At 41.2% G+C, this 288,358-nt stretch overlaps 7 protein-coding genes across 29 annotated transcripts in view; 3 read left to right on the top strand and 4 right to left on the bottom strand.

Annotated features, from left to right (window-relative positions):
- WARS1 (tryptophanyl-tRNA synthetase 1) overlaps positions 1 to 8,650 on the top strand; it is a 16,164-nt gene extending 7,514 nt beyond the window's left edge. The window contains exons 4-11 of the mRNA XM_042813410.1: positions 1,271 to 1,379; positions 1,948 to 2,067; positions 2,632 to 2,814; positions 4,075 to 4,175; positions 4,716 to 4,828; positions 5,848 to 6,021; positions 6,491 to 6,631; positions 8,148 to 8,650. Coding sequence (XP_042669344.1) covers positions 1,271 to 1,379; positions 1,948 to 2,067; positions 2,632 to 2,814; positions 4,075 to 4,175; positions 4,716 to 4,828; positions 5,848 to 6,021; positions 6,491 to 6,631; positions 8,148 to 8,306 — 1,100 coding nt within the window. The 3' untranslated portion in view covers positions 8,307 to 8,650. The remainder of the gene's footprint in view (positions 1 to 1,270; positions 1,380 to 1,947; positions 2,068 to 2,631; positions 2,815 to 4,074; positions 4,176 to 4,715; positions 4,829 to 5,847; positions 6,022 to 6,490; positions 6,632 to 8,147) is intronic.
- Positions 8,651 to 10,898: 2,248 nt separating this feature from the next.
- SLC25A47 (solute carrier family 25 member 47) lies at positions 10,899 to 27,198 on the bottom strand. Of its 18 annotated transcripts, none has more exons than XM_042813412.1 (11): positions 27,118 to 27,198; positions 25,415 to 25,665; positions 24,642 to 24,809; positions 21,991 to 22,184; positions 21,399 to 21,705; positions 17,994 to 18,118; positions 16,637 to 16,680; positions 16,295 to 16,366; positions 15,854 to 16,036; positions 14,611 to 14,872; positions 10,899 to 14,071 (listed from the first exon to the last, which is right to left on the bottom strand). In XM_042813412.1, exons 6-11 carry the CDS (start codon positions 18,055 to 18,057, stop codon positions 13,785 to 13,787), a joined length of 912 nt encoding a protein of 303 aa, XP_042669346.1. In that variant the 5' UTR covers positions 18,058 to 18,118; positions 21,399 to 21,705; positions 21,991 to 22,184; positions 24,642 to 24,809; positions 25,415 to 25,665; positions 27,118 to 27,198; the 3' UTR covers positions 10,899 to 13,784. The 18 variants fall into 18 exon arrangements, with proteins under 18 accessions (XP_042669346.1, XP_042669347.1, XP_042669345.1 ...); XM_042813413.1 differs by having other exon boundaries at positions 25,415 to 25,662; positions 27,118 to 27,192; XM_042813411.1 differs by having other exon boundaries at positions 25,415 to 26,907; positions 27,118 to 27,190.
- A 1,871-nt stretch (positions 27,199 to 29,069) lies between these two features.
- Positions 29,070 to 37,554, top strand: SLC25A29 (solute carrier family 25 member 29). The gene is made up of 4 exons (XM_042814553.1): positions 29,070 to 29,158; positions 30,236 to 30,279; positions 34,853 to 34,936; positions 35,228 to 37,554. Exons 1-4 carry the CDS (start codon positions 29,125 to 29,127, stop codon positions 35,969 to 35,971), a joined length of 906 nt encoding a protein of 301 aa, XP_042670487.1. The 5' UTR covers positions 29,070 to 29,124; the 3' UTR covers positions 35,972 to 37,554.
- A 6,425-nt stretch (positions 37,555 to 43,979) lies between these two features.
- Positions 43,980 to 66,904, bottom strand: YY1 (YY1 transcription factor). Its single transcript, XM_042813778.1, is given in 6 exon segments — positions 43,980 to 45,672; positions 46,480 to 46,638; positions 48,953 to 49,013; positions 58,019 to 58,181; positions 65,953 to 66,127; positions 66,129 to 66,904. Coding segments are annotated over 6 exon segments (1,263 nt in total). The 5' UTR covers positions 66,651 to 66,904; the 3' UTR covers positions 43,980 to 45,489.
- A 12,730-nt stretch (positions 66,905 to 79,634) lies between these two features.
- DEGS2 (delta 4-desaturase, sphingolipid 2) lies at positions 79,635 to 99,268 on the top strand. Its single transcript, XM_042813297.1, has 3 exons — positions 79,635 to 79,742; positions 89,074 to 89,816; positions 94,793 to 99,268. The coding sequence occupies exons 1-3, from the start codon at positions 79,661 to 79,663 to the stop codon at positions 94,934 to 94,936; spliced, it is 969 nt and encodes a 322-aa protein (XP_042669231.1). The 5' UTR covers positions 79,635 to 79,660; the 3' UTR covers positions 94,937 to 99,268.
- Positions 99,039 to 228,648, bottom strand: EVL (Enah/Vasp-like). Of its 3 annotated transcripts, none has more exons than XM_042813295.1 (14): positions 228,586 to 228,648; positions 158,545 to 158,713; positions 153,701 to 153,878; positions 116,656 to 116,719; positions 113,142 to 113,203; positions 108,865 to 109,094; positions 108,176 to 108,297; positions 107,008 to 107,068; positions 105,289 to 105,355; positions 103,490 to 103,556; positions 103,323 to 103,385; positions 101,132 to 101,198; positions 100,700 to 100,757; positions 99,039 to 99,644 (listed from the first exon to the last, which is right to left on the bottom strand). In XM_042813295.1, the coding sequence occupies exons 1-14, from the start codon at positions 228,588 to 228,590 to the stop codon at positions 99,607 to 99,609; spliced, it is 1,251 nt and encodes a 416-aa protein (XP_042669229.1). In that variant the 5' UTR covers positions 228,591 to 228,648; the 3' UTR covers positions 99,039 to 99,606. The 3 variants fall into 3 exon arrangements, with proteins under 3 accessions (XP_042669229.1, XP_042669228.1, XP_042669230.1); XM_042813294.1 differs by lacking the exon at positions 228,586 to 228,648 and adding an exon at positions 165,955 to 166,133; XM_042813296.1 differs by lacking the exons at positions 103,323 to 103,385; positions 228,586 to 228,648 and adding an exon at positions 165,955 to 166,134.
- Positions 228,649 to 237,924: 9,276 nt separating this feature from the next.
- The window catches only part of EML1 (EMAP like 1), a 118,161-nt gene continuing 67,727 nt past the window's right edge, over positions 237,925 to 288,358 (bottom strand). For 2 of the 4 annotated variants that reach the window (XM_042814095.1, XM_042814093.1), the window contains exons 3-23: positions 282,425 to 282,557; positions 273,927 to 274,061; positions 270,345 to 270,373; positions 268,945 to 268,971; positions 265,699 to 265,828; positions 261,748 to 261,897; positions 260,169 to 260,238; positions 258,276 to 258,386; positions 256,032 to 256,127; positions 255,364 to 255,498; positions 253,928 to 254,027; positions 251,616 to 251,770; positions 250,857 to 250,982; positions 250,465 to 250,596; positions 247,611 to 247,678; positions 246,048 to 246,136; positions 245,489 to 245,586; positions 245,273 to 245,360; positions 244,982 to 245,077; positions 239,709 to 239,839; positions 237,925 to 239,460 (exon numbers count right to left, since the gene is read on the bottom strand). In XM_042814095.1, coding sequence (XP_042670029.1) covers positions 239,335 to 239,460; positions 239,709 to 239,839; positions 244,982 to 245,077; positions 245,273 to 245,360; positions 245,489 to 245,586; positions 246,048 to 246,136; positions 247,611 to 247,678; positions 250,465 to 250,596; positions 250,857 to 250,982; positions 251,616 to 251,770; positions 253,928 to 254,027; positions 255,364 to 255,498; positions 256,032 to 256,127; positions 258,276 to 258,386; positions 260,169 to 260,238; positions 261,748 to 261,897; positions 265,699 to 265,828; positions 268,945 to 268,971; positions 270,345 to 270,373; positions 273,927 to 274,061; positions 282,425 to 282,557 — 2,225 coding nt within the window. In that variant the 3' untranslated portion in view covers positions 237,925 to 239,334. Of the gene's footprint in view, positions 239,461 to 239,708; positions 239,840 to 244,981; positions 245,078 to 245,272; positions 245,361 to 245,488; positions 245,587 to 246,047; positions 246,137 to 247,610; positions 247,679 to 250,464; positions 250,597 to 250,856; positions 250,983 to 251,615; positions 251,771 to 253,927; positions 254,028 to 255,363; positions 255,499 to 256,031; positions 256,128 to 258,275; positions 258,387 to 260,168; positions 260,239 to 261,747; positions 261,898 to 265,698; positions 265,829 to 268,944; positions 268,972 to 270,344; positions 270,374 to 273,926; positions 274,062 to 282,424; positions 282,558 to 285,589; positions 285,653 to 288,358 lie in introns of all 4 variants that reach the window. The other 2 variants (XM_042814096.1, XM_042814094.1) reach the window with 2 other exon arrangements.

Raw genomic sequence — 288,358 nt, 5'->3', positions numbered from 1 at the left:
AAAAAGGGACAGCCAGAGCTGGATGCCCAGGATCACATTCATATGGCTTTTGAAGATCTTCAAGGAAGAAGACTCCATTACATCTCTTTCCAGAAGAGTAGCCTCTTGACTGTTCTGCTGAGTTAAAAATTTCCATGTTCATCTGCTCTCTAATTAGCATTCATCCAAATTATTTTTATTCAGGCGTTTTTACTGCATTTTATTTGCTTGGAATAAATTAATTCAGTAATTAAGAACTGCTTAGGACAAGCAAATGTGGTGATGCTCAGAAAACACTGTACACCATTACAGTGGTGTAGTGCTACTCTAGTAGGAAGTTGAAGTCCATGGAAAGACATTTCAGTTAATTACTGTATCACAACAGGAAGATTTTTAATAGATGGATATAGGTATTATATACCTATAAAATGTACTTATGTATCCATTTTGCTCCCTTGAATAATTTGTCAATCACAATAAGATATTCTGATGCTCAGTAGAGTAGAATAGTAGCAAAGGTTAGATTCTTCTCTAGATTTCTCTGAGCGGGTCAAAATCATGAAGAATAAATGTGTTCATTAGGGTCCAAGAATTGGGATTGAAGTATAGGAAGCTTTACTGAAGAAAGAAGATGTTTGCCCCAGTTTCATCTACAAGAAGGAAAAAATGCTGCTATTTTCAATCCAATAAAATCTTTCTTAAATGAAATTACTTCAACTGAAAAAGTTTTATTTTAATCAGCTGATTTCCTAAACCACCAAGCAATAAGTCTTACTTGATTGCAATGAAAAGAATTATGCATTACCTTTTCAAGCCTCTTGAGGGGAGCAGTATCCATAATCACGTTGATACAAATGGGGAGTAAAGTTTGGAGAAGAGAATTTGGGATTGAAAAGTGGAAAACGTGATTGGAGGGCTGAAAATTTAAACGTCAAGAAGGGAACATTAAGTTCCTTGCAGCCATTTTTATCCTCTGATATACAGAGGCCAATTTATTGATCTAATTATGTTTCCCTGAATAGTAGTTCTGCTATAAAAAAAACCTGCTATTATAATCAATCATGGATGGAGCAAAATGGGGATGTAGTGATTAGACCGGGCCTATTAGCATAGAGTTAATTTCAGAGACTACTGTTGGGACTCAAGGGAAAAATAAGGAAAATTTAGCCATTTTAGTTTTTACCTGAGATGTTAAGATGTTCTTTTTGAGTTAGGCTGCACGGATTAATGAAAGATCTGTTTTGGCTGTGCTAATTTTTTATTTCTCTTTTTCTCAACATTATTATTTTAGTTCGGTTTGGCAGCACTAAAATTGATACAGATCTGATCAATCGAATAGAAAGAGCTACTGGGCAAAAACCTCACCGATTTCTACGTAGAGGAATCTTTTTTTCTCACAGGTGAGACTTTCTCATTAAAATTCAAAAATGACAAATTATTAAGACTTTCTCTAAGCATTACTGGGAGAAACCTGTGACCAGCCAAAGGCCGTGTTCATTTACACCGGGTAAAGCAACTGTAATTTGCAATTAGCAACTACTCCAGGTCTGCTGTGTCAACATTTGAAACACTTTGTTCTTTTTGGGTACATGCATCAATTTTTTTATGCCTTCACTAATCCCAAATAGAAAGAGAAATGTGCAGGGAATCCTTGCTTTGTAGAGGTTCCATTTTGACCCAGAATGTTAATGGATGGATGGAGAAATTGGCCCAGCAAAGAATACCAGGGTTCATATGCTGCAAAGCTCTGCTTATTTGAGCAAGGGTTCACATGGCCTGTGGATCTGTACATCTATACTATCACATAAAAAAGGCTCAGGGAGTAATATTAAACACCAGCCTGCCAGTCCTCTATGGTTTCTTAACATGCATGGATTTTTTGCATAAAGCAGCTAGAACTTTTCAAATAAGTTCAGTCAAGTTTTTTCTATTTGTGTTTTTTATTGTTTGTTTGTTTGTTTGTTTCAGAGATATGGACCAAATCCTTCATGCTTATGAAAATAAGAAGCCCTTTTACCTTTATACTGGCAGAGGACCATCCTCTCAGGCAATGCACATTGGTCATCTTATCCCATTTTTATTCACAAAGTAAGCTATTTCTACCATTAGTATTACTCAAAAATATTTTTTTCCTAAGGAAATCTTGACTGCTGTCTATGGAAATACCAAAATGGTACATTACAATTAGTTCTGTTTGTCTGAGATAAATATTGATGAATTTAATCCATACAATCATTAAAATTACCCAATCCCTGTATCACTATGAAGTGATACTTCATCTTTGTACCTGTACCTCCATAGCAGTTCCTAGAACTTTTGCTTCTTTTAAGCCGAGTTCATAATGAAACTCGACATGGTTAGTTAGGTGGTGTCTGCAGTAGAAGCAGGACAGAAAGATGTTGGACTCTGAGCCAAAAAATCTCTTAAATTCTACTCCCATTGCAAATGATAACATATGTACAGGAAACAGTGAGTGAGTCTTTTTTCAGGTAAGTTGTCATTATAATCTATATGAAACGTTTATGTTTGCTCACATATGGTGCAGTCCTTTGTATATCCTCCTGTTCAAAATGTATAAAAATACTTATAGCTGTCTAGCAAAAATGTCTTCATTTCTACTTATTCTAAAATAAATCTCTCTGCTTTTATTAGGTGGCTGCAAGAAGCATTTGATGTTCCTTTAGTTATACAGTTAACTGATGATGAGAAGTACCTTTGGAAGGATATGACAACTGAGAAAGCATATGAATATGCTAAAGAAAATGCAAGAGATATTATTGCATGTGGTTTTGATGTCAATAAAACCTTTATCTTTTCTGATTTAGACTACTTGGGGTAAGTTGAAATTTACTTAGAGCACTGAAATCGAAAACATACTTGCATTTTTTCTCTAACTTGAATAGCCAACAGTGTTTTTTTTATAAATAAGTGTGTGCAGGTTTGACAGCTTCAATAGAAGTTTTACAATACTTAAAATAAAATTGTTGATTTTTATGCTATTCAATATCTTACATACATACTCTTGTCATTCTCCTGTATAATATATGAACAAACTCTTGCGTACACAGCGTTTAAATTTAAATTACAAGAAACATATTAAAGCTGCTAACAGGTAAAAATACTAAAACCACCAAGAAACCTCCAGACTGACTTAGGATGGCATCAAAGTCTTTCAGATGTATTTATAGTTCAACCGCATTGACTAAAAGCATTTCACAAATGATACAAACAGTTTAATGCGTTATGAAAAAATAGCAATGAAAAACTGAGTAAAGTTTAAGGAAGATCTAAGAGAAAGAAGCTTCTACTGGAGCTGCCCTCTCAGAAGGAAGAAAAAAATTGGCCAAGTTCAGAACTGAAGTTTTGGGCTTTGTTCTTCTGTAAGAGGTGGTAAGCTTCTCTCACCTGGGTGAGAGGGTGTTCATTTTAGAGAAGAACTGTACCCCTAGACTGTGGAACCTATAAGACAGTTTTTCCTACTCCTCTGACTTTCCTGCCTTAAAGTTAGGTTAATGCAGATATCCCTCATGACTGAATAAGGGCATGTTAGACCTGCCAATTCTATTGCTTCAGTTTTCCAGTAGAAGTGAAAAAAAAGCAGAGAAGATGCTGAGCTATATTTCATTTGGAAAAGCTGCTGATGTATTTGGTGATAGGAAGACAGGGAACTTAGCTCTGAGCTACTATTGCTTTAGTGAACCGCTGGGATACCAAGCAACACAGGAAATGTGATCTATTCAGATTGTCTGAGTTCACAGAAAGGCATAAAGAGAATTCACTTCAGACTTCATGAGGCACAGTTTCTAAATCAAAATATTTCTGGTTTTAGATAATTAAATCTGGTTTTCAAAAAGTGTTGTTTTCAGTATAATATTTTGGGGAAAAAACAGTAAAATTTTCCAGGCAAAAAAAAAAAGTTGTTTTTAGTGTCCTCTAACAATCCTCTAACTATCATCTCAGTGAACCACAAAAAGACCAAACTAGTGCTTTCAGACATTTAATCCTGCAAGCTTTGTGACATTCTCAGCTTTTGGAATGAAAACTTCTGTCCCGCTCTTGGCTTCTCATGTTATTTTTCCACTTTCTTTCTCACAGGTCAAGTACAGGATTCTACAAGAATATCATCAAGGTTCAGAAGCATGTTACTTTTAACCAAGTGAAAGGAATCTTTGGCTTTACTGACAGTGATTGTATTGGTAGGAAATAGTCGTTTACTGGAAATGATCCTTGCTTTCACTTTCTATGGTGCTATTTAAGTAACTATTCAGAGACTGGTATGTGCCACTCAGGAAACAGATGGGAACAGTAGCATTACTAACAACAAAGTATAAAACAGAAAAGTTGAAAGGACCACAATAGTGAACCATTCCTGATTTTTCTATGTAGCTATAGCCAATTATATACTTTCTAAAACTTCTACTGCAAAACTATATAGGAAAAACTTACATTAATACACACATACACATACATGAGAAAAGATAAGGAGTGCTCAAAAGCCTAATTATCATAGCGCTAGATGGTTCTTTCTTCCGTTTGCTTCACTACCATTGCAGGTTTCTGTCTCACTGAAGAAAACTAAGAGAGGATCTCACCACTGTTTACAAATATCTGTAGTGTGGGAACTCAAATGGATGTGACTGGGCTCTTTGCAGTTGCATGCAGCAACAGGACACGGGGCAGTGGGTGAAAATGCCTTTGCAGACTTCACTATCATATCCAAACATCTTGTTTTCTAGGGAAGATCAGCTTTCCTGCTATTCAAGCTGCTCCATCCTTCAGTTCTTCATTTCCACAGATTTTCAATGGCAAGGAGAACATTCAGTGTCTTATCCCATGTGCTATTGATCAAGTAAGAAAATCATATTTCTTAATTTCTTTTTCCTGGATTTGTTTGTGTAATTTACTGTTCAGGCATCATGGTGGCATATCAAAATGTGCGTGAAACATTCCTGCAAGCACCTTGTTCAGATGGGAGCTGGAAGAGATAAAAGGGCGTTCAGCTGTGTCCTGACAAAGATGAGGGCTTAGCTTCAAAATCATGTGTTACTCATTCTTTCCAGTCTTGAATCTGACTTGATCTCAACTCGTTTCAAAGCTGATATCTATGAAAGCAAACACAGTAAAATCTTTAATTATGCAGAAGTGCACTGACATGGGGTAGAAAGAAACTTCTAGCCATCTCCATGGTAACTAGGGCAAGAGATAGCGAGCCGTAACTTGCATCGCAGGAGATTTATTTTGTACCCTGGGGGAAAATCTTCTATCAGAAAAGATAAAGAAGCATTGGAATAATTTGTGAGAAAGGCTGCAGAACCTCAGCTAGAAGTGATTGTGCAGAGCAGCTGAGGAACGTCAGTTACAAATGACAGTGGTAGCATCTTTAAATAAGTATTGTTTCTAGAAATCCTATTTTGCACTGTCTGAATCTTTAGCTCTTTTAGTCACAGGAACAGCCACTGGAAGATTATTTAATTACACTCTTCACCCACAGTGTTATGGAGTAATATTTTTGCATTTGGTTCAAGTCACAGCACAGCAGTAGCACAGCTGTGTGCACTACCAATTTGATCTCTGATTTAGTTCAGGTCCTGTGCTCATTGTTAAAACACTCAGAAATTTTGCCAACTTAGAGGTATCCATTTCCAAATCCTTGTTAACCAAGAGAATCAGAGTGTACAGAGGAACTACAGAAGTGAAAAAATAGGATTTTGTTTGTTTGCTGTTCTGGAGGGACTGTATCAACTGTGGAACTTGAGGTGTTTGTTTTTTCTTGAGACCACCTGTTAAGGCGTGAACTAACCAACACAAGCCAGCCTTTGAACCACATTTTTTAACTTTATTCTGAGCTTTTATTGATGATTGTTCTAGGATCCTTATTTTAGAATGACCCGAGATGTAGCACCTAGGATTGGCTATCCTAAACCAGCCTTACTGCACTCAGTCTTCTTCCCAGCCCTGCAAGGAGCACAAACAAAAATGAGTGCTAGTGATGTCAACTCCTCTGTCTTCCTCAATGATACACCCAAACAAATTAAGACAAAGGTAAGTATCTTCAAACCTTAAGCACACAAAGCTTTACAACAAATGGAAGAGGTGCTCCTCACGTTTACGTTTTTATGTTTTCTTTGAATATGTCTGCATTCTTTCCCTCTACATCTAATTGCAAAGCATCTTTAGGAATTGATAGTTATGCAAATGTAGCTAATCTGTCAAATGTAATCTTTTGCCTTCCCAACTAAACTGATAGTACAAAAATTAGCTAGAATTTGTTTCATTTTTGTCTAACTATGCAAGCTGTGGAATATGTATATACTCCACAGTCATTAGAAGCTGACATCTAATGACTGCCTTTTGCTTTCTTGCTTCAGTCTTGTTGCTCTGCCTTAACTCTTCTCAAATCACCCTTCAGCTTCTTCCTTAATAGAGAAGCTAGAGGACTGTGCTATACCTCTCTTTACAATATAGCAATGCATAATTTAGTAGAAATTGTAAAATCATTGTATTGTTTCAGATTAACAAGCATGCCTTCTCAGGAGGCAGAGACACTATTGAAGAGCACAGGAAGTATGGAGGTAACTGTGATGTAGATGTGTCCTTTATGTACCTGACTTTCTTCCTTGAAGATGATGACAAGCTTGAACAACTGAAACAAGTAAGTAGCCAAGCTGAAGATATCCTTCATTCCTTTCCTTGGGGACAAACCTTTAACTAAGTTCACAGGTCATCTTTTTTTCTTTATTTTTTTTTTTTTATCCAAGTGAATATTTTTAATTTCTAAGTATTTTCATAACTTTTTCCAACACTGTAGAGCATAAGTCCCCAGCTTTTTAAATGATGCTGCCTTAGGATCAGTGTTGTTTTTAATTGTATGATAAACTTCACCTGTTCTTTGTGTGCAAAGTACCTAAATAAAGCTTCAAAGGGTGGCTTTTTTTTTTTTTTTTTTTTTTTTTTGTCTTATTATCACAAGAAGGGTAAAACCTGTTTTGTATAATTTACATTTATACATGTCTGGCAGACTTCTGTCCATTGGGGGTTTAGTTAGTAGCGCCCACATCATATTGGTTTATCAGCTTTCTCCTGCAGGAGAAAGGCAATAGCTACAGATTCTTTTCTAATCTTTTACTCCTTCCCAAACAAGGACAGAGTTGGACAGTTACTAGTAATCCTTTTGCAAACTGTTGCAAATTCCTTCCTTATGGAAATTTGGAGTGTGTTTGACATATTTAGCAATTTTCCATTATGCTCCAGCCATTGAAATATTTAGTATACAATTCTTATGACCAAGAACACAAAGACTAGACCACAGCCAGCAGCTTATCATAGAATCATTAGGATTGGAAAAGACCTCTAGAATGCAACTGTCCACCCATCACCATTACTGCACTGCTGCCTCAGAATCAGATTAGAAAACATGAAGTCAATGCTTGCAACAGCATTAGTGGAGCTGTTTCAGTTATGATACCATAACTTTCAGAACTGCATACTCAAAGCAACAATGTCTTTAAAAAATAAAAATTAGAACTGAAATTAAAACAGTTTGTTTTTGTTAAAGTATTTTTCTTGAATTGCTATTACAAACGGCCTGATGAGAAGGGGGAAGTAAGTTTATTGCCATCTCAAATTCTAGTTGAACTGCCATAGCCATGTTTTCTAACCAGTGCTAAACTCTGCTGTTTAGTGAAAATATTCTCAGGAGCAGAGCAGTTGCACAGATTACCAACTCGTTATATGGACAGCTAAACAGAGTATGAGGGTCTGCGTAAAAAGCTTACTCTGATCTCATCTCATACTTTACCCAAACTAAATGAGAGAACAGTGAAAATGTGAGCTGCTTATTGCAAAAAGCTGTTTGTTTGTTTTTTAAGTGAGATGTTAAGGAGAAAAATGTGCAATTTCCTGCAAATAATTACATCGCTTCCCAATTCAATTTGTATTTATTATATATAGCTAAACATGAAATTATCCAGCTGCCTCAGTCTTTTAAAAATCAATAAGAAATTCTTACAAGGTGTGTTTTCAATGATACCACATTATCTTCTAAGGCACGTGTTCATTTTTAAGACATCCAAATCTTCATTTGCCCTGGCCAGGCTTTTTAAGAAATACTTATCACTAGGTCTTGTTCTGTTTAGCATTATATTTAGCAAGTAACACTTTCTTGACAGGCATACACAAGTGGGGAATTGCTCACAGGGGAGCTGAAGAAGGTGCTTATTGAAACATTGCAGCCCTTGATAGCAGCTCATCAAGAGAGACGGAAGCAGATCACAGATGAAGTAGTGAAGCAATTCATGACTCCACGGAAGCTAGCTTTTGAATTTTGAAGAGATGTTTATGTAACTCATCACTCAGTTAATCAAAATTGAGTAGTTGTTGTCTTCTGCTGTATATTATCACTCCCCAGTTATGAACAGCCTGCACTCAGTGCTTTATAAATACTGCTCTTAATGAGCTACTTATAAGGAGTATCAGAGTCCTGGAAAAGTTTAAAATAGAGTTTAAAATAGGACTTATATCTATTTAAAATCAAAGTATGTTAATTAAGGCATCAAATCTGTACGAGATATAATTACCTAATCTAACAGAGAAGCATGTCTGTCAGCCCAAGACTGTATTTTACTGTATTTCATGTTGAAAATATAAATAAAATTGCCATTTTGATTATGAAGTCTAACTTGCAAATTGTTTTAGAAATGTTGGTTAACAATCATGCCTTGGCCTAATAGTTGGTAGTCTCCATTGTGTTTCACTTCACTTGGTTGACTGGCCAGTGTGTCCCTTGAGGCTACTGGGAACATGCTGCACACACAAAGCGAGTGTTACATAGCAAATCACAGGGTGTCTTGAGCCTGGGACCAGTGCAGAAGGAATGGAGATCTATGAATCGTACACAAGAAAACCAGCCTGATTTTCTTACTGCCTTCATTTTTGAGCTGTCAAAAAGATGCAGAAATTTCACTCCTGTTTTTGCATCTGTTCAACTGGTCTCACTGCCTCTGAAGGCTATTGTTGAGTTACAAACTTTCTTGATATTCTCAGGTGGAAGATATTAGAGAAATGCAAATTTTAGTTTCAAGTTATGAAAAATATTACATGTCGGATCATACAGTGAATACAAATTTCCTCCTGGACACAGGGATACTTGTAGTGTTGTCTGTCCTGTTTTACTGCACTAGGCAGTTTAAAGATATACTTTCTCACCAAAATACACTTTGTTAAAAAACTTCATGCAATATTTCATTTTTCCTTACTTAAAAAGAACTCTGATGTCTTTGCTGTGATTGATGGGGAAAAAAAATGATGATTCACTAATTTGATTTAGTATGTCTAATTCCAAACACGCAGTCAGATCTGTCTTCTATTTATACAGAAAAGGCAGTTGCTGGCCCAGACGTGGCCTTATCTAAGTCAAATAAAATTACCTTTGATAACACTGGTGGGTATTGATATACGGTATTTGCAAATCATTTAAAACATAAGGAAGGTAATGTAATGGGGTGTGAAATATTTAAACCTTAACAATTTTGTTGTGTGGGTCAAAAAAAAAAGAAAAAAACAGCACCCACCTGTTGTCTATGAACCTTTGAAGTCAGCTGATGGCACTTGAGTTAAAGGAGAAGCTACAAGGGTAAAAGTTCCTACTGGCTTTAAGCCACCTTGCATCAGCCTGGTAGCACATTTGTACTATTTGCTCTGCCTGGAGCTTCTCCCTTTCCACCTGTAGTAGTTCTGTAACACCACATAAACATCTTTTCCAGTAGTGACCTGCATTTCTGAGATGTAAATGCATGCGTGCCAAGCTGGGTATGAAGTAACCCTGTTTTTGTTATATTTATGCAAGGGACTGAAGGAAGAGCAAAGCAAGCTTAGTCTTAGAATCCTCATAGAATGGCTTAGATTGGAAGGGGCCATAAAGATCATCCAGTTCCAACCCCCTGCTGCAGGCTGTCCCATACCCATCCTACACAGCATTGAATGCCTCCAGACACACTACCCACTTCTCTGGGCAGGCTGTGCCAGTGCTACGCTCCCTCTGAATAAAGAATTTCCATCTAATATTTCACTTATATCTCCCTATTTCCCCTTGTCCTATAGTGACAGGACATCTGCCCATGTAAAAAGTCAGTCTTTCTCCTTCTTGTGAGCTCCTGATTTGCACGTTTCAAATATGAGCTGAAAAGCAATGTTTGGCTTTTATCCTATTTTTACAGTTTATGTAACCTGGTACCACTAATCTAATGTCATAGACTTTAATGTATTCAAGTAAACATTTACCAGCCACTTCCTCTCCATAACCCTGGGTGTTGTATCTTAACATGAACAAGTGTTTAACAGTCAATAGAAACACTGTTGTTTGTTTTTTGTTTTTTTTTTTTTTAAAGCAGTGTTGCAATTCATAGGAAAAGCAAATAGGTTCTTGTAGATGTTAGTAAATAAACTAATTTATATTTACAGTAGACTTCAATGACGACCTTCCTGTTCTTGTCATCTGCTCTTCTCCATCTTTAAACTATACACAAAACATAAGACTTAATGAATTTTAAAGGGCTTTTTAGAAACTTGTAATGCAACTTGCTTCTTGAAAATGTTACATGCAGATCTGTCCTTCAAGATGTATTTCGCTAACCAAAAATGTAGTTATTCAGGGAGGGGAAATGTGCTGTAGAAGAAACAGCAAAGTGTTCTAACGAAGCACATGGATTAGTTTTCTGACACAGCAGTTAAAATCTTATTCCAAAGTTTTAGAAGGGAAAATGATTGCAAAATTAATTTAATACTTGTTTACCGAGCAAGCATCTTACTCACATACCCTCATGGGTACTTACAAAATGTGCTTCTGAAATGACACAGTTTCTCAGTCTTGGTAAATGCTTAAATCTGGTGTAATTATAATTAACATCTCAGAGACATTTAAAGGTTAAGACAAGGCAGTCCTCAAACGTACGGGTGAAAAGTTATCAGTCAATGTTGATTATGCTTTCCTCAACTTGTTCATATTTTGTTTATCTCACTATAATTAAAAAAACGCAGTGAAAAGTCTATCCAACTTGTTTTGCTTTTTGAATTTATTTAACTTTTAAAAGGCTTCATTTACACTTCCTCTGTTGTTTAGTCATCACAAGGAGTCGATCACTGTTTTGATGTCCAGTGCCTTACAAACAGTGAAATAAAGTGCCTTATAACCCCATTCATCTGGTCTTAACAAGTAAACTCCAGATTGCTGCCAGAGCAAGGTAATAAGGGCCAGTCCTCCAAAGATTAACAGGTCACAAGCAAGACTGGGCGTTGAATTTCCTTATATAGCAGCCAGCTCAGAAATAGAGAGAGGTCAATATGACCTATTAGAGCAATGTTTCCACAGGTCTGACATAAAATACTTAATGTGACTCTACCATTACAGTTGCTAAGGAATACAAGTTGTGAATAGCTTTACACTGCTCCGCCAGTCACAAAGAGGCACGCTGAAACCTACCTGGATATTCTTAAGCGTTGTGAGAAAAAAAGAAAAAGAAAAAAAAAAACAGGAACTATCAATGACATGAAAGCAGAATGTGCCTTCCAAAGAAAGTTTTCTTTATTCAAGGCCAGCCAGCAAGTTTGTTTCTGAAAGAAATTGTCTCTGCAGAGAGCTATATGGTGTCTTCGTTTTGCTGGCCTTCAGATAGATAATGTATCAGAAGAAATAGTTCTGTGATTAGCAGAGCAGCAAATACAGAAGCTGAAGATCAAGGCAATACAAAGTAATCAGAAAATAGAGCAGCCAAGTTCTGAAATGTACAAGGCAAACAACTTGTTGCATATGGAGTTAAGTACACAATATAAACAGTATGTCACATCATTAAAGAAAAGTTGGTTCTTATTTACATGCCTAGGTTTCCAGTACTTGCACATTCAGTACCCTTGCCTGGTGGCTAATTCACCTTGATATAAATTGCTGTGAGTTCTTGTTTTAAAGATTGTCAGATCATCAGTCAAACCCTGGGTAAATTGGGTTTGTCTTCTTTTTTTCCAGTAAGGGGTTGTAGCACACTACACAGTGCAAGCAGTTAGATTCTTGAAATAAATTGATAAGATCTGTAAGATAAAACTTACCTCTCATGTAGTATTTATCTGTTCAGGCCCCAGGAGAACCTAGTTTTTACAATGCTGAGTACCTAGAAGAGGCTCACTGTTCTCAACTACTCTCACTGGCTTCCACAGCTGTGCCCACTAATTTTCCAATCCAGCTGTAATTCGTGGTTCTTGAAACAAGCTGTGTATAAGTTATGGCCACCACAAAGACACTTTTAGTCATATGAATGCTTTAAGCTACTGGAGAAAGTTGGGATACTGCTGATTAGAGTTTATTTTCAAGCCTTGGGCTGACCACAGACAGTATCAACACTACCTAATAATAAATGGTTGTTTTGCTTGACATAGAGCTATGTATTTTGCTGTCTGTTCACAGGATGTAATGCTTGAGAAGGTCAGCTGAGAATAATTTTCTATAAAAGAATTTGATTTCAGAAAACACTCTGCCAAGGCTGGGATGAGTTAGCACCCTACCGGGGCAGGCCTCAGCCAGATGCATCCCTCATAGAGAGGTGAGAAGCCTCTTAGCATTTGTCTTAAGAGAAATTCCAAATCTTGAGGACTTAATTAAATCTTCTGTTGTGAGCACTTTCAAACCAAAGGAGGTTTGGTGCTGATGCCCTAAAGGTCTAAGTGTGGGTCACAGGTTACTGAGGCCGTACGCACTTTGGGATAGAATCAGATTCCGTGCCAGATCTTTCAATCCCCCCCATGCTCTGCACCTGTCTAGTATCTTAAAGCTGCTATTGGATCACGTGAGAGATTAACAGACTTGTGAGAAACAAAAATTCTGGGAGCTGTTTGATAGCATGGCCATGATGCAGTTTAAAAAACAAGCTGAATGTTTAGGTTTCAGGAGGATAGTTCTGGAATTTCATACTAGTTTCTCTCTGAAAGAAATCACCTTTATTCTTTCTTAGTAGCATCTGAAATTTCTTAACTTGCCCTTCTAGTACAAGATTAATTCTTCCCTGTCCAGGGTGCGTGCCAAGTCCTGCGTGCTACAAAATAACTGTATGTGTAGCCAAGTCTATGCTACGAACTTATAAAAGGGGACCAGAAGGAAGAAATCACATGGTTTATGGGAATTGATGCCTGTTTTCACTTTCAGTGAGGCCACTGAATGATTGTGTGAGTAGACTATGTCTGCCACTCCTTAAAAAAACAACTGGAAAAGAAAGAGATTCATATTTCAGCCTCTACTGAAGGGATGTAACTGTAGAGTACTTGGGCAGAATTACACCTGGGAATGAGCAGCCTGCCTGCTCAGGCTGGAGACACACATATGGAGAGTGCTCAGTGGATACCTTGCAGCTCTACATATAAAAAGAATGTGTTGTATAGTGTTATATTGCACACAAAACCCTTGATTCCTGCCTCAATAGTGAAGGTTTTGGGTTTTTTTTTCTGTGCTAGTAGAGAACAAAATTAAACCTTTACCAAATTCTCAAATTAGACCAGCAGTTTTTTGGAGCATAAATATTGCACACATTTGAGTGGCCTAAGCAGTGGCTACAGTCAAAATACATTAACAAGGTAAAAGAGAGGTTGTACACAAGTACAAGCTTCCCTGATGAGTGTGTAATCATGTGAGAGCCGTTGGTCAACAGGTGCTGTGCTGAAGTGCCCCTGCTTCATGTGCTGCCCTCCAGTGGAGAGCTCAGTGCATGTCTACGTTGGGCTACAAAACCAAACTGAACAAAACATGCTTCTTGCTAGAGCTGCATCTGCTATTTTTTGTTTGTGAAATGCTCTGTAAACCTCAGCACAGCTTCATATGTGACAAACACCACCATGTTCACAGGAAAGGCGCGGATGCAGTTCAAACCCAGGCCTTTGAACAGCACTTTGATCCCCTCCTTTCTGACGCTTTCTCTCGCGCAGTGGATGAGGCCTTTGTATTTGTGCTGTCCCGACTCGTCCACCTGCATCCGCGACTTGAGGACGTCCATGGGGGTAGCCAGGCCCCAGGCCAGCACTCCAGCAGAGCCCCCAGAGAGCAGCACGACCAGGAGACCTGCAGAGAGAGAGCAGTGTGATCAGCCTTGCATGTGCCAACAGCTCAAACTGATTCTCCCCAGACACTTATTTAACTCTTTTCAAATCTCATACTGCAGTTGGAGGGACAGGAGAGGGAAAAAGGAGCTGTGGGGCCATGCATGCTGTGCACAGGACTAGTTCTCACTAGGACCCTCCCTACATATCCTACCATGCTGCCATCCTGGTTGGACAGGCTGCAGATCCCCCCACTTGTTTTTATCCTCATGTTTTCCAGTGGTTACTTTGCTTGGCTCCTGCAGCTCTATGTTTCCAGTGGTCTCACACTGACAAGGCACTTGATCTCATAGCACGCTCCTTTTTGCATCCTTCATACAGGCTGTGCAGGTCAGAACCCACCTCAGCATCACACAAACCAGATGCAACATAGCCCAACAGCATTCACCCACTTCAGCCAGGTCAGACGCTCAGAGTTCAGCTCCTATTGATGCAGCAACCTGAGTACATCATTTCCCAAAATAAGCCCTTTTTGTATGTCAGATGCATTCCAGTACCTACCTGGTTTGTTTTTCCCAGCTGGTGTGAGCCAGTCACAGAGAGAAGAGTATGTCAGGAAATATATTGCAGAAGAGGAGCAATCCCTCCACAGCAATGCAGAGCAGCCTTTGTAGAGACCCCCAAAGCCTTCCTCCTTGGCGATCACCTTCAGACAGTGCAGAGACCCTCGGTACTTGGGTTGGGAGGATGTGACAGAGGAATGGGGGTTCCTCTGGGTCTGCATCCGAACTTTAGCTACCTCACTGGGTGTCATAAGCACAACCTGAAAAATTAGAGGAAGAAGCTTAAATCTTCTCATCTGAGCTGCACGTTGGATTCCCTCTCCTGCCTGACCCTTCAAATTACATTTCCCACTTTTCAGGCAGTATTATTTGTTACTTGAAGCCAGCAAGCTGCGTCTTCCTTCGCTCTGTCCATGCTAAATTGCCCCAGGAGATTAGCTGCTACACTGTGTAGGTTGCATGGAGAGGCAGAAACCCACAGAGGATGTTAGCTAGCTGGGAAACCAGATGGGCACAGCAAGGAGATGTGCTCAGCTCTCTGATGTCGCAATACATCAGGGTTCTTTTGTACATCTGTATTTGAAACTAGGGCCATAACTATCAGAAAACAGCCTGCGCTAAGTAGAGTCACCACCTGCTAGGAAACACCCACCGACCTGCCATCTGGGCTGCCTGTAAGAGGATTGCCTCCAACCGCCTGTGACTGTGTGTTTCTGACACAGGGCACTGGGGTTGGAGTGTCTGCAGATGCTCACAGACACCGCAAGCACCCATCTGCCTATGGGAAACAGTTCCTAAGTACCCCACACCACATCACTATCAGTCATGGGCATTGATTCCTCCAAGTGCCAACTGCTCCAGCCTTTGGGAGTTGCAGGAAAGGAGATGCTTTTCTGTCCTCTTTAAAACCTTTTATTCAGGAATGAAATACACACAGGCAGCCCTCAGAGTCTAGCTGGGTCTTTCAGCCCTTTGCCCCTGCCAAAACACCAGCCTACGCTTTGCACACCAGCTTACGTCTTTTTTTACATAAATCTACAATTAGAGCTACTTGGAAATTTTGCTTCCCAGGTTGTTTTTCTTCCTTTTTGTTTTGCTTTCTTTTGCCAAGGTCGCAGGGCAGGACCTCACAAGAAAATAAACCTTCCTTCTGCTGAGCGCTCAACAGAAAACATCAGTGTTTTCCCAGCCCCACATGCCCCAACAAGTCCTCCTGTTGTGCTTTCCACTTTGCTGCCTACCCGCACAGCACCAGCAGCACTTCCAGCCAGAGAAACATCCAGCCCCGATGGCTTGGCGTCGGCTGTGCCGTACCGCAGCTTGCAGATGTTACAAAGGAAGTTTCTGTATGTGCCGAATGAAACAGAGGAGATCAGCGACACTGTGAAGACTGATGCTGACACACCTTTGTAAAATCCCAAAACCTGATTGAAAACAGAGAAGACTTTTAAGAGGGAGTGGTGTGAGAAAGTTCAAAAACACTGTCCACATATGGCTGAGCCTAAACTTACTGCCGTCCTACAGATGATTGGCAAAGTTAAATCCCATTCTAATTATTCTTCCAAGCAATGCTTGTATTCAACTGCAACTTGTCCTCCACAGATTGACCGCAGCAGCACTGCTCCTCTGAAACACAAAGCCGTCCACAACCCCTGCCAGTGGCTCTAATGAGAGGTACCTACTCTTTCTGTCCTGTATGTTTCTTGAATGCAGTGCCAAATGCCATTGTAATGCCCCTCGGTCTGAATCCTCACCTAAAAACACAGGAGCAACTTAGCAATGCAGATATCACACTTAAAAGCCATCAACAAATGCTGCAGCAGCAAAGCAGCTAATCAGCCATAAGGAAGCATCCCCCAAAATGTTACCATTATCTTTAAGAGAAGTACACAAATAAAATGAAATACATTGATGTGACAAAGCTGGAAACTTTCAGTCACTGGATTAGTTTTCAACGGTAGAAAAACATGACATGACCCATTTGTGTTCAGACTGTGGTCAAGAAGTAAAGTTCCAACAGCTACCTTCACTGTGTCCAGCGGATACCCCACTGCTGTGCTTAGGCCACCTGAAACAGAAAGGTTTTTGGAGACAGTTACCAACACACATCACAGCAGGCTGTTCTGCAGGAGGTCATGAGGGGAACTGCAGAAAAATGCAACTGCTGAACCTGTCTGCTCTTGGTAGCATATCACCCTCCAGCTCCAATGTCTGAGCCAACAATGACAGCAAAACTCATAGATCTGTCTGAACACATAGCATGCTAAGAGGAGGAATGTGAGCATTGACATAAGCAATTACACTACGGTTTGAGGCAGGGCTGGAAAAACATAGAGCCTTGGGACAAGGGAAGGTACATGCATGCACCAGCCCTGGGATTCAGTGCAGCCCTGCTGGAAAGGGCAAGATGGAATGCACAGAGATGTGCTGTCTCTGTTCCCACTCTCAGCTCAGACAAGAGCATCCTCCTTGTGCACCAGACAATTTGTACACTGCAAAAACAGAGCAAGGATCAAAGGTCTGGAGGCTGGGAAGGAGAGAGCCTTGTGCGAGGGCCAACAGGGCAAGATGAAGGCACAGAGGGGGATTAGCTCTAAGCTGCGTGCCCAGCAGCATGCCTGCACGCAGCAGCATTTCCAGCATGCTGGGGGAATTTGTCAGCCCTACATCAGCACCCAGCTCATCTCAAGACCTTAAAATAGGCACTGGGATTGGAAATATATTAATCCTATCAGACAAAGTGACTGCCTTTATACAGAGAGTGAAAGTGTATCAACATGGACACAGCAATAAGGTGCTCAGCCCCCCTACTCTCTGCATCACTGCCACAGGAGAGAATAGGGAGGTGAGCAGCTAAATTCTTCCTGGTATAGCAATGCCACGTGGCTGGAGATCAAGCCAGGTGCAGTGGAACTTCACCTCTAAGAGTCATTTGCACCAGTGCTGTTTGAGCCCATTAGGGCAGGCACAGGTGGTGTATAGCTGAAAATGGCCACTCATTGACTGCTGCTTAAAAAAAATACTAGTTGCTGTGGGCATTTCACATTTCACAGGATGCATTCATGTGCAATTGTACAGCTGCTTGGAAGCTCTGAGAAGCTTTGCTACATTTTGAGAAAAAGGAGCAGCTGCTGGTGGGAGTCTCCAGGAGGCAATCCTGAAGTCCACAGCTCAGATGAAAATAATTAACCATTCCCAGCTTGCAGGAAAATGAGGGTTGTTCTGCAAAAATCTGTCTGCACCCAGAAAAACTACAATAAAGATTAAAAAGTGGGCAAAGAAGCGACTTTCCTTATTTGCAATCCAAAACAAGAGTAGGTTGGAAGGGAGAGGGGAAGCGTGCAGGCAGCATGACCCAGCAGGAAGAGTGCACCAGGTCACCTGGGGCCACCTGTCCAGTTGGCAGCGGGCAGCAGCCACAGGTTGTCCCATGCCGATTTCCCATTGCATCTCATTCTGAAGGGCTCCTGCTGACCTTGGCTCCAGTACCAATCAAGTGCCTCCACCTGGGAGGGAGCACAAATGTAAATGATTCACCAAGCTGGTGATGCGAGCTCTCAATACCCTTAAGCAACCACGAAGCACCTAATGAGCACAAGCGCTCTGGGCAGTCGGGGTTTCAGTGCTGAGGAGCTCAGCCAAGTCTGCCAAAGGGTGAGGAAGAAGGGCTCTGCACAGTGCCACAGGATATTAATAGCTTGGGACAAAGATAGACTGACCCACACACGCACTGTCCGCATGGCAAAACTGATCAAGGCCAGATACGTACAGCATGCATACAGGGAAAGGGGTCCTATGGGGTTCCTGCTTGGTCACTCTGCACTGGCTGTGGGGAAATGAGATGATAAAACCAGAAGAATGCTCTTCACTGGGTTGCAGGGAGCCATTTGTCACACCTTTATTTGAGCGATTCTCAGGGACTATGCAGCAACTGCAGAACCCGCGACATGAACACACCCCAAAACTAGATCCTTCACCCTATCATAATCAGGCCACATTCACCAAGAAATTAAAATAAGGAGAGGTGCTGGCAGGAGGATCACAGCAGTGGCATTGGCACAGAGCAAATGGCAGCCCTTTGGAGCTCTCCTGCCTGCAACAGGCCCAGCTGTGACACTTAGGGAGCAAGAGGGAGCCTGGACTACATGTTGGATCTACAGAGAATGACTTCAAAAGGCCTTTACTCTGTAAAGAGCTGGGAACATAAGAGCTGCCCCACACTCCAGACAAGCTGAACTTCTTCCTGTAATGTGAGCCTGCCCATGTCCAGCAGAGCTGCTTTAGCTGTACAGCCAAGGAGACAGCACATTCCCTCCATGTTCCCTAGACAGGTTATTTTGTCTACCCCTGGGCTGCATGTGACCAGTGTGTAACCTTGCAAATGGGACGCAGGAAGATTGGATGTGACCCAGGCCTGGCTGCTCTGCCATCATTGCAGGGCAGTGCCAGGTGACTCAGCTGCCCTTTCCCAAATCTCTGCACCCAGGACAAGATCTAAGTCATCCACACATCATCAGTAGCCCTAGGTATCAATATGCACCATGAGCTGCTGCAGCAGCATGGCTAGGAAATACACACAGGATCATAGGAAAATCCATGCTAGAAGGAACCTAGTCCAACCTCCTGCTGAAAGCTCAGTCAGCTTTATCAGTCAGGAAGGACATCCTGATGAGCTGCTATTCAGTGGTTATTGAAAGTCCTGCACCTGTGTCAGAACAATCCCACGTATAAATGCAAGCAGCTCTGAGGACTTGGGGATGTCAGTTGATGAGAAACTTGATGCAAGCCAGCAGTGCACACTTGCAGCCCAGAAAGCCAACCATACCCTGGGCTGCATCAACAGAGCAGTGGCCAGCAGGAAGAGCAAGATGACTGTCCCCTTCCGCTCTGCCCTTGCAAGTCTCCAGTTGGGTGTACTGCATCCAGACCTGGGGCCCGTAGCACAAGAAAGATGTGGAGCTAATGGAGCAGGTCCAGAAGAGGACAAGAAGATGATCAGAGGGACGGAGTACCTTTCTTGTGAAGAAAGGCTGAGGCAGTTGGGCTTATCTAGCTTGGAGAAGAGAAAGCTCCAACGAGACCGCATCCCAGCCTTACTCTATACTTAAGGGAAGCTTATAAACAGGAGGGATGTCAACTTTTTACACAGGTAGATAGTGACACGACAAGGAGAATGACTTTAAACTAAAAAAGGGGAGATTTAGATGTTCGGTGGAAATTTTTCACTCAGAGTGGTGAATCACTGGCACAGCCTGCCCAGAGAAGTTGTGGATACCCCATCCCTGGAAGTGCTCAAGGCCAGTTTGGATGGGACCCTGGATAACCTGATTTGTTGGGTGGCAACCACCCCACGACAGGAGGCTGGAACTGGATGGGCTTTGAGGTCCCTTCCAACCCAATTCATCCTGTGGTTCTATTATGATTGTCTCACCTCTTGAGTTGACACCCTTCATCAGTTTGCAGCCTCCTTGGGAGAACAAAAAACTGCTGCAGTTCTAACAAGGACAAGCCATGAGGCACACTGAGCACTAACAACATCCCATTCTCACAGGAAAGGCGTTCTAGCCCTGGAAGCTGTCCCATATAAGGGGACAGAAGTTGGCATGTGAACAATGCAGGAAGGCTACTCGGAAACTGAGTTTTCAACTCTAAATTCCTTTGCAAAAGAAGTTTGCCCCTAAGTGGCTGGTTCCTCTACAACTGTGCCAACAAAAGCAAAGGTCCCAAAGGGAACACAGCCATCACTGACTCCCTGAGCTGAGTCCAGCCACTAACAGCACCTATTAGAGGACATTTGATTCATCTTTCTGGGATGAATATTCCTCTATCGGCACCAGCACAAGACTCACAACACCACTGCATGCCCTGATCAGCAAGGAAAGAGGAGAAGGATGAGCTGGACTGCTGCTGAGATACAAACCTGGCCCTATCTGTGACAGTTCAGTGATGAGCAAATGAAGGCAGTAGAGTGAAACTGTCATGGCCCCTCCCAGGAAATGCACACTGGTGCCAGCATCACGCTGCCCAAATTCAGCAGATCCAACATAAAGGTCTGGGCTGCACTTTCCAGCCACCAACAGGACTACTCGGCCTGTGACCACCCCAAGCCTGTTGATACTCAACACTGCTATATCTGACAAGCACATTTCAGGAGAGAAATGAGACCAGCGCCTGTGCTTTGCTGTTTAAAACAAAACTAGGTTTGAGGTGCTCTAAAAATGTCTAAAAATGTCTAAAATTAAATCATGATTTTCTCCTTTCTCTCTTCCTTTATTTATTTATTTATTTATTTATTTTTAAGTATGGCTAACCTACTTTTTCATCTCCTGCACAGAAATAACCCCGCAGCTGTCAATACCTCTCACCCACGATCGTGCACATGCCATTCACACAGCCCCTCCTCACTGCCATAAAGCCATGAGCTGTGTCCTCAGCCCCCCGCATCCTCAGCCTCCCGTGTCCTCAGTGCCCAGAGCCAGGACTCCATCAGCCGTGCCGGGATTTGCTGCCCAGGCAGTACTCACTGTTTTGTATCTCCAAAAGGCATATTGCATTTGATCTCTGGTTTTCTCCTACTGAAATAAAAACACAGGAGATCGCAGACCTCAAATTTCATCAGGGTGGTCTCTACCCTGGTGATGTTATCTGCTTATTAAAGAAGACACTGTTACCGAGAAACACCAGTGGGCAAAATCCCATCTCTATCACCGCAACCTGCCTGCTAGCTTAGCAACAAGGAAACACAGCTACCTGATTCCAACAGAAAGCACCGCTTTATTTCTTTACCTCCAATGGCCCCCGCAATGAAATCCATCTGGACTGAGTCTGCTGCCTCAATGACCCCAACAAGCGTTAGGGAGGCGGTAGAAGGAAAGCTGCCGGCTCTGCTTTACTAGAGCCCCGCGGAGAGCCAGCGTGATCTGCAATATGAATCACCTTCCTGTCTTCTCCTGCCTCAAGGGATTGTGAGCCTCGTGGATACTTGATGAATTTGTTCACTGGAGGCAGTAACAGAGAGGCTGGATCTGTTCCAAGTACACGGTGAATAAGTAATCCCCCGTAGCCCTGCAACGCTGCGCCAGAGCCCTTCTGCCTGGAAAAATCACAAGGGGTGGTGCTTGCGGGGTAAGGCTGCCTGCAAAAGGGCCATTTCCCACAGCTCTCATTAACCCCAGCAGTCAGCCTTGCACTTGCTGTGCACCGCAGAGAAGCAGCACAGTGGCTGTGTTTGCAATGCGTGCCCCAGCCGTGCCTCCCCTCCCTCCGGAAAGGGCAGATTACCTTCGCACCAAGAAATTCCTCCCCGAGGCATTTCCCTTAGCTTTCCTATGCACACAACAGATCGTGAAGCCTTACCCACATCCCCTTAAATAATTACCTGCTCATCGTCTATGCACACATCCAGAAATAAATGCCAGAACATGGGAAGCTTCCTTTTCAGATCACAGGGCAGTTTTCTCATCCCCTGGAGGAGTTCTGCTGCTTCACATCTTGCTCAGCCTCCTGACCTATTTCCAGAGTCAGCTCATCAGCAAGGATCTATCACTGCTGCCCTCACCCTGATGCTTTGATCTGCAGGGAAGAGGGATTTTATGGGACTGATCCAATACCTTTTTTTTTTTTTTTAATTTCAGTAGAAGATGGTGATCTGAGGAGGGGAATAAAAGACTTGTTGGTCGAGGGGAACCAGCCATGACAATGCCACATTGCCCATTTCTATTTTTGCGCAAGAGCCCTGTGCTGGACGTTATGCTGTGCCCCCAGCTGAACCTGGAAGCCAAAGTCCCGATGCAGTGAAGGGCTTGCCAAACCATGATCTGAACTGTACTTCTCCTGATGAGATTTCCCCAGGTCAGAGCCAAGGCTCATTGGCAGCAAAGAGAAAATTTCTCAGCTGCTGCCCACTGGGTTGACTCTCAGAGGAACTGAGCACTTTTGCCCACAGTGCTAAGTCTCCTGCACATTTCACAAATGCATATTTTGGAAGTTTCAATGACGTATAACACAGCTTTCTGTGATCAGATTTTCTGGAAAGCAAAAATTAAAGGATTTCTATCAATTTGTATTCCATGATTTCTCACTCATCCTTCCCCAAACGTATTCCATGTTGGAGAGAATGTTTTATTCTACAGCGTGTAACATGCAAGGACAGCAAAAACCTCAAAAACAGGAGTAAAATATTATCCAGAGAGAGGGCAATGTAACTAACTGCTGACACACACCAAGTTATCCAGCAGACCTCCCTTCTTCCACTTGGTGACCATACAAGAGTTGTTACGGTTCAGCAGCAGCCTGCACATGCCAAGTGGGGGAAATGGTTCTGTATCCAGTCCTCATACCAGAGAGTTATGTCCCTGAGTCCTCTACAGCTGTGGGCATGGTACCCAGCAACTCTGTGACACATGGGAACAAGGACATGGTCCCCAGAGACAGGCAGCCTTGTAGCAGAGACGCACTCAGGCTCACGAGGAACCTTGGGAACCTGCTGAGATGAGGGTGTTAGATTTGCTTTTCTGGGAGCTGCTCGTGGTGAAGAAATTTATGGTATTCCCACTGTGAAAGCATCACCATGTGTCCCACTCATCACATATTCAGGGACTTTGATGGAGGGTGAGGACAGCACCTTCTGCAAGTGCAGCCCATGCAAGGCTGCATGCCAGAAAGCACAGACAAAGGTGTCATTAGAAGTGAAGGAAATCTCTGAGACATGAAACCTGTGTTATTGCTTTTGCTGTCACCCCCAGTTCACAAAGAGATCTTCGAGTTTCTCTTCCAGCATATTAATTGTGAGCCATTCCCACCACCCTTTCATGCAGGGAACACAACATCCAAGGATTGATGTAGTTCACTGCTAATCCAGCCTGCAGTGAGACACCATGGTCCACATCTGTGCAAAGAAGCACACAAGTCTCTGAGTCTCAACCCAAATGTTCTTCTCAAAGCATGCCCTAGGACATCTGACAGATGAAACATATGCTTAGAGACTCTACAAGGATAGGACTCTGCTAGAAATAGAAGCAATCTATTTAAGAACGATTTGTTCAAAATGGAGAAATTTCAAAATGGATTTGGAAAAAGAAGAGCATGGAAGATGCTGCTAGATGAAGACTGGACTGAAAATATAAAGTAATCTGCAAGAAATTATGAAACCAATTATGAAACCAGTCTGCAAGAAACATGAAACCAAATGATAAAAAAGAGAGGTATAGCTTAGTTTTGCAAAGCATGTGCTGGAAGAAATGCTCCATTTGCTTCACAGGAGGACTGTCTTCCCACTTCAGTAAGGGAAGTGACAGCAAAGTAACAGGGCCTTACAGATACAGAGCAAAATAGAGCCTGTAGGAGAGCAAACAATGTTAATAAGCATCTCTTAAAGGAGGTGCAAAAGGAAGAGGGTCCCTTTATCCTTGTCCTTCCACAGAATGCTCTCAAGATCCTCTCAGGACATTCACCATTGCCGCCCACCCTGCCAAGTGACAGAGCAGCCAGTGCTTTCATCTCTGCAACCATCTGCAGCCTCACCCAGCCAGACTGGCTGAGAAAACGTTCCTGCCTTACTGCATGTCATAACATGCTGCATTTTCCACTCCTCTTGCACTGTGTTATCAAAAATAACCCCTCTAACTTATTTCAGAAAATCCTTGACTGGGGAGGCTGTTCAAACAGCACTGTCCCACTATTGTCACCAGGCTGTTTGCAAATTGCAGAAGGGAAAGAGTGACAGCAGCAACACTGAGCTGGCAAAGCCTGAGCTGTGACTTGCATATCAGCGGGTGAGAGAGGGGTGGGATCTTCTGGCTCCATCTGCATTACAGGTTCTCAAATCAAGTTGTCTCACTGGACTTTATCTCAGGTACAAATGAAAGAACAGTAACCCTGGGGACTCAAACATCCACTGCAAGAATTTTACAGCTCAACGAACAAAACCCATAAGAAAATCCTTCTGGCAGCTACATTATTTCTCAGCAGGTATAAACGATCAGTGATTTCACCTGAGGAAAGCTGAAATAAGGCTGAAATGTTTCTCACCTGATCCCAAAGGAAGGGAAGATGATGACTGCAGTAGTTTAAGAAATGGTACATATTTTTTGTATAGCTGTACTGCTCAATTCTCTATACCTGATCTCATCAACACAACAGGTTTGTCTTTCTCCAGTATGTGCACCCCTACAGAGACCTCAGGTCTCTGCTCCACACCTGTAAAAAAAAAATCTATGAGATGCTTGGTTGTTTTCTTGTTGTTCTTGTTATTGGAACTACCCGATTTGATGTGATTTGACAACCTCAAAACTTCCTGGAAACGTAGAAGAAAACCCAGTTCAAGAGCTATAAACCATTATTATGAAGGAGTTTAGCTGCTAAAGTCACATGGGAAAGATTGTTATAAAGGTACTTAACTGCCAAAACTGGTGCCAATGTGTTCAGAAAAAAAGAATGTTTTCTAAACGACAGCATTATTATGAGCTTATGTTAAGAGGGGATATATAAAAAAAGAAAGTAAGAAGATTTTTATCTTGCAGGAGAAAAAGTGAAAAAACAATACATTCAGGCCAAGTCTCTGAATATCACATAAGCTCATAGCCTCGCTTATCCCTCTTTATTTTTCTTTTCCCTGGCTCCAGTTCAGGAGCTGTACGAGAGCCTATCTTGCAGAGTGCATGGGAAGTTTCCACAAAGGCACCTTAGTCATGCTGCTCAGCCTGTTCTTTTGGTTTCTAAGAACGCGGTGTCATTTTGTGTGACTAATGCAGTAATAACAAACATATTTCACATGGCAGCTGGGAGACTGGTAGGAAACTAACCTGAAGACAGGCCAAGCTTTGTCCACACACCTTAGTGCTGTTGCCTTGCAATGCATCCTCCCTTCATTTTGGCTTTTTCTCTTCATGCACTACCGATTGGTGCACACCATGCAGTGCATCTGCACAGCCACGTAACGTAGCATGTTGCTGCTGCTGCAGACCTGGTCTCCCAGTCGTTGACTTTGCACGTGGATACAAAATGTGCCAGAGGATTTCAAGTACACAATGTTGAAAGTGTATTTGTATAGCTGCTGGCAGGGAAAAAACGTTTGCTCAGAGGAACGTTCCTGTAAGAACAAGCTGCTTGAAAACAAAGGCAGGAGACGGGCTGAAGAGATTGTCCTGCTAGCTCTACCATTTCTACCTCAGAAATCAAGGACAAATTTGTTTTACCAGCTTCCTTATCTGTGAAATGGGCACAACTGCCTGTTTTTACTTCATTGAAAAAGCTTGAGGTTATATTGTTTACAAAATCAGGTTGGAAAATGCTATAAAATGTCAACTCTTGAGTTTTATCTTCCTCTTTTGGGCTTAGTCTTTGCCTTTGCTCATTGTCACCAGTCACACCTGTATTTGCTGAGTGCCTGGCTAACATACATTGATGGGGAGAGATGGGTACAGCTGCTTGATGGACAGATGGCTCCTAGTTCAGCTAATTGGATGTGGTGCACACCCTCATATCAGTACACCTCAGTGCATCTCAATGCACCTCTGGCATCTTAAATCCTGCTGCCAAACAGCTCAGCACACTGAGTCTGCTGCAGCCCTATGCTCCATATGACTGGCTGCATGCAGGTACAAAGAATTCCTTCTCCAGGAGAGGCTCTGATCAGGTTCTCCCACCAGGCCCAGCTCTCCTCTTGGAGCAGAGGGGTCTCATGTTTTGGGATAATGACCAGGAGATTCTGGGGGATCATCAAGTCCCTGTGTATCAGAGGGTCTGCCAGCAGAGCAGCTGCTTCAGCAGGACATGACTCTTGTCCAAATGGACAGGACACAGCCAATGCTTTTAAATACCTGTCTTATCAAGGGATTTCATCAGGTTGGGAAGTTTCAACATTTGATATACAGTACCTTTGAAGCCTGTGGGACAATAACATCAGAGAATACCCTAAAAGCACTCAAGGTCATAAAGTTAATGGATAATAAAGACATTTAGTTCACAACAAATAATGCCATAGCAGCTCTCTCTACAGACAGCAGCTTCCTGAGTATTTGGAGTATCCATCACATCCCACCACTGGTACTGTTTACTGTTGCTGGGCAGCCACTCCGTGAAGCACTGGCTAACCTTCAAGACTACTTGTACAAGCTCTGGAAAATGAGAGACTTTCTTTGCAAGCAGTTTGCTAGTGCAGATGCAACATTCACATGTCTCTGAGTATCCATGATAGTCTAAATGCCACCAGCTTCACAGCATGAGCAGGACACAGAGAGATGTTGTCCAGGGATCTCTGAAGTGTGATCAGTGGAGATACAGCCACTTATTGATGCTAAAATCACAAGCACAAAGATTTTGGAGCATCTGAGTCAACAATCTGCGCTCTATCACACCCTACTGACACCAAAACTTGTATATAAGTTTATCATAACTTTGCATTTCTGTGCCTTTCCTAGCTGCACTGATGCTTCTTTGTTTTCCTCCTGATTCTCTTCCTGCCTCTCCCCTCCCACTTCCCATTTCCAGGTGTCTTGGTGCTCACCTTCTGTCAGGTCTCCTCTGGGTGCCATCGGGGCAGAACAAAGCTGGCAGCAACGCTTCTTGAGTGAGAACCAGGAGGAACATCCTTTCCACCCTTGGCCTCCAACATTAGCAGTAAAGCCTCTTCCACCTGTACAGCCACAAATCAGATCTAACAGACAACGGGACAAAGGGAAAAGGGCTTTCTAAGGACACAATTTTTTTCTCTCAAACATGGCAGTGCTGCTGCTGCTGTGTGAGCTGGTAGGTCCTCTCTTTGGTGGCTCACATCTCATTGTCCAACAGAGATGCCAAACTCCTCTCATACAAGAAATCCTTCCTCACTCAGCCCTCTGGGAACTGTGTTTGGGTCTGCTTCAGCAGAATGAAAAGAAAGGCAGCCACAGCTGTGCCAGATCTATGGAGTCTGAAGGGTGCCAGAGCTCACAGCTGATTTCTGAGTCCCATTAAGAGCTAGAGGCATCACACATCACCATGGAGGATGCATGACCTGTCACAGCTTTTAAGCTATCTAGAAGAACAGTAGGAATCAAGAATCATTAAGTCTGGGTTTCCTTGAGTATCAGGTTAGCTCTCTCCTCTGAAACTGTATCTTTGCTGCACTTATAAGGCCCAGGATCAATAGGCAAAACATCTGGCCTAATAGCACCAAATTGTGAGAACTCTATGACTTCCTTCCCTTTACCACAAAGCTCCTACGGAAGTCACACACAAGTATAAGCACCCCTATTGACTCACCACCATTGTCCTTCCCACACAGAAGCTCAATACACTCCTGTTTATTGATATAGCTTCGCCTCACAAGTATAACTCAGATGGAAAACATCCAAGGAAGAAAAAAATCAACAAATGGGAAAATTTCATTCCTGGCTGAACCAAACCTTGAGGTGTCAGACTTCCTACCAATGAGCTCTTGACGTTCTCTGTTCTAATCCATAAAGTGCTCAGTACACCCCCTGCCCTGCAATTTGAATTCAGTGGCTGCAAATGGAGCTCATTATGAATAGCTTGAGCATGCAGGGACAAGACAGCCCTCTGCAGCCTGGGAGGGGCTGCACAAAGGCCAACGAGGAAACCAGAATCCCAGGGATCCTGAAAAACTGGAAAAACGGTCCAAAAAAAAAAAAAAAAAATGGCCCGCAATGTAGCAAGAACAACTGGTAAGGGACGGAAAGGAAAGGGACGGGCAGGGAAGGGAAGGGAAGGGAAGGGAAGGGAAGGGAAGCTCTCATACTCAGATATATGAATATGACATATTCAGTGTTGTCTGCAAATGCCTAAGTTAATCGCCCATCAGTCACTGAGCAAAGCCTTAGGGAACAGCTCAAGAAACAACAAGCCAACAGAAGATCAGGAATCAATAACCAGTACAATTCAGAGAAGAAAAGATAAAAGATTTAAAACAGTCTCCAGATAGCTTAGAAAGTGTCTGCAAAGAGAGGGGAATGAATGACTTTCCCTGCCAACTGTGGGTGAACACTGCAATTACAAAGCACTTCTGGTGGAGAGGGTGATTTCGGCCAAGCAGATTGCCTGGGAGATGAGGGGATTCGCAGAACAGAGGAAAACCACTTTGGTAAAGCCAAGCTTCGCCTTTTCATTAACTGTAACGACGACACAAGAGCAGCTAAATCTAGGGCAGGCTCTCCTGGCTTGGTATGTTCAAATCCACTTGCCTTTGCTCGGTTGGGGTTTTTTTTGTTTGATTGAGCTTCAAGAAGATGGGAATGATTTGCAGGCAACCGATCGGGGGTTGGGGGGGGTGGAAGCAGAAGGGCTGAGCGCGGTTCCTGCCTCTTTTCGCCCCATCCCCGTCCCTCCCTCCTTCCTCAGCCAGTGCCTGCAGACGGCAGGGGGGAGTTGTCCCGCTGCCCGCCCCTCGGGGGCGCGGCCCGGAGCCGGGCCGAGGGCGGCCGGTAGAAAGAGAAGGCGGGGGGAGTAGCGGCAGTGCGCGGCGAGCAGCGCGCAGAGGGCCGGGCTCCGCCGGTGGGAGCGGAGGGCGCCGAGTATGGCTTTGGATTTCCTCGCGGGATGCGTCGGCGGTGAGTTGGGGGGCGCTGAATTAAAAGCAAAAATAACAAAAAAAATTATTTTTGAAGGATGGAGGAAAGAAGCTTGGAAGGAGGGAAATATATACATATATTTTCAGCTAAAGCCCCTCTCCAAGCAGAAGGAGGAAGGGAAAGGAGCGTAGGGGGCTTCCTGCAGCCCCTGATCCGCAACGCGGAGCTTTAACGTTAAGGGGAGGAGGGGAATGATGCGTTGCTTGCTGCTCGTCTTCCTCTTCCCTGTGTATCAGCTTATGGCCTCCGCTTGTTTCCCTCTGCTATTTTTAGCAGCCAACGTGCGTTCTGGTGGAAGCTTTTTCTCGCACCGTTTTGACTCTGCATTTGCAAAGAGATTTTTTTTCCCCGCTTCTCATCCCTGCCTTGCCGGAGGGACTCTGGGTTGTGGCCTTTACATTTTGGTGAGGTGGCAAATCGCTGGCCTTCATGGTGTCCTTGGGCACCGTGAGCAGCCCCATCCCTCTGGACGGCGCGTTCCTCCACATCTTCCTGGGGAGCAGCAGAGGATGCTTCCTGCAAATGTGGGGTGTCTCCTGTGCTACTCCTGGGGCCAGAGGCCATCGGTGGGTGAATGATTTGGGACTGCAGAGGTATGGATCTGGAGGAGCCCCTGCATTAGGCAGTACTCGTGTTTTTCAGTGCAGCCTATAACTGCCAGGCCTGCATGTGACACAGAAAGCCCTCTGATGCTGGCATAAGGTAAAAGTGCTCCTTCTGCTGGTGATGCCATCCTGCCTGGAAAGGCTGTGGGCAGAGCGCAGGGAAGCCCCTCTCCTTTAGGCTGCCCCAGGCTCCCTGCACTTTATGAGAGTGAGACTTGCTGACAGAACTTCCCACAGAGGTATGCTGAGCTCTCTGCCTACGGCCATGCCTCAGGGTAAAGGGATCACTGAGCATTCATGCAACATGGTGCTGCCGTAGACCCCAAACCACAGCAATGCCAGAGGCATAGAGGCACTCTGTGCTGCTTGCAGACCAAACTGGGGATCTCCTGCCATGCTGTGTGTCTCAGGAAGGTGGCTGAAGCTCATAACACCATCTGCTTCGTTCCAGGTGCTGCCGGAGTGCTGGTGGGACATCCTTTCGACACTGTTAAGGTGGGTTGATTACGAAACACTTCTGTCTCTAAGTAGAAAACCTGATTAGTATTTTTTTTTCTAAGGAGATGGGGAGATTCACAAACACCCCCAGATGTTGTAGGAGCCTCAGTGTGTGACTGAAAGTTTGGAGCAAGCCTCGTTAGCTGCTCCTTATGGACTGGCAGCCTCCAGCCCTGCAGAAGTGAACATTCTTTGTGTGAATGATTCAGCCCTGTAATATGAACAAGTGTTGGCCCAGTCCCAATTCCATCAGCGCAGTGATATCATTGCATTTGAAAATAGTATCTTACACTTAATTTTGTTCAGTGCTTGCTCTTCTGTAGCTGTTCACTACTAACTGCTAGAAGAGATTCTACTCTGTGGTAACTCCAGCTCTTTTGTCCTTACTCTGAAAGCTTTGCATTGTTTTTGCCCCAAGATCTGCTACTTGTTCCTTGGGCATTAGTTTATTGCATAAACCCAAGAATGTAAGTGGACAAAAATCCATAGCGTGCAGCTTGTTGGGGGCCTTTTTCCTCCCTTTAGGTATAATACATGAATATTTTGTATAAATTTCCAAGTTAAAATATATTTCATGACTGTTAGCTTTATGCTTTATGCATACTAAGAGTACCTAAGGCCTTCTCAAATACAAGATTTTCGAAGGATGTTAATTTCCCCAGAGGCCCTTTAGCCAGGACTCCAGGGGTCCCAGCCTGTTTTTCAGCCCCGGATGATGACCTGACTCACATTCTGGCAGCCTTACCTATAATCTCATGCTGGAAGAATAGTATAGGAGAGAGGTATTTACCAATGTGTTATACCCATATCACTGAACTGCAGCATGCCAGCTGTGATAGCTATATTTGGAGTACCTCTACATTACTGAATTTAGATATGCAAGGGCTGATAGTATTACAGGGGTCATCACCATATTATGTATTCTAGCCACGTGACTGACTCAATACTGAACGGATTTTCATAGCCAGTGGATTTTAGTCCTTACCAGCAAAGTGCAAGCTGCTCAAATAGTTAAACAATATTTGTATGTTTCTGACAGTATGGTAAACTTGACTGTTACGTAACAGGGTTGAATTTGACTAAATATTTTCAGGAATGGTAGCATCCAGAGTTGAATACTTTTTTAATGGTGGTACAGGGACAGCTGTCTCCTCTCTCCCTGTCCTGCGAAGTTTTATGTGCTTAACTCAAAGTGAGAGTCATGGCACTGAAACCAGCTAAACCACTAAAATTCGGTGCTCATGCTGACGTTCAGTGTTGGAGGATGGTGGGGGAGAAGATGTTTTTAATGTGAAACAGCTCATAGTGCATGAAACTAAACGCTTAAGTGCCTGCAAAACTGGGGCTCTCATGCTAGTTCTGGCGGATGGATTAATGTAATAAAGATGTATTGGCTTTAGATGAAGCATCTTGCTGTACAGTAGAGTGGAACAGTTTTGTTTCCAGATGATTTAAAGCATTTTACAAAATCCAGTGTGGAATGTGGCTTTCATACCACCAGAAGGGATAATGTTTATCTGCCCTTTCTTGGAGGGCAATACTAATGTTTGTGTTATTAGCTGGCACAGTCACCACTGTATGTGAGGAAAACTAACACCATAACCACTCTTTAAAAAAGAAGAAAGCATACTGTGTTGTGTGTGTGTGTATATATATATATGTATATATATATGTTAAGAATAACTTTTTGCATTTCTGCAGTTATCTATAACTGGACGGTGGGAAAGTTGCTTAGATAAGCCATATTTCATTTCCACCTTGCCCTTTAAGCTTTTTTTTTTTTTTTTTTTTTTTTTGCCAGTGCTCATGCTTCACAAGGGGGAGGGGGCTGGTGGGACATGCAGGGAGAACCATGCCTGGGAAGCCAGGCTGAGAAACCCCCTCCAAGCTGATCCCAAAGCTGGCACACTCCTTAGCCCTGGTTTGTTGATGTAATGTGTAAAATTGCTTTTTTTGCTTTTAACTGCCTTTACTTTCTGAGCTAGGGGCTGTCTTCATTAACAGCAAAAGTGTTACTTTGTTGTAGATGAGAGATAAGCCTCATCACGGGAGAGTTACCTAGTAAGTATAGCCCAGGTGAACGCTTCTGTTTCTCTCAGTCTTAATTTATTCCAAAATGTAATAGTTCAAATACAGATCTGAAAGACTTATGAAGCTTTTATCCATTTTAAACTGATATGTCCCTCTTCTACAACTGTGACATGGAGGGAGCGGGGTTTAAATATCCTTTTAGTTATTCGTGAATGTAAAGCCTTATTCTGAACCTTTCTGGTATGCATTTCTCAACTATGTACACTTCCACATGCAGTGGCTGTAAGACAGAACCTCAGGTCTTACCCACAACATATCCTTGGAGGACACTAATTGCTCAAATGTCTCTAAATCACTTATTTCACTGTTAACTGTTTGGAGTGTTAGAAGGCTTTTTGTTGGTTTGTTTTCCTTTTCTGTAAGTCTTTAACAATGTAAACTTGTACCTTGTCACTGTGACAGCTGCCTTATTAATAGCAGCTTCAAATAGGAAAGAAGCAAAATGAAAGGATGTGATGATTGCTGGTCAGTGACTAAATAAAGAGCTGAACTCTGTAAATGATTCATCCTCCCCATAGGTGTACACACTAAATTAGAACTTGTTGATTATTATACTAATACCCATGAAATAAAGCTTTGTATACATTATAGCCTCATCTAGCAGTTTGCTGCTGCAGGTGCTGCCATCTAATCTCAAAGCTAAGAGCTGCTTTTCTTTCTTAGGTGTGATGTGTCAGTACTTCCAGCTTTCTGAATATTTAGTCCTACAACGTTAGTCAGTGTTTCATAAATCATGTAGTTAAAAGTAGTAGAAGCTCTACGCTGCTAGGAAATTAAACCTATATACACAGTATTGATTATTCTAACTTGCTAAAGGTGCTCATATTGAAAAGTAAAAAGGCGGCTAAGCTGTTAATTCTCCCAAACCTCTTATGTTTGGAAGCCCTCTAATCTCACAGCTGAGGTTTGAAATAATAGCAATAAAACGATAAATGGAGTCAGACCAATGTTTTGTGCTGTTCTGACAGCTCATTGACATGTATGGCTTTACTTATGGGACTGCTTCTTGAGCAGCTTTAACAAACTCAGCTACTTCAACCCCCAACCTGATTGAATAACAAAGGATTTATTTGCTTTGAATCCTGCTCTAAGCCCACTCTGAACTTTAAGACATTGTAAAACCCTGTTCCCTCTTTGAAGACTTGAGGTTATTTCAGTCTCCAAGCATGGCTTAGCATACACTAAAGTGCATATTAAAAAGACACTAAAAACTACAGCTTTGATTTACAAAGCATGAAATGACATGTTGTGATGTCAAAAACACTCAAGCTATTCTTTTCTTCCCTTGGAGAAAACTAACCTTAATATGGGCTTTTAAGAAACCATATCCCCAGATTGGTTCTAGACCCATGTAATCTAAGGGGCCTTTCATTCTGGCAGTAGTGGAGTTACTTTAAGCAAAGAGGATATAAAGACTAAAGTCAGGAATTTCTCACACCTAATAATCCTTTCTTTTGTTCCAAATAAGTCTTGTGTTGTTTTTTTTTTTTCTCTGCGGGCTGCCACAGCAGTAAATGGGTAAATGGTTGATAAGCATCTCCTCCAAGGAATATTGCAGCCCTCCATGCTGAGATCAAAGGCAGACGTCTAACTTGACCACTCCAGTGAAACCAATTACTGAGCTACTGCAGTGCAGGGTTTTGCATGAGCTATGTAGCTCCAAGGCTTTCTGTTTCAGTGTGCTGAAAGCAAATTGGCAGGAAAACCTGAACCAGACTTTGCCATCAAAGGTTAGAAATCACCTCAAGAATAAATGTGTCACCACTCACAGTAACATCACCTGTTGTGTGGAACATACTACATCTGTTTTGAAAAAATTAATCACTAACATTAAAGGTGTGATACAGCCACACCCTCACAAGTGGTTTGCTTTCAGCAGACTAAGAATTAATAAGCTAAGTGACTTTTTATTCCTTTCCTTATCTGAACATAAGCTATCTTAAGTCTCTTCCCCTCGAAACTCTGAAAAAATCCCATCTCAGTGAAGGGCCTCAAGCCTGGTAGCCAGAAACTCTACATGTGTTATCAAAAGCTCCCAACCTTTTATTATCTTCTCTATTTCACACTTGACTTGTAACTAATTTTTTTTATAAAATTCTTTTGGGTTTGTACAGATATTGCTTAGTGTGTACAGAAGTATTCTTGGCAGCGAAAGGAAGCCCATGTTGTATAGTCAGGAAAGCTTCTATCTGAAGTTCTAGGTAACAGCATACCCCGTTGTACTCCCACACACTCTTTTTCTAATTTTCAAAATAAGTTAGTCATCTTCCTCCCTTCATTTTTTTTTTCACTCTCCAAAATAATTCTAAACACTCAAGAGAATGTTTTTAAATGATTTTGCCACATATGGCATTCTAATATCCAGCCTGTGCTCGTGCATATATATTTGGTAGCAATTCTTGATGTATGTAGAAGACACTAACTTACCAGTTATGTTGCTCTTGACACACAAAACAGTATCTCATACCACTATTTATAGGTTCGTCTACAAGTTCAAAATGTAGAGAAACCTCTCTACCGTGGGACCTTCCATTGCTTTCAGTCCATCATAAAGCAAGAATCTGTAAGTACAAAGTTAATGCTTTCCCTGTTCTGGATCTTCATGTATTTTTTTATGAGAAGGGTGGGAAAGATGGTTTAAAAAAAAAAAAAAACCTACAAATATCATAATCAATCAATCATACTCTGAATCTCACATGGCCACAAACACTGTATCAAGTTTAAAATGATCTTCTGTCCACAGTTAGGAAGTTAGAGCATGAGTGAGAACCAGAAAGGACATGTTCTACACAGCTTCAGGAGGTTATCTGCACTAATGCTAAAAACACTTTTTTTCCCTTCCTTCTTCCATCAGGCTTTTGGACTCTATAAAGGCATTGGGTCACCAATGATGGGACTTACTTTCATTAATGCAGTCGTGTTCGGTGTGCAGGGAAACACACTGCGTGCCCTTGGCAAAGACACTCCTCTGAACCAGTTCCTCGCAGGCTCGGCAGCTGGGGCCATCCAGTGCATCATCTGCTGCCCCATGGAGCTGGCAAAGACAAGGATGCAGCTTCAGGGAACTGGTGAATACAAACAAAAAACAAAGAACTACAAAAATTCTCTGGATTGTTTGATTAAAATCTACCGAAAGGAAGGACTGAGAGGCATCAACAGGGGCATGGTCTCTACAGTCATAAGAGAGACTCCGAGCTTTGGCTTTTACTTCCTGACCTATGACTGCATGACCAGATACTTGGGCTGTGAAGCTGAAGACAGTTACGTTATTCCTAAACTGCTGTTTTCTGGGGGGATGTCAGGGATCGTGTCTTGGCTCTCCACCTACCCCGTGGATGTGATCAAGTCCCGGCTGCAGGCAGATGGTGTTGGAGGTGTAACACAGTACAAGGGCATCCTGGACTGCGTCAGGAAGAGCTACCATGAGGAAGGCTGGAGGGTGTTTACAAGAGGCCTCACTTCTACGCTTCTCCGAGCTTTTCCTGTCAATGCAGCTACTTTTGCTACTGTCACTGTGTTCCTAATGTACATGAGGTCAGAAAATGACCTTCGTGAATGTGACCCAGGCCCAGTAATCCAGCAGCCTTCTAGTCTGTGAGCAGTGTGTGCTTATAACCTCGATCTGAAACCCAGCTGTCTTAGTGTAAACAGCTGATCCGCACAAGTAGTGTAAATGTATGCTACCTGTATAAAGAACTCCTAGATGCATCAAGTTAGGATTTCATCTCATAACTTGTATAAATAGCACATGACTTTATAAAGGACTTCATAATCAATAGTATCCAAGTAAGATGGGGACCTGCCTTTTGAAAGTACTGTACCACTAGAGCTCCAGAAGAGGATCTGGAGAATGTCAGAGTACCAGAAATCAGGTTTTAACCTGCGTCCTGAATGACCGAGTTGAATTAATGCAGAAGTGTGTTCAGAAAAGAAATGCTTTTTGTATGTAGCAGGAGCACATACAGTCCTCCAAGTAAGGAGAGGGGACAGGAACTTAAATGCTAGATGCATTTTGCAGGTAACCCTGAACTGTTTAAGACATGGATTAATGTTAAGCTAGCTTCATGTTTTACTTTTTCTCTGCTTGTAAGTGTCACTGGTTTTAGTAGCATCATTATTCACACACTGGTTTGCTAAAAGAAATGATTTGTTTCCAACCTACTCCCTTACCTTTCAGATTAAATATCTCAAGCACTAAGTTAGCATCTGCACTTGTATTTACTTCTTTCGTTAAATTTCAAGGCTAGTAAGGAGTAAGGGAAAGTCAAAGCTAGCAAGACTGTGTTTGCCTTCACCTCTACTTCTTGTTTGGTGGTGCACAGAGTGTGTAGAGTGGTTTCACGCCATGTAAGCTTTGTTCTTTGAGTTAATGCAACTTTGTGCCACTTCTCCCAAGGTGCAACGTAGCAGCCAGTGACGTACAGAAGTCCTACCTGTGTTATTGCACAAAACATTAGTGGGTGTAGTGTAAGCTTAGCAGCTTGAAGTACCATGGAAATATGCACATCTTTAGATCTGGAAGTTTTACCTTCCCAGAAAATAAGGGGTGTAAGTGTAATGGTTCACGTTGAATGCACTTGCATTGTGAATTTAAACAATACTGATTTCTATGTATTTAGTTACAGTGCTACTGAAAAGACTAAAAAGGGTTGTGGAGAATTTCCTTATTACATGAATCTGCTGTGTTTTATTTTTATTTTTTTTAGCAGTCTGTTCAAGATGAATTGCTTTAGTCAAAGCTTTAAAATGCAATTCAACATCTGGAGTAAGAACCACACATTTTGGGCACAAATGGCCAGGAGAAATAAAGGAGTGCATGCTTGCTGGGGAATGCTCTAAAACATATCAAGCTACTTCAGTAAATTTGTTACATTTTCTCTTGGGACAAGTGCAATATGTGTTTAATTTATATGGATTTTTATAAAGAAACCTTGTTTCATAGCATTTTGCACTGTAACAACATATGCTGGAGAAACCTGTAAAACTGATATGTGTTTTTATACCTTGAAGGTATGTTGGATGTTTTAGTGCCTACTTGCACTGAGATTCAAATTGAATGTTAAATCTGTCTACTAAGCTGCACATGCACAACTCACAGCAAAGACCATTTACACCTTTGTACAGTACCTGTAAGTATTGTATATAAAACTAAGGGAATAAATTTTTTTAAAGATATTGATATCCACTCTTCAATCTTTCTTATGTTTTGCTCAAATACTTCCTTGTTTTAAATCTAGCTTGCAAAAGGGTGGGCTTTCTGGCTTTTGCCTTAAGAAGCATGCTCTCCATCTGCCTTCAGTACACCACCAGGAAGAAAAGCACCTTGCTACAGATTGAAGTACATCAGCTGGTTGAAGCAAGAAGGGAAGCTGTCTGACCTTGCTTATTCATAATAACCTCTTCAGCAAGTAGCTCACTTAAAGATACTTAGCTACCAGTCCTGTAATGGAGTAGGGGGAGTACTTGGACCCTTCAACTTCCACATTCATTCAGTCTAAGTAGAATTCTCTCAGTGAGAACAGCTTTAAACTGGGGCACAGAAATAGAAGACATGGAATAAGCAAACAGTGTCCTTAGAATTACCAAGGTTGGAAAAGACTGGAGGTCATCTAGTCCAACTGTCCACCTACCACCAATATTTCCCCACTAAACCATGTCCCTTAGTACAATATCTAAACATATCTTGAGCACTTCATTTTTCCTAATACCCAACCTGACAGACTGCCTGTAGAAGAAGGCTGCTTTCAACCTTCCTGATGTCAGGTGCTTGAAATCCTTGCCACTTCAAGCATTTAAATAAGCTACAAATTGCCTCAGTCTTTCTAAACATGGTTCAGTTTCTTTTTAGTAGACTTTTGCTGTCAGCCCATTTGGCCAAGTGAGAACAGTATTCTGCTCATTCCAACAAGCATTATGGACACTGGGTGGGAGAAGCTCTCAACAGAAGGGAATAGAGAGGTAAAACTCATTGGGAGCAAAACTCACCTACCATCAAGTCCCTGTGCTCTACTCTCTTTGATGACCCACCCTGTTACTGGGTGGCTCATACCAGTGCTATAAATTACAGCCACTAACATGTTTAAATAGACAAGAGGCGGAAAAAACCACAGGCTTACACAATGTCAGCAATGAAAACAAAGCTTTGACCCAATGTCCCGGAGAAGCTGAGATTACTTTTAAACAAGCTTGAACATGAGTAATTTCTATGCTACAGAAAACTTTTCAGTGACAAATTACACAAATTACACTGTGCAAAGGTAGATGTTGCAGAGTTACAAGTTTTACAGAAGTTATTATAGCAGATCTCAAGCTACAATAAATAAATAAATAAATAAATCCTAAACATAAAAGCTGACCCAGCATAGATGTGTTTGTTCTGTGAAATTAGATATATTTGCTATGATGCTAGAAAACTAACGTTAACAGCTATTGTTAACCAAACTTCTGATATGTACTTAGTTAAAGGACAACTTAAAGCCTAGCAGTGTGCCAAATAGTAGATTAGCAGAAAGGGCAATGAAATCCTTTCTGATCAGAAAAGCAGCCCCAGAAGATAGCAACTTAGCAAAGGCAACATGCTGTATCAGGCATGGTAACATCATGGTGAGAGATGAAGAATCTGATAGACTGTCTATCTCTGGGGAAAGGCAAGAGAACAGAGAAGGCAGTGATTCTTGCTGGGCCAAGCTTAGATTTGAAACCACAAGGAAGACATTTGCTATGCTATGTTCAGGAATTTATATATGCTCACAGGCAGCATGAAAGAAAAGCAGAGGAAAATAGGCAGACCCTAAAAGGAAGTTTGGCCATAGTTGGACCAACTAACTCTTCTGGTAGGACACAAACTCATATTGGATGACTGTTTGGACAGGCACATCCCTGATCCCACACAATTTCATTGAGGTTCTGAGGAGGTGCTCCTTAACAGCAGGAAGGTAGGAGGCAGGACCCTCATCCTTCTGTGTGGCCAGCTTCTGCCTGCTGAGAGAAGCAGGCATGTACTTTCATCTAATGAAGAACCTACAATGGGGGAATTTTCCAAACAGGCTAGGAGTGATGTTCAAACTTGATAACTTAAAGGTGATATGGAAAAATAAATCTTACCTTTAATTTTCTGCAGGAAGAGGAAGTTCCTCCTGGGTTCCCTGCCTGCTCACAATGGAATGACTATGCAGTTCCATTTCACACTCTTAGAAAAAAAAAAAAATAATGAGGTAATGCACTCAGAATCAGATACACTTCCCACAGCAGTTGAGCAATGTTAGTTTACAGTCCATTGCTCTTCAGATTCATATTACAAAACTTTTCTCTTGAAGAAGAAATCCTCCATCTGTAACCCATGCAAGAAAAAAACTAATAAGCTCCCTCACTAAACAACTAAGCAGAACAAAACTGAAACACTAAAAAAAAAAAACAAAACAAAAAAAAAAAAACAAAAAAAACAAAAAAAACACCCATAAAAATACCATAAAGACCTGCCACAGTATTATGCCTTCAAATGCTGTTCCAAACAATAAACTTCCGCATGCTTTTTCTACCAATGGGAGTCACAGGATTCATTTAAATCCTCTGGAAGCTCAAAGCATTGGGTACGTAGCTATGGGAGGACAGCTGCAGGTAATCGGTGACACCTTTCCCACGGAGACCTTCAGCTCCACTAATTCAGTTTTGACAAAAAAAGCAATAACCAATCCCATCCCCTTTGAACTGTGATGTAAGAAATTCTGTGACATGTCAAAGAAAAAAAAAAGGTGTTCCAGCCAAATTCTGATTGCAACCCAAGACTTCATGTCCAATGGCCAAATCTTGTTCTGTTGGGAGAGAAGAAATGTTTTAAAGCAAGTGCACGGTGCTCTGTGTGTAAGGCTGTCACAAACTTTGCAAGCCAAAACTGCTGTTGGCAACATTAGAGATGCTTTTGGGGAGCATCTTGCAGCTCTGACAAACATGTGATTTATGAGCCCATTAAGTCATCCCATAAACACTGTGAAGAGTCATAAAACAGCTTTCTACAGTTTTGTTTCACAACCAGCTGCTGATGAGCTGTAGCTGAAGCAGATTTGTTAGGACACATCCAGCCACCAAGCTTTTTTGTGTATGGGCTTTCCACTATTTCCCAATGAGTCCAGCTCATTCCTCTGCTTATCCGCTCTATGATTTATCTCAAAAATATTTCTCACTTGTTACGCACAAACCTCCCTCCCACGTACACATTCTTGTCAGCCAGCTCCAGACAAAGTACCACTTTGGCAGTCTCTGCAACTGCCTTGCAAACCTTACGAACAGCAATTCACTGAAGGAAAGCCAAATGGTCCTAACTGCCTTCAGTGAACTCAGACTTTTTCAGAGGCCACTACTTGAGTGAATCATTGCTATTTTACACATCTATTAGATAAACCCAAATAGCCCCTCTCCGAGCTGAAAGCATATCATTAATAATATTTTACTAGATTTCCACACTTCTCTTAAAGATATTCAATAACCTTGGATGTACAGATCTTCTAAGAACATACAATCATTATCACACTCAACTCTCACAGTTCTAACATACCATTGCCTTGCTGGTACTTTTTACAAGTGCCTAAATACAAAGTCAGATTACTCTCCTCCTCTGGTGGGTGGAAAACCTACTTTGACACTGCTATGCTCAGAGCCTGACAAAGTCTACTGCACAACACAGTAACCCCTACAGCCACACCATTTTGCTTACAGAGGGCACCCTGACACTTGGTTGTCTGCTGGTACAGAGTGATAATTCACTGCCATCTCCACCTCTAGGCAAACTATTATTCAACAGTATCTGTACACACTAAAATATCAACATAGATGCTGCTTACTTTCATGTCAACTACAGAGAAACCACATTTAAACCAATGGGAACACAGTATGTGAGTGGTGTCAAGAGAAGAATCCGGAAGCCCTGCTGACTCAATGGGTTCTCTCTCTCCATCACAGTTCAAAAATTAGCCATTATTTCTATAGAACTTGCTCCTGCAGAATTTCCAAGTTCCACAGGAACCTGCTGTGTAATTCACAAGAGAAATTTTATGCCAACATCTAAATAGGCAATAGAGAGCAAAGTCTGCAAGAAGGAACAGTATCCAACTAGCATCCAATCTTAAATCTGTGACCTTTTCTGCAAGGAGGATAAAAGGAAAAAAAAAAAAAAAAAGAAGAGGACTTATGCAGAGAATTATGAAGTTGTCTAAACTGCAGGTGCTATTGCCAAAATTACTCATTTGCCTGAACCAGCATAAAACACTCTATTTTACTTCAGGAGGGGTCAGGATCTGATAAATTCAGAAGAGCACTTCTGTGGAGTCTCAATGGATGAACGTTCTCCAGAAGAATATTTAGTGTCCTAAACTAGTGTTCTGACTACTTTCAGAGAAATTAAAACCTCCAAGGAAAACTGCCCAAATACAGGACTGCGAGTATAAACTTAAGTTGATTTACCTTTGGCAAAGAGAAATAAGATGGATAAGGTGAAATGACCTCACCCACTGGTAGCCATCTGGGTAGCATTTTAACATTACTCTAAAACCAACTACACACTACTGGCATTCTTCAACTTGATAGCAGATCAATTTGTAGATCAAATGAATACTGAATCTCATGTTAATACAAAGCTTTCAAGAAATCTTCATTATTTCTTTATAGTTTTAAGCAACACAGGAACATTAGTGAAGTTACTATAAACTGCTTATAATATATATACATTTTTAATGTCTTCTATATTACATGTAATATAAACTGAGTATCAAAGAACTGAATATTCAGGAATGCTCGTCATTACGAGCTGTCCTTGAGCTTATTCATCTGAACTGAGGAGAAAGACCAACCAGTTCCAGTCTTTCCAAGGCATGCACTGATGAAATCTATCCTGTGAGAACCTTAGGGCAACAGAGGACCAACTGGTAACATCTTTCACAACCACTTTAAAACATTAGTTTTATTCAAATATTTTAAAGTCCCAATACTTTTTTTTTGTCGTTAAGCATCTCTTCTTTTGCTCTTCATTCACATGTTCTATGTATAGTTGATTGACAATTTGTGACTGTGGCAAAGAAGAAAAAAAAAAGAAAGATCAGAGTGTGCTATCTCAACAGTGAACTTCTTGGTCCAAAAAGAAAATAACTAGTGCCAAGGGCAAGCATGGCCACGGTTCTTGCAAAATGCAATAAAGGAGATCTCAGTGTTGTATGTGAAGAATTTATTCACTTACCATTTCAAAGCTGTACCTGGGCTCTTCCCACTCACTTTTTAACAGTAGTCTCTAGAACTAATGAGTACCTTAGTTCCATTTGCCTCGTATTTAAAACAAGAACTATCGCTACAGGCAGAACAGACACAGCAAAGAAGTCTATTAAGTTCTACAATTAAAAAACTCAGTTCAAAAGATGGAAAGCTTCAGGAACTTATGCGCATGCGGTCTCACAGAATTTTCTCCTTCTACTTAAACTGCAGGAGAACCTGTCAAGGTAACATAAGTTTAATGGGCATGAGGGAACAGACATCTTCCGCCCCTTTAAAAACTACAGGCTGCACTCTCCCATCCCTCATACTCTCCTCTTCTTACCTGAGCTTGCTCACAAATTCATGCTATAAAGAAGGAACTTGTGGCTAGAGGCTGGCAATGGTAGTTTGTGGAGTCCACTTTGTTGTTACTCTCAAAACACTGAAAACGCACAGGAAGAGCTCTGCAATCAACTAACCCTGAAGTTTTAAGAACACAAAGTGCCAGTTACACTATAATGCATAAATAACTTACCGAAGCTGCTCACCCAAAGTTTTTATTCAATCCCAGTATGAAATTCACTAGTTAACAAAGCAAGATCTTTCATGTTCCTAAATGTTGCTCTTTAGACACAGGGAAGCCCTAAATACTTACTAATTTGAGGCTTAGATGAATTTTTTGGTGAGATGTTCTTACACAGATTCAATAGAACTAGTTACAATACAAGTTTCAGTTCCCAGCACAGCTTCAAATCAAGATTAAACGTAACTCAGTGGCAAACAAATGTAACAAGGATAAGGAACTGACACCATCAAGAAATCCCTTTACTTTGCAAGTCAGTATAATTGGTATCACTTTATGACACAGGAGAGCAGTTTCGTGCAAGACTAAAACCACATGTACTATTAAAAAAAAAAAAAAAAAAAAAAAGGTCAATTAGAACTGGACTGAACTCATTTTATTTCCTTTCAAAAAGGACAGACACTAATTTAAATGAATACAGAATTTAACTGTAACTATACAAATTTAAGAATATTATCCTGCTCAATAACTGCTTTTAAAAATATATATATACTGCCAAAGTCCTAGTGCATTCCTTATAATTAAATAGCCCACCTCTCTTCCTACCCCTGATAACCTCAGACTAGAACCACAGCGTTCAGATTAACTTAGGTACAGATGGCAATTCTCTTGCTTTTCAGTGTACTTTTGTATTATCAAGGCTTTTTTCCCCAGTCTTGGTCTCAAAATTAAGACTTACTGTGTTAGCCATGAAGTTTGACAAACCTTGTAAGAAACAAATTCAGAAAAAGATTAACAGTTTTTAGTATAAAACACGTCACATCCCTCAAAAAATAATACTTCTCAATTTGTGTACACTCCTATGTTTATTAATCTGTCACATTGTTACTGTATTATCTGCAAATTTCTAATTTTGAACACTTGAACAAACGAGTAGTAACCACTTGTAGCCCAACCTTCCAAAATCCATGAAGTTCTTTGAGAACCAAGAGTTCCTGTCCTAAAGTAAAAGGCATCCAAGCAGGTTCCAAGAAATACTCAAACAAGACAGCCAAAAGACAACGACAGCTTTCTTTTTTCTGCTGTGGCCAAGCCCTATAGTTCTCTCATGTCGCATTTAAACCTCCAGGATTCCTTGCCTAAACTAAGCACAGTGCCCATTTAGTTATTTATTGTATTGTTTCACCTACTCGCTTGCTTTCCAGGTACACTGAAATCTCACTACAGTGATGTCTCCAAATCCACCGTTCCACCAGTTAATGGAAGTCTAGATCACACAAAAGATAGAATTACAATCATCAATTATATTTCTGTATACCACCTGATGTGGCATTATGTAATTTCATCACAAATCATTGTAATTGAATGCAAAGTAAGGAAACTTGAGTTTATTTAGCTTCCAATATTGGGAAGATCAAGAGGAACTAGGATTGCTCTGGACAAAAGAAAATAGACTGTGCTTACAGATCATTTTCTGCCATATTCTTTCTTTAGGACGACTGTTTTATTGTTGCCCTTTCTATTACATGGGATGTACATATTATCAGGTGTTAATAAAAGGTCAGTGCCTGTACAATACATTCTACAACTGAGCACCACTTTCCGTAACTGAACAGGCAAAGAAATTACACTGAACACCAGCATCTGGCAGTATTTCTCCAAAAAAAGTGACTAAAATGGGTTTAAATTGATTAACACTATTAAATCACATCTAATATTTGATACTACATGATTTCATTACAGCTATACGATACAATTATACAAAATGTGTTAACATCAAAGAATACAACCAAAATTAAGATAGCAAACAAAACCTATATAACTTTTTTCTTTACAGGAAAATACTTTTGAAGTATGCATGTAACTGCCCATTCTTTTAAAGAAAATCTACCGCAAGCAAGTTATCAACCTCCAGAAAATCACACATAGCATTACTACGCATATCCCCAAAAAGTGTACAATATGCACACTTGGAATACAAAATTAAAAAAATCGTAAGCAACAGGTGAGCTTCATATTTATAAGAATGTGAAAAGTAGTCCCATTTTAGCACTGTTGTATAAAGAATCGTCTGTTTTGATGCAAGTTCACGAACCGACCCTTCTGGTCAGGGCCACACTTTACAAAACACCGTGTTCTTGAAACGGGATTACAGAGCAAGGTAGAGCATCTCAGCAATGTCACCTGAAAGTTTTTTGCTTTTTATTTACTACTTATCAAAACATGTCCTTTAGGTTTGTAGGGTTCTTTTTTTTTTAAAATTCTTTCCTAGAAACAATATACAAAGGGGAAGCGTATTTATTTTCAATTCATTCTCCTGTAAGATGGTTTGAGTTCAAGAACTTTTCCTCCAACCTTCACTGGTTGTTTTTGGCCTTAGCATGTGTTAAAATGTGAGATTTCAGGTTAGTTGATTGCGCAAACTTCTTATTGCAGCCATCAAATGGGCAAACATAGGGCCTGTCGCCAGTATGAATTCGCACATGTGTGCGTAAATTGAAGTCCAGTGAAAAACGCTTTCCACATCCTTCAAATGTACACTGTTGAAAGGAAAACACACATTCTATTAGCTAAGAAAAGTAGCACAAAGTAGAACAACATTCTGACACTGCACAAGCGTAAAAAGAGATGTTGAGCATTATGTGATTCTGTGATTATAAGCACATCTGTAGGCATCACCAGTAAACCGTGCATACAACTGAATGCTGCAAATCAAATTTCTGAAATCATTTATTTCTCCAGTGTAAATAAGTAACCAGAAACAGAGAAACAGAGAACAGCATGCTGAAGACTACGAATGCCTGAGAAGACTATTTCTGTGAGTAAGATCATATGAAGTAGGCTGGGGACCTCTGGTGGCATGATTTGATATGAATGGATGGACATTCAGTTAACTGTAATTTGAAAACTGATTGATATCTACTACTATAAATTAGTATCAGAAAACAACTGAGCAAAGAACCTTGAGAGTCAGTTGTCTACAGGACTATCACAGCACTCCTCCGATGGAGGAAGAATACATTTTCTTCATTCAGTAGTAACCGAAAACTTCATTTTTAAAGTGGGCATATATATAACTTTACATTTTTTGTAGACAATATCTTCTGCGTACAAACAAGTCATTAATTCCTATTAAAAGGCCACAGAAGTAGACAAAGGACAGCTTAAGGAGACTCTCAGTTTTAAACATCATCAGTGCTTCATGTGCTCATGTTCATTCAGTGCTTCATGTGGTCTTTGAATAAACGAACAAAAAACACACTATGCCCAAAGTGATACAGAAGTCATATTAGTTACACTTTACTCATATTCTCACAAATAAGTTGTAGTCTGGAAGTTTACAGTACCTGAAAGGGTTTCTCTCCAGTATGAACTAGTTGATGTCGCTTTAGTTTCGAGCTCTCCACAAAGGCCTTGCCACATTCTGCACATACATGTACTCGAGGGCCATGAGTGTGCAGATGCTTCCTCATAGCAGAGTTGTCCCTGAACATCTTTGTGCAGCCCTTAAAAACAACAGTGAAATTCAGTAAGCATGTAAGCTAGTACTTACAGTGGTTTTTATCTGCTTCAATAAAAGCATTTAACATGCTTTCATATTCTGAATCTTTCTTTTAAGATGGCCATGAGGAGACCCCTATCGATTATTAAAAAAAAAACACAAACAACTACACAATGAAAGCTATCATTTGTAAAGCTAAACAAACAAAAATCTATTCTCACTTAGAGTTATGAACCATGTGCACTCAAATAAACAATAGGACAGTTTCATGGAAAAGATGCAGCTCTGGAAGAAGCTAATGAATGAACTAAATAAAAGCACATTCACTTTCAGGGAAAATTAAAAAAAAAAAAAAAATCAGATAGAATGATAGTTCATGGCTATCTATGATATATCCTTTAACATGCTGTATACTGGCTACTAGAGTGATATATTTTGTAATAATATATCACAGGCAATTCTCCCGCACCAGTCTGCACTTGCACTGCTACCTCTCCCAGCTTTCCATCCTTTTCCTTCTCTGCCTTTCTCACTCCCAGGAAGAGATACGAATGTTTCCAGCACAGAATAGCTTACAAATACCACCTAGTGCACGCTTAAAGAAGACCAAACACTATCACTTTGGGATACAAAGACAACAATTGCTTAAACAGTTTAAACCCACTGGGAAACTAAATGAGGTTGAAGAATTTGAGAGTTACTGTCAACTCAACCTAAAAGAAGATATTCACTTCAACTCAGGTACAGTATCAGAGGCTCTTCATCTAGGGTACATGTTGCATTAATACAGGACTACTTCTTTTGATTCTGGACAATGCTTAAGCTAGCCGTGGCCTGGCACTCTCTTTATTCAAACTTTCTTCCAATAGAGATCTGTAATATGTTTTACAAATGTATTTCTTGCATTACCTAATGCCTCACTAACTTCCTTCAACCATTTTACACTCCATGGGTATTCCAAACAACACCCTTTTTACATAAAACTACCAACATGGCTAGGTTACAAGTTGCACAGTTCAACAATAGAACCTAAAGAAACAATCAACTGCTAGTATTCTATTCTACATGCTTTCTCTGTGGAAACTATTTCTTCAAAACTAATAACCACATTTAAACATGCTTCATTTCTTAATAAAAATGGGAAATTAACACTTTGAAGAGAAGTTCTCTCTTCAGGTACTAGAATTCAACTAATTTAAGGAGTACTTCACCAAAATAGAGACACCATGAACTTGTCTGCATTTACTTTGAAATTTCTGCATGCCCGTGACAGGAGCAATTACATCTTCTGTAATATTGTTCTTTATTTTAATCTGAAATCAAACATACAACACTAGAAAATAGAGGAGATGGAAGGATATTCTTTTTTCCTTGTTTAGATGAAGTTGAAGCTATGAAAAAGTAAATAGAAAATGAAGGCATCATTCCTCACTACTGTACAGAATAAACGTTCTTGCATCTCCACACACTGAACTTCAGTAAAAACATGACACATGAAGAATGTAAAGAACTGGAAATCAATAGAAGCATAAAGAGGAATCCAGAACTAAACGACAATTTCTTTCACTACAACTGTCAGGACGAAGCCCTCTATTCATGCTCTTGAATACGCACTATCTCCCCTGACTGTTTGCTCAGACTCGCACTATCTAGATCAGAAGTCAGCAAGATTGTATTTGTCTTTTTTTCATTACAAGCTAAGTTGGCTAACAGAAGCTCTACAGAAGCTGTGTAATGCAGTAATGCTAGATACTACCAGTTTAAGTGACTAGCAAAATTTATTCAAGACTGCGCCTTCCCCACTATCAGTAGATCAGAACTGTTATCTCCAAACCCCTCTCTCAAGACGATGCATCCCCCAGCTCTGTGGAATGCAATTCCAGTCTTCCAATCATGCTGACTTTGGCATCTGCAGCACAGATTGCTGATTCCTGATCTAGACTCCCAAATCTGTCATAGCTTCCAAGCAGATGATATATAGATCTTAGGAACGTACTTTGAACAGCTTTCAGAACATTCTTTCAAGTATGTATTCTTGGGTGGCGGGAAATCACAACAGTAAAACCAGCATGTTAGGGACTGTGCATCATGGTTACCAGAAGATTAGAGATGCACTAACCTTAAGACAAGAATTGGGAATAATACATTATTCAGTTGAAGGTTTTTAAGGAAGCTTCTAAAGAGTGACAAGTTAAATACAGTTAGCAGTGTATAATCTCTATTTACAGCAAGACATTTTACTTATTGTCAAGAGAATATCAATACAAAATTCTGGTTTACAAACTGCTACCTACTCAGAAGCTGAGCACTTCACTTACTTTGTGAGGACAAGCTATCGTACGTGGAGCATCATCTTCCTTAATTTTTCTTGGCTTCATTCTTAAAAAGAAAGGAAAAAAACATTAGTAGAAAGACACTGGTAGGCAACTCTTTTCCAATAACTGCCTTCATAATGCACACATTTGATAGTATCACGTGAACCATTAATACTCAGTTTAATGTCTTTAAAAGCCTTACAGTAACTCTAACAGCATATTTTGGTATTTGGAACTGGACCTCTTAAACAGAGAATAAAATACTTAGTACTACATTCCCTGTCCTCCAAACATGTGAAAAGATTTACATGAATTGTAACTAGGACACTTTGTTTGAAAATTCCATTTTTCTTGTGCCCAAGTGGCTTATTTACCTTCACTTCTCCACCTTGCACGAGGACATTAAAGACAGAGTAGCTTCAACAGTTTATAGAATCAAAGAATGGCTTGGACTGGAAGGAACCTTAAAGGTCAGACTGCCAACCTCTTGCCACGGGCACAGTCATCTCCCTTTAGGCCTAGGTTGCCCAAAGCCTCATCCAATCTGGCTCTGAACTTCTCCAAGGATGGAGCATCCACAGCTTTCCTGGGGGACCTGTTCCAGTGCTTCACCACCTTGTAAGAAATAATTTCTCCTTTATACCTAATCTAGAACTTATTCTCTTTAACACCATTACCCCTTGTTCTACCACTACATGTCCTTGCAGAAAGTGCCTCTCCAACTTTCTTTCAGACCCCTTTTAGTACCAGAAGGCTGGTCTAAGGTCTCTTCTCCAGAATGGACGCCTCTCTTCGCCTTCACAGAAGAGGTGCTTCAGCAGTCTGATCATCCTCATGGCCTTCTCTGGACTTGTTCCAATGGATCCATGTCCCTCATGTGCAGACAGCCCCACAGTACTCTAACTGGGGTCTCAAGAGACTGGAGTACAGGAGAATCACCTCCCTCGGCCTGCCTGTCACACTAGTAGTTTCACCACACAATACAAAAGCAGAGAAGGCAGGCAAGTTGTGGAACTTACACAGACAATATAGACATCTGTTACGACCACTGAAACTGTAACTGATATTTCTTGCAGTTACTATACACGTGGACTCCACTCTTGAAAACTGACAAGTAATCATCTATTTTATTTTGGCCACTGATAGGGATATTTACCGTTGCATAACAGATGCCAGTAGCCTCCAGTGACCATACTGGGAACCAGTAAATGAACACTTGCATAGAAATTAAGTGTTTCAAATGCAGTCATAACACTCCCTGTAGACAACAATGTTAGAATGGTCTTGCTCTAACAGCTACCTGTTTGAGAGTCCAAAAAGAGATAAGCAGAGTCTGCTGGTATCTAAGATAGTTCCAAGCCCTAGAAGTAGACCCTGAAAACAGATGTGGAATAATGGACTTCTGAGGAGAGACTTCAAAATAGTATGTGAGTTTTTAACATACATTATTAACAGTTGATCTGAAACTGGATAAAATGCAACTTCTAAATGTTCAAAACAATTCTGAAGAGCTGCAGGGAATACAAGTTAAAAGTTCTCCATTTCAACTATGTAACCATTTGTTTCCTCGAAGGTACACTCCAGGGCTGACACTCACATTCCTTGAAGAAGCACTAAAATCTGCAGTTTCATCTGCCTCATTCATGTGGACATACAGGAGAAGACAAGAATAGAGGCCATCCCGAGGCTGAACGAAGGCCTAACAAGTGAGAAGTGTTGCTCAAAATTCTTGAAGACTGGATTCAGGAATATCTCCCTTAGAACTACCAACAGTCTCCTATGATTCTGTGGGCAACCACTTGCCCCTCAGAAATAGAATCATAGAATGGCTTAGGTGGGAAGAAACTCCGAGGATCGTTAAGTCCCAACGCCCCTATCACAAGCAGGGACCCCCTCCTACAGTTTCACATCTTCCCTGTGTCGGGGGCTCCAGACCTGGACGCAGTACTCCAGCTGGGCCTCACAAAGGCAGAGTAGAGAAGAACAATCTCCTCCCTGCCCCTGCTGCCCCCCGGATGCCCTTGGCCTTGCAAGCTACAAGAGTACACTGCTGACTCATGTTCAGTTTTTTATCCACCAGAACTTCCAGGTCCTTCTCTGTAGGGTCACTCACAAGGAGTTCTTGTTCTTCCTGTATACGTATCTGAAATTACTGACCCCAGTGCAAAACCTTGTGTTTTGCTCTGTTGAACCTCATTAGGTTCAAACAGGCCCACCTTTCAGGTATACTGCAACTCCTTCCCATGCTGCAGATACAGCACAGTTCAAGCAATCATTTACGGGTTAAAGCACTTAATGATTAGTGATTTCTTTGACACATTACAAATAAATAAATAAATAAATAAATTTTAAAACCCCACCACCCTAAGATTTAGTGGCTACCATCTGTTTCTTTCTCTGAGAGAAGACACTCCTGCTGGCTCAGCATCTGCAGACTACGCTGAATATATACAATGCTAACCAAAGAACACTGTAGTCAGCTGAAAGGATTAAAAATATGTGACAAAAACATAGGAACATCATGGGGATTCAACAATCCCCTAGAAATTGGGTGTGAGGTATTTGTATTGACAAAGTTTTCTTGTGCCACTGCCAGCACCATCAATCTTGAACAGCAAGTTATTTTTGTTCCTGCAGGCCATCCTATTTATTATCTCAACCTTCCTGTAACTTTTCCTGAGATTACAGACTAGCTTACATGATCTTATGATGATATTTAATTTATATGATCCAATTGGCATACAGAAGGTTGTGCTGAGTTTAGTTTAATGTAAATAAAGTTCTGAACACTTAAAATCCAAACATGGAATGACAGTAGAGGCACTGAGCCCAAAACCTATGGCTGTGATATCAGAAACAGTAAAAACACTCCATTAATAGGCAATTCTTGCACTACTCATACATGGTGTAAGATTCCACTGACCATCGTTAGTGGAATCTGTGTGGACAATAACCTAAACAAGAACTGAAAGATATTTTCAAATGGCTTACAAAAAACATTTTGGTCTTACTTTAAGCAAACTTTCTGCAAAAGGAGACCATACTAGAACCTGGGTTGTTTATCTTAATTACACTGCTGCAGGCAGCTCTTGCTGGTGGTCAGACATTCAGATCCCACCCAGTAGAGCATCTCTACCAGATCCATCCAAGTTTTCTTAGTCTGAAACACTGATCAAAAACAGAACTCTAATACACACCACTACTTAAAACAACTGTAGATACACACATTAATACCTGGGTGGAACTAGCAAAACAGCTGCCTTTGCAGAAAGTCAATTTACATGGCAGGTCCAGAAGAATTCTCACTTCTGCTGCAAGTTTCTGTTGGCCATGCCTCGTAGGAACTTCTCAAGAATTCTTAAGAAAAACTGGAAGTGAACCTTTTGGATCATGCTGTGGGACAGTACAATTAAAGACTAAACCTCTTAAATTGTATTTAAAGCATCATAATGGGGAAGGGAGGACGGGGGCAGGACAGAAGAAGGGAACAGGTTACAAAGGTAAGCAACCTTACAACTTCAGAGAATGAGGTCCGTGAAAGCACCCTCTTACACACTCAGGAAATTGTACGAAATCACAGGTATTAAACCATTCAACCTCTCAAAACTAAGAACGTTACTCTGTCGCTACAATACGTGTGACACAATGTAACAGCTAACTACTTCCTTTCACCCACCTAGAGAACCTGAAAAAACTATCAATCTTCACAAGCATGTTGGAGATGGATACAATTGTTACAAACTGTTATGTTAAAGCACAAGCCAAAACGAACTAACAGCATAGGATTCCTGTTCCAGCACCTCCCTTTCATGCTTGTTAAACCTACGTTCTCACATCCTTTTTCCTCCTTCTGTGCATAAACCTCAACAGCATTGCTCTCTCAGGCAGCTTCTCTTCCTTGAGGTCTTTGATGACCAGCGGTAATAATTCACCTTTATAGATGACTGAGTCTCCATGAACAGAGAACGAGGAAATTGTTCTCTACCAGTGGTGTCTCTATGCTTTTGTCTGCCCTCATTCTGCCATAGCCCTTGTACTGTCCTACAGAGGCAGAAATAACAGAGTCCCTGCCTATTTGTTAGCACTGAAGGATTCTTGAAACTGGCCAGACTGGCTTTTGGATAAATAGCCACAAGAGGAGTGGCACAAGGTGTCCTAGGAATTTATCTACAATCAAAGAGCCCACAGTCAGTGTTTTAGTATGCTTTGTCCACAAATAAGCAGAAAAACCATTGTAAAATGAAACTGTTCTTGCTCACCCTAAGGTTCTGGCAGAAATAATTACTAGTTTTGATCTGCATAGCTGGAACATGTCAGTGAGAGAGTGACCCTCGCAGTGTCGTACAGAGAAAGAGATTCTCCTCCCCCAGTAAAACAGTGTGGGTAAAGTAATTGTCAGTTTACTGCCCTTTTAAGTTTCTCAGCAAGAACAAAACCAGTACAAAAGTGTATACTTTAAGAAGAGTCGACAGAAGAAGTCACATAAATCTGGGTGGCCAAAATGCTTTACCACTCTTAAGAAGGGTGTCTGATTTCAAACTCTAAGGCAGCTTCCTCTCCTTTGTTTTCTGTCCATTTTGGAAAGTGATCCGAACAAGAAAAGGCAGTTTGTATAATGGCTGTCTTTCAGAAAAGGTACTAAGAGGAGCAGAAGATAAAGCCACAGAAAGGCTAGATTTTAGCACCGAGTCTCCTTACTGTGCCAACTCCCCAGCTACACCATCCTCCCCTCTTATTTCTTTGCATTTTATTTATGTTTGTTCTCTGCTGTCTTTAGCCAGTTCAGCCACATATCTGCCAGGGGGGAAAATAATTAAATTAAAATCAGGGATGTTGGTTTTAAGTGGCTTTGGGGGAATTTCAAGACATCTTCCACATTCAGCAACTGAAAATACGGTTGCTGCTTCTCCAAGCTTTTATGATTTCTTCACACAGAATTACTTGTAATCTATTCTGACTTGGATGAAACATTTTATTTCACCTTAGGGGAATTTCAGTGTCCCAGATGAAACATATCAAAAAAGAGAGGAGTAATTACTAGGTTTCATCTCTTTCTTAGCAGAACATTCACAACTAATATCACACATTGTGATCTGACTGCCAAAGAGAAATGCACAAATTCTTTTTCACTTTCTTTCTTATTGCTCTTTTGAAGTGTGCATGAGACACATAATAGAAATGTTATTTGTAAAAGTCCTTAAGTTGCCCAACCAGGTAAAACGTATAGATTTTCTAAGAAAACTGAACACATCTCAGTGCTCTGACACAGCTTGTTTATGTGCAGCATCTTCAACAGTTTCAGAATGTATAAAAACCCTTTCAGGAAGTAGCAGTTCTAGTCGTAAGGCCCAGATTCCTGCTACACAGCTCAATGACAAATGCATCAGGGGAAAAAAAAAAAGTAAAAAAAAAAAGTAAAATAAAACAGTAGCTCAGCGGCTGAAATGCTTGCTGTGCTATGCCACCTAGCCGCTGTGCAGCAGCAGTGCCTCTTCCACATGCTCAGTTGCTGCAGTTTGGCATTCATTTACTTATTTATAAAAAGGCTGCAGTGCTACAGAAGATTTCAAGCATCCAAACACCCACAGTTCACTCCTCACTAAGGACTCACAAGTCCAGACCCCTGCCTGAAATCTGTTCATACTACAATTAAATTCTAACACAGTCACAGTTTTGAATTAGGAGGCTGCAAAGCAAGCCTTTAGCTTGTCCAAGCTTTGCCTATTCAAAGTTAACCTCAGACATTTGTTCACATAAATTAATGCAACCATCTCAGTCAACTCAACAAAAATTAAGCTGCATGGTTATACACTGAATCGAGCCTCATTTTTAGTATCTTACTTCTTCTACACATGCACTGCTTTCCCAAAAATCTTTAAGAAAACCCATCCTAAAGTAACTTATTTTTGACTACACAAAATTAACTTAGTATTAAATTCTCCTAGCCAGTTTATGCTTCTTTATATGTCCACTAAATACAGTTTTTTTTTCCTTTAAAACGTTGAACTTAAATTTAATTCAATACTTTCAGCAGAGCACATGAAACCTTCTGAGTTCTGAACTTCAGATTAAATAAGCAAAACCTTTCAGGAGTAAAAGCACACTTACTCCTAGCACCTCCAAAGTCAATTCTCATACAAGTACTAAGCTTTTTCCTCTGCTTTTGTCGTGCAAGGTTTCTAGTGATAGCTGTATGTGGTATTCAGGTAAATGTGACAATTACTAGTAGAAAAATGATTTGCACGTATTAGAGCTTGAACACCTGCTATTTGCTGAATTGAGTCCTTTCAACATGCTTCATTCCCTGTGAAAGGATCAACACCATAACAGTGTTCTAACACACCCATATGGTCAGTCTCAGCTATACACAATATTTCAGATCCAATGTACAACCGTTTTCTTTTTCATGTCACTTTCTTAAGGCAAGAGTAAGAAGTTGGTTCTGTATGTCAGAAGTTCGCATGTCAGATTCTGGAAGAGTAAATCATTGATTCTGATCAAGAAGTCAAAGGTTTTCCAAAAACATTGCATGCCTGAGGTTTTTACACATCTAGAATGAAGCTACCACTAATTTGTACAGGATTTGAGTAACTTGGGGATACTGTCAGAGGTAATGTGTTCCCAATGCCAATGTGTATTTGCCCTGTGACTAAAGTGGATCAAATTTCGTCTCCTGTACAAAGATATATGAGCAGAAAAAGTATGAGACCACACATATAAAACTCAATTTTTCCATTATCTGCTGTAAATTCTAGCTCTAGAATTCCCTAGAACATTTCACCAAGAAAAAGTGGGAATTTTACACTTCCTGCCAGGTGCCAGAGAAAGAATTCAAACCTAAAAATGCAGTACTTTTTACAATACTAAGAAGCATTCAGAAATATCTGACAGAAGCAATCTTGTAATTTCAAGACTTGGAAACCATATCAAATACTCAAACCAATCTGGAGAGTAACACCCAGCATTTGCATGAAGTCACTAGGTCAAGTTGGTTAAGCTTCATAACAGAAGACAGCTGTATGTAAGTACTTCAGTGCCTGGCAGAACCAAAGATTTCAGAACATTCTGACATACCTGAGAGCATCATTCCACGCACCAGATTGGCAAAAATGTCTATGTTTAGACTTAGAATAGTACGCACACTAAGACTAGCACGTAAATGCTTTCACAGAAAATTATATTCATCCTCTCTGCAAGTCTCAGAGGAAAATGCATTCATTCTGAGCATGATCAACAAACCAAGTAACAGCAGCAACAATAGGTGGAATCACCCACCATTTCAGATAAAATTTCTTTTTCAGTTCTTAATGACTTTTTTTTTTAAACAGTTTGCTCCAGAAGTAATGCCTCCTACTTATTTCCATGGGAACTACAACATGTACAGAAAGCACAAGAACACAATTTGATCGAACAAATTTTCAGCTAGGAAACACTATTTCTCAGCATAGCTACTAGCACTAGCTGTGCATTTTTGCCAACCATGACCAAGAGTCATGTGCTTGCTGCACTTGTAAAAATCTGCATCAATGTAGGTAACACACTGATGTTGTTGCCACTGCTGAAATGCACCACAGACTGCCTCACTGTGCTCACACCCACTGTTTGGTCTCCATAAAGATTCAGTGAGTGTTGATGATGTCAGTAGGTGCCATTTTTTCCCACATGGAGAAATGCAATGACAAAGATTTGCTTCATACACATTTCCACATGAGGTGCCATTTTGTCAGGCTATTGCAAAGAAATACAACCTAATGGAATACTGGTGGTAAAGTTTTACTTCTACTGCCATACCACCAACATTTGACTCTGGCTTTGTGAGCCAACGTAACAACATAGGAGGCATTACTTTTGGAGCAGATCTTGTAATACACATTTTCAGATAAAATAGTTTTGCACTGTTTGCACTCTGCTTCATTCTAGGAGCTTTCAATATTCACAGTTCAATGGCTTAATGACAAGAACTGAGGGAAGAGCCTGTGCCAGAGGTTCTCCAGTACATACACAGTGAGAACCAATAGAAGCAGCTTGTGAAAAGCAGCAAGATCAAACCAGGAAAGAACAGCAGACAAACCCTGTTGAGCATCAAGATCCACACTATCTGCCCAATAAAAAATTGTGTCAACAGCCCTTGTAACCTAGCAAATAGCTGAAAAACTCAGTGGCATTTCAAAAAAGAACCACATCTTTTCATGTGCCAGCTGACTTAGAAAGCAAGTGTAACATCTGAGCATCCACCTGCTTTAAGTGATAAGGCTTTGCAACAGAGCTCTGCAGACATCCAGCTAATAACAAAAGGAAAATAAGCATAATTTTATTCTTTTAACGTTGGGAAAAAAAATGATCACAGCAGCTACAGGAAGCGAGCCGCTAAGCTTAAATTTTCAGAGACAAAGCATTAATGTTGTGCATGCACTGCACAAAGCAATAAGCCTTTGGTAATTACAAGTATATGCACACAAAGAAGGCAACCCTAATGTTGCAACTGGATTTTTCCCCAGTGACCTCGCGATTGCCCTCTGGTGGCTACAGGCTGCCCACGCACTCCGAACCTCATTAAGAATGGCTGCAGAAGAGCCGCGAGCTTGGTCAGTGCTCCGTGTTGTAACACTGGCTTGGTGGCTTCACGAAATCTACTGGAAAATAAGTTATCTAGTAACTCAGGTCAACGGATTACACACATGGTTTTATAAACTAAATATTTTAGCTTAGCTTTCTTATTCTGAACAATCCAAACACTGCATCACATTTAATTTGGTCCTTTGTCACCAAAGAAGCTAAGACTAGTCACACAAAAGATGAATTCTGTCATATCAAAGATGCAGTCTATCAAGGTATTTTGGCCTTGCCTGACCTAGTGAGAACTAAAAACCAGGAATCATCTGATGAATGTAGAACCCACTTATTTTAATACATAATTCACTGCTATGTTCTGAATTTAGTTCCCTGGTTTAGAAGATTATTACACAGAGTAAGTCATATTAAATTTATCGGTTATATTTCCTAACAGATTCCTGATTAAGCCACTGGAAAGAAAACAGTTTTAGTTTGAAAATCCTTCTTCCTACTTACCTAGCAAATTCGGCCAGCTGCTTAGGGTCCGAGAGGTCAATGCCAGGTATTCCACCAGGAGGAAGCTTCTTTCCTGTCATGTACTCTGAGTAATCTGGAGGAGAATTCTCTCCAATGATCTGCTCTTCCACCACTGTTTCATGGTCAATATCTTTTTTATCATCTGAAACACACAAAATACTGAACTCAATACACACTGAAGATGAATACAGCATACTAACTATTAGGCTACATTTCAGTCCAAACTCAAAATTACTGCACACTTATAAGAGCACAGCGCTCCCATAGATTGCTACACTTACTGTAAAAAAAAAATAAAGATATCCATACACTTAACAATACAAAGAACACAGTGGGTGGGAATAACAGTGTAAGTTGCCTATCTACTTAAACACAGACAAGTAGGATCATCCAACAAGTATGTAGGCTGCATTTTAAAGATAACACACTTTTCCTGAAACAACGTATAAATATTTAAATTGCCTTAATCTCTTCAAAATTAAGCTCCACAGTGCTCACTTTAGATCACAACAGCAGCCAGCAACCAAATAAACCTAGCGGAGGAATGGCAAATACTTGCCTTCAGGGACCCCTGCCCCTCAACTGAAGTGTCATGGAGGGACAAGAAACTTTAACTAGTAACGGGCTTCACTCCCCGCCCATAAAATTGTAGCTCTTCAACACTTGCAGAGAGGCCTGAAAGAAGCAAAAAGCTCAACAGTGTGACTCTCGCCCCAGGGGGCTTCCTCCTTCAGCGGCAAAGACAGCCTAAGCCCTTTCCCCCTCTAATGTGTCAACAGCAGATAGGGATCATCCAGACCTTTGATCTACAAGTCAGTTAGAGACAGCTATTTAGTCTGCTCTAGAGCTCCTCCACTGGATTTCTGCTTACGGGCCACAAGGAAATTAGGTTGAAGACCTGCTGTTACTGTCAACCTGCATTCAGACTGCAGAATGCCTCAACACAGTTTTCTCTCTCTGCTTTTTTTTAAAAACAGAGACCTGAAAGATGCACAGAAGTCTGCAAATGGAAACATCCACATATCTCCTCCTTGCAAAGCTCACACCAGCAGGGCAGAAGACACAGCACCAGCCCACTTTCCACTCTCACTTGAGACCAAAACGCACCCATGACAATAGATGTACACAGCTGTAAGTACTCAGTAATGCCTTAACAAACTTGCCACTGCATTACTTCTCCTACTCTGAATATGGGAAGATTCTGCAAACCACTTTATGCGCAGTTTATGTATGACTTGCAAAGGTAAATTATTTGTAAAAATAACAAATTGTGATTTTACAGAAACACAAGGTGGTAGGACAGAAACACTATTTCTCCAGGCTAAAAAAGAAAAAAAAGAAAAAAAAAGAAAGACAGGAAAATGTAAGACAAGGAACAAATCAGGCAAAGCGGCTTTTGGGGATTTTTTTTTTTTTTTTTTTGTTTTTTTTTTTTGGTTTTGTTTTTAAAACAAATGCAGGAAATGACATTATTCATTGCTCAGTAACTTAAGTGAGGAAAGAGGGCAGAAGTCATAAGCAAATAAAAGAAATATACTACACAGAAATTTTTATTCAATTTGTAATGGCTGCTTTTAATCTTTGCCACTGAGCTATTTCTAGAAATGTTACTGCTAGTTTGGAGTTTAATCTGATCTACCAGATCAAATAGCAGTTCATGTATATGTTCCATAGTGAAAGAGGGAAACTGGCTTCAACATGGCAAAGACAGGAGTGTTAATAAGAAAATATCTGCAGTATTAAAAGTAAATTGACAATTGGGGCATTTTCCTTCAGTTTAATCTAGCTTTCTGTTCACCATATTACCTTTCAGTCTTCATCAGTGCTTTAAAGAAAGTAACTGAATCCACCTCAAGCAACTATTATAGGTTAAATTTTACAGCTCCAGGAGTTACAAATTCAACAATAAACCTCTCATTCAGCAACCATTTGTTCTTCTGAACCATCAGAAGGCTGAGAACAGACAGTAATGCCTACACACACATAAAGGCATTATCTAGTTCAGAAGAGAATAGTTTTTGGAAAGCTACTTGCAAAGCCTTCTCCACACTGTGAGAATGTGATCAGCTCCTTCACATCGGCCATTTCAACAGCTACCCAGAACTTCCAGTTTGACTGTTTGATGACATCTGTAACAGAAACAAGTTTTCATTTCCTGCCTCAGATCGGATGCATGAGTCAACTGGGAAATTTATAGACATTCCTTAAGATCTTCTGTCTTTCCCTTGCGTAAAGGCCCTCAATGCAACTCTGCTTTCTTCTGAGGGCCAAACTGAAAGCCAGCCAGCCACCAATACCTTCCCTTCCACAAGCCCACCAACAGAAAGCAATTCACAGCCAAACTTCTAAATGGGTTGCTGAAGTAGAACATGAAAAATTATGAAAATGTTCCCTCAGATGAAAATAAGCAGAAGTACTGCTTTATACGTTCTCGACAGTTACACAAAAAAACCACTCAAGTTTTCTTACACCAAAAAACAATGCTCTACAGCATCTACTCATCTACCCGCAGTTTTAAAAACTAAATGAACTGAAAAAGAAGTCAAAAAAAACAACACAAAACAGTTCCCTTGAAGCACAGGCTAATGACCTTCAAGACAGACCTGATCCACACCACAGGTCAAGTAAGTTATTAAAAGTAGCAGCTAACTTGAGTACTCTTAAGCATTCAAATCATCCTAGTTACTGACCATCCTATGAAGGTCCTCATACTCTCAACTCATTTAAATAAAGAAACCCAGAAGTGCTGGAAGAGGTCTGGAAAGCTTTTACCATTGTCCTCTACACAGAACTTTATCACAGGTTTAATTGTAATACACTATCAACCTTCACTAAGCAGCTCAAAGTTTGGAGGCTAAAGTCCAAGCAAACTTTCACTCAGGCTGACAAGTTAACCAATATTCTTATTGCAAACAGGACACGTTGAGTGCTCAACATTTTCTGCCTTCAGTGAAGCCCCACTGACAACTATGCCTAAGTGACTTCTCCCCCTTTCTCTCTTACAAAGCATCAAAAAAAAAAAAAAAAAAAAAAAAAAACATACAGCATACAAAGCAAAATCTGCAATTCTAGTTACACCTCTTGAGAAGTGTAGCACAAATAACGCATAGCAATTTCAGAGACCTATGTATAAATGATAGAAGAGTTATTTAGTTCAGGCTTCAAGGAGAAACAAAATTCTCTGTGATAAAAAATAATGAGCTTCTTATATGAAGAAATTTCTTACTGAAGGCAGAAAGTTATTCAATAGTTCCTTTAAAATATTAAGATGATGAAAAAAACGCACATCCTTCTGGTACCAGTGTGAAGTAACAGCTTTGCCAGTAAACTACAAAGGGTAAATATACACAGGTCACTCTGAAAGTAATGCTTTCTACTTATTTCCATAGAAATTACAATAGCTGCAAAGAGAACAAAAACACTGGTAGAGCAAATTCTCTGCTATAAAACACTGTACTTCAATGTAGTCCCCAGCATTAGCTATGCATTTTTGCCTGTGAGGAACAAGAGCAACATTCATAAAAATCTGCACCAGCAGAGGTGATCCACTGCTTCACAGCTGTTATGACTGTATCACTGCTAGGAAAATGTTGCCCACACAGTCCAACTTCCACTGTGCTTACATCCACTGACTGATCTCCATTAACATTCAACAACTGTCAATGGACGTCAGTGGGTGCCATTATTTCTGCAGTGACACACTTTTGCTTCATATGCACTTCCACGTCAGATGCCATTCTGTCAGACTGCCTCTCTGCTGCCATCCATCACACAGCAACAACATGGAATGGGATGCTGGTGGGAAGGCTGAACCTCTACTGCTGCACCACCACCATCTCCCTCTGGCATCACAGACCAACATAATAACATAGGAGGCATTATTTTCGGAGCAGCCCCCAGACTAAAAGACAACAGCTCGAATGATAAAAATAATCACCCCTGTAATCTGAAGTTAAATCAAAAGCCTTTTGTTTTTTAAGATATTAACATATTTCTTTGGTCAGTTTTGTATTGTTGTTCTTTAAAAAAAAAAAAAAACACCACAGTAAAGAGGTCCCAAAGAACCTTCTAGAAGCCCAACACAACCTTCCTGATCTTCCAGAATGGATCAACTGCCTGGGCTTTCTGGAAGATGACAAATCATTTTTAAAGCACAAACACATGCATCTTAGACTCCCCCAGCTAGAAACAGGTTACTGCAGTGGTTTAACATCTTTGCACTATGCTGCGGGTTAGGGTCGTGCTACTTCAGCCCTAAGCCTGCAGGCTATCTATGTTAACAATAAAGGTGTAAGCCAACACAAATACTTCAGATTGAAAAGCTTGACAGAGTCCATCTTTATTTAAGAAGCAGATGTGGTTACACTAGCGTATTTCTCCCTCAAATCAAACTCCAGTCGTTTGAAATTCCAGCATTTGGTGGAGCCAGAACATCAATACCACCCTCCCAAGTGCTCACATGTCTCAGAATCAGTCTTGTAAACGCAATCTCACAAAGCAATTGCCAATAACCTTCCCCTTCTCCTATTATTGTGTACCCAATACCCAGAGTCACTAAACAGGAAGACTGAAGTTGACCATGACAAAGGCACAAATACATTCCATTTCACAAGTGGTTAACATATCCACTGATAAAAGTAACCATGGGTCACAAGTTTGACATTACCATAGATACTAAGGTGGTAAGAGAAGCTATGGTTAAGTCTAAACCACTGCCAACAAAGCACACCAATTATGAAGTAACCATATTGACAACAGAAGGGTTGAGCAGTCCACTCCAGCCACATTGCTACGTGTTTCATACATCATTCCTACCCATTTCAAAAAGCATTACCAGGAGTGCTATAGTCACTTATGGACAGTGATCTAAATTTGGCACAACTGCTGCACAGGCTAACAAAGTAGCACCAAAAAACAGCCAGTAATTAAGCCACAATGCCTTCCCATGCTGCAGTGAGCAAAGTGCCCTTGTTCCCAATACAAATATCCAGGACCAGCAATATAGGACTCACTGTGATTCAGTCTTGTTTACTGTTCATCTTTTGATAAACTTTTTTGTTAAATATTTCAACCAGTCAACTAATTGAGGGTACAAGTCTTTGATTATGTCAGAATACAGAGGTAAAGCAGCCTGTATTGCCAGCCTGCTCAAAACAAAGCATGCTGGATTCTGCAGGGAAACTTCAGTAAAACCATCCTTTGGCAGGTAGGTAGTTTGTTCCAGGGATTTATTTTCCTTCCAGCTTTTCCTCTTTTGGAGTTTTTCAGGAATTCATTCCCCCTCAGAAAACACATACCGAAGCAACAGAATTCCAGCATTTAACTGTGAGCAACTCCTGATCACTTTTATACTACTCCACAAGCTGTATTAAAGGTATAAAAGTCTACCAACCAGGCTCAATAAGCTCCACACTGAGCAGGTTATTATCAAAGACTGAAACTCAGGGCAGGAGGATGTAGGGTGGGCATGCACGGAGGGAAAGCCAAGCTTTTTCTTCATATATAAAATTTGTCATATTGCTTTTGGAGAGTTTTTTTCCTCATTTCAAATCAAGTCATAATAGGTATTCTGCACCACAGATATAATTGGGCCAAACATACCAATGCAATTCAATCTCCACTACATTAGAAGTGGATATCATTCTGGCTGGGCTTGCATGGTCATGAGCACACAGAACAAAACCACTGAAATCAATATAGCTATCCTGATATAAAAGTTGCGTAAGGAGGAACAGAGTCAAGCACATTGATTATGCACATTTCAGTCAAGTAATAAATCAGCACACAGAAGCTCTAAGGAAGCATCCTATCAGGCACTCTGAATTTCAGAGCACAAATGCATGCTGGAAGCTGTCAATTGATCCCAGTGAAGTCCTGCATCCTGCCAGCTCATGAGTCATACAGCCGCTTGCATTCAGCTATTTAGACAGCTGAAATCAGACTGCATGTTTTTATTTTCTTTTGTCTTTCTTGCATGGTCAATTCTACAACAGACAGCAAGTGAATTTCATTCAGATTACAATGATACACAAAAGCATACAGTAAAGTCTGTTCCACTGAACTTTATTCAAGAAAGTCTTTACTGAATGTTTTCTGTTAATCAAAATGCAGGTAACTTTTATTGGGCTTATCAGGCTGTCAACTGAGTATATATCAGAAGGACAATACACTCTCAAACTTTTCTGTATGTACTTATGTATGCATGTATGTATTTATTTAACAAGAACAAAAGAAATCAGAATCACCATTCTTCAGCATCTTCTCAGATAAGAGAATTAGGTTATTCAATATACTTTTCTTTCAGTGCCCCACTTACTAATAAAACCAATGGTCACCCACAAACATCGCAGTCAGCATAAAAGACCACAACAGAAGTGGTCTCTGCTGGACTCTCTGAATATTAAAAAGAGCAGAAAAATTATGTTATGCAGAAGAGGTGACTGTCCTATTATTCAAGGACCACACACCCATTGAAGTGTTGCAGCAAACGATGCTATTTGGCTGCTTTTTTTCCCACCCTCAAATAATGTTAGCACAGAACTCTCCCTATAATTCTTTTTTTTTTTTTTTTTTAATATTTTTTTGTTTTTTTTTTTGTAAAAACAAAAGAGAAAGCACTAATGTAGCACAAGTAAAATTTCTACTGACAAAAACAAGAACAAAAAAAATTCCCACATGTATCTTAAAGGAATGGTCAGGAAACTGAGGCAAATGGAATCAATGGGAAGGGCTGGCGCATGTCAGGTCCATCCCCAGCCCTGCAGATACCAGGCATGTCCACAAGATTTTCTCGCCTTTGAGACACTCCCACAAAAAGCAACTCGGAAACCTCTATTCTCCCAGTGTACGGATCCCTCGCGCCTACTAAAAAGCCCATGTGGATCGTTAGACTGAACCAAGGAAAAGCTGAGCAGTGTCCGAGTGTGAGCCTGAACCCACTCCCAGCTCCGCCAGCTTAGCGCGGCCACCATCGGGTCAGCCCCGTCCTGCCGAGTAGACTCCCCATTTGCCGGTGAACCACCGGTGAACCCCGGGCTCCACCTCGGGGGTGCGGGCGGCCCCAGCCACGCGCTGCCCTCCCGGCGGCACCCCGGGATCGGGCGGAAAAGCTCCATCCCCGCCCAGCCCTGCCCTCGCCCCTGCCCGGCTCGGAGCTCCCGCGGCTCCCGGGCGCGCTCCCGAACGGTATTTCAGAGGGACGGCCGCCCCGGGGCGAGGCGAGGCGGGCGGCGCTGGGCGGGCGCTTCTCCCCCGCCCCCCTCGCCTAACGGTCACGGGCCGCAGCACACGCCTCATCCGGGGCCGCGGCCACGCTCGGCGTTGAAATTCGGCCCAATGGGGCCCCGGGTGCGCGACGGAGGCAACGCAGGGGCGGGAGGGAAAGCGGCCAGGGGGAGCCGTGAAGGCGGCGGTGACGGCGGCGGCCCGGAGCGAGAGGAAAGAAAGCGCCGGGAGGAGCGGGAGCGGCGAGGCGGGGGGAGAAGCGGCGGCGGCGGCGGCGGGGCGGGGACGGGGGGAGAGAAGCGAGGAGGCTGGGTGCGCCCCGCACCGTGCGCCCGCCCGCCCGCGCACCCCGCCTCCCCCTGCTGCAGAAACTACGCCATTGCGGCCTAGGCCTGGAGCCGGCGGCGCGCCGCTCCCTCCGCCCGCACCCCCTCAGCCGCCGCCATCTTGGCGGCCGCCGCCATCTTTCCTTCCCCCCGCCGGAGCCGGGCAGGAGCAGCGGCAGCGGCAGCGCAGACCCCGCCATCTTTTCGGGGAGCCGCCATACTTGCCCTGGCGATGAACATGGCGGCGCCCATCACACACATCAAAACATGGCCTCCCTTCAAAACAAAACCGTCCGGGCCGAGCCGGGCGGCCCCCGGCGCGGCTCAGGGCCCCAGGGAGGGAGGGGTCCGGCGCGCACTTACCCGAAGCCCACATGGTGACCGAGAACTCCCCCTCCAGGGTCTTGATCTGCACCTGCTTCTGCTCCCATTTCCTGCCGCCGCCGCCCTCGGCCCCGCCGCCGCCTCCCCCGCTCAGGTAACTCTTCTTGCTGCTCTTCTTGCCGCTGCCGCCCTTCTTCACGCGGCCTCCCCCCCCCGGCCGAGGAGGACCCGCCGCCTCCGCTCTTGCTGCCGGCGGCGGCCACGGTGACCAGGGTCTGCTCTATGTACTCGTCCTCGCCGGCGGGGGCCGGCACTGGGATGAGAATCTGGTCCTCGAAGCCGTCGTCGGCCCGCAGCCCGTCCGAGTCGTCGCCCCCCACAACCTCTTCGCGGGTCTGCACCAGGATCACCTCCTGGTGGTGGTGGTGCAGGTGGAGCTGCCCCCCGCCGCCGCCGGCCGCGCCGCCGCCCGCCCCGCTGGGGTCTCCGTCCGAGACGAGGGGCTGCAGGGCGATCATGGGCTGGTGGTGGTGGTAGTGGTGCGGCGGGTGGTGCGGGCCGCAGTCCTCGCAGCACTCGTCCTCGTCCTCCTCCTCTTCGTCCTCCTCGCCGCCCACTACGGTGGTCTCGATGGTCTCCACCGGGATGGTCTCCACCTCGATCTCGTGCAGCTCCACGATCTCGGCCGGCATCTCCGAGCCGTCGGTAGCGATGTACAGGGTGTCTCCCGAGGCCATGGCGGGGCGAGGGGGCGGCAGGGGGACAGAGCTCTCTCGGCGGCCGGCGTGGGGGCTCCTCTCCGCTCCCCTCGGCGGATGGTGGTGCTCGGGTTCCTCTCGCGTCCCTTCCTTCTCCTCCTCCTCCCCCTTCCACACAAACACCAGCTCCTCACAGCCAGCGAGAGGGAGGGAGGCAGCCAGCCGCCAAATCCCGGCTACGCTCCCTCGCGAGACTTCCGCTGCTGCCGCCGAGACGGACCCCAGCCCCGGGAGGCCGCTGCCGCCGGGGCCCGCCCCCCCACCGCCCAGCGGCCAATCGCACCGCCCGTCACGCCCGCGGCTCAGCGGGGCGGGCGAAGCGGCCTATAGGGGCGCGCCTTCGCTCAGCGGCCCGCCTCCGTCCGCCGCCGCAGGCCTACGGAGCTGCGCTGCGACCGCTAAACGCACCTCCAGGCGCGGGGCGGCCAATCTGCGCGTGGCGGCGTCAGCTCGCTCCCGCAGCCCCGCCCACTCTCCTTCGCCCCTCCCAGCGCTACAGCCCCGCCCGGGCGCTCTCTCCTCTCCGCCCTGAGCTCCGCCCACCGTCTCGCGCCCCCTGAGGCGCCGCCAGGTGGCGCGCGCGCAGCCCGACCGTTAACGGCCCGGAGCTGCGCATGCGCAGAGGAGCGTCTGGGCGGCTGAATAAGGCAGCTGGCAGGGGCGGGGAGTTTGGGTCTGAAAGCTGAATTGTCGGTGGGGGCTCTTTTTTTTTTTTTTTTTTTTCTCCTTTCCTTTCTATTTTACTAAATATATATATAATTTTATCTCCAAAATTTTTTACTCAGAAACATGCATAGGTGAGCTGTCTCCTTTTACCTCATGACTGCAGCAACGCCTCAGCCGGTGAGGGCTGAAGTACGTCCGTGAATTCAGCTGCCTAAAAAGCAGAGTTCAAAATAAATGGCACACCGACTCCACCACTCCCCCACATTCCAAGGCGAGGCAATCCTCTCATAAAACGTGGCAGTGAATCAGCTCTTTACCCTCACAAAAACCCTTCCACCCCTCCAGGCCTAACACAAGCCATTCCACACTGACAGGGCCACCTCCCAGGCCCCCCCTCTCCCCCATCTTCCTTCCTCTGCTAACACCTTCTTTCCTTCCCCCTACGTATCGTAACTCAGCTAGTGGCAAGTGCAGATTTGCTGCTTTGGTATTTCCAAGGCTACTGCAGGTATACATTACATTTTTTATATCCACTGCACCACCGCTTTGTGTTCTAATCTCCTGAAGTGACACAATTTGAAACTAATATAAGATTCATCATCAATAAATGATTTTACTGCAGTGTGAAGTGTTCTAAAAGTCTACTTGATGATTGTACAAGACAATCTTGGAGGTCTTTTTCACAGAATCACAGAATTGTAGGGGTTGGAAGGGGTCTCTAGAGATCATCGAGTCCAACCCCCCTGCCAAAGCAGGTTCCCTACAGCAGATCGCACAAGTAGGCATCCAGGCAGGTCTTGAACATCTCCAGAGTAGGAGACTCCACAACCCCCCTGGGCAGCTTCTTCCAGTGCTCTGTCACCCTCACCGTAAAGAAGTTCTTACGCACATTCGTGCGAAACTTCCTATGCTGCAGCTTATGTCTGTTTCCCCTTGTCTTGTCTCTACGTACCACTGAAAAGAGACTGGTCTCACCACTATGGCCCCCACACCTCAGATATTTATAAACCTGGATCAAGGCCCCTCTCAGTCTTCTTTTCTCAAGGCTAAATAGACCCAGTTCACTTAGCCTTTCTTCACAGGGGAGATGCTCCAGGCCCTTCACCATTTTTTTTTGAACCTTAATGATTCCATGATGCTATTCCAAGTCTCCAGACTTGGATGTGATACTGAACTCTGGGCTAGTGTTGAAATTACAAAATGTTTTCCTATTAAAATGTTAGAAATAGCAACACAATTATTTAACGTGTGGAGAGGTGGGAATTCCTTCTCTCCAGTCACCCTTAATGCTCCCATCTTAACAAACTACAAGATATCATGGGATGGAAAGAACCATGGGATGGAAAGAACCATGGGATGGATTGGGCTGAAGGGACCTTGAATCCCACCCAGTCACAACCCCCTGGCCTGGCTGGCTTCCCATTGGATTAGGCTGCCCACGGCTCCATTCAGTCCAGCCTTAAACACCTCCAGGGATGGGGCACCCACAGCTTCTATGGGCAGGCTGTGCCAGGGCCTCTCTGCCTTCTGAATAAAGATTTTTTTTTTTCCTAAAAATCTAAGTTTCCTCTCTTTCAGTTTAAAACCATTTTCCCTTGTCTTATCACTAGCAGACCATATAAAAAATGGGTCTCCCTCCTGCTTATAAGCTCTAAGTTTACTGTCATAAAATACTCATAAATGAAAGGCTATTTTCAGGTCCTAAAGAGAGCTTTCCAGATTCTCACACGTGAATTCTGCCCCACTGCAGTTTGCAGGTCAAACTTAACAATGCAAGGAAACTACCTGTAGCTTTTTAAAATCAGTGTTTCGAAATTAGGGTGACATTTCCCTTGCTCCATTTAAATGTAATAAAAAACTGTGAGATGTGAAGCTTATGCATTCCTTTTTAGGAAAAAGTGCACAAATCACTTCTGCTTATTATTCTAAGCTGGCACAGAATATTAATTAAATTATTATTTAATTGGAAATTTCTACTCTCATGCCATTTTCTGATGGGAAAAAAAAAAAAAAGAAGAGACATTTGCTAGAAACATCAGCTTCTGTGTTGGCTAGCAATCTCAACAGTATATGCTCACCTGGTAAAAGAGGAGAGGTAAGTCAAACACAGGATTTCCCTTTAGAATAGTCCTGCCCCTACGCACATCTGAGAACCATTCACTGGAAAGTAATCTTCAAGCATCTACTGCAAATAAGCTTTTATGAAAATAAATCCTTTACAAACTCTAGATTACTCAGCGCTGTTTTGTTCTTTTTTCTCCTTTTTCTTCCACCTAGTTCCTTCCTTAAAATCTATAATAAATTGTAGTTCACCATCAGTATGCAGAAAGCCATTCTTAACTTTTCCTGCACACACTACCAACATTGTTTTTTTTCTCCACTCTACTTTGTTGGCACTGCAGAATTCCTGGCAATAATTTCAGTTCCTGAGCATGTCTAAGGGAAAGACAAACTGAATTAGTTTTCTCTTGATAAGCCAGCTTCTGCCTCCCTTAGCCTCTCTTTCCTTTGGATTAACTGTCTCAAATGTCTTTCTTTCTCCAACACATAGATTGCCAAAGGAAAACCTTGGGATTCAAAGACATGAGAGCTGCAAATCCAGCACAAAAGCAAGGTAGCTCTACGTAGTTATCATCTAGATAAGAAAGTAAGCTAGGGAATAACAAGGTGGTTTGACCTTTTTTGTTTTTGTGCAGAGCCCCACAAGTAGTGCTGTCCACATACACCTGAGCTACCACTATTAAATACTGTTTATAAAAAAAAAAAAAAAAAAAAAAGTAAAGGAAGATGAGAGAAGATATATGTCTGTAATTTCTGCTCTGTAAGAAATATTTTACTCCTCTGACCCTCCCTCTGCTTTTATTTTCTGCCTGTCTGTGGATTCAAGTGTTTTTGCCCTGAAACAGGATCCTTTTTTTAAGGCACGAGTGCCCAAGCTTTCAGCTTACACGAGCCACATTAAGAAGAATTATTATCTTTGGGCCACGTATAAAATATATAACATAGTTGAAGTTTATGAGTAATAAAACTTCTTTATTTTCATAATTTCACTAAAAAAAAAAAATTAAAAAAAAAAAAAAGCATAAAACCAACAGGATGTTTGACCTTGTTTTTGGGAAACTAATACATCAATATTTGGTTTAGTTGAAGTAATTGCTGCAAATCCTTAATGAGTTTCTCAAGGTGCACATCAGAGATTTTTTTATCTAATTTTACTCTTCCTATGCTTCATCCTTGAAAGCAGTTGTTCGTTATTGCTTTTTGACAGAATGTACATTTGTGAACAAGGCATGATTGTGAACAAAAGGATATTATAAAAGCCTGGTTAGCAACTGTTTACATGGATTGATAGTGACAGGATAAGGGGGAATTATTTTAAATTGAGGCAAGGGAGGTTTAGGTCAGATATTAGGAGGAAGTTTTCCACACAGAGGTGGTGACGCACTGGAACAAGTTGCCCAAGGATGTTGTGGATGCCCCATCCCTGGAGGCATTCAAGGCCAGGCTGGATGTGGCTCTGAGCAGCCTGGTCTGCTGGTTGGCAGCCCTGCGCATAGCAGGGGGTTGAAACTTGATGATCATTGAGGTCCCTTTCAACCCATGCTGTTCTATGATTCTACGAACATACTGTGTGTTGATTGATCAATTTTTTTTCCTAGGAGTTGAATATCTGATTGTAACTCTATACGTTCAATTTGAAAATGCATGAGTAATTATGATGACACAAAATGGAACCACAAATATATGAACAAATTGATTATTTTTTTCCATCAATCTTGAAACCTACCTTCAAAATTCTCTACCAAATGGAAAGCAAGGCTGCATATTTTTTGGTGTTCAATGGACTCTTTAGCCAACATATCAAAAGGTATAACATTATTTACCATAACTGGAGCCATAATTTAAGTTTCATTCAGAATGCTGTTATGGCTTGAAATGTAGCATAGGTAAGTTGATTTCATCTGGAAGATGCCTGTTTAACTAGCTTAAACAAGCAGTCAAATCCACACACACAAAAAAAAGTTAACTTATTAAATTATGTTATGAAATAACACAAAACCAACTTCAATAATTAAATAAGAAAATGTCTACTTAATAACAAAATCTATGTGTCTTCATAGGCACACACACAGGTAGGTGGCTTGAAATAGTATTTTGGTGAGTAAAATGCTATGATTTCCAAGTGGCATGAGTTCATATCTTGTGTAGCACACTGTTGCATTGTCGCCTACTACAGCACGCACAGGTTTTGATTTAAACAAGTGTGGGAGAGGGCATGAGAAACAGAGTTAGCGCTGCACCCTCTCCTCCACACCTTTTGTTGTCACCTGCACACAGTCCACACTCAAGCTATGCTCAATCATCTCATGAGAAACTGCTAAAAATCATGTAATAATGTTAAAAGCTTACAGTCTTTTGGGGCCACATTATTAGCAGTCCATGTGTGGTTTGAACACAGCTGTATAAGAGTAACATATTGCAACACATAAGAAGACTGAATTACCACCACCATTTTGCATTCAAGATCACATATATATAAGTAATTCCAAAATTTAAATATTGAATTTACTACAAAGACTACTGAGCTCGGTCTTTAAACAAGACTTAATTGGTCTTTTCAGCCCAAGCTGCAAAAGAGCTCAAGAAATTGTACAGCTCTGCTCAGAAGCAGGCTGCCCAGGGTTGTGTCCACTCAGGCTTTGGATACCTCCATGGACAGAAACTCCACAGCCTCCTCCCCTTGTTTCACCACTCTCACAGGAAAGAAATTCTTTTGTTATTTTCAAGGAGATTTCCTGTATTTAAATTTCTGTTCAGAGCCTCTTGCCTGTTCATTGGGCACAACTGAGAAGAATGTGGCTCCATTTTACCTTTTTTTTTTTTTTTTTTTTTAATTTTTATTATTTATTTTTTTATTTGTAACGATATAAGCAAGGACAATCCACAGCAATTCCTGAGATTCTCCATGTCTGAATTAGAACTTGAAGCGTTTGTTAAATGCCAACTAGCTGCAGGGAAATCAGCGATGCTGCTCATAGCACGTGATACAGTATACAAAACAGTAGAAATCCATTTCTCGGATATTCTTAGTAGAGTTTCAGCAGATGACAGTCAGCACTCAGCAGCATTAGCCACTCAATCAATATTATGCTTTTTCCTCCTATGTGTTTTTTTTTTATTTGTTTCTGGTGGTGAATTAGTAATTCACAGCATCCAGAAACCATAGTTGCTTTTGCTCTACTAATCCGTTGCATGTAATATTTCAATAGATAATGTTTATTTAAAAAGCTGATTCTCAAGTAGTAGGCATTTTGTACTACAGAACTGACTGTTCTGGCACTTACCTCCACTACAGCAAGCCAAAACTAGGTAACTGCTCTTTTAAATACAAATCAGTTGGTAAATACAAGAATCTGATATATTTTTAAGAAAAGGAAGGTCTCAGAAAATAAGTTACTTTTTCACAAAGTAAAAAAGAACAAACAAACGCATTAGCACTCCATTTTCAAGGCAAGGTTTCTCCTTTGAGTCGTAGCCCCCTCCCCCCCTTCCCCTAACCCTTCAGCTGAAGAGAATAAGAAAGAAGAAGAATTTTGAACAGCAAAATTTGTGAAACGAGTAACTTCTTCACAACCATCACCTACAGCATTCTTTCTTACCTTTTTCATCCACACAGCCTTTCAAATTCACTGATTTGGAAACTTCTGATAACCTGTTTTTCCCTTCTTTCTCATTTTCACAGAAACTATTTTGCTTGAGAGATCAGCCCTGCCATTGTAAATCAAGACCGATTAATGAATTGATATTACTTACATTTCTAGTTAAGCATGTGACATAAATAATTTTTAAGACAGTTTTTGCTCTTGGGCAAAGAACATACAAAGATACAAAGCCACTTAATGGATAAAGAGAAAATCAATAGTTGAAAGACAGAGTTAAGCAATTATCTCTTCTTAACACTTTTTGAAGACCTCTCTAAGATTAAGGAGTAAGTTCTGCCACTTCACTATATTGAGTTTTCCTTGTTACATTCATCTAAAATGACCTGTTAATCAATTAAAGCAGGAAAGGTCTTGGTGAAAAAAAAAAGAAATAAAAAGAGCCCTCCGGAATAATTCTATACTAAGATTTACAATACCATTAAATAATCCATGAAGAAAAATGCCAATTAGCTGTACCACTTTTCTCCTGGAGTCCTCCTTGCTCTTCATAGCTCTGCAGTATATGTGGTTTTTACTTTACCTTCACAGTCCTTCTTAATTTACCTTCATCATCTCCAGCTGATCTCATACAGCTAACACCATGCCCAGCCCTTCCAGCCTGCTAGCTACTGCTACAAATGTCTTCATCCTCAGATTAATTAAACGTGAGGGAAATCTCTGATTCTGATTCATTTCAGGGCTCCTACAAAATACTTTTCAAGGTTCACAGTAACCAGAAGGTTGTGCTTGCTCACTGTGATATTAGACAGCTGATGGGTTCTGTGCACAACTCTTCCTCTGTTCCTTTTTTTTTATTTACCTTTAATAATTACTGTTTTCTTTGCTGTACCACATCCTACTTAAAAATAAAAATTAAAAATAAACCAACCGGCCAATAAAGCTATACCAGTTAATGAGCTCAGATTTATAGCTGCATCCCTCTGTTTGTCATCTCCTTGCGTCTTTGAGAATGAGCGAAGTAAGGGGGGATTTCTCTATTCTTTTCTTGCAGGGACAGGGAGACAGCATTCATTCAGCTGCTACCATTACAAGCTAATTTCTAAGTCACAGTCACTAATCGCCCCAGTCTCATTAAGCAAATGTTGTAAGGACAAGATCAAAGCAGATCATGTAAGTTGCTGTTCTTACTGTATGAAAGGATACATGAGTCAGTGGGCTTAATCCTTGTTCCAGAAATCTTTAACCCTTTAATTGTGGGCATAAAATACAAATAAATATTATTGAGCCCTAAAGCTGACTGTCAAGTATGAATGCTTTCTGTACAATTTGCTGTGGATTTTATAGCTAAGGGTATGGAACTATCCTTCCAAAAATCACCAATCTTTACTAAACAGTCACATTAGACCTATAAATGTAGTGTTTTTGTGTGTGCCTGAATGGATTGTATCTTGTGAATCATAGATCAGACAAGAATGGGAAACCTCTGGCAAATAATGCGTGTTAGTTGAGCTAGCATGGCATGATTTCACCTGTGCCAGCACAGAAAGCAGTGTGAATATACATATATCTGCACTGCTCATACTGCACCATAGGACCAAGGACCAGATCTGTAGCTCCTATAAAGAACAGCACCTCTCAGCCCTATTCATGCATAAGCATTCCCTTGATTTATACACTCCAGCCCTGATATTGGAAAGTGCTGAGCTCTCAGTTTCCATTAAAATCACCAGATATTGATAGATCCCAAGAGCACTAAGAAAGAAATAGACCTATTATGTTAATATTATGTTGTAAAAGAAAAAGAATCCAAATTTGAAATGAATAAAACTTCTTAAATAAAAATAAGATGCATAAATTGCTGCAGTCTCAATGGAAGCTCAAGAGCAGCTATTTTTTGTTCAGCTTAGCTGGGTTTCTACAAGGCAATTTATATGACAACTCTATTTTCTCTGGCAGTTTTGCTGAAGTATGAACATAAAAATGTGCACTCCATAGGCATAAGCAAAGTTGATTAGTTTGGTTTCAGTGTGCCTATATGGTAGAAGGATTTGTAACTGAACTAAATGAAGGGATTGTCATTTTACTTTGTGTTTTACGGTCATCTTTTTTCTACATTAGAAATACTGAGTTAAAATATTTTTTCCACAGCACAAATCAAAATTGTATGGCATAATTATGTGGTTCTGTGATAGTCTTTGGAATTTCACAGTTTGTTATATGAGTTGTTCTGCAGCTGTTCCCTGCAGAGGAAATACTTCCCATACACACACCTGTGCACACACATGCACACAACTGCCCGTTGTACACAACTACCCATTTTCCCGTGGCTTTTTTTCCCTCTTCTCAAGGCTCAGCATCTGACTTCAAGGGGCCGGGTAGGAGAAGATGCTCCTCTTAATTCTGTGGCACTCCCACTGTCAGAAGTGTGCTTGGAAGCACTGAAATAAATCAGGCTTGAAGTATATCAGGTTGAAGCCTGAGTATCAGGAAGCAACTTTGTAAGAGCAGCTCTGTTAGTGTGGTTTAGAAAGCGCTGTCATACCAATTACGTACAGTGGTGTAGAGTTTTGTAGATGAGATCCATCAGTGCTTAAAGAGAGGAGAGAAATCACTGCTTAACCCGATGCCTTTCTTCATGGAACTCGCACTTTCTCTTAAACCTGATACTATTTGCCAGAGAGGAGCGTCTCAGGTTCTCACACCTGGCAGGGGGTTACAAACTTTGCTATTTTTTTTTTTTGTGTGTAACATTTTCGTTGAGGAAACAAAGTCCGGTTAGTGCACTCCATTCTGCTGTTTGTATGGGAACTCCAAGAAACCCCTTCCTGAAGCCCCAGGACTGCAGAGGGGCAGCTTAAGCTATTTGCGGGATGTGTGCTTGAGGCATGCAATGGCAAATATCTCTCACGAAATCAACTGCGAATCGTCTGAACAAGGTAAAGCACCACGTGGAGCAGATGACTTTCCGGAGAGATGTAATTCCTCGGAGAAACAAAGAACCAGAGGAAAGAAAATGTAACAGGAGAAAAAATACTGATGTAGCAGAGGGGGCTGTTTCTCTTTGAATTCTGAAAAACAAAAAACAAAACAGACACAACAACAACAACAACAAAAAACCCACAGTGTTTCTAATTGCACACTGAGCCCGCTCGTCGCGGCGCCGTTAATTACGGTGAGCCTGGATTTGCGATGCTTCTCACTAACGAGCCGCTCGTTTTACAGTGCCGTCAAGGCGCCGCTCTGGAGGCAAGAGCGCTTCGGTGCGCTGCATGTGCGCCAGAGGGCGCTCGGGGCCGCTGCCTTCTGTCCGTCCCCATCCCTGGAGGTGTTCAAAGCGTGGCCCATAGAGACACGGCTACTGGTAAGCCCATAGCGTTAGGTTGGGATTGCTGATCTTAAGGGTATTCTCGACCTTCTATGATAAAGGTGACACGAATGTATCATGTTACATATGGGGTGGGCTGCACGTAATACCAGCAAGTGTAGTGGTAGCTTGACTGTGGCAAAAAGATGTCCTCCCTCCCCCTGAGATTCAGTTCCAGCATCCCCCCAGCATCTTTGCCTGCTGGGTTCACCTCCCTGCTCCGGCAGAGTTCATGTGGTGGCAATAAGAAATAAAAAGAGGGTCAGCACAGGGAAGAGGGGACAAGCAGAATGCCAAGCTGATTGGCGTGTTGTTTCCTCTGAAATGTCTCCTTTGTGCATGTGTATCAGTGACATGAGTCAGCTACAAACTAAGCTGCCTATGAAAACTTGACTTTGTTTAATAAAATACACCAGTTTTCAGGCTAGTTATATAGGGTCAGAGTGTGACACCCACTATAAAACAACAGCAAAATGGTTTTAAAAAAACAAACATATGGTTTCTTCAGATAGTTAAAATAATTACTTAGGAAGTTCCAACTCACACAAGCAGAAGAAACTAGGTAGCTTTTTTATTGAAATGTGTATCATTGGATGTGGAGCTCTTTCTTCAGAAAAGAAAACACCTTATTCAGAGCTAAAATTGGTAAATAACATTATTTTACTTCCAGAGCATCAGTTTAAAAAGAGATCTTTAGATCACATCTAAAACAAGAAAGAGAAAAGTTGAAGCCTGTATACCAACACTGAATTAAGCCACCTCAAATGTGAAGCCTGCTCTTCAAGCTGGGAATAGCCAATGAGATACAGGTGCAGGTGCTGCAGCTCTGTTCACTGTGCCACCTTTTCTGTTAGCAGGCAGAGGGAAGGGGTAGCTTAGTGGTGTGGCAGATGCATGCATGGGAAACAGGCGTGGGAAAGACACCTTTGGGTGGAGAAGTGTGAGTGTGTCTTTGTGGAAGAGAGGTGTGGTATATCTTGTTTCAGAGCTGTTTTTTAGGCTGTGCCCTCACTGGAGAAAAAAGGGGCTTTTTTTGTTTTCTTTTTTTTTTTTTTTTTTTTTACTCTGAAAGTTGCTAGCTCCTCATGCTGGAGGTGAGCATGACCTGTAATCAGATTTATGCAAGGGCAATATTTGATGGTACTCTGTACAAAGCCAGCAACTGTGCTCCTCCTGTTGAGGAAAACAATTAAGGTGCATGTTAAAAATATCTCTGAGCTACTAGATTTCTTAATATTTAGAAGCCCTGAGCAGGTACAGGAAATTGCTGTTGAACAGAAGGCTATGGCTTGGAGTACCTGACCTTATGAAGCGTGTTTGATTTTCCATAAAGTGCAGTGAATATGATGGATTTGTAGAGTTCAGGCAGTCATTATGATACGCTTTACAATGGCCATTATTCCCAGGTGATGCTAAAATCTACCCTCCTTTTCCTTTGTGGATGAATTTTCTGCCTGTTTGCACTTTAATAGTGTGCCATAAAACCAAAGATGCCAAATGATCTGAACTGGATAATGCTTCCACCAATGGTATAAGATAGTCTAAAGCTGATGTTTCTTGTTTGTCTGGCATCCACTATTACTCCTAAATTAGTTTAATTTGTTCTGTTTGCTACTGAAATATGAAGGATGAAATTCCACCCTCAAAGAGAGAAGCCAGTTCACTGAAGACAGAAAAGCAAAGAAGAAACTTTATGCGCATCACTGACCATACACTGTAGTACTAGGCTATTGGATAAGCATTTAGGGATGAAGTCATATTTGTTTTGTTTACAACAGCATGGGCTGCCACACTGATTTGCTTTAATTTGCTTTTATAGTCACCTTGAGAACTCCTGAGCAGGAAGTGACAGATAAGCATCATCACTTTCATGAAATCTTTGGCCTCTCCACAGATAGTGCCAACAAGACATTAGAGCCAACTACAGGTTTAAGCTGAGATACTGATGCATCTGCTCTTTGAACAGTTCAGTCGTTACTTATACAAACTTGTAACCACCTCACTTGGATTAACAGTCCATTAACTGCAGCTCTGTGGGTGAACACCAGCCTCACGTTAGAGCAGTGGTGGAGAACGGAGCATTGTGTTCACAGAGAGCTGACCTGCAAAAGCAAATTCCTCACTCTCCTGCCTCTGCTCTGGGCAAAGCTACTTACCTTTACATGGCACTCCTTCCACTCAACCTGCATTGTTCAAGGGTTTGAATTCAGAGCACTCAAGGGGAAAACATTTATATAAAGTGCTGAAAAAATTAAGCCCTAAAGTTGTATAGCAGACATGATGGGTTTTTTGTTTTGTCCGTTTTGTGTTGCAGGTATTTTTTAGCCTATATGTTTTCACACAACTATGCTACCAAGCAATCTCAGTTCAATGAATAAAGGGAGAAGTGATAGTATTGCCAACGTGATCAGGCAAAAATTTTGCTGAAAAATACTTGTTACATGGTTTCAGGGCTGTTTTTTTGTTTTGTTTTGTTTTTTTGTTTGTTTGTTTGTTTTTTCCTACTTCTAACAGTTATAGGCATTTCTAAGGATAAGAATAAGGAGGGAGTTAGAGAGATCCTTTTGGATTAGGAACATAAGGGCATAAGATTGTCTCCCGGTTGTGGAGCTACTCCCAACAGGATGTGGTCAGTGGAAAGTGCACTTCAAGGAACAGTGAGCATGGAGGGCAGACAGGGCTCAGGTACAGACTTGTGCAAGAGTGCGGTGGGAACAAAAGCAGCGCTTTAATTTGGAGCTGTGCGTGGAGAAACATTGCTCTGTAACACAGGTGACCTCTCCCTGTGAATCAGAGGCTGGAGAGGAATCTGAGCTTAGCAAGTCCTTTGCCTGACTTCATTGCCAAGAGCACAGCGCGATTCCCTATACACGGCTCCCAGGAGCATGACCCAGCCGAGGGCTGGATGCTGCTGGGGCGGCTCACACCAGATTCGCCGAGCACCAAGGAGACGTGCGCCAGGCGTTGGTCACCTTTATGTCATTGCACGCTCTCCAAGCTGGGAGGAGCTCGCATGCCCTAAATCGCATCCCACTTCAGGCTGAGGCATCAACTTTACAGGATCTGGACTCCCTCTTACCTAACGCCTTGCTTCAAAGCGCTCACTTACGGACTGCTGCCCCCGAGGGCACCTCGGAAGGCGATGGCAGCGGCGGTACCGCTGCACCCCCGAGCCCTGCAGCCACCCTCCCTCCCCGCGCACCTCTCGGGCCGCCTCCGAGCACCCGGCACCGCCCCCCCCGCAGGCGCGGGGCTATAAGTGAGGGCGGCTCGGAGAGGGGTACAGTGCTGGAGCCATGGGGAATCGTGTCACCCGCGGGGACTTCGAGTGGGTCTATACTGAGCAGCCCCACACGCAGCGCAGGAAGGAGATCCTGGGTACGTCGGGGAGCTGCTCCGCACAGCTCACAGTGCTGCGGGCTGGGCTGGGCGAGGCGCGTATTGCACCTGTGGCTGTGCTTCCTTCGGTTCGCAGCTACTTCTGCATGGACAGCCCGCGTACGTGTTAGAAGGCATATTGGAATCCGTTTTTTTCTGTAGCTATTTATCTCTTCTCCTGTATGATGATGTACGAACCTCTCCTACACAATGGCTTGTGATCTATATGAGCCTCATAAGTTTCTTTTAAGCTGCTTTCACAATTTCCACTTTCCAGCTCAGTTTGGTGCATTACTTCAATTTACTCGAGTTCAACAGAGGGGCTTCTACTACATGCAATTTTTCCCCCCTCCCTCAGCAGAACTGTAAAATAAATGGGGGGAGTGGTGGGTGTTTGCTGGAGAACAGCAAGAAGCGCTGCTGCTAGCACAGCTGTACTGCCTGTATTTTTACTGTGTACATGTAGCATTTAATTGCATACAAACACATGGGGTTGGGGAAGCTTTCACTTTTGGGGAGTTGGGAAGTTTAGGATTTTCTGAACGAGCAATAATTCAGAACTGTTACAGAATATAGTTGCATATTTCTTAAAATATGCTCCAACACTTAATCAATAAAGGAGATTTTGCCTGGTTTTTCCTTCTACCTAATCAGTAGGATGAAGTTTTTAAGTTTCCTTTTTATGAAGGAAGAAGCTGGGGCTGTGGTAATCAGGTGCAGCTCCTCCACTCCTCCATGCTCCCACAGTTTAATGTAGGATTACTCTGAATTACAAAAACATTTCCGGCATAGTTATGATGGCAGAATATCCTGCTCCATATTAAGTTATATCTGGGAAAATAATAATTGTTTTTCTCTGTAGTAATGATAGAGAGGCAAATGATGTCATTATATAAAATAAAGCCTCTGGCTGTTGCGCTGCTAATTCTTATAGTTATGAGAACTCTGGGTGAGCTTTGAGCAGGAAGCATGTGCTGTAGGTCTCTCCCTTTGCTGACCTTCCACTCTCCTAGTGCTGCTGTGGCACTGGGAAATGGAGACCCAGAGAAGCTGGACAGAACAGTCTGCATCTGACAGGGCAGAAGGGTCATGAGTTCTGAAATGTTGCCAGAAGTTGCTGTTGAAATTACCTTGCTATCCCACATGCTATTGGTATAAATCACTGCAACCGTGTTGCTCAAAGCATGAAGGTCAATAGCTCCCAGTACCTAGTGTCCTTACCAAAGGTCTGGTGTCTGTTGGGTGGAGCTCTTCTCTTAAATCTCACATGCATATGAATGTGTACCTAGAAATACCCATGTGATTTACATTTTTGTATATAGCATTGCTTTAGGGTCAGAAGCATTCTTTGCTGATAAAGGAAGTACTTTCCTCCCTGTAGGTTAATGATTTAGTAGTTAAGCACCAAAGCTTGATTATTTTCTGTTGAGGTTGTAAGTTTTGGAAATGTTAATTCCCTCAGGTATGGCTACTTGATTTAAACGCAAATTAAAAATGATCTAATTAGAAAAAATGTATAGGCAGACTGACAAACTCATCAGGCAATTTCCCTTTACAGAAGTGGTATTTTCTTACCCTGGTCTTCCAGCATGTTTCTATAGAGAAGCTGAGTTTCATGTCCTGGTTCAACTGTTAGCAGCCCCAGTGCGTCTATGACTTTGTTGGTAATGATAGAGATATTTTTTATCATTCGAAGATGAGTTTCGAGTTCCAGTCTTTCAAGATTTCTGGTTGCAGCAGTTACACTGATTCCTAGACAGCAGCCCCAGCAGATATAACCCAGGGTTTTGTCTCTGAGGTAGATGGTTATCCATCGAGCAGATCAGCTGTGTACTGCAACTGGACTGGCTAGAAGCTAGCTTACAGCAGGACAATTGCAACAGATGAGTCTACAAGGGTTGCAGTTCCTAACTGTTACAATTATGCTAGCAAATAGACTGACATGTTGCACAAAGGAGAGGTAGTACTTTTTCTCTTTGTAGTATCTACCTCTAAGACTCCAGCTTGTACTGCATAGCTACCAGCTGCTTCTTAAGATACTAAGGAACTCTCTTTTCCAAGCTGATACTTCAACCTTCATCTTAAGCTCACATAAAACTGAAAAATGCAGACAAAGTTAATTAAACCAAATCATTTCATTGCTTCCTTCTCACCCTCCTGTTTGTGAAAAGCCTGTTTCTGTCATGTACCAGAACTGAGATTGGGGTGTACTGCTGTGGTGAACTGTATCTGGAAAATAACTAGCTAAAACTAACCTGATGGAAGAAAGCCTCATATCTGCCTCGCCTAGCTATATAGTTATGCAAGTGCTATTAGAGGGAGTGACCGGGTAGAAAGTAAAAAGAATATGGACTTTTAGTAGAATTAAGAAGTCTACTTCATTGTAGGTAAGGACCTGCTAGATTGAAGCACATGTAGTGCTTATGTAAGATCACAGTACTGTTGAAGATTGAGTTTTGTGGGTTTTTCCTCAAAAAAAAAAATAAATCAGAATTATTACCAACATCTGAGCAACACCATAAGCATACAGTGAGCAGTCACTTCATCTGCAAACAGTCTTCTAAATGCAAGCAATGAGTAATATATTGTGGAATGAAAAGAATGAGGTCTTATTTGATCCAACCCACAGCACAAACTTCATAAAATTGCTTCAGGTTGGTCAGAAAAATGTCTTGTCTCAGGATCCTTTGAGAAGCATTTGTTTTCTTCCAAGGATGAGGGCTGAATCATTGTTCCTCATGGTAGGATAGGAGCAACCAATTAAGATCTGATGTCTAAGCACAGCTACATATTTGGCTATTCAGCAAGTTATTTGGTAGGGAGATGGCGCAGGTGTTTCATATGTACTTAATACTGTAGGAAGACCGAGATGTTAATTTATCAGCAGTAGAGTGAGGAAACTCAAAATGAAAATGCCTGAATCCATTTTATTTTTGCATTTAGGCAATTTGGAAATATCATCGTTTTCAGCCAAGAGGAAAGTTACTCATTTATTTAGAGATTAGTATTTCTTACAGTTGACTCTTATATTGCCTATTTAAACTGCATACTTAGGAAAAGTCTGATGAACTGTACCTACTAGAACATGAAAGATACATATCTCAATATATCAAAGCTCTGAATTGCTTATGCTTCTGGCAACGAAACAAGGAGCCTGTTTCCCCTTTATTTTGCAGTATGTGGGCACAGCACTGCCACTGATGTGCAAGTTCCCCAAACAGTGCATTCAGAGCAGCTGCTGTCTCAGTGCTCACGCCAATTCCCTTTGGGGATCGTATGTAATATAAATCACATGAGTAGAAAGTCAGTGTTGTAGGTTCTCCTGATCTTCTGCTGACAATGTATTAAGTGCAACTGAAGATTTCAGCATACTCTATGTTCCTAGTGTTCCTCTATGTTGCATGAGTTTGTAAGAGAAAGTTGGAAGCACTCTTTTAGCTGTCGTATATCCTTTAACTTCTAACTAACTACTAAACAAGCACAAACAGATCATAGCTGCTGTAGTAATGATGCTGATACTGTTTCAGTTATGACCACCATGCAGCGCTTTGCATATGGTGAACAACACTGGGTGACCCAGCAACCTTGAACCTCGCAGCACAAAGCCACCTAGGAACTCATAGGTGATAGAAGGTTAAGGCTCTATTGCATAATGGAAATGTAAAACCTCTTTGTAATGAACTGGGTCATAAAGATTTATTATCAGTTTGCATACTGAAGGGGACAGAGAAAGCAGATTTTTTTTTTTTATGCCATCCTCTGCATGTGTCCTACCAGTGCCCTGGTACATGTATGGTTTGAATGCAGAACCACATCAGATGTGCAGTGCCCTTTGCAAGTATGTTCACAAGCTAAGCTACTGAAAAGCAAAATACTGTGACATCAGCAAACTGACTTGCTTATTTCTGGTACAAATATCAGCCTCAGTGTAAGGCAGAGCCAACATCCCAAGCCAACATCTTATTTGATCTGCCACAGGCTCATGGAAATAGAGCATAGTCTAGGACAGAAGCATCATAACTGCTGATTTGTTGTTTTTCCCCCTCCCCCCTTTAATTGGTCCTTGGAAGCAGTGAAATTACTTCTGATAAGTTCTTTGTGATACTAGAAAAAAGCGTAATTAAGAATATCAGTAATCACATATAGAGGAAAATGTTGACTCACCTGACTGGAGATAGGGTCACTAGCTACAGAGCACTCTATCTCAGGAAGCAGCCTTCATCCACAAGACATTCTTTTTTCAGAGGCTCGCCCTTAAATGAGCTGAGGGAGACCCTGGGTCCCCTCCTTCCAGTCATGTGGAAAGCACAGGTGAATCTCTTGCACCTGTGCTTCCTGGGCCAGCTACCCTCTTCATCAGGTGCTCAATCATCAGCTCAGGCTGTGACTTAACATTTTCCATACACCCTCTTTTTAACAGACCTTCTAAAAATGTTATGCTGAGTTGCGTGCTAACTTTGGCTATTCCTGCTGTGTTGAAATAAAAGATGAAAATAATTTCTTTCTCTTGCTACTACTAGCTTCTCATGGATATGGGCACTGCTGCTCCTCTATGTTTCTGAACAGCTCCATCTCCTGCCCATGTCTAGGTCTGGTGTCTACCAAACTGTGCTAAAGAATCAGTGAGATATTCTGTTGCCCTTGCTGAAGTCTATCTGTGTCTCAGCCACTGTTCTTCCATCCATACTGCTGCACAAGTGGAAGTGCTGTTTTTTTTCAACTCCCTCCTGGAGATTTCTGTTACTCTGAGATTATGGCATGCAGATAGTGGAGCTGGTTGGACTGGGCAGTATTATTATCTACAGCTAAATGCTGTACCAAAGTACTGGCACTTCTTTTTCACCACGTGCTGACTTCGGAGAGGGAAGTCATGTTTGTGCACTGCTGTACATCTGCACCAGTACCCCTGCCCTCTTTGTGGCAATCTGTTGGCTCCTCCTGGACAACTGGAAGTAATACATGCGTGCTTTTGTTTCAGCTGGGACTGAATTGTTTTCTTCAGAGTGTCTGCTATGTCTTGGTTCTAAGAGAAAAACAATGTTGATAACAGACCGATGTTTGTAGTTGCTGCGAAGCAGTATTGTACAGTCAAGGCCATTCATGGCAAAGAGCTCAAGGAGCTGGGAGGGAACAGAATTAGAACAGCTGACTTAAACTGTCAAAGGGATATTCCATGTTATATAACATCAAGCAGAATGAGTTTTGAAGGGGATGGGAATTCATCTCTCTCTCTTTTGTTACTCAGGGGCAGCTGGGCATTAGTTGAGTGGTGGTGAGCAATTGCTTGTGCATCACTTGTTATATATATTTGTATGCATATGTCATAATTATTATCCTTTTCCTTTTCTCTATCTTAGTAAATAGCTTTATCTCAACCCATGAGTTCTACTTTGTGAGAATGACTATGTGGTCCTCAGCCACCTGCCTGGTTAAGCTACAACAATGCAAATAACCTGTCTGCTGAATGAGCTAACAGACCTTCCCAGCAAGCTGGAGCTGGATCCTATGCTGGAGAGACATGAGAGTAGCTGGGACCATCTTTGTCCCATTGTACTCTAAAGGGTGAATCCATGTCCCGTGTGATCACATAAATTTGTGTGCTTTGTTCTTTTTTCTTTTATCTAGAATGGCTGAATACTTGTTTGCTTTTCTCATATTACTGTTCTCCCTCTATGCTGTGATCACAGATAATTAACAGCTCACTATAAGTTACATTTTATGGTCATGTATTAGCACTGACTCGGTGCTTGTTGGGAAAGGGATGGACTCTGACCTTATGGAAGCCAGCCATATTAGTAATGGACAAGTGTTCAGGAAGGGGAAAACAAGTGATTTGGAAAAGAGAAGCATGATACAAATCTCTGCTCAGATGCATCTTAGTGTGAAAATCTAGCAGGCTCAAGAGGGAGAAGAAGTGTCTTTTTACTTCCAAAAGTACTATGCAGAGGAAATGAAAGCGATCTTTACAGTGTAGCTGTACAGATTTTGAATTCCTTGAAGGCTTGTGGGGCAGCTCTGCACAAAGGCCCAATATCTGATTCTGTTGCTTTTGGCATGTGCAGATTGCTGACAGCTAATGCCTGTCTTGCACAGACCAGCTGGTCATCTGCAGACACTTGTCACAGAAGGCTGTCCCCATTATTCAATTGTAAATGCTATATCTTGACTTCCTTCAACTCCTTCATCTAAATTCAAGGCATGAAGATGAGTGAAAAATGAGAAATAATAATACTTAGGTTGCCACATCTGCACACATAATCACTATTTATTACTGCCGTCATCAGGATCACTTCATCCAAGCTTAGACATATCTCACTGAAGAGAGCATTGCTTCAAGTTTTGGAGGGTCAGCAAGTAACATTTTGCATTTACAATACTCCTGATGTGAAAGCTTCTCTGCAGACTACCCCAGTAGTGGGGCTTCAGCCTGCAATACTTTCAGTTCCACCTGTCAGCCTCCCCAGGGCTTCACCTTTACAGAACGAGGAAGTGGTTATCAGCATTAATGATAAACAGACAGTGTTTTGGCTTAACTATTACACAAATGTACTGTTGGATAGAAGTTAATCATGTGTTGAATTCAATATTGAACCCTAGCACTACTTCATAGTTATTATCTGTGATAAATGCAACCCACGTGCAGTGCTGCTTGCAGACCGTGCTACTGGTGGTTAGAAGTTGCTGCTTTGAATCTCTCATAAGAGATTATAAACTACAATCCTCCTTAACTGCAGCAATAGAAAATTGGCACAAAACTTTCAGTGCTCTCTAACTAAAACGTACAGCATAGCTAAGTGGATATCCTGGCACTCTGTGTTAAAATTTGGTACCTATCTAGGTATCAGGGAATGAGTTGCAGCATATTAGCATTTCTAGTGTGAAAAAGTATAATTTCTAAAGTTACAAAAACTTGGACTACTTAGAGGTTTTTATTAAAAACTTAGGCTGACTTCAGAACAATGTGAACTCATATTAGTTCTTTCCCACTGAGTAGTCCTAATGAAGATTTTGCCCCGTTGTCTGAACAAGGGGAAGAATCGAGAATATCCCTTTTCTCATCATCATCCACAGTACTTAATCTTCATCGTCTCTGGCCTCTGTCAAGCTAAGCTACAGGTGATCAACAGGCTGAAAATTGCTGGAATATTTATTTGCAGAGCATGACCACATCAACCTGCTTCCTTAAGTAGTGCTGTATCTCTCTGAACTACTGCAGGTTTCTCAAGGTTCATTCCTATAAAAATCCTCCACTCGGTGCCTGGCACTACTTTGCAAGGTCACATGAAGCGTATCATCTCCAGTGCTTGTTTGTAGTATATACAGCTGCGCAGATGCAAGTTGTCATAGCCTTAAATGGTATAACAATGGCATTGGTATTGGTGCAATAGTCAGATGAAAATTAGTTTTCTTTTCACAAACTATACCTGTAAAACTTGTAGAGACACACTGTATAACTTCAAACTCATAATGAGTGACTTGTCCTACAGTCTTATTTATGAAAGCTGTTAATTACTGAGAATTGCAGAATATGAATAAAAGAAGAGAGGTCCGTGGGTGGATAAAACTGGAAAAACAAACGTGAGAGTTAATACTGAAAGTTAGAGGTGGGATATTTATGAAGAGACCTGAAGTAATGAACAGTTCCTAGAAGATAAGCAGGGGTCTGTCTTGGGAGCGGTGCTCTTTAACATCTTTATCAATGATGGAATCAAGTGCACCCTCAGCAAGTTTGCTGATGACACCAAGCTGAGTGGTGCAGTTGACACAGTTGAAGGAAAGGATGCCATTCAGAGGGACGTTGAGAGGCTAAAAAGGTGGGCCTGGGTGAATCTGATGAGGTTCAACATGGCAAAGTGCAGAGTTTTGCACTTGGACTGGAGGAATCTCAGGCATCCATGGAGATTGGAAGGAGCAGTCCTTGAAAGCAGCCCTGTGGAGAAGGACTTGGGGGTCCTGATAGATGAAAAAAACACGAGCCAGCAGTGTGCCCTTGCATCTCGGAAGGCAAATGGAATCCTGGGCTCCACCAGAAGAGGGGTGGCCAGCAGGGACAGGGAGGTGATTGTCTCTACTCTGCTCTTGTGAGGCCCCGTATGGAGTACTGCATCCAAGTGTGGGGCCCCCAGTACAAAAAAGACAGGGAGCTGTTGGAGAGGGTCCAGAGGAGAGCCACAAAGATGATCAGGGGACTGGAGCACCTCCCCTATGAAGACAGGCTGAGGGAGCTGGGCTTGTTCTACCTGGAGAAAAGAGGGCTGCGGGGCGACCTCATTTCAATACCTAAAGGGAGCCTACAGAGGGGAGGGGAATCAACTCTTTGAAAGGGTTGATAACTGCAGGATGAGGGGAATGGGTTTTAAGTTGAAGGAGGGAAGATTTAGGTTGGATGTCAGGGGGAAATTCTTTACAGAGTGAGTGGTGAGGTGCTGGAACAGTTGCCCAGAGAGGTTGTGGATGCCCTGTCCCTGGAGGTGTTCAAGGCCAGATTGGATGGGGCCCTGGGCAGCCTGGTCTAGTATTAAATGGGGAGGTTGGTGGCCCTGCATGTGCCAAGAGGGTTGGAAATTCATGATCTTTGAGGTCCCTTCCAACCCTGACCGTTCTGTGATTTTGTGATTCTGTGAATCTATACTGTGAAAAGCTGTTGTGGGATTGCCTATGTGAGTTTCCTGCCTACTTCTGGGATTTGACTTGAGAACAGGCTCATTGGCTTGAAGACAGGCTCTCAGCAGAATGGGAACAACAAGTTACGTATCTTACAGATTCCCAATAATATTATTTACTTTCTAGTGATGTTAGTACTTGTAAAGACATGTGCATGTTGTAAGCACTGGCAAACACTCAAATACTTGCTTTTTTCTCAGTGCTGCAGTTGTCATTTAACCACACAGTAAAACCAGGCGAGCCTGTTGCATGGTCTTCCTCTGCTGGTATGTCTCAAACCAAAGAATGGAAAGGATTACAAAGAAGGCATCTGTATTTCTTTCCTGTTGAAAATAGTATCTGGACTAAGCAAAAAGAAAGGGAAGTGAAAAAATGTCTTAAATCTGATGGTCACTGGTGTATTAATACTCATCCTTTTGAAGATAAATGGGGCCACATGTTGACCATAGAGGTCATCATATGCACACACATGTATATTGGACACAATGCCAGAAATGGGAACAAAGCCCATACGTTGGTGAAGCCTTTTTGGTAGTGGCTTTGAAATTTCCATTTCGTAAGACTAGGGCCTCAAAAATAAGATGATTAAAAAATAAAGAGCACCAGCAGTGGTCATGTTTACCTTTTTGTGAGTCAATGAGATTTTCTTTGCATTTTTTCCCTTTAGCAAAATATCCAAGGATCAAGGCTCTGATGGGACCAGATCCACATTTGAAATGGATTGTATCTGGAATGGTTTTCACGCAGTTGCTAGCATGCTATCTGGTGAAAGACTTGTCTTGGAAATGGATTTTCTTCTGGGCTTATGCTTTTGGGGGTTGCATCAACCATTCATTGACCCTAGCCATCCATGATATTTCACACAACGTCGCCTTTGGGAACAAGCAGGCCAAGTGGAACCGATGGTTTGCAGTCTTTGCCAACTTGCCGGTTGGTGTCCCTTACTCTGCTTCCTTCAAGAAATACCACATAGACCACCATCGGTACCTTGGTGGGGACAGCCTGGATGTGGACATTCCCACGGATTTTGAAGGCTGGTTCTTCTGCACACCGCTTCGGAAACTGCTTTGGCTCTTTCTCCAACCTCTATTCTACAGTCTGAGACCGCTGTATGTGAACCCCAAAGCAATTACACAGATGGAAATTTTTAATGCCCTTGCGCAGTTTTCTGTGGATTTTATTATTTTCTACCTTTGGGGACTCAAACCTATTATTTACTTAATAGCAGGTTCAATTCTTTGCATGGGCTTACATCCCATATCTGGGCACTTCATAGCGGAACACTACATGTTCTTAAAAGGATATGAGACGTACTCTTATTATGGACCTCTGAACTGGCTCACCTTTAATGTAGGCTATCACATGGAGCACCATGATTTCCCCAGTATTCCCGGAAGCAAGTTGCCAATGGTAAGTACATCATAATCTCAAGTGAACTGGTAGTTTTGTTTTGTTTTTTTTTTTACATTATGTGATTCTTTAGCAATAGTCTGAATTTCTCTACTTCCCTCTTCTATCTGTTTTTGACTCGTCAAAGTGTAAAGGACTGACAGGAGGAAACCACTACTTGAAACTTGTCTAATGGTCAATCTATATATTAATTATATTGCTTAATTAAGATCAAACAAAAATCTTTCTATTTTTTGAGATGACATAAGTACTGCAACATGTTCTAACTTGCTACAAATAGCAGTAGAAAATAAATTCCTGCTCTCCGTGACTTGTTTTAGCTCTGCTGCCCCACCCACTGAAACTGAGGCTGCCTGGCCTGTCATTGGGAAAATGTGGCTTTACTCTTCTAAAATCAAATCTTTTTTTGTTTACGTTTTATCAGTTGTGGGAATCAAACTTTCAAAGCCCAGGTGTCTAGGAATGGTTTTGAATCCACTGCCAGCTGTGTAGTTGCTCTTCTGGATTTTGATACGAGATTTCCTCAGCAGCTGTGCTCACAGTGCCAAAAGGATGTGACTACAGTGCATTACTCCTACACCTAAATCCTCTGGCATGGTTGGGAGGAAACACTGTCTGTTGGAAGCTATTGCTGGAACTTCCTTGTGAGGAGGAGGCAGGGCTGAAATTATAGTGCTGTGACCTCCACACTACTGCATGACTCAACTTCTATGATGGTGTATCCAGGAAAATTAAATTTGGGAACCCCATTTTATGAATTGATGTTAGAGTTATAGAATCATAAGGGTTGGAAAAGACCACTAAGACTGTCTAGTCCAAACACTGATTCATCAATAACCCATTTTCTTAATCACAAAAACATTGAGAGGAGATTTGAAACAAGATAGAAGAGTGCAGAAAGCATGTATACCAAATGAGTGTGTATATAGATATTTATTTATTTCTTTATTTTTAGTTCTTCCCCTCTCCCCCCCCTACTGCTGGAGCTGGAGCTCTCTCCTGAAGAAGTTGACTGTTCTTGATGGGTTTCAGCATTCACATGTGATGTTCTCCAACTCCTCTTCCTCTTCTATCTCAGCTAGAAAGTGGGCTTAGCTTTAGCTTGAAATGTTCAAACTTGTTAGATAGGCTTAGATACTTAGCTTACTGAAACGTAAATACAAAAGCAGGAGGTTAGCTCTCTTATCTCAGACAAAGGAGGCAAGTGACGAATTGAACTTGCTTGGATTGTTGCTCCAGATCTGAATGAAACCTGAAAAGCTTTTCCCCACCCACATCACAAATAGTTTAGCTTGACTCCTCAAGGCAGTGAGCAGATGGAAGTGTCTGCACTCCTCTGTAAAGAGGATAGAGTTATAAGCTGAATTTTATGAACTTGTCTTCATCTGTTTCTAGCTTTAGGGCACCTGAGACTTGCCCTGCTGGTAGAGGAGGTACCAGGTTTGTCATTCACTGTTACGTGATAGAACAACATGGAAAATATTGAGTCACTGGCAAATGAACAAGTGAAAAATCTACTACGAGGTGGAATTTCTTTGTAAAAACAGCTACTGCAGAAAATAGTGTCTTCCTTGAAACAACTTGGCTGTTCTTCTCTGCAGATTGAGACAAAAAGTTCTTTGGAAGGGGAGGGTACAGGCTCTCTGGACAGCTGTAATGTTTGAACTTAATGACAAATAGGGGTAGAAACCTCCCTTTCTTTCTCCTGTTTACCTGCCCAGCAGATTCTTCACTCAGTAACTCTGTTGTCTCTTTAGCACTCAAACTTTTAATAGTTTAACTGTATTTAGTTTCAAATATTGGCAAATTTCAGTTGGGAAAAAGGTCCTTTCTTTGTTCTTGCATGAGTGAATGGAGAAGAGAATTAAGATCAGAAAATATTTTAAGTTTGGAAACTAACTGAGTCTTCCATTTGCTTATCAGAAGAGTGAATTTTGTCCTTTATTACGGGTGTTTCATCCAGTATGTGCTTTCTGAGTAATATGTTTGCCACTGGAAAGACCTTTACCCTACGACTGCGGCACATTTGAAAGAGGAAGAATTAAACTGTGCCATAAGCTTACAGAGTTTGCAAATGAGTGACATGAGTGCACAGTAAGAACTCGTCCCACTGGTATAATGAGAGATTACACAAGAGAGATTTTAACATTATAATGAATTGTAACATTATAATTTAACATTATAATGAAGGACTTGCTCTAAAAGCTATGGCCATAGACTTATGACTAGGTTAGCCTTTCAGTGAAGCTTTAAAACAACAAAATATTGTGTTACTTACCAAAGGAATAAGAAGATTGATTCTTCATTATCTGAAGAATTGAATATACTTTTGATGAGAGGGAACACAGAATAAGGAGGAACTTGGTGCTCTTCCTATAAGCTGCAGTAAAAACTGTAACATTACCAGAGGCAAACTAGTTATTCATTAAGCTTGTGAAAGACATGGCATGAAACGAGATTTTATTAGATAGACAAGACTGGGAAACACGGTAGATGTACTTCATTTGAATTGCAGATTTCCTTAACGCTGTGATGGCCAGGAAGGCTAGCTTGAGTTCTTCCTCCTTCCCCTACAGTCAAGAGTACAGAAGAAACTTTTGTACTTTGCTTTCTAGCATTCTACACCTCATTTTTCATCTTATCATAGGGGCCTCTAGCTTCTGTTTTGCCCCAGGAGAAAGTCTCTAGCACCTGTGTTGTAATGCCACTAGACTGCTACTGTGCTGCTACTGTGGAGTAAGATGGGTGACAAGAAGCAAAATTTGAACCCAAAAGATGTGATTTATTATCTACTATCTTGATCTAATTGAAGAAAAGCATCCATATACTACACGCATGGCACTTGTTAAACTTATTACAGAATTTAATCTTGGGTTATCCTTTCGTAATTTCCATTCAAAAACTATCGAACGCTTCCAAGTTGAGATCTGTAAGGAGGGAGGGAGGAACTGAAGCAAATGGACCCTTTCCAATGCAATATGGAGAGCTTGGAATGAGGGAGCCAAGGGCAGGATCAAAAAATACTGCGTTACAATACAGTTCTTTCTGATATGTTGGCAACACTGTTTGCAAAAATTGCTACCTGTAAAAAATGCCATCCGCGGGTTTTGTTCTGCAACCAGAATGGAACGTGGAGGATGACTTTTCCAGTCTGAAGTACACTTAACGGATGTATAGTAACATCACACTTAAAAAGGAATCAGCACATTTAAAAAAAGAAATCCTGACCAGCTGTGTGGACAGTAAAGAGGAGGCCATTTTGTTTTGCACACAGGGATTCTGAGACAAATAGCAATAGGCTGTTTTTGTGTATATTCATGGGAGAAGATAAATTTGTTCACTTGTTTTTTCTCTCCCATGCGATGGCAGAATGGAAAGAGGCACCAAACAGACTTCCACATCCTTTCCATTAGAAAATCCTTCAAGATGTCACCTCTCTAATTGTATTCACTAAACTTTCCCACCACACCATTATTTTGTCAGAAACATTTTGTAATGGTTTCTCTTCTCTCCCTGATTTGTATACACTTGTATAACCTGTATACACCTGTGCAGTTTTCTTGCCTGGAGTGCAGAGAACTTGCAGAAGGTGCACATCCTGCCAGCCGTCCTGCACCAAATGCTGTTGAGCACAAAGGCAAGCAGGAGCAAAAAGCCACTGCCCCAAGACGATCCAGGGTAACCTGCTCCAGAGCAAGACCTTGGCCATCTCCTATGGTTTCCACACTAAGGTTTTATTCAAAATGAGATGCCACCAGACCCTGCAGGGAAGTGCTAAATCGACATGCTTAGTGAGCAAGCAACTCCTCCATCACTTGGCCTCAGCAGTGACATTCACTCACCCAGGGAGCACACTGTCCAAACAGTCCTTCCTCATCATCAGTTTCACTTACTCACATTAAATTATTAGTGACTGTGGTCACAGGAGCTGAGCAGGGATCTAAATCTGCTTTTCCAGAGATCTTACCCAGTGCCTGGACATTATCCTTCTTGTATCCTTCATGTAGCCTCCCAGTCGGCAATTTCTGCACAACATCAGAGTTTCACTGAAGGTCTTCACTGTCTTCCTCACAACTGGCTTTTAGACTCTGCAGTGTTTTTAAAAGGACAAATCATGCTGCTCAGCTGCTCTGGTACAGAGCCTTGTTTGTCTAGGAGGTGGAGTTTTAATAAAACAATGCCCAGCTATTTTTTTGTGAAATGTACAGTACCAGCTGCTCTCCTAAATGTGTTTCAAAAAAGCAGAGCATTTGGCTGGAACACTGACAACTCAGGAATTCTCACAGCCCTTTGAGACTGTCAGGCATGAAACCTCCTCATCCTACAAACATCCCAACAGCACACAGTGCTTCTGTGATGGCAGCAGTTGTAAAACTTGGAGATTTGTAACAGGAATAAAATTGTGTCAGACTGATAAATCTACTGATGAACCTTGAGGCATTTCTTGCAATGGACAGAGGAGGAGAGACAACGCCGGGATCTCCTCTGCCTGGAGAAGGAAGTCAGATTTGTATCAAGGGAGTGGAATGGAGGAAAGACTAGGAAGCACAGCCCAGGCTGTGTCTTCAGCATTTTCTCAATTGCTGTTTCTCCCCTACCCGGAACTCTCTGCAAACAAGTATTACAAGTTGCAAACATCACTTTAAATACAGCGTGTTGGAGTTCTGGCAGTTTATGAGGTGGATTAGTCATCTTGTTATGGAAATCCTCCACCTCCCAAGAGAGAGAGATTTGGTTCTCACTGAAGACAGAGATCCATCATCCGTTAAATCCTAACACTGTCAGGCAAAACTTGTGTAATAAATCTGCTAAGTATCTAAATGTTCTTAAGTCTATCTAGTTCGACTGAGCTTCAGAAACCTCACAAGCAACAAGTAACTTCAGTTAATGGCAGTGCCATCATATCTAAAAAATAAAACCAAAGTGCACTTGACACCATGCAGCTAAATAGCTCATTCTCTCTTTTGTTCTTCCAGGTGAAGAAGATTGCTGCAGAATACTATGACAACCTCCCCTACCACCAGTCCTGGATTAGAGTCCTGTGGGACTTTGTATTTGATGACAGTATTGGTCCTTACTCAAGGGTTAAGAGAAAATGCAAACTGGCAAAAGAAAGCTAACAGAGCAGCTCCAGCTGCTGCAGTAGCATTTTGTTTGTTTGAATGGTTTGAGTGCTCTGCAGAAGAAGGATGCTTTGCATGTGCTTGATGTAGCATTGCTACGCGCTCTTGGGACGAAGAGGATGAGTGTCTGCACTATTTAAAATACTGATACTTTTTAATAAGGGATATTTTATGTAACCTTAAAAAACTAGATGAGAGCAAGCTACACTCGCATGAATCTTGGTCTAGACTTAGAATTAACTTCCTGGGACATGTGCGTCCAATTTGGAGTTTTGGCCTGGTCTGCAATGAAGAATATTTGGTCCATGAATGGGCGTGCTTGTGTTTAGGTTAGGACTGGTTTCTCTTCATGCCAAGCTAGATGTAGATGCTTTGCATGCATCAGACTGTGGAAGCAGGGATGACTGGCATGCAGTAGCAAATGATACTTTCTAGAGAGCACAAGGGTGCCCTCAACTCAAAGCATTGCCTAAATATCTTGTGCCTGACAATAGCTGCTTGCAGTGATTTTGTATGTGAAATGGAATACATGTGTTTTTTTTTTTGTTTTTTTTTTTTTTTAATATCTGAATCAATATTTTATTAGCTGCTGTTTGACCTCTATTTCAGGGCTTTTCCTAAACCTTTTCTGAGCCATCTCTATTCTTAGTATTTGATGTTCAGTGTAACTTATTGACAGAGTTGAATTGAGATGTGGAAAAACCCTTTCTTTCTTTAATCTTCTGCTCACTGACCAGCAATGTGGCATACTGCAGCTCGTGTTGTGAGAAATGGCTAATCCTTTTCCACTCATCCTTTCAACAGTACTCAGAATTTCATTTTTCCTCATACCTTTCACTACTAGAAGCCCCTCTGGGAGTGGAAGGGTTCTAGTTTAAATTGCTCCTTATAAGGGCTTTTACTATTCCTGATCACCTATCATGGTCTTCTGTGTATTGTACCATTTCTGTGGATAGGAGTCGCTATCACTGAAGACACTGGAGATTTTATGGTGACATTTGTTCCTAATCACTTTCAGTACAGTTCTAACTTTTTCTGTGATTCAATGGGAACTGACTCAGCAATCAGGAAGCATGTGTTATTCTAGCTATAAAAACCATCCCTGCATGCAGTATATTGCACTATTGACATTGACCTAGATCTGCCATTTCTAGCCCTTGGAATAATTCCATCTTCCTGCCTCTCTTCTCCAACCACCAGCTTCTGGATACCCTCAATAACAGTATTTCATCAAAAAAAACCTTAGTCACCATACCTTTCTCCATGCAGAAAATACTGAAAAATTTCTTGGGAGTTAGGAGCTGATATGTCATCTAACAACTCCCCTGCACTCTGGAAAGCTGACCACTTATATCTGTCCTTACTAAGTGGACAAAAGAGAACAGATCTACAAAGGTTCTCTTAAAAACTGAGAGTTTAATCCCTCCAGTGGTTTTGACTTTTTGTTTTCTTCTAGAAATCCATGTATGTTACAAATATGGAATAATAATTCCCTATATGTTGAGCTCTTAAAGACCATTACTGGACCTGGCATGCCCGATTCCCTCAATAAACACAGTTTCGTTCTTATCTCCTACAGCACTGCATCCAGTGAGTCGTATTGGTATGACTTTTTGGCAGTTTGTCTCAGTCCTGCTGCACTTCATGATCAGATATTCAACTTCCAGTGTCCTTAGCAAGCTGTTTCACAACTCTCAGCCAATTTAGTAAGAAAACATAAGAAGAATATTAAAGATTATTGTGTTCCTCATTCTGTGTTATTCCTCTGTAGAGAATGACTTTTCTCTAGCTCCCTTAGCTGCTCTACAGTATCATTAACCTACTTGATCCATATGTTAATAGCCAAGCCTGATACAGAAGCTACACTATAAACTGAAGGTAACAAAAGTTGTTGACTGTGTCTCACCTGCACAGCAGCTGTGTTCCCACTCTGCTTTGTCACGGTCCTCCCATTCTGCAGAGGGACTTGAAGGTGCTGGAAGTCCTGATATCTACTGTGCTCTCAAGTAGCAAAGTACCAGTTTAAGAGGGTCACTGGTCTCCTGGTGAGGTTGATCACAGCTGTTCTCTACCCTTAACACCTAACAGGTAGCCTCAGAACTTCAGTGATCTGGGATGGATTTATAGTGCTGCCTAAAGCACCTGGAGATGGGACCAGGTGTTATTGCTTCTACCAGCTAAGCCCCCCTGTCCATCCTGTGCACCTTGGGACTCTGCTCCCATTAAATGGCCCTGAACAAACTTCAGTTGATTGTCTTAATGACAGGAGGTGTCACCATAGGACCACGCTGTATCCAGGCTGCACTCAACCTGGTGACAGTGTGGTTATCGCTGACTGTAGGTGCCACACTCCAAGGTGAAACATGAACTGAGCTGGGGCCCAACTTTTTCAAGCTTAATATTTTTTAATCTTTGTCAAGATTAATAGAGACTTTCACAGAATGGCTGTGACTATCTGTGAGGCAGAAGTTTAGAAAAGCGCTTGCTGTTGTCAGGTATGCCATCAAATAGCAGAGGACAAGGGGTAAAGGCCTTACATTGCACCAGGGAATGTTCCAGTTGAGTATTAGGAAAAGTTTCTTCTCACAAAGAGCAGTACTGCATTGGCACAGGCTGCCCTGGGAGGTTGGGGGGTCACTGTCCCTGCAGATGTACAAGAAGTGTGGAGGTGTGGCACTGAGATGTATTGTTGGTGGGCATGGTTGGGTGGGTTGATGGTTGGACTAAATGATTTTAGAGGTCTTTTAATTATTCCATGAAATGGTTTTATAATTAAGAAACACATGAGCTATTGTATATTTATACAGCAGACTATAATAAACTTTAGTGATGTTTGGCTGAGTTCTTCCTCCCAGAAAGGCTCTTTCTCCTGGTCTTGGAGCTGTAGTGTTGTGTTTCACATCCATGCCTTTCTGCTTTAGTTCCCACATGAACATCTTATCCTGCTGTCTATCTTTCTCTAGCCAGGTGGGAAGCCAGCACTAAACAGCTAGCAGATGTCAGGCTTGGACTGCAGATTACCCTTCAATTAAGCTTAAATTTCCCTCATTTATCTAGCATTTAGGTTTACAATGTAACTGGAAAAAAAAAAATGTTTTCTAGAAGACAGATGGGGTGGCTTTGAAGATTGCTGAAGGACAACTGCAACTCTCCAAGCCAAAGCACATAAAAGTTTATAAGTAACCAGTGAGCCTGCCCCACCTCTGCCCTCCTGGGCATCTTGCTGCTTGAAGGCAGTCACACAGGATCATGGAATTGGGTGAGAAGGGAGCCCTGGCCCAAGCCTGCTCCAGCAGGGCCCCACAGCAGCCTCCTGGTCCCTGCCTGAGGGCTGAGGAACAACCATGGCCCCTGGGGCTCTGCAACAGCCCCCCTGGACCTGGTTTACAACATGAAGCCATCAGGAAGGCCCAAAGCAAGGTGGGGGAGCTCGGGAAACGCTGATTTCCACAGCTGAACTCCCACCACTTTGTGTCTTTTACACAAAGCTGTCCAGGAGATTGTATGATATCTGCTGCCTTGTAAATTTCACACCAAATCAAGTCGAGCAGAAATTCTCAAGATTGCACTGATGGAAAGAATGGTAGCAAAGAAAAAAACACGTGACCTGATAGGTAAGAGCAAGTGTGTGATGAAGTGCTCAGCCATCCTGATGCAGCATCCCATACTCATTTCTGAGACCTCAGCTTCCACAAAATAAAGGTCAGCAAAGCCTGCACAGAGTTAACAGATGGAAATGTGAAATATTAATGAGTGACTCCCATAAGCCTCTAGTTCAGCAGCACAGCATGTGGGATTTCTGCTTTGCTGTGGCCATGCTGCCCTAATGCCTTCAGCAGCCTTGCTCTGAATGACCCCCCTCTCCTCCCAAAAGCTCAAACAGGCACGAGTGGTGGGATGTGTGGGTCTTGTTTTTACTGAGGAGATAGAGCAGGACAGTTAGTGATGGTCTGAGGCAGCCATAAACTGCCACCCTCCACTGATTTCAGCACTCCCCAGGTGAGTCTTCATCATCACCCTCCCCAGGTCAGTGAGGAAACATCAGTTGACATTACAGTGGAGAAGCTGAAGGGGTTAATGATATAAACAAAGGCAGGGCTATGTGGACAATAAACAGTTTATTACCAATATGAACACAGATACTGTGATGCAGACGTACCATTTTTTTTTTTATATTGTGATAACTCTGAGACAAAGAACTTGTTGGCTGACAACTAACATGTCTCTTTTCTTCTGGTGATGCCACAATACATTTCTGTTGGCAAAGGATCTTCATTTACATTGCAGACTACTAATAAAATTACTTTGAAGTCATCTATCAAAAGCAAATGGTTCACGTGTGTTCTTATCTACTACTAAAAAGAAAGGTAATACATTTAAATAAGCAAATACAAAATACAAAAAAGGCTGACAAATCCAATGTGCAGTGTCAGATGAAATCTAAAAAATCCAGAAATTTAAAATTTAATATTCTTTAGATTAAGACTTTTAAAATGAAGCAAATCCAAGGCAGCAGCAAGCTTCAAAGTGTGCTGAGTCTGCTAATAAAAAGGGTATAAGAACAAAGACAGTGCCGGTGTCCTCTCTCACCATCTTGCGTGACCTTGGTACACTCAGAAATGATTCAATCTTCCTAGCATTCTTAGTACCGTCCAAATGCTTTGCAATCATGTTGTACTGATCCTACTCAACTCCTGCCGTATGGCTAGAAAACCAAACCAAAAAAGTTAGCGCAGAGCATTCTACCCGGCACATGGAAAATGCTAAGTACAGAGCTTGCAGAAAGTACACGCCAGTAAAAGGATGAGTGGAAGGTAAAAGGATGAGTAAGGGTGAACAGTCAGCTGTTTGCTTGCAAACTGCAGTAGTGGTTTAAGTGGCACCTGTGATTCATGTGAATGTCTTATTTTGCACTGGAATGAACTGGGGAGTCTTTGAGGGCCAAGCTGCTGGGACCATAGCAAACGGGCAAGGGTGTCCTCAGCTGCCAACTGCCCAACTGTTATGAGCACGCGGTGCTGGGGGAAGGGCAGCGGGCATGGCTTTTAGCTGTTTGACAGTCTCCTCTTTTTCCCCTTTCGTATGAAGCTAAGTTGGGAAATGCAGGGTGTGGATGTGGATCTTTGCACGCCCTAATGCAGGTGTCTATAAATAAATAGGTAATTTGCTGTGAGTGTCATTAATAGTAGCATTACACTGTCTCATGTTGGCCTTGAAGAACGTATTTTGTCACAAAATGTAAAGCAATTTATAAAAAAACTGCTGAAACATTGCATTTCACCGAGTTAGAAAAATACGCGGCTATTCAGATTGAGTTAACTGAAATAGTTTTTTGAGCACAAGCATCCTCCAGAGGATGCTCAGAAAGGGTTACCAATTTGGTACACTTGACCCTTCCTGTGTCAGACCAGTTGCGTGCGATTTCACACTCCCTGGTTGTGGTGAACTGATGTGCCATGTGGTGAACATGTGCCATTGGGCCAGTCCTTTCTTCCACTCCCACCTGTGAGACGCACAGGCCAGTGACTTTTTCACAGGTTGGAGTGAAAATGTGTGTCAACAGCATAAAGATAAAGGATGAGAATATAGTGTTATGACCAAAGACTGGTTGAGGTAGAATGTTTTTCTTCAGATGTGTATATAAATCAGAGCTGCACAGACAGGTCTGAAAACACCAGGAACTCCCTGCAGTGCCTATCATCTTATCTACAGGAAATTAGTCATAAAGGTGAGAAAAATAATGATTTTTCTCTTTCTTACCATCAATTATCTCCTCTTTCACTTTGTGTAACTCTCTTACAACTTCCTCCAATATTTCCTGATGAGACAAAACACAAGTCAGCTGCTCAGCATTTCCTTCTGACTGGTGGAAGAAAACGCAAGTTTAACACGGTCGTGGTGGGTCCCCCACCTCCGCGGCTGCTCAGAGCCTAGTTCTGCTTGCAGCTATGGCTGCACTCCCAGGCCAAGGGTGCAGCAGAGGCTGGGGCATTTATTTGCACGTTTCGTACAGTCATCTTGCTCAAATAGCAGTGAGATTGTGCTCTCTTGCTGCTCACCAGCTATCCTTTCTCTAAGCACCTAGTCATAGAGGAAACCAGAAGACTGAACAGCTGTTTTGCTTGTACAGCGCATGCATGGGGGAAAATGGGTAGCTCGTCAACTCAGGTGCGAAAAGACCTTTCAACTCACCTGTTTCATCCGATCAAAATCTAAGGCATCCATAGCCACATCATTGCTGCTGCTCACTGGCTTCATCCTTGATAAAGGGAAGAAGAGAACAAAATGCCGGCCCATCAGTGTCTGCAGTGTGTGCTGAGCCACCCCCCCATAGAGATGTAGGTGCAGCCAGCGCCAGAGCAGCAACATCCGTATGGGAGAGCTGGACTAGGGACTCTCCATGTGCTACGGGGCTGCGTCCTCAAGGAGGCTGCTCTCAGCCTTCAGTGGAGCAGAGAACACATGTAAAATAATTGTGCTGAAACCTCATTCAGGATTTTTTGGGGGTTGTGGTCCTCCATGACTTAAATTACAAAACACTGGGGTGACCTAACAATACACTTCATTACAGCACTAGCAATTTGCAAGATAGATGTCTGGTTTTCTACCTTTCTCAATCCATTTTTTGTACAACCACCCTGTCTTGGCTATCTAGGCTTTAATAAGCTGTTAAAATAGTAAAACACAGGTGAGCATAAGACTAACCCAGTAATAACCCAATAATCCTTTCCTTGGGAAGGCCTGACTCAAGCAGAGCTTTGTGATAACACTGCACAGCACAGGCACTTTGTCATGACCCAGAAGCAAACCCAATCTGCCCTTAAGGCCTGATACATTTGGGTGTTATCAGCCTTTCTGGACTGTATTAGTCCATAGGCTGAACTCTGCTGATGGCTGTGAAATAACATAAAAAAGCAGAAGCTGTCTGACTTGCCGTTTTAACAATTTTAAAACATCTCAGAAATGAATCACGTTAAGTAATTCATAGAAGAGGTTTCAAATAACTTTGCCATCATTTCAGGGCCCAAACTGAGGGCTGGCTGAGATCCCACCGCCTCTGCGAGTGTGTTTCGTCTCACAACTCTCTCTTGGGAAAACGTTCACATCTTGCTACAATCTCAAAATGAAGTTGAGAGGTAAGACAGATACAAACGTCATCAAGCTGATTGAGAAGGAGACTGGCCACTGCTGGGAGCTTCTGCACAGTGCCCCTCTCTCCCTGAGGAAGTCAGACAAGCAGCAAACACTGAGCATTACTCAGGCATTAAGCTAGCAATGGATTTTCCCTCACTCAACTCCTCCCAAGGTGGAATGACTTTGTAGAAACGAGTTGGCACAAACTTGATGGCTGCTTTAAATAGCTCACATTTTGTTCCTTTCTGCAAGGAGAAGAAATGGTCTTTCCTATATCTAATGGAAACACACAGCAGTGTCCCATCGATTTTAGGAAAGCAGGCAACTGCATTTCACCCTAGGAACACTGAAGCACCCTTCAATTTTTGGACAGGGCATGTTCTGGCATCTGTAGCACAGGAATAGGTAAGCACAGATAGTTGCCATTGGCAATTTTCTTTCTTCTTCTATCACTGTAGTACAAGTAGGTGCAAAACAAGGGGCATTGCTTTGCAGTAAATGGTAACTATATGCAACTCCTTTCACTTATCCAGCCATCTCAGTGCTCGGTACTGCAGGAACAGAACATGAGGTGGGCCAGCTGGAAGAAGTCTCTCTCTTTCACTTCCCAATACTGAACCTCAATCTCCATCTTGATGGGTAACAACTTGAGTGATCACGCACAGTGTGGCTGTTTTCACTAATGGGGTGGCTGGATTCCTGCTTCAGGCTTCTTGGCTTTCTTCACATATTTCTGAATGCCCTGTCTGGTGCCTGGGGCTTTCCAGGCCCAATGATATGAAGTTATTGCACCAAGCTTTGCTCTCCTTCCTCATGTATCCACTGCAGTTGCAGAGGAATAACTTTTCCAAGTTGTCAGCGCTTCAGATCATTTCTGTCTTTGATTTTGGATTTCTGCTGAAGTTGGACAATTAAACCTTCCCCTCCTGGCAGAGACATCCTGAACCAGCTGTATAGCAGTGCTCCAAAACCTCCCACCCACTTGGCACAGCACACTGCCAAGCCCACAAATACTTTAAGCACTTGCTTAAGTGTGATTAACTCCTGTGCCCACCTGAGAGGGGCTGTTTCCACGGAACAAGCCTTTGACACAGCACATGCTACCATTACACATTTCAACTTTGTGCAGGGACAGACAGAGCAGATAGAACAGAATGAGTAAAGACAGAAAACAAACATCAGTGCTGAGCACTGGGATTTGCCAAAGGACAAGTCAAGACAGGTAAGAAGGCGGGCTGTTAGCCAGTACCTAGAAGACACGTGGGATTGTGTGGGGCTCTTAGCTTCACAGCTCTTCACCATGGATGGATTTCTACAGCAATGGAATGAAACGAGACATGAGTTGTACAAGTGCCACGGGGACAGCGTGACCATCCCAACTGCTAGCCAGATGCAGGGACAACCTATGCCACTCACCTAGACAGTAATGAAGATACAGGCTTTTCAACAGAATTGCTCCTTTCCCATGGCTTCTTCCCAGAGTCTGGAAAACAAAGATGAAAATTTACTGCCAATTATTTTTTCTCTGATAATAAAAAATCCTGAAACCGTTTTATACAGCAGCTCTAGAAAGATCCAGGAAACCAAAAGTGCTGAATGAGTGTAGTTCCCTACACTACAGAGAAAACATTGACAAAAATCTGCTTAGAGACCTCGTTAATGGAGGACCAGACACTTAAATGATCCTGAAGAGACATGGAATTGGAACAGTACAAAGAAAAGAAGAAATCACTGAGATCAAGAAATACAAGTTAAGTGTTGCTTATGTTTCTTGACTGCACAGTTGGCATAAAAAATGAATGTATATGAAAAAAAGCAGCATGATCTCCCCCTGACAACTGACATTTCCACAGAGAGAATTTATTTAATGCCGTTTCCATTGCTAGCTAACAGAACATTTCCCAAACTACACTTCAGATGTCTTGTTTCTGAAAATGCCTACTGTTATCCCAGCCTCTTCTTATGCAAATAGTCAAAAATAAAGTGTGCTCTTTCAGAGACCTGAATGGCACACAACCTTATACACAGAAGTCTGTTGCTCTGTGAGGTCCCAAAAAGCAATTTAGAGGAATAATAGGCACTCCCAGGAAGTCCCTAGATACTGTTCCTCCTTTACATGTGTGCACCCTTCTACTAACCTCTTCTCCTTCCTCTGCAAAACAAGCAAATAATGGCTTTGTTCCAAAAGGAAGCTGGAATGGTTAAATACTCATTCCTTCGGGAAAGATTTCTTTCAGCATGTATGAAAGCCAAGGCTCATGCAAGGATAATTTGCTAATGCAAAGTTGACTGGCTTGCAGCTTATCTACTGTGATAAAATTATTTCAAATCATCATAGGAAAAACGTATTTTAGGGGCTACTTAATTTCATGTACTAACTCCCAAGATCAGGCCTACTGCAACAAATTTCTAGGTTAAGGATGGGTAACAGTTTGGGATCCAAACCCCCACTTTACGGATCAATGCAACTACACTACCACAAGTGAAATAACAGAGGTATCTGCCTCTGTGGTGGCACAATAGTGAAGACGCAGATCCTCAGCTTTATGTCTGGACCCCTGTAACTGTATTGACTCTGCTCCCAGGCTGAGAAGTGCACAGAGTTACCATTTCCTACCAAGTACAGCTTTTGAAACAACAGCTATTGGGGAAATCTTCTGTTAACTACTGCAACTGAGCTCTGACAGATGGCAATGAATCATAGAATCATAGAATGGCCTGGGTTAAAAAGGACCACAATTATCATCTAGTTTCAACCCCCCTGCTATGTGCAGGGTCACCAACCATCAGACCAGGCTGCCCAGAGCCACATCCAGCCTGGCCTTGAATGCCTCCAGGGATGGGGTATCCACAACCTCCTTGGGCAACTTGTTCCAGTGTGTCACCACCTCTGTGTGGAAGAACTTCCTCCTAATATCTAACCTAAAACTCCCCTGACTTAGTCTAAAATCATTCCCCTTTGTCCTATCAACTATCCACCCTCATAAACAGCTGTTTCCCCTCCTGTTTATACGCTCCCTTCAAGTACTGGAAGGCCACAATGAGGTCTCTCCGGAGTCTTCTCTTCTCCAAGCTGAACAATCCCAGTTCCCTCAACCTTCAGTCTTCATAGGAGAGGTGCTCCAGCCCTCTGATCATCTGAATCAAGAGTCCCAAGGTGATGCAGAACACTAGATGAAGAAGACCACTAAAAGCCAGTAGCTCAGTTTTAATACCTGATGAATTTTGTTGCTGCTGGGTGGTTCCTCGTGTACTGGTTGAAGGAGAGGTGCTAGCATCATCCTAGGAAGACAAAAATAGGGCATAACTTAATTCTGGAGTTGAAACACAGGGCGCTCTTCTGCTCCAAAGACCAGTCACAGTACAGGTGGTACAAAATCAGGTTCTCTTCTAGCACATCTGACAGGCCCTGCTATCATGGTATGGGCTGAAATTCGTTGCAAATTTAACCTTTCTCCTCATTTAGCATGAGAAAGTTCCTCTTATTCATTTATTCATTTTGTTAATATGGGCACTTTGCCATGATTCCACTGAATTGCTTTTGTTTCTGTATACCAAAGCAGGCTGAGTTACCACTAAAGAGTGCTGGCTGTTGAAATCTAAATATAAAACATCCATACCTCACTTTAGAAACGACCTGCACTGTGGAAACTGAGCCACCTGCAGGAACACTATGTCACATCCCAGCCTTTCAAACCAGGACAGATACTGCTACTGGGGAGAGTGGCCCAAGTACTGACATAATATAAATAATGACATCACTCAATGCTTCTCCTAACCAGAATGCTATACTCTATATCTCAGATTTAGACTTTTCTGTGACTTATGGCTGACAGATCATAAAATGTTAACCCATATTTTTGATGAACACATTATTTAGCAGCCCTCAATATACACTCAGGCAAAGCATTAACTGAGTATGGTAAAAACAAAACTGCACCAAGTTTGACAGAAGAGAACCTCACCATACTGTGTGTGCAAGATACACACTAAACAGACTGAAACATCTTTCTTAATAGTTTGGCACTATCAGGAAGTTTGGCATGGGATGCAAACTACTGCACAGCATCAAGGAGTGAGAATCAGAGGCAGAAAGGCAGCAGAGATTGAGTAACTAGAAGCAAACTGGTACCTGGGCACATGGGCACATGAGACTCTTTATGAACTCGCAGAGGGCCTTCATAAGGGTACAGGCTGGTAACAAGGATGCTCTATGAGCAGCAAACCATGAGAAGGGACATGACATTAATCCTGGCCTCTTAAACCTGGAGAGATCTCTCATGGTTTAGCAGTTCAACATACAGAAAGAAGTGTTTTAATCTGAATGCTGAACTCAAAACTACAGCCCCAAGTTGTGGACAGCATACAGTCAGACTGGTTAATGCAGAAAGAACCCTAAGTCTCATTACAGTGTAAGTATTATGAATACATTCTAATTTTTGAATTGTCTAGTAGCTAATGCACTGTTTCTCCTTCCCTCCCAGAGATGTGTTTTATACACACTCTGGGGTCTGCAGTGAGCTGATTCTTCATGAAGGATTAACCCCCACGGTTCATGATTCACTCCAGCTCAGCTGAAGATGCAAATTTAAAGTACATTACACAGCCCTCGTCTCAAGATGACTTGCCAGGAGGGCTTATTGCATCTTCACTAGGGGTAAGAATCTCCTATCCCCTGAAACACTGGGAGCAGACCATGAAAATCACCAACTGATCTTGTTTGGACAACATCTCACCCACGAATACAAAGGCAATTTTTGTTTCTAGTGTGCTCTTTCCAGGATAGGTAGAAACATTTAGTTTGATTGAGTATGTATTGCTGGGCCAGCACTGCTTGTCAGACCCTGATGCACACCAAGAATGAGAACAGGACTTCACAAGGCACCACATCAACATATTTGCAAGAGCACAGCCATAAGGAATCCTTAACTTACATTTTGGCTTTCCTCTTCTTTTTTGTCACCTGGCTTGTCTGACTGCGACGCTGCTTTCCTCCTTTGCAAAGAAATATGAGACAAGACAGAGTCAGCCCTCCAGCATCACATCTCCTGTGCAAGGCACCAGCCTCCACGTGGGAAGGCTGATTTAAGCTTTGCTGAAAGTTGCTATTTACTAAGTTCACCTTACAGAGCTTGACAATGACCGAATACATTCGGTTGCACAGGACTTGAAATGGAGGCGAGGAACCCAAACCTTAGCAGGTTCTCAGGACTCAGAGGGGCAATATTTTCAAGCCACGTTCAATAGAGGAATGCAGAGTGTGGCAACTGGTTTTCCAGCTTTCTATCTTTATTTAACACTTTCCAAAAGATTACATCCACAGCTCACGTTCAGAATTTCTTCCGAAACAATTAAGACATGGAGAAAAGTTGGAATCAGACCATCTGCACTGGAAACTATGTTTATCCTACTCCATCTTTGCACACCATATATCCCACTCATCTGCTTGTTTTACTACTCTTATGTAAAAAAGGAGAATATCTTTAGAGCTAAAACCAAAACATCTGTCACTAGGAACCTGTGAATTACAGTCTAACAGAATATTACTGATAAAAGGAGAGGAAAAAGAGAAAGCAAAAATAATTGAAATAGAGTGCCTTTAAATGCCTGATAGCTTGATATATCATTACAAGTTGTCTTGTTGCAGAATATATTGGCTAGACTGTCTTATATACACCGAGAATCAATAAGTCACCTGCCAAGATGTTGCCTTGTTATTCCATTTATGGTTTTATGCCCAATATCCTGACTGTGCTGCATAAAAAAGTTTCCTTCCTAGTTTACTCTTCCTGAAAACAACAACTTTGGAATAGACTTGGTAAATGGCAGGATCATTTGCCACCATCTTTGAAGGTTACTCTGAAGACTTTGCTACAGCAACACAACTCCACAGCAACACAACTCTACAGCAACACCAGGCACCACTGCTGCAGCACCTCTACCATCACACCAAATACCAGAGGATGTTAGTGACTAGGGCCTGTACAGGACTCATCGAACTGCAAGAGGCATCAAAGTGACCCACAGCTCAACCTAAAGGAGAGCACGTTGTCGCATACACATGAGCTCATGCTATGGCTTACTTGAAATCTCAGTACAAACCTTTTTGCCAGTAATTTATTCATTTCTTCCATTAATCCTCCACTGCCTCCTCCACTACTTGTTCGATTGGCATCGCTCTTAGACACCCCGCTGGGGCTGGACCCTCCTGAACCATCTTCTGGCTTGAGACAGAAATCAACATTGAAATTAATGAAAATAATTTAATTTACAATCATACCCTTAATGATCAGTTTTCCTGATTATCGTATAACGTGTGACTTAATAAACTCAGTGGCAGTCTGTGTGAGGCAATATATATGGGCGAATGATGAAAAATCCCACAGTGCTGTTTCTTTGTAATTACATTTAGGTTACACAACCCCTACTGAAGTGGGTATTTATTTATGTGAGGCCTCAACGGTTTAAGCTGGTGATTTTGAGCACTTACAATGCCTGTAAACAGTAGTTTATAGTGGCAGATGCTACAAGGGTAGACTTTGCAGAATCAACGAAATCCTGGCAAAATGAAAAGCTGCAGCCATTTCCCAGCCGCTATTTTCTGAAGAGCAGTAATTCTATCAAACTTTCTACCCGCTCTGCCAATTCCACATGCTCGGCTTTATCTGCTCCACAGATTCCCATCTGAAAGCCTTCACTGACTCTGCAGAGTCAGCGCCCTGTGCCAAGCCAGACCTTACTTCCACACGGTAGCAAAGAGCCCGGCTGGCAGCCCCCAGCCGCCTCCTTACCCGCTGAACTCTCCGCAGTTTGGCACCAGCCAGAGCCGCCGCGAGCCCTGACACCGACCCATCTTCACTGGCAGCACCTTGGCCGGCACCGGCTGGCAGCGGGGGTGGTGGGGGGGGAGCGGCTCCCATAGGGGGTGGAGGGACTGGGGGGGGCGGTGGAGGCGGGGGGCCCCCAGATGAAGCAGGGATCACTGAAGCACCGCTGGGATGGCCGGGTGGGAGAGCTGGGCCTGAAAGGCAGAGAAGATGAGTTATAACCAAGAACCATCTCATCCAGCTCGCACACCATGCCGCATTTCCTGTCCCAGGGCTGCAGCCTGATAGCACGAGTAACCAATGCAAGGAAGTGTCCCAAGTAACCAATGCAAGGAAGTGTCACACACAAGAAGAGTGGGAAAGAGTGGATGTATCAGTGGCCAGTCAGCTTTAGCTGTGCTCTGACTGGGGAAGCATCAATGATTGCTTGAGTATGACTGTGTTCTCCTGCAAGACCCTGTCTCTAATAACAAACTTTCCTCCTCTCAGCACGTACTTTATTCTATGCCGAAATCAAAGCATGGACAACACTCCCTAAGCGGCACCTTTCATCTGCTTCTCTTACAGCCTTCTACATGTGGACTACAAACTGCATCAGGCAGCAACACAGACTTCTGCTGACACCAGCCTTCCAGCAGAAGCATGGGCTACAGATGCATGCCCCCTTCTGTTTTATGGCATAGGAGTGTTTCGTTGTACAGTGTCAGCCAACAAAATGCAGAGTAACAGGGGGGAGTTCAGCCACACCACGGTTCAGTGAAGCCCTCGCTGGCTGCAGGGGCTGACCAAGGTGATTAATCCCAGTGCAAAATAATGGGTCCACCAAATGTGTACACTATCAGGAGGTTATTTCCCTACATCAGGCTCTCAGAAGAGGCTGATCTTGATAATCACAGGTTCAGTTGTTCAGTAAGTGTTACTTTAAAAGGCAGGAGGATTTTAACTGAGGAATATTTAAAATTTAACATTAGCAGTCTGGTTTTCTTCTTATCTAGGGTTTTTTATAGCACTGCCTTATTTGTGTGGTTAGTTCTGTGTTATTTCACACTCCCAATTTCATTCTTGAAATGAACCATAGCTGCTATTAGAAATGCATTAAACATTTCAAGCCCTCTTTGGTTCACAAACATAATAGTAATTCATCGTGGGTACAGTTAATCGTAATTGCAAAACGACACCCACCTAATTAGAGGCTAGCCTGAAGCAAAATCTGAACTGAGTCAAAATAATGGACTGATGTAAGTTTAAAATAACTTTATTGAACTAAGTAGATCTCAAGAACTTATATGAGCTGACGGACTGAGCCTCCAGTGGCTGGATTAATATTTTTAGCAGAAAGTGGATGGAAATGTCTCATCTGTCTTTTCTAGACATATTATTTAAGCATTATATGTGGTTATTGACAGGAATGGATCCAAGACACAAAAATTGAGATCTGAATTGCAAATAGGCATTACGTGTAGCTGCTCTAACTCAGCAGGCTTCAGACAAGCACTAGGAATTTGAGACCATATGCAAAGCGCAACCCAAGCTCTTGATTTGCCTGCACTGAAAAAGGTTTGCCCTCAACTATTAGTGCAGTTCACAGTGGGAAGACAGTTTCTAGAAGTAAAGGAATTATGTAAGTGCAGACGATTCTGCATTGCTCTAACAAAATCTGTGTCGCATTTTTGCTGGTAACAGAAATACCACTCGAGTAAAATAATAAAAATCACATCCTCTCTGACTGCCACACAGACAAGTCTACTGCAGACCTGGCCTCTGGCTTACAAGAGTCCATCCGCTAGGTCCGGACCAGCTGAATATAGGCTTCGTATGAAGGTCACTGCCAAATGCAATTGGGCTCTGCCAAACAATACAAATCTCCTCCTGGGCTAATACTCTTAAGAGCATGCATTGCAACAACTCAGCTATACGGCCCTTGCAATGTAATTCTTGTTTTTGTCCACTTCTAGCACGGGTGGGAGGTCCTGAGTGCTTTTCCACCTTGGTTTCAGATGTCACACACAGCAGCAGTATTCCCGGGTCTCAGATCTTTCTCTAGCAGTCATGGGCAGTGTGAATGCAGCTTTTTATACAGCTTAAAGCTACGGCTTTTTACAGGTCACAACTTGTTCAAAATCAGTACTTACGCAAGTGGGAAATGGCTGATGAAGTCATGTAAGGAAGGGTCCTCCTGGGCACAGTCACCTCAGGCCCAGCAGCGTAAGGGGGAGGCAATGGAAGACAATGTGACATGGGCTGATAGCAGTGCTGTGCGGGACGATGGGGTGGAGAGGACAGGGAGGGGGCTTGGCCCCAGGAGCCAGGAGGGCTGGCAATCGCAGGCAGCTGGGAGGCAGGTGCAGCCCCTAGGCGCAGCAAGAAGGCCCCCACCACGCTTCTCCTCCGGCTCCTAGAGGAGCCCACGCATTCAGGATGGCCATTCAAGGGCATGTTGGGCAAGGTTTCCTGCCTTGCTTTGTCTGTGGGCCCCCTGACGCTGTCGCATGGGGCAGCAATCACAGGCAAGAGGGTGGGATCGCGCGGCTGCAGGCCATCAGTCCTCTGCCCCAGGGATGTGTTTGTGATGGGGGCTGCAGAAGGCTGAGAACCACAGAGAGAGGAACGCCTGAGGGGCTGGCAAGAAGCAAAGAGGAAGTGGGAAGAAGGATGAGAAGGTGGTGGGGACAGCGAGGCCCGCCTGACCCGTGGTAGGACAGTCTCGTGGGCTGGGTAGGATGGAGGAGAGGAATCTAGGGTTGTTAGCAGCTCAGAGGCTGAGTGTCTGTGCAGAAGCTGCAAAGGCTCTCTGTCTCTCCACAGGCATTGCGGAGAAGATTTACCAGGGAGCTCAGGAGCAACCATTGGGGCAGGGAGGGCACTGGCATGGGGTGGTGGCAGAGGGGCAGTACCAGAGGCAGGTGAAAGAGGCTGGTGCTGGGAGGGGAGAGAGCACATGTTTATCTGCAAGGAGGAAACTAAAAGAACAGGGAAGATAAATGAAAAAAGAAAAAGATGCGTATGCAGTGAGGAACGAAACCAACGCAAAGCAACGTAGTGAAAAAGGGACCACAGAATAAATGCAAACAGAAGCTCAAACAAAGCCAAGAGTTGATGCAGGCACCTGCCAAGGGGCTTCCAGCCCTCGGTAGAACCGGAACTATTTGAAAAAATACCCCATGGTTTGGAATGAGCTATGTGTTCCAATGCCAGCGAGCCCACGGGAACTTGTTATGGTTGCAAGCACCGACCTCACACCACAGGAGCAGCAAGGGACATTTTGAACACAGTAGTTGCTGCTCTGCAGCCAGGAGGAGATGGCCAGAACTTCCCATGGGCCGTATCCCACTCCCTGCAGATGCCCAGGTGGGATTTGTGGCTGTGTTCCTTGATGCAGAAGAGCACATGGTAACCTCTGCCCAGATACAGCCCAGTAACTTGTGTGTGTGTGTCTATCTCTAGGGTAGTTTCAGGTAAAAAACAACTGAAAATTTACCAGATTAACTGGTGCCTCCAAAACAAAAGACTATACAAAACCATCTTGGCTTGTTTGCTGTCAGCCTTCAAAGAGTCCAAGCCATACTCTACAATCTATTCCTGTCATCTCTTCACTCAGCTTTGTGCAACTTAATATGTTATAGAAGATTTTCATAAGCTCATTAAATATGTATGTATTTTCCATTAAGCACACAGAAGACTCCTCACTTCATCACTACAAAATCCCCACAGATGATACTCCAGGGCTGTCATTCCCTCTGTGCTGCATCTGACTGTACCACAGAGTGATGGGGCAGCCCAGGACTGGCAGTGCCACCCTCTTCTGTTGATGTCCTCTGGAAATGAGGCATCACTGCTAATGTGACCATATAGCCTTGGCAAGCCAAAAATCCCCCTCTGCTTACCAGCTTTGACAGCCTCCACACTCTACCTGCATACCTCACTGCTGCAAATGCTTTAAAATCAAATTATCACCATAACCCTCATTCCAGCATGGGCACAGGTTGCACAGAGAGATTGTTGAGTCTCCCTCTTTGGAGATCTTCCAAAGCCACCTGGATGTGGTCCTGGACACTCTGCTCTGGTGTCACTGCTGGAGCAGGGGTTGGAGCAGAAGGACCCAGACGTGCTTTCCTACTTCTACCATTCTGTGATTTTATAATTTTTAACCATGTATATGAAACCATGCAAAATCCAACTACAACTAGAGGACAAAAGCAGGGAGACCATAGCTGCTTTGTTTGCATGTATTTTATACATACCTGTAGTAGAAGTTCTTCTTTCCAGAGATTCTTGGCGCTGTTGCTGCTGCTCCATCACTTGTCTGAAACAGCAATGAAAAAACCTCCAGTCATTATATATTCTTTATAATTTTTCTTAAGAGTTTTATTCACTGTGAGGTCTCAAGATGTATATATTGGGTAACCGAGTCAGTCCTCACAAATGCTGTTCCAACCAACAGACGTGGTTTTGGTTTCACTCAGCCTGACCACAGTGGTGCCAGGTGCTGGGGATGTGCAATCAGGACAGGGCCTGGCACCTGCAGGATACCACAGATGCTTGGGCAAGTGGCTGCCTGATCCATGTCAGGAGACTCTACAATGGGTTCTGCAGGAGACATGGCCAGCAGGTATGTTCTATAGGTCCAGGAGAGCACAGTGGCCTTGCAGAACCTCAATTCAAAGCACGTCAGCATCCCTAGGGAAGAGCAAGGGGCATCTTTATAGAATGGCACTCTTGAGACTTTCACAGATCAGAAATCCAAAGGACTTGAAGTTAGAATGAAAACATATTACATTTGTGCTGTGTTTAGCTGCTGACTGTACAAAGCCTGGTGTGCTCTGCTGCAGGGCTGTCTCTTGCTGGTATAGCACAGTTTTGCAGGTGAGCAGAGCCACCCTGCTGTGCCAGGAGTACATGGAGCTCCACACATGCTTGGCACAGAATTATATCACTGCTTTGGTTGTTTTGCATCCTCAGCAGCTGCCAGCTCCCAGGCTGCCCAAGCAGGTAGATACAGTGAGAAAACTTTTCACAGGCTTCACTTTCTAGAGACGTGCAGTTGCCAGATGGATCAGCAGAGGGCTTCTCACACACGCTGTAATACTGCAGAAATTGCTAATGTTGCCCCTGTGACTGGCCCTTCTTGCCATTCCGTGGTTAAAAAAGACTAATAGCTCAAACAGCCAAGTGTTTTTTAACATGCAAACACTGAATGCAACTCTGAAATCACCTTTTTTTTTCTTCTTTTTTTTCTCCTGCAAGAGCTTTCTGCACAGTAAGGCAAGCTTAACTATAGGCAACACTTCTTCAAGGATTCCTTATGCGATATCTTAGAAAAGTCTCCTCATTACATTTTTGTTCTACTCGTACTTTCAAATGAGTCTGCAGTTTTCTTATTTCATAAAAATAAAAGTTTTTTTTTTTTAATGGAAAAAGTATCCATAAAAATAAAGTTGTGTAGGAACAAAAAGAATGTCTTACTTTGCAAAACAATCTCCCTGTGTTTCAATTCTAATTTAATAGATGGATTGGGGAAATCCACAATGATAATTATTCATTATGGACAGATCAATCTTAAACTGGTATTATGTTCAGGTCATTCAATCCAGCAAATACAAGCAATTTCTAGGAAATCACTACAGGCATCTGGAAAAATTATTCTATGTACAAAGTGGAAAGTGGAAAGTTTTGAGGGACAGCCATAGTTGGCTGAATCCAGTGGTTTCATATCAGCTAGAACAATCTAAACCAAACAGAAATCAGCACATACCTTGGCTCTTACTGAATAGCTATGTACTGAACACCGATACTACAGCATCAGTTTCACAAATTCCAGTTCTAAATAGACATACTAAGAATTCCAGAAGTATGCTGTCCCTTGCAACAGCTTGGCACTTATTAGCAAGATTTGATGATGAAAGACTTGATGTGTACTCTCCTCTTTAAACCTTGGGCAAATTCTAGGTTCATCTGGAGAACGGGTGTGGGAAAGCTCCAGAGGTACAAACATGAAGAGGAAGGCGAGTTAGAGGTATCCAATTCTCTTGAGCCCCTGGAGCAGATGCAGGAGCCAGGTGCTCCTCAGAACAAGAGTCAGAATGGGCATTTGAAGTCTTTTGGGCTCATGCTAACCTTGTCTGCCCTTGGGCATGAGCAGCTTGTATCAGCCAAGCACATCCTCCCACACATGCTAAAAGGAGAAGTTCTTACACTCTAAGGAAGTCACATTTGTTCCAGTGGAACTAAATAAAGACCGAGATTTGCACAATGCTGCTTAAGGAGTATACCAGGAGAAAAGTACAAGAAAGGGCAAATTGCATCCTCTGACATAAAATATGTTCTTTAAATATTTGTATAAAGGTCTTTAAAAATTTTTTAAAGCAGACAAATTTTCACGGCATTTACAATAACTTGAGTTCCTTTCCTGCTTATAAGATGTTAAAGAAACAGAGGCCTAAAATTAGGCCTGCTCTATGCTTTAAGAGTGCATTAGCATAATTAAAGCTGAAAATCCTCTAGAGCAGATGCAATAACATTTAAGTGCATATACTGGCATAGCTTATTCCAGTCCAGTGGAGCAAATGAAGCTTTCCCAGAACCATGTGCCCTGTGGCAGTAGAATAGTATCTACTCCAAGGGCTTTTACCATCTCTAAACGAACAAAAAAGATCAATAACTAAAATATTTTCTCTAACTAAAGCTGGTCACGCATTGAATGTACAGACAGACACCTGAATGTGAAGTCTGAATTTTGTACAGTCTGCACATTCACTAGCTTCCACTGGCTCAACCAGCATTGGACCACATCATCCAGCCAGGCTGAGTGACACACAGACACAGAGCAGGAGCTCCCTCCTCAGCTTTATGATAGCTCAGCTACCAGAGTAACCCTTACCAAGCCCAAGTGACACATCATCACACACTCAACAGTCACCTGTAAATCCCTGTTAAACCTCAGGCCAGTGGGGGTTAGTCATAAAGGAGCAAGGAAGTAGTTTCCCTACATACTCCCTATAATTCTTGCAGAATGGAAGAGGGAATCATGTGGAGGATTGTTTGCCCAGAACTGAACAAGCATGCCTTCTGCTGGGTAGCTGAAGATACTGCTGCTACAGGAGTCTTGGCTGAATCAGCAAAGCTGAAATGAGATCTTCCTGCTGGTTTCATTACGAGAAGGCATCCAAAGAAGGACGTTCCTGCCCATGTTCTTCCTTTGACATCAAGGAGACTACTCTGGTGGCTAGAGAAAAGGCTACATGTAACAACGGCACTAAATGGAGACATGCTTATAAGATGATGGGCATGATTCTGTAGTCTCCTTTGTCAGCCTGCTTATAGCAAAGCATTCATAAAAGGAATGGCATATGATTCTGGAAGTAATCATATGATGAGCCTAAGTTATTCCTGACAGTGCATGTAGTCTACTGGATGCTTCCTGGGCAACATGACTAGCAACTGCCAATAAGCAACCCAGAACAGGATATGGTTAGGCTTCCTTAATTTATTTGTGAAATACTTTGTAGGCTTCTTTTAAACATGTTCTATCGTTAACTCTGAACTTCAGCATGCCTCCCACTTGCCTTTGAGCAGTCTACCTAGAGCTTGAATTCACTTCACCCTTCATATAAATCATCACAAAGTCAATATCAATAATTACAGAACACTGAAAATCAACACAAAACAGGTATGAGTAGAAAGAACGGGGCTTATTAGTGAGCAACGATTGCACACACATCCCAGTTACAAACTAGAAGCCTACCATAACCAACTCACCTCCTTTGTGCTTCCATCTCATCTGGAGACGGCCCATTCTGGACCTGGCGCTGGGCAGCTGGACCTGCAGAAAAAACAAGAGAATGCTATTGGAAATGCAGCAGTTGATGGCTTTTCCAAAAAATGCTTCTTCTGAAGAGGGTAAGGAAAGACATTAAATCCCATGCCCAATTTGTGGAGCTGGACGAAATTCCCTATAGTTTGTGGTGTCACTTGACTAGACCTTAGGCTTTGGCGTGAAGCAGCTGCAAGACTTCCTTGTGCACACACACAGGCACATGAGATACTTCAATAAGCAGACTTGTGATGAAAGAATTTCAGGGTTTAAGTCAGTTACTCCTGTCATTGGCTAAAAAATTCCATCATGACAAACCTTAGCCACGTTCATCACAAAATTTTTCCCTCATTTCATCAAAATAATTTTTCTCTTTTATTCAGAAATTAGCTCCATGCATTATTAGTCTTGATTTTTATTTTATGTTAAGAATCCTAGGTGATTGTTTCTGTTGGCAGCATTTTGTTCTTACTACTACTTGGTCACAGTGAGAAATGTCCTTAAAATGAAGCACATACATAAAGTTCCCAATTATGCTTTGAAATTGCAGCTTTCTCCATAGTTTCTATACAAATGCCCTCCTCTTTTGGCAGAAAAAAAAAAAAAAATACCCCAAGAGAAAAAAAAAAGATCAAAAAACAATACTGCAGACCCAAATAAGTGAATAATTGACATTCCATAGGTCTTTACAGAGCTGGTTGACAAAAGTGCAGATATTTTTATTTGCATATTAATTTAGGAAGCTGGACAATTTTCCAGATGCATACAATACATGATTCCATGGACCCCAAAATGACCTAATTCTCTCTTAGATATCTTTAGATTTGTAACACTTGTTTTCTAAGTAATGATTAATTCCATTGTTTTACAGATTGAGATTTCTTACGGAAATCACCGCAGTGCAGCAAAATGTCATTTGTTTCTATAACTTTTTTCTAAATTCCTCTTTCTTCTATTTTACTGACTTCTACACATTCATTTTGTTTAGCATGACTTTCCACTCCAAGGGCTTCAGAAATGGAATATTCCTAAAAGCCAGAGAAAAGAAAGCAAGCGTGACTAGAGCAGGAGGAGGAAGCTTCTTCTCTCTGTAAAACAAGAAGCAATGGAGAGAGAACTGATCAGATAATGCCAACTGAGGGAGAGAACCCAACCCATTGCATGTAAACCAGTTGTAGAGGTCAGCCACAGTCTGTGCACAGGGACAACTGTTCTGTGCTACTGCAGAGACCTGCAGCGATTGGAGGAGAGTTTGAGGAAAGCCATATGTAGCACTGTCCTGGGACAACAGGGCGTTCTGTTTTCCATTCATTTTTGTTAATCTCAAGTTACTTACAGCCATTAGAAGTAACTCCTTCTTACATCCTCCCTGTGATCTTACTGAAACCAATCTTTTGCTACAACTCTCAAACCCTGAAGGTTAGGTGCACCCTGTTTCAGCAACTAAGATTTTGCCGAGGCTGGCTGACATATTTATGAGTCCAATCCAAGATTTTAGGTCTATTAATTGCCAGAAATACAAATGTTGGTAGATTTTTTTTTTTTCTACTCTGGAGCTCTGGGCAAACTAAGGCACCATCTAATGCAGCCTGCAAACTGCTCAATGCTTTGCAACAGCAGAGCTCCCTGGTTCTGTCGTCCTTGAGCTTGCTTTTAGCACGCTCAGCCACAGCTCTCACAGATACTGAACACGGGAGTTATTTTTTGCTTAGCTTCACACGTGTGTTCTGTGGGGTACATACATACAGCAGCCACTTGTTTGATTGAGGGCTTTTTTCGATTCAAGTGGACTTTTCCATGCTTGACTTCTCTCCAACACTTTCAGGCATTTCTCAGACACGAGCAAGCATGACCAGTAAGCTCTCCTACTAATGGCACCCTCATTTAAACACTCTGCAGACTGCACCACAAGCTGCCTCCTACTCTGCCAGCCTTTGGGAACAGCACTTCCCATAAAACTGAGAGACAGTTCTGCTTTCGACCCATCCATGGCTCCATTGCTGTGGCAATCTGCATCTTTAGCAACTAATTAATGCAGGAGATATGCTGTGAACATCCCACCTCTCCTCGCTTCGTTGCTTTGTAATAATGAACTGTGCTTTATATAAGCAACTTTGGACTCAGCTCAAAGCAGATTATGGGAGAGAACTGAAATTTTCCCTGTTTCCTTTTTCTCCTGCTTATTGGAGAAGGTTTGCAGCACTGAACACCATCCACATGGATGGATGTGACTGAGAGAGCTCCCTGCAGTGAGTGATTGTGGCTGGGTTTTGGTGGCAGCTCTTGGCGCCTCCCACACCTCTGCACCCTGCCACCCACTGGAAATAAACCTCCTGTTTCCTTTTACTCATGCTACAACTGCAAGTACTGGTGTCTGAGTGCGTGCAAGAAAATGGACACATGAGGTCCACTTCCCCAAGCAACCTGAGCTTTGTGAAAAGCCCAATCTGAATGTTTACAGGTTTTCATTCATTTTAAGCACTGGAAGCAGAGCAGGGTTTCTGCAAGCCCTACAGCCTCATGGTGCTCCGAAACCAGTGTGACAAATGTGGTAGGCTAAGGAAAGGGTCTATGGAAAGTGCTGAGAAGGAAATAGAGCGGAGATTGAAAATTTACATTTAGTATATGAACAGAATGTGATGACTTTGTTGGGAAAAAACCTCACAGTAGACTACGAGAGGAAAAGAGGTGACAGACAGATAGATGCCTCTGCCTGCTGCAGGATAGTTTCTGCATGTGCTTGGATGGTAGGAGAGTCAGGTTCAAGCACCAGGTCTGGGCAATCACCACATATCATAGGAGTTTGCACAGGCTTTTTTTTTTTTTTTTTTTTTTTTCTTTTTTTCCCCCCTCCCCCCAGTCCAAACACTCCTTGAACTCCAGCAGCTTGAATCCATGCCCACCACCCTGGGGAGCCTGTTCCATATCCACGACCTTCTGGTGAAGAACCTTTCTCTAACCCCCACCTGACCCTCCCCTGACACAGCTCTATGCCCTCTTGTTTCACGTTGCTGTCAGAGCACCAGAGAGCAGAGCTCAGCGCTGTCCCTCTCCTATCTGTGAGGAGCTGTAGGCTTGCTCTGGGCCCATCTGGCTGTCCTGGTGCAGACACCATGTCTTGGAGATGTCCAGGCACGGACAGGGGCCACCAAGCTGCAGCCACCATGGCAGCCAGCAGAGGAATCGAACAGCGACACTGTACTCAAAACTCATTAGCAGAGACAATTATCCTGGACAAAGCACTGACCTAATTAGTCTAGATAAAGCATGTAGATAAAGCAGGGTGTCTATGCTGCTTCTGGGACCCGAGCTGACGCAACCAGCGTTGGATGACACAGCACACCATGCAGACCTAATGTCCATGGCCAGGTAAGGATTGTGACAGAGAGCCACAGTGGGCAGAACTGGAGCCTGTGAGAGTTGGGTTATTGTCCTGCCCATTCAGGAGAGTGCTCATAACCCCCTTCAGGGCGCACAAAGTCACAGGAAGAAGAAGCACCCCATGAAACTAGAGGGAATGTGCCTTAATTGTGTCGCTTCACCAGTCCTGGGAGGCTAACGTTAAGTAACTGAATTACACCCAGCCCGTGCCTGCACTAATAACATTTGTTTGCATCAATTTACCCACAGGTGAGACTTGCAATCAACAGTTAAGGTACTCTTAATTTGAATATGCCAATTGGTGACTTGCAGTTCTATGAGCCTGGGGCAGCAAAAAATCAAACACATCCTCCAAAAAGCATCTGTAGCAATGTTGTACACAACCTTATTTTACCTTACACAACACTGAATTTTAGAAATCTCCAACTTAATGGCTTTTAAATGCATCATTCCCAACATTACAATTGGTTTATCTTTTATCCTTTCACCAGCAAGATTACTTTAACCCAACATAAAGCACATCCTCCTTACCCTGAAATAGGGGTGTGATCACAGGGGTTCTCCATGAAGTCTGTTCATTCAAGATAAAAACTGATATACCATTCACTGATGAAATTCTGTGGTGTAGATAAGGTCTAAAGACAGTGCCAGAGCTGGTAAAACAAGCCTGGTATTCAAAATGAGAATGCTCTACTCTAGCATTGGTTCACGTATCTTGCAAGCTAACAGATTAACAAGCTGCCTCGATAACAGCTGTGTGTAGTGTGCAGAGATGTTTTGGGTTTGTTTTGTTTTAGGATAAAAACAAATGGAACTGTAGGGGCTCCTAGGTGCACAGCCACATGCTTGTGCTTGTTTAGTAAGCATAATGAGAGAAATGAGAAGCAGAGAGGAGTTGCCCAATAACACTGTCACGCAGGGACCCTGCGCTGCAAGGTGATTAGAGAGAACCTGTCCTCAGTGCACTAGGAGTGCTAGAAAGCATATCAGCAATAAACCAGTGCACCTCTGAGTCCACTACTAAAGCTGTTAATTCAGCTATTTTGCATAAAACACAACGGCAATTGTTTGATCCTGTATTTTTACCCACTGTGGCACAGTATTTATAAGCTTTCATGCTGGCATCTCAGTTAAGATAGGGAAGAAGAACTTACCATTTTCTGAATGCAATAAAAATGACTCAGCGCTAAAGTAACCCCTCTTGTAAGCAGCTGCACTCTGACAGCCAGGATCATATTCAACATGTAAAGGACATGGCACAGGTGCACTTCATCTCAGCATCAGGAGCACAGTATGGGGTACCATGCACATGAAAGATAGCTTTAATAGTTCTAACAGCTTTAAAAGTATTTTAAAAGTTGATACAGGTGATGGTGTGAATGGGAGGTATTCCACAATGAGGCAGATCCAGGGCTAGCAGGGACGATCTCCCCAACTGTCTGAAAGCAGCAGGAGCAACTATTTTTGCCTTAATTCACACTTTCCATTGTTACTCGTTTTCACTTGATCTTTGGAAACTTTCCTGAAGAAAGTTGTTAGAAATATTACACCCAAAGAGTGAGCAAGTGGTGTGTGTCACCCAAAGAGGAACCCTGACGGAGGCAGTATGGGTGAAGGACTGTGAAGGTCACCACTCTTCTTGGAGCAAAGCTGTTTTCTCTCTCACCTCTCTGCTGTGCACAGCACCTGTGTTACTGTGCATTATATAATTTAATATTTAGCTAGAATAGCTTGAGCTGAGAAGCAAAAGCTGCAGATTCCTAGGCAGAGGGTTTGGTTGAGGCATGGCTTTTCTCTAGGGAAGCTTTTCTAGCAGCAAACCCTGTGCAGGACCATCCAGGGACAGGTAAGCCCCATTCGTCTTTCCAAGAAAGAGAGCACAGCCAGTAAGGTGAGTGCGGGAAACACCTACACAGGGCAGGGAAAGGTGGCCATGGGGCATCCCGGGGGGTTCTGTTTGCTGCACTGAGCTCGAGCCAGTGAGAAATAATTCAGTGAGTGCTTCATTAGGCACTAATGAAACAGGTGGATAAGCCAGCCACCTGCTGTGGTAGCACCGAAGTGAAGCAGGGACACCTCTGTGCCCCACAGGCTGCTCGCCTTGCTTCCAGAAGCAGCTTCATGGCACATGAGCATCATACTTAGTGAGGGACTGATTGCTTCTAGTATGGGAGCTGCCTCTGGTTCTGAGAAAACAGTGTGTGCATGAAAAACTATGGGACTAGGTGTCTTTTTTGAGGGAAAAAGACAACGCTGAATTGCTGAGAGTGTGATTCCAATGTTGTGTGCTTCACAACCACACATTGGGGAAATGACAGCATGAAATGGCAATCACTGTCAGAACTTAAAAAGTCATCAGTAAAATTCAGAATGATGAGGCTAGCTAAAAAACATATGTAAAAACACATCTAAACAAGCCCACAAATACTTCAGTTCTTACTTTCCTCCTGTTTTTTTTAATTGCTTTCACAATGTGCATCGAGCCTATTTTCCTGCACATCCAGGTATAAACTTTTCAATAAAGATCAAGATCAGCTCATAATGTTATGCCTCTAGGCAGCAATGAAGCTTTAAGAAAGATGTCAAATATCATCACACTCTTGTTAAAATCAAGAGGATTAGAGATACCCCACTGCCACTGCATGGGGATCCGGCTAACTCCAGAGCCCAGTCAGTAATGCTATAAGGAAGCCAAGGGGATAAATCAATACTCTCCATCATACAACATTATGACAAAGATATTTTCCTGAATATGGTTTTAATGAGGTGCTGAACTGTTTTGCTAGGCACTGTCCCAGCAGAGCAGGTCAGCACAGGCAATGGCAGACTCGTGCCCTGCAGGAAGGGCACTGCTGGATCCACAGAGCACTTTCCCACGGGCTTTGGGGACAAAGCCTCAAGCCCCACTTGTCAGTCTTGTAAAATATCAACTGAGCATCTTCCTTCAGCTGAGTGCCACCAGGTGTGCATTTGCATACGAACACACACCTACCTGCTCATACAAGTCATGCTTACAATTCTTTTCATCAAATAGAAAGCTGGAATTCATATTCATGCGCTTGTTTGTCAATCATCTCTAGTTTTGCTTAACAGTAACAATTATGACACATTAAATTAGAAATATACCTATACTTCGTGTAGCCTGGTGCAGCACTCAAGGAGACTGGAACACCACAGTCTGTATTTCCCATTAATTCCCCATACAATAATGCAAGGCCAATCTCCCTTTTTTTAAAAAAAAAAAAGTTATTTTAAGTGTGTCTTTTTTCTTTCTCTCTCCAATGAGGCAGTAAGCTCCCCAGGACAGCTTTTTAGTTTGTACTTCCATGGAGAACAGCGGAGCCTCCAGTCCCACATATGCATTGAAGCAACACATACACACAGAAAACACCACATTACAAATACTCGGTTTGCATCTAGTTAATGGTTAAGACACAGACAAGAGCCATGTTAACAGGATTTAAACCCCAATGCTGCTGTATGCCAACCAGAATGGACGTCTGTACCTGGACAGGGTGCTAGAAGGCAGAGGACTTTTCTACAAAACACAACTAAGTGAGGATATATTTGGGGAATTATAGAAAAATGTGGAAAAACAGCATTAGCAACACTTAGTACTCATGTTCACATTCACATGAGAAGCCAAGCCCCTCGCTTAAGGGAAGTGAAAGCCCCAGCAGCTGCAGGACACAGAGTAACCTCCTCAGCCTCTGGTCTCATGGCCCACAGAATCACAGAATCACAGAATCACCCGGGTTGGAAGGGACCTCAAGGATCATGTAGTTCCAACCCCCCTGCCTAGCAGGGCCACCAAACACACACATTCAGATCAGGTTGCCCAGGACCCCGTCCAACCTGGCCTTAAACACATCCAAGGACGGGGCATCCACAACCTCCCTGGGCAGCCCGTTCCAGGGCCTAACCACTCTCCTTGTATAGAACTTCCCCCTAACATCCAACCTAAATCTTCCCTCCTTCAACTTCGATCCATTTCCCCTAGTCCTGCTGTTGTCAGCCCTTTTGAAGAGTTTACTCCCCTCGTGGGTGTAGGTTCCCTTCAGGTATTGATAGGCTGCAATGAGGTCACCCCGCAGCCTTCTCTTCTCCAGGCTGAACAAGCCCAACTCCCTCAACCTGTCCTCATAGGGGAGGTGCTCCAGCCCCCTGATCATCTTAGTCGCCCTCCTCTGGACCCTTTCCAAAATCTCAATGTCTTTCTTGTACTGAGGGCTCCACACCTGGACACAGTACTCCAGATGGGGCCTCAAAAGAGCCGAGTAGAGAGGGACGATCACCTCCCTGTCCCTGCTGACCACCCCTCTCCTGATGGAGCCCAGGATCCCATTTGCCTTTCGAGCTGCCAGAGCGCACTGCTGGCTCATGTTCAGTCTCTCGTCCATCAGGACCCCCAGGTCCTTCTCTGCCGAGCTGCTCTCAAGGACCACTCCTCCCAGCCTGTACGGGTGCCTGGGGTTCTTCCGGCCCAAATGCAAAACCTTGCACTTTGCCGTGTTGAACCTCATTAGGTTCACCCGAGCCCAGCCCTCCAGCCTGTCGAGGTCCCTCTGAATGGCATCCCTTCCTTCCACCGTATCAACCGCACCACTCAGCTTGGTGTCGTCAGCAAACTTGCTGAGGGTGCACTCAATTCCCTCATCGATGTCATTAATAAAGATGTTAAAGAGCACTGGTCCCAAGACAGACCCTTGGGGGACACCACTTGTTACCGGCCTCCACCTGGACATAGAGCCATTGATGACCACCCTCTGTCTGCGGCCTTTCAACCAGTTTCTTACCCATCGGGTCGTCCACCCATCAAATCCACTTCCCTCCAATTTGGAGATGAGGATGTGGTGGGGGACCATGTCAAAGGCCTTGCTCAGGTCCAGGTAAATGACATCAGTCGCCTTCCCTTCGTCCACCAATGCCGTCACTCCATCATAGAAGGCCACAAGATTAGTTAGGCATGACCTTCCTTTGGTGAAGCCGTGCTGGCTGTCTCGGATCACATGCTCATTCTTTATGTGATCGAGCATGTTGTCCAGGAGGATCCGTTCCATGATCTTCCCATGGCCCAGTCCTCACTTCCAGGAGGACTGACATGAGTGGACACTCATAGGCAAGTCCTCATGGAGGAAAGAACAAGCAAGCAGACATGTAACTATAGAAAGTATAAACACTGCCCTTGTTCTTAGCTATTTATTCGCAAGTAAAGACAGAAGCAATCCAACATGTTGATTCACAAATCACTAATCTGTATTTCTGCTGTAATGACTTCTGATTTAAGAGCTTTGACTAATTCTGGCATCACTTGGATCTAATGGGTTTTGTCTTTCAAACAGGAACTCAGCATCCTACTGCCCCATCTCCAGAGTTAAAAGCAAACAAAAGACAATCAGTCATTAAAATACGATTCCAAGCCATCTCCTAGAGCGACCTGGATGGAGGAACAGAGCACTCCCATGCACAAAAGCCCAGCATCCACAAAACCCAAGCTCCCCCTCCCTCTCCCACCAGAGAGCAGCATGCAGGGAGATCTGTTTCACCTACAGGACATCCTGCACAGGACGATGCAGTCACAGTGGCAGAGGCAGAAGCAGTGCCAGATCCATTCCCTGCTGACCATAGTATGGCAGCAGCCTCCTCAGCGCACTGCTCTCCTCACCGTCATGCCCAGCACTGACTGCCCACCCTGTGGCAGGCCAGGTTTCATTGAGTGTAATCTATCCCCTGCTACCTGCACAGCACACCCAGATGCTTAAATATTTAATTGGGCCCTCTGCTTTGCCTGTTGCAGTTCTTCAAGGTGCCTGGATGCCAGGCTTCACTGTCTGGCACATTGTCTGGACAAGCAGCACTCCTGAAACAATAACGTGAAAGTCAAAAAGAAATTCCATTTTCTGCCTTTTGCTCAAATAGACACCCATAGGCTCGCCTAGATGGAAGTAATAAGTTCTGCAAGCAAATGCAGAGATGTGAATAGTAAGAAGAAAAATGTTAGTTTGTACTGGGGAAAAATGACTGCAAATGAATGTATGGAATCAAGTTCACTGGCGGTGTAGTTGCTGAAGTCAAAGGTTTACACCAGCAATGAGTGCAGAGCTTTTGTATTAAAATAAAAGCGTAAACATGCTGGATTCAGAAATAAATATGTGTGGCTTAGAATCCTCACCTACTGTCTTTCAGTTCTTTCAACATCCCATCATTCTTCAACTCCCAACACTTTTCTCCCTTTCTACTTTCCTCTCTGTTATATAAGCATCACATGTTTCACAGAACTCCATCCAGATGAAGCTAAGGGCCAGGTGGTATGAGGGGGAGAACACAAAGAGTATTTATTCCTCTTTTTCTTTGCCTTATCAGTAGCTCTTCCATCCATACCTTTCCCTTCTCCTTGCATCTGTGCTGCTCTGTCCAGTGGTGACTTCACACAGCCCCAGCTGCTCTAGGGAGCAGCTATCTCCATAGCCTCAGTGAAATGACTGATTTAGAGCACTCAGTGTTTTGGCTCACTGAACTTAGCAGGTATGTATTTATCTGATACCTAATTTCTGGAATAGCTGAATAGAAACTGGAAGGCTTCGTACAATTAGAGTGAGCGAAACCCCAGGTGGTGGTGGGTTGCTATCTACCTTGAGATATATCAAACAGCCACACCTGCTCTTCATAAACAATACAAATTCAGCACAAATCAGTAGTTCCTCCCTCTCTCTCTGTTCTTAATTTCTACAATGCTAAAAAATTCTCTGAGTGATACATATTCTAATATATACCTATTCTAAAATTGCTTATCACATTTTCTAACGCTTGTTGCTATGAATTATGTATGCCCCACTTTAACATTATAGTACTGATACCTCTCAGTTATCAGATGCGGAAAAATACCTATTAGCTAATTAACATTTGAGACTGTAAAAACTCTGCTAAAAGCAAACTACCATTTTCACTATGGCACACAGATGGTCTAAATCTCACCTGCATATACCCATTCTTCCTGCTAGCTGGCATGAGAAGTACATCAGCAAACAGAAATGTTACACCCAAATTCTAGCGTGAGTTCAGGTTCCCATAATTCTGAGTCTTACGCAATTACTCTCTCAGGGCTTAAAAAATCCAGAATTAAATGTGGAATATTGGCATTGAAATAATGAAATTACAGACTATGTTTTATCAACAAGACTTCAGTTTTTCTTGAGCAAAAGTTCTGCTCAAACCATTGCACTCTGTGCTTTGAGAGTGCTCCAAATCCTTTTTGTTCTCCTTTGCCTTCCTCCTTCATCATACAATGAAGTGAAACATCTGGCTTCTGAAATGAGATCCAAAATGCTAATGTGCCCTGCATCACTGTTGGATCCACTTTTAAATAGCTCATTCCAGCAGAGCCAGTGTCATCCTATGACTGGGAATTCCAGTTACACCTAGATGGCACAGGATGGCTCTGGCTGATCACCAAGGAGAGCTTGCATGGATGGAGAAGTTCCTTCAGGGACTCAAGCATGTACTTCTAACTCAGAAACTAAGAATCCACAAACATGCCAACAAGAGATTCTTTGGAATTGGGAAATAACAGTACAGTTCAAAGGAAAATAAATAAAGAGCCTGAGAAAGCAGCTGCCTCAGGAACTATGATGCAAGCCATCACCTCAGCTTCCTGCTTTGGACAAACTTACGATTTGTTAAATATTAATAATTTTTGTATAAGTTTGAGAAAGCAAAGTAACAAATATTGAGTTCAAATGCTTTTATAAGATCTGTATTGCTAATTAAACAACAACAAAGCAGAAATCTCACAATGTCTAACTATCATTATCTGACTCTTCCTCACAAAGGTTAGAGGCCAGCCTGCCTGTGGCAGGACAGATGATTCGTGAACTAGCAGTACTTGCAGGTGCTGTGCAGAGATTTTAAGCAGCAATTCAATGGACCATCTCTGATTCCCATATAAAAAGCAACCTTGACCCTATTACGATTGTGAATCCATCCCAAATGGCTAGAAGGCAAACTCCCACAACTAACTTCTCTTGTAATCCATGTAATAGAGATCAATTGTACAAATTGCATTTTGACAAACATAAATCTCTAATGAGTCCACAGAAAAGGCTCATAATCGCTTGTGATGCTCCACACTTACATGGTGCAGCAGTGCTCACAAAGGAAACACACTAGAAAAATGTGTTTTGTTTTGTTTTTAAAACAGAAGCTGGCAAACTGCAACACTACAATCCACAGCAGTGAAGGTAATGGGCAGATTTAATCCTACAAGTGGTAGCAGGCAGGTGGGTGGCTGACCTACATGAAGCCTACTGCAGGAAGACTGTAATTAGCTGTCTGAGCAACTGCTGTTTATATCTAGTGATTGAGTGCATAGGAGCCAATATGCTACTGATATAACTGGTGTCATTTTAATTTCTGTACATTTTGACTTTAATTGGAAAGGTTGCTTTCACTTTTTATTCCCAATATTCATTTTCCATGCTTTGGGAACCACTTATCAGCTAAAACACAAAACTCGTGCCAAAATTGAAATAACACTACCAAGTGAACAGAGAGTTCAGTTTTCTGATTTTAGAAGCGCTCTGAGTCTGTACTCTAAAGAGTTCAGAAAAAAATTCAAGAAGGAAAAGGGTAAATGTCTGCGTTTCTCAGCAGGACAAAATATTCTAAAAGAGCCTCAGTTGTCCCATTGCCCATACCATTATAGTCCTGTAGAAAGAAACTGGTTTCTTCTATGAAGGAAAAGTGCCAAATGCTTTGTCCTATTTGCAGAAGCTGCGTACAGTGGATTAGGTTTAACTCTTCCTTTTGCCTTTCTTTGCTCTCAACCTCCACACCCAAAGGGCTCCTGGCTGCTGTGCTGCGGAGAGCTGAAGGGCTTCCCAACAACGAACCATTCTCATGGGATGACTGTCACTCTACAGACAGCATTTAAATCCCCAGTAACTTAGCTGATGAGATTGCATGGAGCAGACCTGGAGGTGGCTGAAAACATGCTGCATCTCTCCACGTGTGGTCTCTCTGGAGCTGCTTCCTGCAAGGGATGTTGGCTGAGCCTGCAGAGAGCTGGGACTCCTGCATGAAGCTGATGGATCCTCTCACAAATTTCTTTGCTGCCCATCAGAAGCCCATGGCATGGTAAGAACAGCCACTAGTAACATAACTTGATAATAGTACATCATCATCTACACAACATTTTAGTTGATTTAATTGATTGAAAACGTTGACGTCTATGCTACACAGCTATTGAGATCATTTGTTACAAAGGAAGTGCTTCCATGGACTCAACAGTTCTCAGAGGGCTCAACTTTAATTAATGTAAGCTTGCACATTGATTATATGATTCACTTGAAAATATTCACAAGGAGCATTCTGTTCCCTGAGAGTCAGAGCAGGCATTTCGAGCAGACTGTGACGTACATTTTGTACAAAGCAGAAGCCTTCAGGAAAACCTCAAACCTGCCAAACTCCTGTACAGAGGCAAGGAAGAGCAATTCAGAAAAACCTCAGTTTTGTGAACAGGACTGCATCACCAGCTATCAGCGCCAACCCTACGGAGGGATGAATCCTCCCCTGGTGATGTGTCTCTGCCCAGCTTACAGGAGGAGCCTGGCTTTGACTCCACATCTAACTTACAGCCTTGCAAATATAGCTGTGATGAGTCTTATCCTCAGAAACTAAACCACAAGCTCTCCCAAAATACCAACAGATCCAGGGAGGGTTTAGAAACCTGAATATCACCATGTGTTGTGGCTAGCTGCTCAGTGCCCATGACTCACTGCTGGGTGTGCCTTTCCTCTCCAGCCCAGTGCTGTGAGCAAACCTGTCATCTGTAATATACTTCTGCTGGGTTCTGTCTTGCCAGCCACAACGGGACCTCTCCTGCATGAAACAGGCTAAAAGAGGTTTAATCATTGCTTTGCCTTTGGATGAGCATTCTGTCCCAAAACCTGGCTTTCCCCATTGAGAGGAGGCTGATATGGTTGGTGTCTCTGAGGCACCTATGACACAGTGTGTACATGTTCCCTCCCAGCACAGGAGTTAAAAATATCTGCTCAGCCTTGGTGGCTGAACTCCCTTTGAAATGCAGTGAACAAGACTCAGCTGCCACCTCTAATACAATGGGCAGCTCCTGCAGTCTGTTCTCTGTCACAACAACTGCTGCCCTGCACTTTCTTCTGCTGCTTAACTTCTTACCATTTGAAACTGTAAGCGCTTTGCATTACAAGGAGAAGCTTGGAGGAAAGGAGAGCAGATAAATCTTTTAAACTATGTTAAACCCAGCCTTACTCACAGCAAAATGGCTCTTTGAGATTATTCTTGAAATTTCTGGCAACCCTGTCTTTATTCCCACATCCCTTACCCTGGGGTCATTTCTATATCTGAGCATTCCTCCTTAGCCCCACTCTGAACCCCCATCCAGAAGTGGAGCACACCAGCAGCATCCTGACTCACCTCCAGGGATCCACACTGGGATCCATGCAGTAGCACTAGTGACGAGAGGAGCATTCCTAGATGCAGTGTTTGGCAGTGATGAGTGACTCAGGAATACTTAACGGGAAAGCAGTATGTTCTCTATCCCATGTAGTTATTAAATCGAGATTGTAACTTTGTGAACTGTTCTAGCACAAATGGCATTACATGGCTGGTACAGAACCTGCAACAGCAGGACACTGCAGGTCTGCATTGTGCACAGAGGTGAGAGCAGACAGCTTCAATGAGCTCTTCTGGATCTAAAAATCAAGGAAAAATAAAAAAATGTGGCTTTGCCACTTTCCTTCTGGGCAGCTTGGTGGGGCTGCTCCTCTCTGAGCTCCTTGTGGACCCCCTGTGTGTCCCCTCTCAGGTACTCCCACTGAAGGAACTGGGAAGCTTTCCTTGTTGGTTCCTGACATGAGCATGAACATTTCCTTGGAAGCACTGAACTCAGAGCCACAATTCACTGGCTCACTCAAGCAGAGCCTACCATACCTACAGCCACTTTTCAGTTCTTGGATGTGATACTCTAAATAGGAACCACACTCATCATAAAGCTGAAAAAATAACGATGCCTGACATCAGAAGCACCAGATTGGTGATGCATTTGCTCTCTGGATGCCAAAGATGGGACCTGGCTGATCCCTACTTCCCCACCCCCAGCACAGCCAAACACAATGGAGGGGAGTTGAGAAACGTGAGCAATTCCGCATCATGCTGCTGAAGCTCCTCATCTGCGTGTCACCCAAGCTGAACTGCAAAACACGGCTGCCTGGCCTAGTTATCAAATGACCTGAAATTCAGCACGCTCATCTGCCCAACAGCTGCTTCATCGACGGAGGCAGGAGCTCCTGCCTGGCTGATGGCGTGGCGCCATGATGGAGCTGGGGCCTGGCATGCACACCTCATGATGCTCCCAGCCCTGCACGGAGTGGCCTCAAAATGTCTGGAAGTCTTCAGTTCTGCACAGCAAATCCTTCCTTCTCCATATTTATTTCTTGTTTGGATCATTAAAAAGAGATTGCAGAGACCTGGCACTTCAAAGGGGGAAAAGCAATGAACCATTCTTCCCTACCAACTGAAAAGAAGGTGAGGTTGGATCTTGTCAGATTTACTTCTTTCTAGTGAGGGTGTTGCATAAATAATAAGCAGCACTAACAAACTCACCTCATTTTAGGAAAGCGACCTATATAGATAAACATAGTAAGCAACACAAAAACGATTGTAAGAGTAATTGAGTAAGCTTTGTGCCCAACACAGCAATTTAGTGAGATAAATAATTTCAACAGATATTGTGAATTCCATTTTTAATAGTGACACATTCAGTAGTGACACTTTGTGAAGTTGCTTTGATGTATAGCATATTACATTTTTCTATACTACTGACTAAGTCTAGCCACATGTTAGTAAATTTTTACAATATTTTTACTGCAAAACAGTATCAGTGATATCTGTTTTGTAACAGAAGAAGCAGAATGAGATGTTTATAGTATATTGTAATATCCTTGCTTTTGTGCAACTATATTACAACTATATTTGTGCAAGCTGCTAACCTGAATCTGGACTATGATATTGTCCAGGATGACTTGGTCTGCTGGGTAAACAGCATTTCTCACTCCCTAGCCCAAGTGAGAAATGAGCACCACACGTTCTTACTGCTGTATCTCAGTATTGGAAAGTCAATAGTTTCAAACTGCTAACAATGTGCTAAAGCAGCATCCATCTTTTTACATCTGACTAGCTGCTGCTACGGTGTCCATTCCTGCATTAAAAAGACCAGTGCTCAGACCTAACATAGGCCTTGCTTGCTCTTGGTGTACTTCAAGATAGACTCCAGAATCATTTCTTTACCAGGAGAACAGACTGTAAGTGAGAGTACAACCATGAATATTTGATTAGGGACACATGAAAAGAATCTGAAATCATATGGTACCAAGAGTTTAACTCAAGTATGCATGAGCAAGCAATGTAACTAATATTAAACGTATGCTTGTATTTTTCTTGTTCTGTAGTGCTGTCTACATATCTACGTGAATTAAGCAAATTGAAACCCCCCCGTGAGCAACATCAAATCTAACTGTAGAGCAGAATGTTTCCCTAATGAATTTCAGTTTTCATTTTTTTCTCCTACAAGTGGTGTTACCACCTCACTGAATAAAAGATTATTTATATGTACGGTAATTTATATTAAACCACTTATGTTTGGCTTAATTGTGTGAAAAGGCTATTAAAAACATTTTAATCTATATTAATAGATTTTCTACTTGTGAGCTACCACCACTGATGCTTTGGCTCTATTCTTTCAGATGCTATTTGCTAGGTGTGGAGTGCTATCTCCATGCATCACTAACACGCACAGTGTTACTCACTGTTCTACAGATATGATGATCAAGGCCAACAAGTCTTGATCAAATCACAGGATTCCTGTTTGCTGCGTGGGGACACCCTCCAGCCTGCACTCACTCCCACTAGCAGACATCTCCCATTAGACACAATGAAGGAGCGCTGCCAAAACCCCGGGCCTTGATCTGTGAGCCAGACACATGCACAGAATGCATCCAGCATGGCTCAGTGACACCAATAAACAGGAGTCTTCCCAGAATACTGTAAGCGGAAGGTGAAGACCCAGGTCTGCAGAGTGCTGAGCTTCACATGAGAAGAGCCTGCACCCTTACTTGCATCACTAGGAAGGGAGAGCAGATAAATCTTTTAAACTACGTTAAACCCTGCAACGTGTTCAAAATCAGCACCATACAATATCAATTGCTTTGCAAGTCCTTCTTCCCGTGCATCTTCCTTGTCCTAAACTGTTCTAAAATCTTGAGGATGGTGCACCAAAGCATTGTTTTAACCTTCTCTTTCATTCACTTGGTGTGCCTGAGCAGAAGCAGGAACTCTGGTACTGACACTTGGATAACATGAAGTGTTCTGAAGAACAGACTGCTTCATACTACTTTTCCACCTTTATGGAACATTTGCTAGACACCTCTATCCACAGTTGAGGTCATATCAGTTCAATTTTGCCTCTGATCTTTTTTAAGAAGGTGATTTTTTTGGCCGCACTAATAGAAGTAATAGTAATACAATTAACACAAAGTGTTTTGCAATGAAGTAACATTCAATCTCTGTGCAATCTTAAAGTGTTGCCCTGTGAACTAGGAAAAACTAGTGAAAAAGGCCAGCAAAGATATTTGGTTTTCAGCTCCATCACAATGGACAACTAATTAAATGCTTTGCTAATAATAGCATTCTATGTTTGAGGAGATAAGACTAATTATTTGTTGAATTTCAGGGAAGTTCTGCAGACATGTCTGCATAATCCTGATAACAAAACAGCTAAAATAACTTCTGTTCAATGGTACAGTTTGATCGCTTTTCTATTTCTCTAGTTTTGACTTATCATTAATGAACAGGAAGTGTCACTGGTGGAAATAAAGGAATCTGGGATTTCTTAGCAAAAATTCCATTACTATACAAAACGTAATTGTCAAATCAACATAATAACGGCAGACAGTCATTGTATAAAACCTTCAGGGAAGGCAGTGGGAATCCCTCTGTCAACTTAAGAGAAACCAGAGAACACCTAGGATTGTTGTCATTAAAATATTATGTTTGCGATTTGAATATAATCTGTGGTCCCTGCAATACGGCAAAGTTCATTATTTTCAACAAATAATTATCAACACCTTGTCATTGACCAGGGAAACCGAGAGGCTCTTCACTTCCTAGGTTCTGTGGACAATACTCAGAGTTTTCCCATTGCTGAAGCTTAGATCAAGATAGCAGAGTTTTAACCCATACAGTCCATGCTCTCAGCAAGCACAACTATGATTTAAGCCATAGTATGCAGCCTAAATTAAAAGAAATGCCTCTTATCCCTGGGGCAACCATGCTATTGGTTTCATCTCCTCAGGGCAGAATTATCCATGGGGCAGGGCCCTGCTGAGAAGATATGTAGCCCAGGTGGAGGTGGAGGATGAGCACACAGTCCTTATCAGGAGAACTGAACTGTCTGCTCAGCCTGGAGAGAGGAAGGCTGAGGAGTGATCTTAATGCTGGTGTCAGTGCCCAAATGAATCTATGGGAATGGCATGGCCAGTGTGAAGTACTGTCCGTCCTTGGAGATGCTCAAAACTCAATGGGACAAGTCATTAAACAACCTGCTCAAATTTTGAACTTAGCCTTGCTTTAAGCATGTGCCTGAACTAGATGATCTCAAAAAGTGCCTAAAGAATTCTCTGTGAAGACACTGGAAATTAAAGAAGCAAATATCACTATTCTCCATAGCATCTGGAGAGCAAATAAAGGAACTTCATCTGACTACACTTTTTGCAACAAAATGAGTTATCTGCTGATGCCCTGGGGTCCATTGAGCAGTTTCTAAAACTTAATTAAGGCAGCTACTTCAAGGATAATTCAGCACTTAAGATCTAAGAGTAGGTAATACTCTCCTAAACGCTTTCCTGAAGTTGATTGTTACAGATGATCTCACACACAAAAAAAAGGGATCAAAAAGTAGGATGCTAAGTATTAAAATTTCCAGCAGCTCAAGATCCCTAAAATAGGCAGTGCTACTCCATATGCTACAACAAATTAGTCAAAGCCAAAAGGTTTGTCTTCTTTCAATAATAAATAATTTCATGAGACTATGACAGCTCAGGAACACTGTTTGTAGACTTCAAAATTTGCAAATGAGGTAAGTGTCCTAGATGATGACAATTCAGTGCTACTCTGCTCTTTTTGTGTCACGGCAGAGTTCTAGATGGAAGCTTATGATTGCTCTTGTAATTAAAAGGGGGTCTGGTCCAGGTAAGTGTTTGTACATTCATACACAGATAGGAAAAAAAAAAAATGCAGTTAAAACGGATAGGGATAACAAAAGGAAAAGGCATGATGAAAACCAAAATAGCTATGGGCTTAATGAAACCTGACTGAACTGCATAAACAAACACTGCTATAGCTTCTTGCAGAATTTAGGAAAACGCCCTGAGCACATGAGATGTGGTGGTTACCATGGTAATTTACATACATCAGACAAATGCTGTAGCTCTTTTCCTGTTTAAACTCCCAACAAAAAAATACAGGATGAGGTATAGACAAGCAAATATCTTGTATATATAGGTGAGAGATTACTCATACAAGCAGTTCCCAAGGGGTTGGCTCTGTACCTGCAGTGCGTGACTGCCCTTTACAAGAGCAGGGGTCACAGTCTGGGAACTTCACCAGCTGCTCTACACCTCTCTTCTGCCTCCAAAAAAAAGGGCATGGGGAGGGGGAATACTGCTTGAAAAAGCCTCCTTTCCAATTTCCAAGTGATATAATTTGTGAAGGGAACAAAGTAAGGAACAAAGTAAACCCTGTCCCGCTCCTCTCCCCTGCGTGTCCTCAGCAGCTGAATGTGGGCAACACTGCTGACTGTTTGAAGACACATGGGGGACTAAGCAACCGAGCTGTGAAAGCCCCGAGCAGCCCTGCAGTAGCTTCAAAGGCTGCGTGAGAAAGAGTGTGACCCCATGACAGCACAGAAAGAGTCAATGCATCTGGACATACTCTGATGGGATGAAAACACAAACAAAACAAGAAGAGGTTATTCTCAGGTCTGTGCAGAGAAGGAAAGTACTGGACAAAATGGTACACAGGTAAAGGCTCTCAGCTGCGAGGAGTTTTAAATGCAGACTGACAACAGGACGGGTTAGGGATTGCACAGGGCAAACTGCCTGGGTATGGCACATGGAAACAGCAACTGCACTCGGAGAGAGATCTCAGAATGACTCTTCTGGGGGGCATCTCTGCCTGTGGTCTTTCTTCCTGATGGATGCACACAGCACAAGTAGCTGCTGTGCTGGTGCGTGTGGTCTTGGAGAGCAAACAAAGGTACACTCGACTGAAGATGGGAACAAGAAATAACAAATGACAAGGAAACACAGAATCAGAAGTTGCCTTGATGATAAAGGTCTCTGTCTGCCAGAGATCACATTCCCATCAGTAACACTGCAGAACTGCTGAGGCTACAGTTTCCTCTCAATGAAACGCTTCTGTAAAATATTCCTTCCCTCTGATAACACAGCTATGTGCTGAACTGCACCATTTGTGGCAAGAGAGCGCTGCATGGACTTGCTAAAGATAAGGTTCCTCCCCATCTCCTGCCTGCCCCAGGGCTCTGGGAAAGCCAGGAAGGAAGCTGGCAGCATGGCAAGCTCTCTCAGAGCACCAAGGCCAGCACTTAGCTCCTCTGCACTGCAACACTGCAGTACCATTTAGGTCCTGCCATGAGGACCTGGGCACTGCTTGAATGTGAAGTGATGGACAGTGCCATGGGATGGCCAAAGGGGCTGCTGTCAGCCACACGCTCAGCTGCAATTCCAAATCTGTGCTGCAGTGAAAGTAGAAGTAGTGCATTTAAAAGCAGACCTGGAAGCCTTATTATACTGCTTATCCACTTCAACAGTTAAAAATAATTCATCCTCAGAACATGAATGTCTGCAAAGTGTTGCTTCTGTGCAACGCACAAAGTAATTTGTGAGACGTTCTCCAGCTGCAGTTTATTACTGTCCTAAAGAGAGAGCAAACGAGAGGAAAAGAGCAAATGCAAAAAAGAGCAAATGAGATTGTTTTTACTTCTCGTTTTCACAAAGGCTCCTTCTTCTCCCCCTCAAATAGGGAATTTCAATTCAAATAAATACTGGCAGGATAATAAATTTATTTAAATATTTCATTGTTTTCCAGAACATCTAGTGCTCTTAGGACAACTGAGCTGGAAGCCTATCGTTCTCATGTTTGAAAGACTGGCTTTGGAAAGGCTGCATATATTTCTATTTCTTGACTAGCTGATGTTATGATTAATATGATGATCATATTTTCCATGAAAATAAATAAGTAAATAAATAATCATCTGTAATAATGAGAAATCAGGACCAGCCCCAAGCTGGCAGACCTTACCTTTCTACCACTAGAACTGGCCACTGGGATGCATGCATAGAACTAGCAGAACCAAATACACAACCTGTACAAGCTCTAAAAAGGGAGATGGGGGTTGGTTTCGAAGGGCAATAAACGTTTTTAACTCCCAGAGATGACAGAAAGAGCTCCTCAGATCTTCTGAAAAAAAACCTGCACAGTAGTAACACACTCCTGACCCACACTCATGCCTGGACTGATATTTGAACAAGGGACTGAAGGAAAAACTTTCCAATGTTAGACACTGCTGTGCAAGGGGCAGACAGACCTCTTGCCAGTGAAAGAAGCGCCCATCCCCATTGGCAAGAGAACAAATGGGTACAGAGCAGCACTGAAGGGCTCCACAGCGGGACCGCAAGTAAAACAGAAAATAGAAAAAGCTCTTTTGCAAAATCTTTCATTTGCCTTGAGTGTCCTTTGCAGCAGCAGTTAGGTGCTGAGACACAAATATCTCACTTGCTCCTAGCCCATTTTAGCAAAGCAGTTCTGAGGTCTGTAGCCACATACTGCACCTCATGCTGCACTGCAACCTCTCACCCTGTAGCAACTGACACGCAATGGAGACATATTTGACATTTAGGTAGAAGTAATAAAATGATTATATTACAAGCAGAGAGGAAATTGTCACTTGTAGCATTAAACAGTTGTAATGAAACCCTTTTACCCACAGGAACATCACGGGCACAAAGCATTTATACATTTATATCTTCTATAACAGCAGAATCTATTTTCAAAACATTATTAGAGATAAGGAATACTTCTTGTTTAATAATTAGTTCACAACGTTAACTCTATTCCAATACATAAATACCTACGTATCTCCTTAACTTTTTTTGCTTGCTTCTGAGGGCTGTCCCCCAACAGAAATATTTTCACTCCTTTTGCCAGCAGTTGCAGCAGCACATGTATGTAATGGAAAGCAAGAGACCAGGACCAGGTGAGACCCATCTACTAACAACACTTCAAGGAAGTTCTGGGGGACAGACTTGCCCTATTAGGAAAAGTGAATCAGAAACAGCTGAAATATGGATCTCACTACTGCCAGTCCCACCCAGCAAGCTCTGACTATGTTTATGAGCTCTGCAGTCACTCACATGTGGGAATGCGGGAGAATTTTGCTTCCTTTTCTAGCTAATGCTTCTTCCTGTTGAGAGCTCAGCTTTCACTGAAACAACATAAAGCCTGTTTTATGCTATCAGCACACTCCATCCTTCACTGGCAGAAAATTACATTAACATTTCATCATCCTTCTGCCCATGAAGTCTGTGAGCTGCAAATCCACTTCCTTCACAAGAATTCTGTTTCCTGACAGCAGCACTGCACAAGGCAGTATTGACAGCTTCCACAAAACACTTCCTCAGAAGTCTCTCCTGGTAGGAACCAGGGCTGCCCTGAGGCTGGGATGCCACAAACTCGATCCCACACTGAGTTAGAGCAACCATACATTTCTTTGGAATAAAAACCCATGTGAACACAGTGCATTATTTGCATTACAATGTTATTACAATTGTTATATTTGCTCTACTTATGACAAGATATTAATGTATGGTAGCGTGCACCATTATCTGATAAAATTTTACTGAATTTCAACCAGAAAATCCAGCAGAAAGGTTCTTTACTCTCATAACTACTATCTGTGTTTAATCCACACAACGAATAGCACTGGATCTTAATCTGACATGCAAATGAGCACAAATCCTTCAACAGAGCTCTCTCTATCCAGCAATCATTGTAAACGTGCACTCATCTCTATTCCCCCCAAACAAATTTCTGATGCAACAAAGCCCTTCCAACAATTTCTGAAAGTCAGTCATTGAAAGTCTTGAAAGCAACTCAATCCAAAAGCAAAAGGGCTGCATTGCTTGATTTCTGCAAGGTATTCCAAGCTCACAGGTTGCAGCTGTTTGCCCTCCCTTCAATCCAGCTTCATAGAATCATAGAATCATTAAGGTTAGAAAAAACTTCTAAAATCATCCAGTTCAACCATCACCACCATACCACTAACCACGTCTCTCAGTGCCACAACTACACAATTCTTGAACACTTCCAGAGCAGCCTGTTCCAATGTATTACCACTCTTTCTGAGAAGAAATTTTTCCTACTATCCAATCTGAACCTCCCCTGGAGGGACTTGAGGCCAATAACTCTTGTCCTATATCACCAGGTGTCTGATGATATTAAAAAGAGCCTGACCATGTGCTACTGATATAAAGATTTTGTTTTTTCCCACCTCTGGTGAGCTACATATGCTAAGCCTTACAAAAACATGCCATCTCCTCTTAGTGGGACTGCTTATGTCATCAAAAAATAACACCCCAAACCATCAGAGTCCAAGAGCTCAGACACCATCAACAAGTTGAGTTTTGGATTTGCTCCTTCTACAGAAGAAAAAAAATAAATCATTGATGACATAAACACTACTCCCAAATATAAGCAGTGGAAGATCATTCTCTCAACAGTAGGGAGGAAAACGTCCAAATTTAAATTTACTCAAGCCAACCACCCGTGCTGACAAACCCATCACAGACAACTTGGATCATGATCCCACAAGTCGCACAGTGAACGCTTAAGCATTCTCATATGATCAAAAACATAAGGGGAAAAAGATGCTCTAACAGAATAAAAAAAATATATATTATAAATTGAGGTGTAATTGTATCTATTTTGCAGACAGTGAGCTCAGTATGGCTTAGTATGGGTGAGGAAAGCCCAGTAAAAAAACACTTAAATCTCTAACCTACGTTACACTAGGGAAAAAAAAATATTTATATATATTATTTGAAAACACATACGAAGAGAAAAAACATCCATTCTCAAAAAACACAAATGAAAAAAAAAATTGTATTAAAAAACCTACTTTATCAGCTTCTGACATAATATGAGAAAATGTTGGTTTAAATTATGTAGTGTGAAAGCTGACAATATGCTTTGCAGTTATGTTTAAATAACTACTGTTCTCACATTAGCCATAAATGAATCTTAACACTAAAAATAGCCGATTAAAAAATAATGTGCAAGCCAGTTATTCAAAGTACTGCTGACCAGGAATCATTGCTGCAATACTTCCTCTACTGCAGCTGTGGAAAAGACACGTAAGGTAAAATCTGGGTTTTTAATTGAAAAACAGATAATTATAAACAAGTTGCAGGTAAGCACAGAAGTTTGTTGTTACTGGCTTTTTGTCTATGAATAAAAGCTAATTTTCTTTTAAAAAAATCACAACGTTTTATTTTAGCATTTAAAACAAAATGATTTTGTTTTCAAAGCATGCCTTAAATTTGAGCTTTAAAATGGAAATGCAAAAGAACACTTTGTTTGAATTTCTCTACATTTTGATTTAGAAAGCTGGGATTTTGTTGTTGGCATTAAGATAACTGAACATGGTATGTTATATTATGCACATTTGAAGGTAGAAGTAAAAAGAAAGGTAAGTTCAGAATGAAAAATACATACTTTACCTTCTCAGGAGGGCCAAAACTTCCACTTTCATGCCAGTAAAACAGAAAGTGTTATCGGATATAATGCATTTCTGGGAAAAGTTTTGGTTTTCATTGGAAGTATTTTGAAAACTCTTCAAAACTATTATTATTATTATTATTATTATTATTATTATTATTATATAAACCAGCACTGATAAAACAGTGACACACACATAATGCTCATTGCAGACCTCCCAGCAAGTTACCCAGGCTTGGTGCACCTCAAGAATGAATCAGAGAAACACACAGGTTGGCTGTTACTGCATCTGTAGTTTTGCAATGGGTTCTCAAGGCATCAGGATAAAAATGCCTTCCTTGTGTATTAAGGTTTGCTAACCAAAACGCCCTGTAACTCTCACGGCCCTCTGCCCTCAACTTTCTGCACAATTTACAGCGTCAGAGAAAACATTATTTAAAACATGGCAGTGCTGAAAGATCTGACTGCAAAACAACGTGGCCAAGACAAGAAATATATTCAGCACAACCCTAATTGGCTGATTTCTGGACACGGCAGTATACTCTGAAAATCAAAAAGAAGGCAGCTTGGGGCTACATCTCAGGCTTATGATATAATGAAAAGTCACCCAGGGGCGGTATCCATCCTGCTTGTATGGAAATCACTGTAATAACAGCCAAATAAAATGCAGTTCCTGGTCTTAGAGGGATATTGCAGCAGATAGCAAAAAAAGGAATCAAACGCCAGCTAGCCTGAAGAGCAATGTATTTGTGCTTGTTATTCAAGCTTTAGCCCTCAAGTCTAAGTACTAAATTTAGAGCAATCAGAACAGTCAGAAAGATGAGGAATAAAATGATTCACATGAAGCACAAGCATGCTGTCCTTTGGATCCTTGCCTTTTTCCACTTCTTAAATCCACCTTCTCACAACCCAAAGGTAATACTTCATTTCTCTCCCAAAGTCCAGCAACCCGTCTGCACATTTTGGCCACATGTCCAGCATGCTCCCTCATCATGCTGGGTGCCCATCCTGCAGCATTTTGCATGCTAATCCTTGACAACCTTTGCATTAGATGTGCTATCCTAGTTAGCAGCAGCACTTAATGTGTTAGCAGGCTCTGGTGGACAACAAAAGGCTCCTTGCTCTTCTCCAGAGTTCATTAGTCTTGTTGTTTCAAAGCATTTTCTTTTGCGAGGCCCCTGTAAGATGATGCATGGAGCCCAAGCTCAGAGTCATTTATACTCTGGATGCTAATACTGATACTCCAAAGAAGAAAGAAAAAAAAATCTCGTAAATTAAAATGCTTGTTATTGCAGCCACTGCTAAAAGTAAATGTAATAAATGAATAAATAAATATATTTTCTCCAGAATGATTACATGTGACAGAGGTAAAATAATCTTGTGCTAACTGGAAGCCAACTCAGCTTGTGGTTCTCAAAAATACTTCTGAGGAATAAGCATAATTCCACATTTAAAAATACAATTCCTTTTCAAAGTAATGGTTGAAGCAACAGTCCAGAACTGCACAACTGCTGCATTTTAGGACAATCCCCATCTGGATAGGTCAAATTCTGACATATTCAGCCTTCTGAACACCTCTTGTCCCCCCATAAACAACAGTGTGTTAGTTGGGTACCTGAAGTCCTGTTCCTCACCCTACTATGCCATAGGAAGCAAGCTGCTTCACAAGAACAAACAATTCACATTTTGCAAGTTCAGGCACACAGGAGATGCTAACTAATCTCAATGACTTGTGACCACGTGCATTTTTAAAAGCGTAGCAAAAAGCCAAGGTATTTTACAGTCAACACTGCCTAATGTCTGTGCTGAACAGCCAAGGAACACCACTGCAAACATGCACAAATGCTGACCAGCATGGTATCACCTGCTGCCAAACCACTGTCACATGATGCCAGCACACAAGATGCCATGTGGTCAGCTGTATGTGTACTTAAAACTGCTCCTTGATAGCTCAGGGTAAAGTAACCTGGGACACTTGCTGCCAGGTTCCACTACTTACACACTGTAGTTCAGTATTCAGAGTCTGAACTCACCAACTGGAACCTATGGCCATGGAAGATCAACAAATGAACATACATTGAGGCCATATTTCCTGCATTGCCTCCTCTCAACACCTCAGAAGCTCTAGTGTGCTGCAGCTTTACTGCTGCACCTCCTGTTTAACTCTTGCAATTGATACTAAGAATCTGTTTTAGGAAAACACCTCTAAGCCAGCTGCCTCTTGCAGCAGCACTCTGCTGATTTGCATTACGCCACTAGAAAATGCAAATAATGAAATTTGTAACTCCCTACCTCTAATCCTCATTGCTTTGCTTAACATCAGAATGTCTTTCATACATGGTATGGCAACCCAAAGAGGTGATGGATGCCCCATCCCTGGATATATGCAAGGTCAGGCTGGATGGGGCACTGAGTACCCTGCTCAAGCTGTAGGCATTCCTGTTCACTGCAGGGGAATTGGACTGGATCATGTTTAAGCGTCCTTTCCAACTCAAACAATTCTATGATTCTATCACTGTATGGTCTTATAGAGAAATAAGCATCTCTCCATTGTACAAGCACGATAGCTACATTGATATGCATTAAATATAATCACAGAACCAAGAATCATAAAATGGCCTGGATTGAAAAGGACCACAATGATCATGTTGTTTCAACTCCCCTGCTTATGTGCAGGGTTGCCAAACATCATCTGTGTATCAGTTGTCTAGACAGCAGTTGTTCACTAGACCTCTTTTGTCATTGGCCTCAAAGTCAAAATCTTCCTATGTGGAGCAGAAACAGAACTTATTTTTTCCAGAGTTAAGATTAAGAAGAGAACAAGATGGGCCTCTCAGGTGAGATTTAGTGAATACTGGAAAAGTGGGCTCTTTTAAGCAATTGTTTTTCCCCCTTTGCACAGAGGATAGGTCTGCATTAAAATAGAGCAAAAGAAGCACAGTAAATGACTACTGTTATTTCCCTTCCATTTAGGAAACAAAATAGGGCACGTTTCTCCTTTACATTGCCATGCTCACGTTATCTGTCCCCAGCAGCATGCTGCATGGCACAGACAAGGATGCACACGGCTTTTCAGGCGATGCATTAACCACCAGAGGGAGTCCCTGGAAACCAGTAGCGGAGGAAACAGAATTAAAATTGATGTTTTACAGGGTGCACTCCAGAATACTAATCAAGACTAATACATAAAGCAATCCATGCAAATCAGATTGACAGCGATTGCTTTGCAGGGTTTGGCTTTTTGTCAGTAGAACTAGAGCAGATTTTTAAATGCAGCTCCCAGACATGAATCACGCTGACTGTGCTTCAGCTGTGCAGCCGAGCACGTACAATTGGAAAGGCTGCGTGCACTTTGTGAACCAAAATCACCTCTTTGCAGCTGACTTCCTTCCTGAACTACAGAATGATGTGAGCCTGTCCTGTGTCACTGCAGCCATGGTGCATGCTTCCCACCGTGCCACAGAGCTGGGCAGCCTGCCTTCCCTCAACACTGCGCTCACCTCCAGGTGAGCTGATGTCATCCTGCAGAGTGTAAAGAGAATGTACACAATTACTGTTGCCCAGTTTAAAATCCCATTTTCGGATGGATCTCCTCATTGAGATTAACTGGAGAAATGACAGCTTCCCATCTCCACGTGAGTCTGAGGTGTTGTTTGCAGAATGCCATCCAACCTAGAACTCCTGGCTTTCTGTCTTGGTGGAAAACAAGATGCTGGATGACCGCGCAGAGTCCTTTAAGAAGGCAATTAATAGAATCTGTGAGAGCTCCCTGGGGATTACCAGCCAGCAGCAGAAGCTGCTCTACATGCTGTGCTGGCAGCAACATATGGCGATGCACTCAGCGCTGTGAATTAAGCAGCAGACTTTGCTCTCAGCTCAGCCTGCTGTCAGAGGGCTGCATGGCTCTGCCCGAACTCCTCAACTGTACTGCTCTGTGCTGTGGTCCTAAATACTGTGAGCTCTGATCAGGAACGCATTTTTATTGAATGCTGCTCCTGCAAAAAACTGTGGTATGAAATGAAAGCATAATTAAAAAAAAAATTGTAACAGCATCAGTTTTATCTCAGTTATGTGTGAAAAATCCTCTCGGCCCAGCAACTTACTCCTATCCATATACTTGTGAATTTCTTACCAAGTTCATCTCCATATAAAACACAACAATCTGCATGCACAAAGACCATCTGCTTGCAGAGCTCAGGCAGTCAGAGAAGCGATAACCTGATGAACGTTGCTCATGTGAATGCACACTCACATATGTATTCTTGTGAGTTCTCACTAACCGACCCAGGGAGATTCGTGGAGCACTGCTAGTAATACAGTTTATGTCCTTTCACTTCAAGTTCTATAGCTTATTATTAATTAAATCAGAAGTTTAATTATTCTAGTAATTACTAATTAATTATAGCTGTAATTAGAATTAATTATTCTATTAACTAGGAAGTTTGAAGTGGATGAGAGCAAAGTTGTCACATACCAGAGAAGGGCTCTTCACAGTAATCTTTTACTAGTAAGAGAAGGAAAATGGAGAAAAAGTAGGTCCTGTTTTGGCAAGAGAGGCCTGGTAGAAGCACCTAAAATGCATATCCACATGTCCTATGGCATCAGTGCCTTTTCCTTGTCCACAAAGACAGCCTTGCTCAGACACAGAAGTCTGTACTACAGGTGTCTACACTTCCACTCCAGTTAACAGAATTGCAGCCATGTAATTATTACTTGTTTGGAATGAGAGGTAGCTAAGGAAGTTAAAGAATTATTGCAGAGAGACAGGCTATTGCAGGAATTAGCACCAAGCCAGGAATTCAGAAAATCTACTAAATAAAGGGCTCCAAATTTCTTGCCAGTTCATCAACTAATAAACCAAAACCTACTGAAATCCCAATACATTTCTGTCTCTCAAGTTAATCACTTAAATCACATAAATTAGTTAGGTCCTTTGTTTTGTTTTGTTTTTGGTTTTTGGTTTTTTAAGCATTAGAATTAAACATTATCATAATTACAAGAATATCCCATTTTTGCAAGATGATTCAAAATAAATGCAATATGATATTCCTGTGCTAGGTATACTTAGATACCTATTGACGTGGTAGAATGTTGAAGATGCCATGCTGTACAATAGCTTGGAAGTTTCAATAGTTTACTCTTCCAAAAACAGAGTACAGGAGCACAGCACTGTCTTAAAAATCAATCCTTTCTTGGTTATTCAAGTTAGGAATGTCTATCAGTTATTGCTTCCTAAATCTGGATCTGCGTAACTACCATCAGAGAAGACTGCCTGGCCATTTTTTTCCTTTAAGAATAAGACTATCTCTCACAGCATTTAAAATAATTTGTTTTCAATGTTTTTTTTGCTCTTTTCTTGTACTGAGAGCAATTTCACAGAATGCCCTTTCCAATATCTGGCTTTAAATTAGTGTGGAAGAGCACAAAAGCAGTGGAGTGGGCTGTCAGCATACCTGCAGAGTTAAAGACAGCATCGTTGTTTTGCATGGAATTGCAGCACCTCTAGCCCATGCTGGGTCCAAAGAAGAAAAAAAGCCTTCCTCAAATGCAGTTCTTGTTCTGATAGGAATGGAGTCACATTAGAATGAACCCATTTTAGAGATTAGGAAACTAAAATATCGAAGCACTTTCAGAATGCCGGAAAATGAACATAAAGCTGAAACTTTACTAAAGATATCAAACCTTTCCCAGGGGGCAATTTCTCTTTCACTGAAATAAATGTCCAATCAATCAATAAATGTCCCATGATCTATTAGTATTGAACAAAACAAAATGCACTGAGATTCAGCGTGCCAAAGCAAGGGAAAAGAGAAAAAAACATTGTTTCCATCACAACACACTATTTTTCTTTGCATAGCCTAGTAGAGACTAGAACAGGACACATCAGGAAAAGAGTGCAACACTTGTGCTAGGATCCTGCAAGGAACTGGGAGCTGACATCTACCATCCTCTAGCATTTCATTATATCCCACGATGCTGTCATATACCAAAGTCATGCTTAGCATAGGAGCAGACATTTTCCTCCTTCTACCACATCATCCCTGGTGAGAGGCAGGAGAGTGATGCAGTGCTGCTTCTGAGTCAGAGCATTTCCAAGGGCAAGGCAGCTTTCGTACTTGGGTGGCTCAAGGCTAAGCTCCATTGCTTGGCACAGGGTACGGTGTGTCCATAGTCCAAGCTAACTCCAAAGCAGAGCCTTTGCTAGTGGGGAGGATAGAGAAGAATTCCTACAAATGGTCTCCCCAAAGAACAATGCCCAAAATTCGGCCTAAACTGCTTGAAGGTAAAACATTGGACTTCTCAAATTCTTGAAATAATTTCATTTTCATCTGCCATTTACTAGAGTCTAGTAAAAAAGCCACATTACATCTTTTACCACTGAGCCCTGGGAACTTTGTTAGTTTTGCACCAGTTTCCGAAAAGCAAGGGTTTGAGGGCAGTGGTGCTAGCAAATATCACTAGCAGGACTCTCTCCTCTCAAAACGCACGAGTTTCCTTTAAATCTCTCAACAGTTTTCTCCCCACACAGTTTCCTTCCTGAAGTGGTTTTCATTTAGTGCTGAAGATTTCAGTACAGCAAAAACATCAGTGAGAGCCTCAAGAGCCGTTAGACTTGTTTTGCTATTCAAAGAACAGAGGCACCTCTTGTTGCTCAAGAAGGGCGAGGGCAGCTGCGTTGCTCTATGCAAGGATTGGAGAATCCTGCAGAAAGCAACTAAGACGTTTGCAAGTAACATGCCATGGGGTTTTATTGGCACAACACTGGGAGAACACTTCACTGCCCAGGAAAATGTTCTGCTGTAGATGCCTATCATTAGGGGATTTAAAAGCTGAAGAGATAATGCCTACTTCTTATCAGCGGAATAACTAAACAACGGTTTGCAATTCCAGACAGATTAATATTAGCAATGATATTTACGGTTGTAATGCTGGAAGCAGTCTCTCAGTTCAGTTTCTCTGTCATGAGTAAAGCAATCCACTTCCTGTGCTCCAATCAGCTGGAGTCAACCTAACAGGGGAGATTAATGAGTCCTATTTGCCACTTCTTCCAGCTCTGGATGAACTGTAAAGGTAGCATTTAACACACCAACGAATGTCTACTTTTCTTGTAATGATTTTAAACACATTTCTCTTAATGTGGGTTCAACTTCTAAAAATTCATGGAGTCATACAATATCCTGAGTTAGAAGAGACCCACAAGGACCACCAAGTCCAACCTCTGGCTCTACACAAGACCTCTCCAAATTCAGAGCACTGGACCACCAGCTGGAGACTACTGCTCACTGTTTGCTCAAGAAGATTCACACTTGTCTGCTGTGTAACACTTAGCTTTATCCAGTCCAGAAAAGATCATCTGAAGGAATCTATTCCTTTAATAAGCAATATTCTACAAGATTACTTATCCTAGGTGGATTTTTCCAGAACAGTTCCAGTGATAAAGCTATATAGCAGATGAAAGGAAAAAGATCATCATTTTACTTGAATTTTCTTTCTCTCTTTATTGACTTAATTTGGCAAGTAAGTTTGATTAGAAATTCCCTATCTGCAGTGCATTTTTGAGCAGCTGAAGCTAACACTGAAAGTGGAGAACGCACGAGGCTGGAAAAATTATGGAATTTGTTTATTTAAACCTTTCTTTGGTGCTTATGGAAGATGTTAGCTGGGTAAGATTTATTCCCCCAGGAAAGATTTGTTTTTTCATGAAACAAAAATTTTTTGTAATTTTAAGATGCACCCAATTAACCATTGCCTGTGACTTTCTATTTTTGTTAGCACTGGGCATCTGACCACATGGATCATACTTACACTAGTTACGTTTTAAAAGTTTGTTATTTACAAGTTCTAATTGCCTGCATCATAAATAGGAACAACTTCTAGGATTATTCAGTTGCAACCTGCAGCAGAACAGCATGCTCACAGTCCAGCAATGCCAACATAATATGAGGTTGCACCAGTCGTTAGATGCTATGTACAAGGTGCACTGAATACACCTTTTAACATTTTCTGATCTGCACCAATGCACCTTATAATGTGGGAAAGCAGCCTGCAGCATGGAATGTGAAGCACCTTGCATCGGGCAAGAATGTCTTTATACCAGAAAGGCTTTGGAACCAGCTAGTTGCAAACAGGGATTGCACTCTGTGGTGGGTCCTCTCCATTACTGGTGAGTTATTTTATGTATTATGCAGTACTGTAATGAAGATGTAATCTTTTGTCTTCTCACACTGGGTCCTCTGTGGTGCTGGGAAGTCTTGGGGCAATATTATCATATAAAACAGTCACTGCATTGTAGAAGATGAAAACAGCTGACTGACTTTCCCAGCAGTTAAACTTTAGTGCCACCGAAATATCAACAGAGATGCAGTACTAGCTGGAAAAATTCTAACAAAATATGAACTGAATACAACGTTACAAAATTATATCAAAAAAATTGCATGGTCTTTTGTGTGAAATCTGATGCACCATCACCACCACACACATCCCATGCTGACAGAAACACTACAAATACTTCAGGCATCTAACCAGTAGAGAGAACTTCTACTACATACTGACAGTTTATTGTTTGATAAATCAATGCTTCCCTCTGTTTCTACCCTTATTTTGGAGGACTTAAAGTACTTTACAAGCAGCTTCCTTCCAACAATACAGAAATAGTTCACTTCTGAATGAGGATATGAGTTGAATAACTGAAGGAATTGAAAAAGAACTCAAACTGAAAAATGTAGTCAAATCCAACTCATGGGAATGGGAACCAGAGAAATATATTGCAAGTAGTCCATGGCGGTGGAGAAGAAAAGCCAGCAGACCTGCAGGTCAGAAGAAAAGGAGTGAAGAAGAGCCATCCTGACTGCCCCAACACCTTCCCTGCAGAGGCCAAGTTGGACCCGTGCAGCTCTATGCTAGAAAGCACAGAGCTGTGACCCACATCTGTATTGTGCAGTCTGTAAGACATTTATATTCACAACGAAAAAAGGCTTTCGTACAAGAAAATTTAAAAAATAAAGCAATTTATTTTGATGCCCTCCCCCACTTTCTTTTCCATGCTTTCTAAATAAGGCATCTGACCTCTTGAACAAGCTCTGCAACATCATCCTCTGCATAAGGCTTTCCAATACATGACACTTACATTCAGAAATACAAATGATGTTTTTGTATTGTATGTCAACAATACCAGTTCAAGTCCCCACAACAAAGACATCAAAAGAAAAGCAAAAAAAATCCATAATATTAACATTGATTATGCAGTATGCAGCCTACCGGAAAGTGCTGCCTATGTCAGATTCCCCATTCTTCTCCAAGGGGTACCAAGTCTTTAAACCATAGAAATCCAAGATGCTTACTGATATCTTCACCTCATGGCCTGTTCCAACAGCCATGTTATGCTATCATCTGTCATTGCATTTGTTAAATCTAAGAGGATGTAAGCCCTGAAGAACACAAACCCTGCCTGCTTAGCAGACATCAAACAACCTGCGAGCATTATCCATGCAAAATACAGGGAAAGAAAGGATGCTGCTCTGTCCCCAGTGAAATCCAGCTGCCGGTGAAAAGTGGGCCAGAGATACTTTTTGCATCAAGTAATTTATACCAGTAAACAGGCCTGCCTTCACAGAGTGGACTCCCATGGAAAAGAAAATAATAACAGGAAGGCATTTGTCATACTAATGGCCTTAAATATGACACCATTAAACAACCATAAGCAGGAGATGAGCAAGTCAGCGCTATCATTTGCTCTCATTTCGCAGGTTGGCTCAGAACCAACTCTGCATTTTTTTACTTTGAAAGAGGACAGATTAAAGAGACATGCAAGGAAATCAAAGTAATTGGGCATACAGACAAGCTAGCAGGTGAACAGTTGTGATTCAGTGAGACAACTGTCTAAAGGAACAATTATACACATTTGTATCATTACTTTCTTTTATTTTACCTCATTTTTATTATTCCAAACAGAATCATTAGCATCCCTACACAGCACACGACTGAGATGAATACTGCATTCAGTTCCTGCACTGTGAGGAACTTTCTTCACCCCACCCAAGAACACAGCTCTTATCACATCCCTGAGAAACTATGGCTTTTCTCCCAGCTTTCCCAGACTATGAGCCATCAGATTCCTGGGAGGAATCCTTCCCTCGGGATCATCTCAACATCCAACCTAGATTAACATAGGCTTGTGAGTCAGCAGCTAGATTTAGGATCTGATTCAGCCCAATTAACCTTAGGCACTGAAAAAAGCATTTGGCTTAGCATTCACCCATGCCTCATACAACCAGCACAGAACAGAGATGGGCTCTTGTGGTGAATGAGACTCTTGGGAAGAAGTGGGACAACACAGTGATTCTCAACTCTTGTTCATAAGTGTATATTCGTTTGAAATGACTCATTCATTCCAAAGTTAGCACTGCCTAGACATTATCTCCAACTCCCCTAAACATGGACTGCTACCATTTTTTAAACTCAAACTCAGCATAACGAGCTGCTCAAAAAAAACCCCAAACCCACGCCACTGCTTTATGAACAGACTTTTTTCCCACAGTCAGTCTAGCTACAATACCCTGACTCCACGTCTGCTGAAGGTATGATGCAGCCTCAAACTTTCTGCTATAATCTAGCATGATTCATTTCAGTCTCTACAAGTGGGCAGTGAACTGCAGGGAGATGGAAGTTAAAACCAGAGCCCAGCGGCTGGCAGATCTGCACTGCCTAAACACCGTAACGTCTCAGGTGGGATATATGAAACAAGGAAACAATAGAAATAGTACGTCCAAAGCAGCACAAATAGCATATCCCAAATTGTACAGCTAGCAGATTGCTATGGTAGGCAGCTTTAATGATGAATGTGCCAGAGGGAACCTCTGTTTAACTCAGGTTATGGCTGAGTATTTTATTAGTTTGTGAGCAGTTTAATGCGTACAAATGCGCTCCTCATATCTGGATCCTGTCTCCTGAAGCACAGGATATTGTAGTACACAGATGCATGGATATAATAAAGGCTTTTTTTTTCCTAATGATTTTTACAGCAGAGGCTGTGCCTGAAAACGTATACAAATATGTGTGTCTATGTGAATTCCTATTTGGATTAATTCATGCTCACAAATATGACCAGTGTCCAACAGAAGCATGGCCAGAGAAGATCTGAAAATACATCTTGGACTTTATACCCATTGTGCGCTTTTGCTGTCAAGTCTCAAATTTCTAGACAAGTGCGCTTTAAGATAGCTTCTTTCATTTCAGTGTAAGAGCAAAACATTCTCATCTTGAAACTCACGTTTCCTCAGAGTGTTCCTCTTGAACAACCTCAAAATACTGCAAAAAACCTACCTCCACAAGGGGAAGTGACAGACAGACAAAAAAAAAATTAAACTGGAGAGCCTTTGGAAGAAAGGCACTCAATATAGATGCTAAGCCAATCAGAGCCTCAAGACTATAAGCAAAGTATCCGAAATTCTGAATTTAATCTGATGGTCTAAAAGGGCTGAGCATGCAGGAGAGATCTTTAGCAGCCAAACAGCTGTGCACTCTTTAGATACACGTATGCTTAGGATTGGCAGCGTTGGACAGATTCCCTCCTGAAATTCTCCTGCTGTGGCACAACTAGAGCTGAAAAAGGCATAATTCAGTCCCCTGCTTCTGAAAATAGCACAGAATGCATGCTCTTCAATGATTTTAGCATTTGTCAGCTTAACAGCATGAGTGGATATATCAAAATTAAAAAAAAAAAGAACTTTTATAAGTATACTTACTAGTAATATGTATTTGTGCATGGAAGACTGTCAGAAGACAAAAACAATTAACAGATCTGTAAGCACAAAAACTGGTATAATGTGGACAGTTTGCTCTGCCTCCTCTGTAGCGCTGCTACCTCATCCTAAAGAATACTGCTGCTAAAATGGGATGGCAGAAAATGATGTTACCCCGAATCACTGTGTTCTCAAAAGGAAAACAGAGCTGTGATGTACATTTTTCATGAAAAAAAGACATCACATGAGGACTACTTTCTGTAAACTTCAGAGAGAATAAACTTCAGAGAGATCCTATGCATGTAACTGAGGGCAGTACTTAAATCCATCATCACAGACCAGAATCTGATTTCCGTTGAAAAGCCATGATGTCAACTTGGGCCTCTGCAAACTGCTGCAACAACAATTTCACAGAACTGTAAACTTCACCACAAACCTCAGATGTAGTGAATATAATACTTATGAACAACATCAATCAATGCCCTGAGTATAAGGCTTTCGCATTAAATAGCTAAGATGTCACATTCTCAGAGTGAGCCAAAAGAGCCATCAGGATGCAGCTGACACCTGATGTACTGGAAATATAAGCTTTGTATTCCTCCCAACAAGTTTTTTAGAAGTTGTTAATTTTACACTAGCTCCTGCTTATTTAACATTATATTCTGCCATCTTACATGTAACAGTGCACAAAAATTAACATTTTGGGCTACCTGCCTGCCGAAGTATTCTCAAATAGCCATTGATTTCCTATTGTGAGTTAAGGTACCATACAGAATTGGAAGGAAGGACAATAAAACCTGAAAGCATGTACAATTCACATGACATCAAATGCTGACCTAAAGGCTGTCTAGCAGAGGCCAACCTTTTTTTTTTTAAGATAATGTGTTTTATAATGACATGCCATACAGCGCAACTGCAGTAGGTATGATAAAGCATTATAGAAATGCCAGAGATTAATAAAAGGGCATGGTGGCCGTTAATTTACCTCCATCTTGTGAATTCATTATATTCAGGGCAAACAGCATTGCATTGGAGAATGTAGTAGCCTCTTCTTTGCTTGCAAAATTCAAGCCATAGACTTGCCGTGCATCGCGCCATTGATGAAAGGTAGGTGTTGCTTGATTGTACTTCAGTCCTTTCACAATTGAGTAATTAATCACTACCTGTGATATGAAAGAGAGGGGCAAAGATTAAACAGAATTCTGTCTTGATTTGGGGGGGGGAGGAACCCTTTGGTAAAGGTTAATTAAACTGATAGTGACATTGCTATGCCAGCTCCTCCATGGCTGCACAGTAAGGCAGCACGCATTTGGACAACAGAAGACCCGTATATGTGAGTCAGTCTTACAACAGTTCATACCAAACCCGGGGGCTTGTGAGCTAATTCTGCAAACTCTATTTTACCTGCTCGTGTTTTCTCCAGCAAATCCATGGGATACAGTTGTGCATATATTGCAGAGAGATGTCACAAGCCAGACCCAGCATTTATTGCAGCCTTTTGGGGGATAAGCATGCACACTTGTCAGAAAAGGGGACAAACAGAGCTCTTGGCACTGGCCCTCCGTTACAGCAGATAAATGTTTGACTGATTGCACTAGTTCTGGCTTTTCTCTCTTCCTCCATGCCAGCTTTTTACATTAAGATAGTTTTTTTTTTTGTCTAGAATTAGACAGGCAGTGACAAAACCAACTAAATATTCCCTCTCCAAGCTCCTCCCTTCCTCTACATGCTATAATTTCCAGGTAAGGGGTGGCTGCAGTAGAAGGGCGTTTCTGTATGTTTGGATTTAATCTGCCAGATACAATGCCCCATTTATCCTTGGGCAGGGCATATGGGATATCCAGCTGGAATCCAACCAAAGACATCCAAAGCTAACACCCAGCACTCTCACAATATCCATCTGTGTCTCAACAAAGGCACTCTGTTGTGGCTCAAATTTAAGAAACAAAATGAAATGTCAATAAATGGGATCACCAGCTGTCCTCATAAACAGGTACAGTGTAGCTGAAGACAGAGAAGGAGAAGGAAATGAAGTCTGGCTTCATCAACCAGCAGAGACTGGGGCAGAGGGGAACCACAGACACAGAAACTTAAAATTATGAGCAGAGGAAGATTGAAATTCTTCTTCCTTTAACTCTTCACTGTGAGTTTATCTTAAAAGCTGAAACATGGCACAACTGTATGACTTTTTTTTTCTACTTTTCCAATCCATTTTAGTATTTTCTACCTTGAAATAAAATAGTCTTGTTGCTGATATAAATGCCTGCATTGTTCTCTATTCTGTTAAATTCTGGATTCTGTATGGCAAGGAGTTTCACAGGCTGATTCTGCATAGCCCTTAATGTTCCCACCACTTTAATATTAAAAAAAGTTTAGCCTCTTTTCTATCCAGTAATCTTCAACATTTCACTTCAGTTTCAAGTGTAAACTCTCTGGAGCATGCAGAGATCTATAAAAAAGCTCAAAATCAAGAAGCCTTTCCTTTGATTGCAGTCTGCAGGCTACTGAGGCTACTGAGTTATAAATTATCAGCAGTGAAGATAGTGGTAGATGATAGAATTCACAGTAACAGGGCTAGAATGATTTGAAGGCGCCTCAGGACCCCAACACAACTTGGTCTTGGTTGCATGACCACCACAAAGATCATGGGCAGATGTAAGACTCATCCCACGTGAGCCTTACAGCCCATATTCCTGCTGAACAAACCGGAAAAGGACACATACTTGTTTCTCCAGAGCATGAAATGATGCAGAAGTCTGCTACCAGCTTGCTTCCTTTTGTGCTTCCAGCACTAGAACTTTCATGGGCAGCAGTCATGGGTTTGCTAAAACTTGGAAGTTGTGGTAAGCAGCTACAAACTACCACAACTGAGGCCAAATCTGACCAATTTTCAAGTGTCAATTAATTGGTTATTAATTTTTTAAATTAAATTTTATAAAAAATATTAATATGAAAATATTATTTTTCGGCTTAGGGTGAAATTTAAGAAGCCCCACCTTCCCCAGAGCCCTGTTTTTGCACTCGCTTCTTAACCACATCAATGCACAAAGCCTTCAGGAGATGTGATTCACTTTTGACTAGCACTTTCCTCCCTACCTGTGTGTTCAGCACATGCATTTTGGCAGTGTGATCAGTCTGAGCTGAAATCAGTTGATGTAAAATCACCATTTTAAACCCTCAGCTGATCACAGATGCGGACTGGGGAGAAACTGTTCATCTGCTAAGTCATAGAAAAGGACCATCTGTACTACTTTTTTTTTTTTTTTTTTTTAACCTTTGCCAACACCTTGCATGGTGACTGAAGCCAACACACTTCACCTTTGTAATGTTACAATTACAGCTGGCAAGCTGCAAATTGCAGTAAATTGTTTGCTTGTGACTGCTGAATTACATGCTGAGAGGGAATGAAGGCTGCATGGAGACATTAAAGCTCATGTCACCAAGTGATTGTATTACTGATCTGGCCCCAACTTCAAAACAGTCCTGGACTCTGCGGCTACTCCAAAGCTTTAAAAAGCCACTCTGGCTTTTCTGAAGATTATTGCACATGCTATCATGAGGAGAATTCATTGACTTTCTGTCTGCAGCTCAGCGCTGCTGCACTCAACAAGCTCATCACCCACATGCATGAGATGGCGCAGTCCGGTGACCAACTTCCCAGTGGTGAGAACAAAATTGTAGTTCTGCCATTTTAAAAACCATATTTTCTTTGTGATGAGCTTTTTAGAGACCACCAGGTAGTGAACAAGATAGACACAGACAAGGCAAGCAGAATGTGAAGGGAGTCTTGTAAACCCTAGTGTGCACCAGAAAAGGGGTAGGAAAAGCACCTGGAGAAAGACAACAGAAAGAACCTACAGAAGATGCCTTAAATGAAAAAGAGGATGAAAATTAAAGAGAGAGATTATTGAAGGTGAAATAAGAAGAAACACAAGTTAAAAGGGAAACATTAAAGGCAGGCAAAGGGAGAAGTTACGAAGATTTCAGTATGTAAAATAAAACTTACTACAGTATGAAATAAAATGTAAAGTTGTTCCTATGTGGTGTTACTGTGTTACAAACATTGAACTAGTTTCTCAACTTCTGGCTGTCTGAGCAGCTTCATTTTATGCCAGATCTCATATAATCTCAACATTGGTCTTTTTCAGAAAAATACGACTTTCCTTACGAAACAGCAGTGTTTAATAAAGCCTCACTTTCAAGACGACTTAGCACAACCTGAGAGCAAGCTTGAAATGGCTTGTACAGGGAATTATTGTAACTGAAATTCATTTTTGCTCTCATTGGATGCGACTACTAACAAGTCAAGCAAGCTTATGGCTCCTTCTGAGACTCAGGTAATAATACAAAATTCTGAATCTGAGGCTTTCAGAACATTTGCTGTCTTCATGATACTAGATTTTTATAATCACATTGAAGATGTTTTCTTTTAGACAGTTTTAAGTGACTAATGTAACCTGTACATTTGGTTTGTACTGAGGGAGGATTTTTAGTCTTCAAGCTCTAGAAAAGTGCATTTTTATATCTGTTTCCTTCTGGCTTGAGATTTTTAGATGGCATAGGCAGGAAAATTTGCAAGCTAATAGAATATTACAGAGGATATAAAACAACAGACAGACCTCTGGTACACCAAGTCTCCCATATATATGGACAAACAGATTTTATGACATTTGCTTGTTTTATGTCAACTATTCAGGTGCATCTTAGATTGTGCTCACATGAATGCCATTTACATTCACCAGATGGCTACACAAAATAAACATCTAGCATGCCCTGCTGCAGGACTTATTCTCAAAAGTGACTAAGCAGCCACTGCATTTCATTCATTTTCAAAAATATTTTCTCTTTTTAAAATGGAGCTTCATTAATATATTGCTTTTGCTCTACCGAGAATGATAAATACAGAAGCAAAAGATATTGCAGATGTTTCAAAAGCGTGCTGCAAGGAGCTAAAAACTAAGTGCTAAAAATTAGTAATTAATAAGAAAATCATGAGCTGATCAACTTAACATTTTGGCAGCTGGGAAGTGGCAGCACTGGTCGCCTTCATACCCACTGGTGGGACAGCACAAAGTGTGCATGGGATGGGGTAGCAGATTGGAAGTCCTCAGTTCCTAAACGTCTGCTCTAAAATGCCAATATAGCATTACCACTCTACACAAACATGTTTTTGTTCTTTTGGGTATAACTGTGACATGTGGTGCTTCTGATGGCACGTACAGCCTGGTGCACCAGTCACTGGGCTGTGGCGGCCCAGGAGGCTCTGATCCCACTTCTGCTTATCTAAATCCCAACTAACTCCTTTAATAACCAGAGAGGTACTGCAGGCTTAGCTTGCCATAAATCAGATCACAGCACGCACCTAGGACTTCAAAACACGTTATCACAAACTAATTGCTTCTTATGGCAATGTAATAAGCATACTTTAGGAGATGGCAGTGCCAAGTGATATTTCTTCTCTTTTGTATATCCAGTAGCAAAAATGAGCAAGCAGTAAATTAGGGGGAGCTGAGAGCAAAACCTGCAGAACAAAATAAAATTCATTTCCCAAGGAAAAAATGTAGGTGGAAAAAATATAATGTTAAAATCTCTCTTGCATTCATTGGAAGTTATTTTTGCAAATAAACAGTAATAAATCATGACATATTCTGTATCCCCAAAATCATACATAATCTGAACGTCTAGAGTAAATGAGCTCATAGGCACCTTGCAGAAAGCAGGAAATGTTGCTAGACTGCACTAACTATACAACTGCTAACTACATAACTACTGATGGTATCTTAAAGAGACCAAAGGTTCATTTACAGGAAGTTTTATGCAGTTACTCACTTGTTGATCTTGCAGTTTAACTCCAACAACCCTGAAAGTGTTTGTGGCCGTGTTGTGATATATATTGATTCTGCTGAAGCCCTGCTGTCCAGGTTTGATTGGCACCCATTTCTTACTGGTATCGTCATAGACCATAACTGAAGCCCGGGCTTGGCAAATACTCTGTTCACTGGAAAGAAAGAAAAAAAGAAGGAAAAAAAAGGAGAAAAAACAATGAATTTGTTGCCCACTACTGAAAACATCTCAAGAAAAGGAAAACATAAAAAATTATCAGAACTGCCTAAAATATCTGTTTTGTAACAAACCTGCTAATCCTTTGAATACAATTTGATAGTTAAATTAATGCTTGCATGTATGTGTTCATATACTTAAAAAAAAACAAACCTCCAGTATGTTGCTGAACCAATCTGGCATTTCATGCAGAAATATTAGGCCCCGAGGAATAACTGGTAGCACACCACTTTTATTAAAATTGTCCAACAGAATGAATGCTGCATTTATGTTTATATACCTATGGGAAAGCAAAAGCTTTCAGATTTGCATGAAAACTGACTTTGCAGCTTTGCAGCTTCCTGACAAAAACAGCACGCAATGCTGAGGTACACATTTAAAACTGGAAACAAGCAGACCTTGAACCAAAAGCCACGTTAGGTAAATTGAAGGAATCAATTACATTAATCCACGTAACAGCTAATGCGCAGATCTGGTGACGCACTGACACATCCCGGAATATGAAGTGCAAAATGCATAGGAACTCTTTTCTCCTTCACTTTAATAGCAATGAAAATGGGGAGGGAACTCCACAGAATTTTGTATTTCGGTGTTACAGTAGATAACTCATTTGATAGGGTATTAACAGATAGCTATTTTTGTTCTGTAGACTCACAGGAGCTCATCATTTCTTTACCTATTGCTTGTGCATTAGTGACTAATACAAATATTGATGCTAAAACACACTTTCCATGTGAGAGAAATTCCACTGCAAGTACTGCTGATGTGACAACTCAATACAGGTCAAAGTGCTTTACAGACACTGTCTGCAGTATTTTTGGAACGGCAGTAGGGATTTCGGTTCCTGGCCTTCTGAAATCCCAGAAGGGAAGAAAAGCCACTTTTCTTATACTGGAGGAAAGTAGAGTTACACAAAGTAAAAATGAGCCCCCTGAATGTTGAAGATCTTTGAACATAATAGGGCTTTTCAACAAGTGCACATTAGGCCTAAATAAAATTCTTAGGATTTACATCCCACGAAAGTTTTAAGTTCATGGCCACTCTATTAACTTCAGATCTCTATGTATTTACACAAACCTCCTTTCCTCATCCCAAGCAACATTAAATATTTTTCAGCAATTCAATATCAAATGATAACCCACTTTTTTCCCTCTTCCTACATACACTTTGGCTTGATTTTCTCCTAGTGTTTGACTTTCATCCAAACAAATACAGAAGAAGCTCTCTGCTGATGCCGAGCCATATCACTGCCCTGCCACTGCACCAAATGACACCACTTGTAAACTACACCAACTGTAGCAAACGCAGCTCCACTCAACCCCATCACTGCCATTACTTTAATGAAACAGAACACACTGCTCCAGCTATTTAGATTACAGGAGCAATTTTCAGTCTTTTCTTATCCATAGGTCTCAAAAAGATTTCCAAGGCACAGGAGATTTCTGTGAATTAAAGCCTATTGATGTTTGGCTCACTGTGTTAGTCACTTCTCTCAGCCTCCACTGACCTCCACCGTGCTGTGGGCAAGACTCTGAGAACTCTTCACAGAGTTTACAGAAGGAGCAATGATGCTGGCAGACATTTCCATGGAGATCAAGGTAAGAAACCAGGAGTTGGAGTTGATGCCTGTAGGTCCCTTCCAACTCAGGATAGTTTTATGATTCTATGCCAACTCAAAACAAAGTGTATTTTTATTGCATAACATGAAAACAGCAGTCTGTATAATAGTCAGAAAGACTGAACGTTTTATTTAATTAGAATTATAAGAACAAGCCTCATCCACAAGCTGCTGATGCTCTGCTGTGTGAGATATCTGGAGCAGATCTGCACCCTCACTGATGTACTTATCCAGCAAACACCTCAGTATCACTTTGTTTTTTTAAGGTAAGCTAGTGTGATGTCATGTGGCAGCTTCCCCATGCATCTGACACTAACAGCTGAGGGATTCGATCTTGCTCCAGCCTGTCTAATCCTCCAACTGGTGCAAGAGCCCCAGGCTGGCAGGAGGGATGTCTGTCACCTTACCTTGGTTCCACAGATGTGGAGGAAGACAGAGAGATGTACCAGTAAAAAAGCAAGAACAATGCATTATCTCTGCGACATGGAAGTGGAATGGCTAAGAATAATATTCAGTGCAGTGCTATGGCTGGATGGTTCCCACCTGTCTCTGCTACAGGGTTGTTTGTGGCACCTCCAGCTATAGAGCCTATGGAGCATCAGCTGCCCGGTAGGCCTGTGGGTTCCCAGAAAAGCCCATCCCTGGAAAGTAACTCTTAGCTGATGTGACATCAGTTCTGCTCCTCAAGCCTTGCTGGTCACTACAAGCCTGTATCAAAGGAAGGAAGAGCATAGCACTGGTTTCACGACAGCAAGTCTGGAGTGCTTGCATGTGAGATGAACTTTGGATCCCACAATTGCCATGGTCTCCTTAATGAGTCAAATTGTCTGATCCATATTTACCACAAAGAGAACACAGCTAAACATAGACATGAAGGCCTTATTGTGGCATTGCTCATCATGCCATGTTCAGATTCCAAAGCATAAAGCAACTTTGCCTTCAGAGTTTGCTGCTATTCTGAACTGCAACAAAAACACTCTCTACAAACCCATGACAGAAATACAGATGTAGGCCTCAGGAGCAATATTTAATGCATGACAGTCAATTGTTACTGTAACATAAAGCAACACATCAAGCTCAATCCCTGCTGTCCCTGCAGTCAGGGAAGTTTTTCATCATTCATTTAAATGGAAACAGGATTAAGCCTGTTATCTGGCCTCCAGTGAAACAACAGAAAGGAACATAAAACAAGTACAGCACAAGGGGAATCCTTTCCTGCAAAACAATTCATCAATCGTTCAAAACCTAAAATGCCTCCAGGGATGCATTGCTAGATTGCTATTTCACCCTAAATGGAGGTGTAACTCTTCATACCTGAAGTCTCATCCTACACACAAAAAGTACAACTATCCTACTGATTCTTTAAGGGGCATCCCTGAAAATCACCCAGAAAATGTTCAGCATAACTCTTATAAAGGTCAGTTAGAACATTCCTATTGCACTCTGTAGATGGCATTATTTTAAATACGAACCAAATTACACTGGTTTCACAAGGCTCCAGCAAAAAAATTCTTTTATTTTTGTGCCCATACTCGACTGATACCTATGTCAACTACATACAACAGGTGAGGTCTTAGTTATACTATTGCACATAGTCAAATTCTTTCTCTGTGAGAAGAGTTTAGCAGGCATTAGCATTTATACACTAAGTCATTATTCTAGAAATTGCCTTGTTTTCCTAAGAATACACACATAAATTTCTGAATAAATGGGTAAGTCTTGGAAAAGATTCATCATATTCCACATACCATTCCAAATATTACAAATTCTCCTACTGATTTTTTATGCTACATCAACATACAAGCAGACTTGCCTGGGTTTCCACCGCAGGTAACTAAACATGTTGAAAGGGTATAACTGCATCTCATGTATGGTTTGCTTGGACAAAGCCAATCTGCAGCATCCTGCTCACTTTACTAGCTGTGTTGTCAGCAACACTTTCATCTCCGAAGAGTCATTCCAGCCATAAGGTACCATTCATGGTACAGAGCCTAACCACAGTTAGAGGGCAGTTAGGGATAGCAATGAAGCTGTACTTTATGCCACTGATGTAATGCAAGTGGCTTCATCCACAAAAATTTCTCCTCTCCTATCTGTGCAGAAATTGAGAAATGCAGCCCCCTTCTTCCTGGGTTTTGGTAAATTTATGATAAACAGGTCTTACAGCCAAAAAAGAGCTACAAAGAAGTATTGATGAGGTAACGCTGGGAGCCCTAGGGAAAATACATGCATTTTTTTGTGAATTATTGTAAATTGTCCTTAATGGAGCAGCTTGACATAAATTGGTTGACTGCAAGTAATTAAACAGGAGGAAGAAAAATGACAAGGCATGAAATGACAGGAATGACTGTGAAAGTTGGTATTAGGGGAAACATCTTCACTTTGCCTAGGCAAGTGGGCTGTCCAAATATGAAAGAAAAAAAGCTCAGAACTGAACCACAAAAGAACCAGCATAGAACATAAACTGGAAAAAGGGAGTAAACCATGATGATGGACAGCAAGCATTCAAAAGAGGCTTTGAAGGCTCTCCAAGGCTTGTCTCTCTTATCCCAAACAAAGAAAAACATGAGAGGCCACGCTGCAATGAGGCAGAAATGGACCGAAAATCAACTGTGAGCTCCCTAGTAGAAATCAAGGAACCTATTATTAATCCATTATGTTTCAAGCTGCTTTCAGTTCTCTCCCCTTCAACCAAGCTGTCTTCTGGTACTCTTAGCAAATGCAAACAACTTTTGCAAGCATTTACCTTATTTTTAATTTCCATTTCCCATCCAATTACATCCAACCTTTCTCGTTCAAATAACCGATCATTTCAAATTACTTTGGACTGATCTGATCATATGTAATTGTTAACATGACTTTGCCCAAGTCTCGTCCTATCTGGGAACTAACCCTCAGCACCCAGAACGCGCAATGTGACTCGCAAGCCACTTGCACACATCTCGTTCCACTTCTTCACTGAGCCTGTCCACAGAAAGCTGTGTGGTTAAACGTGACGCACGAGAAATAGATGCTGAATTAAGACGATGACAGAAATATCTCAACGTTACCTTTAAAACAGCTAGCATAAATAAAAATCCTGTATATGTAGACATGTGGTCTGTGTGATACATATCTCTGTTAATCTCAGAATTAGCAAGCTACAATTCGTGGTCCTGCAGCACTTAAAGTCTGTTGCAAACTCCAGTGGCCTAATTTGCTGAAAAGACTTTAGTCAATTTTACTGAAACAAACAAAATCATGGTTTGGAAGCAGGCAAAGTGTTGCAGCAGTTCCCTCTGCAAAAAAATAGGTGCACATTTCTGTTTAGTGACAGGATTCAGAGAACAACAAAGAAACAGGAGACCCTCTGAGCACCGGTCATGTCACCCAGGCTCATATTCTCCATACCTGAGATCTGAGCTCCTAGCAGACAGAACCTCCATGGCACAGTGGCTCTCAGCCTTCTCACCAGAGATTCACTGCTGGCTTTGCTCATGGCTCCATTTTTTGCTGGGAGCCTCATTCCTGTAACACTGTGTCAGTCCCGTTCTGACTCTATTCCGGGCCTCCTTTTTCAGTCTACTTCTCTCCATGAGCAAATGCACAGAATATCCTATGTTACCATTGTTCATCCTACCCTTGTCCCAGAGCATCCGGAGTTCATGGTGAAGCAGGAGCACTTAGCCACTGATCAAACTCGAGGACAGCACAAACCCAGAGAGACTTCATGCACAGAGGTGCTACTGAATCTCAGTGACATGCAGATTATTATATTAAATAACTGCAAGAAAACTGAGCACATACAAAGCCTCCTTCACAAGTAGCTCTCAAACAGACACTGTTAAATAAAGTCATGACATGCCTCCATAGAAATGCATATTTTACAGAGAAAAAAATTGAAATACTGGTACCTACAGCATAAACAAGAGTAAGATGAATACCACTTTGCTTCGTCAAGGAGGAGTATTTTTCTACTAGCAATGAGACATTCATTTGAAGTTCCCCTTTTTCTGTACTGGCATACCCATGGGAATTGCCATGGGCAATGACTGCTGCCAATATTCACTGCAGACACTTAAGATGGAAACCAAAACCCAGCTCATGAGGTGCTCAGATCACACAAGACTTTGAGAGATGAGTTGCTAAACATGGAAACATCCATGCAACCCTGGCATGACCACGCTACCTTGTCTGTCACTCCTCAGTGCTCTTGATGATGGGAAATACAATAAGTAGAAATACAAAAAATGAGTAGTGAATGCAGAAAGAGAATGCAGTGGAAGGGTGTTTCACATGGGCCTGCCATAGCAGAACAGCTCAGTCCTGCAGAAGTCCACACAAAACCCTGACCTCCCAGTGTCCACTGTCACACTTAAACAAGAGATCTGCCAATTGGGGTAGATTTAGGGTCGGTGGGCTGGCGGCAGATTTGTGCCCTTATAAGCTGGCACATCTGTTTCATTTACAGTGCTGAGATTTTGATGTCATGTGGTGTGTTTTGCACACTGAACCGTAAGAGACATAATGATTCTAAGGGGAACTCCAGTCATCACTATCTCAACTCAACACTTTAAAAAGTTTTAAAATAACTGCTGTGCGAAAGGCACTTTACAGCGGAAATGCAGTGATTGAGAGAAGTCTCAGCGCTGCCAGGCAGCCCAACACGCAGCCCTATGGCCAACTTTTCTTCAGCACCTGCCTACCCTGAAAGGACAGGGGCATTGCTGTGTTCCAATAGAGAAACCCCACTGCTCCATTAAAGCTTTAAATCACACAACATCTCCTTCTGCAGTGAAGTGTGGTTTCCTCTCTAACTTTGCATGCCACCTTGAAGATAAACTTTGGCAGTGCCTAAAAATAAATATGAAGTAAATGTTTAGATGTTCTTAAAAGCAAAGATCAAGTAGATGCACTGGGGAGGGACAATGAACCCAAGTAACCCGTAAACACACAGACAAAACCAGTAAAAAAAACTTTACTAGATCAAGTTGCTATTAATATAAACCATTTGCCTTCACCATTAAATTACAGAAATAAAAAGAAGTAACCAATCCTGTAAAATACACATCATGCCCAAAACCCAAGACTAAACTGTCAAATGAAAACCCATGACCGAAACTCTCACGCACTGGCCAGCCAAATGCATATTGCAATAGAATAATAATAAAGGCCTTTTAAAATAAAAATAAAGGCTTTTAAGGATTATAATCTTAACGAATAATCAGGAGAGGCAGACTCATGAGTACATACAGCAAATCACCACACAGATATTTCACCGAAGTTGGCATTGCATAGCTTTGGTTTCTCTCCAGTCTCCAAAGAAATGCAAATAAACCTGTGAAAACTCCTCTGGAGCCACCAGCATCACACTGAGACTGAGCACAGCTCAGCTGTTCCAGCCTCTCCCTCACTGCCAGCAGCTGTATATGCACATAGCATTGCCATATGAACATATAACCACTGTATAAAACTATAAATTACCCCGCAAAGCTAAAACCACAATGCAGACCTCCTGCATCTCTAATGACACACATTTTCCAAACTTACTGCCATTCAGAGCACGATGCCCAGGTACTTACGTGCCCGCCATTGAGGAAGACCTGGTTAGGTAATCCTGGAAGAATAGATGCTCAAATCTGGCACGTGTGTTTACACCCAAATAGGATATTTCACCAGATTACAAAGCTGAACACAGATTTGGCAGGAAGACAACCTGAGTCTGTGTGAAGTCTTATTACAAAAACAGGAAAGGGAAGCGTTACCAAGAGAGCAAAAGGGCAGGCAGGAAGTAACGCTTGCTTGGCAGGGAAGGGACTTAAAAAAAAAAAAAAAATACTATTTCTTTCAGCTGATTTATTGAACAAAAGTCCAAACAATATAGATGAAGATTAGATGCATCACTCTTCCCTCATTGGTGGCAGGGCAATTAAAAACGTTTCATTATTTTCTCAAGGCACAGGTTTGCTCTCCAAGAAAAAGAAAAAAAGCAAACAAACCTAAGACCCAGACAAACTGCTGTTATCCATTTACAGCAGGAATGGAGGCATGGTACAGAACCAAACCCAGGGCCCCCTGGCTGCCGCCATCCTGGCCCTCCTTGCCAGCTGGAATTGGCATGGGCTAATAACTACCCTATAGAAGGAGAAATCTCCAAATATTGGAGAAGTATCCAACATTAGAAATAAGAACAAATTTACTCCAAGGGGTATGTAAGCACTGCGTGCCTTCCTGTAAGTCAATAATTCAGTGTGCCTCTCCCAGTGTAAGGCTGCAGCAATTCTGACGGGCTGCCTCTCAGAGGTGGCAGTAATTTGAGGCACATTCTTCTTCCCGGCTTCCTTTTTCTCCTCATTCCTTGCTTTGGAAAAGCAGTAAACATGGATACGTAGCAAATGCTCCCCTGTCTTTCAGCTTGGATTTAGGCTATGGGTGTGCTCTGGCATGACATGATAACAGCAGAGGGAGAACTAGTGCAAGGCAAACAGCAGGGAGAACTATATGGTATGTTCTTGCTATAAATAAGAAAACGATAGAGTTTTCTCCACCTTTCCCCTTGATTTTGCCTTCTGCTTTTTGTCCTCAGACATTCTTCTAATGCGTGTAAATGCGTCAGCTGATATCTGTGACTGCACAAACACACACAGCGCAAATAAAAAATGCAAACATCTGCAGAAGTAAAACATTGGGTATTCTGGGCTCACAACTGCTCCTCCTTAGTCCAGGTGCCATCACAAGCACCTCTGCCTGGAGGTCTAAGCAGAAAAGAAAGGAAACACAGGCAAGCCAGAAGACAAGAGGATAAAAAAGTTGATTATTACCATTCAGAGAGGAATTAACACTGCTTTTTGCAGTGTTAAAAAACTTCATTTTTTAACATACACTTCTCAAGAAAATAATTCTCCTCTGATGATGTTAGACATGTTGTCATTGGTGCAATGCAGGTCAGCGTGAGGGGGGACAGATGGTTCACAGCCAGCTGTGTAACAGCAGCATTACACAAATGGGGAAGGTTACACAAACAGGGAAGGAACGTGTTCCCTAACTTGAACCCAGTTCCTGAAAGTGCAATGCATAAAAATGACCTCCCTGATCTCGACCGTTGCACAAAGTCATGTCTTTCTTAACTGCTTGGGTGCCTTTGTCTGTATGCCTGTATGATGGGGAGCATGCAAGTCTGACATGGCAGCCTGGTCTCCTTAGCACACCACAGGCTGCAGAGCTTTTGAAGGTGAGCTGGAAGGCAGAGGCAACTGTGTGGGACTTTGGGCCTTTCTTTCTCCAGGAGCCAGCACTCAGGGCTCAGACTCAGCACCTGCCAAGCACCAAGGAGTGCAGTTTAGTTTTCATCTGACTTAGGAATGTTGCAGTGGAACAAGAAAGTTCTCTGACATACAAACAAAGCTTTCTTCTTTTTCTTTGTTTTGTTGTCATTGTTGTTTTTTAATGTATTTTTCTGCTTAACAAAACATTTTATTACTGCTTTCCTGATACTTCAGTTTGGCTGCCATTTACCTAATACTATGCCTTTCTCCTTTGAGATCTAGCTGTTTGGTGAGCAACGCGCCCTCTCATTCACACATCCCACTTTTCATGACTTTAAAACTTGGCTTTACTTGAAGTCAAGTGGCACTTCCTCTGTACAGCTCATTCATTGCTTAGACTATTACTGTCAAGTACTGTTTACACAAACAAACTCAACTGCGTGTGTTAGAAAAGAAGTCCAACAAGGAGAAGTGCAGAATCCTGAATGTAGGGAAGAACAACCCCGGGCACCAGCACCTATTGGGAGGCACCCAGCAGGAAGGCAGCTCTGCAGAAAAGTACCTGGAGGTCCTGGAGGGGACCAAGTCAGCAATGTGCTGCTAAGAAGGCTAATGGAATTCTTGGCTGCATTAGGCAAAGCTGTCTGGATATGATCTTGGGCACCCTGCTCTTGGAGTCCCTGCTTGAGCAGGGATCAGACCAGATGGATCCTGCCAACCTCAGCCATGCTGTGATTCTATGATATTACCTGAAAAGTCCATCTCCAAATCACTGTGGTCTCAAACTGCTAAATCAATTGACCAGACTGGCTCCATTCTTCTAGGCACACAAGTATAGGATGCTAGGCTAAAGAAATCTCTGAGAAACTTTTTTTATTTCTCTTTGATGTGTCTGGGATAGATACAGTCACTGATTTTTGGCAGGGACGCAGTACTTAGTTGTCAGAACAGGTTTCGTGTTGAACCAAGCAAAAATAACTCTCTTTTCACCTAATACAATAACATCTGCTTGCTCCTGAGCCAGCATAATTGACACTCAAAGATTTGGTTCTTCAGATCACAAGTACAATTGAGCACACCTGAAAACAACCAGCTCTCCCCACCCACTCATACCCCAGCAGCTGGGACACTGCTGCCATCTCTAAAGACATGCCAGGAAGCAGTGACAGCGAGCATGACAAGACTCAGCTCTGCCCCACAGTACCCTGTCACAAGCCAAACTAATTTCATTAAGCACTACAGCATGCATTCCAGCAGAAGTGCCTCTAATCACTCTCCTGCATTGCTAAAATGCCTCGGACTAGCGAGCGCTGAGAAGGAAACAGCACTCTGGAACAAATTACAGAATAAGACCCGTTAGCTGGTTTCTGTCCAGTCCTCACAGAGAACTGAATGCTGGGTAAACAGATTATTTCAGTCACGTGTTGAGATCTGGGTGAGAAGAGCAAGATTTCCGAACATAGAAGCGAGGCTTTAGCTGCAATTATGTGAATATTCCCATAGGCTTTTGAGAAGCACATCTGCTGGCTTTCATATTCCAAAGACGTCTGGGTTGCTTTCTTCTGGAGAGCTGCATTACCAAATGTGCCATTATTGGTATGTCACAATAGTGTTATGTATTTCCAGTTCTTGGAGCTGCAGTGCAAACCCAGAAAGGTGAGACTTTCAGTCTCAAGCTCAGGCTCACATCCAAATACAAAACCCAGCTGGTCTTTTAAGAATGAAAAGAAGATGCACTGTAAAACGTGTTGTGCTTGGCTGTATATTCTAGAAAGCCTATTAGAGTCATAATCCAAAAATAGAACTATAACCAAAAGCCATTTGTAGGCAGATATGAAGAAAATACTTTTTCTTAATGAATATATATTTCACACCTTCCAAATAATGTTTCAGAAATTTATCTCTCTTATTTTTACTTCAATGCTACTCCAAAAAGGCAGTTTATTACAATGCAAAAAAATCAAAATCTGCATATGGCAATGTCATTTCATTTAATAAGTTCACGATTAAGAAATCTGAAAATTCACTGAAACTGCACACCCAAATTTCATCAAGCACAAGAAGACTGTATGCATATATGCAGAAATCCTAAATAACAGCATGTAAAAATATGCAGTTATATACTGATTTGCAAAACTAATTTCACAGCTGTTAATAGTCCTTGAATGTATGACATTTCCTCATACACTGAGATTTGCAACCGCTGAACATGCTGATGAGACAAAAAAAAAAGCCTTGTCCTCAGAAAGTTTAACTCTTTGTGTCAACACATGCTGCTGATCTCTAACATTTCTACTTTCCTGCTCTATCCTCATTCTGAAGGATGGGAAGAAATACTAAAGAGGAAAGCAGAATATAGTTATTTAGTATTACAGGGGTTAAAAACGTGCAATGAGGTAAGGTGCTGGCAAGCAATTGCACTGAATGTTTTTTGGTGTTTTTTTTTTTTTTTTTAATTAATGAGAGTCTTTTAGAGACTACTGATTTAGGATGTAATCCCATCACTGCTGAGGTCCAAAGAAGTTTTGCCATGTGCTCAGCCTAACCATTTGATAAAGATCCATTCAAGCAGTGACAAATAAACATATGGCAGTGGAAAATAGAAGGAAGAAGATCTACAAAAACCACAAACAAACAAACAAAGCAAAAAAACCCACAAACACTATCCAGTCCTTTAAAGGACCCAAGTTATATCAGATTTCGGGCGTCGTATTTCTTCTTTCTAGGACAACCTTGACTTGTTCCCACAGTGACCTTACCTAAGATAATTTCCCCTCCTCCCCACTGCTCTGAAGAGGGAGATCTCTGGACTCACCTGCTTGCAAGGGGACCTCCTATTTGGCCTGATGTGCACAGCCAAAGTATTGCATTAAGGAATAACCGTATTGGAAAGAATTAACTCTGTGGCTGCCTTCAATTTTCTTCTCTATAAACTGTGATGAGCAATGGGCAGTGAGCCCAGACCCCACGTTAAGCAGCATGGAACAAGTTATATAGACCATATGGAGAGAAATAAACTGCCACTTCATACACAGGATACCCATAGTGCTTTTTTTTGCCTGAGTCAGCTAATTGAACATCCGCAAATCAGCACATTTATAACAAATGGAGCGTTATGATATCATGGGAAATTTATCTAATATGATCAAAGTTTGCCAGAAAAAAAGCTCCACTTAAAATATGAAAGTACTTGAGGGTCTTGAGTGCCTGTGACATTTTACAGTCCTTACTGAACAAACATTTCCATGCTGTGTCATGTCTGCCAGTGGCGTGAAGGACCATGTCCTTCACCCCTCCCACATCAGCAATCCCCTGCAGCCAGCAGCATGGGCATCTCCTTCCTGCCTTTTCCAAACAGAACCTATGAATTAAAGAGCACAGGCTATTTTAACCCACTCTGTCCTGCTGATTTCAAGAGGTGCATCCAGCTTTTCTATGTAACTTTGTTATTTTATAGCAAAGCAATGGCCTTGATCTGAAAAGCCATTAGTAGTGGTCTGAGTATCAATATAAACTTACTAGAAGTCAGCTGAAAACAATCCCATATTTATGTCAACAGGCATATGCTGCCTCCCAAAATTGGCTACACAGCAGATGTTTTCACTTTCAGCTTGCACTTTTCCTTTCACTTTAGTAAATCTTTTATTACAAGAGGTTTCAGCAGAGCTAATCAGTGATCATGTGAACTGCATACATTATTTTTCATAGCTCCCAATTTCTGGGGAGATCATATAAATTTTTGAGCTTAGGTCTTAAAGCAGAAAATACCAACTTTACAACAGTCTCAAAAAGAGATTAGCAGCTTCTCGCTCAAAATGTGCATTTGCTCCTTTCTCATACCAACCTTCTCTGCTATTCAGTGCTATCCCCACTTGGTGAAGCAACATCAAGCTGAAGAATGTGTGGCCTTGCTTCTAGGCTTGTTTCTGTTATTTACGCTGCTCAGAATAGGGCTGGCTGGAAATAGCAATCGTCTCACAGACATAAGGAAGTGAAGGCTGAAAAAGGCACTTGCAGCAGTGCCATGCCAGCCCACCAAATCTTTCTAATCTTTCTTTCCTATGTAATGCTTTGAAGGGTAGGCACACATGGCAGCAGAGCATCCATATTCCTTCCACCTTTTTCATCTCTTGTAGAAGTTCTTACAGCGATCCCTTTCTTAGCAGGATGCTGAGATAGCTTTGCATGACGTGAAACCTGCTCCATCCTCCCTAATGCTGATAGAAAAACTCACGTTAGTAATTTCAGCAGCAGCACAAACATCTTTTTTTTATCATCTGTGTCGTAGGTCAGGCAATAAAACAAAGTAAATGATACTGGACTGTTGAAGCCAATCCGATGCCTGCACTGATATCAGAGGGCAATGAAAATGGGCTCAGTGTTTTCAGACGTCCTTCAGCTAGGCAGAACAATATATTATGCCTAGGCACAAACAACAGTCTGCCAAACTGCATCATGGTACGTATTTAGACTAATTTCCTCATTTTGATAAAAAGTCAACATTACAGGCCTGAGCATTTGTAGTTTTTCACCCTAGGAAAGGTACAACCCTCTTTAAGGTGGATATAAACCAACACCAATGTCAATGAACTGTACTGAAGTATCTGTGTATTTCCTGCTGGAATCAGTGAAGTGTTTTTTTTCTGAATTTCACAGTAAGAACAATTCTCATATTATTTTTAGCAAAAATAAACTGAAGGAGAACTAGTGAATAGAGATATTCTGCAAGCAAATCCTTTGTCCAAAACTACTAACAATGCTTGACAAATCCAAAAATCATCCTGGCAGCCCCTTCCTTCTTCCTCTCTTCCCAACTCCTTCCCTCCTTCCATTACTACTTGGCAAAGATTTGTCCCCTTTCCCTGGCAGATAAAAATACTTGATGAGTGCCAAAATTGAAACAGGATCCCTGAACACATTTGTGCACCAGATTCCTCTGCATGCAACATTTGAGATTTTGCAAGATGACTGTGTATTTTTCTAAATCAAAGCTGCACGTTATTTGCAGTGCAAAAGATACATCAGAGTCTATTTCCAATAATGGCAGAAGTATTCTTGCCCTCCCATGATTTTTACTCCGCTTCTCCTAATAACCACCCTTACATCATTTCTCACAATGGATGTTTATATGTAATAGTATCCAAGATTAACCTAATGAAAGCACTTCAGGCAGTAAATTTAAGTGTTTTGGCTACATGTACCCTGTTACTGATTTTGTTAAATCTTATGAAAGCAATCCTCTGTAACAACAAAACCTCAAGGTGCAAAAAAGTTGGAAAGATACCACAGAGGATGCATTTGGATCATGAAGAATGATCATCCTCAATCTTGCAGGCTTTCAAGTCGTCATGAAGTTATCTGTGTTCACAGCATGGAGAAGTTCCTATGGTTTAGGACAATTTTCACAAATTAGTGCTGACAAAGATTCTTCCACAGTTTTTCCTACTGAGAGTTAACAAGTTAAAATGTCTCTAGAATAGTGTTCTCCACACTCAGTTGCATGCACTATTACTAAAAAGCTTCTGAGCACACACTACTACTAAGATATATATTTTTTATAAACTACATACATATACTACTTAAGTTCTCAACTTTTCTTCCCATAGCCATGCATTGTTTCGTGCAGCTCCTGGGGTGCACACACCTTACTTTGAAGACATCTGTGTCTTCTAGAGTAGTGAACATGGATCCTTGCTCTGAGGCCCAGAGGAAACAGCTTTAGTAAAATGCCAAGATCTGGTGAAGCAGCATCCTTTGTTTCTACAAAGCTACAGTGAAATTACTAACATGAGTTTTTCCATCAGCATTAGGAAGGATGGAGCAGGTTTCAAGTCATGCAAAGCTATCTCAGCATCCTGCTAAGTAAGGGATCGCTGTAAGAACTTCTACAAGAGATGAAAAGGGTGGAAGGAATATGGATGCTCTGCTGTCATGTGTGCCTACAAAGCTACAGAGTGAAATGTATCATGACTGGAAAGCTGCTCAAGAAAAAAAAATTTAAAAAAAATCAAAGATCTAAGGGTAATTTTCAGTTAAATTTCCAAAATTGCACATGAGAAATTTAAAGTCCTTCTGTCAATCTGAAAGGTATTGCAATTTAAAAGGAGAGGGATGAAATAAACGTTCCTCAAGTTAACCTTAAGTAGAATTAAAAAAAAAACAAAAAAAACAACCACTTTGAATAGCCTTGAGAAATAAAAGACTCAGCTACTCTGTGGTGCTGAGCTGTAAACAAGATCATATAAATTCCTTTGACTTCAAATCCACACTTGGTAAATGGCAGCAAACACAGTGACAGACCATCAGGGTGAAAGTTCTTTATAGCTCCTGTGTTCCCTGCCTTGTGCTCTCCCTCATGTCAGGAATTACACTTTTTTTTTTTTTTTCCTCAGGAGTCTAATTTTATAGTCCTCTGGTATTTTTTACTGACTAAAGCACGTAGCCTGTTTGTCAGTACTCCAGCCAGGCTTGTCAAAAGCTAACCTCTCCCACCCAAAGTTTGACATAACACTTTAGCCCTTGAGCCATTGTGCGAGAGTGTGACACAGGCTGTGGTGCTGAGATGTGCTCTTTGCAATAGCACATTGCTTTTATCATAACAGCACATTCAGAACCATTGTTTTGCATAACTGACACCACGCTTTGGAAAAAAAAAAAACAAACTCAAAAAGTGAACTGAAAATCACTCACAAGTCGACACACTGCAAAAAGGAGAGCAGCATGCAGGGGATGGAGAAAGTTTCACAAATATCCCAACGTCTCTTTGCTGCTACATCCACATTGGGTTCTCTCTACACCCTGAAGAGCTTACCAAACCCAAGGCCCATGCAGCCAGCTCTCACAGGAGCTCTCCACACAAACTTTCTGATCAGGGTGTTATCAGATGGGCAGCGTCATTGCACTGTTTGCTCTGCTGAAACCACCTCCTGCAGCAACAACAGCATACAAATCAGAGCGCTGAATTGTCTCTGGGGCTGCATACTCTGGTTAGGCAGTTACAGCTTAACGGATGAAACACTGACCTCTGAGACCCTTTTTCAAATCCAGCCTGCATTCCCGTGACAGGCAGTGGAACTGGGTTAGGGAGCATTAGTTTCAAAGAACCATTTTTCTAAGTGCTGGCTGCATTTTTACCATGAGCCTTTTCTCTTCAATATTTCTGCTTTTCTTTCTTGTCTCATCTCTTTCTGCTTAGGATGACTGGCTTCCAACACCCAGACAATGGTCCTTATTTACTTAATAATGCAACCACAGCTGGAAATCAGACCGTGGATTTGAGGAATGCTCCTATGGAAGACATACTATGTGAAAACAAAACTCCCTGCTTGCTCTGAGGGTTTCGTAGCCTGTGCAGGGAATGGTCTTCAGCTCCCACCTTGGTCTTGCACAGTGAGTGGACTCTTTATTGTTATCTGTTTACTATCCCTCCCCCATGTCCTTGCTGAACACTTGGCTCTTTAGGACCGCAGGGATCTCCCACATGCCACCATACTACCTCTTGCTGTCTCCAGATGTCTCCAGATCTTGGCAGTCACCTGCACAGCACTGCTGGCCCCTTAGTAACCAAGCAACACATCCCAGAAATATTATTAAAAAGACAGAAAAAAGTTGGTTTCAGCAGCATTTAAACAACTCCTCCCTACTTCCCCAGGAATAAGAAATAGAAAAATACAACAGCTATTAATGGATGTACCATGCCTCATTGCTCTGTCTCTCGCTTTCACTGCTTCTTAGAGTTAAGTTCACACCATTCAAAAAATGAGAATAAGAACATAACTTGCTGATCCATGATGTTTTCTATGCCTTGCTTTCTCTGTAGGCTCCCTCTTCACCTGAGGCAGGCACCCTCACTCACCTGCACTCCATGCTCACTGCGACCCAGCTGTGACTCTGGATTCTAAAGGCATTGAAGTATTTACCAAAAAGCCCCCGAAACAATAAGAATATGGCTCATGTAGCAGTAGGTGTGCACACAATGAACATGGAACCTATGGGATCTCCATGCTTGCTTTGCTAGCTGCTGCTGAGTGAACTACAAAGCCATCAGATGAGCACGAGGTTCAGGAAAGATGGGGTTGTAAATTTAAACAAAGAAAACCCTTGGCGGGGGAGCAAGGGAGCTCTGCTGGGCTGGGAGAGCTATGGAAGCAATGAGGTGTCATGGGCAGAGTGCTCTGTATCAGCCACAACACCACACAGACTGCACACAGGGCTGGCTGAGTGATAGGACAGTATGGGGGAAGAGGGGTTGTAAATCTGTGTTTTCCTTCATTTTCTTCATCTGTACATTTATAAACTTTCACAATTATATCATCACCTTCAGATATCATAAGTAAGTTCCATTCACTTTTGACATACCTTTGCTTAAGGTAAAGTTACTTTCTTGCTACCAGACTAGTGTTAGTGGCAAAACTGTGGCAGCTTATCACCGTGAAGCTCTAATGAGCATCCAGTTCATTAACAGTAAGGGCAACACAATGTGCAGTGTGCTGTGCCTTGGGATGCGTGGCATGGAGTGGTGTCGGTGCCTGCACTGTAGGAAGAGAGACATGCTTCCTTCTGAAAATACCCAGGGAAATAATCATGGTACAGCAGAGCAGATGACATCACAGACTTCAATGTAAGCTGTGCAGACTGAAGTTTCCAAAACAGCAGAGCCAACCCAGCTGGGCTCAAGGAGCAAACATCAGCCAAGAGCCAGAACAGCCCATGGGCTCTCCCTATAACCACGCCAATACAAACAAAAATGCTTATGTAAACTAAGGAACTGGTTACATCTTGCATGTCCTTTACATAAGACAAAATAGCCAACAATTATTTGATCCTTCTCATTTACAGTATTTTTTTCGTGTGCGTGCACATGAAAGAACATTCTTATGGTGGAAAAAATAATGAGATAATATTCCTAAATTCTTCCACTTAAATTCAATAAGATGTAAAAAACTTAACTGAAAGACACCAATTGATGGCATGTCCTGCAATAAAAATAACAAATTAAGCCTAATTTTGTTGTTTTTCCACTTGTTTTTTTGTAGTAAACCTGGGATTTCTAAGGAAAATCCAAGGGAGACTTATTCTTACAAGTCTAGCTTCTTTATAGAAGCAATATTTATGCTGGAAGCATGTTGGACAGTTTAATTCCAGCCTACTGGAGAGCAGCCTGTAGGTCATAGATCTGCTGCAGCTAATTTGGCAGAAGCAACACTGTCTCTTCAGAGAAGGGCAGTGTAAATCTGTAAATGCAGCTTCTGTCTGGGGGAATAAACAGCCTTAATCTTCTGTAGAGTGACAGTCACTGAGAAAACGTTTAAAACAAACAACAACAACAAAACAAACAAAAAAACCATGGCAGTAAAGCACGGCTTCTCCAAAAATTGGAAACTTCCTGTCTGCAGGACCTTCAGCTCTCCAGTGTGTGTAAAGAGGGATGAGCCTGTCCTCCACTAGTAAAGAACCACGTTTGTGCACCTTGCAGGGGTGTTCATGAGCTGGTTTGCTTTCCCAGACACCCCCTGGGAGAGGCAAAGCACTTAAGCATGCTTTTGGCAGGCAGGCCCTTCCTCACCATCCTGGTGTGGAGGAAGCAGCACATCCCGACCTGCCCCATTGGGACTGATGTCCAGAGGCAGCTTATAGGAGCAGGCAGCCCCAGACAAGCAAGAGGTGACCACTGGTAGCAATTCTTTACAAGGCCTTGGGCACACATGGCTCAGGACAGGTCAGAGGAGCAATGACAATTTATTAGCCTTGGTGCTCCATATGTGCTCCAGGAATGCTATAGGGTACAGGTGAATGAGCGGATTCAAACATGCATATGTCATCAGCAAGAAGCTACCAGCATCCACCCGACCTACCTGGGGACATTCATCTTTGTAGGGAAGGGGAAAAAGGGCAGGAAAGAAGAAGCTCAAGAAACCAAACCCAAGCCTTGCACTGTCAGGCTGTCCTGGTCTGTTCTTCAAAGTGCTTTTCCTTAAGGAGGAAAGACAGTCGTGGCCTCCTGCTGACTGCTGGCCCTCTCCTTCCATGTGGCAGCCAGTGGGATTAAAGAGCACACAGCGGGTCGTGCCTGGGTTAGCTCACTTAACTATTACTCTAAGGAAGAGCCCTTCATTTCTGAAACCTAGGAATTTCCACCAGACGCTCACCAAATACATAACAACCAAGAACCAAAATCACAAAAATTGAAAATACTCACATGCTAACACCAGTGTCTAGTTTAAAACGATTTTCAGTCTATTCCCATAATGGCACTTGCAATTTCAGTTAGCAAGATGTGTAGTGCATTGCAAGAGAAGCAATCAAAGACATTATCAGAAAAACAAATGGGATGAACTATAAACAGCAATCACATTTTTCAGCCATTTAAGATGGGCAACACTGCTTTCTAAGTCTTAAATTTAGCATTATGGAAATTATGCTAAATTCTACTTAAAAACAAATCAGAAAAGGCAAAACCAAACTGCTGCCTCCAGTAGCCTATGTGAGTGAGGAAGATCATGGCAATTTTGTTTTGCATCGGTTAACACAGAATGCTTTTAAGGGGGAGCACTATATTTCTCTGTGGTTTGTGCTTGCATCTCAGGCACAGAGCTGAAAGGTATCTGTTTTACTTTCTGTGCAGTAAGGAAAAATACCCCACTCTGAAATCAGCTTTTGTGGGTTGTCACAGGATAAAATAAACCTTAACAATAAAGCAAGTTTAACAAAAGGACTTCTTTACGTGGCTAATGGCTGACGTTCCTCTACATACAAAGATGCTGTTTGACCTACTGCTCTAATTAGAGCAGCAGTGATGTTGACATTTGTGTCGTATAAAGCAGACATGCTAACAGCCAGAGGGAAAGCTGTCAGTGCCTCTAAAGATCACAGCCTTCGCAGCAATGCACAATGCAGCCTTCAAATATTCAAATAATCAATGCAATGCTTAACTTCTTGTGCTGATAAGGAGAAACAACTCCCAAATCAGAAGAAAAAAAAATTAGAAAACCCGACTTCATTCAGTCAGTGCTAATGCTGAAAGATTAACAGGCAGTTCTTTGGTTTCATCCTACTGAGCACACCTTTTCCTTCCAGATTGTGTGTAATCCAGTTTTGCCATGAAGAAACACGAGCAATTTATACTTTTTTTTCAGGTTTTTCATTTACTACTAAAATACAATAATTACCAGAGACTGTATTTCATACATTTGCATACGTCAAGTTCACCTAAGCATGAAAACAGATACCTCTTCTCATTTATAAATACATGAAGCGAGTTTTAATTTTACCCAGAGGCTCTACTTCATCACATTCCCATGACATGAGCTGCACCATTGCTACAATCCGGCACTTCACGTTTAACAGATCAAAATCCCTGCAGTAAATCCTCTCCTCCCCCCTCTCAAAGTACCCTACAACGACTGAGAGCCCTTAACGCTCCTCCTCAATTAGCTCCAATCCCTTCAGACTTTTTTCCCAAGCACGTGATGTTCTCAAGCCCGCTTTTGCCCGAGGCAAAGCTAAACGCAAAGGATCACAGTGACAAGATGACACGCCGCAGTCCTCGACCAGCACTCTCTATTCTCACTCCTTGCATCCCAGGGAAAGAAGTCCTGCAAGCCCACCAATGGAGAGAGCCTCACTCATCATATCCCGCAACGCTGCTCAATGCAACCCATCCTGGGCACTTTCAGAGCCTGTTTGGTAATTAATTTCTGTAAGTGGATAATTGGATCATTAAGCTGAATTAGAGTAATATGATAACATGCAAACTGAAAATGTAACTCTTATTTATCTGACTGTTCAGTTCAGCCTTCAAAACCACTGCAATGAAATTGCTAATGCCAGTGAGTTCCAAAGGAAGCCCATTAATCTGACAGAAACAACAACAAAAAACCACAACCTTTTAATTGGATATTAGGTTAGGTATTACAAATTTCTTCTCAGAAAGAGTGAGGAAGTCATTGGAGTGGGCTGCCCAGGGAGGTGCTGGAGTCAACATTCCTGGAGGTGTTCCAGAGATAAGGAGATGTGGCACTGAGGGACATGGTTAGTGAGCATGGTGGGGATGGGCTGATGGTTGGACTTGATGATCTTAGAGCCCTTTTCCAACCTTAATGATTCTATGATTCTAGTCTTTTCTGCCAGTGTTTTAGAACTGTAGCACAGTACCCCACATGGCCAGCACTGCTCTGAGAAGACTGCTAAAAGGAGGCACATGTAGCTCATCTGCTGTCCATATGTAGCTCCAAGCACAGCAAGCAGACATATGTATATGAAAGGTAATGAGATTATCTGAAAACAAGTTACAGTGAAGAGAGCTGTGAGCCTGCAAACATAGTGTTGATTAGGAGGAGACACCCCTCGGAGCAGAGGCGAAGGGTAGGATTGGTTCAGTACAGTAAAAATCTGTACCTCATTTGTTGATAAGTGAAGAAGATCAAACCTGAAATTAGACTTACGTATAAAGAATATAAGGAAACTGGGCCACAATACAGTACATCACTGCAGGGAGGTACAGTTATGTTTGAGTCATTTACTCTGCGGCACCAGTGCTATGATTTCCTATTGATCTCCAATGTAACTCTAAGTAGCAACAGAAAGCCATTTCCACCATCAGGACAGAGCTTTCCAAGTGCAGTTTTTCTGCTTACATTACCTTTGGGAAAAATACAGAGGAACACAGAGGTAGGATGGAGATTCTTCTTTTTCAGATTCATTTTACAGTTGCAGAAATCCACTGATTTTACAGGAGGTTGTGGGGCTTTTTCCCCCTCATTTTCATCAGCACTTTGCAAGGACATCCCCTTCCATTCCCTGCAATTCACTGTTCCAGAAATTTCAGCATAAAGTGGGGCACAACAAGCATTTCCAATGAACATCAGAGAAAGGTGAGAAGTACATGTGGCAGCAACAAGACCATGATCACTGCACATGGTTTACAGTTAATGCTGAGTGTGAGAAGAGAGCTAAGGCAGGTAGTTACATTGGCATTGAAGGGGAACTGCTGCCCTGCCTAAATAGCAATGCAATGAGGATGAATCAGAAACGTAAAGCTCATGCTACCCTAGAACTGCTTATCTCCTGCTTGCAGGAAAAGCTCTGCTGATGAACTGAAAACGTGTCTTTGGAGAAGGGACAAAAAGCAGTAATGGCCTTGGCTCCAAAACAGAGAATTTTTGTGGAAGAATGCCGACGAACACTGTAGTGGGGAAAGAAAGGTGGTGGGTCTCAGTAGGTGATGACGATGGTTGGACTTCATAATGTCAGCAGTCTTCTCCAACCTAAATGTTTCTATGTTATAGATCACATTTTAACGGCATTCAAACTCTATGATTCAGCACACACACCAATCTGATTCACCACAGCACAAGGGATACCTCTTCCTTTCTGTCTCATCCTGCCTTGAATGGAACAAGAAGAAAACTGCTTTGCCACAGCAGGCTCAGAGCTATCAAAGGAGCAAATCGTATTTACACCAGAATATTTTTGACTCCTGATGGAACTAGAACATATCCTGGTAAAATGCAACAAATGCTACTTTCCAGTATTGCTGCTAGCACTTGTACAAGCCAAGTGTTAAAAGACAGCATCTGATGAGATGGTACTTTACACAGTCCCTGCAGGGACAAACCATCACCCGGAAGGGAACGCAGAGGAAGCAAGCTATTCATCAAGAAGAACCTCAAAAGACTTGCTATCTGAGCAAGAAAGTTCTGCAAATTCACTGTACAAATTTGTATCCTCTCCTCTTTATCTGCTAATCATGTAACTGGCACATGGTTTGCAGGTATTGCTATAAGCAATTTATTTCTCCAGACAATAGGACAGAGCAAGAGGTTCCTCCAGATTCAGAGCTTCTGCTGCTTTTAACCTTGGATAACACAACTGTTGAAAATGATGGCAGCTGGCACTCTCAGCAGCAGAGCCTGCTGTGAATTGCTGTTAACAAACACATTTGGTTTCATTAAGCCTTTCTTCTTCTTCCAAGTGTTACTCCAGAAACCATGACTGTAATCACAGAAGACATTTAGAAACATCCTGGGAATGCCTGAAAAGCCCTTTCAGGGGTTACCTCCAAGCTACTGAGCTAAGGGCATTACTGAAGCACAGGGTTGGCCATACTGTCTATAGGGTCTGATGCTTTGTGAGGTCACTAGCTTCAACTCCTTGGTCCCCAGCTGCATCCTTCCTCCTCCTCTGTGAAGAAACACATACCTACACCCACTATCAGGCTCCAGGACAGTCATCTCCAGAGCAGAGCCACCAGAACAAGGAGCTGTGGGAAGGAAGCAGTGCCACTGTGTAGGACAGCAGCAGGGAGCAGATGGGTCAGGTTGTCAAGAGGTCTCCAAGTAAATTTTGCAGGTGCTGAAGCTGCCAGGCCTAGAAGCGATGTTGCTTCATGACTGCTGAGGCTATGAGTCTGCTGCTCTGCAAAGGGATCCACTTCTCCTGATCTACTGAAACTCCAGGCTTGGCTCATACCAAGTTTCATTAAGGTTTGAAATTGTTTTACTTATAGGAAAAAAAATAATGAATAATAACACTTCTGATTAGCCAGCAGAAGACAAGACTGTGTTGCTGGATTGAAAATTATAAGGCACCTGTACAGTCTTCAGAGGTACAGATCTAGGTACCAATCTAATGTGGTAGAGAAAATATTTAATTTGAGGCTCTTATATGATGGAGCTAAACCAAATTACTTCTGATGATGCCTTTATAGCACTGATGCTGGGCACGAAGGAGTGGTTGCCAAATGGAAACCTGCTCAGCCTTGGGAACAGATGATGTTCCTATACCCTAGAATTGCGTTGTAGATGCTCACAGCAGATGGAAATTGATGGCTCTAATCTCTACGAGGCGGATGCTGGCTGCACTAAGGCTACCCGCCCCATGTGGCAAGCCCATCAATCTGATGATTGTTATTAGCACAATTCAAGGTTGCAGACCATTGCTGGAGAAAGAAATAAAAAACCCTCAGTGAGCAAGTGCTGAGGGAAGCAGAGAAAGAGGATAGCAACTTTCATCAGTTCACTGGATGAAGGTATGACCCTGGAGCATCTCTCAAGTTAGTGCATAGGTATCAGAGGAACACAAGCATCAAGCATGTTCCTGTTCCTCTAGTTACATGGAGGGTTCCCTGCTTGCCTGGTCACAGCATCAGTTCAGCTGCTTTGTACAGTGCCGCATAAAGAGACAAAAACTACAGTAGAGATGACCTTCAGTGTAGTATAGAGGTATATTTAGAAGAGTTGCACTCCCACTGAGATACGACCGCTCAGCTCAGTGTAAAACCAGCTGTGGGATGCTGACATGAGGAAGGGTGCTGTATGGTACTATGTGAGCATGCTGCATGCTCCATCCAGTCGCAGCACACCCACGTGCCTTGTGAACATTATTGCTGTTTCAGAGGATGCAGGGCTGGCTCCAGCTCTGACTTTCTGGAACAGACATAATCAGGACAGCTAACTTTCACCGTGCACCATCCTTGCTGCCAGCAGATTTTCTAACACATGCTCAGCCACAGCAGCAGCCAGATTTTGACTCCCCCAGTATTGCCATGCATGTATCAAGATAAATTCAGCTTAGGTGTAACCTCAGGAACGTCACCATGCTAAGAACAGAAATTAAGTGGGCCACAGTACAGATGAAAGCATGTTACCAGGAGGAAAAAATAAATTTGATGCATTTCTCTGACAATTAATAGCTACTAACAGAGAAACATTGGAAGTATTCCACTAAATTCAAGTTTATGAGAAAAAAGAATATTGATTTTTAAAGAATAATTTTCAAATGCTATTAATAATAAAATGTTCTTTTGTTCTACAGTTCACAAAAATAACCCTGGGCCAAAGGAGGTGGAGCTTAAGAGATTGATTTCATTGAAGCAGATGGAGCATCAGTTTGAAAGCTGGCCTTAGAACTTTCCTTCTTCGAGAGAGTAGCAAAAGAGTAATAAAAAAGGGAAACTTTGTATAAATGCAGTGCGTCTGATACAGATGAAGAAAAGTTTTGAAACAGCTCTGACGACACACAGAAAGAAAGTGGCACCTATGACACAGCATGATTTACATAGATAACCTCATTAGAACATGAGTAAATTTTAGATACTTTCATCCTATAATTATCTACAGGACATCCACAATTTTTAACTTAGAAAGAAACAAGGACAAAAAAAAAACAACAATCACAAGCTCATATGTTTGACATATGAGCTTATGACAGTTACGTTTGTGGTTTTCATTTCAATTTTGATGGAAACTACTACAGTGCTCTTTCTATTGTAAGATGTGTTTTTGTCTTTTCCACCAACCATTGCAGTAGGAAATGTCTGTCTTCCAACAACTTGTCCTGAAAGGCAGCCTTACTTTTGAAGTGAAATATCAAGGGACTGGAGAAGGCCAAACTTGGTTTTCTACGCGCACTGCTGTGTTGTGAAAATCTCCCCCCCACTTCCCTTGCTTCTGTGCAATCCCTTCACTGCCACCCTCCCTTTGTCCATTCTCACAACCAGGCCTGGAGGGTTTTGCTTTCCACATCTAGAGCCAGGTGCACTGGCAAGTCCAATACATTACTCAGTCACCGAATTTCCCTGCAAATCTGGCAGTTTGCTAAGGTACATCAGTTACACCGTACACACTATTGCTTAGGAGGATTTGCCTATTCATAGCACATCATTTGCATTTTCTGGAAGTTTGATGGGTTTTTTTGGAAATGTTTTCAGCACAGCAGAGAGTATACCAAATTGTTCAACAAATTTTGAGAACTGGGGCAGCTGGAGTCTATGATTCTGTGATTTGTAGTTAAACAACTACAGCATAACTGTATCATTCTATGCAAATACATACAAATTGAACATTGAATTCCTTCTCCTCCTCCTAAAAAAAACAGTGGCGGTGGGTAGGTGGAAAAAGCAGATCAAGAAAACAAAGGCTCCTAATATTTGGCTCTTCCAACACCTTAACAACTGCAGTGAACAACCATTCTTTAATTCTGGTAGCTCTTTCCAGACATTCCTTCTGCATTGGAAACATCTGATGATTTTCCATAATACCCCCTTTTATCTATGACTTTTCCACTCCCACCTCTTTTTTTTGTTTTTTTTCCTAAGATGTCTTTCTGCCCATCTCAGACACTGACTTTTCAGCCACAACACACCAAATCCAGTTTCTGGTGTGGTCACATCACAATCATAAAATCATAGAATCACAGAGTATCCTGGGTTGGAAGGGATCCCGTCAATCCCATCCCCTGGTTTGGGGCTCTCAACCTCCCTAACTAATGAATATTGAAGGTTTCCATCAAGATAAGTTTAAGTACAACTTCAAGAGATCAAAATGAAAAATGAAAAGCTGAGAAAGAGAAGCACAACAGTGCAGCATCATTGTGAGGTTTGTAGATAAAACCTAAAATGATAAAAATCTGTTGCTGTAGGGGTTATAATTCCTTCTTCCGAAAAGGGAAAGACTTAAACTGACCCTGTGAAAAGCAGTTCTCCTGATGGAATTTTAATCCTTCCATGTAGAATGTCCTCTCTTCATGGACTTCCTTGCTGCTCTGCATGTTGGTTACTGCTGCCTCAAACACTGTCACAGAGAGCACTGTGCTCCCAAGGAAGCAGGGACTCTACTGTCAGCAATTCCTGTTTAGATATGAAGCCTTTCCAGGTGCACAAAGATCTTCCAGAGATTTTCCCTTTGGGTGTGAGTGAGAACAAACTACTACCTGGCCTACATAGCCTCAAGCTTTCTGTTCTGTCTAAATTAACTTGAGACCATCACTATAGTAATCCCATAACAGCCTCCAGAAACAGAGAAGGGGAAGCAAAAAGGAGGATCCTTCTTCTCCCAAACGCACACACAAATCCCAACATCCATCCAGCAATACTCCTCGCTGATGGCCCTCTCACAGACACAGTACAGGAGTGCTTTCAATGATTTGCCTCTTGGCTACTGTGCTACAGCCTTTGCTTGATAAGAGCCTGTCAAAGAAGCAGGTTGTAAAGACCTCAGCATCAACACAGGACACATGGTTGGACTGGCTGGGACATGGGAGACAACTTGAGGTGAGATTAATTTACTCCAAACCCTTATACAGGTAAGTGGCAAGGCTAGAGTAAGACCCAGATGCATCTCTTCTCACCCATTTCAAACACATCACAACCCTTATCTGAAGCCTCACTCTAAGCCACAGACAGCTACATACGGAAAAAGAAGAAAGAAAAGCAGTACTACAACAGTAATAGCAGGAGACAACTGCCATCTCCAAGCTGCTCAGAGTGCAAATTTTCACCATGTGCACACTGCAGGTCCAAACAATGCACCTTTGTGAAAAGCAAAACATTTGTTTTAAAATCAATGCTGAGGATTAAATCCCAGTCAAATCTGACAAATAACAGCTTATTTGGGAACTCTGATTTATTTCTCAGGGATTAATGACACTTGAAAGCAGAACACACCACTGCACGACAGCAAAAAAACTGGAAGGAGAAATCAACACGTACTGGTGATTCATTTGTCTCACTTAACAGCAACAAAAAAATATTGAACAATTCTGGATCAACTCAATCAAAACCATCATTTTGGGCTATAACATTTTGTTCGGATTAAACTACAAACTAAGCACTGCTTTCCAGTGGATTCTTTAAAACTGCTTTTCTAATAAAAGCAAGGGTTGGTTTCATAAGGGGATTTGTGGCTGTGATTTCACAACTCCTGTGGAAGCTGCCTTGGGTCTGCACTGCAGATCTGGGCCCAGCCACCCCTCCTCCTCATCAGGACGTATCCTGGGGGCAGTGCAAGGCCACCGTGCACACACACATCCCCATGCGTGCTCCTGGTTATGCATGCACAAGTGGTAAACATACAGATTGATGAGTATCACTGATTTTAATTAGGATTCCAATCAGAAAGATTAATTAAAACAAGGTTTCCTGCACTATTTCCTAAGTGCAAACCAAAATGCTTTGGTTTCTTTTAAGCTGTTTTCCCAGAGGAAACTTGTACTGGTTAGCAGAATCTTGGTGCTGTTTGATGTGAGCAGGATGCATTATTCATTATCTAAATGCACTAAGTGATTACACAGATTAAATGTAACTTTATTCCAAATTGTAATTTTTACACTAACTTAGGCAAATGCAAGTGATGTGCAATTACTGGATTTTTTTTTCTGGTTTGCCATACAGCCTCGCAGTGTAAATTTGAATTTCAAGTGACAGCATACAAAAATAAGCTTATATACATACCTCCTCTAGTGCTATCCAAAAAATAATGCAAAATAGAGATCAAGTATCATCTGCCATCACAATGAGCTGACAGACTCTAATCTTATCTCCTCCGTAGCTTTAGATTTAACAGATCTCTTTGATTATACTTTTATTCATAATTAGAACACCAGAAGGAACCAGGAAAAAAAAAAAATTAAAAACATTCTGCTTTCTCTGTTTAATTTCACATTTTAAACTCCCATTATTAAACTGATGCAGGTGAACTGACTGAAATGAATGCAGCCCCCTCTGAACTTCTGCAGGAAGAAGTAAGCGTAGTTTAACACGTAAATATGAACTACTTTCAGACTCTTCCAATGAGCAGACACTCTTTGTACCCTTGGCAGCATGGGCTGAAGTATTCTTACATGAAGGTAGGTTTTCATAATGTCTTCAAAAGATAGAAAAAAAACAAACATACACTTTCACGCAACCAAAGAGCTGTAGCATACAATGACAGTTTTTATACTAAAAAAATATAAAATGGGGTTTATACAGTCAGTGCCTTTTCTGTATCTGTGGCTTATCAATGGTGAAACCCTATGTTTTCCTGGTACACAGGATTCTCTACCACTTCTCCAGCACAGAATTTCCACATGACTTAGTTATATGTTGAACAAAAGCCTTCTCCCTTGTTTCAGAATGAGACCAAAACGCGACACTCATTTCCATAATTCACATTTACAAAGGCACGGATTTCCCATTTTAGTCACGATCTGCCACCTGATGTCCCTCCTAACCAAATATCAACCAAAGAACCTTTTTCCTAGGTTAGAAGCTGCTCAAACATGCACTGACGTGACATTAAAGAATTATTTCGACATCTGTAGCAACACTCCAAGGAGAGTTTTCATTTCTCACTTCTCCAACTCCTTCCAAACAGCAGTCAGATTAATAGCACAAAGCAGAAAGCAAATCAAGGCACCTGACCAGCACAGTATGGATGAAGTACAATGGATTCACTATAAAACAAATAAGACAGTAGGCAGACAGTGGAAATTATATTTTAAGGCCTGGAGGTAGAATACAGCTATTTAGAGGGTTCCACTTGGAGTATTAATGCTGGACAGAAGCCAAGCTTCTGGAGAAAGAAAATTCATAGCCATGCCTCCTTGGGCCATCACCAACTGCCTCCCCCAAAGACCGGCTGGTCATTCAGAAACTGGCCCTCACCCTCCCCTTTTTGTGCCATATCCAGGCCCTGAGAAATGCAGCATGCTTTGGTGACATGATGTTCTCTCCAGTCAGGGATGATCACAAAGAACATACTGTGGCCTTTCAAACAAGGAAGTTTCCCCAGGGAAGATAAGAGCAGTTGTAAACTATCAGCTCTTTGCATGCTCCATCTTTATGTAAGTACTCCTGATGCAGAAAGCTGGCTGCACTTCAGGACTGATTCCAGCAGAAAATCCCTGAAAAACCTAACAGGCAGAAATTTTCCTTTCAGATCCATTGAAGGCAGAAAACAATCTAATAACAGATTCCTCAGTCTATAGTTCTTCCAACTCCCCCTGTTCCTACTGTGCCTCGTATTTCAAATCCCTTTTTAAACAGAAGTGCTATTTGCTTAGAGTCTTCATTTTAACCAAGCCTGCTGAGTATGGCATTAATAATATTGTACTAACAGAGACACCAGGATAATACAAACAATTATAAACACTGCTCTTGAGTTTCTCTAGCCAAGGGAGCAACATGTTTGTAGGCTCGTTCCCTGCAACGTGGAGGGAGAAGATAGGGACAAGGAGGATGGAGAAGGGGACAAGAAGGAAACAGTGCTTGTTAGAAAGAAAACAAGTTTTGTTTGTTTATTTAATCTGGTTGTCCTGGGTCAAACCCAGCAAAAGCTAGCCAGCTTGCATTAGCTAAGCATCCAACCCACTGCATTTGGGGATTGTGGTTTCATTTCTAGAGGTCTTAAAGACACCTGCTGGAGCTCTCTGCTAGTGTGGCCAAACATTGCGTATGGCTGAAAATATGCTTTGTCTATTTAAGTGAGGCATTAACAGGCTGCAGGGCTTGAGGACCGATGTCAACAGCAGCGAATCTGTTTACATAGACAACAGGTGCAAGGGAAGCATGGGTGCTTTCCTCTCTCAGCACAAAGCAAGCACTGGCAGCAGAAGGAAAGGAAAAACCCAGAGGAGAAGCATGACAGATAGGCCAGGAAGGAACAATTTCAGCCTCCCTTTCCCACTCTTTGCTGTCTGAGGACGAGATCCCACAGGCACTTTTAAATGAGATAAGAGACAGTGCTTTTTGGCATTAAGATGTTGTCAACTGGTGCATTTTTAGGAAGTATGTCAGCACAGGAATCTCCTTCTGGAGCACACCCTGGCATCTCTTCTGCTCCACAGCCCACACTGCAGCCATGCTGCTCACAAAGCAGCTGCGAGACCCCGAGCTGTGAGGAGCCCTGCAGTACAGCTGTGCAGGCAAGAGGGGTACAGCCCAGCTGTAGGGAGGTGTGAAACAGGGAGCCAGAGCATGAGTCATGTTCCCTGTGCATGCTGCACACCAGGGACACAGCCTGGTCTTGTTTCTTCTAACTGCATTCACAGGCCAGATGATGTGTTTGGGAGGAAATGAAAGACAAATCATCTTGCCCTGGAGATTTTGTGAGTTTAGTTCATGCCTCCATTTGGAACAAAACTAGTCCTAAAAGGCATAAGTCCTCCAAATCTTGTTTTTTTTTTGACACAAAGCCAAGGAGACTCTGGTGCCACAGATGGCAAATTGGTGACAAGTAACAACAGCAGTGGGTGAATGCTGGTTCAAATATCCACAGAGGTGATGAGTTCCAGAACAGAAGCACAGAGGTTATGTGCATGTGTCCTCACATCACCAAACAGAATTCACACAGGACTCTAAAACACATTACAGCAAGAATATGAATAGATGTTTAAATAGACTGTTGTCGTGTAGTACATCTCACAAATCTAATCTCAAGTAACTAATACTGCAGAAAGCTTGCAGTAGCATCAGACATAGCATTTAATAGTCAATTTGTGAAAGCTATCAGTTTCTTTCTCCCTTTTTGGATGTCTTCAGCTAGCGTTTCACATGAACAGTCAGGTCCTGTTCCTGTGTCTGCCTGTATTCACTTTCATCTGTGACAATATGGACACCCCTGTCTGCCTCCCACTCCTCTCACCTATCACAACACTAAAATTGCCAGGGTGTTTTTTACTCAAAGTATTGGACTACAGCAGACATACAGCTGTGAAAGTAGACACAAAATGCCATCAAGCCTCTGGACGGGGCAGATGTGCTTACCTGTCATCAACTTGATCATCACAGTGAACTTCACCAGCCAGTCTTTGGAGCTGGCTAATCAGATCTGATTCATGAAGCAGGACCCCAAACAAGAAATCAAAACTGTCCAAGGAAAGAGTAATTTTAGACATTGGCTAAATCCGTTTTGATAAAGTACTGAAGATGTGTTGTGAACATTATCATAAAGCTTTTAAGCATGTTTTCACTTGAATTATGCACACAAGTCCTTTGTTAAACTGGGCTCCGTGCCCTGATTTGAATCCAGCTCTTCTCACCTAGTACTGAGTTCATGGAGACCAACCTATCTGCTGAAAAGCAAGATTAGCAGCAGCAAGATATGCAAAAGGAGTGTCATATCTCCAACTTCACAAGGACATAGGAGACAAATTCATTAGTGTAAGAGAGGCTGAAATACAACTGTTATGGAGGCAGAGTAAAACAAAAAAAAATTAACAGTAAAAAGAGAAATTCATTTGCAAGTCAAGGAATCTTTAGTTAAACTTTTGCTGTGCCTCGTGAGGACGTTTGTAAGAATATCACAGTAGTAGTAATGATTACTTTTAAGTAGGATATGTCAGACACTCATTTAGATACATCTACAGTTAAGGAGTTGATACAAAGTCTGCTGAAGCCAGGGGATTCAAGAAGAGTCTTAGAAACCCAACTTTAGATACTTGTTAAAAAAAAAAAGTTTTACAGATTATTAGTGATCCGTGACTGAATACAGCTAATAGGAACTGGTTTCCCAAGTTATATTTATCTGAAGAATCTTTCGGATTTAAATGCTCATACAGTGGTAATAATGTTATCCAGCTTTGGCAGAACACAGAATGACTAAAATTAGGTTTGCAAACATGCACTAAGAGACACAAGGCTTTGCATGACTCATCTACTTCTCTAAGAGCCTCCTTGATAGACTAATGGAATCCTCAGCAAGGATAATAATTTTCTCAATAAAGGCAGGAGATTTAAAGCAACCTTGTTACGAGCAATAAGAAGATACTGTATTTGCCCTCAGGTACCTCATTCATTTTCAAGACATCTAGCAATAGAAAAGCTTTTATCTGGAAAAAGTTCTTTTAAGTATTTTCCTGAAAAGGTAGTTAAATCTGAATGAGCATGTTAAACCCTATATATCCTCACCTCCTGCCACAGGTGGACTTTACTGGGAAGTCATATTATAAAGAATGACAAGTGAATATGCAAGCAACTTCATCCATGAGGGGCAATTCAAAAGAAAAATTCTTAAGTATAAGCTATTTTCTGAAGGAGAACGTCTTAACCTTAGGATGGTTGTACCAGTAGAGATCACAGCATTTCTCCAGGGGAGTCTCGTTATTCTCGTTTTGCAGACAGGAAATCTGTTCTGGCCAATATCACCCAGAGCCAGCAAAGAACTAGGTAACCTCAAGGCCTTGCTCCCAACCTACTCACCACATCCCATCATTTCCTTTCTGAAATCCATCCTGACTCTAGGTCTCTACAACTATGTGGGAGGAAATGAGAATAAACCCAACAATGTCTGGCATTAAGACGCTGAAAGTTTTCAGATCGTTGCTTTCTACCTTCCTCCTTCTACCTCAAAGATGATCTCCTACATACCATACATGCCTTATCCTCTCCAAACACTGCTGTAAGACACAACACTGCCAGAGAAAGGCTCTTCTTATCAGTGCCTCCAAGCATGCAGACTGCCTGGCAGACAGATTGCAAGAACCCAAGAACCTCAGACTCGGGCTTTCTAAAAAACCTGACCATTTAATCAAAACAACACTGGGTGATGGACATCACTGTAGAAAACAAATTATTGCACAAGACAAGGACTGCAGAAGGACAAATATTGCACCTCTCAACTAAAAGCGTGACTTCAAGTTGTTTGCACGCAACTCAGTTAAAATTCACCCAGCACTGATAAAGCTGGTACTAAGTTCAGCTTTTTCTGGATCCTATCTGTTGTCCAGAATTTTGTAGTCCCTGCACAGCCCTCTGCTGATATGAACCGTTAGACAAAGATCTACTGGTATATAGGCCACCATATCCCCAGTGATAGGTGGATCAGCTGACCAACTTCAGGTCTCACTAGCCCTTCTGAATGATAGAAAGTTGATGGGCAGAGAAGGGAGGCAGAAATGACAGTCAAGGGGCTAAAAGTTATGAAATGATAGCTGAGAGAGCTCCAGGCAGAATTAAAAATCATCTCAATCATCAAAGAAGGAAATCTTACAGGCTGAGACAGGAGAGGCCAGAAAATAAGAGATAGAATGGTTTCCCACCATCAGAGATACTAAACTTTTCATGCCCCTTATAAATTTATGGCTAGAAAGAAAGATTAGGTCTTTATTCAAGACACCAGCAAAACTAGGTAGCCAGCAGAGAAGATGGGAAAACATTATTGCTTCAACCACTCCAGCATCCATAGTCCTCCCTTTCTTTCAGGACTTTAGGTGCCTTCTGTGAGGATTTATCATCTCAGGGCCAACGCAACACAAAACTGCCCTGGTCTTTGCACCTACAGGGCAGGCTAAAAGAAGAGCTTCTAATGCTGGAGGTTGCAGTAGACAATGTGTCTGTATAAAGCAGGGGAGGGGGAAACGAAGGAAATTTATTATTTAACTGGTTTAGCTGGTGTAACTGGAGACACCAGGATGCTTGTTATTGTTGTAGGAATATGAAAAAGTTACAAATCATTCACCTTCCCACTTCACACCCAGAAATACAATAGTACCAACATTTCAGTTACTGGAAATAACTCCATTTTCTCTGCAAGCAAAAAGTCAAGAAACTTGGCATTTTTAAAAATGAAAGCTGAGATTAGATTTGTCATTTGGAAGCTTCCAAAACTGGCAGGCCCTAGGCCAGGGCCTTTTCAGTCTGAGAGAGAAGCTATACATGTTCAAATAAATTAAGTACAGGAAACTTGCATAAGAATACCTCCTCTTCTTTGTCAAGGAGAGAAAGCCCAACACTTCTATGCTTCACTGGTCAGGCACTCAGGAAGATGCTTAAAACACTATAATCAAAAGGCCAGGCTTCACAAGGAAATGCACTGAGGCAGATGGTCTCCATTCTGGCTTAAGAATTCAACTTTTCCCATGCCTTAGAAAAGCAGCAACCTGACAAAAGCATGTTAACATTCTTATATTTCTTCTCTTAGATCTCTTCACAACCCTTCTTAAGTCTTTCTTAAAATCTTTTTGCATAGCCACCATCGTTTCAGTTGCAAACTTATATAGCAGGCTCACAGAGAGGAATTGGGTCTACTAAGCCAATAAATACATCATTTCTTTTATAAGCAAATGCAAGACAAGAGCATTTTCTGCTAGAAAGAAGGATCTGTTGTTAAGCACCTTTTGAACACATGCTTCTGGAAGCAAAACATGCGCTACTATAATTACGGGTAGGGTGCTTAACTAAATATTTTTTCGTCAGCCATTCATTTTAAAATGAAAATCTGTTGCCACATTATGCCATTTTAATATTGGAACACCCTCAACTAGAACATCTGTGTGCTTAACCAGCTGCTTTAAACAACTACCTTCTTTAAAGTGAAGTCAAACAGATAATGTGTTTTATTACAGTCAACTTCCACTGTGGAGTTTATTCTCTCTCATGCCTTAGTTCTCAAGAAGAAAACTAACATTTCATCTCCAAATATAAAAAACAACAACAAAAATACATCTAGTAAAGGGACAGCAACCAGCATCTTACAACTGTGATAAAAACACAGTAACATTAAGAATGATTTCCATATTCATCTGCTCAATATTTGATAGCAGTTGTAACAGCCAAATTCTGTCACCCTGCAACTGCCTAGAGCAAAGGAAGAAGAGATGAGCCCCTGGGACACGTAGGTAACTGTAGCCATGAACTCAACACAGGCTTGGTTGTTGCACCTACTAACTTAGGATATTTATATTCACATTCAAAGCATAGCAGCAACGCTCAGTGCAGTGAGATGCAAAAGCTTAGTCAGGTACAAGAAGGGATATGGGATTTCTTCTCCCAGCGCTCAACTTTTAAAAGTTAAAATATATCAGTTATCCTTATGAAAAGGTTTCAAAATGTAAACAGAATGTAATGGGCCCACTTGGCCAAGTTTTCAGAACTCGCAAGCTATGCCCAAGCACCATACTTAAGCTTTTTAATTTCGTTATTCCCTGCTGTTTCACTGCTTACTGAATCATAAGCTTGACCCAAGAAGGAAGCAGTAATGTGCACAGAGGAGATCTACAGCTAAAATGAAATGCAACAATTTAAGACATGACAAAACAATATCAACTGAATCATAGAGATTATCTTCTTGGAGGGAATTTTCAGTTTTTGAGAAATACTGCAGCAGTGAAACTAAGCTGGTCTAGGATGCCATTTAAAACAAAACACCTAAAAAAATCCAAAAGGCTTAAAAAAAAAAAAAAAGTCAGCCATGCCAGGTTTATTAAAGTATTTCAAAACAAAAGATCATAACAGATGACAACTACAGATTGACAATGTAAGTCACAGATCAGAGATTCAGCGCACACTACCATACTTATGTTTGTGTTTCAGGTATTCACTACACTCAGAACCACATTAAAACCTCTGCAATTCTTTCTACAATTTCTCCAGCACCCCAACAGGCACATAGATAGATCATGAAGGAAGCTGTTCTCAGAGTCTTCCACTTATGGATATGTTTTACTACCCAGGCACAAGTAGCTCTTTGGACTTTTAATTACACCCTTCCTTTGGAAAGCTTCACGACACTCCATGCAGACATTTCAGTGGTTTGGCTGCTGTTGGAAGTCCCACATAGAGACTTTAGCCAAAGCACAAAAAGTGCTGCCAAGGTACATCACAGAACTTAGCATACAGGGAAGGCTTTTATAAATATGATGTATGAATACATAAGGACATGAAGGGCTGTTGTAAAATATGTTGGCATAGATTAAAAAGAGAATATTGATGTAGAATTACTTAGTTTATGTCTGTAAAGACAGACATCAGATGACTGTGTAAGTACCACAGGCACTGCATTATCAATGTATTTCAAGAATTTAAGGTAAACTGAAGAACATGGACATTTTGGAAGATGATGTGTCAGAGAAATAAAGTACAGCTAGATGTTCTCTACAAGGGGTGCAATCAGAGCTGTGTGAAGCACCCCATGCAACACTGAACCTATTCAGTATTCTGCTTGTACCTGAATCACAAACCAACTTATCTCGACTAACACCATATTTTACAAAGATTCTTATTTACTCCATCTCTTGAAATTTAAAGATGCACTCAAGCAGTAAACCAAATTCAAATCAGTGATCTCTCTTAAGGTCAACGAGACAGTATCCGGATTGTTCCCATATTTGTATTCTAAAACTGAAGTTAAAGCTGATGAAAGTTAAATTAATGGCCTAATGATCGAGGAAAAGCAATGAGAAAATGAAAGTGCTACATGCAGAACGTTCAGAGAGCTAGATCATCAGCAAGCAATACCCCTATAAGCAGCTGATTTAGGCAGAGACTTTATCCCATACTTTTTGCTGTCCTCAGTTTGTCCTTGGTGCAGGTAGTTCCAAAACCCATCAAAAACAGAACAAGTCACCCTTAGCTGCTTGACAACAGCCCTATCAGGCTTGAGTTGTCAGCGTGGGGAGAATCCACAATTTTCTTCTAATGTCTTTCTTTGCACACACTTCCTCTTTCTTTTAATAACCTCCTACGCTGTAAACTGTGAGAATACATTAATTCCTAATTTCTGTGTAGCAAGAAGTCTAGTGCTGGCAGCAAGTATCTTCAATCAGACCAGCTGCAAAATCCCACTATGAAAAAGGTAAACTGCTGTAAGCCACGGTCTGGGCCAGCTGACACATTAGAGTTGCTGACGCTATCTGTTTGGAGTTCTGCTTCACCTCACCCAGCCCAGACAACCTGTAAATTTTGGTTCTTCGTCCAGGCTCCCTTAAAACTTGAAGAAATAGAAGTGCTTGTAGAGCATGCTTCATCTGCTTTTAAAGTAAGCAGCTAAAACAGGTCAGATGAATCACATTAGCAGCAGCTTTTACTCTCCATTGATTACACAAGGAGTCAATAGGGACCAGGTGAGATTGTAGACATTCTGAGTTAGGGAAAATGAAGCCCATCTCAGACAGCTGCACAACTGCTTCCACGACACTGCTTATCCTCTCATGGCTGAAGCTGAAAGTGCAGCTGTTTTCCACTGCAGAAAAAAGTCAAAAGTCAAAAGGTGAAGTCAGCGAACCTTCTAGAGACTGATCTCAAATTTGAGTTTCCAACAAAACAAGGTCTTTCCTTCTAACATCTGAATTAAAATTTGGATTGAAAGTTTGAGTAATGACTTCTATTCCCAGAACTATAGCTAATTCAGAATCATGAATTAAAAAACCAATAGCATGTCATTTAACTTTAGTTTTCCTACTAACTACAAAGTAGGGATAGTTATAATAATCACAGAAAGGCTTGGGTTGGAAGCGACCTCAAGGATCACAGGCAGGGCTACCAACCTCCAGATCGGGTGCTAGACCAGGTTGCCTAGGGCCCCATCCAACCTGGTCTTGAACACCTCCAGGGAAGGAGCAACCACCACCTCTGGGCAGCCTGTTCCAGCACATCACCACACTTCCCCCTGACATCCAATCTAAACCTTCCCTGCTTGAGCTTAAAAATCATTCCTCTTTGTACTGTCATTGTCCCCCTTGTAAACAGTTTGTTCCCCTCCTGTTTATTATCCCCTTTTAAATACCGGAAGGCTGCACCGCTGTCTCCTCGCAGCCTTCTCTTCTCTAGGCTGAACAAGCCCAGCTCTCTCAGCCTGACTTCGTAGGAGAGGTGCTCCAGCCCTGTGATCCTGCAGGAACACTGCCTTCATTGATTAACATCTTTATAGTGTACTGGGACTCCAGGGCTCCTCATCAAAACAGAGATATTATTAACTAGTATACAAACGCTATCATGATTACTGCTATAAAGAGCACTTAGCTGATATTTACTTTTTAAACAGCTAAAATTAATTTGCCTGTAACTTTTTTTGGATAATACTCACTGGTATTTATATCCTAATTTCCCTGTGACTTGTGTCTTCTGATCTGACACATGACAAGTTCACCACCACGTTCCCTTTTCTGTTGTCTAAATCATGTACTAATGCAAAACATTTTTTTTTTTTAACATCTGCTTAATATGACTGTATATAAATAAATATATTTATAAAAGCCCACACATTCTGCCATTAAATTCACCAGACAAATAGATTTGAGTTTCAGCAATGCAAACAAACCTACAGGCTTTTGCCAACTCTAATGGACAAATATGAATAATTCCTGCCTAGAAGCACACTTGAATCACTGCAGACAGTTACTTGGGCTGGAAACCATAGCAAAGTATCACTGTCTCCACCTTTCATTTCACGAATTCCACCAAGGAAATATTCAGGAAAATGCTTGCATTATACAAATGCCTGCATTTTAACCTGAAAAACAGCTTCCATTTACAGTAGGAATACACACATGAATATATAGGCACATAAATATATATGAATATATACACTGTATCATGCTACAGAGAGGAAGCATCCTTGCCTCAGTGAGACCCACTGCAACCATGCTCGTGACCCAAAGCAGCGTGCCCAGTGTCCACAGACACGTATGTCATGTCTGGTAGCATCTGCTTTAAATCTCAGCATTAGAGACAAATCCTTGTTTTCCTAGCTCAGGCATCACAGTCATATTTGATCCCCTCTCAAGGTTACAGAGATTTTGGGTCCGCACACTAAGCACTGACTACAGAAACAAATGACTTACTCTGGCCTGTATTTCTGACTGAAGAGCTCCCAGGACAAATGCAGCCTTCCTGAGATACAGCAAGCACTGGTGCAAGAGGCTGCAATTCCTGCACAACCAGACCTGTTCACCATCTCCATCCCTACCCACCTGAATTTGCTTGGTCATCAAAGTAAAACTCAAAGTGACAAGCAACACCTGCTTCCACAGCTGTTTTCCACAGCCAGCTACATCTAATCTTTGCTTCATTGCCTCTTTTAAAGCTTAATAATGGTTTCAGTGAGCATTCTCACTCAGATTTCTGACTTCTTTACTTAATATTGCCACAGTTGGACTCAGACATGTGAAGGAATCTATGGTTTAAGTAATCCATTCAGCATAGAAAGCCCTGGAAACACGCTTTCTGTCAGTCATCATTTTAAACCAAGAGCGCAAGCTGCTGTACAGTGTGTAATTTTCCACTGTAGCAACGCAATGGCAGGGTTTTGCTTTTCCTGCATTGCATTTTCTTAAATACAGCTCCTCTACCAGATGGGCTCCATAAAGTATAAAACAGGATGTGTGTGTCAGTGCATACTTAAGATCAAAATTTCTATTTGTGGTACACACCAAGAGACTCTGTGTCATCCTTTTAAAGTACTAAGAAACAACTACAAGACCTGATTGAGTTCTGAGACCAGTTATTTGAATCTACATACACGTAATTTGCAGATAAAGAGTTTAAAACCTTGGAAGTTCTGAGAATGCACCAGAAATGTTTATCTGGCATGGTGCAGCCAGCTGTTTGCTCTGCATGGATCAAACCCATACGAAGGAAACTGGTGGGGATGCTTCCACCAGAACAAACCAGGAAAGCCAAGCAAAACACATTCCACGCCTCAGAAGCCAAATCGCATATCTACAGGGAGAAACACTCCATGTCTGACCCCTTGCTCTCCCCTCGCCCACACACACAAGGGCAGCCAACTGAAATCCTGAGTGTTTGGCAATGGGAGCTGCCCTGACATCACACAACGTGGCTGGGCTCAGAAAGGACGTGGGATGCTGCTGGGACTGAGCTGCACAGAGCTCGTACCCACAGACACCCACAGGCAACTCTCACATCAAAGACGTGGACGTGATCACTTTTGGGGGCAGAGAATTCTATCTAAACGTGAGTAACTGGAGCTCGGAACTGAAGTGATGACAAGTGCACAGCTTCCCCCTCTGAGCATCACCACTCTTCCACAGGCCTCAGTGCCAGGAAGCCACATCGTATTTCAGGATTGATTTTTCTCTTACTTCAACCTTCAAAGCCAGGATGTTGCTACATCTTTGTCAGCAATGTCAGAATTTTCCGCACTAAATCAGACAATTTTTTCATGTTAAATTATCTAGATACCTTACATACACAGTACCCTGAGGATTCATACTCTTCACTTTCTTCTGTAATCAGATGTTTTCTTTCTCCTCCTTCTCACTTTGCACTTCAGAAATAGTTTAAATAAATGCATGTCTCTATTTAATGAGCCTGTTCTGTCTGAGCACCTTTGGAAATTACCGTTAGTTATCTGCACCAGCTAAAAATGACTACAGGGGACCTACTGATATGAATGCACTACTTGTTATTAGTGCCAACAGCCTTGCCTGACAGCACAATGATGTCTCTGAAGTGTGATCTTTCCTTAAGGCTTGTGTTTTTTCCTCCAGCCTTGGTAGCACTAAGCACTTAGGATTCATACATCATTTGCTATTTTTCTTGCAACATAAGTGTCCCAATACCATAACGGAATCAGCCCAGTTGCACCACATAACACAATTACATTTGACTCAAAGGCCTGCCTTGTTTGATTTTAAGCATGGTGATGCTCGGGCTGCATTCCCTGTTTTCAAAGGATGATGCAGTCATCTGGTACAACTGGGACATGCATTTATTTCTGCCCAAGTGGTACTGTAACTGCGTGCGACCTACAGTGTAGGCTCTAGGCAGAAACCTCCTTCACCGGTGACAAAGTCACGAACAAAACATGCACATTTCTTCTGCTCTGACAGAGTTCTTCTAGGTTATATGCAAATTCTTCCTGACTTTGTCCTTCCTGCACATTCTTCTAAAAAGGCTTTGACCATCATTGCCTACCTATACCTATACATCCATCGCAAACATTTACTGATACATCTCAGTAATGTAAAAACACACAGGGGATGATTTACCTCGCCAACTTCAGAGGCTTCCTACTGAAGAATTCTACATCAATCTTATTTTCCTGCAACATGATGCTCTGAAAAATCATGAATGTAAGAAAAATAGCAGCTTTTAAGTACGATAGCATCATAATGCTCACTCTCTCCATTCTGCAATGCACAGAGATGATTGTAGAATCAGATTTTCCACATTATTTAGCATTCAGATACAGATTTTCAAGTAATTAAAACATTCCACACGTATATGAATATTTAAATACAAAGGCTAGTCTTCTTTGTAAACAGCATCCAGCTGATCCTGCTCCCTAGAATAAGAGCACCTATGTGCTCTTGTGAATATCCGATCCACACAAAATGATTTTTTGCTTGATTTTTGAAAAATCCTCCCTCAATTAAAAGAACATGACTTTGATCTCAAATAATTTATAATGGACTTTCAAAAGAGTCTTACCTGTTGTGAACATTTTAACCTAGCTTTATAATAAACAGCCCCTTGCTAAAGAGCAGCAAATCTGTGACAGTTGGACAGAACAGCATCAACTCCGTGAACTGCAGTTCATAGGAAACAACATGAAAAACTGCTGTCTCATCAAGCAAAGATTCTCCGTGGAGAAACAAGTTATTTCTGCAAACCTTTCATTAGCTCAGTTCTTACGGTCAGAATAAAGGACGCACCTTTAGATACAAAAACTCTCTTCAGTTTGAAGCACAAGTTTCAATCATTTATTTTCCTAAAGTTTATCTTTTTCTCCTTTTATTTCCTTAAAACTTGTTTCTTTTCCCCCCTCTTTTCCGTCTTTCCCCCAGATAGATTTAATGTGAAGTTAGTTTAATGGGAATGTTTTACAACATTGCTAAAATTTGATACATTAATAAAAAACTGAAGTCTAACTTCAAAAAATTATCTTTCTTCTGTGTGGTTTAATAAGAGGTATTTCCTTTCTCTTCATACACTGCCTCATTTGTACCTTTAGTCTGCAGCAGCTACAACAGCACTATGATAGCATGCTTTATATAGGTAATTCCATGAATACAGTCCAATCTCTCCTGCCTTGCAGGTACGTGCTAAGATTCTTTGCTAGGATGTGGACAATCCAGATTTAAACTCGTGTGATCCTAAGAACAGGTTTTCATCCCACATCACCCAGAATCAGGCAAAGTAGAATTTTAAGTGAGTCTTCATAACCAGAAACTACATGTGGACACCACGCTACTTGAACGACTTAAATGGAAAACACTTGTGCTTCAATTTCTATCAATTGAGAAGGATCACAGCGTGTATTTTCACCAAAGTGGAGCGGAGAGTTTTTGTTCTCATTTATTTTCAGATTCAAACCTTCAGCTCTACTTCCATGGCCAGATCCATCATCCCTGAGCCTTGTCCTGCTGTCAGCTTTGCCAGGCCGTTACCTCCAAACCTCACAGCACTCTGCCTCACACTGCCTATTGCCTGGGAAAGTTTTCCTCAGCATCCCCCTCACCCAGTTTCTTTCATCTCTCAAAAAGTACTTCTAGTAATGAAGCATTAGCTCTCTTGACATTTTTTCCCCCATACACAGTGTCTTCTCCACCTGTAGCTGATAAACATGAAACTTGCGAGGATAGAGTTCAAACTGATGGAACATCTATAGGAAAAAAGGCAAGTGGGAACCCAGGCACCTGTGGTGTCAACATGGTTGACTCAGAGCTGGGACAAAGCACCTCAGGAAGGCACCAGCACAGCAAAACCAAGCACTCACCCTTAAGAAGCTGGCACTGCCAGTAAGAGATGGGCAGCAGCTGTTTAACATACAAAATAAACTTCAAAAGATAGAAAAAGTGCTTCAAATCTTTAAATACTCTACACTGAAGGCTAAACAGAGGAAGTAGGAGAGAGAATGACTTTTCCTAGTGAATTCCCACAGGTGGTTTTAAAAGTTATCATTGATTTTGTTCTTTAAAGGAACCATCTGTACTTGCATGTTTGTTTTCATCTTAAAGATTGACATCAACTTCCATGTGTCTTGATAACTGGTTTCAGTTCTGAAACCTGTGTCTGAATCCTTGCTAACCAGAACCATCTACTGCTTGTTTGTAGACGTTACAAGAATGGCTTTAAAAAAAAAAATGAGGACAAGGGTCTGAAGACGTATACTGGATGAGGATATGAGATGAGAGAGACTACAGAAGAATGCAAAATACCAGGTTGTCACATCTACCTGGCAAAGGGAGCAGAGAAAAGATTTCTTGTTCTTGCAGATGCTTTACATTGCAGTAGATGGTGAGTGACCCAGCCAGGTGTTTGGCACTAAACTGCCCCACGGGTTGCATGGTTGGACTGGGGAAAAGACAGGAGCACAGCATTCTTCCCTAGACAGCCCCATGCTTTGGGACTACACACACGTCCCACACAATTTGATTTTGATGCATCTGGAATTTACCTCCTACTGTACACTCTGAAGCTCCTCCAACCCAATAAATTATGAGAATAGTATATGCTTATTCTCATTCCCAGCAACAGAATTCTTATAATACTTCCTTAGAAGTATTCCTCTCCTCTTCAAATGTATCAGTGTTGAACCAAGGAAATACATGGCAACTGCAAAGTCAGTTGTCACAGGGAAAAATATGTCAGCAAAAACATTTGATTCAATCTGCTGTGTAAAGAAGCAACATTTCCTCAGGGCTTTTGCCTTGTGTGGATAAATAACAACTGTCCAAAAATCAAGTATCTAAAATCAATTCTGACTAACAAAGGGCAAATTTCAGGCAATTACCTTCACGCACAAAAAAGAAATAATCCTAACTGGTTCTTTTTTCCTTTTTAATTTGGCATCCTTGTCACAAACTTAGGTGTGAACTCTCGCATGAAGAAAGATGCAAAAGAGCATTACAGATCTTACAGCTGTAACTCTCTGGGCCATGTATTTTCCCTGGTGAGTTGCATCATGTGGAATATTCACATGCGCAACATGAACAACTCACCAGTCTCTGAGTAACCAAAAGCCTCTGTCCCAATGATGTATTTTTGTTAAGTTTTGCATTCAATTTTGCTGCACTGGCACAAGGACAAAATAAATGCACACTAGTAGCTAGTTTGCTGGAGGTCTGCTTGCTGAGCAAGTGGCAATGCAGCAAGCCTGCAGTTTCCCTTGGCTGGTAAAGCTGAGCTGTCTTCTTCCAGCTTTTAGGTTCACACATTGGTAGTTGTTTATTAAGTCCCCACTGGATATGTTGAACATGGCACTGCATGCAGTAAGTTCAGCAATGCAGGGTAGCAGGAGCTGAGAGACTGCAAGCAATTACATGCTGTCCAAACACTATCCCTGGATTTTCTCCATTTTAAACTTGTTTGCAAAATCACGTTTAATGCCTTTTGACTTCAGTAACAGTTATGCCCTGATTCTTCCACACTCCTGACAGAAAAGACTAACTGCACTATTTGGTGCACTTTTCCCTGTGTGCGCCATCTCAGCTGCAGAACAGAGTTACTGACTTGGGACCATGATTTGTTTCACCCCTCCATAGTGCTCCAACCCCCATCACCCTTCTCCACAAAACCACACTTTTGTAGTAGCTGAAATCTCCTTTGGCCAGTCTCCTGCTGCTTCTTGTTCATCAATATGGTCATATTTCTTGCAGACCTTATTTCCTTTAAGGAACAATTGGTGACACAAGTAAATCTTTTTGAGTGCTTCACCTACAGCTTCAAAAAGTTGCTTGACTACTCCGACTACAGCTGCACTTCTGAAAATTAGGACTATTCAAGCAGCCTCCTTTTTTGGAGTGTTCAGCAGGAAAAGGCACAGAAGAAAGGCCTGCAATCCTTCAGAGCAGCAGCCTTTTTTCATTTCTATAAATGGTTTTGCTAGTTCTCTGGGGCAGGGGAAAGGAGAAGCCTCCTGGCTCTGAGTTTTACCCCCTGGGAGTTACCACCTGAGTGCTGCTGCCTCTTTGGGGATCATCAGGTTAAAGGTTCTGTACCCACTGTGGAAAGGCAGAATTATGGCACTGAAATGCTTTATGTTCATTTTGACTTTGCATCAGCAGATTTTGCTTCCTCTGCTCATAGCCAGCTACGTCGAAAGCCTCATTTTCCTTTTTTATAGCATTCTCAGGTTTGCTCAGTGGATGGGGGAATAGAAGATGCAGTTAAAAATACTGTGATGCTGTGGTGGGCGGTGTATCAGAAATAGACAGACAGTGGCTCACTGCAAAGAATACCAAGTAATATCTCACAAAGATAAAGGCATGGCAACAAAAGAAAAAAATTGCATTTGTGTTCTGCTGCTAAAGAGCTGAACCTGGACAGAGCACAACTGAGAAAAGTACAACTTGTGGCCAAGTGGGCAACACCTCCTTTTGGCTTCATAGGCAAAGACCTATTACAACTTCAGCTGGAGTCAGCAGGAGATGATAAAAACACGGCTAGTGAGCAGTGTTATCTCCAGTCATAAGCAAAACATATGCCAGGCGTGGGGTTCTGCAAAGACAGCACAGAAACTCAGCATGGAAATGGACGCAAGGATGCAACTGGTATCTTGCACAATCCAGCTGCCTCCACAAACCAAGAACCAGCTTTGCTCCTTTCACCCTCACTTCAAAATCAATTGCAGTTTTTCTGGAGCTATTAGGCACTTCCCAAGAGCCAGATAAACCCATCTTTACTGTTACAAGGAGCTACAAGGTCATTAAGTGGATTTACTCCCTTTTTTTCTCCAAGGCTTAAGTCCCTGTTCATTCAACAGCAACCACAGGGGCAACACTCCATCCTAGAGGGCTTTCACAAGCAGCACACTGGGGTTATTCCATCCATTCCCGTGGGACTTTCCTGCAGAGAAAACCAGTGGCTGCTTAACACTCAGCACAAATACTCCAGCACCATTTAGCCAGGAACTGAAGAAAGCTGCATCAAACTGAAATTGCTGGGAAATACTGGACAGACAGACAGACAGACAGAGAAGGCATCTCTTGCACTGGGGTACCAAAAGCCCCACTACCCATCCAATCCTATGGCTTTTTGAGACCCAGCCCAGAAGGCCAACTGTACCCTGGGCTGCATCAAGAGCAGCAGCCAACAGGGCAATGGTAGACATTATCCCGCTTTGCTCAGCCTTCCTGCAGCCCCCATCTGGAGTACTGCATTCAGGCCTGGAGCCCCCAGCTCATGGAAGGGGTGGAGGTGGCCACTAAGATGATCAGAGCACCTTTCCTGTGAAGAAAGGCTAAGAGAGTTGGGCTTGTTCAGCTTGGAGAAGAGAAGGTTCCAAAGAAACCTCATTGAAGCCTTCCAGTACTTAAAAGGAGCTTATAAACATGAGGGAAATCAACTTCTTCCATGATCTGATGGCAATAGGAAACAGTATTAAAGTGGGGAGATTTAGGTTAGATGTTCAGAGGTAATTTTCACTCCGAGGGTGGCGAGACGCTGGCACTGCTGCCCAGAAAGCTGTGGGTGCCCCAACCCTGAAGGTGCCCAAAACCAGGCTGGATGTGGCCCTCAGCTGGTGGGAAATGTCCCCGCCCATGGCTGGGGATTGGAACTGTTTGGTCTTCAAGTTCCCTTCCAACCCAAGCAATTCTGAGCCTATGGTTCTGTGACATATAGATTTAGGCTCCCATGGGTAGGTAGACATACATGGGTGGCCATCTCCCCAGCCCTGGATGTTTACTTACCCTGACTGGGTGGGTGCACTGAAGGATGCAGGCAAGTGTGCTTCTGTAAGAAGCACTAAGCACCCATTTGCAGGTCACAGTCAGGCTGCTGGGCAGGGTAGGTGAGGGTAAGTTTATAGTTCGTCCATAGGGGAAAATGTCACCAGTAAAATGCAAGGATCTTCCAAGCACAAGGGGCCATTAGCCCAGAGAAGAGTGCCATCTACTGATCCACCAGCTTTGCATCCATGAGCATGGGGAGAGACTTCCACCCCACTGCTCAACTTGACCAACCTTGTTTTTCTTTATCTTTCAAGATATGCTTTGATCCCATCGAAGCATAATATAGCCACGGGCATGGGAATAATCATACCATAAAAAACCCATCAACATGCAAACACAACCTTAACAAAACACCACTGAAATGCCAAATAAAACAAATGCCATTTAAATGCTGCTATACAGAAACCACAGCCTTAACAGTGTGAAAGATTAAAAAGAAAAGGTCCAGCATTCTGCACATTAAATGTTAACACTGTTTTCAAAGCAAGTCTAAGTGAAGACAAGTAATTTAATAAGCCTAATGGGTGTGCAATTGGCATTTGACCATTCTTGTCATAAAAGTAGGTGTCTTCCTGCATGAGATGTGTAGGAACAACACTGAAAGACAGCTGAGGCTTTTAAAACAGAATTTTTAAAAATAACATCCTTCCCACTCCCCTCCCAGGGGTAGATTTATTGAGAGTTCCACTCTGTTAAGAAAAGGATCAATTGGATGAAACACAAATAACTGTGGGCATAGTAAGTGGCACAGTAAGTTTGGAGCCCATTTGCAGCTTAATTTATTGCCAACAATCAGTGATGTCAAGCTTTCAACCATCTCCTGACAGCCCTATGACAACTGCAGTTACACAGCATTATCTGGTTTTCCAGTAAAATCTTTTCACTCAGCATCACACTGCATCTCACAACAGGAGAAGCATGCTCCGTGAGCCTCTCCCCTCAGCATTTATGGATGGAATCAGAACACCTCAGAGGTTCCTGCAATTACTTTTACTGCTTTTGACACTACTCACTTCCACAAAGAACTGATCAGTAAAATATGAAAAAAAGGGAAATTGCTAATATATTAAATGATCTAACAAAAGACAGAAGTAATATCAATAATATATTGTTTGATACTAGCAAGTTTAATTTTAAAATATTTGGTATAGAGTGTTCTTTGTATATACAAAGACAAACCATCCTCTCATCTAGTTACATACGTGGTCAAACAATCTCTTTTCAAAACCGAAAAGAATAGAATGTGACACATGATGATGATGATATTCAGTCACACCAACGTATAATGAGATGATCCCTAATGCTGCTACAACACTGACACCATCTTACCCAGAAATTTTACAACACAACTTATGAGAACACACTGAGCCAAACAAATTAAAAAAGAAAAAAAGAATGACACTCCTTACCTTGCAACTAGAAAACAGATTTTTTTTTTTTTTTTAGTCCAATAATGTTTTACTGCAGAAAAAATAATCAATTTCTGGAGAAATTCTGTTTCATGCCTTCAAATACTTGTTACAGTTTTAAGAGACCTCAATACTTGCCTAAGCACAGAGTTATATTGGAGATGGGGGGGGCAAAGCAATGCTGAGCAAAACCAGTAACAAATAAAAGGTGCTAATTTTATACTCTAACAAACCCCATTGCTCAAATGTTTGCAAACATGGAACCAAACAAATTCAACCATATCTTTATTTTAAACAAAATTCATATGGAATTCTGCAACTACAAGATTATGACAAACAGACACGTATACTCTGCAGCAGCATAAAATATAATCCTATACACAGTCCAAGCATCAATTTTCTCTATCACAATCAGGATTTTATCTCAAAGGAGCATCTGCCAGATTCTCAGGAACCAAAAATAGCAAAGACCCTTTTAAACAGAACAGTTTCTGGTTTATATTTATAACTGCACTGCACTTGCTGCTCCTGGCTGCACGGCTATGAAATCTGTGCACGATACATTCAATTACTCAGCTTTGCACTTCATCATGCGGTTAGCTACCGTTACCTGCATCTTACCCTTCAAGCACTTCTCCCCATGCACAGGGTAAAGGTTTAAAACGCAAGAAACATTCGCACATTGAAGAACTAACTGTAGAGCTGACTGACATTACACAGCAAAAACCTGGTGAGAACAAAAACCGAGCACACTGATGTATAAAACAGAGAGCCTACCTGAATTCTTCAAATGCATACATGGCCTAGTAACTACACAAATGCTCTGAAATTTAAAAATAATCTTCTTTACGTGCAGGAAAACCATTTAGTTTGTCAAACTGCAGCAAAATGCATAACGATGAGACAGAATATTTGAAATATTCTGAAGAGAAAGGGTATGCAGATACTGGCCTGCAGCCTACAGCTCAGCCAGCTGCTGACAAGCAGCAGCTAACAGGGAAAGGCGATAGAGTACCATGTGATCATTCCTGCAAGTCTGATTAATGCAGTATACTCCAAGAATACAGGCTGATATCTTTATTATTCAAGCCAAATAAGTCAAATACTGTACATGACAGGCTAAATTATCATCCGCATGCCACATCAAAATCAGTAAACACAAGCAGAGGACGACAGAAAACTAAATATATATCGTAACCCAAGAGATTAATCAGGCCCATTCAAGCCGATTTTCTTACCTTGTAGTGATATTTTATTCTGTGCTTTTATTCATATAAACCACCAATGATGCAACAAAAGGCTGCAGCCACCAACCTCCCCTTCCATGAAAGCCAGAACATTTTAAAGGAGTTTATCTACTAGTAATCATTTCCTCTGTAGTCTATCCCCAACCAGTTTAACTCCTTCAGCCCTGAATTCATTGCCGTCAGTGCCATTTGCACTACCGCGTGGGCTTTTCTTGTTCTGCAGGGTTAACACTCACAGCCCACTGCCGTGCCATGGAATGAAGCTGGCTAAGAGCCATCTCTGCCAGGCAGAGGAAGGGCAAAGGGAGTGAGGAAAGTTCAGGATTTCGTGGCATTGCGGTAGGCAAAGGAAGCTCCAGCTGCCTAGCAACAGCGCACGCAATCTCCACGGCAACAGAGCAGTAAGGCTCCCGGTGCAGGGGACCAGGGCTTGGGGTGCAGCCTGTGCCCACTGCCCTGAGCACAGCCCATTCTGCTGGCTTTGGATTGCATGGGTCCTTATGCATGGGGAGACCTCAGCAGCCCCAAACAGACACAGCGATATGTTAGGAGGGATGCAGAAAGATTTTGTCATGCCGTTGTGCACACTAGGGTAAACCTCTGCATCTCTGTAAGGGAGCCAAGATTTAAGGATGCCAGGTTGGGCCAGGCAGAAAGGGAATGGGCTGCTGGCTGGAGAGCAGGCTAAGGGAGGGGAGCACTGGAAATGATGGAGAGGCAGATTCTGGGAAAACCACTTCTCACTTGGGAGGGAAAGATGGTGAGGCACTGCCTGGGAAATGCAAGAGCAGGCAGTGCCTCTGGGCTACTCCCACCCCTTTTTCCTTCCCCTTTATAGCTACGGCTCATTCCCAGTACAAGAAAACATTCTCGCACAGAGGGGTTTGGTTGCTGTATGAAACACCCACCCAGACCCAACCACAACTCTTAAAGAGCCTCCAGTCACCCTGCTTGAGGACAGCAGTTGTCCCACCAAGCTATGGGATTCTGAGAATGGTAGAACACAGGCAGCAATGTCACCACAAAGCAGCAACCTGTGACAGAATCACAGAATGGCCAGGGTTGGAAGGGACCTCAAGGATCATGAATCTCCAACCCCCCTGCCACATGCAGGGCCACCAACCTCCATGTTTAATGCTAAACCAGGCTGCCCAGGGCCCCATCCAACCTGGCCTTGAACACCTCCAAGGACGGGCATCCACAGCCTCTCTGGGCAGCCTGTTCCAGTACCTCACCACTCTCTGGGTAAATAATTTCCCCCTGATGTCCGACCTAAATCTCCCCTCCCTCAACTTAAAACCATTTCCCCTCATCCTACACATATCAACCCTTTCAAAGAGTTGATTCCCCTCCCTTCTGTCGGCTCCCCTACATGACACACCTCATCAGCATCTGAACCCATGGTGCTGATAAAGTAGACAGAAGGGGCTGGAGCAATAGGAAAAGGCACTCTTGGCAAGGAATCACCACTGGAAACAGTCTGAATTTATTTGGGCTGTGGTATATATATGCAGTAATGACCTTGGGCTTGGTTTTATTTCCTTTTAAACAAATGTGATAGTATTAAATGATAATCAGGGCACACTGTTGGAGCACAAAAACACATGCAGTCACACCATCTGATGCAAATGAATTATTCTTTAGGTATCCAGAAAGGGAGGAACTACAAAGTAGGTACTTCTGCTTATAACCTAATAAGACATTAAAACTACCACAAAGGACACAACCTCTAAGGAAAGTCATCTTGCATATTTAGGATGTACTTCACAATACATATGCTTTCTGAACACCGTGCCTAAGAGCCTTGTGCAAGGTAGTGCCCTGCCTCTGACATGGAGAAAACAGGATTTTACCTTCAAAGTCAGAGTTAGCCAAGATCCCACCCAGCTGAATAAGGAAAGCCTGAACTTTGGTTTTCTTGCTCACCCCAACCTCACCCTGACTTGAATTCAAGTGGAAAACAGGGCTGTTTTTCACTTTAAATGTTAGTGTTTATTTATTATGCTAGCCAAAATAAAAACCTTTCTACACAACTAACAGCAATTATAGCGTACAGCTTCCCCTAAGCATCCATTCTCTTTGAAACAGAGTTTACAAAAACACTGCCTGGTCTTGCAATTTCTGCAAGAGCCACTATGCAAATAAATAGTCAACTGTTGAAGCGATGGCTTCCCTTGTCAATGAGCTCACTGTGCTCAAAGGCAAACACACTCCAGAAGCTTTCAAAGCAGAGGTCAGCTGCTGAAAAGGTTCCACTGGGATAACTTTTTTTAACTTCATTTTTTTTCAGCCAGAGATTTCACAACCATTTGTAGCATTACAGACAGCAAGAGCAGGGTTCCTATCCTGTAAGAGAACCAGAAATGCCATTTCTGGTTAATAGATTTGTAGGATTCCCAAATAAGGCTGGAAGATCTGAGACGAGTGTGTCACTTTGTCCACATGAATGAGGATCAGCGTGACATTACCTAACAGAGATCACAGGGACTTTCTCAAGCCTCATGAACTCATGGATGGCAAAATAAATAAATAAAAATGGGATTACAATACCTCCTTATGACTTCTTAGCAAAGAAGGTTGCAATTTCTCATGCTCTAGAACAGATTTCAAGTGTTTAGAAGCAGACAGAAATAACAGCAACAAAAAAACCTTTTACAAGAAAACTGTTTACTACCCCTACCAGGCTGTAAAATCAGTCCAACCTCTGATGAAAAATGTCCATAATAACACAAAATTTAATCATGTCTTGGAAAAGGAATAGTTGGGGACGGATGGGGCAAGCAGTTAAAGAAATGGGAACTGAGGTACTCCCATCCCACTTCCCAAAGTATTGCCAGGCAGATGTAGCAATGATGGTTCCCATTGAAGCAGTTTTGCAAGTTCTGGAAAACAACGTGTGGGTTTAAGTCCAGTCTTTAACAAACAAGAGAGATGGTAAGAGAAATGGTAACCTCTGATGAAAGCTTGACAAAGCAGCAAAAGGTACAAATAGACAAACCAGAAAAAGGCGAAAAGACAACGGTGAAATTTCTGGATCTAGCTACTGCTTAAAGTGGCACACAAAAGCCTTGTTCTGATAGCCTGCAAAAGAGCTTCGTTTCTGCAAAAATAGCAGCTTGTACCACTGGTGCTCAGTATCTCAGTTGCATCACTCTTGGTCCATTGTCCTGAGCTTCCACCAAAGCCAAATGCTAGGTGACATTATCTGATCACAAACTGAGATATTTTAACGAGATAACTATTTATACCCTTGCTGAAGAAAGGGAAAAGCTACTAACATAGCAGACTTCTGCCATTACGCCTGTATTATCATTATGCTGAAGTGACATTTAGACCATTCAAGAAAAAATAAAACCTATAAAAAAATTCAATTCATGAGGAAGAAAATAGAAGGTGAAAGGAGAAGCAGAATGAACCAACAGAAGCATATGTAATCAATATACATTCACAACAGCTCCAGCACTTCTGGAAAGTAGAAGATACAGCAATCACAGAGAGCATCTCAGAAAATGCTGAAAAATCTCCTCTCAATAGGATGTCCTCTGAGTTCAGAAGTCTTTCCCAGGCTTAAGAAAATAAGATTTAAAAGGATTATTGAAATAGAAGAAGGAATGTCTAAGTTCGTTCAGGTACTGAGAAAATAGCAGAAATAATTAGAGTACCCTAAACTCTTCGGAACAATGGTATATTCAGTATTGGAGTATTGACTCAAACCTTCAGCTGCTAAAGGAAAGGGCGGAGAGGAAATGAACTTTTTTTTCCCCCTCTTTTCATCCATTGGATTTCTATTACATGCTGCCTTAAAACTTAACATCAATTTTGCTGCACAAGAATAGTCTTCTCATCTACATTTCTGACTGCTCGTTTTCATCTGTAGTCTTCATTTTGATCACCAAAATTTGATTTCAAGAAGTTAGCCTGCTTAAAAAACCCGTGTCCACATTCATATAACTTTAAATATAACCACAAGTGAACATTTGCACAGCAAACTTCCCCCTCCCAGATTTGGCCCCAGTACACTTTGTGCTTTGCAAACTGAGAGCCTCGGCCCGGCCACAGCACAGCCAGCGTCAGGTTTTTCCCACGTTGATCTCCCACAGCTTTACTCTTATCACTCTGGGAGTACCACATATCATTCTCATGAACGGATACTCTGTACCAGGTGCAGACAAGCATGCAGCACAATGCTGAAACGGAAAGTTTTCCCAAACGCAGCCCCATCTGCTTTGCTCTGGAGCTCAAGCGAAGGTGCACTGTAGTGAATCAGAGAGAATGGGATTCTTACTGAGTTTCTAATCAGCCCTTGGGTATAACACCACATGACAATCTGCAGTCCAACAGAACTGAGATGGAACGAAAACTAAAAGCTGCATACGAATTTCTGAGCTATCAGTCACTTCAATGGTACCTAAAATATCCAGTCCAGTTTAGAACTGTGTGGTTCTGATTGCTATATAAAGCTGAATATTGAAAAGGTCCCTAGCAGTTTAAATAGACAAGACAGACAGCATAAGACAAGCATATTTGAGATAAATGTCAAATTAGTAAAAGAAGAAATATGGTCATACCACCAAATATCCAAAGAAACTAAGATTCACCCTGTACAGTATGCAAATCTTAGTTGATATGACTAAGAGTTGAGCATTCGCGCCTGAATTTCTGCCTGCTTATGTAAAATGATTTAAAACCATGCAAAATCTCTTCCAAGAAAAGGCATGAGGCTGCATGAATTTGAAATGAAAGGAAGTAATATTTTATTTATCCCTAGATAAGCAACTATCAACAACAGCTTTTTCAATTCAGAAGAGATTAATTTGAATCATACCGCACACAAAAGTTGCCTCAGCAATTACAAGTTATGCTACCTCAGTATTCACCTGACAACCATAGCATCTTACTCCTGACACACGTTTGCTGATGAGCATCTTAATCTTTTTAAACATTGAGCAGAAGACATAAAGGACTCTCAGAGAAAATTAACTGGAGCCATGGACTTCCAGTTTGAATCTTCCTTCAAGCTAGCTGTAATTAGTCAACTTTCTCCAAGTTTTGAGGGATAAAGTGGGAAAAGAGGAGCAGGAGGATGAGACTAGACATGCATCATCACCACTATCAAATAAAACATCAGTGGATATGGAAAATATCCACTGATATTTACATATTCTCTGAATAAGCTACTGGGCTCCTGAAAGCACAGACTGACAATAAACCATTTGACACTTATGTGTAGGGTATACATTGTATACAAACTAACCTGGAAGTGTGTATAAACAAATGTGGAAGTGTGCACTTTAGACACAAATACAGCTATTCATATACCACCAAAACCACACTGACTTCTTGCTTTTTTGAAGGAAGAAAATGTTCCAGATCTTAAAAGCATTTTAATTATATACTAGCGTGTTTGCAGCCAAAGGTATCTGCCATGAACTAGGCAACTTCCCACCCACAGTTGAGGATATTAACATCTACTGACTTTCAGACTCATCATTAAGTACACTGGCAGGACAGAAGTTGTACTTGCATGGAAAATACCAGAGTTTACTTGACAGCTCTGGTAAACATTCAAAGAGAGCAGCTGTTCACAACTGAGCCTTTTTCTACCTCTGCAGTCTCTAGAAAGATGGTAAGAAGCAGTAGCAGAAAAATCAAGGCTAACATTTGGAGAATAGAAGCAGAACTGTAACAGCAACCACACTGCTGCAGAGAAAACTCCATTGGCACAATGAATCTGTTGAGCAAGCTCTCTCCACCATCAGACCACAGTGCCAAGGCTTTGGGAGCTACTGGCTTATGAGGATTTTACAGACACATCAAAGCTCAGATCTGATCATGACCCAGACCTTCATCCAAGACATATATGGATTATCCATCATGAGGTAAAGAATTTGCCAAGATTTAGCTGTATTGCTATCACATCAAGGTCAGTATTGCTCCCTCTTCCATAACAAAACAGTAAAGTCCTAGCGTTTCCCTCTTCAAAAATGAGGTTGCATGTTCATAACAGGTCAAAAACAACAAAAAAGAGAAAAAGTAGTGAATTTTTCTTGCCCTGGTAGCTGATGCAAAAGATGTTAGAATAAACGTGTGAGGGAATTATTCATTATATACAGAGGAACTCTTTGTTCAGAAACAGCTTCTGACAGTAGCACCAGACAAACTGTGGCAATTTCAGATTACTCACTTCTATGAGCACATACGAAAGTTTGGATTGCTCCAAGGCTTCAGAATGGCACCCACAAGCAGTTTCACACACTAGGCCATACTATTTTACTGGCTGGTGAGACATGCTGGCTGTGGGATACCAACAGAGCACCTCTTGGGGAGAAGTTAGGACATCATATGGGTCCGGTTCCAGCCTCCCTTGAACCCACAAGTCTTGACGACAGAAGATTTTTGACGTCTGCCATCACATCCTCACAAACTCATCCATGTCTATAAAAAATTGGCAGGGGTGTAAAGAAAACAGAGTGAGACTCTGTGCCGAGCCACAGGACTAGAAGCAATGGGCACAATTTGAAATATAGGAAATTCAACTGGTCTACAACTTTAAGACTTCATTCTACCTTCTCCCTATAATGCAGGGAGGAGAGTTACAGGTGCCGAAGTTATATTCTAAAACACAAGAGACAGATCAGGAATGCCCTTTTTTGTTCTTCACACAAAGAAAGTGAAAATTGAAAAAATGCCTCATCTATTTAAGGACCTGAGAAATATCAGAGCTCCTGATCCTGGCTGCTCCTGCAGGACATCTTGAAGAGAGAGGGGTACTCTCCAGTGAAACATTATTAGGTTTGACACTTTAATTAAAGGAGGTGTCAAACTTAGCACAAAAATATCTTTTTTACATAAGCAGCATGTTACACTTCAGAGTTAAGTGCATGTAAATTACAAAATCAGCATAGCAGCTCACATAGCCTTCTCACAATCCATCAGCTGGGCAGCTTTCAGGACATCATCTGAACATCATCCATTCTCCAGTTTCCAGTGCTAGCGGGGATGAAATTCAGTTTCCTAACATAAGGACAAGCACTAATACCCATAAAGAAGCAAAACAATAACACAACCCCCATGCTTTGGGGCACCTTCCTTTACCTTCCACACCAAGAATTTTCCATCTCTCTCCTAATTTTCCTGTGAGCTATATAATACGATCTGGAGGCTTGCTTCAGGACCTCTGCCAGCTTCTAGCCTTGTGCTGTAGGCCTTCGACAAACCAAACCAATCCTGCCCAGTGTCCAAGCCCTGGCCACTCTCCAGCATGACCGCAGAAACACATTTTGCAGCCAGAAGATATCACAGCTGGCTGGATCTGTATGGTCTACAATTTCTCAACTTAATGACCCCATTTTCTCACTCTGGCTCAAAAAAAAAAAAAAAAAGAAAAAAAAAGAAAAAAAAACCTGCTTAGACAGCACAGCTGTGATCAACTACCTGCGATATTGTTGCAGGTAGTCTTTTTACTGCCAAGGAAGGAGCACCTACTACAACTTGCTCTACAGTGCCATGAATCAAGGTTAGCATTGCACCCACTGCCACGCTTACCAATGCCAAATGGGCTGTTCACCAAACTTAGAGTGAGCTGCAGCAAATGAAAGCTTTTTTCTCCCCATGTTCTCACTGATGAAATGCTGTGCTGCTTCACTGCTGTCCTGCCTGGCATTGCTTGGGGTAGCCTAAAACCAAATATCCCCCTGGGCTCTGGGCCTTGGCCATCTGCCACTCATACCTCACTTGAGTACTCTCCAACCAGTTTTGACTACTGACATGTATCTTCAAGAATTATTTATTCATGAGACAAATCCTACTTGCTTTATCTTCGGAGGTAAAGTGAGGTGAGCTATCCTCTAACATGACATACACTGGTCTTTCCAAGTACAAATGACGTCCTGAAGAAAATGGTCAAAGATAAAAATCCAAATTAATTCCTGGCTTAGCTAATTACAAATGAATGAAACCACAGAGCAGTCAGCGTGTCCTTGAAAGAGGAAACAGGCATTAAAAGTGGAGACAGAAGTGTCAAGGCTCTGCAGATGGATTCCTGAGACTCATGCACAGACAGACCATCACAAAAATTAAAGTGTCATCCGAAACTTACTCCCCTTAATTCCTTCTTAATTTCCACCTACTGTCATGCATCATTCATTATTTTTCCACATTTTCAACTCACATTTGTATCTCAGAGAACTGCAGATCAGCCTAACATAACACTTGCTCTTTTCAGACTCACATTCCTCATATATGCTTCAAATAGCTCTCTTGAGTTGTAAGAATCCTACTTTCTTATCTATGGGCTCCATCACTCTTCTCTCTGCTACCTCAGGGTGCTCTAGGCAAGCACTACTTGATGTGCCACCAGAATTATCAAGTAGCACTAACATGTGGGAAGCACAAGCAATGCTGGACCCATGGGCTGCATCAGTTCCAGGTCCAGCACCCCTCCACTTGCGTCTCTCCAAGGAGAGACAGCACTCAGTAATTGCATCCTTCAGTGCTGCAGTGGTGCAGGGATGGGAAAAGATGTCAGCATGTACAACTGCTTCTCACCTCTGAAACAGAACGGGGGTGGGTTGAGCCCAGAAATAGACTGAGATGTCTGTATGAGCACAGGAATGGGAAGAAAAGGTCAAAGAAAACCTAGTGAGGAGAGGTGGAGAAGAGGATACCACAACCTGAGGAGATGGATGCTTTCTACTCATTGTGGGATGTAAAATCCCAACAACAGGTTCTAATTCCACAACCACCCTCTGTTCCTTGGCTGTTCAGCTTCTCCAGAAACTATTATTATTGGTGCTTGAGGGTACGAGTGTCAAGACAGACCCACATGGCATTGCTCATTTTTGTGCTCCAGGTCTCCAACACCTGTGTGCCCTGGAGGTCCTCTTCCCTCAGCTTCACTAAATTGCACAGCTTAAGTTTCTGCAATATTTTTGTATTCCACTGGTTTTTCATATAGACAAGGATTCAGTAACAGCCAGAATGATTTTTAGCTTATAATCACAATTTTCTTTTCTAATCCCTCTTCATCTTTTGGCTACTTATGGGTGGTGAGGCAATGGCACAGGTTGCCCAGAGACGTGATGGATGCCCTGACTCTAGAGACACTCAAGGTCAGGCTGGATGGGACTCTGGACAACCTGATCTAGCTGTGGGCGTCATTATATGAGAGTTGGAGTGGATATCCTCTAAAGGCCCTTCCAACTTCAACAATTCCATGAAACCATTTCAGAATTCTCCTATGACACTCTCCTGTCTGCTCTCACACTTTTCCCACAAAATTATATCTAACACGGTTGTTTCTGATGCCCTCCCTTCAATTCATTATTTATAAAATAGCCTCTTTTATGCCACCACAGTTCCAAAGGAGTCACTCACATAAAGGAAATGTTCCCAAGAAATGTAAGGGAAAAAGGGCAGATCAAGTCATTCCTAAACAATCCCACACTTACATAAACCAATGCTAGTTCTTGACAAGTAATGGAAAAAATGGGTATTTAGTTGTAACTGTAATAAAAACACGTGTGAATCTGCTGAGGAATTCTAAAATACTTCCAGTTTCTCAATTTACCTTTGAAAACCTGTTTTTTCCGTATACTTCTGGCCAGAGGAGGGTCCAAAGGGGCATTCATTCTCTTTTGACCAATACATTGGGTTCTCCTCCTGCCAATATTCCCAGGGACAAAAAAAAGGCATGCAACACTTGCAAGTTATCATTGTACAAACACAGGAGACTCCTCACTGAAGAACCGTATAAAGGAAACTGTCACAGAGCCAAAATATTCTCTTGTGACAGCCGAGCTTCTTGCAACTTCCCAAATAAGGCCGTGACTTTATAGAGCATGTCTTTTCAAAGCCTCATTGATTTTCATCGTCTCATGAAGAAGCACGTTGTTTATGCGTCTGGATGTGCTGATATTAAAACAGGATGAGACGGGCATAACTCAGTGGTTGCAAAGCCTGGTTTGCAGAGAGAATGAGCCAAATAATCACAGGAAGCTTCCAGAGACAAACAGCATCCATTCAGCCGCTAGCTTGGAGTCATCCCCTTTGTGAGCCTAAACGAGCAGGTTGTGAAGATGCTGATATGGACAGCCAGCATTTCCCCATACACTGGGGACAGATTTCAAGGGACTTTTGAAGCACAGTAGTCTACAGTCCCATATTCCAGGAACTTCTGCATTGCAGGTAGGGTTCATGTTCAAAATACATTCCTCTATTTTTCAAGCACTGCTTTTCTCATTTTCAGAGGAAAATAAATAAATAAATAAATAAATAAATAAATAAATAAATAAGCAATGAAATTAGATCAACTTCGCTATACCTACATAATATTTTAAAACCATTTTTCTCCTGAAGCCAATTCAGTAGGTTCAGTTTGGTGCTTCAGTTCTGTTACTTCATTTATACTTGCAGCACAGCACTGCAGGTGAATTGCCTTCACCTGTGCTCTCAGGGCTGAGCTGGATTTTTTCCCCAGGTGATCAATCAGTGTTTCAGTCCATGACTCAACAGTTCCCATACAACACCCTACACAACAATTTGCATATCTTGGCCATTTTAGTCATCTTATCTTTGTAATCATAGCATGCCCATCCTGTAATAATCATATGGCAAACAATATAATCACAGAGCTTTAAGTCACATAGACAGAAAAGAAAAACAAAAAACAAAAAAGAAAGCATTAAGCAAGTGGGTGAGTAGAGTTTGTGTGTACTGAAAGTACAAACTGTTTAGGTGATGGGTATTCAGAAAGTTCATGCACCACATAGGCACAAAGGATTGAAAAAGCCAAAGGTACAAGTCAGAGCCAGGTAATACCTGACAGTGCTACCTAAATGCTGAGTAAATCAAACTTACTTGTATCTGATTTTAAGCCATGCTAGCAAGATATATGACTTCTAGTCCATGTGCAATGTAACACAACAGGCAGTGAAACTCCAGCATAGAAATTCTGCCCCAAGAGGGAAGACTCATGCAGAAAGGACAGATGCAAGGCAGCAGCCAAATAAGTCCCAGCCCTGTTCACTTTGATCACACATTCATAGCCTGCCTTTATTCTGTGGAGCACCATACAGCAATGTAACAGGTCATAAAATTGATTAATTCAACAGAATGCTGTTGGATTTTTCTCTGACTGGATTAAGAGTTTAACAAGAAATCCCACAACCAAATGATCACACACAAGGAGAGAGGTGGGAAAGTCCTTCTGGAGCCAAGGGCAGCCAACTCACCATCACACCTGCTTAGCCGTATCTAGTAAACTGTCCTGTAGGGTTTATTTACAAGAGAAAACTCTAGAACGCTAATCTGAATTAACATTCCCGAATGAATCAAACTACATTAGATCTCTGCAGACACACTCATTATTAATTAAATCAACCCTATTTCATACTTAGTATAATTTACTTTGATATGAATTAAGCTTAATCAAATTAAGGTCACTTGAACGTTGAATCTGAGAATATATACAATGCTGTAATGTAGTTTACCTAATTTACTCTAAACTCCCATTTTAAGTGATTTAGACTACTTTTCCTTCATGTCTTCCTGCAGAGAACTGTGGAATAGGAAGAGACAACACAGAGTAGCAGAGATGCTGGGAAACATCCCACAGAATCAACACTTTTTAGCTGTCAGTGAACTCGGTCCCAGGAAAGAAGAGCTTGAGGTTAACATCAACAACTTGAGGTTACGCATGCTCACTCCCCATGATGGCTTTCCTGTCTTCCCATCTTTCTTAACACTCATGTGGAGTGCAGGGGCTGCAATAAGCCAGACCTTGCAAGTCCTCACCTCTGGATCTTCCTTGGTTTGCAACAGCTGAACAGCTGCTAATGGGCCACTAGCAATGCATGTCCTGAAGAAACCTGAAGCAATCCTCAAGGAAGCTGTGACATTTGATGTGCTTATTTTTTTAACAGCAAGTCACTAAAATGTTTGAAGCGTTTCTCACTTTAGACATAGCAGCCACCAGAGTTGTTTTCAATAAAATAACAACATAACAATAAAAGCCAACTTCTGTAGGCAGATACATCAAAGCCACTTGTCATATCTATTCACAATGGTAAGATTTTATTCTGATTATCCTGTTCCAGTGCTTACAAAGACACCCCTGTATCCCCCACCAAACTTCATGTTCCTGTTATGTGACTCCACTTTTTACCATGAAAGTGATTTTCCTGCATACACAGCTGTGTACACAAATGCACTCTGTCATATCTAGGGCACGAGTCGTCTAACATTTTCTGCAATGCAGGTACCATCTGTGAAGCTGAACTGCAGTTCGGGACTATCATATTGACACGTGTGTTGGGGAAATTGGAGATGGAAATTGATATTAGATTATAATCCTACTGCATTCAGATGGAAGACCAGTGGTGACAGCTGAATGCACGATGCAGGAACGGCACTCACCTGCATACCTCCCAGCAGGCCTGAGACATGCCCTTGTGGGCAATCATTGCTCTTTTATACTTGTTTCCATCCTCCCCAGTGTGCTGCCTGGCTCAGTCTCCTCTTTGCTATTTCTGCAACACTCTCATATTGAATGCCATGAAATTTTAAAATAGTGTGCTGGCTCAGGGTTTTTGAGATTGCAGAGGGCTGCAGTCACGCAGTTCTGGCACTATTTTTGCTTAGCAACTCAGGATAGAAGGGACACCAGGCCCTTGGGCAACATCCTGCAGACCACAAAGCACGGAGCACTCCCTGGGGCCAAGACATGGGCCCCTTGCTACACACACAGACGCTTCTCAGTTACCCTAAATGCACCACTGAAGCAGTTCTGCCCATCTTTTCGTTCGCTTCTCACTTCCATTTATCCATTTGAACTCCCAAAAGGAAAGGAGCAGCCTCACCACAGTGCTCCACCAGCCCCAGTCCTCACAAGGACTTACAGCAGGCAGGAATCGGGTAGCTCTGCACTTCCTTCCTACAGCTAAAGAATTTCTCCTGCTGAGCTCTGCCCTCAGCTGAAGCAGCCAGCCCTCACTGCTCCATTAGGCCTCAGTTCTGCCAATATTGCACACCTACTTAAATTTATTACGGTCACTGGTCTTACCACCATGGTCATTACGTTCACAGACATCAAGGATGCTGCTGCCAGTAATAAGGTCAAGAATGCATGCAAGCCCTTTCCCGAGGAGCAGTCATGCTGCAGCAGCAGCCTACGGTGTGGGAGGTGGGAAGGCACTCAAAATCCTATTCTTTCACTATAGCTACTCTACATAGAGAGCATCCATCCCAGCACTGGGTTGCTCGTGGAGGCACAAGACTGTGCCATGAGTCACGGATCCCATCAGTAGCAGCTGACAAAGCAGCACTGCAATGAACTCCTCTAATGGAAAACATAGGGAGTACTGGAGCCAAACTGAAGGATGTAACTCTGTATTCCATTAATTCACAAACAGCCCTCAACACCAGGCTAGCCAACCAACTAGCAGGGAGAGCGAAAAGACATTTTATTAGGTGTATAGGTAAAATAAATATGTAAGCCCATGCTCTCTCTCTTTCATTAACCTAATTAGTCAAATAAATTAATCACCTGAAAACAGCAAGCTGCTTTATTAGGATGACTCAAAACCCTTACTTCTTAATGTAACAGCTGTGGGATCTAAAATTGACCAAGATTTACCTAGACAGTGTATTTAGTTATTTAATAGAAAGATTAGCATGCAAATGTATTGCAGCACTCAACACTAATTCATGATAAAGTCAGAATATTAGAGTTACCTCATTATGTCAAAATATGCAAGCCCCGTATTTCTCTCATTTTAAATCATAAATCCGTTTCAAAAAGGAATTCACAGATTATCTCAAATTCCAGAACTGTTTGGCAGGTGGGAACAAGAGCAACACACAAAACAGAGCAGTTTAGTAAAATGATGGTTTTACTATTAAAAACATTTTAACTGGTAATGACAGCAGTAAAGAGCTAATGGGCAGAGATGTATATGGACAAGCTGTGTGAGAATACGTACATGTGTGTTTGATTTTAACTTCCTTGTTTCCAATTTTAAAGACTTTTGAAGGAATTTTTTGAACTCTTTTGATGTCCTTTGGACCACAAACCACAAGTTGAGTAACGCTGGTCTGCTCAGTGCTGAAGTCATGCTCCTGGTCATCCAGCAGACATGTAGCAGATTTATTTCCAGCTACAGCTTTTTCACTTGTATTTACTTATTTAAGCTAACCTTTTGTGCTGAGCATTCAACAGCCTCAGCAGTCGCTGCTGCACATGGGGGAGCACATGCAAACATTACACGCATGCAGCATCCCTGCAGCCGATATTCTGGTTTGTGCGTGGCTAAAGAAAAAAAGGATAAAGCATGCAATTAAACAGATTACAGAGACCATGGGCCTACTTCCAGCTAATACCATTTCAGTGTATTTTCTAGATCCCCTCATTACTGAGGGAGTGGCTTAGTAAGGAGGGATAAAGCATGGAGGCACTGGGAGGAAGCAGCGCTCACTAAGCAGCAGCAGCAGCGAATGATGGGAAAAGAAAATAAAAAGGAGAAAGGAACAGACAGCAATATGGAGAACACAAGGAAGCTTGCTGTAATGCTTACTGATTAGGATAAATACACTCTTTGTCCTCTGAAATGCTTTCCGAACAGAACTCTCCATTCTAGCAAACCAAGAACTTCAACAGGATCAGGTTTAGGCATATCCTTAAATCCTGCCCTAAAAGGAGACCTATCTAGTTAACCTTCTTAACTCCTTCAGGTAAGCATTGTCATCCTGCAGCAGATTAAAGAAAGGAAGCCCAAAGGTTAAGAGATACAGCAGCCACAGAGTAGACAGGGAAGCATGGTGCATCTACACCAAGGGCTCACCACAGCCAAGCTCCCAGCCTGGGCCTGGCCCAAATCACCTGCTGGCCAGACCCAAACTTTCACATCCTCATGCTGCAGCACCCACGGCATCCTACAGCACCCTTGCAATCACAGCACGACGTTAAGCTGAGCTGCACTACATAGCTTAAGTAAATCACAGCAAAACATGTCTATCCTTCTCACCACCTCTTCGAGCCAAAGAAAGAGAGAACACTGAGATCTCAAGTTGCAGGAATGACACCTACTGCCTGAGAAATGAATTGCTCACCTAAAAGGTGTTGACTTCAAGGCCATCAGCATGGCTAACTGAGAAATAAAACCCTCCACCACGAACTCAGGTGGGCAGTATTTTGTCTGAACTGGAAGTGTGGTTGGTAGTTAGAAAGCGTTCCTTCATGTTGCCAGCCTGCTATAGGGTCTGTAATGCAAGCACTGGGGAGTCTGGGCTAAAGGATTTGTGGAACAGCAAGACTGTCACCTTAGTGAAAGCCAACAAGAACTTCTGGTGGTGCCTTGGCTTCCCATCCTGTATACACCTGGTGTATATGGAAGATGTGAGCTACCTGCTGTCTTTGTATGCAAGGACTTCTTGGTCAGGATCACCCCACTGAACACAACTTGACACAGCTAGGGGTGAGAGAAACCACAGCACACACACAAGCCAAAGCTGAACTTGAAGCAAACATCAGGCCTTGAAGCCTACTTTTGGAAGGCAAATCAGAGCTTTCTGACACCCATATCTCTCTCTCACTCGATGATTGTGAAATACCCTGTGAAATGTAATGCTTTATCCATCACCATCATAGAACCATTAAGGTTGGAAAAGGCTTCTGAGATCACCTAGTCCAACCATCCTCTTACCACTAATATTGCCCACTAAACCATTGCCCAAAATACCACATCTACCCTCTTCTTGAATACCTCCAGGGATGGTGACTCAACCAGCTCCTCGTGCCGCTTGTACTCGTTACCACTCTTTCTGAGGAGAAATTTTCCCTAACATCCAACCTGAACCTCCCCTGGTGCAATTTAAGGCTTTTACATCTCACCCTATTGCTGTTACCTGGGAGCAGAGGCCAACCTCCACCTCACTACAACCTCTTTTCATGCATTTGTAAAGAATCTCCACTGAGCCTCCTCCAGGCTGAACAATCTCAGCTCCCTCAGCCACTCGTAAGATTTGTGCTCCAAATCTGTGATGCTGCAGAATGGCATTACTGTCAATCAGAAATGAGAAGGAGGTTTCTAATCTCCAATTTTTGGTAGGGACTTTCCCAGCCTGTTTTCTGCGATTAAAAAACAATAATAATAATAGATATTCTTAAAGCTTTGATATCTCTGAATTCAAGAATCCTCTTGAAAAGACTGTCACTGCCATTCTTTGTGTTTGCCGCAATGCAAAAGTCTCATGGGAAGAAAAGTTCTATGTTGGTAAATATTCCAGAAATGACGGGGGGGGATGGGGATGGGGAGGGGTGGAAATGTTTTCAATTTCTGTTTTCAATTTCACACAGTCACAGCCCAGTCTGAGCCACACTTTGAGCATCACTGGGAGATGTGCAAGCATACCCATGGCCACGGAGCTGTCACTGGGAGAACTGCCAGTTACTTTGGTGTGCAGGATGAACCACCAGGTTACATCACTTCCTACAGCTGGAAACACCTCCCAGGCACCAGACAGCACACCACCGGTGTGCCAGGAGCAAGGTGGATCAGCCCATGCAGGGCCATGAGCTGCTGTGCTTCCCTGGGGACCCATCATTGCCGAGCCACCCCAGCACGTCTCTCAGTCACTTCCCCTCATTACAACGCATTAGATCATAAAGCAGACAAGATGGAAGTCTTGGGGAGGTGGCTGCACATGAAACCTGCCTAAGGGAGAAGGATGAGATAGAGGAGCAGGGGCACGGCTACCTCCCCTGGTGCTGCTGAGAAACAGGACTGAGGAAAAGAGCAAGTGGGAAAGGACGATGGATCCCAAGTGTTCTGAAATGACCATGAAGTGAGCAAAGCATACGTCCCAAAACTCTGCACCCTCCTGTAGGAACAACAGCAGTGTGCACTGCCCATCCTCTGCAATGAAGGACACCACCAGAAAACAACCTTAGATTTTTATATTTTTTTTAAGTGTAAATAAAAAGAGGATGAGATAACCCTGAGATTCAGATGCAGATTCAGCAAAGAAACATATCTACACTGAACTTCTCAGCTACAGAAAATCCATAGCTCATTTAATTTCCTTTATTTTAGTTCTGTAATTATTAGCACTGAACATTAGTCAGGATTCATTTCACTTCGGCAGCAGCTTTATCTTTGCTAAAGAGATTTGATATTACTCATCTCACACGGTGCCCAGAATTGAGAGAAACTATGATGGATAACAAGGAAAAAAAAAAAAAGAAAAAAAAAAAAGGAAAGAAATCACAAAACTGCTAACCTGCAAGGTGAGAGTGCTTTTTTTATTCTTTTTTTTTTTAATATTGTGTGGATTCCTTAAAAAACAAAAAATTAAATACTTACAAAGAGAGCAGTAGCACACTGTCAAAAGCAAGCAGCTAAGTACAAAGAAGGAATATGCAGACACCTTTAATCACAACACACTTCTAACAGAGCTGCTCTGCATTAGGGTGTCTGATGCATAACAGAGTCTGAGTGAGCCAGAAAAGCACAGAAGTGAAACAGTGCATAAAGCCCCAGCCCTGAGCTGAACAGACATGCACACCCTTGCTTAGAGACCTGCGTTCAGCCTTGACTTCACCATTACATGAATACTAAAGACTTCAGAAAACAGGGAATGAACATGGAATGAATGGGCTTGCCCCCTGCCACAGCCAACCACTCCCCAAAGACCCCAGCAGTGCTACAGAAGCAGCTTCCCACCAGGAGCATGCTGTCTGTGCTTGGGATTTTGCTGACATGATGACAGCGAAGCCGGGAGGTTTCTCACGCAGTGATTTGAGTAGAGCTGCACAGCATGGATGTGGCTCAGAGAGCCACCAAGCCCCTATAAGGCACCGTGTGACAACATAGAGAGCCATGCAAAGGGCAGCAGTCAGAAAACAACCAGACTGTTTCTAAAGTCCCTGAGCTGGACAGAGGGAAATAAAAATTAGCTAAGTTCCAAACTGCTCCAGCTTGGAAATCAATTAACAAGTGTTAAAAGACACTTTATGAACCATTTGAGTTTATTATCCACCTCGGGGGATGCTATGTCTTCCCTACAGGGAGACCCAGTGAGGTCAGTAACCTCAATTCTGGCGACATTATGGACAGAAACAACATGTCCTGTCTCATTTGTTACAGAGGCAAACAGAAGGAAACAGTAAAAAAAATAAAAGAAAAGATAGAAAACAAGGCTGCATACATATAGCCCCAATTAGCATCCAAGCAAATAAAAAGCTCTGGCCAAACTCTGGAGTTACCAACACTTCAATGAACAGGAAATGTGGAAGAAAGCAAAAGACTTTTCTGCTTTGTGCTTATCACACCAAAATCTTTGCTTCTTGACATCCAAAACAAGAGGTTTAAGAAGAATGGCGAATACATGGTTCCTGTTGCTCAAACAAGTTTATGCCATGAATATAGGACCATACCACGTACAGCCAACCAACAATCACCCTCATCACAGGAAAGAGACAGGGAGGATTTTTCATATACAGTTACATTTAGAGACATCTTCTCAAATATGAGCTAATTCTGTGGCTTGTAAGAGTGAACATAAGTCATTCACGCAATACTTACTTACTACAGCAGTATTTTCATACACTATGAAGTAATAACATCTCTGCACTAGAGCATTTTCCACCCAGGAGTCCTAAATCACTTCTGAGATAGAATATTACATTCTGTTCTGTTCCTAAGGCCGGTGGCGTATCCCCCTTATACATATTTGTATCTTTGAAACGATGACCAAAAGAAATTATCAAAACATAAATGGAAATCCATACTTACAAATGGCAAGCATCCCATAAGCACAATTGTGCAAGGGACAGCAAAGGGCATCTATTCACCACAAAATGCAATATAAATAAAACACGGCTAGGCAAATGTTTTAAGGTTTTAAATGATTGTGCAGCCTGCCAGGGGCTTTTAGATTAATTTTAGAGCCTGGTCCAGCCCGAGGAACACCCCAATCATCCCAGCTGCAGTGGAGTCAAGCCTCTTCTCCGCTCCTGTGTGCACCACAGCTCACACCTCCTCTGATGGAGAGCATTACAGTCCTCCAACACGCAGTCTGTACTCATAAAATCTAGAATCATGAAGGTTGAAAGCAACCACTAAGATCACCAAGTTCAACTATCAGCCCATCCCCACGATGCCCGCTAACCACAGCCCTCAGTGCCACATCTGCCCTTTTCCTGAACACCTCCAGGGATGGTGCTCTTTGCACACAGCAGCCCTGCCAACGCTGCTGATCGAGAGGGAGGCAGCAGGGGACAACTTCACTGCCAACCCTGCACTTGGTGACCCACCTCGTTGGAGGCCTCTGAGCAGCACCGCCAGCAGGCCAGGTGAAGGAATACCTTTGCACGGGGCTCCAGGACAATGTTTACATCACACCTCAGGCTCACGCGCTTCTTGGATCTCCCCAGCAACACGATTTTAAGCAAAAGAAGGAAACTAAGCCAAACAAATCGATGCTTGCACCTGGTGATAGCCTTAGGTGTAAATGGAGCCCTAAATGCAGGCAGAGGCTGTCAGCATTCAGTGCACCTCCAGGAGCAAAGCAAACCTTGCAATTGAGGGATCGTGCACCACAGCAGAGCAGCTGTTACTAAGGTTTCCCAGAGCGGTACGACCTTCGTAAAGATAATAATTAAGTGGAAAGAATCACTGGGATTAGGAGCGGGATCGGGGCTGGGTCGCTGCGAGACGTGCAGCCAACTCCGGAATTACCGAAGGCAGAGACGGGCTGGGGAGAGCAGGGACCAAAACAAACGGCTCTTCCTTCCACAGGCACTTCTCCAGCCGGAGGAAATCAGTGGATTGCTGCTTTCCAGACACACAATGGACCGACCGACCTCGGAAAGGGGAACTGCGGCTCGCAGCTGACCTACGCCGCTCCGCCGTCCCCGAGGGCGCCGTGCCAGAGGCCGTGCCCCAGGATACGGGCACTAAGCGGAGATCGCCTCCGAGGTGATCCGTCCGACGGACGGAGGCGGCGGCGGCCAAACGTGCCAAAAACGCCGCCGTCCGCTCGCGTTGCCCACGCGGCGAAGGACCGAGAAGCGCCGCGCCGCTACGCCGCCCCTCCGCCTCGCCCCCCGTCCCCGCCGCGCTCACCTCATCTTCCCGGCGGCGGCTGCCGGGGCCCGGGGGCGGCGTGGAGCGGGGACTCCTCCGGGCGCCGCCCCACTCGCAGCGCCGGGCCCCGCGGCGCTACCCGGGCAGCGCGGCGGCGGGCAGCCCCTCCGCCGGCCCGGCCATGTTGCCGGCTCCCGCCCGGCTGCGCTGCGTGTGAGTGAGCGCGTGTGGGCAGGACAAAGCCGCCGCCGCCGCCTCCCGCCCCGCTCCCACGCGCGGCGGGGCCGCCCCGCCCCGCGCAGCCTCCGCCGGCGGCCGGGCCCCACGGATGAGTGCCGAGAGATGGGAGCTCCCGAACCGGCGCCGGCTGCAGCGGGAGACCCGAGAGCCGCCCTTCCAGCGCGGAATTGGTGTGGATGGCAGGAACGGCAGAAATCGTATTTCCAGTTAGTACCGCAGGAAGCGGTGCTGTCGGAGCCCGCGCCCTGCCCGCTTGCTCCCCACGCCCTCCCGGCTGGCTGTCAGACGCCTCTGTCCCGCACCCACCTTCCCACGCACCCCGCTCCTCCTGCCGGCACCGCGGCCGTTCGTGGCAGCAGCGTCCCCGCGGGTACGCAGCGGGGAGCTCCCCCGACCCTCATCGCCTCTCTTTGCCCCTTTTCGTACACCATCAACTAGAAATAGATGATGTTGAAAGCACTACCCTCTGTATTGCGTAGAACTGTGCAATCGTTAAGGTTGGAAGGGATCTCCAAGATCATCTTGTCCAAGTGTCAACCCGTCGCCACCGTTTCCACGAGGACCTGGCACAACGGGGCACCAAATACTGCAGCTGTTTCTAATGTTTTTCATATGTAGATCCCTGCAACTTCAGTGTTACTTCTTGAGAGGGCAGAGGCTCTTTAAAAGGAAATGTGCTGATGGTGTCTTGGTGTCTCCCACAGAATCGTAGACTATCCCAAGTTGGAGGGAACCCAAAAGGATCACTGAGTCCAACTCCCAGTTCAAGTGTCACCCCATTTGGACATATAACAAATCCAGCAATCGTGTAATCACAGATAATCCCACAGCAAGCACCAGGTGGGTATCAAAGATCATAGAACTGTAGACTGGCTTTAGGTTGAAAAATACTTTGAAGATCATTCAGTGCCAAACCCTGCCGTAGGCTGGCTGCCCCCCACCAGCTCAGGCCACCCAGGGCCCCGTGCAGCCTGGCCTTGGGCACCTCCAGGGATGGGGCACCACCAGCTCTCTGGGCAGCAGTGCCAGGGCCTCTGAGTAGAGAATTTTTTCCAGACATCTAACATAAATCTCCCCTCTGTAAGTGTCAGGAACAGAAGCAGTCTGCACAGGGCTGGGAAGCAAAGCAGGGGGCAATGTGATGGGTTAATTCTTCATGCAAGTACTTGGCATTTTTGTTTCTGTGGAAATATAAGGTTTCTATTTATTCAGGCCAGTACAGCATTTATTTTTATTGTGACAGCAGCCTATGCCACTAGAATAAGTACTGCAAAAATCAAGCCCATAGATTTGATGCCCTGGGAACCTATTTGATCACTGGCTTGTCAAGCCCTGCTGCAGCTGCAGGACCAAATGAAAATACACTACAGCAATAACAACAACAACAGATGACAGGAGCAGAAATCACAGTACTAATAATGCCTATGCCTTTTATTCATGGGCTTGCTTGTTCCTTGGTAGCTAATGCATATCTAATAACTGCTATTTCCAATGGCCATTAAGATGTTCAGAAGTTAATTAGGAACAGAGTTACTGCATGGCCAGGGAGGAACCACTTTCTGTGCCTGATTAGCACAGAGATCAGCTTGTGCTCCCCCATCCCACACTGCACCCGTGCACCTCTTTCCCAAGTCATCCAGCAATTGACATGAGCTCGTGGGCAATCCTAAAAACAGAGCTGCCACTATTCCTAAGGAGCCTCATATGTTTGAAACCAAGGCTAACAGTCATCTCTTACAGGCAATTACCCTAAATTTCCAAACACACAATATACTTGGCTTGCAAAACTTAAGAAGTTTGTCAGACCACAGATCTGATGTGCAATTTGCACTGAGTGATGTTGGCTTGTAGAAACCTGCCCGTGTGATGGGGTTGCTGAAGGTTGCAAGCTCATGCAAAAATAAAACCTATTTTCTTATTACTGTTTTCTGCCTAATCTTTGGGAGTTTGGTCACCGACCATCTCATGTGACATATGTGGGTCAGCAGAAGGCAAGGAGGATGCTTATTAAAGTAGAAAATTTCACAATAGTTGTGCTAGAATTTATATCACGATTGAAGAGTGAATTCATACGTGGGCACATTCATCATCTGTTGTGGTTTCTTTCCCCCCATGATTTCTTAAGCCAGGTGTGTAATAGTCATACAGCACATGGCCCAGCGCTGCCATGCCTGACCCTGCTGCCAGGAGGCACCATGCGTGGGCACACCTCTGTGAACTTGTGCAAGATCTGCTCTTGCAAAGGGGTGGGAGCCTGAATCGCCCAAGGCACAGTGTGGGAACTGCTGCAGGAATGCAGAGTATGTGGGGCTGCCAAGCCTTCGTATCAGCCATTTTATTTATTCTCCTATTAGGAAACCAGAGAAAAGCAGAAGAGATGTGCTGTTACACATGCCAGTCTTGCTATCTACTAACAGCACAGAAACAGAAGAGCAGTGTTAGGAACCTATGCAATATTGGAACCCATAAGGCTTTGGTATCAGCATGCCTGGGCTGGTGGTTGTCCTGCCCACTGGTTCTCCCTGTTGTCTGAGGAAATGATTTAACCACGTTCTGCTGGGACAGACTTATGCTGCGTTGCCATAACAAACCTATGCGTTCAAAGAGATTTCAGCCTGTTCCTCTCTATGAGAATGCCTATCAGCCCAGCCTGGAGTCTTGATTAACCCTTCTCTGCCCCGGGGTGACACCTAGGCACATCAGAGCCTATTGGCCTCTTGGTGGCCTCATTCCTGCTCCCCCTAATTGCAAATTCTCTTTCAGGGCCACAAACAACTCTCTGATCCCTCAGGACCTACCAGCTCCTGGCAGCACCCCAATGGATCTGTCCCCAGCAGATCAGAGCCTGCTGCATGTCAGCTCAGAGCCTTCACCTGGGGAGGAGGAGGCCCTCCCTAAGAACCTCACTGCCTGGAGCACAATCCTCAGCACATCTCTGCCTAGCAGCAGCTCAAGGCCATGGAGCTGCTCTTCTGCAGCTGGAGCCTTCCGGTGACTTTTTTCTCACTGAGTTTATCCAGCTCAGAGCTTTTCCTCCAAAGCCTCAGGCTTTCCTACAGGCTCCTGCACAGAAATACCGAGCTCTTTTCAGAGAAAACAAGTTTCCACATCAGCTTTTTTTTACATGCTTTGTGGGGAAGGACTTTCCCAAGCATGGAGGATTTATCCTTGCGCAATTCAGAGGAATTCAGTAGGCCAGCTGAAAACCTGGAGCAGTGCTAGGAAGATGAGCAATGCCTAGAGACATCCGTACGCATGTATTTCTGAAAACTTGTTATCTAGATGGCAATGTGACACTTTGCCAAAACATTCAGTTGGGCAGCCTTGCTGGGAAGGAGGGTGTAATTGTCAAATTCTCTTCCACCTAGAATCGCAGGATCATTAGAATTGGAAGGGACCTTTAAAGGCCATCCAGTCCAACACTCTGCAGTGAATAAGGACACCCACAGCTCCATCCGGTGCTCAGAGCCCCATCCAGCCTGACCTTGGGTGTCTCCAGAGATGGAGCATCCACCACCTCTAAAAGCAACCTGTGCCAGTGCTTCTCTACTCTTATTATAAAAAGGAACATCTTATATCCAATCTAAATCTCCCTTTAGTTTAAACAAAGGATGCAGAAAGATTGGAACAGTGAGACAATATGGCAGAAGAGTCTATCAGGAGGCAAAAGGAACAGGACCCTAAAGAAAAATGAGAGAATGCAAATGTTGAGGATTTTTTGAAGGAGAAAAGGAGAGAAAAAGAAAACAAGATTGAAAAGGCAAGATGAGGAAAGAGTGAAGAGTGGGAAGAAGACAAGGGGAGTAGTATAAGAAAAAGCAGATTAGGTAAGAATAAATGCACTGATGTTATGCTTCCATTTTATGTTTTAGTTACGCTTCCTCAAGTGAAAATGAGAGATAAGGAGAGGACGGGACCATTGTACTCTCAGGGCCATGGTTTACTCTCACTCCCATGGCCCATACATCTCTGTGAAAAGGGGGAGAGCCCACCAGCACTTTTATTTTTCCAGTTGAACCTCTGGAGAGCGTGGTTTACAATCACTAAAAGGGAACGAGAAGAAAGCTGCAGCCTTCCAGGAAGCTGGTAGAAGCTCAGCTATGCACAATCCCTGGGGTTCTGCTCTGGTGTTATCTATCTGCTCGAGGCCAATCATCATCTTCCTTCAGAGCTTTTCCACAGAGCTTAAAGCAAAGGCACCAGTAACCCATCTGCATGCAGGAAGCCAGGGTGCAAAAGCTAAACCATTCAGAATGTTCCCCAGGACCACGCAGTACGCATGGTGCTCTGAGAAAACAGCATCCAGCTGCCCCAGCAGCATTTCCAGAGATGTGCTTTCATACCAGCAAGGGCAGAAGGGCAGGAACAGAACATATAAACAACCCTGACACTTCCAGCTTTCCTTTTAACAAATTACTTCAGCTACTGTGAAGAAATATGAGCTCAGCTCATGGTTTAAACCCGCTGGAGCATTTCCAAGGCCTGGGTTTTGATAAGGCATCTTCTGCATTAGGGAACAATGTAGTTCTGCACGGGGACTGTCTGCACCCTTGCTGAACTTCGCAAGCAGCGGTATCATTTTTTGTTTTGTCATCATTAAAACCCCGTTGATCCCACTCTTGGAAGGTCAAGATTGTTTGGGCATCAGCTTTTAAGGTAGAGGCAGTGGTGCCCTCACCCTGAAGCAGTGTCTTAGCTGCACTCACCAAGTCAGTAATGATCAGGGCTACGGGCTGCTGCCTGTGTATGGCCACACCTCTGCTGAATGGGAGCCATGCACATGGGAAATGCTGCAGGGCTTCTCACTTACTCTAACCTGCTGTCAGCTTCTGTTCTCCTCAGGTGCTGTCATGCAGCCAAAGCACTTTGAATCTCTGGCCTAATCACCTCCCCTGTGGTTGCACACTGATGTCATAAATTCAGAATTATGATATCAGTGGAAGTTGCTGAAAAGGAGAAGCTGGGCAGGAAGAAAGGAGCCCTACAATGTTGACATCTATCTTTTTGAGAAACTGAATCCAGAACGAGCAGCCAACAGCCAAGGTGATTGATTTTGCAGGCTCTTCAGGCTGCCTCCAGCAGGCACTTCCCTCTTTAACATGTCTCAGAAGCACAAGGGCAATGACAAAACCATCTAACACGGCTGCAAAACTGATCCGGATTGTTAATTTTTGCTTCCCATCCCCAATAACAGCACAGCATGATGGAGATTTCTCTAGTCTAGATTTCTCTAGATTCTAGTCTGGAATCTAGAGCAAACTTAGCACATGCAGTGCTGATCACTGGACTCTAAGAACAGCTGAGCCTCCTTTCCTCTAACTAAATGTTATTCCAGGTAATTCCACAGATGTTTATTTCTTAGATGCTACTGCCAAAAATCCATTCACATGCACAGGCACCCAGAGAGCAGGGAGCCATTCTGATGGTTGTAACCTCAGCACCTTGGGGCGCAGATATGTCCACAATAAATGAATGGAAGTGTCTAAGTTAATTTGTAGAGAGCCAAAATGTGGTAAAAACAAACCTGCTAATGTTGGGTGGTGGAGCTGGTGGGAAGGAGCAATCTTTATGGAGTACATATGATATGGAACTTTCGTAAACAGACAAAATACGAGGTCCTAAGGAAAGACCCATGGCCTCCAGTGCCAATGACAGTGTCACAATGCTCTGCCGAAAGGAGATACATGCTGACACCTTCCACAGCTGGCAGGAGACCAAGGAGAGCCCGCAGTGCTGAGAAACATCCTGGCTGACGAAGGTCCCCCAGGAGGCTTTTAGAAATGAACCGTCGCTCTCGCAAATGAGAACAGGTCTACCAAATTTAGTGCTAGATGGGAGTTTTCTCCAAGCTGCCCTCAATAACTCAATGGAAATTATCACAATCTATATTTTAAGAAAGCTGTTCCATTAGGAAAAATTGTATTTGCAGCAAAACTGTATGACTAAGGAGAAATATAAATCTCTCTCATGAAGAACATGAACGTTCTTACTCATCCAGCAATCGATCACATTCATCCAGAAGCAGACAGACCCTTCCTGTTTCAGTTGTCCTCACTCTCAGGATCTGGTTTCTTACCTCCCACCTTTGGGGCTATGCAGGGACCTGGGAGCATCTTTTCTGCAGGGCAGCCCTCTGCAAGGTGAGCAGCATGGAAAGGATGATGCTGCTTCAGCACAGCGAGGAATCCAGGCCAGTAATGGGAGGAAAAGATTGCTATTTAGGCTTCTCACAAGCCTGTTCTTTTCACTAGTAATTAAAGTGACATTTTCCATGCCATCTGTAGAAATTTTGAGGATGCAATCAAGTGATCTGTCAACAGTGCTGGTTCCAGGGATGTAGGAGAAAACAGAACAGCTCCTGCTTCTCTGAGCTGAGCTTGAGGAAATGAGGAGTGCCAGCCTTTGCGGGACAGGATCTCTGGTCTCCCTTATGAACTCTTGTCACCTTAATCACTTTGAAGGGAAAGAACATATTCTAAATTTAATTCTTTTGAAGAACAAATTTAATCCAAGCTTTTCATATAGAAAATCTGACTTTGTATTAATTAAAATAGTTTTTTTTTTAAAAAAACAAGTATTTTCTTCATGTATTCAGCATTTGAAATATCCTTTTTTTTTTTTTTTAGTTCACTAGCATTGAAAAGTTGTTTTTTCTTACATTTATCTTTTTGTGTGCTTTTCTTCTTGTTTGTTTGGTTTGTTTAGTACAGCAACTGACTTTAAAGAACTCTTCTGCAGAAAATCAGCTCCTGCTGGATTTTAACCACTTGTCAAACTTCAGCACTACCATCAATATATTAGTAATAATTAATATTCAGGTAATAATTCAAGTAAAAAATATAATTAAGTAGAACAAGGCTGCAGTTTTGCTATAATGTACACCCTTCAGGAATAAAACAAATACCTGAAAACAGTCGTAGGAGATAAACAAAACCATGAAAATCTTCTACTTGAAAATAGGTGATTCTAAAAAGCAGATTGATTCTATGCTTGGCTTCTAAGCACATACAAGAGGGAGGAAAGTCTTCTGAAATCATAGGTATTGCTTTCTGAGTAGTTTAAGACTGAGTTAAATAGCTATCTTCAGCTCCAGTAGGTAATCACTCAAAAAATCCTCATGCTCAGGGATACACAAGATCCTCATCTTGGGCAAATGTGGCAGTTTTACACCAATAGAATCATGGAAGGAGGGCGAGGAGGAAGGAGCTGAAAGTAGATGCAAAGTCACAGATACTGATAGTCTAGAATCAAAGCAGCAGCATAAATAAGGATGCAGAAGGAAACCAGGAATTCAGCCCCCAAATGACCAGAGGTCACTGGTTTTGTAAGCAGTTAAGGAGAGCAAGACGTGCAGGCAAGATCTAACTAAGGTAGATGTGCTCTGGGAGCTGAAGTCACAGAAGAGCCTGAAATGAGGGGAAGAGAAATAGGAACTGAAGCCTAAGAAAGCTGAAAGGGACAAGCTGAATGCTTGATAGATGCCAGCAATGGGGATGAATCTTTTTTTTTTTTTTTTTTATTTTAAGCAAGTCAAACCTGCTTCAGCCAAGTTCAGAGGCATAGAAGGATGTGAAGCCCAGCCATCCCTGTAAGTTGGAGAGCTATCCTTGTGCTGTATGGAAAGGCGAAGAAAAGGCAACTGCTGCAGAAACAGCATCAGATGAAGGAACATAGGTATAGGTGTCCTAACTGCTGTTGGAAGATTGAAATAAGTTGAAAAATAAACCCTTTCTTTGCTCTCCTTCTACTTTTAGAGAGAGAAAAAAAAAAAAGACATATCTGAGATAAATAAATACAAGAACCAAAGAACAAGGGTGGAAAAACGGGGAAGAGCTGAAGATTATACATAACAATGGTTAAATTGTGTAGAATTTTGTGGATAATGAAAGGCAAATAACTTCAACAGTCATCAAAAGGATATTTGGCTCCAAAAGTTACTCATCATTTGCCAGTTCTGCTAATACATTTGTCTTGTTTTCATAGAGGAACAAAGAGAGATTGAACAGTGAAAGTTAGAAACAGAGGAGCAGCAGGAACTCATGTGGGATGGGACTGTTGATAACCCCCTTTGATTAGTAACCCTAGGGATAAACTCCGTTATTTCTTTTAAGGAATAATAGCTTTAAGTGAAGAAGGGGATCCCAAATACAGCCAAAGAGGAGCACAGGAGAAGGGAGATGAAAAAGGAACGGCCAACTCAACTGACAGCTCTTGTTTTCTCTGTTGCAACAACAAAGGAACTACAATTCTGAAAGCAAAAAAAAAAAAAAAAAAAAAACACACACCTGAAAGGGTCCATGTGCTAAAGCAAAACGATTAATAAGCATGAGGTATGGTGACAATTAACTAGCTATCTACACAAAACCTGGCATTTGAATATTACAGCTTCTCTGGACTGGATTAACATTAGGAAGAGTAGAAATATGCCTTAATTTCACAGATGTCAAACAGTGGGAGATGGATGTTGCCACTGCAAGAAGCTGTTCCACTACTACTCTGTCCATGTACTTCCTTCACATTGCAGCTTCCTCTGCCTTGGTACAAACATTCACACAGCCACATCGCTAAACCCAGGGAGACAACCAAGGAAACACATTTGCTGTTTTGTAATTCTCCTAATGTACATCTCCATTAACTCCTGTAGTGCTGTATGGGACGGGAATAAGAAGCTGGGAGTAAAATCTCTTCAGCGACAGCAATAAACATCATCTGTCTGAAGCGACTGACATCTTGGTTTCAGTCTTACCTGAGGACAAGTTCCTAACACAGAGATGTGTCAGGAGTCCTCGCTGCAAACATCACCCTGTGCAGTGGAACAACCCTCCTCTCAGTCAAGCACTAAGAAATAAATGTTATGTACTAGCAGGCAGAACCAAGGAAGCCTATGGGTGAAAGCAAGCAGTGTATACTTCTCCCTTTCTGTGGAAGCAGAGCTTCACTCTCCACGTGTGGAGTTCATGTCCTCAGACACGTGCTAATGCATGAAATTATATATCACAATATTTTATTCCCAAATACTTCCAAAAACTACTCTAATCTTAAATTCACAAGTGTACATCATTAGATAAAAGCCTGTCTCTTCTAGCATTTAATGTTAAGCAAATATATTGTACTACACAGTAAGAATACAGTTGAAAATTCATTTTAATACATGTTTATTGGTGTCCTGCACTTTCAGTGTAGGAGGCTGGAGATGTAATAAAAAAAAGCTTCAAAATTTATTGATTCCATTTCATTTAAATCACTCTAAACAACCAGTGCTTTAGAGTTCAGAGAATTAACGCGTCCATTACGAGCAAAATTTTAATATCTTTTTCGAGTCCACTGAAGACTCCTCTCTCTTAAAATTCTTCAGATACATTCCCCAAAGTAAACAATACATTTCAATCTGTGTCACAATCACCATTGATAAGGCCTTCTTAACCATTTGATACCACCTCCACTATTACTTCATTGCAAAACACAATCTTATTTCGTACTATAAATATCCATCCATGCACAAAACACAGGGGCCAGAAGTTACACATTAATATTTCATGTAGGTTTGAAGACTTCCTTTACCCTATGCAGGTTTATGGTACACTTAAAAAGATATCTTTAGACTTGGTCTACTTGGTCTTAAAATACAAATATACAATATCCATAAGCATAAAAAAGTAAAGCTGGATTGCCTTACCATTTGTTATGAACTGCTAAAATCTTATACATGTACAATATAGCATCATGCTGATTAATATACATATTAGTTAAATATATCAACCAATAATGGGGATGTGGTCAAGCTTTTTGTTTTGTTTGCAAAAAGAAATTTGTCATATACAAGTAAAAAGATTTTTAATTGAAACTTCTCCGGAATACCTGAACCACAAAGGCCATCTGTAAACCCTGCTGAGATAGTCAGCTCGTCATACCTGCTGCTCCACTCCTCTGAAAAGGAATATAACTCTTCACAGGTGGTACTCAAAGTGTGCTACTCCCAAGAGAACGTACATTTGCCAGCATTCACATTTGCAGATCCAGAACACTACTGCTTGCATCTCCTTTATGCTTTTTGTATCGACTCCTCATCCTCTACCAGAAGCAATTCAGTACCTTGACATTGCCAAAGATTTTTCTAAATAAGTAGATATACAGTACAAAGTGTAGATAGTGAAACAAGTAAGCACATATATACAGTTTTTGAAAGGCATTTTTGTGACCATTTTAGCAGTGTTTATAGATAACATTTAAGATAGTCACATTCCGCTGATACCACTGCATTGCAAACTGTCAAGCCACATTTTAATATTAAACTTGTACTGCATTGTATATTGTACACAAAAGAAAAACAATCATTCTTAAGGTGTGACAACAATGAAAAAAATCACTAAACTGAGTAAAGTAACCAGCACAGGGCTTAATTTTCCTGAGGTTTGTAAGAATTTTTTAAACAAAAATCACAGTGACCAGGCTAAACTGCAAACATACTGTTAAGTTTTAAATATACAGTTTATACAGAAGTTCTGTGCATGGTCGACTCAACTGTGCACGTTCACAAAGATGTTTCTTCTATATGACTCGCCACTGCATAATACTTGTATCTTTTCCACCTGTGGAGATGAGATGGGTATCTTCACAGAGAAAGTCTACGTTAGTTACATGACTACTGTGTCCACCATACACATGGCTGGGAGCCTAGAAAACACCACATAAGTGAGAATGTAAAGTGTCCTGAAAGCACACCATCATAACATTCAAGCTACAATGAAACCAAAGCTTCCTATCACTCTTAAAATACTCCAATATTAAATTAAAATTTAACGTTAGGCTTAAGTAAATTCCTTTGGAGGATACTTAACCATACTTTTTCATTTGTAAATAGGAAAAAAACACTTAATACATTTCTCTAACTTACAAAAGTGAATTGTTTTGAAATTCCTTACCCTAAACTGCGAACATGGATATGAGAAGAGATGCACTTTGCCAAAATCATCCCCAGTTGACAGCAGTTTTCTCCCATGTGAACGGCAAACAGCATTGATATCTGTTCCATCCGACCCTTCAGGCCACACACCTGAAACATGGAGGACTAATTAAGTGCTTCTATAATGGAAACAGAAGTGGCTGAAGTTTTTGTTTAAATATTGTTACTTGTTTAAAAAACTATGAAAGTAACTGCAGTTGAGTTAGCATGCATCCTTCAGAAGCAGCAGAAGAGCAGGTCCTAACAACAGGAAATCAAGTACACAAATATTTCAATTTCTCCAGTCAGCAAAGTGCTATTTACTCTACAAGGAAAAAGAAGGAAGAAACTGTGCTGAATCACAGACATGTCTCAGAGCCTAAAAGAATCTTGGTATGTTTATGTACCAAATAACACATCACTGCTTTTGTTTTACCTTCTGTTTATTAACAGAACTGATAAACATTTCTTCACATTACTGCAGCTTTAGTAACTACCCATGTACGACTCCATGTACTTTGTGTGTATTGTTTACTTCTTGACTTATGGCTCAACAAATTACATGGTTTTAAATGTTATTTAATAATTAATCCCTCAAAAAGAAACAGACTGCTCTAAAATTGTAAATGCTTTTCTTTAAATACAATTACTTACATAAGTAATTCTTCCTCACATACTCTACTCCTTGCTGCCCTTGCAAAAACTGTTGCTCTAAGATTCAACTGTGGACACCACCATGCAAGGAAGAAATCTTTAACACTTCCAAATTCCACTTGAGTGCATGCTCTCCCTTCACTGCCATTATGCTTCAGGATGAGGCATTTGCTGCTCCCTGCTGCTTTTCCTACCCTTTTCCTTAAGGACACCCATGGCAGGGCAGGCACACTCAGTTTCCCTTGCATGGCCATCAGAATGGGAATCTATCCCTACTGTGGAACAGTAGCTAAACAAACTAGCTTGGATTTGCATGCAGTTCTTCCCAAATATAATCTTTGCATCCCTCCACAGAAGCAAAAAAAAAAAAAAAAAAAAAAAAAAAAAAAAAAAAAAAAAAAAAAAGAGCACTAAGAGGAAGTGATTTCATCATGTCTTTATGGAAGTGATCTTTCAGAAGTTGCACATTATTGTAAATACAATGAAACGGTATTGATTTGCCAGACTGCCAGTTACTCGCTATTCTGACCTGTGTGGGAACATCTCTTTGCTACATAAGGGATACCAAAATAAAAGGCAGGGAAGAAAGAGAAGGAATGCACAAAGAAGAAATGCAATAACTGCTACTGGTGAATGCTACATAGAATGAAGAGACACAGAAAAGCCGTTTTAAATAACTGCCTTGAGAGAAAACAGGCTGAAAAGCAGACAGGAGCTTTCTCAAGGTGTTTTGATGATAAGCTGAGAACCCCCAAAAGAAGTGGTTTGAAGAACAGAATTGTTATTTCAAAACAGGGAAAGAATTATATCAGTTTTGTTTGTTTTACTTTGGGAATGCTGTGCTCTTTCAAAATGACTTCAGTGCCACACTGTTTTTCTTAGCACATAAGTTAATCCCATTTGCTGAAAAATTAGCCCAGTTTTTCTCCCCCATCCTCTGCAGAAATGATGAGACCACTTCCATTCTCGCATTTAAAGAATGATGCCATGCTCTTCTCTTTTTGTAAATTCATTCATTCCATCTCCTCTCACAGAACAATATATAGATGTGTAATTATTCTTGTTTGTCAGCACTTGGGCTACGTTATCTGTTGGTCCCATGCATAAAAGCCAGAAGCAGTATTCCAGCTGTTACTGAAGCAGATGCTGATAAATGGACAATTATTTCACATTTTGCATGGCATCCTTTTCATTACATACCCCTCTAATGCATCTGCCTTTTTTAATAACAGCATAATAGTGTTGAGTCATTTTCAGTTCACATGCAAGAGTAATCTGATCTTTCTGCACAGAGCTGCTCTCTTGCCTGTTAGCCTCTATTCTCTATTTGTACAACTGGGTTCTGCTGTTCAAGGCTTACAACCTTATGTCTCCCATAGAATTACCTTATTTTTTCATACCATTCTTCTGTTTGTCAGCTTACTAATCCTGCAGCTTTGTGCCACCTACAAATTATATTCACTTATCATCCATGCTATTCAGAGTCTAAAATAAAATTCATGGTACAGCCTCCTAGACACTTTTCAACCAGCCAGCCTCATCTCTGCTTTGCTTGCAATGCTTTGATGTTTTTCAAAGCCCTAACATTTCTTCTATTCCTGTTCTTCATCCTCAAAAACTGATTTTTCTAAAATAGAGACAAAACAAACACGCAACATGACCTAAGGCCTTTGGTTCTCTATCCAGCAGTCCAAGGTGCTCTTTGCAAGAGCCTACAGATCAGGAAGCCTTTTCTTTTGTCTTGTACACATGTTTGTATCGCTAATATATCCCACACCGAACGCATTTCCTTACATGGTGCTGATTTTCAAATAGTTCTAGGCTGACTGTCTTGTTTCCATACTTGAAGACAGGTGTTCAACAGATCAATGTTCATTTTCCATTTAGCCTTGATTATGATGAACTGCAAATGCTATGCATGTTTATCTGTGATTTTTAACACGGTTCTACTTGAGTGAGAAAATATCCCTACTTCAAGTCAGCCAGCAGTTACTGAACTACCAGTATCCTAAATATCTCTTGTCCTAGATGACGTGGTTGCATCTTCTACGGCCAGTGGGGCAATCCTGGCAAACATTTTAAAACTGCTCATATTGGCTGCTCAGAGGCCACAATGTACTGAAGGACAGAGTGACTTTCAACATTACTAGACTTGCTTCCAATTTATAATTTATAAGATCCTTCAGTTTATTTTTAAAGCCACTAACTTTGCACTTTATCCTCTCCACATGGGCTCTGAAGTACATGAATTGACAGATATTAATTCCACCCTTTTCCATGTTTCCAGTATCTTACTGCTTCTCGGTAAGGTCCTGAAAATAAATACTGATGGTCTTGAGATTATTTCTATCAGTTGTTTCTACAGATATAACAATGTTTGTCACAGTCTGATACTTTGAAAAATACCTAAATTTGAAATTAATTCCTCCCTACCCAAAGTACAGGCCTTACTGATACTAACTGGGGTAGCCTCAGGTTATAGGTCTTCTAGTTAAGACACACACAAAAAAAAAAGTCTTCACACCTCAGCTTTCACAGTATCAATTCTCCTCTTCCTCCTCTCCATGCAGCATCTCAATATTCACTGTTTCTTCAATTATTACAGTACATAACACAACTGTACATGATATTTGGTTCATCCTCCAACAGATTCTACTCTCGGTATTCCTCTTCCTTTTAGGTTTAACCAGTTTAACCCAGTTGCTGTCTTGCAGCCTTTCTATCTTTCCTCTGTTCTAGCAGTGTTTCCAATCACCAGATTAGTTAAAAATTACTACACTTCCCCAACTCCTGTTTTCCAACTTCAGATATTCCCAAATAGAGCTTTGGATTAATGCATTTTGCTTCTCTGAAGTCCATTAATTTCATTTTGTTGCTTTATTTTCCATCCTGTATGACCTTCCTGATTCCAGTAATTCCTACACAGGATGTGTTCACACACTCAGTAAGTTCATTCCACCTCAATTGAATTCTGCCTGGAGTTAACTCCCCTCTAGTTCCTCATCTATTTTCCCTATGAAAATAGTTTGGAGACCTTGCTGGGTAGCCACTGTACTGCAATTCTTTTCCCCAAAGACACTGAAATTGTTAAAATTTTACATCCAGTTCCTGTGCTTAAAGCAGCTACTGTGCTTTGACTGATTCTGCTACATATTAGAAAAATTCAAATCATTTATGCCTCTGTGAGGATGGGCAACCTTGTCCTCACTAAAATTCTTTTTCTTCACCTATAATTATTAAGTTATCTTGTACCTCTCCAGTCTGAACCTAGCACTGTATTTATGAATTATCAATATATACAGCACTGGGTTCTTTACTTCTATATCACATACCCTTTTTGAATAATTTACACTCTTCCACTTTAAAATTTTATTTATTGATTAACTTCCTCACAACTTCTATTACATTAATAAAATAATAATTGTGACAATTACTCATGTTAACATCTACCCTTACTTATTCCTCATACTTGTTGCTTTAACAGCAATACGTAGTTTAAAATAAACCTGTTCTGCATAGAAGGCTAAGAATAAAAACATCTGCAATGTTTCCATAGGTTCCCCATACGTGAATCCTTGACATTAAATGCAAAGACTTTGTAACTTTGTCAGATGTAATCCAACCCCAAGCACTGTGGACTTGAATACATTAACAGTTTTATGAAGGCTTCCATCCCTCGTGTGAGAAAAGCATGATGTTAACATGCAGTCTTGCTCCTCTTACTAAGGCTGTGTGTTGTTGCGATACCCAAGCAGTGCCTGTCAGTTAAACATTACCAAATTTGAATGTTTCTTCCTGGCATATTGTTACTGCCATCTCATCTTTTAGGCTGTAAAAACATGTCCTTTCTGGCTGGTTTCAAACACATCAATGCATTTATTCCGCCTGAAACAAAGGCAAAAATCTTCTCTGCTTACTGCTTATACTAAAACAGACTCATCTTTGAACACATTTTATGGCTTCCTATGGCTCTTGCATTTAGCTTTAATGATGATCTGTTTAGTTCTGCACGTACTGTGGAATAAATAAATAAAAATACTGCACGCAATAGGACGCAGCTCCTTCAAAAGCAGTAGAAAACTCTTAGAAACAATTCACCATGATTTTATTACACTTTTACTTCTTTCATGTCATTTAATTGTTGCATATTCTATCAAATTGGCATCAAATTACACTGAACTACATAATGATAGGTCTGCCATCCCTTTTGTGTTTGCAAAGTAACCAGCACAAGGAAACCGGTCTGATGAGATTTGGCCCAATGGCCACATAAATGACTGACAACTCAATAGAAATGGAACCTGAAATTGAAAGAGATGAGAAGGCAGCACTAGTGTGACAGAAAGGGCAGAGTGCAGTTTCTTCCTTTTCCTCTCACTTGTGTCTTAATTTAATATTTATACTTGCAGCTAGCAAGAATATTAAATCACGGCCTTTCTGGGTTGAAAGACAACGACAGATTACAAAAAGAATGGCATAACAGAAGTTCTGTATTTACCCCTGAAGTATGAATAGTCATGTTTCACAAGAGAAAATTGGCATCCACAATATTTGTGAATAACAAGAATGATAAAAGCTTCCGAGAGGAAAGATACTTACCAAAAACATGGAATCCTAAAGTACAGGTGTACGTGGCCCATTCTATATCTCTTGTTGTTTCAACACTCACTACTTGTTTACAAGCAGAAGGGATCCCTACAAAAAAAAAAAAAGAGAAAAAAACAATAAGGTATGATGAACACTTAATTTTCAAATCAGATAGATTTTGATTGCAGCAGATGAATTAAAACATATGGTCTATCTTGGCAGCTGTATGTTTCATTTAAATTTTAAATCTGAATTAGACTGCATGAACTGTATACAAAATGATTAAGTATGATTTTTACTTACAATACAGGATTTCATAGTCCCCCGAATTAGACACAAGATATTGTGAGTTAACAGACCAATCCAGATGAGTAATGAAGCTGGAATGACCCTACAAGAGAAAAATACAGCATTAACTGAACAGTATCTCTCTCTTGATATAACGACAACCACACTAATAGTGCTACAAAACATACTTATGGTGTCATTGAACCAGGAGGAAAAAGAAAGGTTACTTACCGAACATTTGCCGATTCTTGTGTACTTTCTTCCATTTTCATTCACACCATATATATAAATAGAGTTGTCATGGGAACCTATTGCCAGGAAATTCCCATCTAAAAACACAACATACAACTGTAATTATTCCAGTAGGAAAAGTTATGCTATAGGAACTGTACGTAAAGGCTGCGATCTTGAAAAAGGATGGTCTTAAAAACTTCTAGTTTTTAAGTTGTGTTTGATGTGTCTGTGTCAAGGCTATTATAACACTGCAAGTTCATATAGAAAATATTGCTATTAGAAATATATGACACTTCTGGAAACAGCGACAGCCCACTTAGAGTTAACTTGATTGCAACAACCTGCACAGTTCAGTTGCATTTGTTTTCCCCTTCCCAGTGAAGCCAGAACAAATGCAGTGAGTAGAGTGGAGGCAGTGGGCTCCAGAGAGTAAGACATCAACCATACAGGGCCAGTGTTACACTGCATATTTATTTTCAATTGAAGTATTTCAAGTGGAAAACAATCTTAAAATAAATGCAAAGAATTAAAAAGCAGTAAATAAATGCTCTCAAACCTGGTGAGTAACGCATTACTGACAGCTGTTCGTTTCCATCTGTGTGTACAGTGACCAAGTCTTTTGTTTCTGTGTCAAACACAAACCACCTGTTGTAAATACAGAAAGAGACTAATAAGCCATTCCATAAGAAATTTAAATTTACTACAACGTTAACCAACTTTTGTTCTGTCAAAAAAGCATAAGTTTCACACCAGTGAAAGAAAAACAGCAACTCCTACACATTTTGTTTAATTATTACTATACCAGGACAGTTCCTTTCCAATGTTTTTTAACCAGAATAACTATCTGACATTGATCCAGATAGCAATTCTCAGATTTTATTGTTATACTCTTCATTAGAATAAAGAAAAAAAAATTATATTTAATGACCCTTTTCCTTTAAGAATCCTCTATGCTATATTAACAATTCAATTGATGAGTACATTAACTCCTAGAACAAAAGGATCTAGACCATTCTCTTTTGACATGATGATTAGCTTTATTAATTTACTTTTAATTAAAATTTAATTTTGGTATTATGTACAAGGGACAAATATAAAAATTGCATTTCAATACTTGCATCAAAGCATTAATGACAAAATATAGTGCTGATGATAATCTAATGAAAAGAATCTTCACAAGGCTTCTAACATAATTCTGGGGACAAATAATCAAATACTCTTGGCTCACAACCTATAAGCATTCTGTATGTTTTCACTTAAGCACAACTGCTTTCAGTACTAATGGCAAAGTCTGCCCTCAAGTGACATTAAAGTAGAGGCTGAAATTATGGCAAAGGCACTCTGTTATGACTTGGACAATCCCAGTTAAACCAGGGGTCTGCCACAGATCCAAGATGTGACCAGTGGCTCAATCTCTTGTATAAAACAGAGGTACTACTTTTCACCCTGCTTTTTGTCTGTCTTGTCTACAGATTACACTCTTCAGGCAGAAGAAGCCTCTTCATCTGCATTTTAACACTATGTCTAGCACAGCGAGACATTTGCTGAAATTTTGTTAAAGCTTTTTGACATTAGTGCATCAGAAATAATAAACCGCTTATTAAATCTTCAAATGAACATTTCTTTTCTGAGGGATTTCCTTCATGCTGCCATCTAAGCCTCAGACAAGCTCTCTGTACACACCAGCAAATGTAATTGCTTATCTCAGACTCCTCCATTCAACTCTCCTTTGCCGTGATCAGATCAGACACAGATTTAACACATAGGTCACTGGTACCATGAGAGCACCTCCCATCCACCATCTGATGCTGACCCAGACTGCCAGTTCTGCCAAAATCTGCCTCCTGGCACTGATCTGAGACTCACACTCTCAGGACAGACACCATTTCTTCATTCCGTGTTCATGCAATACTCTGCAAACAGTGCACTACTCCAAGACTAGAATTTCCCATCACTAAAGGAGCACAAATAAATTTCATTCTCAAATCCAATTCAAATCAGTGGGGGATGAACATACATCAGGCACGCATCTGCAAGTCAAGAACATGAACTTGGATGCAGTGAGCTGGAAAAATCATGCTGTTTGTTGGTGCCCAAGGCATATATCTGTACATCTTACCTTCCAGTTAGCGTCCCTACTGCAACGACAGCTGCTGAAGGATGAAAACCTGAAGACTGTGCTGGATCCTAAAATGTTGCACAAGGAAACATTTGTTTTTAGCAGTCCAAGTAATAACAAAGAACAAAATTAGTTACCTTCTGCAGGAACAGAGTAAGCTTCTCTTTTCATTTTTTTCTTTAAGTAGAAATTTGAGAAGAAAAAAATACCATTTTTAGCTGACTGAAATATTACCCAATAGATTTTTCTCTCTATACAAGGCTACTGTTTTCTTCACTATCTAATCCAAAAGTAACTTGTCAAAAGATTTCATAGTAACAACACTGGCATTGGCAACTTCTCAACAAATCACAAACAAGAGAAAAATAGCTTGTTAAATTAGAGCTGACCTAAGAACTAATTACCAAAGCTGCAGTTTACCTGATGCCTTAATGAACAAGCAAGAATATAACTCAAAAGTATGCATCTCTTACAGCTTAGTTGCAGATTCGGATACAAACTGAGTTTCTTATTTTTACATGCAATTCTAAAAAGGAGATTATTGTCAAGATAGATAAATAACTCTTTTCTTATTCAAACTGTATGCACTTAGAGAAGAAAAAACAACTCCGATGTAATGGACCCACCACTGTTGCCATCAGCCTTTCTCAAAAGAATAAATAAAGGTGAGCAAAGCAATTCTAAAACATTTCAGTAAAAATTTTCTTGGAGATTGCTTTATATTTGCAAAACTACAGCTATATATTCATCGAAGCTCATGGGAAGCCATAATCAGCTGCACTCCAGTCCTGTTTTTCAGAGGACACCATGGATAAGCCAGTAGAAACTTTGACCTTTTTGAGCTGATGACTGCTTTGTTCCTGAAGCAGCTGCTTATCTGGCTAATAGATCCATTCAAATTCTCATCTTCAAGTAATGAGATAATTACTTGTAAGTGCTCTCCTCTTTAGAATACAGGAGAGCAAAGTGCCAAATTTTGCACTTCTCTTCTGATTACAGGCCTGAGAAAACATTTCTGTCACAACAAATATATCAGAAATACTGAGCTATTATTCCTTAAGCTTTACAGAGGCTGTATGCATAAAACCATACCTTTACATCTAGGGAGCCTACCAGAATGGGCCCTAGACAATTTGGTTTAACTTATCAATGATTTTCATAATCTAAGGGTGCTAGTAATAATTTCATGTTGCATTTGGCATCTTGGTAATAATGTGATTTGCAAATACATTGAGATTTTAGCAAGTCTCATGATTTAATGAGCCTGCACTATTCCTATGGACTAAAGCAAGGCAATTTATTTTTAAATCTAAATCACATTATCACATCTTAAATCCTAAAGTGATCAGGAGGTAAGAAAATATAATTACCTGTCTGCCACTCAAGCCAAACTCTCAGTATTTCTGATTCCCATTTTAATAAGAAAACTACTATTATTTCTTTAATTTCTTTGCACCAAACTGTCTTTATAACCTAGGCACTGACCTATGAAAGTGCTGCTTAATTTCTAGAGCAGCAGAACTTTTGATTCGGACTCTTCAATCAATTTAATTCAGCAGCTTTTCACGTCAACAAAAATACAGGTCCTAAAACATACGACCTTGTTTGGACAGAATAAACACCTTTATCTGCATCCCCAAGAGTGATTTAACAAATGCATACAATTGGTACAGGATACCACAAAAGACAGTATAGCAAATACCACTCTGTTAAGACTTTTGATCTTCTTGCATTTATAACACACATACTGTATTTACTATTATCAATACTAGCTTTAACTTTAAATGTTATGGGGGCCTGAATAATGAGCAAATTTCTCATGAAAAAAGTTGCATAGTTAAGAGTTTTGAAACCTCATGTGAACTAATAATTATTCATTACATTGCACAGAAAGCAATATGAGGTTCATCTGTAAGTTAATGGCTACAGTTTCATTTGTAGACCTGAGTATTTCATATATATATGCATGCCATTTTTTGGCTCTTTTTTTTTTTTTTGTGAAACAATTTTTCCACTATACAGAAGACAGATAAGAAACACAAAGAAAAAAAGCTTGGATTATACTGTTCAGTATACTCATCTCCAAAGAATGCACCTATAACAAGATGTGAATAGAAGACTGATTAGAGGAAAAGAAAAAAAAGCAACAGTGGCATCTCAAATCAGAAACAAAAGCATCACTTCAGTCTCTGGGAGAAAATAATGTTGTCTTTTGGATAAATATTTAGAGATAGAATTGGTGTCAAAAAATTTGTTCAAAAAAATCTGTTCTTGAAGATCCATGCAAAAATTCAGATCATGTTATCACATAGCCAATAGGAGTGTGCATATGAGCAGATGAGTGCCTAAGTACCACAAAAAACCAAGTCTATACTCTGCATTCTGTACCTAGATATGAAACTGATATCAGAGACATGACAATACATTCCAAAAAATGTGTTTTCTTTTGTGGATACAATGTATTAAAATCCCAATAAAATATAGAACACAGATAAAAACTAAAAAAGACACCAAAGGATTCTTTTCTTCTTTGATTTTCACTATTACCAGCAAGTGCAAACCAGATCAGAAATACTTTTAAATTATAAATACTTCCTAACATTTCCTAGTAAAAAAAAAAAAAAAAAAAAAAAGTTTTGAGAGTCAGTAACACACCTCAACATGATGCAGCACAAACATCCACACAACCCAGGGCATAAAAACTTTGGTTGTAATAGTCTTCCATTTTCAGAAAAGTTTTTACACCCACTTTTGATTCTTAGAGCTAACACTATGATACTTCACATCAATAATAGTATTAAAAACTCAAACTGAGAAGCGCTGTAGGAGTCAACTTGCGTTTAAAAACTTGTACCTCTATAATCTTGTTCCAGATAGGACGGTGAGTCGTAGCATCCCAGAGGGTAATGTGTTTGTCATGTCCACAAGTGAAGAACTGAGGTTTAGAGGAATGGACTGCAAGTCCCCACAGCTCATCAGTGTGACCCTACACAAACAAAAACGTTTTTAAATGAGGACAATAACAATAAAGCTAAGCATGTTTAAAGAAGTTTAAGGTGAGTAAATTACGTATTAACACATTAGAAAACTATATTGCTTTGGACAGATGCTAATAACTATTAAGTTACATTTCTTGCCAAAAGTACTGTAATCACAAATGAAATAGATTCATATTTAGGAACTTATGGTTGACTCCATACTTTTGTAGCTACTACATACCTAAAGACTTGAAAGGCAACAGCTTACCTGGGTTATAGGGAAAAAGTCTCCTGACAGTGTCCCCTGTAGGACAAAATTTCTGGTAGTTCCTATTAGCACAACATCACCTTTTCCTTCAGCCACTGTTCTTATTGGACCAAATTGCTCTGGAATCTGTGTTCAGAACAGACAACATAGTGGTCAGACTATAAGATGATTTGTCAAGCATGACTTCTTTTCTTAAAGGTATATGGCCTAGCAAATGCATTTTAAAGTGCTGCACAGCGAAGAAACAAAATGGATGGAATATACATTCTTGATTTCCAGAAGTTTATAACAGCTTGCATCAAACAATTCTTATCTATAGAACATTATATTTGTAAAGATAAGCCAATAATTTCAAAGAGAAAAGGTTCTTTCACGCAGCGTTAACTTGATCATGTTTTAACTGCAACTGTGATATCAGATTAAGCTTTTTCATTCAGAGATATTATCAGGCTTTATATCACTTGTATACAGTACACCTGCAAGGTATGTGCCTTTAATTGCAGCATAGGTTCTGAAAGATTCACTACTAGTCTCCAATATAAAATGCAAGAGAAAAATGTAAATTTTAAAATATCAAGGAATACCAAAAAAGGTGAACAGGTTATTAGGTACCACAGGCTTATTATCAAAGAATATCACATTTTACTGTGGATTCGTTTCTTCACAGAATGAGTATCCGAAAGGAAAGAAAATGATTTCAAAAGGCAGTTTGAATTTCAGTTTGAGTAACAGAGTAAATTTAAAGATAGGTGATTTCACCTCAGTTTTGTGAAGTTTTTGGTAATTTCCATTCCAAGATATTAACTTTCGGTCTTTTCCTCCTCCTGACACTAGCGTGCCATCTCGCAGCATGCAGAGTGCAAATATTCCACCCTCATGTGCCCCTTGAACCGCATGGCTTATTCTGTTGGTGCCTGGATATAAGGAGAAGAAACACTGCTAGTGAAGCACTCAGCTTAATAGCTCTTTTTTCCCCGGGCTTTATTTCTTTCTCCATTTCTCTACCTGCCAAGGATTGCACCTAAAGAATGCTAATGGTGGGAATGGAGTGTTGTGCCATAACACTTGTATCCACAAAAGAGACTACATGAGTCCTAAGAATATATTCTCCTGCATGGCAAAAATGAGAAGTATTCATATTCCTAGCCAAATACAAATAAAGCTCAACAGGTTCCCTTAATGCTTTTCTTAGGAAGCTGACTTCATGTTTGATCTGAAGTAGCACTACACACACTATTAACAACGAAACAACCCAATCACTTTTTATCATCCAAGGACACCTCACAGTCATCAGAAACCATCAAAAACCTTGCTTGTACTGAAGACAAGGTGACAGGTCTCTTCTGGTCTAGCATAAGGTGTTGAATCACATCCCAGGAGAGCCGGTACCTCTTTATTGATGAACGTAGTATTTTCAAGTACCTATTTAGCATCAATACACCTCCAAAACAACTACATTAAACATCTCTAACTTGAGAATTGTTACAGTTATGAAATATAAATAAATTATTTGTGGTTCTGTTACTTAAAAATGTACTTAAATGTAGCCCAAGTGAGGGACGGGTGCAAGTTAGGAAGAAAGAATTGTTTTGTCAGCCACAGAATCACATTTCCTTTTAGCCACACCTATGCTACAAATGCTTTCAAAATAAGGGAACTTCTCCCTAGGGCTACTCTGTACTGGTGGGATCAGTCCAGCCCTGAACATAAAGCTCTGAGTGAAAAACAGCAAAAACATAGAAAATTAGTTGCACTAAGCTATACTAAAGTAAGAAATTAAGAACAAAGGTGGTGGCGTTTGTTTTTTTTGTTTTTGTTTTTTTGTTTGTTTGTTTTTGTTTTTGTTTTTTTCCAACTCCAAAAAACAACAGAGGTGAGGAGATAGAAAGTAATTCCCTTTTGTTTCTGGGATTGGGTCAGGACAGATCACCTGCAGCCAAAGTAGAAAAGAGCACTGGCATGAAGCAAATCGGCACCTGAGCACTGCATTGACCCTGCCACGCCAGCAGCTGCCACTATCTCCCTTGTTTGTTGTCAGTCCAAAATAACCAAGAGCAGGAAGGGGAGGGACTACACAGTTTCTTAATTTCATTGCAGTGTTCAAATGTCTTGGTTTAAAGGAAAAAGACAAGGAGAATAAAAAAAAGAAACTGAGATTCAAAAACAACACTCAGCTCCATCCACAACAGTGCCATAATATACCAACTGCCCAAAAGCACAAACAGAAAACTAATAGCTTCTTAGCTAGTAGTCCTCAGATGGCAAAAGTCTACAAAAACAAATAAGGTCCAACTGTGTAACTGATTCACCATGTTGCTTCCAGGTTGTCTGTCCCTCACTTCATGTATTTTGGGAAAAGGCACAAAGTAAACAAGGAACAGCTGTCATCCATATTCCTTACTCTTTTACTAATAAGCTTCCTTTAGGGGATTCTCCTTATTTTTATGCACTGCATCTCACATACTAAGTAAATGTTTAGGATATCGCTATTGTTTGTCTTCCAGCAGAATTTGCCTTCTGCGGCTTAAAATAGTCTTTTCTTACAAGAAAACGTATTTTAAGAAGTTTGTCCTATTCGTCTGTTCTTTTGAAATAAAGCTGCAGAATTCAATTCCACATGCATATATTTTAACCTGGCATCCTAAGGAAACAAACCTATTTGTTCTCCTTTAAAGGATACGTCAACAGGCATAGCTTTTGCAAACACAATACAGAGTGGTGACATAAGTAAGTGTTTGAGATCATCGATTATGTTTAACAGTGTTTCTTGTTATCATCTTGATTAAGGAAATTAATTTTTCCTGACATTTCTTACTGTCATTAAAATTCTTATTTACCAGTAAAGCTTTGTGATTCAACATTTGATCGCAAGGAACATTTCTACACAACTTTGCGTTGTGGCAGTCAGGTGTAAGTTTTTTAAGAGCCGGAGAATTCAGACTGGAATGGCTTTTACAAAGAACAAGATAAACAGAATTTATTCTTCTTAAAATGAGAATACACTGAAGTGTAATATAAAATTCAGAGTTGTTTATAATAAATTTTCACTATTAACTTCAATCTTTTCTTACCTTTCCCCCAAATCAAAATGTTTCCACTCGAGTCTCCTGTAATAGTATCACCATTTTCAGAAAAGGTCACACACAGGACAAACTTTGGCTTCTCTTGTTTCTGTATGGTTATGAAAAATATACACTCACAGCACCACACAACCCATTCATCTTAACTGTATGCATTTGAGTCATTTAGTTTAGTCTTATATAATTCTACTATTAATCAGATGGAGTTAAGAACAATCTTACAGTCTAAACAGTCAATATGAGCAAAGACATCACTTGAGGATGGAGTCCTAAAATGACACCGTTCAGCTACAAGTTATGGATGCATCCAGTGAGGTTGCCTGAACCAAGACCTGGAATGTTCAAATATGAACAGAACCCCCCAATTACTTCCATATCTCAAACTCTTAAAGTATTTAGAAATGGCCAAAGATGAATGCAAGCTTTGTTATGAGTATTTTTAACAACAAGTATTATGAGAATGTTTGGCTGCAATATAAAGCTTAAGAAATCATCTCTTGAAAGAATCCTAAGGTTTGATAACAGAAATTTTGTTTTGAGACCCTGAATTTAAAGTGCTGACAGCAACAAATAGCAAAAAATGTATAAGAGGACAAATTTTACAAGCTCATAATGTTTCAAGATATTATTTACAAAGTTTATTGACCGCTAGTTTGCATGGTCATACATAGCTAAACAGTTGTTTTTTGTTGCTGTTTTTTTTTCTTTTACTGTACTTGCAATTAATGACTCCACAAGCAGTTAACTGGGCCCTAGTGTAGTTATCTACAGTCACTGCAAACATTGCTCCTTTGTGCATGCCACTACTGTGAAGCTTAGTCTGTATTTAAGAACAAAGCCTTATCAAGACCTTGAAATGAAAATATTTATCAAATAGCACCCAGCTCAATCTGGATTTGTATTACGTATGCCTACGTATCTGAGCAGAACAGAAGTCAGTCAGAAGACATTCACAGAATTTATAACTGCACTAGGGGGGAGATTGTCTTCCCCCCAACCAAACAATTAAAAAAAATAATTTAAAAAGACATCTCTATTTCTCTTTTAACTTGAGGTAAGCATAAGGAGTTTTAAAGTAATCTTATTTTACAGGTACTATTTTATTTTTAGGTACTATAAAGAACATATGAAAAGGAATACAAGGAACAGAATGGTAACTGCATTTCTAAATTTCGTTGTAGTGACAATCCATGCAAACATCCAGTGGGCAAAGAAATTATTTCAGCCCTTACCAGGCCCGAAAAGAAGCTCAAGCTGCTTTTACATTGCCCTCCAAAGACTTATTCATCATAACTGATGATAACACAAGTGCAGTCTAAAGTTCTATAAAGTTTCAAGTTTAATCATGATCATGCTGCTTTGATTTCCTCAAACCTTACCTCCATATGATTGTACAATTAGTATAAACAAAATTAAATAAATTTTACCTCAAATAATCCTTGCTTTTTAATAAGGGAATTCCCTTCTAGCGTCCAAAAATAAAGATGTGATTTTCCACAAGTAACTATTATATTTGTATCAGTAGGGTGAAAATCTGCAGCAAATACAGCCTCATTAGAGCACTTGAAAGGAAAAAGAAAAACAGCGTATCAAAATTTAAAACTCAAGAAAACCAAGGTAAGATGAAATTATTCTCTAGTTAGATAAATAGATTAATTCCTCATACAAGAAAAAATTTTAAGCCACTTTTTGTCAGAGTAGATTAAGATGTTTTAATAGGATATTCTGAAGAAAAACAGCCAAAAGACATTGTGTTTTTAAGTTAGTATCTAAGGTCATCCTTCAAAACTACATCAGCTAGTGCATAGCTCTTTATGAAACTTAGTTTAAGATGTTTCTTTTCGGCACTTTGTCCTCCCATTGAGGCATATGCCTTTCTACTAAATTCAAGATTGAACACAGCATTTTTATTTTTAATAAAAAAGCTTTTTGGGAAATCAATAGTGAAAAGAAGCATTCCCTTTCCTCATGTTCTTTGACTTTATAAAATGGAAAGTGCTAAAAAGGCACAATGTCTTCTTTATAAAAGACATTTTATGATAAAAAAATTCTGATCTACACGTAAGAACTTGGTACAAATATCTTATAGCAACACCTTCACATCTGCCAGCTTTTCTTCCTTCTGCCAGTCCCACACAGAAAGCACGTGGTCATTTGAGTCATCCACTGAGCAAAGGCTGCTTCCTCCATTCTGTTGCAAAACATGGAAAACATCAATGTAGCAACCAATAAACATTAGAAACATATAGGAAAACATTCAAAATAGTTAAATACATATAGATGAATATGACTTATTTACCAGTTTGCTGCAATTCTAATTATCCTAGAGAGAGATCTAGAAGAGGAACACTTGCAAAGTGCAGAAAACCAGATTTCATAAGGAATGAGGTGTCTCTTTCTAAAAATTCAGTGACAGATCTTCCCAAAGCAAACTATACATCATCATCTGCACCTTTGAGGTTTTTCCTGATGATTATACTGAGTTTGTTTCTTGGCCAATTACTTCTTGCCAGATCTGCTGTGGATACAGGGAATGATTTTACTCATTATATATGAATAATGGATCAAAATTAGGGAACAAAATAGAAAATAAATGACTTATTTCTGACAGACATCTTTTTCATAATTAGGTCTTCTGTCAGCCTTTCTAATCTTAACAGCCCTAATCAGTTTAGCCTTTCTTCATGTACCAGATTAGCTAGATCTTCTGCACACCCATTTTTCTTGATTACTTGATGAAGATCCAACTGATACTCAACGTAACTGAGGGGAGATGATGACATCACAGGTCTCAGTAGTAACAATTGTACAACCACTGACATCTTTTTCCAAGTGGCAGCTATACAGAAAGGTAGCATTCAGACCATTTTTTCTTATCTTGAGGGATTAATTCCTAGTTTTCTGGCTATAGTAGAATAAATAATCAAGAGATATTTGAATAGGTTGGAAAGCAGTAAGACGTGCATATTTATCGCATTGTTGGTGGTATTAACCACACTAGCTTTGACTGCACCTGAGCTTGCTGGAACAGAACAAGCCTATGGTTACACAAGCATTCCTTTGGCAGCAATTCTGAGAGTTTTGTATCTGCCACACATAGCACAGCCACTTGTTGCTGCCAGCACAAAAGTTTGGGCTATCAACAGGGCTGTTCCCTGTTTAGGGAACAGATTGGTTTTGGAGGAAAAAGAACTAAAGAGGCCCAAACAAACTACTTCATTTTGTATCATAAAAGTTTGCTTGGTTGCTTTTGTGATGGATTAGCTCCCTAGTACATATCTCAGACACTGCTACAGAAATAATTGTGCCAACACAAACCAAAAGGAGACAGACAGGAATTAGCAGCCTGAAGACAGGGCTGTCTGAAATGAGAAAAGCAACACTGCTATAGAATGGGAAGTGATGCTTGAAACAATGCTATGACTGTGAAATCACAGCATAAACACATTAAACACTCACTTTCTTGTGACATCTGCCAATAACAATACTCTACTATAAAGCAAACATTATCCTCCAAAGCTGATCTTGATCTGCATTCTTTCACCTTCAGCTCTCCCAATTTACTCCACACTTTCCTATAAAATATTGTCACCAATAAGTTTCATGTACTTGTGGAAACTTTCACTGATGTACATTTTGCCTATGAAACACATAATTTACTCCTCTCTTTTTTTGAAATGTCAATGAGACAATTGGACAGCAATATATACACTCTTTTCTAAACTTGTGTGACAGTTTACAAACTCATGTTTTTATACAGGACTTAGATACCACGTATGTCATCTTTTTTTTCACCTTGGTGGACAAGAATTTAAAGTATGTTGCCATGAGGCTAACCACTTGATTACAACTCTTTAATGCCCTTTACCATATGCCTTTGCTGCTTTCAAGTGAAAGATTTTGCCTCTCCCATAGTACTCCCACTTTCTAAGTCCACAATCTGAGGCACAGGCCAATATAAAAGTCTTTCATTAGTCTTTCTGGGAGAAAAAAACAACACTAAGAAAGTAACTTAATTTTATTTAACAGAGGGAGAATCTCAATTAGATGATTAAAGAAAAAACATAAGTTCTTCTACAAATATCTGTCCCTGAAGAAATTGACTCCATGTTAGGGTATGCGCAAGGTAGACCTCTAAGACTGCTGAAATACTGCTAACTTTAATAATGGCAGAAATTGCTGGAAACAACTGTAAGCTCTCTTCCTCTAAATAAGCAGCTTAAGAAGAGACTAAAAGAAAGTTTGGACATTGGTTTTGTTAAGGAAGCTAAAATTTGCAAGGGTCCATAGACCTGTTTAGCAAACATTCTCAATATGAATATTGTTTTACTCTACTTACAGATTTAGAAAAAGCAATGCAAGTGACAGCTCGGTCAAAAAAACCCATTCCAATGACATGCAGTGTGTTCAGAGTTACAGAATCCCAAACACGTACATGTGGTGGTAATTGCTGTAAAAATAGACACAGACATAACTGTTGAAACAATTTTGGACAAAAACATCAGGATTAAAAATAAAATTGTGAGTGCATCCAAAAAGCACTTTAATACAAGTTATGAAAGCTACTGGAACTTGTCTAGAGTTGACCACATACACTATAAATTATTTGCTCATTACTATGCCTAGAGCCAGTATCTAGAATTGACCATCCAGAGTGTACAGCATGTCAAATCTCATCCATCTCTGCTAGATCACAGAAGTTAATGAAGAGTATTCAAGTGTCTGTAAAGGAAAAACTTGTTGATAGCATTGCAACACAGGACCTATTGGCAGGTCCAAGATCAAACATAATAATTGATATCATAGAATGGCTTAGGCTGGAAAGGACCTTGAAGATCATCAAGCTCCAACCCCCGTGACATGAGCAGGGTTTTGTCAACCACTAGATCAATCTACATCAAAGAGCGAGTGCAAAAAGGTTAAGAAATTCCAAACTAATTAATGCCAATGTCATAAAAATAGCCATAGGAGAGAATTATATATTCCAGATTGTTCTTTACAATTATAATTACTAAGTTGTTTGCTTGTTTTTCTTCCTGCTAACCAAATTAATGTACCTATAATGGCCCAAGAACACCTGCTCATCCATGAAAACTATGCGCTTCCCTCCCCCCAGTTGCAGACATCGGTAACACAAAAGGAGCCCCAGTGCATACACAATGACTAGAAGAAAATGTATCTCAAAGCCACTAGAGGGCAACCCCTGTAAGCACACACTGAATAAGTTTTATCTTCAAAACAGCCAGCAATTTAACATAGAACCTTTTTTTTTCCCTCCTCTTAATGAAAAAGGAGAAAAAACTATATTTAATTCTGTGGGTTTTTCTCATAGAAATGACTTTTACATAGGATTACCCATATACATCAAAATTTTAGATTTTATTTCACAAATACAGTCATAAACATAAGCATCTATGAAGCTCAAAAACAGAAATGCCAGAGATTTCTCCAACACACAACAGAAATGAAGCCAAGTGAGTAACAGAATATTGCATTTAGATAATATTATGTTTATATAAATATCATAGTGGGTGTTGTTTTTCTTGCTTAAATCCTCAATGTAAGCATGATTTTTAAAACTTCCCTTACAATTCCTTTTTGATGTCTGTCAAAAACTTTGCAGCACTATGAATCAGCTGCATATTACACAGAAACTTTTTATTCACCCTTTTCCTACCTCCGCTTCTATTCATTCATTCTCATTTTGCCTTAGGTGTTAAAAGCAAGGATAAGTAACAAATTGAATAATTTTATAGCTTGTAAGTGAGCTTCACAGTAGAGACAATAATAAGGAAATCATTTTTGTCTTGAAAATTTTTTCCCCAGGAAAAAGGTGTCCATTTTATTTATACTTTGTCTTGGTAGCTGTGGTCAGGAATGAAGTGCTATAATGTTCAATGAAATATCCCCCTGCTTCTCTTCTTTTTCCCCAGTTCCGCCTTCGTTCTCAGGTTTCCCTTGTATCCTTTTCTATCTCTTTTAGAGACCAGCTCCCAAATTTCCTTTCTCTGTATAAGTAACAGAACCAGAAATGACTGACTGATCTTGATAATGCAATAGAATTAAACTTGATATTGTGCAAGAGGCATTCTCAAATTAAATTTTAATTCTGTTCAACTCCACCATTTAAAACCAGTTCAAATGCAACACAAAAAGGATATGACATGTATCTTCTCAGTTATACACACTTGTGAAATAAACACAGTGGTATGTCAACAAAGGGGTTACTCACTTTTCCATCCTTGGATGTACCTGCAACTTGACCTGTTGCAATAGTAATCCTGTCAGGATGGACAGCCAGGCTGAAAAGGGAAGAGAAACAGCCATTAAATCCATTTATTATACATCAAATCAAATTTTTACCAGACACTGAAGCAAAAAGCCTTATTTCAGTTAGACAAACATATGTATCAACATTTTAAAAGCATGAAACCAGAACTGGCTAAATTATTTTTATGCTTTTTATTAAAAATATGATGGTCTGGTCAGTAAGGTAAGCACATTCTAGAGATGGTCCTTCAGATCAAACACTTATTCACTCAAACATACAACAAATCGCTTAATGGAATGTGTTGACCAGATATTCAGCAGCTCTTATGGGGTGACACCAAATTCTTCTTCAAAAGGTTAGGAAGAAAGAAAAAAAAGTCCTGTAGTTACTGAGAGATAGTAATGCTGAAATTAAGAATCAGACTGTTTTCTAAAATTAAAATTGTTAACACTGTACTCAGTGAAGAAACTCTCTAAGAAAAAGCAGTCTGTACTAAATTCTGTACTAAATTCTGTACTAAAGCACAGCCTAGAGGGAAGAGCAGAGTCCACTTTCACGTAAATTTTTATCTTAACTCTTTTTTCACTTCAGCTGCTCTGCATACCGTTCTGAAATACCCTGAGAAATGAATGGTGACAATAATTCATCCAGCTTTTTAACAGAGAACTGTATCCCTCTTTCTCATAAAGAAGATTTGAAACTTCTGAAGAGTTAGAAAAATTGAAAAATGAGATGGAACAAGTCCAAGTTAAAATCTTCTTGTAAAACTATTAGATTATACAAATAATTTAGTTTTATGAAACACACAACACAGATTTGGTTATCAGGTCTATTTTGGGGATTCATGGAGAATAGCTGTTTCATAAAGTTAAATTTAAAGAAGGGATGTCAAGCTCAGTTCATACATTAGGGCTCATGAGATAATCTGGGTGCTCTTTCTCAGCAATTAGATGAATACAGTCAAGATAAACCATGTATTTACATGCCAATTCAATGATATTGATATTTCCTGATATCTAGCACCTGTAAGCTTGAGAACAGAAATCACTGAAGCCCAAGCTGGCATGCCTGCATGGCAGACAGACTGGATAGCTCTGAAGCAGTGTGTAGGATATCTGCCATGGTACAGACATGCTCAAAAACTGCTGAGGAAAATAGGAAAGAACGTATATGAAGATTAATAATTCTATCCTACTTGAAAAAGGAAGCAAGGGGAACCTAAATTAGTCAATAATTAATTAGTCCAAAAACAGAGCAATTAAAATTAGATTTATGATCAGATTTCTTCATGTTTGTATTTTTGATGTAAAGAGAGCAAGTTACAGCAAGTAAGTTTTCTCAAGTAAATACACCTTTATAATGGGTGCCAGACCTTTATGTTATTGTCCAAGTACACTGTTAGGCATACAGAACCAACATATGCCTGACTTGAGAGGTTCCATCATTTGAATTTTCAAAACTGCCTTAGCAGATAATGAAGTATTACAGGATAGATATTGCTTTGAGAGAAAAGAAATCTGAAGTGCAATAGGTAACTCACCACTTCACGTCATCATTATGACCAGTGTAATGTCTCTGAAGTTGTTCTTCAACGTTGAATAACACAACTACAGATGCGATGAAATACACAGTTTCACCCGTTGGAAGAAGATACAGGTTACTGCGACAGTCCCGGCCCCGATATCCATAGCTAGCATGTTTGTCAAGCTGCAGTAACGTTATTTATGAATTAAGAATGTTAAAAATAAGGAAAAATGAAACAAAATTCCTGATAGTTGGCCTCTCCTCGCTTGAGCACAGCTTTATCACTTAAAAACCTCCAGAACAGTAGAGAGAGCCAAAGCATTTCATTGCTTGAGTGCCTGAAAATCTACATATCACATAAAAAAAATACACAGTAGAAAAGACAAAGGCAGCATTTTGTAGCCATAGCACCCCTTCAGTATCCTCCAAAATTTTCTAAATGTGAGACTAAGACAGCACAGCAATTCCAACGCTGTCCCAATGTGTTTACCATTTATACGGGTTGACAAAATAAAAACTTGGACTTGATGGAAACACTGGTAAGCCATTCAGTACATCTCCCTGCATTACATTAGGGGGGACTGCATTATCCTTTGTTCAGGTTGATTGATTTCATTATCCTGGTCATTACCAACCAGATGGATAAAAAAAAAAACATAGAACAGTTACATCATACACTCTGATTTATTTTTGTAGCATTTAAAAGGCAGCGGCCCAGATTCTGATGCTCATCATATCAACACTAATTTAAAATTAATTCAATAAGCTAACTGGAATTAATCCAGAAATAATCTCATTTAGACTGAATGTGAATTCAGTCAAATTACGCAGTTTTATTTTTATGAAGAGTCATCAGGGACTACAACTATTTTGGCTTTCCCTTTTTATGGTAAAAGAGAGGAACAATATTAGCAGAATCCTGGCAAAACAGAAGAGCAGTGTAATTCAATCGTTATGGAGAATCTGGCCACAATGGATATATAGAAAGGTACTGCTGAAACCCTCCATCACCTGATACTATAAATATATTTGTGCACTATTCCCTCCATAACCAGTGATAACACAGCCAAACTAAAAGATCCATATTAGCACAGGACTACAGGATGTAAGGACTACAGTTATTTTACTCCTAAAAACAAAAACAGCTGACTGCTGTTTTCTTATGTTTGCTTTTAATCTATGTAATGAACTGCATGCACAAACATTAAAAATATATTTAAAAAAAATTCAAAAACACAACATTTAAATTCCCAATTTGGCATTTTTTAGCCAAAGTTCCTTTAAATTTGAGATACTTAAATCTGAAGAAATAGAAATTAACAACAACAAAAAAGTAACAAATATTTTTAAGTTATGAAGCACTTATTATCAATTCCTAACATGTCTGTAAAGATAAGATACTACTCTAGATCACAGACATTACTCAATTTGTTTAAACTTACTGTTCTCTGTAAAGCCACAACCAATTGAAGTCAACAACATTCACTGAGTTCAGCAAAACATAATCAAGTTGATAACAAATTAGCAGCTCATGTTAGTGTAAGAAATAGAGTTTTTTAAAAAGGTAAAAACATTATATAGACCTTCATGAGGAAGAAATCACTGTGCCTAGAAAAAACTATTACATGGAAAAGATCGCATTCTTTAGGAAAAATCTCCTTTCTTTACCATTCTTCCTGTTGGGAACAATGCTGCATTCAACTGCATGACTGCCGTTGTCAAACATTCAGTTTCTTTCTAGCCATCCTTTTTCCTTAGATTTAAACTCCTGGGGTTGATTCTCTCCTCCTCACAATTTCCCACACTCAGATTTCGTGCCGTCAACTTTGATTTGGTGAGCTGGCACTTCAGCAAATGTTATCTTGACCTTTTCTTTTCTCTTGGCCTGCAGCCTTTGTTTCAGACCTCCTGCTTACCAAACGAGCTGCTCTCAAACGATCTCTGCAAATTGCTGCCTTCTCCCTGATCTACCCAGTGTTGATGTCCTGCTTGGCACTGCCACCTCTGCTCCAGCCCTCCCTCACACTTTATCATTCAGCATTTCTATTTCTTCACATCTGATTGTATCTGATTATCTGAATCTGTAGTTGTTGTCTTTTTCTTCCCCCTTTTTGCCTTTCTCCTCAAATTATCTTAAAATGTGAGCAGGAGTGTATCTTTTCTCCATTACAGTCTCTAAATCAAGCATTATTTTATTCCCTAATCTATTCCTCTTTGAGTCCTGTAGACACCTAGTCATTGACGTAACTTTGAAGCATGGATGGCATTATTGGGCTTAACTGTAAAGAAAAAATCTGGAAAAAACAGCATAATATTTTTTCTCCTCCATAACCACTTAGGGTTAGTTGGAGCACTTCATACCCTTCCTATTTCTAAATTCATACCTTTTCTATTAATACTAAACATTAAAGTGGGATTATGCTGGATATACAGATACACAGCTGGGAGGACATATGAATATTCAAACAACAACAACAGTCCATCCAGGAAATAGTCATTTAGGTAAGCTTAGGTGAGAAATTAATGAGACTGAAATCATGACTCTAATTATCATTTGTTGCAAGTCTGTAATATTAGCATCAGCTTCCCTGTATACAGTGCTAAGGGCAGTCTACTTTGATTTTGGTTTTTGTGGGATTTGTTTGCTTCAGAAAGCATCTTATCACTCCCCATGTCATTCTTTTGCCCCTTCCTTAAGGGGGAGACTGTGCAAACTTAAAAAGACATCATTCGGTTGTTTCGTGATATACGTACAATGATTCAATGGCAGAATGCTGCAAGCAGAATTTATTACTCTATTATCAACTATTTTATTAATCTGCGGTGCCCAGATATTTTTGGTTTAATTGACCCTCAGTTATTTCTGTATGCATTATCTATGCAGTTCCAGCAGAGTTGGGTAGGACCCACAAAAGCTCAGCTGCAAAAGGAATAGCAAGAATGGTTACTAAATCTGTCATTAATCTCCAGCGAATACAATGGGACTCTTGGAGATTCTGTGTGCAATCTGAAACCACATGGAGTTCTATTTATACAACTTAGAAAAAGAATATTTGCAGCTTTTCTCTTTTTTTTTGAAGACAAAGCAACATCCTATTTGTACTGCTCAGGACCAAAAAAAGTCTTTTCTTAAAATAGAGGTCCTTACGAAGGCTTAATCTCTCTAAAGGTAGTGGATCTTACAAACAGATGTTTGTGATTATATTTTATCATAAATCACCTATTTTTTTTTAATACACAAATGTAATTTTGTTTTTTTCTAAGGGTAGATGTTTCTTATTACTAATAAAACTGAAAGGTGACAATTTCCCTATGTGATGAAACACTAGATTTTTTTTCCAAGTCAGAATTCTGTAATTGTATCCACTTAGAGATATCAGTGGAAAATTCTGGTCATTTGACATTTACTCTGCTTAAGCACAGCTGAAATCTAAATGCAAGTATTATTTTATTTGATATCTTGTGGACTTTATTGCTGGCTCCTGTCAATTGCAAGACACTGTTCAGTTCTAGTATTATCCAAACACTGCAGCTGTCCTTGTAAGAAGCTGCTGTAACAAATGGTGCACTTTTTATACAAGACAGTTCAAAATGATAAATTATTGCTGAGAGTCAGCAAAAATATACCTTAGATTGTTTTATGCATACCATAATTAATAATCACTGTTCACTACAGTCATACAGCATGCCTACTTTAATCTTCAGCTCATTAGCATGCTTCAAACTCAACCTTCAGGCAAAGTTTAAGCAAAGTCTTCAGCTGCCACCCTGTAATTCACTGAGTGCAGAACAGCAGGCCTTGAGAAATGAGCACCTACTCGAATGGAACGTCACCTTGCACTTCGCTAATGAAGCATACCTCATTAAAGAAGATCTTACATTTGCTATATTCAGCTCTAAAATTTATTTAAAACACATCATAAAGAAATCATTGACTTAAAGTAGTTCTCCAACACAGAAAGGATACACCCATTCCAGTTTAAGCCTCTTGGCTGGTAGTTCTACTTTTGCTTCCAAATTGTAAGATTCCACTTGCTCTTTGGGCATGTACATGGTAACAGGACGTCCACGAAGAAACATTTTTACATATCCTTCCTCTACAAAAGGTCAGAAATGTTTAGAGTTACACCAAAAAAAACATCAGTGGAGAACTCCAGTGCTCCTCCATCCCTTCCCACTTAATAGTTTGGTGCGTTACAATTACAGAATGACATGCAATCACAAACATATAAAATAAGCAGCTTTCTTTTCCCCTAAATCATGTTTACTATACAGGATTATTATTATTATATATTTTTTTAAAGTAAAGTCCCTTTTTCCTCTAAATATTTTGAAAAGGATTAGAATTAAACAATGTCATGAAGAACTAAAAAAAGGTCTAAGGACTGCAATTAAAGAAAATTACATATTACATTTTTTTAAAATGTTTCAAAAGGGGAAAACATCAAAGATTACAATTAACACAGAAATGTCACTTAAAATTAATTTTATTTTTTAATCAATATTTACAATGGAGCATCAGCATCTGAAGTATTTTCCAACACTCAGTCGCATTCTTTGCATATCAGTGTAAAGACACGCTTTACACTTGATACAGTGTTAGAGATACATTTGAAATAAGGAACATGAACAGTTAGTAAAAGAAATCATGCTGATGTACATGCAAAAAAAGATGTTTTAAGAATCACTAAACAATGAGAAGGAGTGACAACATTGACAGCACATTATAGAAAGGAAAATGACAGAGGAGAGAAGCTACAAAAACTGAATTGGCTGACAAGTAAACAATTTCTAAAAGAAAATACTAAAAATAATTTGTTGAATTCAGAAGAAATATTTTTGGGGAAGAGAAGGAGGGATTAATAACAGATCTGGAAGTACTGACTTGGGGACTTCATGGGGCTTATAAAACTAGGAGATCTGGCAAATGCCATGAAGGTCTGACTAGGACTTTTGGGAACAGGCAAGGCCAAAGTGGGTGTCCTGTGAACTTCTGGTGAAGTTTGTCCACATTCAGAACGTGCTGGCTCTTGCTGCTCCATCGGCAGATCAAGGAATTCAGCCTTGTTCTCATGCGAATCAAGCAGTTTTGGAGTCAGTGACATCTGTAGAGTTACTAGACAGAATAATCGTGGGCACAGAGGAAGTGGAAGGGCAAAAGTAACAAAATCATGTAAATAGAAAAAAAATTAACACTTTAGGACTCTTAAAATTACGCTATGAATTGCTAAGTATCATTACAAGTATACTATGTTTTAGTTTGAAAATTAAGGCTTTATTTTAATTGGAAATGCATACATCAGAAATTTCGATTAAATGAATAAAAATTATAGGTTGAACAAAGTAATCTTATAGCTATGTTATATTACCTACATACATGTGTATTTTGCTTTTAGGCTGATTCATTCGGGAGAGATCACAGTAAAGTTACAGCTAGGGCTCTCTAAAATCCCCTAGTGTATAGAGTTCACAGATATAATGAAAACAACGACATATAATGAGAACAACAAAACAATATTAAAACAAAACACCAAAACAAGAGAATAATAAAAGTGACAGATGGCTGGAGTTCATGAAGCCTGTTAAGAAGTGCCAGAATACTGGAATTGATATTAAAAATCTACTCTGATAGATCTGTATGGGAAAATAAAGAGGATAGAGCATTAAATAGCAGAGCATTACAGCACTATTTGTATGCGCATGCAGCATCTATTTAATGAGCTTCAAACACAAGCCAATGCTACTGATACTAGTGCACTGGAATTTAATAGATTTTCAGCAGTGACAAGTCTGGATTGTGCTTATCAAAGGCTGTGAATGGATGATAGTTTAATTCATCCAGCTGATTTTCTCACTTAAAACATGACGGGACTCACAAAACTTGCATTTAAGCATCTACAGTGGAACTGTCCACATTTGACCTGGTCATTCAAAACTGCTTTTTAGAGTAAATAGGAAGAAGCAGGTACTTTTAGAGGAATTAATCACACTTTAAAGCATGTGTCCAAGGCCAAAGTATATATATTATGTCTCTAGCATGCCTCTCACTCTCTAACTGTAAACAGGAATTTAGGATGACTAGGCAAGGCCCAGAACTATATATTTATTTAGAAGTTTTGATAATGTTAATTTTACAGGTACTGATTTTTGTTAGTAATACAAGTATATTATCTACTTAGTCCCCTTCTATTTTTCTTAACTAAATCTTTAAGACAGCACAGCTCTGTATGCAAAGATAGTTGTAAAGACAGACAATAAAACTACAAAGACAGATCAGTGGTGAAACTTCTAATCAAATGTATCTTTTACATCTGCAATATTGTGAATTTAGAACTGCTGTTGAAAATAACCATAAAAATTAATAGCTATTAAATTGAAATTAGAAGATGTGAATGCTAGTACGATCAGCAAAGATGATCACTACTGATTGCATAAAACTGTATGACTACACAGAAGTAGAAACCCTGTAAAAGACTTTGCCTTGGGAATAAACATTTTTAAAATGAAATTTTACATTTGTTGCAAAGGTGAAAGATGCTGATTAGTGGAAAAACCGTTAGGAATAAGCTATCTCTAAAAGCAAGACAAATCTGTGATTGTATCACAGACATAAACATGCATCAAAAATGTGCATATTTACACTGCAATTTAGCTGCAACTTTAGAAAACACTATGGCATGTTTACCAAATATAACTCCGCATTATGACATTGAGCAAAAAGCACTGAGAAATTAGTTGGAGGCCTAAATCTGCTTACTTAGCATTCAGAAAAATCTAACTAAGTTCTACTCAATATGAAAAAGCAAAGGGAAAAAAACAAGGCTTCTATCATTGTGTTAGACTACCAGCAAAACAGCCAGAGGGGCAAATCTATATGAATTTCAGCAAAAGTGCAGAACACCATTTCAAACACAGTGAACATCCACATGTTGCCATATAGCTCTCTCAACATATTTTTTTCTATTTCAAATTCTCCTGAAAAATCCGTGACTCAATTATAACCCATTACTATTTTTACAGTGTTCCTGCAGGTTATAATTCAGTAGATTGTACAATGGATGGAATAATATTTTTGTTCTACTCAAAAGAACCAGAAAAGTTTTAACGCTGCAAAATGCATGCAAGTAACAAAACTGCAGTTTATACATAAAGCTTTTATCACACTGGCACCATTTTGCTTCGAGAGCTATGAGGTTTTGGAAGTGAAGCCTACCTTTGCAGTGTGTCACACGGCGCTTCCCTTGTGGTTACAGAGACAGAGACAGAAGGGCTGGATAAAGATGTGTTCCAGTATAACAGCCTCACTATACACCTGCTCTACAGGCTGTCCAGGGGCACTCTGCTGGAAGCTACCTTGCTTCCTGACAAAACCTGAGCCATCATTACAGACAAACGTCTCCTTTCTTTCACCTAGAAGCACTGTTCAGTCCCTTTCTCTTTCAAAAGTATTTAAGCTTTACCATGCAACTACGTGCTAACAGTAACTAAAATATCGGGTATAACATTCTTAGAAATAATAATTTTAGTAAGAATTTTGCCCAGGAGGGCAAAGAAGGATAGAAACAGTATAATGTGTTTAGTTACCAACATTTATCTAGGGAAGTGCTACAACAAAAACTATTCCAAACACCTTTTCTTCTCTTGCACCACGTAAGCAATGCTATGCGAGAACTGCAAACTCTGTGTGAATCCTCAAGATTTCTTTTTCTGAAACAATGTTTTCAGGAAAGGAATGTAGATAATGATTGTATTGTCACAATGTATTTAAATACTCAATTCTACATATTTCCAAGTTCAAGACCAGTTAACATACTAACTCTTGAAGAATGGCATAAGAGCTTTGTTGGATGCTGATCAATCCATTCGGTAAACTAGGGATTTTCTTGTTCAGCTTAATGTAAGCTTACTGTTACACAACTATAAACAACAAGAATATGAAAAAAAAAATTGATAAATGAGCCATTTTCTCCATTACTTATTCTATTGTAGCGAAGGATTTATTTTAAACCTGTGTTTTTCCAGGACAAATATTACTTAGACATCGTATTCAGTTTCTTATCTTCACCAAGGACAAGGACTGGCTCTTGCACTAATACCTCATATTTTGCTTTTGCAATCTCGTAATAAAGATAATACACAAGGAAAAAAAATATGACTTAAATTCAAGCTAGATCTCCAAAACCATAGCTTCAATACACCTTCATTTGTAATCTGACAAATTGTATTACAAGGCATTGGGATAGATATGGAATTCTTTAAAGGGAGCAATCAAGTACAGCTTGACTAAATTAATGCATCATAACTGGAATGTAGTAATACTTCAATTAACAGAACTTTAATATTGCTCCAAAATGAAGACACATTTGAGGTAAGAGGACATTGCCTTTTCTTCTTTGTCTTCTTACAAAGAATCCAAATTAAATAAACCTGCTAGGCCAATAAAACGTAGAGCAAAACTGCTCTTTTTTTTTTTTTTTTTTTAAAACTACATCTATATACATTATTGATATACCCAGTAAGTGTCACGCTTAGAATCCCAACACCAGTTCCTGAATATTGGCAAATAAAATTATCACAATTTTTAAATGTTTTAAAATGCTAAAAAGTTCCTACCTGCACTGAACATTGGCTCCTTGGGTTTGCTGCAAAAATAATGAAGAAATTTCTATTTTAAAAAGCCCATGCAAAGTATCCACACATAAAGCTGTTGATGCAACATAAAATTAAATATATTTCTATATAAGTAATGATAGAATTCAATTATTTACAGTGTAAATCTCAAAGCAGACAAAATTATAAACAGAGTTCATGATGGTTCCTTAATGAGAAATATCAACACTTTTTTGTTTTGTTTTGTTTTTGAACATTTCTTTTTGTATTCTTACAAACACAGATTTTCTACTATTACCAGATCCTCCCCTCCTGCAGCATTAGTAGGAGAACATGGAAATTGGCCTAGAGCATTTGCCTCAAGTTTTGATTTGCAGTCAGATAAATTTGTCATCCTAAAAAGACCTACAGATATCATTAAAACTTAGGAATATACTCTTAAATACAACATCTCTTTGTATACACAAAGAGAGCTACAGTATATGTAGCTATTTGCTTCATGACTTTGCTCTCTCTGAACTTAAGGATAAAATAAAATTTGAATGGTGCTTTCCCAAAGAGTTTACATAGAAGATGGAACTGCCCAATTGGTTCCTGATGCTGCGGTATCCAGTGAAACCCAGGAAACACGTATCTATCATTATTAAAGCACCTTCTTTCCCAGTGCAGCATGCAGAAGACAAGTTAAATCAGCTTGTCTTTTTGACTTGAGAAAACTATCTGGGAAAAAGTGAGGGAAAAATACGTAAATACATGCAGATAAGGAAGAGACAGAAAAGATGAGTTGCTCTCTGGATAGTACTACCCTGCTATCTTAATCAAAAAGAAGAAATCTCAAGAAATAACAGTTGTTTTGTTTTCTTTACCCTTCATCGCTGTGTAATTAATCTTGAGGGAGCTGTTTCTAATGAAATAGAAGGGTCATTAAGTTGTATCAAGCAGTTATCTTTTTCCCAGGTCTATATTCTTCATACTCAATAAATTTCTGAAACATCAGGTTACTACAGCATCATTCCTAGTGATCACAAAAGAGTTGAAAACTCTGCAACTTCAGTGGAGAGAAGTGGAGAGATGCATGAAAAGGATGAAGTATCCACAGAGCTTTGAAATGCAATCTCCACTTCACATCCAAAAGTGCAGTTGGAAGATAAAGAGAAACTAAACTGGTTGCATACTTGCACAGGATTTTTTCGAAGCAAGATTCCCCCCTCTCTACAAATGAAACTGAAGCCACATCAAACCATCTGAGTATTTTTCATCTTCCTTTGATTTGACTCTGCTGTGTTAAAATAATATATTTATCTAATAATTGAACCAACCAACAAATGAATTATTTCGGGCTCACCTGGTACAGCAGCTTCTAATAATGCCAGCCTGGATATTAATCATGCAACAAAATTGTTGCACCAATCTGGCCCACAAAGCCAATCTAAATAAGTACCATGATGTGTCACCATTTTTAACACCAACGTTAAATTAAATTCTTATGAGTGAAGATATTTATAGTAAATAAGATCTTTATGAGATGCAGCATTAGTCAGAAATGCTACATTTCTAGAGACAAGACCTCCCAGTTCTGAATTGTCCATGCTGACTTGTACAAGTTAATGCAAAGGGCTGATTCATTGCAGTAATAAAGCAAGCCATGTGTACTTTCTAATTATAAAAAATCGTAACCAGACAGAGCTTTGACTGCTCCTTTTCTTTTTTCATGATCTTGAATCATTTCCTACTTACCTAAATTTTAACAAAGACTTACCTCTTGCTCAGAGTGATAGGGAACTGGGAAACCTTAGCCTGCAGTCCTCACTTCCTCATCCTTTATTATTAAAGCTTCTTAAAATACCTTTCTAAAGCAATATGACATTGCATAATGGGCTACAACTGTACGTAGAAGTATGTTGAAAAATAGTAATTTCAATATTGCCTTTTTAGATTTCTGACATGCATTCTGCTTTAAGCCTCATCTAGAGAGCAGAAATAACACGAGAAATGAAAAAGGCTGTGAGTAGTTCAGTAATGCTCTCTTCTTCATTCTTACACACATATAGTTAGCTTTAGGAGGACAGCTTTAGCTCCTGGCGTACAGAATCACGCTTATTTTTCTTCTAGTCCCATGACTCTTGCTCTATGTTCTGCACAGTTGCCTGCCTTCAGCAGCAATTATGAGGAAGACTTTACCCAGACTCTTCCACAGGATAAAGACACTCTTCAATGAGGTAAGAACTGTGGCTCTGAACATCCGCAGGCTGCATGTGATATAAGAAATCAGGCCTTTTATCTCCTGGGAAAACTCTCTAATCACACAATTATTGCTCTAAAAGCAACATCAGCCACACTAGCTCCACCTTATGCTATCTAACGTGGGCTCCCAATCAGATCCTTAGGAAATTTCATTTAAATAATGCATTCCATACATTATTAACATCACTTGTTTATGGGACCACTATGTAGCTCCTAGAAGTTGTATCTTTTCTTCTTTTAAGTAATCAAAAATTTATTTAATATTCTCATCCGGATTCTTTCGTAGCTTTCATATAAAACTAATCTCAGATAAATTGCGCTTTATGCAGGTATCAAGTAGAGAGGGATAGCTTCAAACCAAAACTAGTAGTAATTTCATCACCCGCATTTAGGCTGTTGCCTATTAGTTCACAAGAGCCTTAGTCAGTCTCCACACTGAGACAAGATGCCAAAGAGATTTAAATAAGAAGTTTTAGAATCATAGAATATCCCAAGTTGGAAGAGAGCCATAAGCATCATTGAGTTCAACAAGAAGTTTTGTGCCCTACCATTGTCTCATCAGCAATCCAATGACTCATAAAGGCACTCATGCACAGACAGAACAGGTGAATTACATTATTCTGTAATCTTCATCAACACTGTTTCTCTTGCCACATCATATGAGAATCTCAAAACCACCATTAACACCTCTTTGTACATAAGGAACTGTAGCAGGACAGAGATCAGGTGTAATGGCCATGAGCCAATGGCCAAAATCTGTCTAGGAAATACGGGAAAGAATCAATTGGTCAAAACATCGATCTCACCACAAACAATAAATCACCTATATCTTCAAGACAACCTATTCTGAAACTCTTGGAAAAGACATTTTCCTTTTGTTACTGTCAATACAATACGAGAAGCACCATCAAAATGCACAGAGATGCAAATCACTTTATTCTGCTTCTTTGGATAGTGCCTGCACATAAGTCTATTTCTCCATTTCGCATTCATCTGACTTAAACTGAGACAGTTATTACTCATAAATCAACTAGGTATCATTCCACATGTGTGAGGTGGTGAGCATTCAATATTGCCTTTTTAGATTTCTGACATGCATTCTGCTTTAAGCCTCATCTAGAGAGCAGAAATAATTCAAAAAAAGATTTTTTCAAAAAGAAAAATTCAAAAGAAAGATTTGAAGTCTCCTAAAATATGTACTTTTGACCAACTGGTAAAGGTTTTGTGCTTTTTTTTTTTTAAGCACAAACAAATTCTAATATTTGCTGAATTGAAGAAACAAATTTCACTGTTAGAGCAGAAAGCAAAAAAGAACGAAGACGGCCATTCAAGAAACACTACCTTTCACTGTTCTTTTTACCACTGGATGAGCTGCTGGTGGATCCAGTGCGGTTGCGACTCCCTTTGGAATCTCCATAGCTTTCCCTCCGGCCTCCTGGGGACACACGCTCAGCAGAGCTGGTTCTCTTCACAGTACTAATGAGAAAAAGGGATTAGGCTTAACAGTAGAACTTGTAGAAGTACACACCTAATGACAAACATTCCTGAGAAATGTATCAAATAGAAAGCTGGCCATAAAAATAGCAACATGATTTTTTAATCAGAAAACAACTTGCTAAAGATCTTATGTAACAGTTCTGCTGAGCACCTGTTGCAACAGAGATTAACATACTTTTTTTGGCCCGGTTATAAAAAAAAAAAAAAAAAAAGGGGCCACACTAACATCAGACATCTGTAACACCTACTTCCCATATCACCTCCCAAATCTTTGAATACCATCCTACACTTTAAAATTCTCTCAAAAAGAAAGGAACTCAAAGAAAGCACATTATACAACACCAGCAGACAACAGAAAACATCAAAAATAGGTCAAAATTTGAGCGCTAGTAAGCTAGCCAGCATCTTCATTCAAAATCAGTTACACTGTGGTTCAAAGTTAGTTTTAACACACTCCAAAGAAAAACTATGAAAATGTAAGCTAGCTCTCCATTCATTCGTCAAAAAAAACATGCTTCTACACTGCAACTACAAATAGATTACATTCCCTGCCCCTGATAAGGAGTATCTCAGAGGCTTAAGTTTCTACCACTCTTCAACTGTCCCTTTGGCAAAGATGGCTGTAAGGAAGCTCCTGCATGACTTCCAGACAGCCAGCTCTCTCTGACAGAACCACGAGGTACAACAGGAGCAGTATAACAGAGCATACAACATCGGTGACAAACTACTATGGTTTTCCATTAGTTCAAACCACTTTCCTCTAAAGCAATGCTTCCTAGGGGCAAGGGGAGTAGGTGACAAGTGAGCTAGGCTAGGTGCCTCGCTTTACTCCTTTCCCTGGGATGCAGAGAAGGGCTGGCAGCAGTGCTTGGGATGAGGCAGGAATCATTTCCACACCACCAGCTGGACAGAATTTGATGCTGGCACCTCCTTTCTCCCAACTCTGCCTTCTGTTTGCTTTACACTCTCCAAAGAAAAGAGCAGGGACATTTATGCACCTTTCCCCACATCCTATGTTGTGTCTGTCCAAATAAACATTTTGGCTTTTTCTGCTCCTGCCCTCCAGGTCCCAGTCTCATTCCAGTCAGTTCCTTTGCCAACCCCAGCCCTGTTACCTTTTACACTCCAGGGTGTTCTGCTTACCATAAGGTTCAGTTCAGGCATCACCATGGACTATTCCAGGCCTCCTCATCAACTTCTAAAAACCATCCCTATCGTATTACCTCAGTCAGCTTCTCAGACTGCCTCACTTCACACATAGTGTAAAAAATAGAAGCATCAACTCTTCATAAGTAAAGGAAGAAAAGTAGACTTTTCTGTGTGATCAAAACACAAAACTGTACAACACAATGGATAGATCTGAGCTCAAGTCACTGCAAAGACGACATTTTTCTGAGAGGAAGCTCCATGCATTCAGGGCAGAGCAGATACATCATGTGATGCATCTCAGGTGGCTTGACAAAAATCTTTCCAGAATGTGCAGTGGTAGTGCAGATATTCAGTGCTGTGTTTTTGTATTAAGAACAAGCACCATTCAAAGGATTAAGCTGAAACAAAAATGTTTCTGTGGAGAGAGTGATGTAAGAGAGCAAGCAGAATGCTAAGTTGCACACAGGGACAGACTGAAATAATGCACGGGAGAAGCAAAAAGGCAGTGAAAATTCAATTCTGTTGTCACGTATGGCATCACTGTTTCCTAAGCCAGCCATACACTCCCCAAGTCTTCTCAATGTCAAATGCATGGGGGAAAAAAAAACATTCCTTCCACATATTCGATAATATATTACAAACATTTAACAGTTCTCTGTCTTATTAACACCATTCCATAATATTACTCGAGGCTAACATAAAGCAGCCATGGTACTGAAAAGTTTTACTCCACATAAAGTACCTTTGTCAGCTTGTGCCCTTTCACTAAATTTTACTACCACAAAACATCAGCACTGTGTGATTTTGTAGTATCAAACTCTTATTTTGACATCATCTCTTTAAACAGAAAAGGATGACACAGTATTGGCCAACACTGAAATTAAATGAAGGAAATCACCAAATTGTGCTAACGTTAGAAAAACTGTAGCAGTTATGGAAGCAGTTTTAAACTAATTTAATATTGCTTGGGGTTTTATTTTTATAGTTATCGACATTCAAAAGATGAATGGATGGATAAAAAAAAATGAACAGGCCTAAAGCTTAGAAGTGCAATGATATCTTTTTACTGATGAAGCCTCATATCAGTATAAAAACTTCTTTTACCACAATAGAAGAACAGAACTCTTTTAAGTTATTTTAGGTCCATTAGCGTTTAAGCTAACTAGCCAAACTATCTTCTGACAAATTTTAAGCTTCACCAACAGCAAAAGCCCAGCGAGATATATTAGAGAATGATCAGAAAAAGATGATCACAGCAAGATATTTTAATTCCATTGCATTAACTCAATTTTGGCAAACACACATTTTGGTTTCTCCAGTGTTTAACATCAGTATGGCTACAGCAGACATACGGACACCTGAGGAAGAATTTAAAAATGATAGGAAATATTCATTTAACTTACAAGACTGTAAGAACACGACTGGATTCCAGAATTTGGCTTCCACATTAGTGATATGAAAGGAGAACATCTTCAATTTTTTAATTAAAAGGTAATATTTGTTAGCACCATTTTTAAGCTTAAGATGGGAACGTGAGTTAATGAAATACAGTAAAAGTGATGTTAGCATAAGAGAATGGAGATAACATATCAGAAATCATCACTGGATAAGTAAAGCAATGCATTTATCGGCAATAAGTTTTAAATGCACTTATGAGAGTGTTAAAAATCGGAATAATAATTACAGTTCTACAGTGTTTAATGCTGCCACTAAAACAGCCACTTTCTATGTGTTGAATCAGAATAGGAAGGAAAAGCAATTGAGCTTCAACACTACAAAGCTATTAAGAATCCCTCACCTTAGAGCAGGCTTTTTCAGTTTGCATGCATTGAGAAGATTCACAGACCTGCTTAATCCACATTGAGAGGTGCGTAAACAAAGCAGAATAAAAAGTGAATGCAACAATAAAACATGGAAAAGACATTTAAAACAAGCTTCCATTAAAAGACATCATTGCATGCATTTAAGATATGAGGTCACGTGCAAGAATAAACAGCAAATTATTGGCTCCGGTGTCTGATCATTTCAAACCACCTAAGAACACCAATGTATCTTTGAATGACAAAATCTTAGCAAGGCTCCAAATACACTAAATGTTTCTAAAGCTATTGAGAAAAACACAGAAAAAGAAAATGAAAGAGGCTAAGGAAACAGACAGATGATCCAGCTAGGAGACAGAAGACTGTTAAGAAAGCAACAACAAACACAAGAAAATAAATCTTCATACAAATATACACACATCACTGCATGGCATGTATGTTTTACATGCTTGCATCATTGAATTGCAGTGAGCAAATCAGAATAAATATATATATGATCAAATTTCTGGGGGGAAAGCACATGAAAGCTCTTACAATAAAATACATTTAAAAAGTGTACAGTAGTGAAACTAATAATACTAATATTTTGGGACTTGTCTAGCACTCCTTCCTACTCTCATTTGAATCAATTAGAATGAATTTGAGAATATATGACTTCAATTTCATTACGCCTTTGAGCAAAGCACACTAATAACTTTAATTGTTAGAGATAGTGAAGTAGTGTAATGGCTTTGCCACTTGAAGCTCAGTGGATAGGATTTTTATATTCATATTCTTTTTATTTAAAAACAGTTTTTTTGAGAGTCAAGCATTAAATAGGAGTCTAAACTGAAGGTTTGACACAGAGTTTGCGTGTGCCAGTTGCAAACCATTGTTGCCCTCAGAACAGAATGTAGAACATTAATTCCAGGAGACCGAACAATTTCCTAGGGGCCATGTGTTTAGAGTTTAGAAGAACGGGAATTCATCTTATTAAAGTATTTTATTCTCCCTACAAACAAAGCTTTTTATGTTTTCTTTGTTCCAACTTCTTCCTTTTGATCTCGGTTGTCAGAGTTTTGCAGCATTGTAGTACTTTACAATCTGCTCAAGAACAAAGAATGACTGATTGGCTCTTTCTAAAAGAGAAAGTATATGCTAGCCTACAGTCTGCAGCAGCATCCCTACTGGGAAAGGTACCGACTGCATTCTCCTCCCTTATATTTTCTTTTCCCCTTCAACTATTGGAAACAAAGCTATCCTAGATGAGTCACAAAAACCTAGACTTTAATAGGGAACTCAAAACATTACTACTGTGTGCTGGACACATTCCAGAGGCAAATTTAGTGTTAAGCAATGAACTTCAAGCCACACTGCTTCTGAAAGGAAGAGTGCTGGGGGAAGGGAAAGTTCTGTTCATGATAGAAAAAGCTCATCTTATGCTGAACAAAACTTTCAAATGATTACTCTATGTATGAAGTTCAGAATAAAGATCAGTACACACACACAAAAAAAAAAAACCCTAGTAATCAGAATAGCTTAATTTCTGACTTTCACGGATTAAAAGTATTAAACACATTAAATTTAAAAAAAAAAAAAAAATCAAAGTCCCTGAGACAAGGGGACAAGGAAGACTTGCAAACACTTTACAAAGACAAGCAATTCCTGATTATCTGTTTCAGCTGATTACCCAGCCCATCTGTAACTCACTTCAGTTTCACACCAGCCAGCTTGCACCTGGTAGCCGTGTAGCTGTGCATCACATGCTGGCACTGGATAAGAACTTTTGGTTCTAATATCACCAGCATCATCATTTCCATTTTTATTTTAAGTCTTGCATTGCGTTAATTATTACCACATTTTTATCGCCTGATTGACCTGTGTGTTGTACTTGTGCCTTTGCTCTATTCAGATTATTTCATTCCTTCCCTAGCTTAGATAGTCGAGTTTTGGCTATATGAGATCTAAATGCCAAAGGGGAGCTGGTGCCCTCAATTCTAAATTGAAGTCAGAGTCAGTTGAGGTTATTCAACGCCTTAACAGACCTGGTTCTAATTAACACGTTAGGCCATAACAGCCTACTGATATCCAGAGATACACACTTTACATACGGAAAACCAATATGCATAAAGGTTAAATGATTTGCATAAGGTCATTCAGAGAACGTGGCAGAATTTGAATAAAAGTCTGCTAGTTCCACCCTTTCAGCCTCAATTTTTTTCATCAGCCCCAGTGTTGTGTTGTATTCCTGCACAAGTAGTCATTTTCATTTCAAATATTAAAAGGGAAATCAGAGAAATGTAGTGAACTCTGAACTGCATCTCCTTGGTAATCTAGCAAGAAGGAGGAGCACCATGCCAATCTGTGGGTTCAAATGAGTTAACTAACACATACAAATGAGGTTGTATTTGTAGACATGTCAATAAGCACATCTATTTCTAAGCAATAGAACGTATGGATGCACATTTGATCCCTGCAGAGATCATTTGTGCATGTTTATACAGATAGGCACTACATGCTGTTTTAAATGGCTGTGACATACTTCCTAACCAAATATTTCAAACCAGAATTTACTTCTTTTTAATCCCCTTTTCATAGCAGTGTTGAGTGAAACATCTGGGAAAGACTCCATTAACCTTGATGTTTGCCTCTTTTGAAAATGCGTTCACAAGAAAAAAAAAAGTTATTTTCCTGTTATAGTAGACCTAGCAGATGTTTGTAATTTACAGCAGCAAACTGCAGGTTTAAAATAAGACTCAAATAGAAAGGTGCTATTTCTTTTTAATATTACTAATTTTCTTTCACTTTTCAAATTTTGAAATATCATTTTTCTTTCTGCACCTATATTGCATATATATACAAATATATATACACAATATAATTCAAGCTGACAATAAGCTTTGAAAACATCACTTAATACTGTTAAAACATGACTGTTTATCAGAAACCAGAATTGAATAATTTCTTAAAAATTATTTAAAACTACATACCATTTATGAACTGTTCAATGCTCATTAAAGCTTCTTACCACAGACAACTACTATCTCCCGAGGAAAGAAAGCTATTTGACCTTGCTGCTACACTTCCCATGTTGCACCCCCCTATTCTCACTGGGATTTGGAACTGGATGATCTTTTAGGTCCCTTGCAACCTAAGCCATTCTACAACTCTACTTTTACTCATATTCACAGCTCTCAAATGTAAAATGGTCCATTATAAATGCAAAGGATGAATGAATTCATATTAATGAGCTTATCTACTTGACTATTGGCAAGCCAGCTTCTTAGAGCAGGTAAAGTACCACCTTTGAATACTGAATATTTTGTGCATGCTATCCTGTGAAAACACAAAATCCCTTAAGTTATTTTAAAGTTCATTTTTAAAAACAGTAGAGAATAATTTACTAAGAGGTTTCTATAGTAATTCATTGGTAAGGAGTTTAACACTCTACTCCCTTCCCCTCAAAGTATATATCCAGGCAAGACAAAAATGCCTTGAAGTAATTTTGCATGCTAAATTGAATCAGTACAGCATACTAGAGTGTTAAAGGCAATAGGAATTCCATAGACCTGGACTTTTCTCAGGACTGAAATAATCTCACATTTCTAAAATGTAAGGAATCTGTAACAAGCTTCTGACTAAAACAGCAAATATAGTCAGCAAATTTCTTTCCTAAAACTGCATATACATTTTCATACTGTATACTTAAAGCACCTTCAGCCTAGTTCCTTTAACAAAGGGAAAGGATAAAGCACAATAAAATGATGTTAAAATCCTTATCCCATGGAAGACTTCACTCACAGATGAGCCAAGGCTGTTACACAACACTCACTCCCCAAGGATTCTCCATAAGGACTTTCCCATAAGCACTGAGAATATCCAGACAGTAAGTGAGTGAGATGAGAAGGCTGCAGGATGCCATTCCCATACATCGCAAGGATGCATGGAGCCATGACATTGCCCCACAAGCCACAGAATGATCTTCACCTGCATCTGACTCTGTGCTGAAGCAGGAAGTCCCATGTTGAACCCTGGATAACAAGTGTGCAGAATCGTGAGTCCCACCCTACGTACGCAAGGGAAGCCTGCCAATACTTGGGCTCACTTGTTTTTTGTTTTGTTTTAAACTGAATACCACTTAAAACTCTGCATTCAATTCACAAGAATAAATTTAGGAGAATTAAGAAAAAGTAATCTGTGCATTTCCTTAAAATTCATGATACACAAAATAGTGCTCCTTTTAAAATACAGATCAATTTTCTCTTTAAAAGTCACATTCTTCCATCCACTTGCAAAAATTCTGATAACATATTTCTGATAACGAATACATTCATATTGTATTTACCTTCCTTCTCTTATCTATGGCAAACTTGCCAAAGCCTGCAGCTGCAGTAAGGCCCATTTCATAGGAGCCCAGTTCTATTTGTGTGACACTGAAACAAAAAACGCTTTTGAATCTTAATTCTGCATAGAATAGCTTCTCTACAATAACAAAATTTGGAGTTTTCTGAAAACCTGTGGTCCTCGAATCAGTAACAGAGCAGAGTATACTTAGTTAACACCTCTCCTTAAGAAGAGACCTTTTACAAAAGAAGCTTCAAACCTCTCATCTCCATAACTTGCCTTCCTCAGACCTTACAGCATTGTCTCTACAAAAAGCTGACGATGACACACAACCAAAGAAATGTTAAAAAAAAAAAAAAAAAAATCCCATGACATCTAATACATGTGTATATTTTAACAGGCAAACATCACAGCAGAGCAGCAGCACAAGATCTGTCACATTTAACTTGAACTTGGCTCAAGCAAGTCAGTTGCATTTCTTATAATCTAGGTGTATAATCAGCATATATGTAACCTACAAAATACACAACTGAAACTGAGACATATTCTAATCATCTAACAGCAATAGTGGGTACCTAAAGCTAGATTTATGTGCATAAATGTGATAGATCCAATTTTTCTCCTTGAGATTCTTGTAACATTTTTAAGATAATCACCAAAGGTAACACACTGATTTGTAATGATAACAGTTTCTCTACAGACTGTTTTCTTCTTACTATTAGAAACTCCTTGCGTTACTTTTCATGCCACGTGACTAAACAACAGAGAAGGAAAGCTTTATTCTTCGTTAGACTGCAGCAACAAGAAAGTAACAGAAACTGGTAGATTAAGCATTATGTGTTCTTTCAGTATTCAGAGTAATAACCTTAATCATGATTAATTAGACCTAATGAGTTTAAAATCTCCTATAATGAACTCCATCTCTTTTCATTCTGAACTAAGTATTTAGGCTATTGCTTTGAAAGTAAGAAAAACCACATAATGGGTCTTCTTCAAGCTTCTAAATATTTCCTCAATTTAACAGTTACAATGTTTCCAAGGCATACATACCTTTTTGCTGCTGGTGATACAGTTTCTTTCCTGGTTCCTGATGGAGAAGGTAAAGAGCCACTTGGTTTCTTTGGTAACACAGTTCCATTATTAACAGTAGTCCTTAAAGGCAGGGTTTGCACCAGCGGTCTTGCTGCAAAACAAGCAGAGGATTAAATCATTGTTTACATATTCTTCTTTTTTTCTCCAGCAAGCCAAAAAAATATTTTAAAATATTAACTATATATTAATATTAAATGTATTTTTAAATACCTGTAGCATACCCTTTTTTCCCTCCTAACCAAAGTTATGTGAATATGGGTTTTTAAGATTTTTAAATATTTTCTTATTCATAATGATATCAAACTATCTGCACATGGCTTAAGAACACAATTCCACAGCCTGTGCCATCTGTAAAATTCTGTTCTAGCTCAGCGAGCTTACAGGTAGGCACAAAGGCAGCAGCTGCCACCATAAGCAATCCTGCTATTGCCCACCTGGATGGCATTCTGAAGAGTGCTAGAAATAAAGGTAAGACACAATTCCAGAAACTCCTGGTCTTTATCATTCAACATTCTTGCAAGTTTTCCACAAGCAAATAATCTGTTAATAAATCCTTACTCTCCAGCTCCACACATCTGACTTCTTTTAAAGACTGTAGGCTCCTCTTACAAAGAGGAACTTTATTCATCAATCAGAAAAAGCTATTGAAATCATCAAAACAGTGGATTTCATCAGCTGACATTATCTAACTGCACTCTGATCACGTTGGCTCAAAAAAAGTGTTATGCATATGTAAACTCTAATTACTAGTAGAATAACTGAAAAGTTCCATTCCAGTGCATTAGAAATTAGTTGCAAAAACAAAAAGCGGTTAAAACTGCAAGCAGTGAGTACTTACATGAGAAGTTACATTACAAAGCAAACCTTGGAAACATAGACACAAGCACATCAGTGTTCTCTGCGCAGCAGGGAAGAAAACTAAAGCTCTATATATCACCTGAAGTTTGACATCACTTCACATTACAAGCCATCTTTGTGAAGATGCCAGAAGTCTCTAGGTTCAGAATACCCAAAAGAAAGTAGAAGCCCATAAGTCACTTAAGAAACACAAGAGAAAAATCTGGCATCATCTCAAAGCCCAGGGAAAACAGCTGTGAAATACTCCAGAAAAAAAAAAAAAAAAAAAAAAAAGCTCTGGATAAATAATCTAAAAAAATAAAAATCCTTCACAATTGCATTTAGACACAGATATACAAGATGCAATATGCTTGCATCTTATTGTAGCACAGATTTAAGCACGTATTGACTTGTTCATATAGTTCTTATATACTGAAGAAAAAAGAATGAAAGCCTGTGACTTGAGGAGATTGCATCAGTAAATAAGATTTACTCATGAATGCAAGTTTCAAGATGAGCTCTACTTGTTTGACATGTACTGAAGCAGTTAACTGCATTATGATAGATAGCTGTTTGTTACACGTTCACCATTTATTTATTATATACTTCCCATCAGGAAACAGTGAAGAAATAAGGCTTGTTTGGCTTAGATGACTGAAGGATGACATGAAAACAAGTCAACAAAGAAATAAAGAAAAACTCTAGGCTCCCTGAAGGTAAGAGAAGCTGGAATTGATGAGTTTCAACAGTACCACTCCTACCAAGGTTAAAAAGAGCAAGAGCACTCTAATATTACGGGCAGCTTTAAGAAAAGGTGAAACAAGACTTGAATGAACTCATGGTGCCTTCCAGCCCCGTTTCCACGAACTATTTTAACATGCTAATGCTGCCTTTAGAACTGCATTGATTTTTCACTGTGCTAATTTTATTCATAGCCACTTCTATAGCTCTATGTTTTGGATTTGTGACCAAAACAGTGTTGACAGCACACTGATATTTAAGTTGCTGCAGAGCAGTGCTTACATTAAGCCAAGGACATTTAAGCTTTTCACACTGCCCTCCCAGCCATGAGATGGAGCTGCACCAGGAGTGGAAGAGAACACATCCAGGAGAGCTGACCCAGACAGGCCAAAGAGGTACTCCATATCATATGGCATCATGCTCAGCAATAAGAGCCGAAGGAGAGAAGAAGGAAGGGAAGGACATCCCAAACACTGGCTTTTGTCTTCCCAAGCCATCATTATGCATGATGAGCTCTGTTTTCCCAACAGATGAATATCTGCCTGCCAACGGAAAGTAGTGAATCCATTCCTTGTTTCGCTTTGTTGGCATGCATAGCTTTGCTTCTCCTACCAAACTGTCCTTATCTCAGCCCAGGAGCTTTCCAGCTTTCACTTTTCCAGTTCTCTCCCATCCCACTGGGGAGGAGTAAGCAGCTGTGGGGAACTCCACTGCCTGCCAGGGTCAACCCACAACAAGAGGCACAACAAAATAGTTGAAACCTACTGTACCTCAGCTTCTCGTAGCTAAGGAAACAGATATTACAATCCTATTTACTTCTACAGTATTTTGCTCTACTATGTTTCCTAGCCAATTGCTGAAATGTACTAATATAATAAACATGCATTAATGCATAATAACTAACTTACAAAACAGATTCTGTTGTTCATTATAGAATCAGATGGCTACAGTTCAGCAGTTGTACACTTGTTTCCTGACACAATCTCTGTAGCTCACAAAACTTTTGTGAAGCCTTGAGATCACAAGTCAGAATAATAACGAAAGTTAAACAAATGATTAAAATATTTTTTTCTTTATTGTTATATAAAAATACTTGCTAAAGGGAAGATGAAGCGAGTTCCAACTGGCATTGGTTTATTCTTCTGACCCCATGAAACTGAAACTAGCAGGAACCAGCAACAACCCCTCTAACTTTGATAGTCAAAGGTCTTTGCTCTAAATCCAAAGCAAACTGAGACTCCACATTTCTGGAGATTTAAAGATCGAGCCCCATGAGCAAGTACCATTGAAAGCAACAACACAAAATTCTTATATAGCACACAGAAAAACTACAGATTATTCACTTATTCCACTATTTATTCTGGAGTTATTTGGTTTTATTTACAAAGCTATTTCACACCAGTGGTAATTAACGCAACAGTCAAACAACTACAAACACATCGTTAACTGTTAGAAGCAGTGGATGTCAGTAACTCAAACACACTCAGATTACTATGCTTTGTCAGTAACATTTATTTGGGAAGTTCTGTTGCTTCAAGGTCTTACCTGTGGTAGCAGCACTGACATGTTTACCAGCCTCAGCAGCAGCTTTTTTAATCATACTCTGATCTATGGATTAATAGGGCCATTAAGTTTACAAACAAACCAATAATTACAAAAGGAAAGAACAACAAATAAGAGTAGAACAAAAGCAGGAAGCATACTGAACTCCACAAAGTAGCTGAATAAAATAAGGAAGAAAAAAGCCACACTGGTGAAGGAGCTTCACAAACAAAAGATAAGCAGCTCTGTGTCTGTAACATATGCTGCTTTTAAGCTGCCTAGTTCAAGTCTAGAACAAGAAGGTGCACAGAGACTGAAAACAAGCTCAAGTTTCTCTGCATTACTATTTGCTAGCCTTCCACTTAAAATCTTTTAGCCTATTTCACTTATGATGTACTCAGAAAATTGAGTTCTCATGAACTTTATTTCAGACTTTAAACAGAACACTGGGAACCAATTTCTGTTTCAAGGGTAAGAGCCTATCCCTTCTGTAGTTCACACAGACTTTAATCAAAGGCCACAGAGGAAACAAAAGAAAGATCACATGGTATGTTTCAAACAACAGTGGATGAGATTTTGATGACACTGAGATCAATTTCTACTTTTCAAAATTGTAAATATAGAATCAGTCATTAAATAATCAATAAAAAGAAAGTAGATCAAGTGCCATTCAGCCCACGTAATGGCACAAGAAGCCACAGTCCCAGTTTCACCATGCCCAAACAGGCTCCACAAGAGGCCACTGAAATGCTTTTCTGAATTACAGTATAGAAACTGAACTTGGTCTTCTGGGCTGTCTTTTATGAAGTAGCTGTGCCTACTACAGAAAAAATAGGAAATGCATCATACTTGACATAGCAGCTGGAAGAAACAATCAGGATACTTCATATTTGGTTTCATGTAATAAAATATGTTAAATAAGGCTGACCATACAATGATGGCACAACTGGTGTATAATAAAATTAAAGAAATTGAGTGGATTTAGTTAGCAATTATCAAGATTCATTTCAGTAATTTCTATGATGGCTTTTATAGAGCCATATTTACATTACCACATGTAAGGCTTGTTATAGTGTAATTTCACATCCAGAAGTATTTACACCACAAACATAAAAAAAAAATAAGCCATAGAAGGGCAGAAATATCAGCTTATAGAAGTTTCCTTTGAAGGTACATTAAGTATGGCTTTGACTTTCTGCCATAAGTAAGAAAACATTTCCTGATTTAGAACTCAATTGTTCACAAAAATCCATGAAAATCTGGCTCTGTATTTTACTAAGCAAAGTCAGCAGGCAAGAACTGATTGGTTACAATTCAGAAATAGTAATTAAACTTTATTTCCTTCACATGCCAGATAAGATCTATTTTGAAAGCAACATAAAGCCACTTCATCTCTTGTACTACCACATTTTGTGGAACATTTTGTTCTAGTAGGAATTATCATCAGAAACATTCAACTTTCTTTTTCAATAAGACAAACAAATTAAAAATGAGGAGAACACAACACAAAGAGAAGAGAATGGGAGGACATTTACTGTATATTCTATCCAACAAACAGCATCATCTACAATGAACTATTCTGGTTCTGGAATTCTGTATATTTCCTCCTTCCCCATTTCCATTAAACAAACTCAAGATCTCAGTTCAGAAAACCAAGTAGTTTTTACATACTCTATTAAATCAATGACAAATATATAGCAAAGGTCAAACAATTTCCAAATACCTTCCAAAAAGGTATGAACACATAATTAAACAAGACCCTTCAACATAAATTAAAAGTTTAATTTGTATTAACACATGTCAGGACCCCCCAAAAGAAGCAGATTTCATAATTTAAACAGTAGAGAGACCATGAGCATCTCCTGCTAATGGATACCAAAAAACTTTGATTCATAAGGGAATATGAGTTTGTGTAGCATGCTTTGCTCTGATGTGGACCAAAGATTCACATGCAAACCTGTTTGTGCACTGGCTGTTTTGCTACAGAAAGGCCACAGGGACAGTGGGATATGGATGGGATCCCATGAGGTTCCAGACCTGCATTACTAATGATGTGGTAAGCTGCTACCTTTTTTCGAAAGGGGAAGAGCTCTGCGGATCCATTTATACGAAGGGTTTGTAAATGTACCTTGGGCAGCAGGCCCTGCAGGTCTGCTGACATCCAGGACTTGGTGATTCTGTGAGGTTTTCAGCAAGAATATTGGATTAAAATTCCTTGAAGCAATCTAAATGGTGTTCTCTCTTTTTTTCCTCCCTCTACTCTGCCCTTGTGAGGCCTCACTTGGAGTGCCATGTCCAGGCCTAGGGTCCCCAGTACTGGAAGGATGTGGGAGCAGAGGAGGGCCACAAAGATGATGCTAGGGCTGGAGAACCTCTTCTATGAAGAAAGGCTGAGGGAGTCGGGCTTGTTTAGCCTGGAGAAGAGAAGGCATCAAGGAAACTCCATTGCAGCCTTCCAGTACATGAAGGGAGCTTGCAAACAGAAGGGGAACCAACATGGTTTGATAGTAAAAGAACAAGGAGGAACAGCTTTAATCTAAAAGAAAGGAGAGTTTGATTGTGAAGTTCAGAAGAAATTTTTTACTCCAAGGGCATGAGGTGCTGGACCAGGCTGCCCAGAGAGGCTGTGGATGTTACATCTTTGGAGGCATTCAAAGACCGGTTGAATGGGACCCTAAGCAGCCTGATTTGGTGGGAAGCAACTCTACACATGATGGGGGTTGAAACTAGATGATCTTTAAGGTCCACTCCAACTCAAGCCATTATATTATT

Source organism: Centrocercus urophasianus, unplaced genomic scaffold (assembly GCF_019232065.1).
Source record: "Centrocercus urophasianus isolate 14NV4802_14NV808 unplaced genomic scaffold, USGS_Curo_1.0 seq_14, whole genome shotgun sequence".
In the NCBI taxonomy this organism is placed as follows: Eukaryota; Metazoa; Chordata; class Aves; order Galliformes; family Phasianidae; genus Centrocercus; species Centrocercus urophasianus.
This window is presented reverse-complemented; position numbering and strand designations above follow the sequence as displayed.

Coding starts and splice junctions, on each gene's coding strand:
- SLC25A29 (XM_042814553.1), top strand. CDS start 29,125: ATGGCTTTGGATTTCCTCGCGGGATGCGTCGGCG. Junction 30,280..34,852: donor ATCCTTTCGACACTGTTAAG/GTGGGTTGATTA, acceptor CACTATTTATAG/GTTCGTCTACAAGTTCAAAA. Junction 34,937..35,227: donor CCATCATAAAGCAAGAATCT/GTAAGTACAAAG, acceptor TTCTTCCATCAG/GCTTTTGGACTCTATAAAGG.
- EVL (XM_042813294.1), bottom strand. Junction 113,204..116,655: donor GAGATGGAAGCACAAAGGAG/GTGAGTTGGTTA, acceptor TTGCTGTTTCAG/ACAAGTGATGGAGCAGCAGC. Junction 103,557..105,288: donor GCAGCAACAAAATTCATCAG/GTATTAAAACTG, acceptor TTTGTTTTCCAG/ACTCTGGGAAGAAGCCATGG.
- DEGS2 (XM_042813297.1), top strand. CDS start 79,661: ATGGGGAATCGTGTCACCCGCGGGGACTTCGAGTGGGTCTATACTGAG. Junction 79,743..89,073: donor GCGCAGGAAGGAGATCCTGG/GTACGTCGGGGA, acceptor TTTTCCCTTTAG/CAAAATATCCAAGGATCAAG. Junction 89,817..94,792: donor CCGGAAGCAAGTTGCCAATG/GTAAGTACATCA, acceptor TTGTTCTTCCAG/GTGAAGAAGATTGCTGCAGA.
- SLC25A47 (XM_042813412.1), bottom strand. CDS start 18,057: ATGGGAAATCGGCATGGGACAACCTGTGGCTGCTGCCCGCTGCCAACT. Junction 16,037..16,294: donor AAACATACAGGACAGAAAGA/GTAGGTACCTCT, acceptor GTTTTCAATCAG/GTTTTGGGATTTTACAAAGG. Junction 14,072..14,610: donor AGCTGGGAAAAACAAACCAG/GTAGGTACTGGA, acceptor CTCTCTCTGCAG/GTCTCCTGGTCGTGCTGCTC.